This window comes from Cyprinus carpio, chromosome B6 (genome assembly GCF_018340385.1).
Source record: "Cyprinus carpio isolate SPL01 chromosome B6, ASM1834038v1, whole genome shotgun sequence".
Lineage (NCBI taxonomy): Eukaryota > Metazoa > Chordata > Actinopteri > Cypriniformes > Cyprinidae > Cyprinus > Cyprinus carpio.
Window position 1 is genome coordinate 16,208,781 of NC_056602.1, and position 288,358 is coordinate 16,497,138.

The 288,358-nt window shown below is 36.1% G+C and overlaps 15 protein-coding genes across 28 annotated transcripts in view; 7 read left to right on the plus strand and 8 right to left on the minus strand.

Annotated features, from left to right (window-relative positions):
• LOC109060564 (60S ribosomal protein L5-like) overlaps positions 1–4,169 on the plus strand; it is a 5,943-nt gene extending 1,774 nt beyond the window's left edge. Inside the window, exons 5-8 of the mRNA XM_042725881.1 lie at positions 1,311–1,513; positions 1,795–1,972; positions 3,365–3,453; positions 4,008–4,169. Of these exons, the coding sequence (XP_042581815.1) occupies positions 1,311–1,513; positions 1,795–1,972; positions 3,365–3,453; positions 4,008–4,104 (567 nt within the window). The 3' untranslated portion in view covers positions 4,105–4,169. The remainder of the gene's footprint in view (positions 1–1,310; positions 1,514–1,794; positions 1,973–3,364; positions 3,454–4,007) is intronic.
• On the minus strand, positions 4,118–28,287 carry LOC109060563 (divergent protein kinase domain 1A-like). Of its 3 annotated transcripts, none has more exons than XM_042725879.1 (6): positions 28,148–28,287; positions 27,980–28,063; positions 9,919–10,053; positions 9,499–9,606; positions 9,125–9,301; positions 4,118–6,260 (listed from the first exon to the last, which is right to left on the minus strand). In XM_042725879.1, exons 2-6 carry the CDS (start codon positions 28,031–28,033, stop codon positions 5,448–5,450), a joined length of 1,287 nt encoding a protein of 428 aa, XP_042581813.1. In that variant the 5' UTR covers positions 28,034–28,063; positions 28,148–28,287; the 3' UTR covers positions 4,118–5,447. The 3 variants fall into 3 exon arrangements, with proteins under 3 accessions (XP_042581813.1, XP_042581811.1, XP_042581812.1); XM_042725877.1 differs by having other exon boundaries at positions 27,980–28,058; positions 28,148–28,284; XM_042725878.1 differs by lacking the exons at positions 27,980–28,063; positions 28,148–28,287 and adding an exon at positions 11,048–11,762.
• A 3,688-nt stretch (positions 28,288–31,975) lies between these two features.
• Positions 31,976–41,053, minus strand: LOC109090276 (zinc finger and BTB domain-containing protein 11-like). Its single transcript, XM_042725882.1, has 10 exons — positions 40,492–41,053; positions 39,376–39,596; positions 38,951–39,182; positions 37,357–38,366; positions 36,089–36,385; positions 35,600–35,996; positions 34,655–34,772; positions 34,383–34,541; positions 33,934–34,109; positions 31,976–33,148 (listed from the first exon to the last, which is right to left on the minus strand). Exons 1-10 carry the CDS (start codon positions 40,799–40,801, stop codon positions 32,631–32,633), a joined length of 3,438 nt encoding a protein of 1,145 aa, XP_042581816.1. The 5' UTR covers positions 40,802–41,053; the 3' UTR covers positions 31,976–32,630.
• A 9,520-nt stretch (positions 41,054–50,573) lies between these two features.
• LOC109079284 (dermatopontin-like) lies at positions 50,574–56,537 on the minus strand. Its single transcript, XM_042725883.1, has 4 exons — positions 56,118–56,537; positions 51,600–51,725; positions 51,299–51,406; positions 50,574–51,132 (listed from the first exon to the last, which is right to left on the minus strand). Exons 1-4 carry the CDS (start codon positions 56,405–56,407, stop codon positions 51,066–51,068), a joined length of 591 nt encoding a protein of 196 aa, XP_042581817.1. The 5' UTR covers positions 56,408–56,537; the 3' UTR covers positions 50,574–51,065.
• Positions 56,538–71,822: 15,285 nt separating this feature from the next.
• Positions 71,823–79,858, plus strand: LOC109079281 (sodium/potassium-transporting ATPase subunit beta-233-like). Its single transcript, XM_019094454.2, has 6 exons — positions 71,823–72,036; positions 75,199–75,327; positions 77,012–77,164; positions 77,478–77,668; positions 77,824–77,907; positions 78,428–79,858. Exons 1-6 carry the CDS (start codon positions 71,943–71,945, stop codon positions 78,683–78,685), a joined length of 909 nt encoding a protein of 302 aa, XP_018949999.1. The 5' UTR covers positions 71,823–71,942; the 3' UTR covers positions 78,686–79,858.
• A 1-nt stretch (position 79,859) lies between these two features.
• LOC109079280 (nucleoside diphosphate kinase 7) lies at positions 79,860–113,368 on the minus strand. Its single transcript, XM_042725886.1, has 12 exons — positions 113,092–113,368; positions 109,368–109,469; positions 109,116–109,282; positions 107,201–107,311; positions 104,942–104,992; positions 104,544–104,751; positions 104,309–104,414; positions 99,334–99,398; positions 98,131–98,199; positions 96,122–96,223; positions 81,736–81,843; positions 79,860–79,954 (listed from the first exon to the last, which is right to left on the minus strand). The coding sequence occupies exons 1-12, from the start codon at positions 113,092–113,094 to the stop codon at positions 79,922–79,924; spliced, it is 1,125 nt and encodes a 374-aa protein (XP_042581820.1). The 5' UTR covers positions 113,095–113,368; the 3' UTR covers positions 79,860–79,921.
• A 47-nt stretch (positions 113,369–113,415) lies between these two features.
• On the plus strand, positions 113,416–116,812 carry LOC109079292 (homocysteine S-methyltransferase YbgG-like). Its single transcript, XM_042725887.1, has 8 exons — positions 113,416–113,721; positions 113,790–113,857; positions 114,763–114,932; positions 115,038–115,144; positions 115,226–115,387; positions 115,508–115,713; positions 116,449–116,522; positions 116,627–116,812. The coding sequence occupies exons 1-8, from the start codon at positions 113,650–113,652 to the stop codon at positions 116,686–116,688; spliced, it is 921 nt and encodes a 306-aa protein (XP_042581821.1). The 5' UTR covers positions 113,416–113,649; the 3' UTR covers positions 116,689–116,812.
• LOC109079290 (basic immunoglobulin-like variable motif-containing protein) lies at positions 116,759–124,638 on the minus strand. Its single transcript, XM_042725161.1, has 11 exons — positions 124,468–124,638; positions 122,238–122,977; positions 120,239–120,287; positions 120,067–120,162; positions 119,745–119,849; positions 119,635–119,666; positions 119,038–119,103; positions 118,685–118,817; positions 118,428–118,511; positions 118,255–118,351; positions 116,759–118,145 (listed from the first exon to the last, which is right to left on the minus strand). The coding sequence occupies exons 2-11, from the start codon at positions 122,869–122,871 to the stop codon at positions 117,852–117,854; spliced, it is 1,590 nt and encodes a 529-aa protein (XP_042581095.1). The 5' UTR covers positions 122,872–122,977; positions 124,468–124,638; the 3' UTR covers positions 116,759–117,851.
• Positions 124,639–124,785: 147 nt separating this feature from the next.
• On the plus strand, positions 124,786–141,445 carry LOC109079285 (probable uridine nucleosidase 1). Of its 4 annotated transcripts, XM_042725890.1 has the most exons (5): positions 124,786–124,815; positions 125,292–125,482; positions 125,575–125,745; positions 140,752–140,826; positions 141,196–141,445. In XM_042725890.1, exons 2-5 carry the CDS (start codon positions 125,318–125,320, stop codon positions 141,196–141,198), a joined length of 414 nt encoding a protein of 137 aa, XP_042581824.1. In that variant the 5' UTR covers positions 124,786–124,815; positions 125,292–125,317; the 3' UTR covers positions 141,199–141,445. The 4 variants fall into 4 exon arrangements, with proteins under 4 accessions (XP_042581824.1, XP_042581822.1, XP_042581823.1 ...); XM_042725888.1 differs by lacking the exon at positions 141,196–141,445 and having other exon boundaries at positions 140,752–140,871; XM_042725889.1 differs by lacking the exon at positions 141,196–141,445 and having other exon boundaries at positions 125,306–125,482; positions 140,752–140,871.
• On the minus strand, positions 127,985–161,334 carry LOC109079278 (transmembrane protein 131-like). 2 transcript variants are annotated; one of them, XM_042725885.1, is made up of 41 exons: positions 161,146–161,334; positions 154,713–154,774; positions 152,582–152,622; positions 149,639–149,707; positions 147,384–147,504; positions 145,868–145,984; positions 145,649–145,771; positions 145,450–145,530; positions 145,192–145,342; positions 145,057–145,113; positions 144,884–144,945; positions 144,655–144,763; positions 144,170–144,278; positions 142,534–142,687; positions 142,250–142,420; positions 142,007–142,117; positions 141,697–141,831; positions 140,855–140,959; positions 139,536–139,622; positions 139,013–139,165; positions 138,752–138,827; positions 138,521–138,635; positions 138,293–138,431; positions 138,069–138,178; positions 137,720–137,792; positions 137,369–137,520; positions 137,142–137,284; positions 136,846–137,029; positions 136,092–136,277; positions 133,830–133,985; positions 133,220–133,674; positions 132,943–133,127; positions 132,695–132,831; positions 131,810–131,931; positions 131,564–131,713; positions 131,304–131,457; positions 130,309–130,424; positions 130,067–130,154; positions 129,855–129,958; positions 129,630–129,772; positions 127,985–129,021 (listed from the first exon to the last, which is right to left on the minus strand). In XM_042725885.1, the coding sequence occupies exons 1-41, from the start codon at positions 161,264–161,266 to the stop codon at positions 128,761–128,763; spliced, it is 5,388 nt and encodes a 1,795-aa protein (XP_042581819.1). In that variant the 5' UTR covers positions 161,267–161,334; the 3' UTR covers positions 127,985–128,760. The 2 variants fall into 2 exon arrangements, with proteins under 2 accessions (XP_042581819.1, XP_042581818.1); XM_042725884.1 differs by having other exon boundaries at positions 131,304–131,460; positions 161,146–161,333.
• A 9,325-nt stretch (positions 161,335–170,659) lies between these two features.
• Positions 170,660–177,277, plus strand: LOC109057502 (actin-like protein 6A). The gene is made up of 14 exons (XM_042725893.1): positions 170,660–170,849; positions 171,222–171,298; positions 171,386–171,560; positions 171,810–171,910; positions 172,020–172,117; positions 172,764–172,858; positions 173,099–173,205; positions 173,348–173,437; positions 173,548–173,609; positions 175,578–175,692; positions 175,778–175,858; positions 175,948–176,043; positions 176,128–176,214; positions 176,412–177,277. Exons 1-14 carry the CDS (start codon positions 170,825–170,827, stop codon positions 176,490–176,492), a joined length of 1,290 nt encoding a protein of 429 aa, XP_042581827.1. The 5' UTR covers positions 170,660–170,824; the 3' UTR covers positions 176,493–177,277.
• On the minus strand, positions 177,156–179,241 carry LOC109057505 (39S ribosomal protein L47, mitochondrial-like). Its single transcript, XM_042725894.1, has 7 exons — positions 179,081–179,241; positions 178,815–178,945; positions 178,504–178,564; positions 178,327–178,423; positions 177,843–177,973; positions 177,645–177,740; positions 177,156–177,392 (listed from the first exon to the last, which is right to left on the minus strand). The coding sequence occupies exons 1-7, from the start codon at positions 179,203–179,205 to the stop codon at positions 177,284–177,286; spliced, it is 750 nt and encodes a 249-aa protein (XP_042581828.1). The 5' UTR covers positions 179,206–179,241; the 3' UTR covers positions 177,156–177,283.
• Positions 179,242–180,018: 777 nt separating this feature from the next.
• On the plus strand, positions 180,019–184,907 carry LOC109057504 (NADH dehydrogenase [ubiquinone] 1 beta subcomplex subunit 5, mitochondrial-like). Its single transcript, XM_042725904.1, has 6 exons — positions 180,019–180,176; positions 180,747–180,832; positions 180,955–181,021; positions 181,121–181,182; positions 181,332–181,438; positions 184,667–184,907. Exons 1-6 carry the CDS (start codon positions 180,059–180,061, stop codon positions 184,785–184,787), a joined length of 561 nt encoding a protein of 186 aa, XP_042581838.1. The 5' UTR covers positions 180,019–180,058; the 3' UTR covers positions 184,788–184,907.
• Positions 184,908–185,677: 770 nt separating this feature from the next.
• LOC109057499 (ubiquitin carboxyl-terminal hydrolase 13) lies at positions 185,678–215,162 on the plus strand. 5 transcript variants are annotated; one of them, XM_042725895.1, is made up of 21 exons: positions 185,678–185,955; positions 187,458–187,583; positions 191,253–191,313; positions 192,289–192,410; positions 193,829–193,971; positions 195,033–195,217; positions 195,370–195,464; positions 196,128–196,318; positions 197,165–197,237; positions 197,481–197,585; positions 198,267–198,392; positions 200,893–201,046; positions 201,263–201,437; positions 202,753–202,841; positions 203,410–203,532; positions 204,197–204,223; positions 204,413–204,556; positions 209,421–209,587; positions 211,194–211,386; positions 211,519–211,603; positions 212,535–215,162. In XM_042725895.1, the coding sequence occupies exons 1-21, from the start codon at positions 185,845–185,847 to the stop codon at positions 212,629–212,631; spliced, it is 2,592 nt and encodes an 863-aa protein (XP_042581829.1). In that variant the 5' UTR covers positions 185,678–185,844; the 3' UTR covers positions 212,632–215,162. The 5 variants fall into 5 exon arrangements, with proteins under 5 accessions (XP_042581829.1, XP_042581830.1, XP_042581831.1 ...); XM_042725896.1 differs by having other exon boundaries at positions 198,270–198,392; XM_042725897.1 differs by having other exon boundaries at positions 185,679–185,955; positions 197,481–197,573.
• Positions 215,163–216,845: 1,683 nt separating this feature from the next.
• On the minus strand, positions 216,846–285,136 carry pex5la (peroxisomal biogenesis factor 5-like a). Of its 4 annotated transcripts, none has more exons than XM_042725903.1 (14): positions 284,324–285,136; positions 241,160–241,271; positions 235,530–235,724; positions 235,102–235,222; positions 234,916–235,009; positions 234,663–234,692; positions 232,121–232,216; positions 225,286–225,402; positions 224,853–224,996; positions 223,785–223,855; positions 221,146–221,352; positions 219,680–219,845; positions 218,909–219,066; positions 216,846–218,307 (listed from the first exon to the last, which is right to left on the minus strand). In XM_042725903.1, the coding sequence occupies exons 1-14, from the start codon at positions 284,342–284,344 to the stop codon at positions 218,106–218,108; spliced, it is 1,734 nt and encodes a 577-aa protein (XP_042581837.1). In that variant the 5' UTR covers positions 284,345–285,136; the 3' UTR covers positions 216,846–218,105. The 4 variants fall into 4 exon arrangements, with proteins under 4 accessions (XP_042581837.1, XP_042581835.1, XP_042581834.1 ...); XM_042725901.1 differs by lacking the exon at positions 284,324–285,136 and adding an exon at positions 250,216–250,512 and having other exon boundaries at positions 235,102–235,219; XM_042725900.1 differs by lacking the exon at positions 284,324–285,136 and adding an exon at positions 250,216–250,508.
• Between the last annotated feature and the right edge of the window lie 3,222 nt (positions 285,137–288,358).

The following is a 288,358-nucleotide window of genomic DNA, read 5'->3' on the forward strand; positions in this document are numbered from 1 at the left end:
CCAAAAATGAAAATTGTCATAACTCACCATCATGTGATTCCAAATCTGTATGACCTTGGTTCATCTTCAGAACACAAATTAAGATATTTTTGATAATCTGAGATCTTTCTGACCCTGCATAGACAGCAGTTTAACTGAAATGTTCCCAGGCCCAGAAACGTAGTGAGGACATCGGTAAAATAGTCCATGTGACCATGGTTAAGCCATAATTTTACAAAGCTGTGAGTTCTTTTTGTGCGCAAAGAAAACAAAAATAATGACTTTATTCAACAACTCTTCTCCTCCGCATCACTGTCCGCCACCATTCATGAGAGTACCACGCATACATGCATACATGTGCTTTCCTCTGCTTGTAAACAAGGCACAGTGCATGCGTGTTCTATGTCAGCAGCACCACACACGTGTCGTAGCTCTTAGGGTTTGGAACAACATTAGGGTGAGTAATTATTGACAGAATTTTCATTTTGGGGTGAACTGTCCCTTTAAAACCACAATCACGATTGGATTGTCCCAATTTGCATACTATCCATCCTAAATAGTATTAAAAATTAGAATAAGTGTGTCCCAAATCACAGCATGTTAAAATACAGATACCCGAATAGTCTAATATTTCTGGAGGAAATTTAAAGTGCATATCCATGCACACTCTAATAGCTAAGATTGCGCACAACCCAATATGATGTGACTTGATGTGAGCATCTGTTTGTAAATGGGTACATTTAGCCTTTTACAACTGAAATGGTCTTCTGATGACTGCTTGTGATATCTTCAATGGGCTGCTTCCTAACTATGCATCTTATTTGTCACGTCAGTGTATTACAAATATGGAGTTTCAACCGAGATGCTCTTAAGTGCAGTACAACTTGAACTTTAGATGTGTGTGCATCACGTGATCGTTCTCACTGCATGTTGTCATACATGCTGAAGAATGAGTTTTTGCAAGTGTTCGTGTTGGCTTTTTAAAAATTATTTATGTTTTCATTTATATCAGGAAAAGTTTAAAACCTTTGCACTGGCACCATGATTGTGTGTTAGATAAGTAGATTGTCATTTGCTGTTGTGCAGAACTGTTCGGGACACATTAGCATTGATATACTAATAGAATTTGGTTGCGTGGTTTTAACAAAATGTTTTGCAGCTCATTTACACTTGTATTAAGTGCTGTCCTCTTACAATCCAATCATCCGTAACTGTTAATACCAAGAGTGAACGGATCCCTTAGCAAGTCTGTAAGGCTTGAATTAATACAGGATAATTGATACGAAGACAAACGACTGGTTATAACTGGTCCACTATGTGATCTCTTCCAGCTGCTGAACAAATTTGGCCTTGACAAGGTGTACGAGGGCCAGGTGGAGATCACTGGGGATGAGTTTAATGTGGAGAGCATTGATGGGCAGCCAGGAGCTTTCACCTGCTACCTGGATGCAGGCCTGGCCAGAACCACCACTGGCAACAAGGTGTTCGGTGCCCTGAAGGGAGCAGTGGATGGAGGTCTCTCCATTCCTCACAGGTTGATCTTCCCTCTTACTGTTTATTTCTGAATATTCTTGAAAAATTGGGTGTGAGCAGTTTGTTCTGGGTTTTCCCATTTCATATTTGGTCTTCTTGATGATGATACCGTTTGAAACTGAGCAGCTTGTAGTTGCTCAATTGATGTGATTTTCAAGACGGGACTGATTGAGAGATTTGTTTACATTGGAAGCACAAAATGTGCATGAGCTCTGTTCATAAATGCTGAGTGTAATTGGAATCTAGTATGTCCAGCATATAAGTTTTTAATCTTTGTCTTAGCACCAAGCGTTTCCCTGGCTATGACACCGAGAGCAAGGAGTTCAATGCAGAAGTTCACCGCAAGCACATCCTGGGCCTGAATATCTCTGAATACATGAGAAACTTGATGGAGGAGGACGAGGAAACCTACAAGAAACAGTTCTCTCGCTTCATCAAGAACGGCGTTACCCCTGATTCCGTATGTGCTGGGCTTTTATTTTTTTTTCCCACAATTTAAAAAATGTGAATCCAGCTTTAATAGATGTTTGATCCATTGAATCTTAGACCTAAAGAGATACTCAACCTAAAAACGAAAATGATCATTTATTCACACTCTCATGCCATGTGGAACCCTCACTGTGGGATCTTCAAAAACCAAACGAACAAGACCGTAATGATGGTTTTACCATCAGTATAAAGTGAAATGATTGGTGTAAGGAAAATGCTATTACTTTAAGCTTGTTTGAATTATAAACCATTTCTTCCAGCTAGGGCTACACGATTAATCGAATGTGATTGTCATGCGCATCTTGACAGTAAAGCCATTTCTGTAATCCATAGTAAATCTCAATCACGTTTTTCAGATTTAAGATGGAGCAGCATTTACTACAGTTTACAGTTCACTGACAAGCTATGCAAAAAATCGCAGATGATATAGTTGTGTGATTATGTAATCATTTGCAATAATGAAAGCTGTTTGTGTAGATTCTCAGTGAACTATGGCTATGTGTTGTAAATGTTGCTCCATCTGGAAGCACGTGAAAATGCCACATTTAATAACATGTTTTTACTCAACTCACTTCATAATACCAGTGTTTGAAAATAAATCCTGTGAGATGTGGCTTCTTACACAGAATAAGGCACGCCACATATTTCATAGTTTTCTATGAATGTGATAAAGGCTGTCGATTAGTATTGCATTATTATATACTTTATGTACTTTTCTACTTTAAGAACTCCGATAAATCATATATTGTCGTAGTCCAGTGTCTATTAGTCCTGTGCTGAATCAATGAAAGCATTTAAATCTTCTGTTTATTCTGCAACCGCTATAGGGATTTCCTGGATTTCTTCTGCGGGGCATATTTGGAGTTTTCAGCGCGAGAGCGCCCTCTGGCCTTCGATTGGAGTTTTATTACTGATCACAGAACCTCGCTTCACTGACAAGATGCGCATGACAATCGCAGCTTTTGCCTAATCGCGATTGCGATTTAATGTGCATCGCTAGTTCCGGCCAACTTTTGTACATAAGTGGCGAACATACTCTAAAGCTCACGCAAGACGTGAAGCAGCGAGTCACTTCTCTTGCATGTTTCACAACGTTCTTGCATCATTCATCAACAACATTCTGATGTTTACATAAAGCATGAACTCTCATATGACAGTTGACTGAAATCAATGGCTTATAGTTTAAAATACTGGTGTTTTTCCTTTCACTGACCACGCTTTTTGGGTGGAGTATCTCTAAGAATGGCAAATATTCATTAGTTTCCATTTCAAAAGTTAAATATTTCAATTACATTGGCCATTACAATAAAGCTGGCTGCTATATAACTGTTACAACTAGTAATGTTATTAATCTCTTCCTCAGATGGAGGAAATGTACAAAAAGGCACACGCAGCCATCCGGGAGAACCCAGTGCACGAAAAGAAGCCCAAGCGGGAAGTCAAGAAGAAGAGGTATCTGTCTGTCTTTTGGTTTCTCCATGTCTTGTACTCTCTGGTGGTGATTGTATTATGGTCTCAGAGGCATGTTGTTTTTGTGCCTTTAAGTTATTTTGACATCTCAACCATTTAGAACTGACATTTGATGTCCATAATAACTATTCTGCTGCTTGATGATGATACCTTTCAGACTGAGCAAATTTAGTTGGTCCTTCATTTGCACAGTTGATGCAAACTTTTCAAGACGGGTCTGAGAGCAGTTTTGGTTAATTGTTGGGCATTTAGTGTCAGAAGACCCATTAGAGGAGGTCTTGTTTTAAACGTTTTTTTGTTTGTTTGTTTTTTTTAGAACAGGCATATATTTGTCAGCTAGACTGCAGAAAACATTAATAAATTATGCTTGGGACTACATAAATCAATAAACTTGACTTATGCGTGTTTTGTCAGGGAAAACATGGGTTGTCTCACATACTAAATGATTGTTTCATTGAAATGTAGTGCTATAGTTGAAAGTCCTGGGAGAAATTGCTTGTTACTTGTTTGCTGAAATTGAGTGGTTCTTTTTCTAGATGGAACCGTGCCAAGCTCACACTGGCTCAGAGAAAAGACCGTGTTGCCCAGAAGAAGGCCAGCTTCCTTCGGGCTCAAGCTGCAGAGGAGGACTAGAGCTCGATCTTGCTTTTCTCCTCATTTGTGCAGAATTCGTTTGTTCTAATAAATATAAAAAAAGACTCTTGTGTCTGTCTAATTGCTTGTCACATTGAGTTGGGAGGCTGTGCATGATTTGCAAATGTTTAGGATGATTTATGCATATTTCTTTGTCGTAGCATCTATGACTTTAGGGAAACCATTAGAATTTACAGAATTAAACAAACAATGGCATAACCTTTTCTTTCTGTCCACAATACTTCAATCAACACTCTTCTCTGAATTAGTGAATAAACCAAAAACGGTCAGACTTGAAGTTCAAAATATACTTTTAAATGTCGTAAAGGGCCCTGAGTCCTAACTTAAGGGTATAAGTGTGTATACCAATGCATTCAAAAACTAAGATTAAATGTAAAAACTAAGCACTTGCATGACATTAACTGAAAATGTCCTATTAAAAGTAGCGTTTAAACTTTTATGCACAGGTCTTGTCTCTTTAGAACATGAATAATTAAAATTAGTTTTGTTTGTTGTAGTTCGACAAAATTGACAGCATAATTTTTCTAACCTTTTGTATTGGGTAATAGTGTTCAGTCTGAAAATTTATAATTCATGCAAATAATTTTCAGATCATTTGTAGTTCAACAGAAAAGATTGAAGTGTTCTGAAATCTGGATTGTATATCATCTGCAGACTAGAGCAGGGGTTTTCAAAATTTCTGATGCCAAGTGATTCCTAAATTATCCCTGTCAAAATGACGTGTATTTTCATGCATAAAGAAATGTTATCACTGTACTAAAGCCAAAGCAAATTATTAAAAGATTATATTTACAGTATTTACTTTGTATTAGGTTCAGAACCTTTTTTTTTCTCTGCCGAATAGTAATAATATATGTATACGCCTTTAAAATAAAATGTATAGATTTAAATTGTTAAACTTATTTCTAAATTTATTTTATCTTTAATCTCCCCTAAAAATACATTTTGTAAAAATAAAACATTTATTCTGTCAAACAGGTGTCCTCTGTCTCAGTTTGAAAACCTCTGGACTAGACACAGCCTGATTGTCTCAGTTTCCTGAACAAGAATCCGCAGGAAGAATTAAAATTTGGCATTTTCTCTTGGCAGTGGAGGACATGCATTAGCAGAGGCAGTATCTCTCTGCAGCCTAAGCTTTTATATTTTGGGACTGAGTCAAGATTGGGCAATGTAACAAAAAAAGGTGCCACAAAGGCTATATCGACAGTACTCTGCAAATGCAGGCGAAATTATATTAGGCAAATCAGGGATGGTCCAATACCAGTCTCTTCTTCATATCTCTTGTGTTCTGTATAAGAACAATAACGTAGTTCTATATATCATTATGAGTCCTTTGTGTGAGATATCTTCTTCCAAAGCAGAGTTTTGAGGTTGTTGAGAATCAAGGAATGTTCCATTTCCATCTGTTCGCTGGCGCCTTTGAGAGCAATACAGGCATACAACTGTTTGTCCAGTTCGTCTTTAATGTCTGATGGTGCTCCATACAGAAGATAGTCCTTCAGTGTGCTACATACTTTCGCCAGATTAGGCTGTGTGACCTCTGTAGTGCAGCGGTGCTTAGTGAGGTCACAGGAAGTGAGACAGTCCCGTCCGTACATACAGTCACTGTCCTCTTCGCACCTTCTTTCACGCATCACTTCCTGAAAAGCAGCTTCAGGAAGAATACGCCTTGCATCTACCACCTTTATATCGTGGCGCTCTGTATAACCAAACCCCGCGGCACTTATGTCGCACATGAGGAAACTTCCGAATGTGCCGTGAAAGAGGTCCTCAACGAGCTCAAACAGACCGATGGCTATCTTAGCCTTGCGAGGCCAGGATGGGGCGGCCCACTGGTCGATGCTCCGTCGCATGCTGGCTGGAATCCACAGCTCTACCATCCATGGAAGGCTGACGCCATAGAGCGGTACGTAAGGCACCTTCTCCATCACATACAAGTCCCCACAGAAGCCCAGCAGTCTGGGAGTGTGCTCTCGCTCCTGCAGCACGATGGACAGCAGGAATTCATTCAGCTGCAGTAAAGCCCAAGCTGAATGTGCTTCTGACAGGGAGATCTGTCCATCCTTGTTGCTGTCTGCAACTCCAAGTACAAGGGTCACCAAATCTGCTAAGTTGGCTTGGTCTCCTACTTTTGCCTGCAAAGGGAAAAAGTGCCATTTTAATGAGTTAATAATAGTTGAAGAGATGTCTCTGTATATAAAAAGTCTTACAGGCTATGAAAATAACTCTTTTCATGCCTAGTTCATGGAAAATAAGTAATGCATGTTTTACGTAAATTTACTATTTAAAAAGGGTTAAAAGTGTAAACAAATGATTTTTAACAGCTTCAGACCTTAGGTCATCAGCTCACATACATACACTAGTACAGAGGTTTTAACATTTTTTAAATTATTCAAATTTCAAATATTTTATTTAATACTGCTAATGTTATTTTTTATTTTATATTATTATTATTTATAATATTAATGTCACAATAAAATATTTACTAAAAAAAAATTTAATCTCCAATGCTAAGACCCTGTAGTCCACCACAAACAGAAAATATTTCAGCATAGGAAAAGCAGATGATCTAGTAATTATATTTGATCGAATACATTTGCATGATCATCACGGCCCCAAAGATGTGCAATATGCCACAGAATACGTTTAAACATTCCTGCAGCTTACAAAGTTATAACAAAACCTGCCAGGAGCTGGGCTGAGCACACTCAGTTCTTATTCTGTTGGATCTATCTGCTGCTTTTGACACTGTCAATCATCAGATCCTCCTGTCTGCCCTCTCATCACTGGGCATCACAGGGATTCCACAGGGACTGGTTTGAATCCTATCTCACTGGTAGGTCTTTCAGGGTGGCTTGAGGAGGGGAGGTATTCAAAGTACATCAACTTGTCACTGGGGTTCCTCAGGGATCAGTTCTTGGACCCCCCCCCCTTCTCCATGTACACTACATAACTGGGTCCCATCATAGAGGCACATGGCTTCTCCTACCATTGCTATGCTGATGCCACACAGTTCTATCTTTCATTTCAACCAGATGATCCAACAGTAGCTGCATGGATCTCAGGTTGCCTGGCAGACATCTCAGCATGGATAAAAGAACATCACCTACAGCTCAACCTGGCAAAGACTGAGCTTCTTGTCTTCCCTGCCACTCCAACTCTACAGCATGATTTCCATCCAGCTAGGTTCTTCTACAATTACCCCATCAACTTCGGTCAGAAATCTTGGTGTAATCTTTGATGACCAGCTGACCTTCAAAGACCACATTGCAAAGACTGCTCGATCTTGCAGGTTTGCATTGCACAACACCAGAAAGATCTGGCCCTTACTAACGGAGCATGCTGCACAACTTCTTGTACAGGCCCTTTTCATTTCTAGGCTGGACTACTGCAAAGCTCTTCTGGCTGGACTTCCATCAAGCGCAATCAAACCTCTACAAATGATTCAGAATGCAGCGGCACGACTGGTCTTCAACAAGCCCAAAAGAGCCCATGTTACACCTCTCTTTATCTCCTTGCACTGGCTACCGGTTGCGGCTCGCATCAAGTTCAAGATATTGATGCTTGCATATAGACCAGCCACAGCCTCAGCAGCCACCTATTTCCACTCACTACTACGAATCTACATCCCCTCCAGAAGTCTGAGATCTACGAGTGGTACCATCATGGAGAGGCTCAAAATCACTTTCCAGAACATTCTCGTTCACCATTCCTGGCTGGTGGAATGATCTTTCCACCCCTATCCAGAATGCTGAATCCCTGACAATTTTCAAACGACAGCTGAAAACTCATCTCTTTTGATGCTACTTGACTTCATCCAAAATATATATATATATATATATATATACAGTACAGGTCAAAAGTTTTGGAAACATTACTATTTTTAAAAATGTTTTTGAAAGAAGTTTCTTCTGCTCATCAAGCCTGCATTTATTTGATCAAAAATACAGAAAAAAATGTAATATTGCGAAATATTATTACAATTTAAAATAATTGTTTTTAAATTTATTATACTTTAAATTATCATTTATTTCTGTGATGCAAAGCTGAATTCTTAGGATCATTATCACATGATCCTTTAGAAATCATTCTAATATGATGATTCATTATCAAAGTTGGAAACAGTTCTGCTGCTTAATATTTTTTCAGAACATGTGATACTTTTTTAGGATACTTTGATGTAAAAAAAAAAAAAAAAAAGAAACTATGTTTTTAAAATATAAATATTTTGTAATAACAATATACACTACTGGTCAGTAATTTGGGGTCAGTAATTTTTTTTCTTTCTTTTTTTAAATAAAATCAATACTTTTATTCAGCAAGGATGTGTTAAATTGATAAAAAGTGATAGTAAAGAAAATATATTATTAGAATATATATTATTAGAATTTTTTATTTTATTTTGAATAAATGCAGTTCTTTTTAACCTTTTATTCATCAAATATATTACACAGCAGAACTGTTTCCAACACTCATAATAAATCAGAATATTAGAATGATTTCTAAATGATCATGTGATAGACTGGATGTTACATGTGACACTGAAGGCTGGAGTAATGATGCTGAAAATTCAGCTTTGGATCACAGGAATAAATTATTTTTTTAAAGTATATTCAAATAGAAAACTATTATTTTAAGTTGTAATAATATTTCACAATATTACAGTTTGTTCTGTATTTTTGATCAAATAAATGCAGGCTTGATGAGCAGAAGGGACTTCTTTCAAAAACATTAAAAATAGTAATGTTTCCAAACTTTTGACCTGTACTGTATATATAAAAAATCTTTGTCTTTCTCTTTATTTATTTGCTATTTCACCTGTCCTTGTACCCTTTCTAGCTTGTACTTATTTGAAAAGCTTGGTATTACGAGCACTGATTACTGTTTGCCTCTTTAAGAAGAATCGCTTTATGTATTCCCCAGTTGAAAGTTGTTTTGGATAAAAGCATCTGCAAAATGACTAAATGTAAATGTAAATTATGTAAATGGGATTTGAGACCTTTAGATGGCTGAAGACCATCTCTTTGAACTTCTCCATTGATGTCCCTTTGGTTGGCCTGTTAAAGGAGGCGGATTCTTTTCGGGGCTCCAGTTCTGCACCCAAATCGTAATGAGGGTCCTCTTCCATCTGGCACTTAATGATTCCTTCCATATCCCCCCAACTGCCGGAATATACCTAAACAAAGAAAGCAGCCAGAAAGAGAGAGCAGATGGATTTTATTCATCCTTACTCTCATGATACTGTGCATGCAAATAAATGTATGTGCAGACCCAGATAAGCAAAAGCATTGTTCAGTAGACAACTTTTTTTAAAAGATCAAACAAGTATTATAGTGTTATACTAAGCAGCAACTACAATCTGTTGTGACTGACCTGATTGCTGGGTTTGGCAGAGAGACACTTTCCCAAATAAAGAGTGTCCTTCTCACACAAGCTGTTGCAGGCTGAACCATCGATCACCCCCTTCTGGAATTTATCGCACTGGAAGACATGAAGAAACACATACATCAGAGTCTACACTGCATTATTAATTTTATTCCACGACACAGTACTCCCCAAAGATTGCCTGATCCATTTCTTTAGTCTGTGTCTCTCATGTAATCACTCTCCTCTAGATGGCTCCCTTTAGTAATTAATGTTTGCAAAAAGCATCGAACAGCTGTAGAGGTGCACCAAGTAATTTTTTTCCTCTTTAAAAATCAAACATATATCCACAGCATTAAATCAGCATCAAAATGTTGTGCTATTTTGTTCAAAAAATACTTAACATCTAGCTAAGAACTTGAAACTTACAATAGAGTTCTTGCACTCATGTCCACGGCACAGCTCTGTGTATGAAGAGTATTCCACGTACACCACCCAGCTTCCCACAAAAACAGCCAACCAGGAAAAAAACAGGTACTTCATGTGTAGGTAGGAGAACCGGGCCTGTGCACAAACAGAGACAATGAAACTATGCAAAAAAAATGCTTTCCTTTAACAAAATATCTGCAAATATTGACTGAAAAACATAAAAAGGGGGTTTGTTGATATTCATATAGTATCATTTTCATTATTAAACTATTTATAATAGATGCTGAACACTAGGACTGTTACAGACTATGCAGTGAATATTTGATTTTAGTAGGCAGTTTTGAAGACGCTGATGTGTGCTGATTATGAGCCGATACAGTTTGCTGGAGGTTATTCTGCGATGGTGACGATAAGGGGCAGGACTGCTAAAAACCAGATGAAAGCAACAGCTCAGAGAAAAGACGTTTCAAAAATCTAGGTTTAAGTTTCACATGTTCAGTGCAGTTTCTGTAAGAAAAACATTAATTAATCATAGCTTTCTAGTTTTATACACTTTAGCGCAATGCTAAAATTTATGCACTGATTACTTGCATAACTGAACAATATCATTTATTTCATTGATTTAACCTATGAGGTACCAAACCCAGGAAAATCCTATCATCTTTTATTTATGTGTGACCTTTTAAAGCTCAGAACAGTAGGAAACTATCATCTTGACAGCCACACAGGATTATCCACTGTAAATAGCCCCCTCACTTCAACCACCGAGGGCACTTTATGAAATATAATTTTCTTCTGATTTCTAAAAACAGCCGAGGTCAGAATTTATCACAAACTTATGATGCAAAAGGAAATTTTTTTTCCAATCCTGACCATTTTGCTTGAGTGCTTTAGTCTTTTACGGTCAATTTTTATTTTTTTCCTGTGGGCAGAACTTCCTTGGGACATGAGAAGCAAAGCCGTCTAATGCATGTTACAGTTTCATATTCAATATAATTGCAAATTTTGAGAGCGATATACTGTCGGCACTTAGAAATAGATTTTGAATGAGGTGCTGCAGTCAAAGCTTGCCTGAAATTACAAGCAACATTTGAGCAAGGGGTAGCACACAGCCAGCTAATTTCAGCACCTTTGTGGCCCTCCGTAGTCTGACATTTCCTCGTCTGCAAAATCTGAGCTGATAGAACTTCTCCTCCGGCATGAGGAGGAGGAATGGGCCTTGTAGTTGAGCCTGATAGCCTGCAGTAGCTCCATGAGAAACACTGTAGATCTGTTGTTTTGTGTTTTAGGAGGCACTTTGTGTATAGCAGTTGTTTGATGAGCACTTTACCACCTGTATACAGAGTTTAAGTTGATCGTCATGCAAACTCATTCACCCAGGGCAACAGGAGCAAAAACAAACAACTAAGGAAGAAGATGTCAGTGTGAACAGATGAAAAAACCATCTCCACTAACAGAACTGAAAAATAGTACCATAATAATATGATTGGAGTACTATGGATTTTAAATCAGATAAGTATGAAAGTACAATGCTCACAGTGAAGCCAAGTAATGAAGGCCATGAGGTGATGTAAAATATGGTGATAATATATGACTCTTATTTGGTTGGAACTGGAAAACACACATAGTTTCTCAGTGCAAAATAAACCTCAGAGGAACAGTTTGCTGAACTTTGCTCGGCTCAGTGCAAACAGCTATACTGCTTGCAAAATTTATAAGAAATGCTAAATTATTAATCACAACGATTGCAAACCATGCATCTCTGTATTAGTGTTTAACCGTTATGTGTATGATACAACCAGGTAAAAAAAAGTTAAACCAGGTACATAAAAACTAAAACTAGGTAATAACTAGGTACTAACCCTAAACCTACCCCTAAACCTAACCCTACCCTATATATTTACCTTATATTACCAGTACTTTCTTAGGTAAGTATACTATAAGTACATGTAAGTACACATTTTGTAAAATAAAGTGCAACCCAAAATGCTTTTGCTGCTATTGAGGTGGGATACAGGTAAGGTTAGAAACAGGTTTGGTGGTATGGGTAGGTTTAAGTGTGGGTAAAAGGGGTCATATGTTGAGATTTCAATTTTTCCTTTCTCTTTGGAGTGTTACAAGCTCTTGGTGCATAAAGAAGATCTGTAAAGTTGCAAACACTAAACTCTCAAATCCAAAGAGATATTCTTTATAAAAGTTAAGAGTCAACCACTCCTACCTAAAATGGCTCATTCTAACACGGCCCCACATGTCTACATCACGATGTGGGAAGATTTGCATAATGGCGCTCAAATGTTCACGCAAAGAAGGTGTAACTTTTATTCTCACTGTTGCAACCGCCGCCATGTTGTGGAGGCACTGTGTGTTTTGTTGTGAAAGCGAAACTACTTAGTTTGGCCTTCCAAAAGAGGACACAACTAGATCAGTTGTATTTACAACATGAAACATTCCAGTTCAACCCAATTATTCAAATGTGTGCAGCGCATTTTACGGAGGATGAGGACTGTTTCTTGGGAGAGTAGCCTACAATGCCTGTTTCTATAAAGTGGGGCAATTCCAACTTTGCGAGGACAGTCTGGGGCTTCTGACTCACAGTCTGTAAGTACGTTTTCATATTTAAAGAATTTGCTACTGATGATTCAAACGCAAGTTTTGAGCAGTGTAGAGTAGCGCTTGTTTGTCGTTTCTCCGATTACTAATGCAGACATGGTTTTATGTTTATGCAGCGCGATACGCAATGCATAAAAAGACAGTATAAGTCATTATAATCAGTAATTATGTACCCACAGTCACACAACGCTGCCGGAAGGAACACGGAGCCAAGGATAATCGAAATAGTCTAATCGAAATAATCCAAACTGAACTGAAAGGACTAGGGTTATAAAAGGCAGGATAATAGGGGAAACACAGGCGTATGGAATGACTAGATTAACGGGGACATGGAACACATGGGGAAGAAACTAGACACACCTGGAATCAAATTAACAAACCACGGGAGACAGAAACTAGGTCACAGGGGCAAAAACACACACAGACAGGTCCATAATCCTGACACCCACTGGATGCAACAAATGCCTTGTTTATAATGGTTTTTATTGTTTTTGTCTTGTCACACCGGGATACGGCATCAAAGTATGGTAAGGGGCGTAAAATTTCTGTCACACCCTTGAGGCATTCAGCCAATCACAAAGCACTAGATAGCTGGCCGATCAGCGTACACCTCGCTTTTCAGAACGATGAACTTTGTAAAAATTGATGCATTTCAGAAAGCAGGGCATAGAGGAGCAACAATAATGTACATTATGTGGAAAAAAAATTTTTTTTTTAACCTTAAACCGCATAAACACTTTGCATTACACCAAATACACAACATAATGTTCTTTTTAGCAACATGACCCCTTTAATGTGTAAGGGATAGGTCAACAGTGTAATTATATGTATAATTACAGATGTAATTACATACAGGTATTATTTAAAATATAAGTGCATTGTAAAAACATGTATGTAAACAATAAGTGCACTGTATCAACTCATTAATTTAAATGTAAGTCGTACATACATAGTTAAAGCTACCTAATATAAAGTGGGACCGTGTCTGCTTACTTCTGTAAAATCTGTATACATCACCGGTCTGGTGAGGTACTTTGTAATTGAATCCAGTGTAAACACTGAATTGCAAAATTGTAGTGGACCAATAAATCATCATTTCAAAATGGCCCAGAATTGCATTAGCTAATAACTATGCTGACTGACATAAAATGAAAGTTATAAAATAAAGTTTCAGCTTGATCTAAGCATATTTTCTGCTCTAAGTATATTTATTTTATTTTTGTCATAAATTCTGTTAAGATGTTTATATAGTCATTGTTTATACTATAATATAGTATAAAATAAGTATTCATTCTAAATGAATTTGCTAGATTAAACTTTACCCACATGTAAATGACCTATTAAATAATATATACATACCACATTTATTTATTTATATATTTTACAGAGAGAGAGAGAGAGAGAGAGATTGTAGTAATTGTATATAATACAGGCACACAGCTGATGATAGTAATATATTGTTGTTATGCTCCCATTTGCCCTGCAATCTTTAATTGCTCTAGAGTGAATGATCTCATACCATATCAATAATAGTTGCCAACTGTGCATACTGCAAGAGCTTAGCCGACAAATAACAGACCTAATGGAGCCTCTACCCTCTCTTAATGATGATGAGACATGAGTGCAACAGTGATGGACTTTCCTTTTCTGCTTCAGTCTATTTTGCTTATGGCACAGTATGAGCTCTCCAGTTTCTCTCTTTTACTGACATTTTATCTCAGAGAACATCCAAATTTCTAACTGACAGTAAGCCTCTTTTAATCAGCCTCCTATTTCATGGTACAAGCCTGAGTAAGATTTAATCTGTACTCTATTTTGATAAAGAAAATCCAGTTATTTTCTGATCCTGGAGACATACAAACACCAATATCCAATCCTGAGCTGATCTAAACCAATAACCAAAATGCCAATAATGTAAAGTAGATTGATTTCAAGTCCCGACTGGTTGGACTTAACCTCAATCTCTGAACTGCCCCTCCAGCTTCCAATTTAAATTTGGTCAGGTCCAGAGATCCTGGTGTGGCTACAGTCAGCAGAACTGAGATGATATGTGTTTTTTTGCTACACATTTTGAAATGAGGTCCTTAGTCACCCTATCATTGGTCTCATCTGTTAGTTTGTGTCTAATTTAATCTGATATATCTCTCTCTTACACCGTCTCTTTCTTCAGTGGCTCCCCTTAATGGCAGGCCATCACTCCCTCTTTGCTACGGGCACTCAGCGAGATGCAATTCTGCCATTTCCATCTGAGAATCCATCTTACTCTACTCTTTAAATCTCATGCCCTTCAGGGTCTCTCCCCCTCACCACCGTCTCAAACTCACTGCCTCACTAAGCCAGGATGACAGGCGTTAGAGAGTTGTGGCAGGTCAGCGTCCTGAACAGCCTTTCATACCTTGCAAGACCCAGAGGAGCTGTCGCCATGGCAATGGGCTGACAGAATGCTCAGTTTTGTAGGCAGCCAGTCTCCCCGATCCCAAAGTCAAGGTTTGGGAGAAGAGGTTCATTCATCAGACCTAAATCAGTTTCCTGCTTTCACAGTCTCTCTTCATTGAATTCCTCCCACTGCCATCCTTTTCTTCTTATTTGGGTGATGTCTGTTGGCTTAAAAGTTTAAAATGATTTAAATACTTTACAATTCTGATACCTAAACCATATCTGGTGCTATTTGTTTTCTGTGAATGTCCCTATGACTTACTACTGATATTTAAAAGATTTATACAAATATTGAGCAAAATACTGAACATAGTCACAAATTAAAAAATCTGTTTAGGGTGTCATTATCTATTCAGCCCTGTTGAATGGATGAAATATGATTTCCACCTTTTTATTGTATGATGACTTCCACTTTGAATTATTAATGGGTTGAACAAATTTACTACTGAAAGTACTGAAAACAGTTAATCTACTATTTATACATATATCTCTCTATGTACTGTATCTCTATCTCTGTCTATAAAGTACTATTCAAAACTTTGAGGATGGTACAATGTGTTACAATGTGGTACACACTGCCCATCCAAAAAAAGTCACCATCTGGATTTAACTAAGCAAACAGTTAAGATCCTCCCATTGGATAATTACTGCATGGATGATTATATTCTGTGACCAAAGAATGAGGTCAGCTGACTACCTTAATATACTGAATGACCAGGTTATTCCATCAATTAATTTTTTCTTTCCTAATGGCACAGGCATATTCCAAGATTATGACAGGATTCATCGGGCTCAAATTTTGAAAGAGTGGTTCAGTGAGCATGCAACATCATTTTCACACATGGATTGGCCACCACAGAGTCCAGAGTCAGAACTTTTTCCCAATGAGAATCTTTGGGATGTGCTAGAGAAGACTTTGCACAGCGTTCTGACTCTCCCATCAATAATACAAGATCCTGGCGAAAAATTAATGCAACTCTGGATGGGAATAAATGTTGTGACATTGCAGAAGCTTTTCGAAATGATGCCACAGCGAATGCGTGCCATAATCAAAGCTAAAGGCAGTCCAACAAAATATTAGAGTGTATATATATGCGTGTGTGCGTGTGTGTGTGAAACAAATAAGAAAAAAAATCCCAATTAAAATATAATACAATTTCGCCAATTTTCTATATTATCTCATTATTACTGAATGGGTATCTGTATTGATAAGTAATAAAAGAATAAATAATTATTGATATTTCTCAAGGCTGAAGCATCAATTATTTAAAGGGATAGGTCACTCAAAAATAATTAAGCTAAATGCAGAAGAAAGAAATTCGTGCAGGTTTAGAACACCTTGAGGATGAGTAATTGATGACAGTATTTTTAGTAAACCTTTATAAATCTGCCACTGAAAAAAAAAAAACAGTAAGCCACACTTCTTCATGGTAGTCCCCCAATATCAATTTCCATAAAATAAAATTCAGCCTCAAAAGGCACCATTTCCTCAGAATGACCAATTTCTCTCCAGCATGATTCACAAAACTCAGCTGCAGCTGCAGGTAATTAGTTTAATGTCTCCAGTTAGCGCTATGCATATTTCTGATTTTCTCACATGCTCATTATGTTTTCACATATTACTGTAAACTGTGAATACACTCACATCTTGTATAATGAAAAAAGAGCTAAGAAAGCCTGACAAAGACTTTCCAAAGATAACGAGAGCGGAGATGATCAAATCAGTCAGTCCACAAACATAATTAAAACAGTTATTCCGATCAAGTCTCATCTTCCAGGAATACATAACCGTGTTGCTATGAAAAACAAACATTACCCATGATGCCCTAAAAAATTTGGTAAAATGTACCCGAAATCAAGTTAAAAAGTTCATTTTTTTTTCAGTGAGACAACAAAAGTAACGTTCTGCTTCTTGTATATCAAGCAGTAGCTCATATATCAAACAGAGGGAGTTTGACATCAATAGCTTTATAGTTTGCCACTCGGGATGACAGGTCTCCCCCTTGTGACAGGAAGTGTTTCCATGGCAGCACTTTGAATTAACAGAGGATCGCAGTGTCAGAAAGTTCTCATCGTTTAGTACACTGAGATCATGCTGGTCAGTGGACACATGTCTGTATATGTCAGACAGTGTTTGGATGCTCTGCTGCTGTGAACTCACAGGCGATGTGGCAGAGACAGTGTGAAAAATTCAGCAGAGGCCCCCACATCACTCTCAGCTCTCAGGCGAACTGAAGACTGCGTGGAATTTCAATCACAAGACGGAGAGAAAAGTCCACATAAGGCTCCGTACAACATGAGCCTGTGGCTCAGCCTTTTATGGGGGAGTAGATAAGGCATAGAGACACAAACAGATTTTATTATGCATGTTTGGAGGATGAGAGCCACGTTAGGGCCAATGTACTTCATTACAACTTTCATTTAGTACTTTGGAGAGCTCTGTCATTATAATTATGGGCTTTAAGAACATGGTTCTGTCTGTCGGCACTTTGAGGTACACTAAGAGTATTAATTAGGTCATTATTGATGATGTGTTAATAGCACATAAGCACAGAAATGGGTTAATGGTAAATAAGAGTGTCCACATTAAAAAAAAGGAAATATCTTTCCTAGAAATGCACTTTTTGTATTCATGTTTTGCTACAATTTAAAGATTAATATAGTGTAACCATCTTGAACACATCAAAAACTTTTCAGAACATTTTTACATTTAATTTTCACAATAAAAAGCATTTTTACAATATTATGAATCAATGAATAAATATCATTAAATTTTTGTAGATTTGCATCATATGACATTTTAGAAACTGATCTAATTTTGTCATGTCATTAATAGACCGTATTATCAGATTTTTTTAAAAGACTGACTAATCTTGGCACACAGTCATGAGGGTCTGCAGGCGTTCTCCCTATGATATCATTTCCTATTTCTTTTTTCTTTTCTTTTTTTCTGCACCACAAAATGAGAGTCAACACATGACTTTGTTGGTCATACCAAGATTTTGTTAAGCAGTTAAGCAAAAGCAGATTTGTTAAAAGATTTTTTTTTTTTTTGTAAAAATATAAGATTACACCAACTACATAAAGTCAGCATAAAATTAACATTTTCCATATCTATTTTTTAAAATGCATGTTTAATTATTTTCTGAATATCAATTTTTGATAACAGTTGTTTCATTTTTTACTTCATGCCCCCCAAAAATACATGAAAAATTATTTTCATTTAGAATTTGTATTTGTATATAATATGTGTATTTAAAATTAAACTCTACAATGATGGATTTGTTTCTTACAAACATGCATCTTTTCACTTAATTCTCAAGATGTTAACTGATCAACTGGAGTGGTGTGGATTACTTGTGGATTATTGCTAAGTTTTTTATCAGAGGTTTGAAATCATTCTGACGGCACCCATTCACTGCAGAGGATCCATTGGCTAAATCTCGAATGGCCTGAGAGTGAGTTAATTTGTTTAGCTATTTTTGTTATTTTCAGTTATATTTTATGTAATTTTTAGTTAATTAATTTAAACTAGTTTTCGGGATCAAATAATAGATCCAAAAAAAAAAAATAAAAATCTTTAACCCAAGTATAACACATTAAATCCAGGAATACAGACTCAATATTTTGTTACAATACTAGGTCTATTTTATGTATTCATTTCTTTGTTTCTTTACTTACTTACTTCTGGCATCACCAAATGGTATTGCAAAAATAATGGTTTTATGTAATGGTTTTTAAAATAGGTTTCTCTGAATACTCCCTGTCTGATCAACAAAAACTTCTGCCCCAAACTCCCACTATTGTTTAACCCAGTTTGATGTGTCAGGCAGGTTGTAATGCTTAAATAAACAGAGCAATGTTTCAATAGCTCCACAAAGCCACAGTGTTTCTACTTTTAGGGGAAATCAGACAATTACTGGCTAACTTTTAGCTATCTCTGGGATAGTGGATTGTATTTTGAAAAAAAAAAAACACTGAAATTACAAACTTCAACTTCAAATGTACAATTAAAAGCTTACCATCTGCATGTGGTTCATTTTCTTTGCTGCCCTCCCATGAGGGTAAGTCTGTCTTCACCTCGATATGCACTCAAGCATGTATGCACACAAGTTTAAACCAGTAAGTACTCCAATCGTTTGGCTCATTGAGACATGCTGTAATGCTCATTGCCAAAATGCATTGTATTCCAGATCGATCTTTGTGTAACAAATGTATCCCTGCTCCATTACAAGTGCAGCACTTCACAAACAAAGCAACCCCACACCTGGCCTTTTCAGTCAATGCAGAGAGACATTAATTTCAACTCAGCTAATGTGGCATGTTCATCCTAAGGACAACATCAGGCATCACCAAAGGGAGAGCCAAACAGAAGTAGGTAATGAGAGGTTATTGATTGAGGCTTTGTGTCTGCTTTTCATTAGTGGCCGAGTGAGTAAAGACCAGTGGCTGTGGAAAAGGTGGGCAGAAACAGTGGTATCCCAATGACCCTCGAAGGCTTTCATCTAACGTTTTAATCAGAACTGTTCTACAGACATACAGGTTAAGTCTACATCTTCAAAGAAGCACTGCTATTCTCAAAGCTACATTCAACCTACTGCTGACCAGCCTGAGAATAAGTGAATCAAGGTCTTATAATGTTAGTCAAGGTTTTTTTTGATAATTTAGTTTTTTCATTTTCACTCTGCTCTGAGAATAACATTTTGGGAGTTTGTGGTCCGATATTGTTCCAAAATCAAAAAAAAACAATCCATACAAATCAAAACAACAAATATTCACTTGGCTTTGCTATTTTCTCTTAAAACAAAACAACTAAGGATTTTCTCTTAATATTACTTTTTTACATATTATGGTACCATAACAACTTAGTCAGAGAAGACAAAGGAGCAGGTGCTACACACAACCAGTGCAATAAAAATATTTTTTATGTCATTATTTCTATCTATACTTAATAGACAGTACCATTAAAAAGTTTGAGTCTGTTAGTTTTTTTTTTTTTTTTAAGTCTCTAACGCTCATTAAAGCTGCATTTATTTGATCAAAAATGCAATTTTATTGTGAAATACCATTACAATAAAAAAAGGTTTTCTATTTTAATATGTTTTAAATGTAATTTTTTTTCTTGTCATGGCAAAGCTGAATTTTCAGCAGCCATTATTTGAGTCTTCAGTGTAACACAGTCCTTCAGAAATCATTCTAATATGCTTTTGGTCAATTTAATGCATCCTTATTGAGTCAAATAATTTCTTTTGATATTTCCAATAGTAAACAAGTCAACAATATTGAAAAAAGTGTAGTTTGGGGACCAGTTTTCATTAAGCTAATAAGTTACTAGATAATAGTAAGAATTATGAACTAAAGTGTTACAAAAAAATAAATAAATAAAAAATGCAAATGAATAATATGATTTACCCTGCTTCACTGTGACTGGGCAGGCCAGGTTTCTGAATACCAAACAGGCACCACTGACATGCAAATGTTGACAGTCATATGTCATAATATATTCATTTAGCTGATGTCAGAAAGTTATTAAAGTTACATTCTTGCAGTTTAGTTTCAATTGATGGTCTATCTGGAGTGGGACGAGACGTTTTGAGTTCTGCAAGATCAAGGAAAATTGATATCTGAAGGGCCCCTTTAAACATTTTACCATTTACCAAAACGTATCACATAACTGATGTAAATGGATCTGCTATCTTTTATTTTCTTGAATCATCTGAATTAGCAATAAATCATTTGGTTTCTGGAATATGACTGGAGATTAAATCTGCCAAAGGCTGAAATGTAAATGTGAATGTAAAAGATTACGCTGTCTCCCCTAAGGCTTTAACAGCTTGTTTGGTTTGACAGCAGTGTCTCGGTTCCGTATGAGATGAACCACAGAGGGACCAAAAGTTGATAGGTCCTCAGAAGCTTACTATGTAGTCAACCTCCTAGTGCCCACAGCTTCAGGCATTACTCTTTGCTCTCTTAAAGCCTATGATTTCAGGTACTCTGCAAAAATGTTCCATATATAATAGGAACATGTCGGTTTGCTTTTAATCCTCAAGCCCCTCAGTGGCTTGTGAGAGATGATAGGACGGAAGAAGCGGATCAAGTGGGGGAGAATTTTTGCACTGACACTTGTTTTCATAGCTTGCTCTCTACTCATCCATAATTCATGATCATAAAGCGATTTCTTGCTGCCTTCTCCCTAATGCCCCCCTCCCCTTCAGACCAATGAATGACGGATAGATGGAGAAAGCACCAAAAAGAACAGGGAAAAGTGACAAAGACAGACCGAGAATGAGAGAAAGATGGCTGCTGTCACGCATGACCTCAAAAACAAAAAGGAATTTTTAATGATCTGAACTGTAGAGAAAACATTTACAAGAATATTCTCTCTTTAAAGGATATATATGGCAGGAAGAACAAGAAAAGGCTTCTCTGGTGCATTCTTAAGTGTGATGGGAGATAGTGTTAGTTCCCGCTCTCCCTCTCTCTCTTGCTCCCTCTGTTTCTCGGCTCCCAAGAGGCGGCGTTCTGTTTGAAGCAGACATCACACAGGCACTGCAGGTCTAATTTGACTCATCTCTGTGAGAACAACCAGCAATCAGGAACCCCATCCCGTTTCTCTCACTCCAGTTGCCCCATGGGACACATCCATCCACACACTGACTCAACACTGCAACAGACCAAAATGTTTACATCAACCTAACCGCTGGGACTCAGGAAGGGCGGCTAAAGTAATCCAACACGGATTCACATGAAAAAAAAAACACATGATTAATGTGCAATGACGATCAGTTGCTCTTGTTCCACCGCGCAGTGATGTGTGACTCCAACAGCAACAAATAATCTAGACATAGAAACATCTTGTTCACTGTATCACAAGCTGTCGTTTCAAAGCAGCTGCTTTTTTATGAGATGGAAAGACTTACGTCATGAATGTTTCTATTGTTTTTTATTTTCCACATAGTGTTTCCACATAGGGATCAATAAATAAATACATTAAATACATTTTAAATTGTAATAATTATCAAACATGCATGAAATTGTCAGGACTGTTTTGTTGTTTTCTCCCATGTGCTCCCCATGACTAAGTTTTTCCCTCTCGTTGATTTGTCTTTGGATTCACCTATGTCTTGTAATTACTCCTCGTTAAGCCCTGTATTTAAAGTATTGTTTGTCCCGTGTTTCCTTGTCCGGTGTTAAACGTCATTCTATACCTGAATGTCTCTCCATGTGGTATTACGTGTGTCTCCAGCCTGCCCTGTGTTCCCTGCGATTTTGGTTCATTAAAGATTGTGAAGCTGAATCTCCTGTGTCTTCGTTCTCCTCGCTGTGCAACACAGTGTCCCCGAGTGCAACACAGAGAGGGCTTCCGTTCCCAAGTTCAGCCCAGGAAAGGCTTCTGCTCCTATTTACAGCCCTGAGAGCCCGGAGGCTCAGAAATATCCACCCTCCCGCTCCTGCCTCCTCCACCGCTGTCGTCTTGCAGCCCCTCTGCTCACCCTCAGCCCACCATCTGTTTGGTGCAAGCACCGCAGTCTGCCAGTCTCCATCATCGGCGTGGCTGGAGAATCCCTTGCCTCCGCCTCCAGCCTCTCCGCCTTGGCCATTGAAACAACGGCTCCACCATGGCTCCTAGCTTCCTCCTCTCCACCGTGGCCCGGCAGTCCACTGGCTCCACCGGGATCCCTCGTCACTCCGGCTCCGCCTTGGTCTGTCATCAACCATCCGTCACCTCGGGACTCCACTCTTCTGGCTGCACCTTGTCCCTCTGTCCCTCCAGCTCTGTTAGGCTCCTCCTTCCCTTTAGCGACTCCTCTGCCCTCTGTCGCTCCGGCACCACCACAGCCTTCTGGATCTCCACCTCTGCCTCTGTCACCTGAGCCATCTTCTCTGCCTTGGCCCTCCGGATCCTCCCCGTCACCCTGGCTCATCGGTTCTCCGTCTCCAACTCAGGCTCCTCCACCACCAGCTCCGCCGCTGTCGGTCGGCCCCCTGGAGTCATCAGCCCTTCCTCCACCATGGTTCCTCCCTCCGTCGGCTCCACCGTGGGACACCGTTATGGCTGCGGCCTGGGTCCTGCCTGGCTCCTCCTGCTCCAAGCCCCACCTGTATCCTCCCTGGCTCACCACTCTGTCTGCCTGCTCCCTCCCGGGTGCCCGTCCTCCTCCCGAGCCTCCTCCCAAGTTCCCACCTATCCCTCCCTCTGTTGTATCTACGGCGCAAGGATGCACCTTCCATGAGGGGGTGATATTTCAGGAATATGGACCTGTTTTGTAATATTTTCTCCTTTGTGCTCCCCATGACCCAGTTTTTTCCCTCTCGTTGATTTGTCTTTGGATTCACCTGTGTCTTGTAATTACCCCTCATTAAGCCCTGTATTTAAAGTGTTGTATCTCCCTATACATATATAGAATATACATATATACAGTATACTGTGTGTGTGTGTATGCTTTAATTTCTGTATATATTCTTGTTGTATGTGTGTATAATGTTACATTTACAGAATTATTTGCTTTATACAGAATATATATATATATAGAATAGAATAATAATTTTAATATATATGTAATGTGTTTATATATGTTAAAATATATGTAAATAATTTAAAAAAGATTATTTTAAATATAAGAAAAAAATGCTATTGGATAAGTATTAAAAATCAGTTGATCTTACTTTTAATTCACATTTACAGATTTGGTCTTAGGTGAAATACATTGTAGTGTATTTTTTGAATTTCTTGCTCATCTAAATGATCAAGAATTTTAGATTTAAGACCCTAAAATAATTCACCACAATAATATATTACACACTCAAACTGTCTTCCTGCTGTCCTCGTAATATATATTTCATATTTTTAAATATAACCTCATTTAGCATGTGACACAGTTCCTCTAGGCTGCACTGGAAGCAAAGAGGGCCAACCTGACACTCATAGTAAATAGGAGACCTGGTTTTTTATTCCCACAAGAACAAAATGGAGGAGAATAGTCTTCTGACATTGACAGAGCCCTTAACTGTGCTGAAATATGGACGAAATGAGGACCAGGTTTCTTGTTTATGACAAAACAGGGGTATACTAAAATAAACTCTAAAAAACATTGGACAGTAGGTTAGCTACACAAGAAACAACTAGGTAGGACAACAGAGGAATTAAAACAGTGGAATGAAATTTTAAGGTTATTTTCTGACGCACTAAAATCCTTTAAGGCTAGAGGCACTCTTTTTTAAAAAGATCTTGTTTCATCAAATGATTTCTAGATATAGCATTCCTCTGCCCATACCACACCATGATATCATACGGTTTTATCCAAAATAATAGAATGCTGTTGGCTAAAAGAGCACTGTATGAATGTTGAGTCATACTGAGCCAGCCAAATAAGAAACATGGACATATCTTGAAGCATTTCTCTGGTGTGGCTTGATAAAACCCAAATCCCTGCTTATATGGAACTGCAATGCTGTATATTTGGACTCCAATGATTAACACCATAACAGCTGATTCTTTGTCATACACTTGCGTATGAAAAGTGTAATGAAACTAATCCAGGGTGAGAATTGAGTGAAGAAATGTACCACCCTATGGGACCAGAGACCAAGAACACTGCAATACACTGCAGTGGAGAAACTGTGTCATTTTGTATTGGGCTGCTCATATTACTTTCCCTCTTGTCCTTGATAACTGAAAGTTTGTCTGGACTTGCTGTCTGAATGTTCCCAATGGAGTCTTTTCTGAATGTCCTCATTCCCTCATGGCTGGGTGGTCACAGTGTTTTAGTCGCCAACCTTTGCAAAAAGAAGGATTTTAAAACCAGTCTCAAGAAAACCTGCACAAGAGTAGCCTATCACAGAAGACATTTGAGTCTATGAAAAAAAAGGCTTTCCAAGAAAAGGACAAATTTATTAACAATTGTTAGTAATTAAATCTTTACATTTAAGTTGGTTTCATGTAGTTTTGAAAAAATAAAATAAAAAAGTTTAAATCAAATGACGTTTTATAACCACTGAGTAAAAGGCATAATATAAGTCATAAAAGCTAAAAAGCTTTTAAATATATTTTTCATGCTGAAAAGCATTTTTACTAATTCCACAAATATCATATGTTTTTGGGGGCTATACAATATGATATTTTACAACCAGAACTAACTTTTCCATTTCATCATAAGGTCTGCTTTATTACACAGTTATGAAGGTATTGTGCCCTCTGATATCATTTCCTTATTTATGGTTCTTTCAATGCATGATTTTGCGGAAAAGTATTTTTTAATCAGTTTTTTCTTCAATATGATATCAAGACAGTCTGTCACTGAAATGTTTAATGTTATGTTCTCCCCACAATTTAAAAATGTATTTAAAAATTAAAATAATAATAATTAAAAAAAAATGTTCAGATGAGATGTATTTGAGTCATTTTATAATTTTTAATGTATTTCTGAATAAATTAATACATTTGGACAAAAATTATATTTTTTTTGTAAAAGTGTAGATGTCTAGTTTTAATTATGATACTTCTAAATGTTTCTGTAACTTGGGAACACTAATAAAAAGCAAAAGCAAAGCATAAAGCTGTGTACATATATATTATATTTATTTGGATCTTACTGCAGCTTTGTGGGGACTCTGTATCTGAAATATGTGAATCATGCCTCTGACTGAGAGAAATGTAGAACAGAAAAACTTACCTCCTGAACAAGTACTATTGTGTCCCGAAGCATTTAGTCTTAGTAACCTCGTGAATTTTGAGGCAAGCTGTTCTAATTCCTTCCATAATGTTTGAAAGCATAAAGCTGTTATTTCATAATAAATTCTCTGAGCGCATGACTTCTAAATAGAATGCCTTATGTAGATAAAATAAAGCATTCTATTCAGAGTACATCCATTAAGAGAGGACAGTATAGCTCTAGAGGCCAAAGTATCACAACAGATGCTTTGGGCATATAAACATATTTATAATATAATATGGCTCCTACATTTTCTATAGAAAGGAAATCTGCTCAGAGAGCATCAGGATTTGAGAGAGATGCTGTAATTTGAACTATATTTAAAATGAATAAAATAAATGAAAGTGAAGTCTTATTCACAGGGAGCAGCCATCATTGCTTCAATCTAAAATAGTGTGCAAGGACCAATGCAAAGCGGTGATTATCTAGATTTATTTTGCTCACAAAAAAGCTCATATCTCAAATTCATGTTCACTCTCTCCATCAATCTTTCAGTTGAGCAAGCAAACAGCAGAGAGTAAGCCAGACTCCGGGTGTGAGGACAGTCAGAGCTAAAGGAAGTCTCAGTAAGCTGCTGAAAGCCAGCAAGATTACAGTCTTCAGAAAATAAACAAAATGCTTAAAGGAGGGCTGCCATCCTAGTCTGAATTACTCATCCCTCACACCACAATGGCAATGCCATTTCCTTCGTTTTGAGGAATGTGAAAAAATGACCGTTTACCACAGGTTTCACCTTCACAGACTTCTTCAGCTAAAAAATTTTATTTCACACAGACAACACACACTGATATTAATATGAAAGAATTTTCCATATATATATATATATATATATATATATATATATATATATATATATATATATTGAATTTTGCACTTCATTGTGTTGTGTTTTAGAGTTAACAGAAATGTCTGTAAAATTAATACATAATGTCCTTTGTTAAAACATTTGCATTTATTTATTTTCTCCACAGTGTAGAACAGCTGGATGGACTATCAGCTATTTACTGAGTGAGGAAACCAAAGACTGAGAAAGGAAAACAAAAATAAATAAAATAAATATATATTTTTAATAAATCCTTACATACATATTAGTGTGTGTGTGTGTTTGTGTGTGTGTTTAAAAAAATGTACGATAAATGCAATAGCCATATAAGTATTCAATTTCTTCTCACTTTTTTTGTGTAGGTCCTGCTAATCTGTGATATTTCAAGCCTACATATCTATATGGTTTAAAAGCCTTAGTACTTTGCTGCCAATAAATGATACAAATATTCATATAAGCATAAATAGGTTGGTTTTATGATGCAGGGAATGTGGTTTTATAACATTTCATAAGTACAGGTAAAAACAAATAAAAACATTGTCATACAGTGCTCAGCTTATAATAAAAAAAGGAGTTGTAGTTTTGTCAGATCAATTTATGTGCAATTAGTCCATATTTCTCAAACTTTCCACATCAAGGGTGTAAATAGTAAAAGCACTTAATAACTGTCACATCATACAGGCACATTGTGCTCTGAACAGTTCTGCATCAGTTTGCACCTTCAATGCTGTTAGTGCCTATTATGTATTTAAATGTATTATTTTTAATTATTCTTTTAATATTTCAGTGGAATACACATTAAAACTTTGCAGAAGCCTTTTGGAGACTCCCACAAGTAGGCTAATGTCACTGAAAAGTCTTTAGCAGTTCAACTAGGTTTATTATTCTCTTGAGTTAAATACATATGAGCTTGTATCGACGTTGCTCAGTATTAATAGAAGTGTAAAATGAGGTCGTCTGTCTTTGACGCACATGAACACAGCGCCCCGACGAGTTTGGGAATTCATGGTTTATATTGTGCATTTCATTCTTGACAGGTAGGCTAAGAGAAATGTTTTCAGCAGGACTATAAAAATGTTATACAGCAGCGCGGTTGCTACAGCAACGACTGACCCGACGATGGATAAAACGCAGCAACATCATCATCCATCACATCCATGAAATCCGCCGGAGAAAAGCAACGGATACACTTGCTAAAATGGCTTTTCGGTATTTTTAGTAGGCTTATGCATAGGTAAAAAAAAAAATGGTTGAAAAGAGCCGCTCGATGCATTCAGCCGTTGTATTAAAGCTAGATGGAGTAAAAGCTTTAGGAAGAGACGATGCCTTCAAAAACTTCAGAGTCCAAACGGGATAACAGCGTCCCCGCCTCGTTCATTCAAATCTCACACACAAATGATCCCAAGTACACAGATGGCTAAAGCGAAACAGTCGGTACGATGTATGAACAAGTTGCATGCGATGCTTATTCGCGTCTTACCTGGATATAAACGGGTCGCTTCAGCCAGATCCACGGTATCAGACCTCGTGCCATGATTGAAACACCACATTTCACAGCACTAACCTACCGCAAATACAACATCAGTGCACGGCGAAAGCTGTTTAAATAATGACAAAACACAGATTACAGCGAATCAATGTCCTTTACCAAGCCAAGGTCTTTCTCGCCATGGGGAGAGAGGATGATGAAGAGAAGTGAGGCTCCTCAGGCGCCGCACCTCACGCGCGACGAGCAACATCTGCGCTCACATCCACTGGATGAGAAAGACCACGCGCACCAGACTCACGTTTTACGACAATCTGATGAAGTCTGAGGAAGTTTGTGCACGTTTGTAGGGCTTTGGTTATGTACGTGTCGGATAAGAAGGTTCACGCAGGTGGACTAATGTTAGTGGTCAGGATTTTTCTCCAAATAAGGTAAGATCAGTGTGTGAATTTCTGTTTATTGCACAAAAATCTCGCCTTTCTAAACATTTCACAATGAATAAACACGAACACTATACACTAAACGGAACAGGCCTATAACTTACTATAAGGGTTTGAACACAATAATTTATTTTTTAATTTGTATAGCCTACTTTTGTAAAATAGCCTACGTTACTAACCACAATCGCATAAAAAGATTATTTTCTAAAAAGGATATATATATATAATGAATGGGAAACACTATATATATATATATATATATATATATATATATATATATATATATATATATATATAGTGTTTCCCATTCATTAACTTGTCTGTGACGGCCCGCCACAGTCTAATCTGTCCCGCCACAGTTTCATAATAAACCGAGAATATATTGGTGATACTCCTCATTACAACATAAAAGGTCTTTAACGTTGTGTTTCGTGCCATTGCTTTTATTAACCCTCCGTCAAACGAACTAAAGCCAATATGGCTTTATCCCCTCGTCTGTTTGCGCGTTTGTACGCCTGTTTTCACAGAAGTTGGTGTTTTCGGCCAAAATAAAAGCTCATCTGCAGTTTCCGCCAAATAAATCTTGCAAGCAAGGACTAAAATAAACAAACCCGCACAAAGAAAATACTGTAGGCTACAGCCAGAGCAGAAAAAAAAATTAAATATTGGGGTGGGGCTTTACATGAATGTACTTCTGAAGGGAACTGACTTTCTATGGCCCTTCTCCCTCTGTCCCATAAGCGCCACCTGCTGTCAGAGAGTGAAATTCAGCCGGTCTGCTGTTTTTGTTTTATATAGGTCTTAGCAAAATTTCACAAAGCTAAAGTCAGACCATTCTGTTTTTGCTTCAAATGCTGAATTGATACTATGAAATTTAAATAAATAAATACATAAATAAAATACTGCTCATGCTACATGTGTGTTATATCTTTGTTTGTATAGTGCAGTGGTCGGTTCTAATTTTAAACAGCATTTTTAAAATTATTATTAAATAAGTTTACTTGTAGTAGCAGCAGCTGCAAAAACAGTTTCATGGCCAGGAAAAAATATTTGATAAAAAAATAAAATAAAAATAAATAGTTTTAGGCCCTGCTAAAATGTAACGTAATTTCCCTACTGTAGAGTAAGATGAATTTATATACCTGTGAAATACTAATGTTCATTTATTTTACAGTGCAATTATTTTACAGTATATGGCTATTACTGTCATAGGAATAATAATATAAAATTATTTTTATTTTATTGTAATTTGCTTGGCTTCCAAATTCATCAGTGACACTATATTATTGTAACTAAAAAGACGATTGAGTCCCCTTTAAACAAGTATAATTCACCAGCTCTTTTCTTTGTTTAGTTTGCACACTGAACCTGTGTTGGAGCTCTTAATATTGAACTCTCAAATTGACCCAGATAGATGAATTTACTTTAAAATGTACAAAATTTTCTTCCGGGGGGCATGCCCCCTAGAGGAACCGAGGTCCACCCACCACAGTCTCACAACATTTTGTGGGAAACACTATATATATACAGTACAGGTCAAAAGTTTGGAAACATTACTATTTTTAATGTTTTTGAAAGAAGTCTCTTCTGCTCATCAAGCCTGCATTTATTTGATCAAAATACAGAAAAAAACAGTAATATTGTGAAATAGTATTAAAACTTAAAATAATAGTTTTCTATCTAAATATACTTTAAAAAAATAATTTATTCCTGTGATGCAAAAGCTGAATTTTCAGCATCATTACTCCAGCCTTCAGTGTCACATGTAACATCCAGTCTATCACATGATCATTTAGAAATCATTCTAATATTCTGATTTATTATGAGTGTTGGAAACAGTTCTGCTGTCTAATATATTTGATGAATAAAAGGTTAAAAAGAACTGCATTTATTCAAAAGAAAAAAAAAGAATTATAATATATATTCTAATAATATATTTTCTTTACTATCACTTTTTATCAATTTAACACATCTTTGCTGAATAAAAGTATTGATTTTATTTAAAAAAAGAAAGAAAAAAAAATACTGACCCCAAATTACTGACCAGTAGTGTATATCGTTATTACAAAAATTTTATATTTTAAAAAGATAGCTTCTTTTTTTTTTTTACTTTTTATTCATCAAAGTATCCTAAAAAAGTATCACATGTTCTGAAAAAATATTAAGCAGCAGAACTGTTTCCAACTTTGATAATGAATCATCATATTAGAATGATTTCTAAAGGATCATGTGATAATGATCCTAAAAATTCAGCTTTGCATCACAGAAATAAATGATAATTTAAAGTATAATAAATTTAAAAACAATTATTTTAAATTGTAATAATATATCCCAATATTACATATTTTTTTCTGTATTTTTGATCAAATAAATGCAGTCTTGATGAGCAGAAGAAACTTCTTTCAAAAACATTAAAAATAGTAATGTTTCCAAACTCTTGACCTGTACTGTATATATATAGTGTTTCCCACAAAATTTATTGATATTGATTAATTATTAATTATATATATATTTATAAAGTAAATGTTTCATTGTCATATTTTGTCATGATTTGTGTTCTGCATTATGTGTCCACCCTGTCATCTTGATATTTAACATTAATATTTTAAATAATAATTCAGTCATACCTATATAATCCATTGTGTTCAATAGCTAGGTGCGAGGGCAATAACATGCAAACAAAAAACTGCATCCAAATATTACAGTTTTCTCCAAATAAGAAAAAATGCATGTGCAAATTGTATGAGTTTCTTTAAAAACACATGATTTACATAAAATCTTTTATGTATTTATAATTTGAAAGTAAACAAATAACCCTGTTTAGGAAAGGGACATCATACCTTTCAGAAAAAAATAATTTGCATCTTAATTTTGCAATGAAAAAGTATTTAACAATAACATATATCCATGAAAGTGTGGACATATTTCATGGTTTTTGCTTCGAATAATGGCCCATAATTATATAAAAAATAAAAAAAAATAAAAAAAAAATGTGTGGGAGCTCAGCTAATATGTTTCTATAGTATGTGAGTGTCTACTATTTATGACATAACATAAAGTGAATGAGACATTAAAACCAAAACCAAAGTATTGTGAGGGCTGAACGGCACTCTATGGTGATGTTGACTCAGATGATTAAAATACACCGGTAATACTTGTAACATCAAGTGCTGGCCATACCATCTACCATAAATGAAACACAAAACCTTTTTTTTTTTTTTTTTTAACAGTGCACAGCTAAAATCATAGGTGGCTAAAACATTTTTGCAGGATGCTGATTTTTGTGTCTATAATGTTATATACATCTATTGCAAATCTGTATGTTTAGAAAAATGGCAACCAAAATATATTTAGAAAAATTCCTGCCAGACAGAACCCAATAGATTTAATCTTATTCAACAAAATGCCCATCAACAGCTAACACTCTTATAAAACGTTAGTACATTTTTACTATCAGCTCTCACAAATCTTAGGATGCTGGTTGTGGTGCATAGAGACTTTACACATTTTCACACTTCAAGACACATAAAATGGGAAAACAGAAAAGAAATACAGCACAGGGTGCATCCCTGCAGACAGGGAGTTTTTTATTTGGTTGTCATTTCTGCTGCTATACATAGTACTCAGCTGAGACTGAGAGGCACTGCATTATACAACAGACAAAAGCCTATGGCCCTTTTGTTAAGACTGTTAGATCTTATATCTCAGCTAAGCTTTACAAATAATCAAAAGGAAAAAACTGCCTTAATAATGAGAAAATGTAACCTAGTTACAAAAAAGCCAAATGTTTATATTGTAATTCATTTGTCATATGCTTGATTGTGACTGTATTACAATGCTAATTATTACGTTTATGTACACAAAAGTTCACTATAATGCAAATCAAGCATATTCACACATCCACATCATGCACTGATTCACGCACACACACACACACACACACACACACACACACACACACACACACACACACACACACACACACACACACACTCACTCACACACACACTCACTCACTCACTCACTCTGATATCAGCAAACTCAGAGTCCTTTGAGCTTATTTTAATTTACATTTTACAACAAAAATAAATGAGCAATTTTTTACATTATCACACAGGGTGCATATGACAACAACAACAAAAAAGAATAAACCTGCCCATAGTCATATCATTTTTACTGCCAGGTCAGGTTCAGTTGAGGTGGTCTCATTCCACCTCTGCCACATGGGCCACCTCCACTTCCATGGTTTGGATGATTTCTGGTGCCTCTTCCACTTTAACTACAGCCTGCTGTGACAAGACGTAGTTCACCACCTGCATAATACTCTGATCAGACAACGTGGCCAGGGCTCCCTCGCTCACAGCCTGCACGGCCTCCACGGTTTCTTCTGTGATGAGCACGGTCTCTATCTCCTCTGTGGTGGGAGGCTGTGGAGGTTGGAGTTCAGGGGGCAGTTCCGAACTGAGGATGCTGACGGCGTGCTCCACCTGCGTGCCTTGGTTATGGAACTGCAGAGTGTCCTTCTCCAGCATGATCTTGCCGGGCAACTGATCTCCGTGGAACTTTGTTATGTGCTTCCGCAGCGTTCTGGCATCTATGTGGGCCTCCTGGCACAGCGGGCACACATAAGGGCGCTCGCCCGTGTGAGTGCGAACGTGGCGCTTAAGCGAGCGAGCATCAGCCCATGCAACGCCACAGGTCAGACACTCAAAGGGCTTCACTCCTAAAAAAAATATAAAAAAAAATAAAAAAGAGCAGCATGACATCTGTTATACTCTGCTATTTATAAGCATATCAAGTGGTTGACACCCAAACCAAAATGTCAGCCGACTGTAAAATTGCGACAAACAAGCATGAAGGTGTGTAGGATGTCTGACAGGATGATGATTGAATCCCAATAATGACTCATGTTGATTATTTCCTGTTCTCTGGGTCTGTACAGAGACATGCAGTGCCACCTACTGCTGCATTGCAGATGTGCAGATTAGGAATCTTTTTATTTGCTTCAAACAATGTATATTTAAAAAATAGTTTGTTTAGAATTTAGTACTATAAATAGTGGCGAAACTAAAAGGTATTTTTATGGAGAACTAAGAAAATCTATTTATAAAAATTTTTTTTTTTGGACGGGAGAGGGTTATGTTGGATAACAAGCATACTGTGTGTGTTTGCATATATAATTCATTACATACCTTTCTATCAAAGTTATCTGATATTATCAAGATGAATTTGTTCTGACACAGTTTAACTCTGAGTTCTTGTCATATTTTATTACCTTTTCTAAACTAACTAATAGCGAATAAACTGTGATAATGTTAGAAATGGGGGCCCCTCTCTTTTTACAGAGAGGGAGGGTTTATCTCAGAAACGACTGAGTTAGAACAGATTGAGTCAGTGTTGCCAAAAAAATTTTTTTTTTATTGTTTTGGATGAAACCGTCCTTAAATCTGCATATAAACTATTTATTATCATTCTACATAACGCGTTTATGTATGAGTCTCCACTCACCCTGGTGATTATTCATGTGGCGGCGGTACTCTCTGAGCTGTGTGAACTTCCTCCCACAGTGTTCACACTCTCTCTCCAAGTTCTGCTTCACTCGGCCCTTCTTTCCATGAGTGGCTTTCTTGACATGTCGTCTAAACAGGGCCTTCTCGAAGAACTCCTTCCCACACACATTACACCTGCCAAAAGGACAAAACACACAATTCAGTTTGAAGTCTACCTCTAACAAGTGCTCAAGTCTCTCTAGCGTTCAGGTATTATACAATACAGAATATAATTTCCATGACAGGCTCTTTTCAGCTCAAAGGTCATGTTTTTCTTTCGGTCAACAAACTAAATCTTTAGACTAATAATAAAATAAAATGTAATAGTAAGAATAAATTTCATTTTCTTTTTTTTTTTAAATTACCTTTCAAAACACCCCTATAAGAAATGAACAATTTTATTCTCACCTGAAGGGCTCTGCAACAGTGTGTGATTTGACATGTGAGTACCAGTCCTTCTTCCAGCTGTAGCATTTGCCGCAGACCTGGCACTGGAAGGGCTTTAGGCCTAAGTGCTTATTCATGTGCTGCTGCAGGTCTTTTGCTTCAAAGAAACTCTTATCACAGCTATAATGAAGGAACAAAAAGAGCAAATTAAGGAACTAAACCATTCTATTGGAAAAATATGGGTTATTTGAAGAAAACTGCTGTGTGCATGTGTCGAGGGATAAGGCACTCACTGAGAGCAGTGGAATGAGCGGACCTCAGGTCTGGGTTGATGCTTCTTGAGGTGTTTGCTCAGTCCGGACGCACGGTGAAAAGATGCTCCACAGGTTGTGCACAAGTACTTTGATTCACCTGTTAAACAAACTGCTATTATGAACTCCTCATTTAGCATTTATCTTAATGTTACAAATGGTGTAGTAACTATATTAAAACTAAGGGTGTATATTTTTGCTCAGACAATAATGTGACTTAATTGGAACCTTTTACTAAATACTCTTAAATTAGGGTGTAGGTATAAATGAATACATTTGGTTCATACTTCCAAAAACTTGTAACAGCAACTAAAAGTGTCCATGCTGGAATCTGGGACTAGTACATTTTTGCAAATAAAAATATTTAGGATTAATTCCAAATACAGTAAGACAGTATTTATCTACTATGCGTCAGGAACCGGAATTAAAGTCTCTTTACTTGCACATTCTGTATTTTAAAACAGCACACTTTTTCTACACTTCATTTTTTATTTACAGAATTTATCCAGCTTTTTGGCAAGTCTTTTAACCTATTCATATTTTTTTTGTATTGCTTTTAATCTGTATTTTACATTTTCTTTTCATTTTTAAGTTTATTACAATGTAGAGCACTTTGAATTACCATGGTGTAAGAAATGTGTTATATAAATAACCTTGCTTTGCCTAAAGGACAATGCTTTTCAAAAAAATTGGGGTTGGAAAGATTTTCTGAAAAAAAAAAAAAAAGTATCTTATGCTCCCCATCACTGGATTTAACCAATCAATAATACAGTAAAAACAGTAATATTGTGTAACTCCATTAGATACTTGCATATTTACCCATTTATCTGACAAAAGTAAAAGGAGTATGTATGTGTGTGTGTGTGTGTGTGTGTGTGTGTGTGTGTGTGTGTGTGTGTCACTGAAATCTCTTGTGTGTGTGTGTACCTGTGTGAATGCTTGTATGCTCCTCCAGGCTTCTCTTGGTGACGAAAGATTTCTCACAGACAGTGCACTGAAATCTCTTGAGGGAGTCGTGCAGCGACCGGTGCATCTTCAGACTGTGCTTGGTGGCAAAGCTCTTCCCGCACACCTTGCAGGCGTGTGGCCTCACCCCTGTGTGGTTCAGCATATGAATGCGCAGGGAGTACAGCTTGGGCAGAGTCTTGCCACAGATGTCACACACAAACTCCCGTTTGGTGCGGTACTTTGTCTGATCTTCTGACCCCTGAGAATCTTCTGCGGCCATGGCTCGTGTCATGCTGGCTCTCTGGGTCTTCTGATGCTTGTGACGGGCCAAATGCGCACGGAGCGAAGCAGCGTACTGGAACTCCTTATTGCAAATCTGTGAGGACAAAAGAAAGGTCAGAAAAATAACCAAAATGCATAAAGATCCGGCTAGAATTCGTACTTTTTATTCAGCCCAAGGGTACATACACTGCACTTGAAGCTGCGAGTCTTCTCGTGCTTCAGAGTGTGCATGATGAGGGCGTAGCGCCTGTGGAACACCAAGCCGCACTCGTTACACGAGTGCTCTCCCTCCGCAGCTCCTCCTGGGTCTTCCTGTAGTGCGCCTCCCTCCACAGTCTCTGGCTGGTCTGTAACAGGCTCCAGTTCCTCTGCTAAAGCAGCTACGGCATCAGAAGCAGCCTCCTGGTTTGTCTCTGAAAACTCATCAAGATTCTTCTTGGCAGACTGAACCGGTCGGCCTCTTCTGGCAAACCTCTGAGGTGTCTGGGGACACAGTGTGATTGTAATAAGACAATCTGGCTGACTGCCTTAGAGTGCATCTTAATCCTTGGCTCATTGAGCAACATCATAATATTGGGGTTAATGACAAATAATAGTATCAATGATGATGATTTAAAAAAAAAAAAAAAATTAAAATGCATGTGCCAAGTTTTTGTCTGCACTCCTATATTTTAATGTTTTCATTTTGTGGATTTGCAAAATATTTATACCCCTTTCAAGAAGTGAAAATATGTAACAACATTTCAAAATATAGAATAACATCTTACTTCAAATACAAAAGAGTGTAAAAATCTAAAAATATTGTAAAATTAATTTTTCAAGGTAAAAAGTGTCCCCCCCCCACCCCCTTTTTTTTAGAACTTTCGTAAAGTGTCTGATCATAAATATAATTAATGTCAGGGTTTTTTTTTCCTCACAAGTTTCTGTTTCTGCACGACTTGGCATACAATGGTTTTTCAAATATTAATAAGAGGTGAAGCAGTTTTGTTAAAATACATTTTTCTAAGAAATAAGAAATAATTTGATTTTACTTCAGATCTAAATTGAATTATCTGAACATAATACTACATTTTTGGAGAGTTTTTGCCCCCTCACAAGTTCTGCATGTTGGCAGATCAAATGACTTAAAATAATTTAAGTATTAGATTTGATTATGTCATTATTTATTATTATTTATATTAATTATTATGGTTAACTTATTAATTACTTAAGGTCTTTGTCTCAAGAATTTCATTCATCCTCATAATGATATCAGGACACCAGTAGAGGCTCTGCAAAAGGGTGAATAAAGGCTGCACTCCTGAGCACCCTTTTAAGCTATAAAATGACAGATGGGCCACCTTGCGGTCCTGTGGACCTCACAAATATGCCAAGTCCAAAAGGGCACCATTTGGGACAGGGCCATCAACACATTTACAAATGAATCATAAGTCGAGTGAATGAGAGTTGCATACCTTTGTCGGAGGTAAACTGCTTTTCTCTTCCTCCTCAGTCTCAAGTCCCATATGAAGACGAACATACCCTCCTTCTTTCACGGATCGTTTCCTCAGGTATCTCTTGTTGGGATCTACACATTCCTCTTCCTTTTTATCTGCATCTGAAGCTGATGCATCCTCGACACCCTCCATCTCCATGGACTCCTCCTCTAAAAGAAGAGGCGGCGGTGGTTCCTGTTGCTTCACTTTAGGTGGTCTTCCTGGCCTCCTTTTCACTGGTGCAGGGGCTGGCTGTGGCGCTGCAGGCTCGGGTTGGTGCATTGGTTCAGCCGCCTGGGGCTCATCCTGCACAGCAGGTGGCGCTGCAGCAGCTAAATGCACAATCTCAGAAGCATCTGTTTTGCCAGGATCCACACTAATGAGAAAGGCTCCGGTCTGCATGCTCTCTGCGACAGGTGCGTCACCAACCTGTGGCTCCTCTACAGACCAACAGGCCTGAACTACAGCCAGGGACTCACCCGAACCAGCCTGGCCAGAGTGAGTGACCAGAGTCATGGTCTCGCCCTCCTCTGCCTGGCCGCTGTGGGCCACCATGGCAAGGGACTCAGCTGAGCCAGCCTGTCCGCTATGAGTGACTACAGTCATTGTTTCACCATCTACAGTCGCACCGGCAAGCAACGCCAGCGATTCAGCCGTCCCAATTTCACTCGTGATCACAGCCAGGGACTGTCCTTCTTCAGGTGTGCCTTCACTCTGCATAGTCACTACATATGTTTCGGAAGCGGTGGGTGTGATTGGCTGAGGGGGCGCAGGTTGGCTGGATACCACAGTGTGAATGTCTCCTCTCTGGTAGACCATCAGCTTCTGCTCTTCCACTTTCTTATGCACAGACTCACAGATCTGAAGCACTTCTGCCATCAGTAAGTGCCGTGCCAGTGTGGCGACCTCTGCCATCACGCAAAAGTTGAAGGTCAGATTGGAGGTGTAGGCAAAATCCAGTAATGGCAGAAAACTGGCCTTGCTGAAGCCTGGCGGGTAAAACAACACACAAAAAAAATTATGGCAATTCAAATACATATAATATTCTCAAATAACACCTCACTGAATGTTCCCATACTAATTACTTACTAGCTAGGGAGCATATCTATTTAGGAAACATTTTACACATTTGTAGTTGACTAATGTAGTTTTTTATTGATGGCCAGTGCAACTCTGTTAAATAAACAGATTTTTACTTCAGATAGCAACTTCATTTTGTGATCCTATTATTTTCCACTAATAAATAAATTGTTTTAATACATGAATGAAAAGGAAGTAGGAAGTCATCCAAGGATTTATCAGCTGGATTTGCTATTATTTGCAAGGTTGTGGAATTAAATACTTAATACACCTATTTAAATGACATAAATGCATACTTGCTTAAAATAATAAATTATACAAACAAATTAAAAAAAAAACCAATAAAAACATGGGCACTACTGTGTGTCTGCTTTCAGATGCTTTTATAACTATACCTTTAAGTACTTCATATTATTAAACATAAATCCTTAAACCGATCTGTCTTTTAGTTTGTTTTATCATTTCAATCAACAGCATGGTGCATTCTTCTCACCGGAGAGGTCAACGACAGCTTCATGACTGGACATAGCACCCTTTTCCACAAAGAGCTCGTAGAAATAATCACTGCAGGAGGCCAGGACAGCTTTATGCGCACGATGCTCCTCACCCTCAATAAGCAGGGTGATATCACAGAACTCATTATTCATTCGCTGCTGGTTCAACTTGTCCAGCATCGTCTGCCCATGCTTTGGTAAGAACTGCTTGACAATTCCCTTACTGTCCACCTGTAAGAACACATAAAGGAGAGATATAATATCATGATCATATGCATAGATACATTAAAGATACAAAACATAATACTTGTTGTTGAAAGTGATTTCAACATCCTCATCTTTCAATATCGAGACGCTATTGTACCTGGAATAATGTCAACAAACTAATTTTAATTCAGTGACACAAATAGTATACTATACTTACAAACACCAATTCGTGTTTATCGACTGCACTGGATTGCTCCGAATCCAAATCATCATTTGCCTCATCGTCCTCTTCCTCACTGGCACACACTGAGGTCTTGCGTCTCGCTTGTCGGACAGCCGCTTGTTTGGTGGCATCTTCAGCGTAGCCTCTGCCCTTCTCCTGCTTGCTCTGGCAGAAACTGCACTCTCTGATGCAGTCCTTCACCTGCTTCAGCACTCCTGTCATAAGACGATTCGGTTTAGGCTTCTTATAATAACAGAGGTCATCTCCAAAACAAACATAACACTGCCTGTTCGATCTCAGAAACTACCATGTTAAGTTCATTCACATTCACACTATTCAGAGTATGATGATCCGCTTCGTGTACTGCTTGCGTAGTCTGTCACACACACATAAACACATAACACAATTATTGAATCTTTCAGTTATATCAGTGCAGTATAAGTTGTGTTCAGCAGTGTGTATAGTACTAGTAGACTTCCAAAAACGACACAACACAGCACTACTGCAGCTAAAGTGACAGCAAACCTTGAAGACCCTGTTTCTTCAAAAACCGATCACAGAGAACACCCATGAAATAGCTACAACTGCTAAAACCTTAAATCACAGACACCAATGACAAATTGCAAAAAAAAAAAAAAAACAGTGTCACAATCATAAAACCAGGACACTGGAGCAAACTGGCCTGGCCAAACAAATCTCCTGACTTGAATATTATTAGACCACTTTGGACAGTTTTGGAGAGAATTCGATTTCCTCCTCCAACAAGCAATTGGCAGATGATATTATAAACAACATTCATATGGAGACTATACAAAAGTTGTATGAATCTATTCTAAGAAGGTTGGAAGCTGCTTTAAATGCAAATGAAATATTGCCTGTGTTCACGTCTTACTATATATTTATTTATATATACATAGAGAGCGAGTATCGTAGATGCATATACTATAGGAATATACAGACATATAGCATTCAATGGAGAGACTATCCAGTTGTAGCGTCCTTACTTGTCACCTGCTTGACATAAAACGTTACTGACACGAAACGTTCAAGCGCTTCCAGCGGTCGCACAGCTGGAAAGCTCTGCTGTCTTTACATGAGTGATTAGTGTACCTCTCCACCAGTATTTCTGGGAGATGATTTCCCATGTTTGCTGCTGGTTGAGGTGTTCCCCTCCGGACGTGATGTGCGCCTCCGTGATGAGTTCCTTCCGTCTCTCGGCCTGCAGCACCACTTCCAGCTCCGTGAATTCATCCAGGCCTTTCTGCCGCCTCTGATAATAAAGAATCCCGTTGCGCACTATGTAACAAGCAGCTGCTTTCCGGATCTTTCTCTTGGTGTTTCCGTGCGTGCCCGGTGCGTAAGGCTCGCGCTCATCAGTCAAGTAGCGCTGGATGGCTAAGTAACTCTCTTCGTTCGACATGACCCCGATTAATGAAGCTCACTCAACGGAAACGAGACGCATCTGCCAGTCAAAGCTATTATCGAGCGTAGAATTCAACAAGGTATTTTTTCAGCCCGTTCCCACTTCCATATATGACACGGAAAAGTGTCGTGTGTGATTTTTCTGAAATATTTTCCAAGGGGGAACGTCAGTTCTTGACCGTGTGGGGTGGACTTGCCTGAACAGACAAAATGGCTGCTGCACAACCGGATGTTGCGTTTGAAATGGCGGAAGCGCCGACTAGCACTTCACATGTAGGGCAGTCACAGTAACAGCAGGGGGCGCTGTTTACCAGCATTCCGTGCAGCTGTTGACATTTAAATTTAGAACAATTATTTTAAATGCTGGTTTGTTTGAAATTTAGAATATACTTATAAGATATACTTTAATTATGTTTTAATCCTAAAATATTTAATCCTTTTCTGTAAAGGGCTCCCTACTCGGAACATGTTACTAACTGAAATAAATAAAAAAAGAACATGATATAAAGTGTTTTATAATGATGGTTAAGCGCTGGTTTAAAATAAATCACAGCTGTACGCATGTTTAACCATTTTTAATTAATTGTTTTAATTTTCTAATTATATTTTGGCATGGTTGGAAGAAACCCTATATAGGTAATCAAATGATTATTATTATTTATTTATTTTTGCAAGAAAAGCCTTTCTACGGACTACATACTCGCTATGTACGTTTTTCACCTTCTTGTACAGTTCCTATCTAAATAAACCTATTTCTAAATAAATAATGGTGTAATTTATTCCGTAACAAATGGTAAATTAAAGAGTACATTTAAAATACTGTTTGAACTATGTGTAAGCAGCAACATACAGCATCTAGTTTACACTAATGTTATAGATGCTACACAGATAAGTTACAATGTAAATAAAAGTAACATGTTATTTGTACTCCGAGTAAATCTTAGCAGTAGTGGACGGTTAGCAAAAAAACAGCCTGGTTTCCAACACGTTTGGGTATTTGCATTTGATGTAAATAGACACTACCAAAATTTGAATCTTTTTCATTCGTGTAATAACCTTACAGGTGAGAGAAGCTCTAACTTCCCTTGACACTGATCGTGAGATGTGTTTTATTCCTCATGCTGGAGCACCGTCTGACAGAGAACTGAATAGCCAGCTCCTCTGTGGTGGGTTGCCAGGCAACCACAAAGACTCATCACCTACTCCTCTGTGAAGGCTCGTTTGTCCACAGTCCTTATCACTGACACATTCCTTCCATTGAGGAGACACATTTAGTCCCCTGCACACTTCTGAGCTGCTGAACTGATAAAGTCATGACTGAAACGCACACACACACACACACACACACACACACACACACACACACAAGTACATTTCACGTGAATCATGTAACAGTAATTAAAAATAAAATCATGAAAATAACATTATCTATCTATCTACCTATCTATTTCGATTTCTAGAATACCCACGAAACAACATATATTATGCGATCTGCGTATGAAATATTACCTTGGCACTGGAAAATGAGACAAGACTAATCTATCACCACCAGCCTCCTGTGCACCTTTATTAAATATGCATGCTCTGCATTTTTTTATTATGCTTTATTTGAAAAATAGGGTAAAATTCTGATGTTATGAACCTTGAAAGGTCAATCTAGTAATATACAGGGCTGTGAAGTATAAACCATGTTTGCTGTGGATTTATAGTACCGCTGCACTGATATAAACAGTGCAGATACAGAGCAGAGAGAAGTCCGAAGAAAAAGAACAGAAGTGCATTATAAATGACTGACTGCTGAGTATCATCTCAAAGATGGAAGGTAGAAAAAGAAAGACATTACATTAAGATGTATAATATAAACACACAATGTCACACACGCCCCTATTTGAATAGATTCAGGGATTCAGTATATTTATGTATTTACTTATGTATCTGAGATTTATAAATATTTACACCAGCCTTTCCTAATTTACAGACATATATTTACAGCAAATTATGTCTTATACTATGGAATAAAAAATGCCCAAGGCCAGTTAACAGCATGCGGTGTAACGGAAAATACTCCATGTTCTCTTAAAAACAGAGGCTGCTTTGTCACTCTGGCTCCAAATGAACAATAATTGGCAATAATTGCGCTGGGAAAATGTTTGTCTGTCTTCCTCACATCTAATTATGGGTGTCTGTGGAAAGCGATTCTGGATTTTGATGGTTAAAATAAAACATATAAAATATATAAAATAAAAAAACACAAAATAATTAAAAAGAAACACAAGTTTTATTTATTTATTTATTTAATTATATTGATTATGATGATGATAATAATAGCAGTAATAATGTGATAATTATTTTCTTAAACAAGCTATGACCACAACAATTTTTTTTTAATCATGATCTCATGTTATTAATATTTTGTAATACGTGTACGCTTACTGTATGTCGGGGAAACACTTATGTTCTTTTACAGTTGCTGGACAGCTCAAGCAAAGTTCATCATACCCTACTGATGCACTGTGGGTAATAGCAATGTAGCAATCTTAAAGGTCAAGTGTATAACTTTTATTTAATGCTAATACCCCAGCTTTAAGAGAACTGTTTAAAAAGACTCATTGTTTTTGTAATACCTTTTTTTGCAATGTTAGTAGTGTAGAAATTATACACTTTGCCTTTAAAATAGCTGAAGCCATAGCACTTTTTCTTTGTTTGTGAAATCAAGTAGCTTGCAATAAATACCGAGTATGTGACTAACACTTCCTTTCACTGGAATGAACTGGTTCGCTGGGATCAGGCTCGGTCCTTTATATTTCCTCCCCCAGCTTCAACACAGCTTCAGCTATAGCCAAATACAGACGTAAGATTCCAGAGAAGAGCTGCACTGAACACAGCTTAAAGACTGAGTACTGACAGGGATGAATGAATGGATTTAAACATGGGACGAGGTAGAGATAAAGAAACATGCCTGAAAGCCTGGATAAAGGACAATGTAGAAGAAGAAGGGGAGTGAAGGAAAACAGAGAAAGGGAAATCTCAAATCTGTGCCACTATACAGAGGAAAATGTTATTGCTTAGAAGTTGCTCTTTCATAGCTTTCAGGAGACTGAATGGAGTTCAATTTCATTTAAAGGGATAGACAATTCCCATCCTCATGTCATTCCAAACTTATATGATTTTCTTTCTTCTCAAAAGTGTGTTTTTCTATACAGTGAAAGTCAATGGGGTTGAATGCTATTTCGAAACATCTTCTGTTGTTTTCAGCAGAAAAAAAGAAAGAAAGTCTTGGTTTGGAATGTAAATGAAAACAAATATTTTCTTTTTTTTGGTGAACCATCCACTAACTATTAACTTTGTCCTTATAAAAAATACACAAGAAAAACTAGGAGACACATGTGAGATTACCCAGAAGCAAAAGTCTCAGTTATTTCTCATTTCTACAAGAGATCTCATTTTGTCACATTTCTTTCCTGTGGGATCAAGGCTGAGTAAGTCTGGCTGAGCAGACATAGTTTTCCATCAGGGGTCACCTGGGAGAGAGAGAAAGAGAGAGAGCATCTGCTTAGATTTCTCTCTCTGTAATCAGAGAACCTATTTAGAAGACATGCATGTATTCTCTCTGGGCAGAGAAAGTGGAAGAGTATGGCATGGACTATTGTGTCATTCAAGGACAGAGATAAATGTACTGTATGTAGCAGTTTAAGTTTGCTTGAATATATGTGTCTGTGTTTGCTCTTGCGTTCAGAACATCACAGACATTAGGGAGTCTGCAGACAGTGTGTGGGTGCAAAAATGTACTGATAAACCCTGTTCACAAGGGTGTATATTAATACAAAAATGGTACATATTAATACCTTCTGAAAGGGTTACACTTTATCTTTACACTTACCGTGTACTTACAGTGAAAGTACTGTAGTATAAGGCAACTACATGGTTAAACTTAGGTTTACAGGACGGTTCAGCATTAGTACCTAGTTATTACCAAGTTATTGTAATCACTATAATAAATACATAGTATGTCTTCATGGAAGAGGACTGTAAAATAATTAAGGTGCTATACCCTTTTTTGGTAAACAATCTGTAAATTGAGTTTAACTTTTACTAAATCTAGAGTAGTCCTTTAATTCAGGGTACAATAGATGATCATTTGGTTTCTGTTTTCCTGTGGGGAAGTAAAAGGATATGAGGTTTCCGTGAGGTCACACAGGAAGACAAACTGTTTAAACTGTTTCAGAGGGAGTACAATCTGGAATCAACACATCCAACCCTGATGTTCACCAGAAGTTCATGATAATGTGTACCTAAAGTGTAGGCTTTTTTAAGTATGCAGTTGTCCGGATATGTCAGACGATCAAAACTTGGAGTTCTTGAATAGGATAAAAGCTTCCTCAAATGATTTTATGCTGACAAAGCAGAAAGCTGATTGACTACTTCACAACATCATCTGTCTCTCTCTGACTAACCTACATTTAAAGGGTTACATAAGAGGGCAAAAGGTCATGGTTTTGAGTATTAAAAAGAATGGAATGTCCAACTCATGGGTGTAGCACCCTGTTCAAACTGTGTCCAGAAGAGGACGATGTATGCTACAAGGTGACTTTCTGTTCTGCTGGAAAAATCCCAGAGGCACCAGGAGTTTACGAGCCTGTAAGTAACCTTGAAAGACCAGCGAGACCTCCTGAAAGCATGTTTATGATATTCAACCTAATCACAAACTAATGATTAACACAAATAACTAGTTTTTTATCTTTGCATTAAAAATCTACTCATGTGTAACCTAAAACTTCTGCAATAAAACTAAAGATGTATGTAAAAGAACTAACACAGACACATGGACTTTATTAATGGGATCTATTGTTGGTGGTTTGGTCAGGAATAATTTATGTGGCTTTGGAAAACAGGGAGAGTTGGTAAGAGAACACGGATGAGTTTAGTTTAAGACCCTGCTGGGAAAATGGAGATGCTGTCTTTCCATGGGCTCGTAGCCAAAGCATAGGATTAGTAACACCCTGAAATTCCCCCGCACCCCCCTACTCCATTACGCAAGCCAGTCATGGACTCCCATTCCTTGAGAATGGAGATTTAATAAAGTGTTGCAGGATCAAAATACTGCCACTGTTTCCATTGACTTCACTGTCTCTCACACATTATATCCAGGTGTTGTCAAACTGGAGTCCCCAAACAGAACTAAGGTAAAATACAAAAATAAATTGCATGTTATTCTTATTCAAGAGTTTGAGGTCAACTACTTTTTTTTTTTAAGAAACTGATACTTTTATTTAGCAATGATGCACTGGATCAAAAGTGAAACGGAAATTATGTTACAAAAGATTTCTTCAGATAAATTCTGTTCTTTTGAACTTTATATTCCAGTGGAAAATGTATCATTGCTTACATAAAAATACAAGTAATGTTTCTTGAGCCTCAAATCAGCATATTAGAATGATTTCTGTTTTAAATTGTAATAATATTGCACAATATTACTGTTTTACTGATATTATTGATTTTACTGATATTAGATCAAATAAATGCAGCCTTGGTGAAAATCTGACTGACCTAAAAAGTAGTGTATGTTTTTAAAATTTATATTATTGGGTAGAAAAAGACATGCCGTTAACTCAACATATAGTAATATTTCCCAGAAAATATTTGAATAATTTACTTTGGATTTAGTACAATGACAAAATAAAAGACATTTATTTAATTTTATGTTGTCTTTATAATATAATGCTTCCTATTTTTCACAGGTAGTATAAATACAAACATAAAATATCACATCCACTCTAATTCTAAATAAATAAAAAAAATTAAGTGCTATTTTAATTAAACAACATATATAAATCAGGGGGTATCACCGTCTTCTGCACTTATTTTTTTCAGTGGCAACACATACCTAAACTGGGGTACTAAAGATTAATTTGGGGCCCGTCACAGCATCTCAATTGCTTGTGCCATCAAAGGCTGTAAAACTGTGATTCATGCACTTCAATCTAGCAACCATGCAGTCACTACTATACAATGCGGCCCCTAATAATAAGCCCTTTGTCAGCTGACTCTCAAATCACACTGAGAGCAAACAGGCGGTACTGGTTCATCTTATAACTCGGGGCCTCTCTGTTTCCCAGAATGCACCAGCAGGCTGCTTCCCGAAGGACCACAATAGATGTGACCTAATGCTGACTGTGCTTGGAGAAATGTGATGCGAATAAAACATTCACAAACCACTCATTTGGAAACAAGCTATTGATATGCAAAGCTCTATCAGAGGCTGAAATCAGCATATACTTTGTGTGTTCTGTTCCCTTTAAAACATCGTAAATAGGCCGCAATAAAATTCAGATATGCTGTTAATGGAAAATAACCACGAGAACACAATTCCTGGAGAATCCTAGTGGGTTCTACTAGGAATGATGAAAAGTAATGTGGACAGATTTCTTGGAAATGGTTCATTCACCTGTAGCTCTCCCTACTCTCATAAACACGCACCTTGAAGTACAGAACGTTTCTTAAAGTCATTGAAGAACAGTTTCAAGGTCTTAGCTCACTGATGTGATCAAAAATACAACATTTCGAGTTGTTTAAAGAAAAACTGAGCACAGTAAGGAGGAAAATGACAAGAGCAAAGACCAGAAACCCTGATTCTTCTGTACATTTAAAATTTGACCTTGAAATGTAAAGGCCACTGCGTGGTGTGTTCTTGTGTACTCAGCATGTATCTTTGCGTTTTTGTACAGGTATGAGCGTAAAGCAATGAAAACTTGATGACAGCTTGGAAATGAGACATTATCAGGCAGGATTCTGGCTTTCACCTTTCCTGTACTACTGACTTGTCTTGTGACTGGACACAAAGAACAATGGAGTAAGGAGGTGAGTAGAGGAAGGGGGGAGTACAGAAAGGAGGAAAGAGGAGGGAACGAGCAGGTCGTGAAGTATGCAAGGTCAGCAGAGTCAGGTTTCCTGGTTGAGCTGAAATCTGCTTTATAACCATTAACGCTAGTGACTCAGGCGTCCAGTTTTCTTGCACTGTTAACCACAGAGGTTACCAAAGAGGTCGGAAAGGTCAATTCTCAGGGCCCAGCCAATCTCAATAATGCAGTTTTTTTCTTTCTTTCTTCTTTTTCTCGGATTGAAACATTATCATTGTCCAGGCAGAAGTTGTTGTTGAGTCTTTGGAGTGGAAGCCACTTACACTTCAACATTCTGTGTGTTTATGCAAGTGTTCACACACTGAAGTGGTTAGGAGTGTAGTATTTTTAAGGTAACCTAGAGTTGTAAGATGATATATACTCCTGCAGAAAGATTGAAATGGTGGTATTTTCACTGATTTATACCACAGTAGGAGGTTGGAAAGGTCCTGTTATCCTTTCAACCATTTAGATTTACAATTTGTCCTGGTGATCAACAGAGGAAAAGAAGAAGGATCCACCTGTGCTCAGCTAGAGGATGAGGTTAAAGCATGCATGGTTACTTTAAAGGGATAGTTCACGTTCTGTTATTGTTTGCTTACCCTCATGGCATTCCATACTGTAGTTTTTTTTCCCCCTCAAATGAAACACATTAAAAGAAGGTATGCTTTTTATAGCTCTGTAAAAGGTATTCTGTTAAATTCATGGTAAAAAAAAAATCGCAAGTGTGGTTGCCAGAAATTCACCGTAAAAATATTTCACGGAATAGCATGTCGGTGCCTGTCAATCTTACAGGTTATAGCCATATATTTATTAAGTGATAGTAATATCTACTTCAAGTACCAATATCATTAACATTTTATTGATAGCCACCATAATAATGCAAGAGGTAAAACAGAAAGCCACTTTATGAATTATTGTATGTTCATCCATAAAACAGACAATAATCATATATACTGTAGACATGCAAACAAAGCTATGACGATATATGACATATCACATTGGAACTACTGGGAATGTGTTTTTAGCATTTTTTTCACTATAAATTGTATTGTCTTATAGCAAAAAAAAAAAAAACATTTTTACAGTATTTGAAAGTAAAATTACATGTGATTTTAAACAATTTACAATTATTTACTTTGCAGCTCACAGGATTATATACTATAACATTTTTACAGTCTTCAAGAACTTACGTGTTTATTTGCATCCATAATTATCTGAATGATTTTTCAGCATATTGTTTCAATTTTTTTTTTTTTGAGGATATTCTGAAGTTTATGGCATAGTACCTGTAAATAGATGGATAAAAAAAAACATTTTTTTAAATTCCTTTCATAACCTGCCTTTCAATTTACAGTACACAAAAGCAAATACACTAAATGTTAGCCTAACTTCTCCTGAAACATGCTATTAGCTAAATCTGTTTCTCTTAAGTAAACCCTCTCAGTCTTCATTTTTAAAAGAGCTTTCATAAGATTTAGCATCTGTCTGTTTTCTCCTGCTCTTAAATGTGGCGTCTCATCGTGTTTATCCCATAATTACAGCTGAGCACAGGTTCCAAAACTCATCACAATGCTAACAAAGATTTATTCTTGTTCCTGCAAACAACCATAATTACACCATTGCCATTCAAGCAGAGTTTGGATATTGATAATGCATGTATGTAAGCCTGCATAATTAAAACACACAAGAAAACAGCAGAGCAGCTGAATGAACGTGTGGCCTGACCCGCTGAACCCTCTGCAGTGGTCAGCTGCAGTAGAAGTGCGCAGTAAGTCAAGGACAGTGTCGGCTGTCCCCAAGCAGAAGACTTGACTTGGGTACAGCCATGTTATTTTGTTATGCTTGGCTCCATGCCTCAAGCCGGCAGCTGCCATAAATAAACAGTGTTGAGAGCCACTGGCTTTCACCCAACCACGTCTACACTGAAGGGTAACAGAAAGACTACTAGACAGACTCTGGCTCTGCGCTGGGGGCACTGACCCTCTCCTTAACCCCATTCATTTAACCAAAATGGCTGAGAAATGCTCAATAAAAGATTGCAATTTGAAATGTTTGAAAAGACAATTTCTTGTTTTACATTCTCATTCATCATGAAGAGGAAAAATTTTTCTTTGTTTAAACTGTCTTGGGCGCTATCTCAATCCCCAAACACCCTTATCCTACCTATAATTGCCTCACTCATTGAGAAAGACACACCCAGACCAGGCAGAAACACTCATGAGTGCTTTTCTGCAGAGAGGGATCTTCATATAGGAAAACTAAAAAGAAAAGTAATATTTGTGTGTTTGAATTTCGAATGTGCAGTCTGGATTGGATATGATGCAATACAAAGACCACATCCCATGACAAAATGACAGAAAACTTCTTCCGTTTCCTCATGGACTCCATACCAAAAACCAGCACAACCAGTGTTATCCGATTCACGAACAAATCACTCTTATGATTGCATTCTTCTTAGTGATTTAATACACACTTTAAAAGTTTGGTCTAAGTACTAAGTATTTATTTTTTATGTTTTTGGAAGTTGTTATGCTCACCAAGGCAATCTGATCGAAAATACAGTATTTGAAACAGTTTTATCTTTAAATAACTGTTTTCTATTTGAACATACTGTACTTAAAACTGTATATTATATGTATTTATTAAGCATACTCTTAATGCAACATATTCTGTAGAAAATGTACGGTGTTTATCATATCCTCATAGGCCCAAAGCTTATACATCTGTGCACATTTACAAATATACACAGGGATCAAATGTAATATGACTACATCCGCTCAATAGTTCAAGCTAAGCAGAAAACAGATGGAGAAAGGATGAAGTGGTAAACAGCCCTTGTGTGTGTTGCACAATGCAGAAAAAAAAGCAGACTGTGGGAGAAACCTTTGCTTTATTAGTTCTGCCCATTTTTCCAAAAAGTTCAGTATGTTTTGTTACTCCATCTGAGTATTTGAGACTTACATTAAAAATAAAACCAAAAAATACACCAAAAGGAATATTTTGAACTTTTTAAACAACCATTCAAGAAGGCATTGGAGATCATAGTCAAATTTGTAAAAACGAAAAAAAAAAAAAAAAAAAAAAAAAAAAAACTGTTTTGTTCCTTTTTGACATTTATATTTTAAAAATGATTACAAAATATTTGTTAACATGGAAATAACAGAAATTACTGCAAAATATGAGACCATAATAATCCATGCAGGCTTATACAGAGCAAATCAAATGTTTCTAAGCTGTGACACTAATAAAAAATATGGAGAATGTTGTATGTTTTCAGTGAAAGCTTTTATAAGTGCTTCTGTGACGTGCATGTGCTCTTTTAGCATAGATGTGTTGATAAGAACATTAAGTGATGAATGCAGTCTAGAAGTTTTCAAACTGACAATCAAAGTCTGTCATTCGGCACAAGATATACTTCCACTGCCGATCCCTGCAAAGCATGAAAAAAAAAGACAGTTATCTTCCCACAAAAGGAAAACAATTTACAACAATAAACAACAACAAAAATAATCAAACAAAAGTAATTTTTATTTTGACATAAATGCATTAGAGGTAAACCCTTTAAGTGTAAAGGATAAGCAAGTATTCATACAGACCTCAGTACACCACTGAAAGTTGTTTGAGCCCCCCTTATGAAGTAGCCGTAACTGGGGACTACCATCTCCCCCTCTTCTCTATGGTACTCTGGAACATCATTCGTCTTCCTGTGCATAATTCAAGAAAATGCAATCAAATGAAAGGTTATAAATTATGTGACAAAACATCCTATTGTAGAGCTTTAATTTAATTATCAGAGGACACATAATCCTAATATCTGTGAATAACTCGGGATGTATAGAGGTTGTTTAGTAACTGTATGAATATATTAGATCACCATTTCCAATACTAACAATCAACAGCAGCGAATATGGGCACCTGCGGGCATATCGACAGCAGTAGAATTGCCATTCTCGATCCAGAACTGCTTCAAAATACTTACTTTGTACACCAGCAACCAGCCCATTGTTAGTGCAAACTGAGGACCTGTAGACAGTACAAATATTACTTTTATTTTGACAAAGAGGCTAAACAATAGACATTTGTTATTTGATAAATTAATATGAATCTGTTAAAATAAAGCATTGGAATATTGTAGTCTGTGAGGTGTGACTGCCTTTAGCTATTGACCTTTTATTGTGTGCATCTTCCTGTATATACTGAAGGCCTGACTAAAACAGCAAGAGGAACATTTGCCTGACAAACATGCATGAACACAGCATTCATTCTTTCCTTTTTGTCTGGCGCCATTAGTTCCATTTTGCCACTACAGAGCTTTAAATGTAGAGTTTAAAATTAATCTTTTGGATTTTTGACAAGTTTATTGCAGTTTGAGCAGATATTCAGAAACACAGCACAGTTGTGAGTGAGATATGAACAGCATAGTGCTATTGTGAGTGCTACTGAACAGCAGTTAAATAAAAAAGAAATTCATATTGAGTAACTTAGATTTTAGACACAATATTGGCAGTTATTTTATCTGTTTTTGCATTTAATGAATATAGTTTCAAGAAAAGCCGCAGTAACAGATAGTAACAGATAGCAACCTTGTTTTTGAATGATTCAGTGACTCATTTAAAAAAAAACCTTGTTTTTGAATGAATCGGTTGAGTGAATGATTCAGTGACTCATTCATATAGACAACTGATTGGTTTGATTCCAGAAAGCATTAGCATTGTTAAACAAAAAGATTATGAAGCGAATTAAGGATTCAGTGTAAAGTAAATGATTCAATGACTCACTCATAAAGAAATTTCACTTGTTTCATTACTGAATGAATCAGTATTGTTGAATTTATTGGTTGAGTGAATGTTTCAATTACTCATTTATAAAGACAAATCACTTGTTTTGCACCTAAATGAATCAGCAATATTGAATGAATCGGCTGAGTAACATCGTTCAATGACTCACTCATGGCGAAACCATGTAACCCGAAGGAATTCATGGAGTGATACGGTGAACATCCCATTGGGATCCTGTATCAAGACTCTCGTCCAATCAGATGTAAGAACTGTAACAGTCATATGAATCACCCACAATGGTTTTAGAATATTTAACCCATGTAATTAAACTTCCGCAGCTATGATAAACTTTGACCATAAGATATTCATGTTTGTTACAGCAGGAAGTATGCAAAATACATTTTTACGTGTCATTGCAATAATTCTAAATTGCTTTAACCAGTCAGTAATTATAAGCAGAGAAGTTGTTTTGATGTAAGTTTTTTAAGCCAGCAAATGTCACCTCTGAAGTGACTGTGAGACTGGGAGTAGTTTTTATGGTTTTCTGTAAATACAGGTTTATTTATACAGTCTGTTGTCATCACAACAGGCAGACAATCACAAGTTCTACACTGCTCCCCAGCCACCAGCAGTACCAGACTTTTGTCATAGCAACACTTACGCTATGGGCAACTATTCCACCAATAGGAAGTCTAGGCCAGGGCCTTTTCCCAGTGGAATGTCATCTATGCAGAAGTTCAAATCAGAGAGACCATTCTTATAATGTGTATATATATTTATATACACAAAGAAAATACATTTTGGATTTTGGGAAAGTGCTATTTAAAAAAAAAAATCATATATAAATAGATTTACAGTGGAAAATCTATTTAAAAATGGGGTAACACTTTAGTTTAGGGACCAATACTCACTATATACTAGTTGCTTATTAGCATGCGTGTTTCTAGCACATTGGCTGTTATACATGTTATCTATGTTATGAATGCATTTTTGCATATTTTAAATCAGTCCACGAATTGTGAAACTGATCTAAAGAGCATAAGACTGCATAAAATGATTTCTTAATTGTAAGTTCCCAGCATGCAGTAAGTCTGTCAGACAGTATTCCCTCACAAAGCTCTAGCAGTGTGCAGCAGACAGGGCTTGAGGTCACTGGCACTGGCTCTAAGGAAATCTCACAAAGTGGGCAGTAGATCAGGGAAAACTATACCGAGTCCAATTAACCCATTGGAAAAACTCCCCCAATGCTGTTGGAGTGGGTGGAGAAAACTTGATGGAACACTGAATGGCCCTTGACGCTGTTGCTTATGCCCTCAGAGACTGATCGCAGCAACCAGACTTTTCCTGTTCTAACAAGCTGGAGAACTGGTAAAATAAGGTCAATTGTCATGAGAATCACATGAACTGTAAGTCATCTTAAGAGTCTTTGCATTAAGATGTCTTTCTAGCCATGATAGGAAGAGCTTGAGCCAAAATCGCAGAAAGTTACTGTTACTGACATTTATGGTGGTACAACACACATCACATCATTAGAAAAAGAGGAAGGAAACAAGGCAATCGTCTCACATCAAGACATTACGGTTATTGTAGAGGGGAAAATCATGAGAGGGTTATGAATAATTTTTCATGTCGGACCATTCTGGGCAAACATTCACGTTCCTGTGGACAACCAGATTCTAAAAGCAGAAAAGACTATTTCATTGTCAAACACAAAAGTTAGTTTTAAATGAATAGCTCTTTTCATAATACTTACTGTTCCAAAGCAGCGTTACAAAAAAAATAGCGCCTTAGTATCCCCGAGTGATCATGTCAAAGGTGACCGAGATAAAGAAAGCAGCTAGTATAATGTTTAAACCAGTGCATAATATGCTTTTGCTTATTGTAGTACACCTTCAGTTTGAACTTTATGTTTTTATATCAAGGCAGCAGCAATTGATTATCAAAATATCCATTCATAGAGTGTCCTGGCACTGTAGCACTGTGAGTATAGAATGAGCTTGTTATTCCAGGAAAAGTTTAATCCTGAATGTGTTCAAAACAACAAAGCTCATTCTGTTCAGTGCAGTTCAAGCAAGTCTCAAAAGCCTTTAATGGGTCAGATTTCAGTCTGAGAAGTTAGTCCTCTGGACTCTGTGTAAACCTAGCAAAAGTGAGAGAATAGAGCATGCAATCATTTCATTCATTTAGTTGTAATCGACAGTCAGATCGAGTTGAATGAGAGACTGTGATGTAATTGTTATGTTTTCAGTATCCTCAATATTATTTTAGTATAAATATGACTGAATCTTTAATATGCAGTCCTGTTCATACAACAGAATACTGCAATGTCTATTTATCATCACAATCAATTTTAATAATGCCTGCATTCTATGCACTGAATAATTGAGTCCCATTTGAGTGTATTTACCATTATGAATTTAAATGACACATCAACATTCAATTTCACATTCAGGAACAGAATGCTTTTGTGTTTGGTAGTGCATATCCTTCACATACAATAAGAGCATTATGGAGGCTATACACCACACTAAACATACAAAGTTTTAAAATGTACATTCAAAAAAAAAAAATGATAAAATAAAATAAAATAATAATAAATATGGTTTTAACTGTTTATTTATATTTTAATTTATTTAAATGTTTATTTATTTATTTATTTATTTACTTTGTTTGCATTTGGTTGACATTTTAAGGTATGTCGTTGTTGTTGTTTATATGAGTAAACCAAATTTTGGAAGTCCTTCAAAAACTAATTCTTTAAGTTTGTTTCCTCAGTTTTCTTTACTTTTTTATAAAAAATCTTCCCTTCACTGGAGATGCAATTAGAAGATGATGGTAGCATGATTTAGCTTTGGAAATTTGGAATTGTGGAGATCACAGAACTCTTAACAAATCCTTAACCAGCAATTGAGAACCAGTTCAAAATATTGATAAAAATGATAATAAGCTAAGTAGGTCATTCATCCCCACTCCTTCTGAAGTGCAGGAAATGTACATAAGTACAGACATTTTGGACAGAAATTATTTCATAGATAAGTACGATTGATCATCCTATAGCACTCACATTATTATAATGTATACGTGCCTTTAATGCAACTAGAGAGACAATTTTAAAACTTTAAATAGCAGATAAAAAAGGATTAATATCTATTTGGTTAAAAGTAATTTTTTCAGTATCTCCCACTGGAAAGACTGGCTGGTGGCCATCAGAGGGTGGGCCATTCCTGGATTTGAACACCATTCTTAAACTGAGGTGACTCATCATTGTTGGATTGACAAAGTGGACGGATTTTTGCATTTAGAATTTTCATTTATGTGTATTGGCTAGAAACTTGATACTGCAAAGTCCTGAAATAGTAATTAAAAAAACATGCATTCTTGCAATGTTTGGCACACATAAGAAAAATATTCAGTTTATTCCATCTATTGCATATTCTCTATGTATCTCTATGTAACACTTTTTATAAAATTACATTGACTGGAACATCGGGGTGTCATTTCATGGTCCTTTCTACTTCATTGAATGTTATCATGTAAAACACACTCACAAATGTGTTTTGCATTATAGCGAGACATATAAATAAGGCATATACCTCTATGAACCTGCACACTATTACCCGCATACATACAGACATACCATTCCAACCCGGCTCTGTTGATATCGTCCCACCAGCATTCGTTGGGCTCTCCCCAGTCATAGGGAGTTCTCTGGCACTCAAAGTTCCACAGGCGGTCCGAGCCTTCCTTCTCACTGAAGTAACTCCTGATTGCCACTAAGACCTCACCATGGGGACACTGAAAGTTGAAGCCCTGGCGCCAGGTATTCACCCACTCCTCACCGGTATCATGCATGTAGCCGTGCTGAGCGCTGGCTGTGGAGAAAACCATCAGCAGACACAGAGCCTGCAGAACATGTGCTGAGCTCATCCTGAAGTCAAACTCTGCGGAACTTCTCAATGCTTCCTCCGCCTTAAAGGCTCCCTGGGTTGTGCTCTCCAGATGTTCTGTGTCCGGATCCAGGGGTGATAATTTTCACCATAACCAGATGGTTACGGTCAGGGATTGGACTTTTTTGTATTGTTAAGGAGGATGTTTCCAGCCTCCTCCCAGACTGTGCCGTAGACTCTGTGGTCGATTTTTTTTTTTAAAGAGAAATCTCACTTTAAGGCCAAACATTGATGTAAACAGAATATATTTATTTTCAATCTATCATTATTGTGTTAAACAATGTGATTGAATGAGGAGCTTTCACAGGAAATAACATTTGGAGTGAGAAATTGAGCTATTTTTCTAAAAATGGTGCTAAATAGAACTGAATGTGGTTTGAAACAATGGCTCATAATCATAGGGGAACCACTTTAAGTGTTATATAGCACCTATGTTTAAAGGAGCTATAATGGTGCTATGTAGAACCATAATAATAACCCCATTCTCCTTCTTAGATTTTAGATATGTTACTCCACTCTCATATGTTTGCCATAAATGGGAATTTACTACAAAACAAAAAGCTTAATCACTTTTGAATCACTTTTATGCTTTTCTGAAGTCAAAAAGTCTTGTGTGGGGTCACTGGATTATTTCTTTATGGGGGGACTTGGGGGCAAGAAGGTTGAAAACATTATCTTCAGGAAATACACTGTATTTTAATGTTTTAATCCTTTCCCCAACTAAACTAAGAGACTAAGAGAGAGTTAGAGAACCTTTAAAGAATAATACAGGGACTTAAAGGGATAGTTCACCCAAAAATGAAAATTTGATGTATATCTGCTTACCCCCAGGGCATCCAAGGTGTAGGTGACTTTGTTTCTTCAGCAGAACACAAACCAAGATTTTTAGCTGAAATCGTTGCAGTGTATCAGTCTTATAATGTAAGTGGATGGGAATCACAGCTAAAACATACAATACAACTAAAAAACAAAACAAAACCAAATTATACCCTTCAGCTCGTGACGATATATTGATGTGTAAAGGCACAAAACGATTGGTCTGTGCAAGAAACTGAACAGTATTTATATCATTTTTTTAACTCTGATTCACCCAGTGTCTGAACTGTTACTGTGCACGTTAAAATGTAAAATGTAAATATGGTTAGGTGTTAACTCAAATATTTCTAGGTGATCTGACTCTTAAGAATTACTTTCATTGGTGAGTTACAGCTAAATTTATTCAGATTAATATGTGGTCATGTTAAAGGACTTCACCCAAAGTTACCCAAAAATGAAAATGAAAAAATGAAAAAATTTCAGGCCATCCAAGATGTAAATGCATTTAATTCCTCATCGGAACAGATGTTGAGAAATTTAGAAATAAAAATTTAGTAATAAAAGATAGCTTTTGTGAGAGTTTTTTAGTTTACATTTAGCTATAATATAAACATTAGACTTGCTATATAGTATACATCAGTTCAGCGGTTCTTTGAGGTGGTTGAGGTGCTATATAGCACTGCTACCATAAAGAAACTGTTAAGCCCAGTACGGTTCTTCAGTGGTTCTTTGGGGTGGTTAAGATGCTATATAGCACCATTACCATTACAAAGAAACTGTTAAGAACCCTGTATAATTATTTAAATGTTCTCTAGTGCTCTCTCGATCTCTTAGTTCACTTGGGGAAAGAATAAAAAAACAACAACATTAAAAGTGTATTTCCTGAAGATAACATGGTTCTCAACCTCTTTGCCCCTAAGGCCCATTTGACAAAGGGGCCGTGTGGATCCTTTAAAGATAGATGCTATATAGCACTTTTAGTGCTATTCAGCACCATTTTAGAGTGTATTTCTAACTTTAAATGTATGACTGGGTGATAATATAGTTTACATTTTGCGGCAGTATGAGCAATCATGCAATTCGTGGGGAAGTCATGGCCTAATGGTTAGAGAGTTTGACTCCTAAGGTTGTGGGTTCGAGTCTCACTATGTAAAAAAAACAACTAAATTAATCTTTATAAAAAAAAAAAAACCACAACAACCAACCGGGCACCGCAGCATAAATGGCTGCCCACTGCTCCAGGTGTGTGTTCACGGTGTGTGTGTGTGTTCACTGCTGTGTGTGTGCACTTTGGATGGGTTAAATGCAGAGCACGAATTCTGAGTATGGGTCACCATACTTGGCTGTATGTCACATCACTTTTATTCAGTTGTGGGGTAAAACGAAACACCCACAGGAACCCCAGGAAAAACATGCAAACTCCACCCTGAAAGGTCTCATGGCCTCAGTCCTACCCACTAAGCCACTGCACCACCCACAAGGATATATCTGACCTCTTATGGAGCTATTTCTACCTCATTTAACCATTAAAATTACCCAGTTCATTTAGATGTTACAACATTAAACATTTTTACACAGACATAAAAGTTAACCTATACCCCACCCCCCAAACTATGTAATATAACTAACTAAATTAAGTTGTTTATTAAATAAAACATGATTTTAATCAAGTCAAAAATATTATTTAGCATCTCTGAATTAACCTAAATACATTAAGTTACACCAGCCAAACTAAATGCAAGGATTAGATCAGGCCTTAAATGCAACAATTGCACTTTTTGGGTTACCTAGCAAAACCATGTAAATATTAAATAGCAATAACCCTTCAGATAGAGGGAGTACTTGTAGTGATCTCTGGTTCACAAGTTACTCAAGGTCACTAATGTCAGAGAACTTTGTGTTATGCATGTGTCTGATCAGATTGCAGCATTTTCTTCTGCTTAATCAGTTGCTGGGTCAGCACGTGTTTTATAGTAGTTTCAGTCCATTTCATCCTCCCCTTTACTTTAAAATCAAAATGTATTGCTATGTGATATTTAGTAACAATAAAACCAGATCATTTAGTATGTCAGGTCACATCAGAAGCTGTAAGCCTTTGATCCCCCACAACTTTATCTCTGAGATAAGTCTAGAGACAATCTTGTAAAACACAAACATTTATCTCTGGAGCTCAGATAACAATCAGTGTTTAGGGTTTCTGCAGGGCTCTCTAAGTTATAATAGTGTTCTGTTTAAACATTAACTTATCTTATCAATGATTGGATGCAAAGCAAGTTTGTACTAGCATAGCGACTAACAGAGCAACAAAGCCATAATGTGGCAAGTTGTGTCATTAAACATTTGAAGACCTAAGCCAAAGTCAAAGTCGATATATTTACATTGTACAGGAGGAAACTGCATGGAGTTTTTTCATATAAACCACTGTGCAAACATGTAAGACCTCACCTTAAGCAGACATGTAACATAAAACAGTCCAGGAGAATGGCACAAGTTATTACAACAAATATTGACAGTATAAATGTACTGTTGCAATATTGCTTTTTAGAACACAATATATAAATGGTGGAAATGGGACGTGGTGCAGAGAACCAACTTTTATATTATAATAAAATAAAATAAAATAAAATTATATTAAATATATTTTATTATATTATATTATATTATATTATATTATATTATATTATATTATATTATATTATATAGTTTACATTTTGTAATGGTATAAACAATCTACATAGCCAAGATGCACTAAATGGTACAGTTTATTGCTTTATATATAGAGCTGTGCAGTAATGTAGTTTACATTTTGCAACAATATGAAAAATCAGTCTGGTTCAAGTTGTTGCAACATACATACATATATAGATGTATGTATAGTGGAAATGGGACATGGTGCAAAGAACCAAATTAATATAATATAATATAATATAATATAATATAATATAATATAATATAATATAATATAATATAATATAATATAATATAATTATGAAATAATGTTTTTTTTTTTTTTTTTTTTTTTTTGCTAAATAATACAGATTTATGCTAATATTCCCCAAATCCCATTTCTGTTTTTTTTTTTTTTTTTTTTTTTATATATTATTTCTGATTTTTAAATTGGCTTAAATATTCACTTTTTGTCTGTTTTCCTATTTACATGCTCTCTACAGTCCTTATCTTTGCACATCTTTGCATTGCTTTGACTGTTCTCTGTACTGTAGACCCCAACTTCTCCAATATGAATGCCTGCACGCTACTGGTCAAACGACTTTTCAGTCATTACCTTCAACTAGTATGAAAACAATAGTAAAACAAAGCTAAAACCTGGACATTTCATGCAATTTAGAAATCCCAGCCAAGAAAAAGTGGACATGGTAATTCAAGTGTTCAGGAAATCTTGTCATCGGACATCAGTGTACTTTGCGTATACCCTTTCTGAGATGCTGAAGGACTGTGTGATCCACATGACTTTGTGTGCTTTCAGTATGCAGAAACATTTTGGATCTTATAATTTGGACTTCTATATCATGCATGCACTGATGTTTCCACTGACAGCTGATGTAAGCTCCCATCGCATGCAACAGTCACTTTAAAAATAATACAGTTGGTACCATAACTCAAAATGACTTGCAAGGCTGAACATCATAACCACAATGTCATCTGATATGGCCAAACATAGATATTGGCTATAACTTGAGCTAGTATAAGGTATAATTTGAGTAAAATGAATGAAATGGTAAAGGTCTTCTTGTCTGTAGGGGAATGGTAAAGCACATGCTTAATGTAACAGCATGAGTTCAAGCCTGGCAACTTCAAGGGGAAATTTATGAACTTTAAGAGTCCTTTGCTGCTTCAGCAGCTCTGATGTAAAGTATCATTCAAGTAACAAATAATAAGATACACTTTACACGTTCTATGTAGGGCCTCTCAATAAAACAAGATCCTCAGAAATAGCTTATAATCTTCTGTATCAGGTTAAATTTTATATACTCTTACATTTGTAAATTATGATTATCTTTATTTGAAAAGAACATAAATTTGTTTAATTAAAGATTAATTCTGTCTGTCCTCATCTGGCACGGTGACTGTGATCTGTTTGGAGAAGTGCCACTCTCAAAGAGTACAAAAATAAATAACTGCACATGTTCAGAAATAGTGTGTGAGTCACATCTTGTAGAGTTTCTTATCAGTTTAAATGGAGCAGATCACAGTGATGTGTATTTTTAGATTGATCATTCCATAAAAAGCACCTTTATTTGGGACAGTGTGATGCAAACTTGTGAGTCTTCATTCATTGATTCTCTCCTGCTCTTTTGTCCTGCAGTTTTGATGTGCACTCATGTGTAACATTTACATTATGCTTCAATGCACAATAAGCTGAAGGTCAAATAATAATAATAATAAAAAAAATAGACGAAATCCAAACTCAACAATAACAACATCAACCACATCAACAACATTTTCCTGCTACACTAAAATAAAGGAAGCCAGATAGTTCACATCTGCTTTTTATTTGGACATCACTGATGCAACACTAGTTTACACTTGTTTATATAGGCACAAAATGTTTGTGTCAGTAAACAGAAAATTCTGAAAAGTCTATTAATCATAACAGAATTTTAATAAAGTGCTGCTATTGGCCTTTCACAGTTTATCCTTCAACCACCTTATAAACACAAGCTCTTGGAGCGCAGATGGTTTACACAAAATGCAAACTGATCAGGTTTTGTACAAATATGTACAAACATTTAAAAAATGTTGATTTAATTTTGAATAATATAAGAATCCAGTGTTCTGTAATGGAGAAGGACTGAAAACCTCATAAAGCAACAAAGAACTAAATCAACTAATAAACTTCAAAACTGATATTGCAGAGGAGCAAAAAGGCCCTGAATGGGACATTAGTCTAAAAAGCTGCTAATGGCCCAAAGATTTAGTTTCCCTAATTACCCTCACAACTGAGCCATTTCATTTACAAACCAAAGGACCAAGGGCTGCTCCACAACTGAAGAGATTTTAGATTTTAGTGAACAAAAAGAGAAGAATACGGAAATAGGATAAAGAAAGGGTAATGATAATGGTCGTCATGATTTTGTACTGCTCAGTGGGGAATTTTTTTTTATTTTTATTTAATTTTGCATTTGCGATTCTTCTTCTGTTGTGTCTTCTTGCCACTCTGTAAATGAAATAAATAAAACAAAATATATAATAAGCTAAATCCTCTCAGTGTCGTAGTAATGAATTTGTTAAGAGCTTGCAGTGTCAAAATAGCGTGTGTCCTGTACTTGTAAGTATGTAAAACAGAGAAATGAGAAAAATGCATATGTGCAAACAAAAACACATGGGCACAGGCTGTTTCATTCTTTCTTTTTTTCTTTTTCTTTTTTTTAAAATATCATTGTTTACTCACAGCAAAGCTGCATAGTCTTTGAAATGCATAATCTGCACCACAACAGAAATGAATCATCATTTCATTTTGCAATGATTGTTGTGGCTCAAAACTTTGGCAATTGACAGCATTTGAAACCTGGCAAAATCAAATTTTAAGCCACAATATAGTTGCAAGTAGAGTGCAACATGTGACTGCAGAAACCCATTTTGCACGAGTGTTTGTGGTTATCATACGTTACACGGCTGTCTCTTAAGTGGCACACTTTCAGGAAGAGAAAACAGCAGTCTGTTTCCTCTCGTGTGGCTGCACACAATCATCCCCAGCCCTTTGACTGAAATATAAACCAGCACTACCTCTGCTTATGTGCTGCCTCAGTCAGTTCATATATTTTTTGTTTGTTGTGTATGTTTATAAATATAGAATAATAAAAAAAATAATACTTGAAATTGATCAGATATGGCTTTTACCAAAAAAAATATATTTCAAATGTGATCCTGTGGCTCAGTGATAGAGCATTGTGTTAACAGCACAAAGGTTGTGGGTTTGATTCCCAGGGGAACATGTATTAGGTAAAAAAAAAAATGTTAGCCTGAATGCACTGAAAGATGCTTTTAAGCATCTGCTAAATGCATAAATGTAAATAAACACTGAACTTTCTATTCATCAAATAATCCTGAAAACAACTCTGTTAACCCTGTAAAAAAAAAAGATTTAAAAAAACAGCATTTTGGCATGGCAGCTGGTTTGAGCTGGTTTAAGCTGGTCCTTAGTTGGTCATGAGCTGGTCCTGAGCAAAAGCTAGTTGCTTAAGACCAGTTTAGGACCAGTACATGACCAGCTTAAACCAGCTCATAACCAGTTTATAACTAGCTCAAGACCAGCTTAAAGGGGTCATATGACGTTACTAAAAATAACATTATGTTGTGTATTTGGTGTAATGCAATTTGTTTATGTGGTTTAAGGTTAAAAAACACATTATTTTCCACATAATGTACATTATTGTTGCTCCTCTATGCCCTGTCTTTCTGAAACACGTCGATTTTTACAAAGCTCATCGTTCTGAAAAGCTCTGATTGGCCAGCTATCCAGTGCATTATTATTGGCCGAATACCTCAAGTGTGTGATGGAAATGTTACGCCCCTTAACATACTGTGATGCCGTGTCCCCCTGTGAGACGAGACAAAACCAGTAAAACCCATTATAAACAAGGCATTTGTTGCATCAGTGGGGACATAATTACTGATTATAATGACTTATACTGTGTTTTTACGTGTTGCATTGCATATCGCGCCACGTAAACATAAAACCATGTCTGCATTTGTGATCGGAGAAACGATAAACAACAAGCGCTACTCTACACTGCTTAAAACTCACATTTGAAATCTTCCATTTCAAATCTTCCTACATTGTGACGTAGAGATGTGGGGGCATGTTTAAACGAGGTGTTTTAGGAGGACATGGTCAAGTCTTAACTTTTATAAAGAATATCTCTTTGGATTTAAACTTTAGTCTTCGCAACTTTACAGATCTTCATAATGCACCAAGAGCTTGTAACACTCCAAAAAGAAAGGAAAATTTGAAATCACATCATATGACCCCTTTAAACCAGTTTATGAACAACTAAGGACCATCTTAAACCAGCTCATACCAGCGGTCATGCTTCAAAACATATAACCAGCTAAAATATATAGCAGCAGGGCAGTGTTCAACAATAATAATAAAAGAGCACCAAATCAGCATATTAAAATTATTTCTGAAGGATCACATGACACTGAAGACTGGCGTAATGGCTGCCTTGTGGCGAGCATAAGAGACTTCTTCCCATCTAGTTAATTTCACCAGGGCTCATACAGTATCATTCGCTCAACACACACTGAATTCTGACCTTAACTAATGCTCCCACAATCCAGATTCATACACCCAATAAATAATCTGATATCTGCCAGGCACCATCAAGTGTTTTGGCCACTTCTTAGTCTTGTGTTTCGGAAAACTCAACTCCATTACATAATACAGGAAATGACTGTAGTGTCATGTGAGATAGTGTCATGTCTAGATATGTATTGACTAGCATGTCATGAAGGTAAATGTTAGAAATTAATATATCTTTGCGTGAAGATAAATTTGAATGCTTATATAATTTTATAAATCATATATAATATTTAATATTTATTTGTATCAAATCAGAATTTAATTTCAGGAAATTTCCGGTATAAAAATTCCTGTAAAGAATTTAGTATATGTAAAAAAATAAATAAAATAAAAAAATAGTGCAGTACTGTTTTCTAGAACAAGGGCTTGTTTTTCTTCAGGACCTGTTTTGATTAATGGAGCTTCACTGATGAATTTAAAGAGTCAAAAGGCCAACATGCATTAAAGGATTTTTCAAAAAAAAGCACTCGCCTGACTCCAGGGCACCCACCTCATTAGAGCAATGGATCATGGTTTCTTGGAAGAAGTGTCGAGAGCCTTTGTGAAGGCGGTTGGCATTTTACTGTAAGCTGCCTTGACAGGGGAATAATGGGAGAGAAGAGCATGATGGGTGAGAAACCAATCATACCTCAGAAGACTTTTAGAAGGCTCTCACCATATTTGTTTCTCTTCCGCTCATCCTTCTTTCATTAAAATAAAAACTATTTGCACACCAAAGAGTCATCAAAAACCTCAAGAAACAACAGAAGATACACGTCTTCCACAAACAATTTACAACTCAAATACTTTGTAAACCAAGGCACTTACTGGAAAAAAAGAATACTGGCTCTGTGACAAATTACTTTTTGAAGTTCCTCATTTGTAAGTCACTCTGGATAAAAATGTCTGCTAATTAAATAAATGAAAATATACCTCACAGTTAACCGTGATTGTTTTGGTTTTGTAAATAGCAGGCTGAATCTGGAATGGCATACTAAGCTTACTATTTTTGCAATATAGTATGTTCTACTATATTCTACCAGTTAAAGTTTCTGATTACAGGGATCTGATAAAAGTATATGGCTGGTCATGTGACGCCACCATGCAGAAACCCCATGGTTGTGGCTAGAAGAGATACAGCTAAAACTAGAAGCTAAAAATAAATGAAATTTTCTACCTGTTGGATTGTGTTTTATTAATGTCTACACCTACTCCTTACAATAAAACAAAAACAGTAATTATTGCTGTACAGTGTGACAAAAATTGTGCTATATTGATGTACGCATGCCCAGTAGATGAATCTGTATACCATCTAGCCTTAAACCCGACCCCATCATTTTACTACTACAGCAGCTTTTATTATGCTACTGATATATGACTAAATACCATTTCATGTGAGTGTACATTAATACACTGCTGTTCAAAAGTTTGCAGTCAGTAGGTTTTTTGTGGTTTATTTAACAAGGACACTTTAAAGGCATAGCTCACCCAAGAATGAAAACTTTTTCATTATTTTCTCAGCTTCATGTTGTTCCAAACCGGAATGTATTATTAAAAAAATTTCTGTTGAGCACAAAAGAAAATATTTTTAAAGATGTTGGTAACTGAATTTTACTATGGTATTTTACTATGGAAGTCAATGGCTACAAGCAACTGTTTCGTTACCAACATTAATAAGAAACATCATGAAACGATAATAATAAGAAATGTAGCATTTTGATGGCATTATTTAAAAGCACAATGCAAAACTGTGACATTTAATGTACTGACTTGCCAGCAACCAGCCAAATTAAAAGCTTGCTGAAGATAAAAAATGATGAAAATTCATATTTAAAAAAGTAAATAATAGCTTTTTTTAAGTTCTCTATAAAATATTTGTATTTTTTATTTAATGTTCCCTTTTTATTTGAAAATATAATAGTATTATCACTTTTTATTTTTTTCTATTATTTTATTAAAAAAAAAAAACTAAAAGTGCAATAATATTATTATCACTATTATTAATTTATTTTTATAGATATATTTAATGCTCCAAAAAAAACAAATTAAATTAATTAGGTTTTCTAAACCTAATAAATTATAGAATTAGTATGGTATTTACTATCACCAACGTTTAGGTTTAGTGCTGAAAGATTTGACAGTGGTCTTTCAGGTGCACATTCATTCACTCCTCTCCATTGATTACTGTGACCTTGTGATATCCTCTGTCTCACTGACCTTCAGTGAGCATGCCACTGCTAGGGATCTCACATGGCTGGGTGACATTAAAACAGCCACCATTCAAGGGCGGAGTCTATGTGCTCTCCACCTATTGGTGGCTTACACCAGAGGGAGTTATGGGTTACCTCTACGTTACCACGTCAAAAGCACAATATTGACTTTTGTTTCTCTCACATGTCACTGTGGAGCAGCCTGTGAGCCTGTGAAGTAAAGTCAGCCTATCTGCCAAAGGAGAAGATTTTTTTGTTTAACTTTCAGTGATTTAAGGTGACATCAATTGCAAGCTCACACATAAATGCACACATTATTTAAAAATGAATGATGGTAGCACAGCGCATACAGCGAAAAGCGTGCCATTTTTGGAGCAGGAGGGTTATTGATTATGCAGTCAGTCTGGCCCACACTTCCCTCAGGCTGTGTCCCTCACTGGGAGCCTGCGCTGGGTTGACTGTCTCTTCATCACCTCCCAGATCTTTCCTCTAATTGTGTGTTGGGAGATGAGCTCAGGCACCCCGCTGACCTGCTGGCTCCATACGACCTGGCAGAAACATGAGGTGAGAGAGCAGAATAAATGTACGTGACAGAACCTACATCTACATTAGTGGCACCTAAAAGCTTCCTGCTATGCTCAGTTTGCACAACATCTAGGTTAGTTGTTAGATTGGCAGTGAGAATACTGATATACAATGTGCTGCTTCTTCTTCTTTATTTTTATTTTTTAATTAAATATGATTTTTCAAAAAGTAAATATGTTTTATTTATGATTTCTGTATTTGCAATTCTGAGTTTATATATTACCATTTTTTATTTTTTCCTTTTTTTTTGTAAGAATGAGTTTACATCTCGCAATTCTGCTTTTTTTTATCATGGAAAAAAATGTGACTTTGTGTCTTTTTTTTTCTCAGAATTGTGAGTTAAGATCTTTCTTTGTCATAAATCAGACTCTCAAAATTGTGAGATGTAAACATAATTTTGAGAGAGAGGAAAAATCACAGTTGCGGTTATATATATATATATATCTCCTGTGTTGAAAACAAGCTTCCATATTAAATTAACGAATTGACATTATATATATATATATATATATCTCCTGTGTTGAAAACAAGCTTCCATATTAAATTAACGAATTGACATTAATTGTTTAATTTTAACCCATAAGGGTTTGTTGTTCTTTTCCAAATCCAAAAACATATTTATTTCCATTTTGAATCCCAGACTTTCAAATTGAAGCCTCTGGACCCAGTTTGTGCAGTATCAACTTTGGCGCAACTCATGCATAAAGCAATTAGGCGTAATTTTTTTTAGAGGACTTCAGTATACAGAGAGACTGGTACGTGCGCATTATAGGGTACATTACTTCTCCCTATATGACTGATTATAAAGGCCATCCTGACTGCCAGGGCTGCCCTCATACTGTGTCCTAATGTGGCTGCAGATGAAACACGCAGCAGTAAACAAAGTAGCCCAGAATAAATTAGAAATTTCTAAATAAATAAATAAATGACTTCATTAGACAAACCAGTGCTTTAAGACATGGTAAACTACACAAATACATCAAGTCCTATAAGTAAATGTAATTCAAATATCTGAGGTCAATAAGATTTTTTTGAAAATAAATGTATACTTTTTTTCAGCAAGGATTAATTAAATTGATCAAAGGTTACAACAAAGATATAAAGAGGCTGTTCTGTCTATTCATCAAAGAATCCTGAAAAAAAGTATCATGTTTTCCACAAGGGCAATGATAAAAAAGTGTTGCGCTACAGCTATTTTCACTTTGTGAATATGATTATTTTCCAAATAAGTGCATAATTTTTAATGTGCACAATACATTTTTAGATTTTTTTTTTGTAATGAATATAAATAATTGTGAATAAAAAATAAAGGTCAGAGGTTATAACCAGCTTGATTGCTAATCATGTGTACAGAAAATAATAATAAGATACAATATTCCCCTCACTGTTTTACACTAGACAAAGCCAGTCTCAGCTCACTTTCATAGACCTACTCATCATCACACTCTAACACTAACAAACACTCTAGATGTGCTACTCTGAGAGGATAAATGTGGTCATTTTATTATTCTTAGTTATTAGAATATACAAAATGTTTCCTTTTCCAGCCTGGAGTTGCATTCCAGGGCAAAGGCTCTATGTAAATATGACATAGAGGTGGTATGACACATCTACTGCTCCACCAAAACAATACGGAATCTTTCAAAGTATATCTTAAAAATATGCTAAATTTAGAACTCTCATCATATAACTGTTGTGCTCATGACAGCTATTACCTTGGAAAACTATGATGCACTATAAGCACAAATAACAACATCACAAAGCTCTGTCACCCTCCATTTTGTCATTTACTGTAACTCTTACATCTACACGACTGAATTTGGACACTGCTGTCACTGCAGTGCACACCGCTGCCAGCTAAGGTTGAGAGATATCCATCTCAGGCACATTAGAGGCCAGGGGGAAAGCCCTTATCACCATCCATACTCTCTGGCAATGTGAACCAGTGTCATTACTAAGATAAACACAAAAGAGGCCACAAACCTCATGCTTTTCAAAACATCAACAACTCCAGGCAGCCTTTGAGACTATCAGGCTAGATATATTTAATTGGATCACAACTGTGTTCTGCACAAATCAAGAAAACACTCCTGGTCCTCGATGATGCACTGGCTGTGAGAGAAAGGGCACTGAAAAAAGCTATGACTAAGAATAGGCATCAAAGGGCTCAACACACTATCTACACCTCAGCTTGTAAAGAATTGTTTTGAAGTTGAAAGTAATGGCAGAGTTTACTTAGTGTCAAAAGGATAGGGAACAGATGAGCACGTCTGCTTTCTGTTCAAGAAGCATGCCATCTTTCCGTGCCACTGCACAGGTATGACATTGTTGATGAACTGGGGTCTGGCAGTTTATGCGCATGCCACATTCAATCAGCAACCTATACTGGAATGCAGCACCTCCCGGACTTGCCAATAGCCTGATCTATGTAAATACAGAGCCTTTTTCTTCTTACTAGCCAGGAAGCATCAGCACAGATTTGTTGATATTTATGTCAGGTAAACGATCTTCTCAAGTAAATTTTTACATAATAATCATAATCATTCCAAACCGTTTTGCATTTCATTTTTCTGCAGAACACACACACATACACACAAACTGGATCTTTTTGTCCATGCAATGAAAGTCAGTGGGGTTCAATGTTGTTTTGGACCCCACCAGTGTTATTATACTTGTTATTATTATAGTTTTTATTTTAATCAATTGTTTTACATTTTAATTTTAGTAAAGGTTTTTACTAATTTTGTTGTGTGTTTTTCATTATAGTATAGTAATATTATATATTACATATATAATATATATATATTATATTATATTATAGCTGAAGTATATATATGTATATATATTTTCAGTTAATGCATATTTATTAATTGATTGGTTGTGGTTTTAATTTTAGTTTCAGTTTTAGTTAGTTATTTTATATACTGACTATCACTGCATAGACAAAAACAGATGAAACATTCTTTAAATATCTTTCTTTGTGTTCCGCAGAAAAATACATGAAATACAGACCTACAGGATGACATATTGACCTACATTTTTAGTCAACTACTCTTTTAAAATTACAAATGGAAATGCATGGGAATAAGGATGTTATATTAACCTATCAATTATTTTAGCTTATTCACAACTTTTACCATTATAATAGAAGTTCAGAGATGACGCATTTATTCTTTTCTCAATGAAAGTCCTTTGGGCTATGCTTCAAAAGCCATAATGAAATGTACGGCAGTGAAAGGAATTATATGGATTACAGGAGGCCCAGCTGAAGCACCTGTGTGCACATGTTTGAAGCTCCCATAACAATAATACATGCACCTATTTGCTGATGATTTATTAAAAGATGCTGCAATTTAAGCATACACTGTTTAAACATCACATTTTTGTATTACTCACACATTCATATTTACATTTACCTGATTAATTCAGTGTAATTGTAATGTATGGAAGTTTTGGGGTCAAACAGACCCCCAAACCCAGAGAGAGAACCAGTAATCCCAGTGTGCAGGATTTAATACCTGCAAGGACTGACACTTGTTGGAGCTTGTCTATGATTTATGAGAAAGAAAAACGAGTGAAATGACATATATTCTCGAATACCCTATTGAGAGACTGAAACTCTATGGCTCAGTGAATGTATACAGGCTTGGTGTAGGTGGGTTCAACTCTCTGCTCTTGTTGCCTCCCACAAATGACCTTGAATGGAGCACAGATCACATACTTGAACTTGAAACTTCCACGGGTCATCTGGAAAATGTTTCCTCCCCTTAACAACATACACACACACACATTTATGTCCATACACATTTGATCTCTATCACCGAATGAAAACCCACAAAGTGAAGAAAATGTGCTTTGTATCATAGCGCCATCTGTACTTTCATGAATGCTACATGAGTAAATTATAATATTCTATAAAAGTATTTTGACCACTTTAACTGTTTTCTGATTAACTCGTTACAACAACAACTTATCTCCTTACATAAAGTACTTTGGCAGTGCCATGGTGCAGTGATGGTTTCAGATAGTAATACCATAGTATTCTGATATGAAATTCATATATCATGGTGTTTATATGGTAGCTACTCTAAGGTAGGCCTACTTCCAACATGTTACTACCATGGTAAATGTTCAAAAAACCTAAAAGTAAGATAGGCCTACATGTCCAAAAAAATCATGGTAGCACCTTTGTACTATAATGTCGTTCAAGCAGCCAGATATACAGGTGGATTTACATATTACATTATTTTATGGTGTTAACACAAGATAATCTGTCAGTTTGAGGTTAAGAACACAGTTCAGAGTTTGAAAGAAACAGCACTGAACTGCTCGTGCGAGCATTAATTCCTCCCCCGTTTACGAGTTGTTACGCAAAAGCAAGTCGGTCTGTGATTGGTCCGAATCTGCCCTCCTTCTTTTGAAGGTAACTTATTAAAAGAGCCGATGGGCGGAGCCAAGCCCGGACTATATATTGAGTGAGTACAAGCAAAGGTACCGGGTACGACTTTGTCCTTTTTTACAACATTTAAGAAGGGGACAACATCGCTGTTAAGTCCATAAGGCCCGCTCAAACACCACCAAAAGGGAACTAAATACCGAAAATGTCTGCAAATAAAAGTGGTGATGGTGGATGGAAGACCTTTATCTGGAATTCTGAAAAGAATGAATTTCTAGGACGCACAGGCAGCAGTTGGTGTAAGTGTTCTCAAGACTGTTTCAGCAGCGCCTCTTCTCTTGGATTAAACTAACTTAGTTTTTCTCCATTATTCGATGTTAATATTGATACGTCTCAACGTTAAAGACAGGAGAACCGGCTACAGCGTGTTTCCCGACTTTGGAAAAAGCTCAACACCTGTTTGATCTGACCGTGTCGTGCCTTTCGTTTTCGAAGGAGAAAAAACGCCTCGCGGTGGCGGCTTGCTATTATAATCAGACTGTCATATTAAGAGAAAAATATTCCAGTAAAAATTTAAGCAAACGGATAAGCGGTGTTCTAGTGCATAGATAGAAACGAGTTATAGTCATGTATAGATCAGTGAATAATACGCGTAACGAACCACAAGGTGGTGAAAATGGCAACGGAATGGAAAAAGATGAAAACAGTGCTTTACACAAACTGTTTTTTAATATTTGATCGATCGTTCAATTAAATGTTAAAGTGTGGTTTCGTGCTAGAGGTGTTTTAAAACTAAAAGGTCATTCTGAAGGTCGTGATACGGATGCTATTTTTGTTCAGGAAAGAGTCTGTCACTCATCTGAAACGGTCAGCAGCAGTAGTTGAAGGACAATTTGATAATATTTTCCAGCCTCTAAAAGTAAAAAAATAAGTTACGTGGCTGCTTAGTAGGAATCAAAATGGTTTAAGAGTTACAACATCCAGTGATCAGATCATTTTTCGTCTGTCAATCACCAAAGAACATCGAGTTCAAACACCCAACAGATCAAATTATTATAATTAAGTTAATTATTGTGACATGGATGGTAACGATATTTTTATGCAAGTGTCAAATTACATAAACGATGCAAGTGTCAGTCACAAACAAATGACATGAACATGTTTGTGCAGGTGAATTATACCTATTTACTGTCCTCAAGGTGACTCAAAGTAATTTGGTCTGTTTAGTTTATGAGTGATAATGTAATAGTAATAATTGGTTATACAGATATACTGATTCCTCTTCCTGCGTGCTTTGTAAATATATATTACATGAGTGTCTCAGTATGTTTTTAATGCGGGAAACCGTCTGTAGCTGATAGTTTTATCAGTTTTAAACGTGTGTTTATCGCTGCCCTCCTGATGCAAGATTAACTTGTGTTTACATTTACTTCACTTGCAAATGCCGGTTATTAAAAAGTTACATTACCCAGTAACCACAAGTTATAATAAAATGCTTTAATATTTATTAAGACTTAATAAGTTGTTTAAAACACGTAGTTACGCAGTGAAATATCTTGTTTGAGGTTGGGGTTGAGTGACATGTGGAGTATCATGAGGGAGCCAGTCACATGTAGCTTAGCCAGCTAACTTAGGCTCTCTCTGTGAGCTTGAAGTTTCGCTGTAAAATGAGCAGAAATGCCTGCGGCAAGTTTCGTAAAGTGCACCTAAAATCAAAGACTGAAAAGTTTTATAGTCTGTGTGGTTTGAAATTTTTTGCAAACGCTATCCAAACAAACGGTACGACTTGAGAAAGTATGTGGAGGTTAGCAATAGAGAAAGCGTTTTCACTGACGCGTATTCTTTCATTAAAACTCTTATTATTCGTTGAAAGAGGAGCTTTTGACTTTATCTATTTAACATTTTTCTGTTTCTGTTTATGGAACGTTTTATTATGTCAAGGTGCTGCCCGCAAATACTTTGAATGAAAACCGCATGACTCACGAACATGCATTGTTTTACACTATTTACTTATTTTAGTGAAACCAGTGAGGAGAACCGAGGGCATAGTTAATAGCTGTATTGTTAACGTTTACTGTTGACATCCCTACTCTCTGTCCTCCTGAACGTGGGTTTAATAAGCTTTTAAAGCATCATAGGAGTTTAAAACGCATCTTATTATTTATACCCTCAGGGACAAGCTTCTTTCTCTGCTGCAACACTTGAAACCATTGTTTGTGGGACTGTATTCAAGCTTGAATGTGTTTCCTGTAGATTTAAGATTTAAGCAAAGGTTTATTGCCAGGGCAGAAGGAAAGGAAGTATAACCCCGTCATCCACACACACACACACAAACTGACCCTTGTGTTTGGTGGGGACTAGTTTGAAGTGATTGTTGGGGGCCGCTTTCAATGAAGCCCACAGACTGGCACAGTAACTGATAGACAGGGATGTTATTCTGAGGGTCACATTCTGTTGTTGCGTCACACAGGGACATGTGAGTTCTGAGTAATGTGTGAGTTTGACTGAAGCTGTTGTCGCTGTTAATTCAGTCAGGAAAGTTTGGGTTGTTTTACAATTACTAGCAACTTTGCATTAAATGGCTGGCTTTCTCAGCTTGGAAAATTAAGAGAGCCAAAGATGCATGTAGTATATGGTTTGGGAAAAAAAAAAATATGATCAGTAAAACTGAATTAAAGACTCAGTCAAGTGTGTATCAGATAAATGATCTGAAAAAAGATAATTGCGAATTATGAAACCTTGTTTAATGTGAATTCTTTTAGAATTGTGAATTAATTTATGTAATAATGTCATTTTAATTTAGATTTTCATGAGTTAAATGAGTGTCTCATAAGGCAGCTGACTAGCTACTCTTTATTCTTAGTATATTAGACACTGTTTAATCTGTGGTTCTCTGTCACTTTAAAGTCACGGTGAAACTAAAGTAGCGAGAGATCTTTTCTTCTAAATGTACATCTGAGTGAAATGTATTATCGAATAAGAAAAAGTGCTGGGTTGGGAATTGGTTCTATCCATTAATTACTGTTTGGATGGAAGCAGATCTGAAAGCAAACTTGCAGATGATTGTGAAAAAAAAAGAGGTGGAGTTTAATTGCACCAATTAATTAGAGAAGTTCTTCATTTCACTGGAAGATCGAGTTAAGATATTTTGATTAAAATTACTAGGTAAATATATAATAAAACTTGCATGGATTAATCGTTCATAATAAGATCAATAAGTTGCGTTTTGAAAACGGAGGGAAATTTTATTTCATGCATACTTTAAATTCTCAGTTTTTGTCATTGTACATAACTGAAGTACATACTTAAATGCTCTTCAAAACAAGACTGAATGTGGATACATTTAAGCACCTTTACATAAGCTCTGTTTGTGGAAACTCGATGTCATGACTTATTTTCTTCTCATGTATGCACGAGAATGAAAGATCCCGTTGTTTCATGCTATATATTTTTCTTTGCAGTCAAGATCTTCATCTTCTACGTAATCTTCTACGGCTGCTTGGCTGGAATTTTCATTGGCACCATCCAGGCCATGCTCCTGACTCTCAGCAACTATAAGCCCACCTACCAGGACAGGGTTGCACCTCCAGGTAATGAAACACCACATTCATTGATGTCAAAGATAATACATGCCCAAAACTGTTTAGAGGTTGGGTACTATTTGTACATAAATGCTGTGAGAATGAATCACCAAAACAAAGAGACACAGAATGAACTACATGTACTTTATAAGTTGTTTTGACTGGCAGGATTTTTGATAAGTATGATATGCGACAGTGTTGTGAGAATGTTGTTTTGTAGCTGACTTTTTGATTAACATGGAAGCCATCTCATACACAATATGAATGATGTTTTTATGTCTTGTTCTGCATTACAGTTATGTGGTAAACCTCCTTTTAAAGTGCACTTGAAACTGAGATTTGTTTGTTACCTGGTTGACAAGATTGACAAGAGGCCTTGCCTTACTTGCTTTTACAAGTAATTGAAGCAGCTGGAACATGACATGTTATTCTTTGGCAACGATATGAAAAAATGGAAAGAACAACCTGTTTAGGGGACATTCTTGTATACACACATTCAAACTGTTCCATAACGCTGTAAGTCAGTTTTCCTATGACATTTCGGCAGCTCTAAAGGTCTGTCTGACCTCCGAGAGAAAGGGTGGAGGTGGCAGGAGTGTGAGGGAGGAGAGGGAGAGAGACACACACAGAAAGCCATTTTGACCTTCACACTCCCAGCTAGTCTGGCGAGGCTTCCCGTTTGTGTACTTAAAGCATAGTTCCGCATCTACACACTTTGCTTGTCTTTGAACTGGTGTGTCTTGTAGTGTTCCAGTCAGGGTTGGTGGTATCAGCATTCAAACATACATTTGAAGTAGTTTACAACAGGTTTAGGGTTTATGGCTAAACTTGTTTTGCACAAACAAGAATGTTCTGCAATTAAAAAAGGAACAGTGGAGAGCATTGTACACTGCAGTTTCCATGATCCCTGTTAGGTTGCTTGTTGCTCCAATGCCAGCCGTTCGCCACACCAGCCATGCCAGTGAATGTTTGCGTAGTGAACACTCCCGCCTTGGCATTACAGTTATCGGTCTTCGTTAAGGCCCAGAACCAAAAACGCCTCTGCCAAGAAGAACCATTTCCCCTTTAAGAGAGGCAGCTCTTGAAGTCTAAAAAAACAACAACAGGAGTAGGAATGAAGTGGAGATCACCATGGTGTGCAGCTATTTGCTGCATAGAAGGCCGGACATAGAAAAAACACGATGCCTGCGTTCAAGTCCCACCTCCCTCTCAGGGGCTAAAAGTTTCCATTGTGTGACAGAAGCACGTGAGGTTGTGGAGAGGAGGAGGGGGAAGGCTGGGAGACTCTCACAGGCTCAAACCGGAGTCTTAAAAGGGTATTAAACAATGTCCACGTACATTTCCCATGTGCAATAAGCAAGAAGCTCCTCTTTTGGACCAGCTGCAGCACATGCACAGAAGGTCATTACCAGTCTGTTGAAAAAAAAATTGGCATTAAGCACAATATAAGGTTTCCGTTTGCTTGTTCTCCTCTGCTGGCTCTGCTCACGCCACGCCCCACTTTGGCCGTACATTTGAGCTGGTGGAAAATTACTGCCAAGCTGGGAATCTGAATAGCAAACTTCCATGACAAATGAATGGACCAGACATTCACCACTCTTGTAGCTGGAGGGAAAATCACTCTTCTAAATGTTCATTTTTATGGTTAACACCAGTTGTTGGGCCACATTTAACCTTTCTGCTTTACTTACAGGCTTATCACACTCCCCATGTCCGGACAAAGCGGAGATCAGCTACTCCATCGAGGAAAAGACTTACAAACCATATGTGGATCATATTAAGAAGTTTCTGAAAGCATACAACATTGAAAACCAGAGAGAAGAGAGCAAATTTGAAGACTGTGGAGGTACAACAAATTCTAAGATTATCTTTAAGCTATATACATCTAAATAAACCCAAGCTTTTAGCTGTATTATTAAGTAGGTCAGCTAAAAAAGGGTACAGTTCAGGAAGTGATCTCCTACATCACTCCCTAGCTCTGTGTCATAATATCTTCATTCACAAGTCAACAGTTCATGTTTTAGCCACTGCTTAGGTAGACAATTAGGGCTTTATTTGACCCATTTTGCTGTCCTGCATGTCCGTGCACTGTTGTAGTAATGACAGGCAAATACAGTTGTATTAGTCAGTAAATAAGGTTTAATGCATTTCATGTTCAGAAAAACCCGAACCCTATACAAACCGTGGAGCTCTGGAGAGCGATTACGGTTTGAGGAAGGCTTGCCGCTTCAATAGAGCCTGGCTGAAGGATTGTGCAGGATTAGAAAAGAAAGATGAGGACTTTGGCTTCAACGAAGGCAAACCCTGCCTCATCGTTAAACTCAATAGGATTGTGAACTTCAGGCCACGGGTGAGTTATCCAACATTTTGATTCACAATCATGCCATCAATATTAACCTACTTGTTTGTCATATACACCAGGTGCTTGCGAACAATTTTTGTTAGCCCGAGGCAACATTTACCTTAATCTTGGGATTATAATGAACTGCCATTCTTTCTCCGCAGCCTCCAGCTTCAAATGAGAGCATCCCTGAGCCAGCACGCCCTAACGTTCAGCTCAATCTGATTCCAATCCACTGCACAAACAAGGCAAGAAATACTTACAAAGCATCTTGGTAAAATGGCATTCGCGTGTAGAGATATATTGGTTAGCCTCCTGTGTGTTTTTTTGTTTTTTTTTATTATGCCAGTTTTTACATTTAGATTACCCTCATTTAGCATTTAAATAAAAAAAATGCAATTTGGTAACATTGTTTAATGTAATCTTGAGCAAAGATCAAAATGAATATCCATTTTTTCATGCAGTATATTATAACATTGAGACAATATTTAGACAAAACATTATCAAATATCAGCTATAGTATAATTGTAGATTTGGATTTATTCATGGGGAAGATACTTTCAATCAAGCAAACAATCAAACACATGATGCTCTACTGTTTTAGCTACAAGAAGGCATTATTAATTATAACAACAATGGACTAGAATTTGAATATCGGTGCATCCCTAATCTTAACTTTTAAGTCCAAACAAAGAAATGTACACAGTGATGCAGAACTCAACACTCCATGTGCTGTAGTGATCTAATACGAATTCTGGTTGTCAACAGAGAGAAGAGGACGCAGAACATCTTGGACCGATCGAGTACTTCGGTCTGGGGCCTGGCTTCCCCCTCCAGTATTACCCTTACTACGGCAAGCTGCTACATCCCGATTACCTCCAGCCTCTGGTGGCCATCAAGTTCCACAACATCACTAGAGGTTACGAAATGCGCATAGAGTGTAAAGTATACGGAGAGAACATCGATTACAACGAGAAGGACCGTTATCAGGGACGTTTTGACATCAAAATCACCATCAACTCATGACCTTAGCTATGGAAATAGCACTTTTATTCTGCCCATTTCAAACACAGTAATTTCAGATGAATAAACAAAGACAAGTACAAATTCAATTGGAAAAACAACTACGACAACTAGTCTTGAACAAAGTTTCATAACATACGGGACCTACACTTAATCTGAATGCTTTACACTAGCTTTCTCTGCATGTCTAGGGTTAGAATGTAAATTACAGGAAGAGTAGCAATAGCAAAGTATTTATTCTGCTGTAAATGCGAATATTCCGTGAGCCATGGGACATTCATTTATTACTGTAAATTATAATTCCACTACTGATGTAGCGAGCAGTGTTTCTGTCCCCTGAGTATTTCTGCCTAGTGTGGTGTCTTTAGATTTTATGGAGTGTGCAGTGCAGTAGTCGCATACGATGGTCCTTTCCAAGCCATGATGTCATTTCTGTTGTCTTATGTGAGAAAGCCTTAGCGGTCCAAGGTGTGTGTGTGTGTGAGAGAGAGAGTTTGAGTGTGAATGTGCGTATTCGTCTACTTAAAAACTGAAAATACTGGCATGGTACGCTCTGAACTTCCCAGGTCTGTGTGTGTGTAAGTGACTGCACTCCGTTCAAACCTATCTTTCCTTTCTTTCCATCTCTTCCATTGATTGTGGGGAATATGTTTTTACATCACCTTTTGACTTTTTATTTGAAATCTTGCAATTTGGGAAACTGGGGCTAATGAAAATTCTGTGTAAGGCTTTTATTTTCCTTTACTATTAAGTGTAGAACTGTGTGTCTAGTCTGGAGGACTGAAGTGGCCAGTGGTCACCATGGCAACTCAGTGCATTTAATATTTTTTTGTTTTGTTTTATTCTGGAGACATCACATGACGTGGTGTTACTTTCTAATGAATGTTTTAGCCATTTTCATGGTGGGAGAATTTTATATTTATGCAGTTGTACAATTTTTTTTTCAGCAGGAAAAAGTGTAATGTATGAATCCAAAAACCAAAGTCACTGGTCAAAGGTTAGAAACCTATCAGATGCAAAGCAGTACCCCATGTAATAGGATATTTTGTTTTGTTGTTTAAAGTTCTTAAAAGTCACTGTTGGACATCAGAACACTTGTCAAGAGTTGCATTTGCTCTTGTAATGTTATTTAAATCTGGGTAAGACCTAAGAAGAAATAAATGGACAGACAACTGAGTTATTGTCTTTCAAGTGGTCTTTATTTAAATAACTGCTGGACAGATGTTTGCCACGGTTGCTTCACCCATCTAAAATCTTAAAGAAATACTGGACCTGAAAAACACAAATTCCCACAATTCATTCCAAGCTTTCATAATGACACTGACAAAAGATCAAAACCAAGACAAAAATACACACTATAAATGCACTATGTACTGTCTGATGTATGAATTTGTCATCCGATTGTCCAACATGGGAGTCCTTTAAGGAAACCTGTGGCAGTTGAAGAACACTACACAATTTTTTGTGCAGAATTTTGCCCTGATTTGAAATCTGTATAGACACTAGTTTTCAAAAGTCAAAGAAAATCTGCTGACTTTAAGCTGTCGGAATTGATAGATTTCAGACAAAATCCTTATTTTGTATAATGGACAATTATTTTCTAAGCTTCACACTACGATTCCATCCAGTCACAGGATATAGAACATCATCATTTCATATTTTGAACTGATTTTAGAAAACATTGTTTTTATATATCATGTTCATTCTCAGCAACAAGATAAATGTTTCTGTTACCTGAAAGTCTGGTAGACATTTGTTTATGATAACCTAGTTTTAATCTGTAAGCAAATCTGTGCAGATTTTAAAAGTCATGTAGTTTATTCCAGCTTTAAAGGGATAGTTCACCCAAAAATGAAAATTCTGTCATTAAGTACTCTCCTTCAAACCCGTAAGACCTTCATTTCATCTTCGGAACACAAATTAAGATATTTTTGATGAAATCCAAGAGCTTTTTGACCCTCCATAGAGACCAATGCAACTGAAATGTTCCCAGGTCCAGAAACATAGTAAGGACATCATTAAAATAGTCCATGTAACATCAGTAGCTCAACCGTAATTTTACAAAGCTACGAAAATAATTTTTGTGTGCAAAGAAAACAAAAGTAACAACTTTATTCAAAAATTCTTCTGCTCCAAGTGACTGTCTTCTGCCATTATTGAAAGTACCATGACACATGCGCATGCATTCCTCTGCTCGTAAACAAGGCTCAGCGCATGTGTCGTGGTACTCTCCATAATGGCAGAGAATGGGATAAGGAGGAGAAGAATAGTAAATGAAGATAAATGAAGGTCTTACAGGTTTGGAACAGCATGAGGGTAAGTAATTAATGACAGAACTTTCATTTTTGGGTGAACTAACCTTTCAAGTGCATTAATAGTCCAATATTTCACACTTAGTTTTTTTCTACTCACACTTATTTATACAAAAATGGGATAGAATAGTGCATAAGTATGTGAATTAAAACACAACTTATTACATTACAAAAAAAAACAATTTCTAACATTACAAAAAAAAATACCACTTCAACATGAAAATCACCACTATCACTTCAAAACGCCAGACCATCAGCACACAAACTAGTTTTACTTTCAAACAATTGACTTTCCCTGAATTGTGCCTGTTAGGGCAGCCGGCGTCTGTGCTGGGCCTCTGTGAGGCCTGAGCTCTTGGAATGTCATGGCTGAGTCGGTCAGCAGGCAAATGATTAACAAAGGGCCATTTGTACTCGGAGGCTGGACAGATCAGGAGTTGTGCACAACAATGACGTCCACTGGGCCAAACCCACTCCTTGGCATAACAATGGCTTTTTTCCCCCCTTCTACCAAACCGACTCTACCCTCCTGTTTTCCTTCCTGTGAGCCGGGCTGTGGGTCTGCCTCGGCCCACTGCGGACAGTCATGAGACCTGGATGCCATTTTGTTCTGGGCTTCATAAGCATTTGTGAGATCCAGAAATATTTTTGAAGGCGAACAAACTTCCTCAAAATGAGATGATACAAAATGTGACTGTGTGGCTCTTGCATAACATTTGAATGATATTTGCTTGAGCTCACCTCCAGAATCCCATCGTCTGGTAAGTCGGTGCAGTGAACGGCATTCTGCACTTTGTTTTTGCCGTAGAGCGCTCGTAAAGTGGCGGGCCGAAGGTGGCGTGCTATTTCCTGTGTGTAAAAAGAATACATAACTTGATGATAGCACTAAGATGGGTTACAGTAAGAACAATGGAGCAAATGTTTTGAACAGGTTTTCCTTGGTAGAGCAATTGGATAAAGCACAGGTGACGATGCATGTGCTGTGATGGTTACTCATGCTCAACACTGCTGTGAGATCACATAATGTCACATTCTATCCAGGGAATCAGGTTACTCACACATGCCTGTTCACATTACTGCAAACATCAGCTTCCTAAACACTCCTCTTTGAGTCACGTGGGAGTCACACAAAAACTCAACAAAAAACAAAAACTAAAACCTTTCAGCCTTAACTCAAACTTAAAGGGATAGTTCACCCAAAAATGACAAGTTTACCATCATTTACTCACCGTCATGATGAGTTTCTTTCTTATGTTGAACATAAAAGAAGATATTTTGAAGAATGCTGGTAATCAAACAGTTGACGATCCTCATCTACTTCCATAGTGTTTCTTTCCCTACTATTGAAGTCAATAGGGACCAACAAATGTTTGGTTCTTTGAAATTCTTCAAAATATATTCTTTTGTGTTCAATTTGTTCCAAAACTTTATGAGTTTCTTTCTTCGTTGAGTACAACAGATTATGTTTTTAAGAATGTTGGTAATGGAACATTTGATGGTAGCCTTCGACCTCCACAGTATGAAAAAAAAAAAAAAAAAAAAAAACCCTGTGGAAATCATTGGCTACTGTCAACTGTTTGGTTCTTGAAAACATCTTCTGTGTTCAGTGGAAGAAAGAGACTCGTATAGGTTTATAAAGACAAGGAGTGGAGTAAATGATGACAATTGTCATTTTTGGGTGAAAATTCACCACTGACAAAACGGGCTGCTAATAAAAGAAAGAGAAAGAAAGAGGTGCTAAATAGAAGACAGAAAAAAAAGCCCTGTTCTTTTTTTTGCCAAAAACTTCAACACACATAATTCAACTTTGCATTTAGCACCACCCTTCTGTTGATCCTACTGTCAGTGAGCAGGAATAACAAAATGTGGAAGCTTGATGTGTAGTTTTTACAAAAGCCCTGAAGCGGTCAAAAATCTGTCATTTTGTGTCATCCAGTCGACTTTTTTGGACAAATAAAAAAGGATATTTGAGTGCAGGTAACATGGAGAAAGATTCCACATTGTTTATTTACATTTATAGTACTACCACATTGTAACTATTGTTAACCTTTATTTAACCAGGCAAGTCACTCTTGTTTACAACAACAGTCTGGCAATACAAAGCTGGTTGAAAATTTACGAAATTCTAGCGTTAAACGAAAGCAACAATTTTCACTTGAAACATTTAAGGGGCAGTCTCATTTACTGTTACTTAGCAAAATTTCAGAAGGGAAATCCAGTCTTTCCAACAGAAATAAATGACTGTGAGTTTCCCGCGAGTGCTGAAATGTTTCCCATACAGATTTTGCTCATGTTTGAGTTGGTCACACAAATTTGCCACACTGACCAACAGAAATCAACTTCTGTGCGAGATGTGCTTCATACATATTGACAATGGACCTGTTTCTACACACAAAATTTCACTAAAATCGAGTCGCACTTTTAAAATGACACTTAAATTTTTTTATTTAGACAAAATACTGAGTTTTTCATAATTTAATGGTTACTAAGACTATCAGGGAATAAAAACTATGTAATCAGCCCCTAAAAAGTGCATATTAGTTTCTCAGAGTAGTACCTAAATGAACAGTTGATGGTAACCATTGATTTCCGTAGTAGGAAAAAAAAATACTATGGAAGTCAATAGTTACCATCAACTGTTCCGATACCAACATTTTTCAAAATATCTTCTTTTGTGTTCAACAGAGGAAAGAAACTCATACAGGTTTGGAACAAGTGGAGGGTGAGCAAATGATGACAGAATTTTCATTCTGGAAGTGAACTAATCCTTAAAGTTATTATTATTAACCCTTTTTTCAGAAAGTGAGTCATAATATCAAAATAATTATCAGTTTCTTTGATGGACAGCATTTAAATATCAGTAGATCCCAAGTGAAAATAAGTTCATTCAGAACTGTGACATTATTTGTGTGAAACCCAACCTTCTGTGTTATTTTCTCTGGTCAAGCTCATCTCAACCTGACATTAACACCAGGCTGGCAAAGAACAGGCTGCTCTGGGCACACAGTCATCTAGCAAAAAACAGTGAAACAGTAGCAGAGGAATACAAGACATGAAAGTCTCACAGTCAGGACTTCAGACACAAGCAACAAAATGGTACTGATGTAGTTGTGTAACAGTATAAGCGATTTTAAAAATACATGATCATCTTTACAAAGGTGCACAAATGTTAAATAAATACTCCTCCCCTGCCACTATAGCGTGACAGAAGTTGAATTGATCTTATATTACATTATATTTCACTGCCCTTTCAGCAGAATGTTGGACTAATACCAGGTCTCGACTTTAATTCTTGCTCACATGTGCTTCTCATTCAGAGCTCAGCTGGCCAACTGGCTAAGGCTAAAATGGAACGTGATGAAATGAAATGTTCCTGAGGACACAAACCCTGGAGGCTCTACTGTCCTCTGCTAAATTTAACTCCCAATCGCCCATGAAGGACGGGCTATCTACCTGTAAATAAATTGGCTTTCATAGCCACACCCTTGAACCAAACAATAAGGGAGTATTAAGTGACCAGACATTGTCATGAGAGAAAGTCTGAGGGAAAATTAGTGTTTTGGTTTTAATAAAGAGCACTGTGTGTCACATATGATTCCCTTTCTTAAGCTTTGGGCATATTTAGAGAATCTTGCTGGTTAGTTATCATCCTTATATTTTGTTAACTTCAAAAAGGAACACGAAGACAATGAAATCCTTCCCCTCTTTGGTTTTATCTGCATATAATGTCTACTTATGATTACTGATGCCATGGAAACAAGTATAAAACATTAGCAAGCTTCATTTGTTTCTTTGTAATGACGATACAGGCACATCCTCATTTGATCAAACACATATGACTAACACACATCTCTGAGGATTTAAAAAAAATAATAATCATGAACAGTTTGTGCAGGCAATACTGGCAGAGACTAAATGGCAAAAAAAGAAATTCAAATGCAACAAAGGGTGCTAGTATATATCAATAAGAAAAAAAGTGTAACACTTTAAGGTGTCCTTGTTACACGTAACATGCACTTACTATTAAAATAATAAATTATGCATAATTACAAGCAAGTAACCCTAAACCTAACCCTAATCCTAACCATATAGTAATGTTTTTAATTAATATTACTCAGAACGTACTTAAATGTATAATTACACTGTAACAAGGACACCTTAAGATAAAGTGTAACCAAAAAAGTACTATATAACATGGTACTTTAGTAGTTTAACATCTAGTACTATAATAAACATCAAAGTACCATGATATTACCATCTGATTTACGGTATTAAAGCCACCATACTTTTTAAAAGAGTTCGAAAGTTTGGTTTCAGTATGATTTTTGATGATGTTGAAGTCTCTTATGCTCACCAAGACTGCATTTATTATAAACAAGCTAAGGGAGATTATTTCGCCTCTCACTGCCTCTTTGTCTCATGAAACTCTTTTGGGAATAGTGTTTAAATCAACACGTTTGTATGACTGAGATATCCATGCTGGAGATATCCATTTCTGACGGCTGCAGTTTGACGTCAACATTCATAGTGTGTGTGTGTTCGTATTCTAAACAGGGCTGTTGCCAGACACACTGCCTATACACACTAAACCTCTCTCACTCCACCACACAGAACATAAAGTAAATGTCAATAGAGACACACTGGCGTAACACTACTGTCTATTTAGACTGAGATAAAAAATGGTTACCTCACAAACCCTCCTCTCGCTGTTCGCTGATAAAATGGGGCCCGTTTTCAGAGAGATATCTGTTCGCTCGCACTAAAAGGACTCTCAGTGGCATTTAAAAGTATTTGGCAATCATCACAAATTACTGAAAACTAAAATAACTGTAATTTAGAAAGGCTAATTTACACTAGATGGGCAAACTAGCCTTAACTGGACAAATGGGTGAAAGACAATCTGGGTGTCAGATCAAGTTAGCAGAGTGTACTGTTCCAGACTTAAACTCCTCGTATTTAACCCTGTATGTGCCTGATCAGAATGTCAGCTGATCCTACTGCATCCAAAAGTTAGAGAACAATAGCACACAATGCAAAAGCATTTGCATCAATTATTATTATTATTTTTTTGCGTGCATTTTCTAATTGAATATATTTTTTCTTTATATTATTATCAGCATAACAATTGCTAGAAATAGAACAGAATCCTTAATACTTTGTATTCATTTTTTCATAACATTCCATTCTTCCTAAAACCTTTTGAAAGAATTTCATATTATCAAATGATTTTATTTAAAAAAGTATCTGATCAAAGGTAACAGTAAAGACTTTTACATTATTACAGAAAATTTATATATTAAACAAATGCTCCTCTTTTGAACTTCCTATTTATCAAAGAATCTTTCCATAAAAATATTAAACAGCACAACTGTTTATAACAATAAATATAAAAAAATTGTTTCTTGAGCACTAAATCAGCATATCAGAATGATTTCTGAAGGATCATGTGACACTGAAGACTGGAATATTCCAGGCTCATTCGAAATATGTGCTTCTAAATACATTTCTGCAACACTGTTATTAGGACCTTACTGCACGTTTCAAAGTGACCCTGGCACGTTTTTGTTTCGTTGATATAGACAGATATTGCCGTTTTTTTTTTTTTTTATTACGTTGCTTCAGGTATGTATTGTGGTGGTTCATATTTCAAATGTCTGAGGAGTGTCGCTAAAAGTTAATGCTCTATCATGCTGGAAATATCCCCTACACCAAATCCAACCCTAAACCTACCCGATAGTGTTAACAAATGCAAAAGTGATATAAAAACACATTTGTTGATGCAGCCGTGCTATTTTAATGCAGATTTGAGCTGTTTTGTCGAGCCAAAGTTTCACGGGATTCGGAGCTCTTCATCTCTCAAGTGCAACGCCGTATCGCGTAAGCTATCGAGCAACCCTACTGAATTAGAAAACCTTTAAATGTAGCAGTTTTCAAATCTCACAGCATGTTAAAATTATTTTGAATTCATAACATAATATTCCTCAAGTAATTATGCCAAAAGTAGCCTTTATTAATCGAAACTGTGGACCTGCAAATCATACTTTGCATGAAAAGGAATAAAAGAGTTTTATTGCCTCATCTAGTGTTTCATCTCAACTGGAAACCGCAGTGATTCTTATGTGTAGGTATGTTTTTCAGTTTTGCAGATATGTATTTAGAGGCATGTATTTCCAATGAGCCTATGTTGAAATGCAGCTTCGCCACCACAGAAATAAATGACATTTTAAAATACATTAAAATTTAAAATGGCTATTCTAAATATTTTATTGTATTATATACTGTACTTTTGATAAAAAATGCAGCTTTGGTGACCATAATAAAAAAAATATTTCCCTCCACAAACTTAACTGTAGTGTAAATTAGATTGTAAATTTGAGATTTTTAGTGTAGTCGTTCAGCTGAATCTGAAGCTAGTCACAAGGTCAGAATCTTTTAGTTCACTGTGTACGTCATTGCTGCCTCTTACCTGTAAAAATAGCCATGTTTATTAAATGAGGCTGCAGTATCACCTTCACAGAAGGCTCTAACTTCACAGCTGTTAAAATAGTCAATGTGCTAATCTGCTTTGTGTCTATGTTAATTAACAAGCAACAGATTCCTTTCATTTAACGCCGGTTTCACACTGCAAGTGTGAGCGTGTTAGCACGTTTTGTGTGAAATCATATTTATTTTGTCCATCAAAAGTGTGCTGTCACTTTAATTGAGCGTGGGAGGTGCAGCAAACACAGACCTGGCGCCGAAACCATCACTGCAGCGCTGCTCACGCTACGCTCATGCACGACGCTCGCGCGCTGCTCCTGCTGCCAGTGTGAATGCACTCATTAATTAGCATGCACACCGAAAAAAAAAACGCGCCGCTCATGCTTGCAGTGTGAAACGGGTGTAAAAGGTCCTTTTGTAATCCCAACCATGCCAAGATGGGCCTTCCTAGACCAATCACCAACAATTCAAACTTTTCAAACCAAGCCCTATCTCTATACAGTCATTAAACACACAAACCATAACACCACATGGTTAGCATAAAAATAGATTTGGTTTCGGCATATAACAGGTTTCTGAGATATCAATTTCAGTTTAAGTGAAAAACTGATGGTAACCTTTAGTCCCAAATGAGTGATGTAGGACCTTGAGAATTAATGCGGCACAATTGTGCGTTCACCAAAGTGCCCTCGAACAAAACACTTCACCACAGGTGGTGATATGGGAATTGTGCATGCAATTAACATACTTGAAGTCTTTTGAATAAGAAGCTTCAGGTAAATGGCAAGGGACAAAGTCACCATTTGTTTAAAGGTGCAGTCGCATTCTCCATTCATTTGCTATTTTTTTTACCGGGGAAATCCAGGCATTTCAATAGGAAGTCATGTGAGTAGGAATTTCGCGTGGGGGCGAAAGATGTCCCCATGCATATTTTGCAATTGGTCTCTCAAATTTGCTGGACTGAACGATAGAAAGCTGCCTGGTTTGAAAGTGACTTTTGTGTCAATTAATTGTGTCAAAATTTTGCTAAAATGAGCACACTGAAAGGCATGACAACAAAGGCTACAGTGCTAAGCTAGAGTGAATGTCAGACAAAAAGTGGACATATAAACTTTTTTTTTTTTTTTTTTTGCCAATAAGACAAAATTATACAAACAACAAACCAAAACAGGCTTTCCTAATGTTAGGAAGTACAGGGAGTAGCTGTGAGCTAATTTGGTGGCAGATGATGGGCAGACTGTGCGAGGCAGTTCCAGTTCAGTCCCAGTCACATGGCTCACTCACTCCCTGTTCCTGGTGCCGCTCTGATATAAGAGGGCCTTAATTAAGCAGCAATCGATGCTGTGGGACGACACTGATGCCTCCTACGAGAGCACTGCCATTGTAACTACAGGTCTCCACGGCCACATGCTTACAGCACTGACACATGCTAGCCCTCAGCACTAACTGACATCACAATTAAACCCTGACTGATTGAATAACTTCATTTGCGGATCAACAATTTGGTTTACAACAGGAAATGCACATGGGCTGATGCTGTTAGAGAGCTATTTATTATTTATACAAATGAGTCACTTGGTCAATATGGTTTTTACGAAACAAAATATCAAGCATGAAACTGTTAAAATTACAATTTCAATTCCAATTAAAATATACATTAAGACAGGAATACATTTGTGAACATTGGGAAGAACTTATTTTATATACTCTTTGGCCAGGCAGGTATTAATGGATATTTTATGAAAAATCTAATTTCCCTTGATCTTTTGAAATTAAATTCAATGCACCACATACAGAGAAATTGTAAGGTGATTAAAATGGGATAAATCATAATACTCAAAACCTTACAGTTAAAACAGCCAATTTGATTTTTCATAGAGGTATGACCTATTTATTTACTCTTGATTGCACATTAGCTAGACCATGCTGAGAAATAATGCTTTTTTTGGATGGTTTGATCAAAATATAAGATAAAAGCAAGAGACTTTGACTATGTAAAAACACTACCATTCAAAAGTTTGGAACAATATTTTTTTTTATTCAGCTAAGACACATTAAATTGATCAAAATACAAATAAAGATATTTATGATGTCACAAAAGAATAACATGGATCAAGATTTCCACAAAAATATTAAGCAGCACGACTGTTTTAACATTGATAATACAAAATGTTTATTGAGCACCAAATCTGCATCTTAGAATGATTTCTGAAGGATCACGTGACACTGAAGACTAGTAATAACTGGTGAAAATTCAGCTTCGCCTTCACAGGAATAAATTACATTTTCAAATATATGCAAATAGAAAACATTTGTTTTAAATCATAATAATAATTACAATTTATATTTAAATATTTTAAATATTTGAATTGCGATTAAATAAATGTAGCCTGGGTGAGCTTGAGAGACCTCTTTAAAAAAAATTAAAAGAAACAAAAAAAATAAATCGTACAATCCCCAAACTATTGAACGCTTCTGAACAGCATTTTGCTTGAATATTAGTGAAGCATCTTCAGCACATTCGCTCATTTGTACTTGAGTGACTCATACCTTGTCAAATACCCTAATCCAGGAAAAACCTCATTGTTACTAATTGCCTTTGCTCTTTATTTGCAGGTTATAACGTGTTGGCCTGTCAAATTTCTCACAGACAGATCTAGCAAGACTGTACAGGAGACACGTGAGACAACAGTGCCAATTGTGCTTTGTTTCTCTCTGTAGCAGGCAACACAGGCCTTGACTGACACAGAGACATACTAGAACAAGCACACTAGATTACTAACATCCTATAAAACTCAGCTCAGGGCACTCAAAAAAAAAAAAAAAAACTTGATCTTACACTGTAGTGCTGTATTAAAGACATAATTCTGCCTCCATAAACCACTGTGGTCTTCTGATACGATGGGAACACATGGATACACAAAATACTCAGGAGCACATGCTCTCGTCTAAAGTAGGCAAACACTGTGTCCAAACATCTAATCCTTTATCTTATCACCATTGTCTGCGACAAATCGGGCACAGTTACATTCCCACTGTATAGGTTTACCAAGTTACCTTCGTTTCCAAGTGGAGGTTCTGTTACGGTAGTTTGGCACATGGAGCTGAAAGCCAGTCAGTCATTGACAGGCATTCAGTTGAACTTTGTCAGTTGATACGATCTGTCAGCACAATACATTATTCATGAACTCCAACACCATATGAGACTTAAGCACAACTAAGAGAACAGGACCTTGGTGCATTCTCACACAGAAAACAAATGGCTAATTTCTTCTGTACAACCTTAGACAAAAGTCAGCCTTGGAGCTTATTAAGTTCAAACAGACACATACAGAATTTAAATGAATGCAGAAAGGCAGACAATAACAGCAGGTATTTACACAGAAACAAACTTGTAACTTTTTCCAGGAAGTTTTGTCTAGAAAGACACTGTTTCCTTGTGTACACAGACACTTGAGTCAGAGAATCTGGTTACACTGAACAATCATAACAAGCAGGAATAAGAAAGGTAAAAAGTTGCAACACTTGACCTGAGTGGAGATCGTAAAGCCAACAGGTTCCACCATTATGAATTTTTCACTACTGTCACACATATCCCCTTGCTCTTCTTCACTTCTATCAACATAATAAAGTGATCGTTAACATTGGAGAGAAGCACAGTGTTCCAGAACTGATATGATTCCAGTGAAAACCAGCAACACTACATTACAAAAAGAAGAGAAGACAGTGTTCAGAAAATACATGACCTCAAAACCAGATGGTGTCAATGAAAATGACCAAAACTAGGGGGCAAGGTCTGATTTATATGACTAGTGTAACATCCCATAGTGTGCATGGTTGAGGGAAAGGATGATGCCTCACTATAATTGTCCGATTTATCCAAATTATCTGTAGCATACAGACTACTGGCCGATAACTGACAACCATTAACATTAAAATAATTATAGCTTTATGTTGACAGTAAATAAATGGCCAATAATACAATTCTACACTATTTTATCTAAATACATTAAATGTTAAACACAATGTTTTTTTTCAGTCATTTTAAAATGCACATTAAGTTGATTTAGACAGCCCAAAAACAAAATGTACAAATTAATTTTGAGATTTGCCAAACATTACATTTGTTGTCAAATTATTAGTGTTTTTCAAAACCAACTTTAAAGCTATAGGATAAGCAATGTTTTTCATAAACATTTTTGTTATATTGGCTGAAAATCTCTTCACATTCTGAAAGAAAATAGCTAATTAAATGATAGGGTGGCCTACCTGCCTGTCTGCCTTATATACTTGCATACCTCCACACAACCAAAAGGGTGTTTTTTCTGTATTTCACTGCAAATGAAAAAAAAAGATGTCAAAATTTTCTGTGTATTTGGCAAAATTGGGTAAAACAACTTTTACCCTTGTTTTACCCCAATTGTCTTTTTAGATTAGATTAGATTGAATCTAATCTAATCTAATCTAAAAAGACAACTGGGTAAAACAAGGGTAAAAATTGGTAGTGTTTTTACAGGTTGGAGGAATTTTATGGAATGGAGTTTCAATCGAGCCAATGAACTTGCAGAGCTTCTTCTTGACAGGTAAGCTAAACTTCAAGTTAAAAGTATTCCTAATAGGTTGGGTCATTTATTGAAAGTAGCTTACTTTCACCTGTTGAGACATGCCTTTATAGAGTCCTTAAAGCGCAAACGTTATTTTTTTTTTCCCAAAATATTCATTATTTTTTGTAATTCTGCAAGGTGACACTAAGAATTGGGAAATGAACAATTACATATCCAATATTGATGCCAATAATTTTAAATATCTCTAATATCGGTCAATAACTGATATGTTGTACATTCCTACTATTTCCTATATTGTAGTTTTCAATGTGTTTTCATTTTGTTTTTGTTGAACAAAGTAATATACATTTATAATATTGCCCATTAATCAGTTATTGGCCATAACATTAAAATAATTATCGGTTGTGGTCATAATTTCATTATTAGTGCATCCACATTTTTATTTATTTATTTATTTTTTTTAAAAAAGCACAAACAACAATGTCCACCTTGCAGGGACTTGTGCTACACTAGGACACCAAGAGGCTCAAAATGTGATAAACTCTGCCAAATGAAGCATGTATCTTCAGGTATGAAGTTAATCTTCAGTGTGGGTGGCATAATGACAGACACATGTTCCAACGTCTGCTTCTTGTTTTCCACCATATGATGGACCGTGCTGTGCTACTGCTACCCAATACAGTTTTTAATTCAAAAATAGATTTTACAGCTATTCTCATGGACCTTCCCATTTCACTATTTGGTAAGACTGATGATACATGGGGCAATTTTGCTGGGCAGCTTTTTTGAGTAATGTTGCTTGGGCACTTTCCCAACAAATTTCTATCTGGATAATTTAGATCGGTTGTGGGCCCTGTGTCTCGCCTGTTTGCCCGTTGAAGGCAACATTGCCCAAAGTTGCCTAGCAACATTGGTCGAAAAGTTGCCCCGTGTATCATCAGCCTAAGGCTTTACATGACACTAAAGTGTGTCCAGCAGTGGGAAAACCACTGGAGGTCACTAGGCAAAAGAGTGGTTAGTGAAGCATGCTGAATCTAGACTGACTAACCAATCATCAAATATTGACCTCTCCCCCCAAAATCTATCATATACATCTCCCACCTTTGCAGAAGATGTCATAAAAAGCTGACCTGTGCTCAGAAAACTTCATGATGATCTGTCAAGGTCTCACAAAACTTTACACATTCCAACCCAAATTAATGTAATCTTTGTGTTTGTACAGGATTTTGAAACTTTCGGCTGAAATGAAAGAAAAACACGCCTGCCTTCAGACTCAAACAGCGATGAAGAGTATTATCCTCTCTTTATGAACTACAACTAATCCTTCACAAACAATGCTGAAAATATTTCTCCCTCTCTTTTGTTCACACAATCCTGGAGTCTCAAAGTGTTAATGGGTTATCCTAATATCCGGCTTGCAAATCAATTTTGACTTTTTGTATTTTGGTTTGGCCTTTAATGCAATCCTGCAATATTATCTTAAGGACTGTTAAACTAACCTAATACATTTTTTTTTCACTAGGCTTATTACAGGCTGAAAGCATGAATACAAACATGCCACTGTAGTCTAGGTGACAACAACAAACAAAACTACATGCAACTTTAGAAAAAAGTTAGGTGTGTTGACAGAGATGCATGCAATCATAACACGATTTCTTCCATTACAATCAACAGAGCGGTCTACCCTGGGAACTGTGATGACGCACTTCCAATTGACAAACTCTCTATATCTACTCTTATTTAAATTAAACAAGCATTTAAAATAATTTCTGTTAATTGAAATATGGCTGCAATAAATACAAATTCTAGATGATAAACTTTAAAAATGTTAACAAAATTTTAAAAAAGTTGCCTTGACAAATAAAATAAGTTGAAGTACTACAAAAAAACTCAAATAAAAATAGATTAAAGACATACTCTGTTAAGAGCTGTGCTACAATTTAAGATAAATGACTGAATTCAGTGTAAACACTGCTACAAAGTTTTTATAAGTTTATAAATGGATGTAAAAGGCGGCTCAGCACACATGTGTTTAGTTTGATTTGGTGAATGGAAAGGAATGGGTGGAAACCACTCATTTATACACAGTAACAATCAAAAAGTGTTTATGGTACAATATATAGACCAGGTTATCTCACCAAGACACACATAATAACTATGTTTTAAGCATCAGTGTTTATAAACCAGACATGCAGCCACAGATCCAGCACAAAAGGAGGGGGGGAAAGCAGGAGAACTTGTCAAAATAAAGAGCATGGGTTAAAAGAACTAGTGAGATATAAGACAATAAATGTTGCTGTTGTGACCAGACAATGCTGATATACAGCCTGTCAGAGTGTTTAAAAACAAACCACTCTCTCTCTCTTTACCTCTATGCCATGTGAATGAGTGTGTGTGTGTACGTGAGTGTTTGTGAGAGAGAGAGTGTGGGAGAGAGAGTGATGTCCCAGGGTGGGGTTGTCAACTGAGAAGTGTAGATCTCTTTCTGGAACCCATGATTGAGCAATCCAGTTTGACCTTGTAAAGGTCACAACACTGCAGCCATGTTTTGCATATAAAAGCCATTTGTGTCAAAGAACACAAATATCTAGCAGGTGAGAATCAGCTTGTGTAAGGCATAAACTGTGAAAAATTTAGTCAATAGAAACATTTCACGTCATATCACCCCATATGTCCATCTCTTGATTAATAAAGTGCTAACAGCATGACAGTTTGCTACTGAAGGTCCAATCTGATCTCAGAAGAAAACGTAACTATTTTACAAGGTGGCGAATTTGTATGAAAGTGGGAAGTAAGCAGACTGGATTTTCTTCTATAACCATGGTCTGTCTGAATACTCAATTTTTACTGGTTGGAAGGTGTGTGTTAAAACCATTTAATGCACAGTTTCAATCAGTTTAATCATTGTTCCAAATGAATGCAATGCCTTTTGATAAGTGTTAATTTAGCAAAGAATCAGCAATTTTGTAATATTAAAGACATTAACCATGATTTGCTTTCCATTACTAATCAGAAACAGGAGTTCTCATTTTATTGGGCAAAAATTTTGAAATAACAGAAATTTAATAAAATAATATTTATTCTGAAGCAATTTATTCTGGAAGACAAATAGTTATTATTAATTGTATATTTTATTATAAGATGTCATATGTAATATGTACTGTATTATTATTATTATTATTTTTAATTCAAACTGCAAATTGATTAACAAAATAATAATATATTATTATTATGTTAATCAATTTGCAATTTTAATTAAAAAATATTTTAATAATAATAATGCTTTATTAAATTTTATATATACTAAAATCATTGTATTACATTTTAAACTCAATGATTACATATACAGAACCTAAAAGCTAACAAACATAGACAAAAAGTCACAATACTCCAATTTTATTTCATTGGGTCCTTGACCAGATGACTAAACTCTAGAGCACTTAGTCCACGTTTTTACCATCACAGGAAACCAGCTGGATCATGAGCAAGCACCACAATGAAAATGACAAAGTCCACATTATTATCAAACCTTTTAGTACCATGCGTAAGGCCGATAAACCCCAACCCAAGGACTCCAAGAAGCAAGGATTGTAATTCTTATCTACTGGTACATCATGACTGGTACCTGCAATTTACAAGCTATCTCTGGCAGTAGTAGAAATGGGTTGGCAGAATGGTGGCCACCTAGAGCGGAAACATCGTCATGCAACATGAGTGGGCAGACTAATCTTTCGTACAAGACGAAACCTTCATGGTGGTGTACATTTCGACTGGCTGATGCAGACACAAAGCAGGTTTTTTAACCGGGCAGTACAGATGATATGCCTTCAGAGTGCTACAGATTACATGATACATTAGGTAAAAGAGGTCACTGAGTCCAAGAGACTGAAGGACCATTAAGACTCTGTTATAACTTTCATAAAACCTTGACGTGATAATGAGGTTATATACAGTATTTAAAAAGAGAACTGAAACGACGTATGCAATGCTTGTGGGTATAAACTCTTAATATAACTTTTTTGGGGGAAACCCAATGGAAATAAATACACATTACAACAAGACAGAACCATCTTGTTACTCACAGGGTCTGCGGGTCCACAGAACTCCCGAAAGGTTCTGGGTGCATCGGTAGCATGGATCTCCAGGGCCAAGCAAGGTCCGGAACAAAGTTCATCCACCATATTCTGCAACACAAGCAGTCAAGAGTTAACGATTCCCCTCGGTCTACCTGCCTGTACCAATGAAAGAGCTTATTATCTGAACAGACCTTGGGAAGACATTGGAGCAACTGGAGGACTCAAGTTACCAGTGTGCCTCTTAATAAATATATAAATTAAAGGATGTCAAAGCAAACAATTGTTGCTATTGTTCTTGGAACAGGTAATTTGCAACAAGACTAGTTCTCATTCTCTGTTAATCTGGTTTGATGAGATGGCCTTAGATGGCAAACACTTCTGACATATACAAAAAAAATAAAAAAAATTGGCAAATGCTATATACCCACTTAATTACCATCATAAACTATTTGTGGAAAAAAGCAATTCCATGGAAGAACAAATTTGGGTTCCCTAAAGAACCTTTCAGTTCTAAAAAGAACCATTTTTTTCTTAAGAGTGAAGAACATTTTAATAATCTAAAGAAATGTTTTCCAAAATAAAGAACATTTTGTGCAATAGAAAGGTTTTTTATGAAACCATAAACACAAAGAACTTTATTTTTAAGAGTGTAAGTTATGGTTAAACAATAAAGATAAAGAAGAATTAAAAAGCTTCCCCATTCTCCACAAAATCTGCAATTCATTATCAGTGTGCAAGTAACCACAGCCACCTCAACCCAATATGAGCAGTGTTGTTACAATGATATGACAATGACACGATGCAATGATGACAGGGAATATATATATTATTCAGTATTTGAAAGCAATTGCTTTTATGTTCTTTATGCTCATAGTGGAGATTATATTTTAGTTTATTCTAAAATTATTACCAAAGGCTTGGTAATAATTTACATCATACAATAATTTACATATTACATCATACAATATTTGGAAGATCACTGTGTTCACTATATTATAACTCCACAGAAACTTTACAAGTTCTAAAAGCCATCATTGAAGAGAGAAAAAGGACTTGGAGAAAGAAATAAGACCTGTGGAATTGTTCTTTGTACTGATCTGTGTTAAAGTATCACGATAAGATCTGCTTGGCACTGGTGCACTTTGTTCCGGCAGCCAGAGTAAGACAATTAAATGACTTTACTAATGCATTTTTGCAGAACTCTATCATTAATTCCCACTCTCTCAATGTGTAAACGCATACTGTTATAATATCATCAAGCTCAGTCCAAGTGTATCATGGGCAGTTTGCACCTGCAGTGTGCAGATTTGTGTTTTGGTGATTGTGAGGCAATCAATATGTTGATGAGACAGTTTTCATGGCAACAGACTGCAAAATAGCCTCTGGCTTCAATGACCCAGAACCGAAATTGGCTTATATTTAGTCAAAAAGACCAAATATCAGAATAAATGATTGCTATTCGGCTGAAATTCAAAAGACAAGAGCGATTTATTGAAGCTTAATAGCCAACAGGAATGTGAAGGTTGTTCTCGTGAACCAAAATTCCATGTACTGTGACGTAACACTGTGCCCAGAACAGGGAAATTGCCATGAGGTGAGTATTCATATATTTTAGGTTTGCAGGAGACAGGTGCACATGTGGTTACGACATGCTTTGGCAACTACGCCTTCTCTAAATGAATGATTAAACATATAACTGGAATCACATGTGAGCTAGAAAAGGGAAAAACTGAACTTCTTTGTATGGACCTTTGAATTGACTATACTGTATAGTAGCCATAACAAATAATGTGGTTATTAATGCTTTTAGCTCACTTTATTTTATGCACTTATATTAAAAAAAGATGAATTGTTAGGTACAAAGATGAATTGACAAACACACTATTGAGTTGGGATATGGTTAAGGTCAGGGACAGGTTTAGTTATACTATCAACAAGTATATAAGTGCACTGCATCAAATGATTAAATTAAATGTCAGTGCATCATAGAAGAAAGTGCATCAACATATACTTACAGTGTACTCGGCTACAACCCCTTTATAAACCTCCAAAAACTCCTCAGCATTTACTCGATCCATGTTGAACTGTAATAAAACCAAATAAATTTGATTACTGAATAAAAACAAACTTGACACTTATATTGTAAAAAGGAATAAATATATATAACGTTATATAACATTAAATATGACAATATTAATACAGTAAGATAAAATAGTAAGAATATTTATTTTCACAAAATCAATGTTCATTTATTACTGGAAAATAACCCATTTGAGTGGGTTATCCAACACACTAGATATAAAAGCCAACTATTCCAAAACACCATTATCACTGTCTGATATTCTTTTTATAGACCACCAACTCAACCCTGGACATACATGCTTTCTAATAGTAACAAAACCTTCATTGATCCACTCTAGCCCAGGGACATCCTCTGTGCACTATTTTCAGCAGGGTCAGGTGACAAAGCTGCAGCGCTGTAATTGGTCAGCAGAGAACTCATTTGGAGATGTGGGAGGCTACTGGTCTGGTCGCAGACTGCATGGTCGATGATGGGGTCAGGTTACACCAAAGGGAAATTGTGTTTGCCCTTGGTTCATAGAGAGACTCTATTTTCACTTCTTTTAGCTTGCTATTAGTTTAGTCATTTGTTCTGTTAAAGAGAACTGATCTTATATCTATAAAATTTGTATAACTTTCATTAATTAATTTTTTTTTTAATTATGTCAACTTTATTATTTTAAAATACTGTTTGTATGTTAATGAAAGCATGGTTATTATATGTAAGCTTCATCAGTAAGACTTTAGTATACAAACCAATTCTCACTATTAACTAGTTGCTTATTAGCATGCATATTATTAACAGATTGGCTGATTATTAGTACTTATAAAGCACATATTCTGTATGACAATATTCTACATCCATAATATTCATGCTAATAAGAAACTAGTTAATAGTGAGAATTGGTTTGTATACTACATCCCATATCCAATATCTAAACTAAACAACTAACTTACTAACTATAATAAGTTAATAAGCAGCAATATGAGTTTATTGAGTCAAAAGTTGTAGTTAATAGTTTGTTAAAGGTGAGAATTGGACCTTAAAGTAAAGTGCCACCCATCAAATAATAACAACACAAAATGTTTCTTCACTACTCAGCATCATTATCTAAAAAAAAAAAAAATATTAAAATTGAACTAAAAAAAATACGTACCATTTGTAGGGCAGATATCTCAAATCCATTTTCTATAATTGACTTAAGGATCTTTCCCGTCAACGCTGAAAAAAAAGAACAAAAAACTAACTGTCTTGAATACAATTGTACATTTTATAAATATCTCTCTAAATCATATATAGAACTGCAATTGCAAGACTTAAGTATTTTAAATCATTCTCCACATATAAAACTGTATTCTCCACATATGAAACTGTATATTATCTATTATACAGATGATATAATAAATAAACAATACATGTATTAAATGTATTTAATAAATAAATACATTTATTTATTTTATTTATTAATAATACCTAATTTAAAGAATTATAATAAAAATCAATTTTAAAAATGAAGATTAAATCTTACATTAAGGGAAATTTTCAGGCTTAATAAATAACAAATAAAAAAATTAAATGAATATTACAGTTATAAGTAAAGCGTGTAATACTAATAAATATATTTTAACAATATAAAATTGATGTTTTCCCTTTAAGGACAGCAAAGTATAGTACAGGGTATATTCACATGTTTTTGGAAATAACTTGCACTTCTAAGAGCAGAATAATCATTAAATGGAAGTCTAATGATTAAGGATTTGAGATGCTAACAAAGGTTTCAAGTTCAATACCAAGTAGCAGTGACCTAGGAACTCATGTGATCCTGCTCTATCGACTGTGCGCCCTTGCTCTAGGGTGACTGTCCCTGCAGTTAAACAACTATATGTTGCATTGGCTGCATCAGTTAAGTGGCAAGTAAGACTTTTGACCTTCTGTTTAACCGATATGATCATGCAGAGTTAAAGGCCAACAAACAGTTCACGAGATCATGTAGGAATGATTTTAAAAGACAGACTTTGATCTCAATAACACGAGAGTGAATTTCTGGACTGAGTGCTGAGAGATTGTATTAATGAAGCGCACAGTGGAGTATGTATCGATTAGCACTGAATTAGGAGTTTGTGGTCTCAATTTCAGCAAGTAGTACAAAATAAACTATGCATAACGTTTCCAAAGCACATATTTAATCAGAGCATGTAATATATTTCAGACAATTCAATTTGCAGTTTTTTTTTTTATATCCTTAAGAGAAAGGGCAAATACTACACAGCACAAATTAAATGTGATTTCACTCATATTTCAATAGCTGAAAAGCGCAAGGACAGACAACCTGTTTAACATTTCCATATTTAAAACGGCATCTTTAATATTTTATAAGAAATTAGAGGGAAATTATTAAATGTGGTATGGCGTAAATGCCATATGACAAATGATTTCCCCGTGCACCATATCAACTGCCCTAGAGAATTTTCTTTTGTCACATAAATGGCATCTTCACACATCTCTCACCCTCCCTCAGCACCATCGGTGAACCTAAAGGTTCCAATTCTGACAGCAGCTTCAAGACACAATCTGCCCTGTTGCTAGGCAATGGTATCAACACTGCCTGGCTATACATTTGTCTACTCCAGTCATGAGCTAGTTCAAAACAAATCAAACTGCTTTTCTACTAGCTGAGACGATTCAGTTGAAAAAAAATAAGGATTCATTGGAGGACATTTACAAATGCTTAAAACTTCACATTGTTAAAGTGACTTTGGCCAATAGTTTCGAAAGGAAGTCAAATCTGCTTTGAATGTCTAATAATCAATAGCCTGGACTTTTACTGATGCATGCAGCTACAGCTAACTTTAGTGTTACAGACTTTGAACCATAAGGCGTGAATCTCAGAATACATTAATGAACGGTGCCCAAAATTTAAGCCATTTCACCTGACCTTGATGACAACATTAACCATCTAGAGAAACTCACTTCACACCGCACACTAGGTTAATCATTGTATTCTATTAAAAGAACAGAGAAAGTTGCTATTCAGCAAGGATGCATTAAATTGATCAAAAGTGACAGTAAAGACACAAAATTTTACAAAAAAATTATATTTTAGATAAATGCTATTATTTTAAACTTTTTCTTTATCAAAGTATCCCGAGAAAAAGAAATTTAGCACAGTTTCCACAAATATTAAGCAGCTTAACCGATGTCAACATTGATAATAATACGAAATAGTTCTTGAGCATCAAATCAGCATATTAGAATTATTTCTGAAGAATCATGTGACACTGAAGCTGTTAAAATGTATATAAAATAGAAAGCAAATATTTTAAATTGTAATAATACTTCATAATATTATCATTTTTACTATACGTTTGATCAAATAAATGCATTGTTGTTGAGCATCAAGGACTTCAAGAACATTTAAAAATCTTACTGACCCCAAACTTCTGAAATTTAGAGTATACAATAAAATGCACAATATATTGTGCATGTTTTTAATTTGTAGCAGTGCTGCTGCTAAAAATCTTAAGGGTTCAGGGCAAAATTTACATGGGTGATGACGGCCTTGTGACGAGAAATGGAAAACATACAATCACACAATCCAACATTTCACAGAGACTGGTTTTGATGGAAAATACAGTTGAGGGAGGCGAACAACATGCTATTGTAGTCTTTAATCCAAAAGTAATGTTACAACACAAGGTGAACCAAGACACATGACTACCTTGAACAAATGAACAGAGCCGCGCTTCCCAAAAGCTTCGTAAGCCTAAGAAGTTCATAAAAACGATCGCACGACTGATCTTAATATTACGGTCAGTTTCCCAAAAGCATCGTGACTTAAGTAGCACTTGAAAATCATCAGAGATCTACGAGTGCTCTGAAGTAGCCTAATCGTAAAACCCTAAGTGCATCGTAAGAAGACGGTCACCTGCAGGAAGATCGTCAGATTACACCTTTAACTTTATTGAAGTGCAATGTGATTATAATATAAGGATTTAATTTTACTTTATTGTACACTATTACTCATTTTTTGTCGTTGTTGTTTTTAAATGAATATATAAATGAACTAATTAAAAGGGGCAAAAATATAATACAAATACAAATCTAAATTAAATGACTGAAAAAAAAAAAAGAATAAAAGAAATAAGACTGGGGGAAAAAAATCTGTCAATGACTTGCGGTCTTTCATGAAAACCAGCAATGTATTGGACCCGGAAATAACGTCTCTATATATTATATACTGTAGTACTATAATATACATATATATTATAGTACTACAGTATATAATATAATATATATAAAGTATATTATTATGTAAAGTATAATATGCAAAGTATAATACAATATAATAATAGGTTAACATTTTAATAAACGAGCGTGTACTACATTTACGAATCATTCTATTAGGTGACACTTCAGCACTTGACAAACAGAAAGCGACTCCTAAGTAGCCGTCTCTGAAGTAGCTCTTAAAGCACGGCTACGTGAGATTGTGTTAAGTGCATTTTTGGGAAACGCACGTGAAACAATAAAGAACAATCCCAAAATTACTCTTAGAAAATCTTCTTAAGCGCTAAGATCAATTGTTATCTGGAAACACGGCCCAGAGCGGTTGCCAAATAATCTGTCTAATTACAATCATGTAGCCGCTCTCTCAGCAGGGACTTTCATTACTGGCTATTTTTATTTATTCCTTTCGCAAGGCTGGTGGGCTCTAGGTAATCAGGACAGAAATCCTCTTTAAATCACTGGTTGCCAGCCCTTTTGATGGAGATCCAGAGAGCAGATGCACTGCAGGAGGTTGATAGCTGGAATATGAATATGGGTGTGTGATTGGATGAAAAATTTGGTGACTAATAAAGAGACACAATGCTAACAGGTGAAATGATGTTGGGTAAAAGCAAAAAGAGAGACCATAAGACTTCAGTGTCCTTCTTTCAATACAATCTGACATTTCTGAATGTTCCTAAACAATTTTGATGAGAGATATGCAACATGAAATGGACATTCAAAGTGAAGGATTGAAACCCTTGGAATCCACATGTAATGTGTGTCAAAAATGTGAAAGGTCTTGAAGCATGTATTTTTTGTGTTCGTTTGTTTTTCCAACTTGGGGCCTGCTTAGTCCATGACCACTATGTGAAATATCTACCTCAGCCCTACCGAGAGGATTTGAGATTTCACAGGTCAGTGCCCTGGCGGCATGCTCCACGAACAGGGATCAGGAGATGGATTTGGACAAATCCGGAGCGAAGGCTGGGTTAAGAGTACACACTGGCTTTGGGGGTTTTATACTCATCAATATATAACAAGCAAAACAGCACTTGGCCAGGAGGGAATGAAGACAGTTACATAAGGAGAAGACAATCACCAAATGACTCTGAAGTAGTATCTTCGCTAACTAAACTGCTCCTTTCATTCATGAGATCTGGGTTTGGGTTCACTTTGAAAAGGAGACTTTTTTGCAGAAGAAATTGTTTTTTGGAAGAGTAGTTTTTAAAATTCTTTATTGGCCTGGTCTGTTTTACTTGAGGTCTTTACTTGAGACCCCTGTATATGACAGAATATAGTACAAACATATTTTAGAGCCATAATCTGGAAATGTCATAATTATTTTAGAAATTTTCATGACTTTCCAGGTTTGGTTTTAAATTTTTCTGATATTTGCAGAATGTTGGAACCCTGGCAGCTGCACCTACACTTTTGCCATGCATCACCAAGCTGCTTACTCGCCCAATGTGAAAGCAGTAACCTGTTAATGTGGAGGCTAAATCAAATATGTACTGCTTTCATGTACAAAGTGAAACAGCTTGATAAGATCTAATGGCACTCACACATGTTGCATGGCAAGGTTTTGAGTAACTATTAGATAAACTCCTGAACTAGCATTTAAGAGAATATAGCCTAAGTAACTAGGACAGGAATGATGGGCTATGGCATACCAGGAGTGTCATAGTCCTTCTGATGATAATGTGCATTTATAAGCAGAGATGGGTTAATAATACACTACTAACAGCACATTACAAATAGCAAATAATTAACTATGCTATATCTCATCTAAAATAGGTTATTTCAAAGACACCTGATTAGACATGATGATTATATCATCAGTGTGTGTGTGTGGGTGGGTTTACCTTCTGAGATGGCATGAGGTTTAATGATACAGCAGGTGCAATCTGAGTACTTGGCTGTGTTGGAGGGACCGTGACCAGTAGTGGAAGGGAAGAAGAACTCCAGCTCCTATATAGCATAATTAAAAACACATTACCCAATCATTTCTTTTGCCTTTATTAGCATATCACTGGAAAAAATGATCAATGCAAGATTGTGGGCTTGATTAATTGCTATTGACAGTTGCTTTTTTGTTACCCGTGCAGCAGATGCCAATGAGTCTGACCCATGTCCTGCATTCTTAGTGCCATCGGTACCAAACTGGCCTCTGAGACTATTCGCTGCATCTTTTTGTGCCACGCCAGAATCAGTCGGGCCCAGAACTTTCCTCCAGGTTGTCACTGCCTCATCTCCCATCAGCTCCATAGCAATCACGGGACCGGAGCTCACAAACTGCACCAAATTACTGTTGTTGAAGAACACAACTGGCTTTAGTAACTGTTGCTTTGGTGTTTATGATTGAATTTGCGGTTAAAAACACGCTGTGTAATGCAAAGTCATGCCAAAGTCACTGTGACAATCTGGTTCAGGTGTCAGAGTCTCCTTCAAAAGCAGCCCTTACATATAAGTCAATCATTGACTCAGGAAAGACTCACTTGAAAAAAGACTTTGACTGATGTTCCATGTAAAAGTCTGCTGCCTGCTTCCTGTAAGAAACCCATAAAAGAACACAGGGTTAATAAGTGATCTCCAAACCCCACCATCTCTTGACTGACTCCTATAGTGAAATACAATATGAAATGAAGGAACTAAAAGCTTCATCTTCATAACATTTGGTTGTAATTCTATCATTTATTCATTTGATTACGCGTCAACTAGTCCAAGAAATGAGATAATATGCTTAACACAACTTCCACATCTTCATTCTCTGACAAGGACTGTCTCTGTCAATGAACAGCTGCTTGCTACTTTGAGGAAAGGTTAAAGCAGCAAAACCTGACCAGGCTAAAACAACACAGTCTTGCAGAGAAACTCTCCAAATCAGCATATTTCAAGAGGAAAAGGAAAGATTAACCCTCAGAATTTTCCATTCTCTAAAAAAATGTGGCCCTAAACGACATTTATAGTGACATACAGAGAAAAACGTATACTTCAAATTCACAATAGCCATTTTGGATCATATTTTCTGCCAAATACATAAACGTTAATTTACTATGAAATGGTTTAGCACCAATGGGGTGATCCAAAAGATCTCCAAATGTTATTCCTCCTCATACAATCATAAACTATCATGACTTACACAAAATTATCTGACTTATTTTGTTTAATTGTTGCATGTTGCTGGGCAAGTGTTGTTATTGCTAACTAAAACCATTAAACTATTAACAGCGATTAAAAATGTTTTCAGGGATTGTAATGGAACTGAAAATAAAATACATAGTATAAATACTGAAACTGAAATAAAAATAAATTAAATCCATATAAATTACAAAAACTAATAAAAATGACAAAATCACATAAAATTACAAAATTAAAATATATATCAAATTTAAGTAACAATTTAGTATTATATAAATAATACTAAAATAACACTGTCTTGGGCTTTCATTTTCCATATGATTTTTATGATGTTTACATAGCAAATGCACTAAAATAACTACTGATGTACAGACTGTATTATTTTATAATTTTACCTTAGTTTTTGATGTGGGAGAAACAAAAATACATTCAGCTCATTTTAGCCTTGGTTGAAGTTAACTTAATATTGTATATATAAAGCTCCCTGCTCTACTTGGCTCATCCTGAATGGCGCTTTTTATCACCCACATTTGTAGTTATGAGCACACAAGGTTTCTAAGCCCTTTAAAGCCATTTTACTCTGAAACCACCTGAAAATGTCCTCAGATTTACTACTAACAAACTCCTCTAATCTGAAGGTCAAATCCAGAAGGTCAAATCCACTGGTCTGATTTGATCAAGGGCACTTTGTGAAAATTGTGACTTCAGTAACTCCCCAGATCTTGGTCACTTCTTGGTCACACAGTCTTTGTGATAGATGATAGATCTAGATCTCTAACTTTTAGTCTACCAGCGCCCATATTACCACAATTTTTGCAAACCATACATTGACCTTTACGAAACAGGCCAAAGAAATAATATCTGCAACTGCAACTTTAAACACAGCCTCTTTTCTCTAACGCTCTCCCTTCTCACTACTTCAGTTAATAATTGCTGCATTGTGCTGTGAATGTAATCCATTCCTGGTACTGTGCAAAGGCAGCTATAATGAGATGCTCTGTAGCTTTACATTGTAAATTGTTTCAGAATACAGAACACAGAGTGTGCAATTCTTTTCTGACTTAATCTGAGTGTGCTAAAAATGCTCGGGGGCTCCGGGAAGAACAAATGCATGCCAGTTATATACAGGTTAACATACAGAGCAAGCAGTGCATGATTTTTGCTGTGATATATTTTTTTTTCCCTGAAGAAGTGACTTTGTTAATGTTAAGTTCTGAGAAATCACTCTAGGGTTACTGAAATACCTCATTTGCATAATAAGTTGTAAACTGACTTTAAGGGATACTCCACCCCAAAATGAAATTTTTGTCATTAATCACTTAGCCCCATGTTGTTCCAAACCAGTAAATGCTTCATGTATTTTACTTGGCAGTCTATGTGACAGTCACAAACCTCTTGGATTTCATCCAAAATATCTTAAATTGTGATCCAAAGACGAACAAAGCTTTTACGGGTTTGGAACGATTAATGACAAAATTTTCATTTTGGGGTGTAGTAACCCTTTAAGCAAGAATCCCATAGGCCTCCTTTTCTTTGTAACTACTGAAATTATGCTAAAGTACTCTGACCAATATAATTACTTCTTAAGTCTGTTTATTAAAACACAAATGACTTACCATGTAAGTTTGGTCATTTTGGCTTTTGTGACTATAAGATTGGCATCATAAATCATCTGAATAATGTTGCCAACTTTTGTGACGGCATCTGGCTTAATCATAGCCAAAGTCCTAAAGAAGACACAAGACAAGAGTATAAAAAGCAAATTAGAAAGAAAGAAGGGATGCAAGGGATGAACCAAAGTATCAACAAATTAGATAGAAATTGTAACTTATTTAATATATAATGGTATTTGTTTTGAGTAATTTGTTTTAATGAGTGAGTGATAGAGTATGTGTACTGTATGTGTGCATGTATTGGATTTTGGAACCCTAGATTTAATACTTAATAGCATTTCATTACATGTATAGAGATTTATTGGGAAGAAGTTTTTGAAAGATATATAACATGCAAGACAAAGATGCCACTTTTTGCATGTACTGTATGTAATAATTATTAGGCGCCTCTTTCATAATGTAGCTATTCAGCACCATGAATATTTAGCTTTTGTTATTATTTTCATTTTAGAGCTCAAAGGAAAATACACAGCAAATGCCAATTACTTGAAGCACAAATTGACAACTGCTGGTGTCAGACTTAACAAAGGCTGGCTGATAAACATGTTAATAAGTCACTGAAAATGGAACAAGGTTTTCATTGAGTTATCATCATTTTAATATGAAAGCCTAGTTAATATGGGTTCTTAATAATTTCTTTACAAAGGAATACTAATTATATTTCAAATTTACCCTAAGCATTAGATCCCAATTGTAAGTCGCTTAGGATAAAAGCGTCTGCAAAATGACTAAATGTAAATGTAGATAACACTGCTGTCACAGCAATAGATATGATGCTCTGACTAAACAACAGCAGTCATTTGAGTAGCCAGCGCAAATTTACTTTGAAGAGTGCATATCGCCTTGAGTCTGTCCCTCTGTAATCTTTCCCAAATTTATATTCAAGGCACGCCACCATGAATCTCAAAGGAGAGAAAGAGCAGTGGGAAACTGTGTGAATGTGATTGATATAAGAGATAAAAAAGGAAGTGCTTACTCATTAAATCAGTAATCATTGTTCAGTGATTTTCACTAGGAGACGCAGCAGCTCATCTTCACTTTATAAAAATTATATTAGCAGGTGTTTAAGGAGGAGAGACAACAGGGGAAAAACTGAATAAGGTTGCTAATGACTTTTTCTTGTGATTTACAATAAGTTATTCATCACACTAAATGAAGAGGATTAAAAATTTCTTCTGATGGTCTGGAAATAGTTCATCCAAAATATATGCCATTCCAAATCTAAATTACTTTCATTATTCATAATGAATCAGACTAATCTGGTTCATTTCAATTCATTGAGTGAGATACCAATATATATCTAATGATATTTTAAAGAATGTTACTAAACAGTTGCTGGTAGCCAGTGACTGCCATGGTATGGGGAAAAAAACATTATGGAAGAAGTAAATGACCAAATGTCCCCACAAGAATAGTAAAACCTGAATTTTTTGACACTGTGGGGACCGGCCTGCAGCCCCCGCATGGGAAAAAAATAGTAAATGATGTTTATCTGAAAGTGTAACAATGCATACTGGTTTTCTGTAAGGGGTAGGTTTAGGGGATAGAAAATATTGTTTGGTCAGTATAAAAGTAATAGAGTCTATGGAAAGTCCCCACAATTCACAGAAACAAACGTGTGTGTGTGTGTGTGTGTGTGAACTTTTCTTTTAAGGGATAAAAGGATTCGGATATCATTCACTCCACCTCATGGCGATACAAACCTGTATGGCTTTCTTTCTTTTGTGGAACACAAAAGAGGATATTTGGAATCAATGTGACTTCCTTCAAAGTATCTTTTTCGTGTTCCCCAGAAGAAAGTCATACAGGATCCGAAAGACAAGTTCTGTCTCAGCAGTGGTGTTCAGGAATCAAGTACCTCTCCTTCTTACTGCCCAGTTTGTTGGCTGTGTATTGATCCCCATAACCTGTGAGGTTCAACTGACGAGAAAAGATGTTTACTCGGTTGCCAACAAACAGATCCTCTGGATGAAGCTCATCAAACTTGGTCCTCCGTAAGAAGGTGCGCTGGTTCTTCATATCAAACTATATAAGAGAAGCATACATGTGAATGGACAAATCTCAAACATAGCTAGAAGTCAGGGTCTGAAATCTGAGTATAGGAACGCACCATCTCCACGGAGCCATCTTTAGGGTAGTAGAGCAGCTGGTATCGTCGCAGGAGAGCAGCGCTTGGGTCGTACCACTCAGCCAGAAAGGCAAAGCGCTCATCCTGTGCATAACACAACACACACAACAAAACACACAGTCAAGCCAGGCACGGCAGGGGAATATCATTGATCTGACCCTCATTCTTGGACAGGGAGTCACAACAGCCGTGCTCTGACCCTCAACACAGACAGGCAGCTGGGTCTGCTAACATGCGGAGTCAGAGGTTTAGACCCCTTTGATCCCCTGGGGAGCTTCGCTGCAAATGTGGAGCCATTGTCCAGCTGCTGGAGCTACTGCTCCCGGCTGAAACTGTGCGCTACACACTTGTGCAAACATTAGGGCTGCACAAAAATAGAAACTATCAATAGATGAATAGACTACACAAAATATATTTTAAATACATAGAGTCATCATTAGAGTGGCAACCAAGAAATGTTGTGTGGGGCCATGTGATGAGGAGGGGCCTTTATACTATTGCCTACTCATGGGGCCTGGGGGAGATGGAGATGGAATAAAATAAATTCCGAAATAAGTTCTGAAAATTTTTACAGTGGTCTTTTATATTTATACTACTAAAAAAAGAATGAAAACAAAACACAAAACAACCTAAAATGCTAATACAATGTCCTAACCCCACACAAAGTTAAAAAGTGACAAGCAATAAAAAGCTCCATATTAATGAATTAATGTATTTTTTTCATGTCCAGCCATGCTTGCCAACAAAACAAAACCATAAAACAAAACAACAAAACTAATTATAATAAAAGTAAATAAAGTGCACTTCATATTGTTTGAATCTGCACACTACTTGCACCATTTATACTACAAAACGGCATAGAATAGTGCATGCAAATTAGGAAGATACCTATGGTGACTAAACAATTATATAATGCAGTGTATATATATATACACTGCATGAGTATGTTATTTAATACATGACTTGTTGAAAACAAAGTATGTAATAAGTTATTAAAATAGACAGCATATAAATCTGTGAGTGTGACTGTTGTTTGTTTCACCATTGAGTGGCTGGTTTCACCTTGACACTAACTTAGAGGTGCCCTTGAACAAAACATGGAGAGCAAGCATGTTGGTGTGATCTTTGTTCCCCACAGAGCGCCACCTTGTGGGTGAAATTCATAGCACAGGCTGTAATTCAGGGTGATATAGCTGATGCCATGAGAAATTATCTATTAATCTACATTTGATCAGTGATCATCAAAACTCAAGCAAATAACAGCAGGCTTATAACAGTGACTCATAAGATTCATTTATATTCATAATAACTGACATAATAACTGGCAGATAATCATCATCAGTATATATCAGAATGGCAGTGCTTTAATGTTGCATAGGCACTATGCCATCCATCCTCCAGGCCACATGCCGCTAATTCAAAGCGGCAACATGTCAACACTGAGCCCAAACATGGCATCACATTATCCTAACTAATTTAACAACAGCTCATTAGTGCATCTGCAACACAACGAATGCTTTCTCATTCATCAAACCGTAGAGACTCAGTGAGAATCCCTGTAACGTAATTGAGCTATCTTGAATCTAACAGGGCCTCTTCCCCCAAACAAGAGCTATTTTTACCCCTCAGTCAGCTGGGACAGAGATAATATTGACAATGAACAGCCTTCTTTGTACAAATACGCTGAGGCACAGGTCTGAAAACCATAAATCACATCTGGAGGCTGTATTAGTGTCACATTAGGATTTCTACAGTGAAGTTTTGTGCCAAAGCTAAAAGTTTTAGGTGCTGTACTGAAATTGATAGTCATCATCACCTCTCATATGAGGCCTTATACCAGTCAGCAAGAGGTAAAAATAAATGTTAAGAGTGAATAAAAATAATTACACAAATAAAATACACACACAAAATAATATTTACTTATATTATTCTATCTATTTTTTTTTTTAAACTTTGATATTTTTTTGTAATCAAAGATACATTTACTTTAAGGAAAATTACTTGTGGCTTCTTTCTTTTCTTTTTCTTCATTTTCTTTGTTTTGTTAAACGTTGTTTGGAAAAGAAATGATGAACTTAAATTTGTCTTATGCATTATACGTTATGTGACTTGACTATTTAAAAAAAAAGCAATAATAAAATATATATTAAGACTTGTTTTCTGAAAAAATGCATCCAAGTTTATGCTTAAAAAAAGAAAATATATCAATCCCTCTAAATTAAGTTCATTTTTCTTACCCCACTGACAGATTTTTTTTTTTGTTTTAAACAAGACTTAAATATCTCAAGTCAGTTTGCTTCTCAAGTAAATGTCTCTTGATTAAATAGTGTTTAGATATTTGTAATGGAAAACAAGACAAAAATAATAAGACAGAAACAACTGATATATTAAAACGCTAGCCTACATTTTCAAGACCATGACAACTGCAGTGTTTGGTGGCATTTTTCCAGTCTGAAAGAGTACATTTCAGCGGGTAGTCACCCCCTACAGCACATTGGGGCTATATTTCCACATTCTGCCTGGGGCTAAAGTTACCTGAGGACATCTGTAAGTCTAAGAAGAAATATGGAAAGCTTTTCCTCCGTCGTTGTTGTTCTTAAATAAAAGCATCATGAAAACCCTATTTTTTATCTGAATGGAATGAAAGCAAGAATCAAGGCATTTTGAGGGGGTGCGGGGCTCTAAATGAACATTCCAGCACAACAAAATCACAGACCCCTGGTTAATGATCCTGGCCAGATCGAACTGGAAATAGCTGGGCTTATCTGCCACCTCTAACACTGAAAAATAGGGCTTTCCTCTCAGAGCCCTTCTTGGAAGCTGAGACTTTCTCAGACACCTGCTGTTGCCCTCTGCTATCACTGCAAACAATTCATGCTGTCTGCATGGAGATGGATCGATGCACACTACTTAAGGAGAAAGAATGTGAATTGGAAAATAAACAGTGTAGGAGCACAACAGAGCAAGTAGATGACGGTGAAAGTATCCTGTTACCCAAAGAATAACAAGGTTTAGATTGTTGAGCAAATGACACTAAAAAAGCATATCATTCCACTTAATGACATTAAAGCTTCTGACTGAACTGGATCTGTAATTTCAGTGGAAAATGACATCCTCCAGCTTCAATATGATGTTGTAGAGCCTCGAGCCAGACAGATAGTTTTCAAATAGAGTTGGAAAACAGTTAAGCAGCTTACTGAAACCTGCCAAAACTACATTCAGTCAGAGCATGCTTTTGATTTCTTTCTTTTGTTTCTCGAAGAACCTCAAGGAGGCCAATGCTGACATCTAGTGGCAGACAAATGAGAGCATTCAGTATGGCGAGAGCTTTTAGTTATTAGTTTACAAATAATGCCGTTGCAAAACTGATTTGCTTTGTAAATGATTATGCATTATTTTCATTTAGCTAGGATTTAAATAGCCTAGATGCGTTTAGATTACTTGCTTCTTCACTTGCTATGACTTAATGCATCGCATGTATATGTTTACATGAGAATGCACTTATGGTATTTTATATTTAGTGCAGACAACACAATTAATCTCAATGGTTTATGTGACCTGAGTTTCTTTTATTGGAAAAATGTATAACGTTAGTGTTAAAAAGCAAACGACTTCCGCCAAAACCACAACAAACATTTATGATCATATGAGTTGAGTCCTTTATTACTCATATCTAAACAACTGAAAAATATACTCTCCCACTTACCATGTCTGAATTCTTTAAAGGGATGATAATATTTGTTGATTGTTGTTTAACAGACGGTTGATTGTCTTCCTTTAGCCTCGCTGAATCCCATCACCATAGCAACAATATCAAACGGGCTACCGTAGAATAAAATAATAAACCATAACGTTACCTCCCGTGAACTCGTAACTATACTGCGTGGCGTTTTAACATTCAGCTTATTTCGATTTTAAAGTCTGGTGAGTAAACAGACGTTTAGGGCGCCAATAGTTTGCTTATACGAGTCTTACTGTAACCCGGAAGTAGTTTCTGACCTTTACCGCCAACTGCCACCCGCACATGGGTTTGTTGTGGTGTAGACTTTGACACCAGTTTCGCTTCGGTGTTGTTATGCAGAGCTTCTTACCAGGGCTATTAAGCTATTGGCTACAATTTAACATCCTTCTAAATTTAGGTTTAGCTTAAAAAGTAGCAAATCTGTGACAGTGTAAGACAAAGGTCTTTTGCTGTATTTAAGTGATTTAATGTTTAGTTGGGGTTTAAAATTGAAAGGTTTTTCCACGAACCACAGCAGTCAAAATGGATCCCAGTCCATTCATTTTAGATGGAGGTCTAGCAACAGAGCTTGAAGCAAGTGGATTTCAGTTACAGGTAGGTACTATCACACAGACTTATTGTCAACAATCACAAGTTTAATCACGCTTGTATTGTATTTGCAGGGAGATCCACTGTGGAGTGCAAGAATTTTGCATGCAAACCCACAAGCCATTAAGGACGTACATTACAGGTAATCATAATCATAATTATAGGCTTTATTATTTTCTGTACCTGAGTTCTGAGTTTTCAAGCAATGTCTGAAGTGTGACATGGCATACTTGATGTAAAATAAGTTTGCTGTATTAATTATACATACAGTGGTTTATTTAATTATTTTTGTTTTATTTTTGGAAAATATATATATTTGGAAAATATATATAGATTTGTAGGCCACAGGAATATTTAAGTGAAAAACTACAAAGGGCTTAAAACTGTTAAATGTAATGCAGAAAAGACACTTGAATTACAAAATTATTCAAGACAAAAAAATCTATTTTATGGACGCACTGCTGCCACAAATATTTTTTTCCAGTCAATTATGTCGTAATAATGACATAAACATTATGAGAAAAGATGACGTTAAAATCACATAACATCTCATTATTACAACATAGTTGAGTGGAAAAAACAACATGTGTTTGGCAGCAATGCATCACCATACTATTTCAAATAAATGCTTTCTTTTCATTAAAGAATTCTGGACAAAAATATGTATCTGATCAAAGACTGGAGTAATGGCTGCTGAAAATTCAGCTTTATCGTCACAGTGGATAAAAAAAAAAAAAGTTAAAATAGTAAACCGTTATTGTAGATTTTAACAGAATTTCACTATTTTAGTTTTTTACTGTATTTTTATATAATAAAATACATCAAATAAATGCAGCCATGGTAGGCATAAACGACTTCATTCAAAAACATCTTCATGACCCCAAACTTTGTTTTGAATGCACATTTATATTTTCCTTCATACCTGTATTTACATTTTATAATTTCTAACCAAAAATCTCTCCATCCTATCAATCATTTGTATGCTTCTATTCTGTGAAAAGAACTATTTAATATTTGATGAATGATTGATTCAACTTGTTTTAATAGATATCTTCAAAGCGGTTCTGATGTTATAACAACAGCCACATATCAGGCCAGCATTGAGGGGTTTGTGAAATATCTTGATCTCCGGCCTGAGGAGGCTCAGCAGATGATAATGTCAGGGGTTCAGCTGGCAAAAGAGACCGTCCGAGAGTTCATGTCTTCAACTGTGTCAGGTGTGTGCAAGCCAGCTCTACTAAATCATGAATTCTATCTAGTTTCTGAAAAAAATGTAGAGACACCAGCTAAAGTTTAATCTAAAAAATGAATAATTTCTCCAGAAAACAGAAGAGAGCCTGTGGTTGCTGGTTCAGTGGGTCCATATGGGGCGTTTTTACATGATGGGTCAGAGTACACAGGAGCCTATGAGGAGAAGATGACAGTGGAGGTAATGCAGGATGAAGCTCTCTGTCCACCCAAGCCGCCACCACATAAGAATTTCAACCGCATGTTTTCTCTTTTGTCCTAGGAGTTGAAAGACTGGCATCGTCCACAGATCCAGTGCTTAGTAAAAGCCGGAGCTGATCTTGTTGCCATGGAGACCATTCCAGGTCTCAAAGAGGCGGAGGCTTTGGTGGAAGTTCTCAGAGAATTTCCAGAAGCTAAAGCCTGGCTTTCCTTTTCTTGTAAGGTGACTGATACACTGCATTATATGTTATGTTATCTAATGGCAAATTTCATTCATAAAACACTTGCAACTGTTTATGCTCATGAGTTAGACATTGCTATTAATGCAGTTCGTGTGTTTCAGGACATTCATAATATTTCAAGCGGGAGGAGATTTTCTGAGGCGGTGCAGGTGGCATGTAGGTCCTCACAGCTGGTGGCTGTAGGGGTGAACTGCTGTCCTGCTCCGTTAGTCAAACCGCTTCTAGAGTCAGCCAAGTCACACAAGAAAGCAGATTTGGGCTGGGTGGTCTATCCTAACAGTGGAGAAGAATGGGACCCAAAGACAGGGTAAGGTTAATCAGTAAGTTACAATAGAAAGTTAGAATTGCCATTGATTTTTGTTTCCATTGAAAAATGTTATGTTTTAAAATGATAATTTCCAGACCTGGGAAAAAAACCTGGACATTTATATTTGATTGTTTCATCATCATAAATTTCCCGTATCTTAAATAACTGCTCTTTTCTACATTTTATTTATATTTTTGAGATCAGATTGATGTTTTTAAATACTCTCATTTAGCAAAGTAATACAGTTTCTAATCAAGGCTGTTCTTTTGAACTATTTAATTTAAGAAAAAATAAAACATTTCATAGGGGCTTAAAACTGAAATTTTTGTTATTTTAAAAAACAAAACAGATTTCATACAACTGTTTTCAACATTGATAAATGTTTCTTGAGCACCAGATCTGCATATTAGAATGATTTCTGAAAGACAATGAACACTGGAGGTTTGGCTGTTAAAAAATCAGTTTTAACATCACATGAATTAAATGAATACATTTGAAAATATATTAAAACAGACTAACAGTTGTTTTAAATTGTAATAATATTTTACAACATTATAGTTTTTATTTTTTCAATTAATTTTTCAAATAAATGAAGCCTTGGCGAGCAAAAGATCCTTAAAAAAATGTTACATAATCCAGTAATCACAAAAGGAAAATATGTGGGAACCCTGAACTCATTTACCGATTTGTCTCAATAGTTTGATTGTGCAAGTGGCTGTTCTGTGCCTATTTCAGATGGAAAACTAAAAAACAGACGTCATTTGCCAAACTAAGTCTCGACTGGAAAGACCAAGGGGCTTTGTGGATTGGTTGGTATTGTTTTGTACCAGTAAATAAGCTGTACTGTAAACTTATACTATGACTTGTTCTTTCCATTTGCGCTGACTCACAGAGAGCTGATTTGTGTCAACAGGTGGCTGCTGCCGTGTTGGTCCTGCTGATATAACTGAGCTGAAAGAACAACTACATGTATAGCCATGACTCATCAAACACCACGACATCATTTAGTTTATTCTGGAATAATGCAGTGATGTGTAAGAAGGTGTATAAATATTTTGTTTTATTTATAAATAAAAATAAAACCAACACGCTAGATTCACATGAGTGTGAGATTGGTGATGACTTGAACATTATACATTAGATGTTGCTGTGTTAAAGCAAGAACAAATCACAATTCACATGACATGGAAGCAATCATGCAATCTTAGCTCACAGCGTTTCACAAAGAACGTGATTGTAATCTTTCAAGTTGCTAGTTACAATAAGATGGCACCATCTCATTGGACTGTCACAATCAGATCCATTGAAATATCAAATGGTCACATTATTAAACAGTCTGACATCTTTATGATGACCTTGACTTACTTTGTATTTTTTTTTGACTTGCAATAATAAAGCCGTTTTTGTTTATACAATAGTAGAACCAGTCTTCATAAAGAACGGTGTTATTTTTCAGTCCATACTGTCCTCCAATGATCTACCATCAGTAGCATATAAATGCACCAAATAGCATATAACTGAAATGGAATGATGCTAAATATTCACTTCACATTCTTAGTACTTTTTGCAGGCAAAAAATTGTCCACTGTGTATAGTGTAGCAATCTATGAAGCGTAGTCACTTTCAAACCAAGCAGCTTTCTGTTGGTCAAAAGCTGGGGAAATCTTTCTCCCTTGCTTGAAATTCCTGATTGTGAGGATTCCTATTGAAGTTGCTGGATTTCACCTGCGAAAATTTGCAGAACAATGGTAAATGTTACCACACCTTTAATGCAGTTAATTGCACATTTATTTAATGATTAGTTTATCCACAATATGTTTCAAGAAAGCAGCATTTTGACCTACAGGATGTGACTCAACGTCTTGGAGAGAGGGCCATTGTTAAGTATTTCTAATCTTAATTTAATGCCACATTACTGAGGGCTCTGGAATTTGCTGTAAAATTGTGGCGTCCTCCACAGATGGCTTCTTCCTTATGGGTTACCAGAGCATTAACCCCACCATTTGGCTTGCAACCTCATCTATGATATGCAATTCTAACTTTCCACTGTTGCTAACAACATGGGAAGGTAAATATTCTTGTTTAAAACCGGTGAAAACTCAATTGGCTCTTCAGGAGGAGGGTTGGACACTTTTGATTTAGTCAGTTATGTCTTCATCTAGGTCACTGTCTGGAGAGCTTCTGTGCCTGTACTCTGCTGTGTTGGACAAACGCTTCCAGGCATTCTCAGACTTGTTCCCCGTACTGAGGGATCTGCCCAGACGTTTCACCGCTCGCTCCTCAGAACCGTCCTCTGGCGCAGCTTGACCTCTGTGTTCTGGAGCCTGATGGTGAAGATCATGCCTCAGATTTTCCAAATTCAGTGCCCATGGTCCCAACTTTTGCCAGTTGACTCTCTGGAAGGCCATGATGCAATGCAGATTGCCTCCAACCTATAAAGAAATCAGGATGCAACATTTAGACACTTTCCTAAACGCATAATTCTTTATAATATTTAGGTTATTGTAGAAATCCTATTACCATAGTCCTGAAGTTCCTTACCTTTTTGGTTTTGCGATACTGAATGCCTCTCTCTATGTGGCGAATGTCAAAGTATTCTGGGTTTTGTGTGTTCAGATCCGTCACAATATCTGCCCATCTGATTGTAAACAAGGTCAGAAATTCAGAATCATATTTTATTCATATTTTGACCAATGCCATAAAATGAAGCATACTTTTTACAGTGGATTGCAGGGTGTTTCCTGCTTGGTTCACCAATGAGAATCCAGTGCTCCGTCTCATTAAGCGGCAGTGGCCCCCTGTAAAGACAAAAAACTCATTCTCGATTAGAGTAGGGTCTTATAAAAGTGGTAGAGGTTAATGGTTTACATTTTCAGGATTTTTGAGAATATGATGCTGGTGCGCCACAATAAGTGTGGCCCAGGGTCAGTATTCAGCAGTAAATGAAAGCCAAAGTTGCTGTATGTTATACCTGTAAGCTTTGGCTGCTTTTAGTGGTGTAGCTTCATAGCCCACAGGACAGAAGTAGTGATTCTGACAGTGGTAAATGTAGGCCATGGATTCATCTTTAAGTCCCTGCGTCAGCTTCAGCAGTGCCCCCTCAGCTAGAATGAAGAAACATGCTCTACCACAATATAATGCGCTCTTACAATATATAAACTATATCTGAAAGAAAGCTAAACATAAAGAATAAGGAAATATTTATAGACTGGATATTACATTTAAAATACTGTATGCTTAACAAACTACATAAAAAGTGTATTTGAAGAACAATATGCTGCTGTAGCCTCTGTTCTTATGAAAAATGATTGGAAATTCACACACCTGTCTCTCCCGCTGTCTTGTGCTTCCCATGAGGTTTGTACAGAATGTAAGTGCATCCCCAAACATCTGCAGCAGTATAAAAATAGAAAATGTACAGGACAAAGCAAACCTTTGGGGTCAGTAAGTTTTTTCTTTATTTATATATATAACAAAATAATTCTTTTATTCAGCAAGCATAACATGTATTTTTTAATTACATGTATACAATATATTATATAATATATATAAAAAAAACAATTTTATTCAGCAAGCATGCATTCAATTAATCAAATGTGACAAAATTCTATTTCAAAATGCAGTTCTTTTGAACTTTCTATTACATAATTTTGAAAAAATGTATCACAGTTTCCACAAAAAATATTAAGCAACACATCTCTTCTTATTATTGATAATAATAGGAAATGTTTCTTAAGAACCAAATCAGCATATTACAATGATTTCTGAAGAATCATGCAAGACTGGAGCAATGGCTGATTAAAATGCAGCTTTGCCATCACAGGAATAAAATGCATTTTATTTTAGAGAACACTGTACTAATATTTCAAAATATTACTGTTTTGTCTGTATTTTGATCAAATAAATATAATAAATGGTGACCATAAGAGACATCTTTCAAGACTACAAACCTTCTAACAGTAAAGTAATGAAAATAAGATCCAAAATGAATTCATGAAACTGTTGAAAAGCAATAAATACAGTAATCTTACCGCATCAAAGTGGCATTGCCAGTGAATGGTCCAAACTTGATATCTTCAAACGGAGGCTGGAAACCAAGTATGTGCAGGGCATCTTCTTGAGAAATAGGTGGGAGACTGAAAAAAAAAAAACAATCCTAAAATTACTCTTTGCAATTTCTACCAGACCAGATTACAAATCTTAAAATATATCAAATGAATGTGCTGTTTTTGCTCCTAAAAATACCCATTCCTTTGTATATTTTTGAACAGCCCTATTCACAATTTCTATAATCTGAAATATTGTCATCAAATGAGAAATGTGGTCATACATTTCAGCAAGGAACACACAGACCTGCCTGCTCCTAAAGTACTGTAGAGAAAGTTCCAACAGGAGACAAGTGAGGAGATTCCACATGAGGTCTTATACTGGGGGCGGCTGATGCAGTACCTAGAACATTAGAGGGAACACTTAATAAACCTGCACTCCTTCTAAGTCTCATTTCTCCTTCCAATGAGTGAATTACCATCTACGGAGGTCCAAGACTTTTCTCTGTTTGATCTCCTCCAAATAACCTTTCACATGAATACATTTCATTATACTGCAATTCCTTTAAAATAACTTAAAAACAACACAGAGGAATTTATTAAAAAATTAACTCAAAAAAAAAAAACAACTAATCCTTTAATAACTTTCTAAGTAATATATTAGACTCATGCACTCACATGCACTACTAGGATCAAGTAGATTCTTAAAATGCAATGAGGAATGGCTTAGCTGGAGTTGGGATAAAGGCAGGCTCAACCATTATCTTCACAAAAAGTATAAAAACATCATAAACATTAACAATCCAAATTAACCCCATCCTCTTTGTCTTGGCAACGATTCCTCAGATCAGCAATCTTGTAGACATCCCTAGACTTCTTTTGTTCAAGTAATGAGTGATGGCACACTTCCAACACATTCTACATGGTCTATAAACCCTAAATCTGGGATTAATTACAAATTAAAACATAGTCTGTTCACAATGAGGTGAAAACCATGTGACACAGTTACTAGTGTCAGTAAGGCCATCGCTGGAGTTACATAAACCACAGCAGATGGTCAGTATGAGCTCGTTTTCCTGGCATATTATTGCTCAACAGCTTGTAGATTTAAAATGACTTTGATATTTGCAAACTATATATATATATATATATATATATATATATATATATATATATATATATATATAAATTGGTTTAAAGAAAACAAAACTTTTTTTTTCATATTTTATAATTGGTTTACTGAAAATAACATTATTGTCATGTTCCTAAGCCTTAAAATATATTTATAAAGTTATTATGTGGTCTACAGCATGGGTTTTCAAAAATTTTGATGGCAAGGACCCCCAAACAAGATGATCCCTGTCCTGAAATATACACACTACCAGTCAAAAGATTTTGAGCAGTAAGGAACAGTAAGAGAATTCTCTTCTGCTCACCAAGCCTGCATTTATTTGATCCAAAACACAGCAAAAGCAGTAATATTGTGAAATATTTTTACTATTTAAAATAACTGCTTGCTATTGGAATACATTTTAAAATGTAATTTATTCCTTTGATTTTAAAGCTGAATTTTTAGCATCATTACTCCAGTAACATGATCCTTTTCTGATTTGCTGCTCAAAAAACACTTATTATATTAATTATTATTAGAATTATGTGGAAAAACAGCTGAGTATAATTTTTTCAGGTTTTTTTTAATGAATAGAAAGTTCAGAAGAACAGCATTTATCTGAAATAGAAATCTTTTGTAGCATTATAAATGTCTTTATCATCATTCACTGTGGGCTATGAAGCTTTTGATCAATTTGCTAACCAAAAAAATTATAATTAAAAATATAAAATAAATTATACTGATGTCAAGGTTTTGAATGGTATAGTGTATAATGTTACAGAAGTTTTTATTTCAGATAAATGGTGATCTTTGGATATTTCTATTCATCAAAGAATCCTGAAAAAAAATATTTACTCAACTGTTTTAAATATTGATAATAATAATAATAATAATAATAATAATAATAAAAACTAAATGTTTCTTGAACAGCAAATCAGCATATTAGAATGATTTCTGAAGGATTACGTGACACTGAAGACTGGAGTAATGATGCTGAAAATTTAGCTTTGATCACAAGAATACATTTCATTTTAAAATATATTCATATAGAAAGCAGTCATTTTACATAGTAGAAATATTACTGCTTTTGCTATGTTTAAAAGCAGGGATTGTGAGCAGAAGAATTTTTTTTAAAAAAACATTAAAAAGTTTACGGTTCAAAAACTTTTGTTCATGTTCATGTTTTAAAATCCATTTATAAAACTTAAGAAAAAATAAAAAAAAAAAAAAAAAAACTAAATTAAAAAATTCCAAAATATAACTTCAAATTCTCAAAAAAATAAAAAAAAAAAAAAAAAAAAAAAATTAAAAAAAAAAATAAAATAAACAAAAATTATAATAATTAGTGCTGTCAACAGATTCTCAATTAATGATTTTACTGACTTTAGCAGAATGAAATAAATAATTATCAAATCTGCTACATGTTAATAAAACTATATATATACACACACACACACACACACACACACACACACACACACACACACACACACACACACACACAGTAGTCAACATTTGAAGACACGTACTTGTTCTGGCTTTCCGTGTTAAAACTGCATCAAAATCAGAGGTGTCAATCTCCCAGGCGAGCACAGGCTTGTTGCTGGATGACACGATCTCCATATCACAGTTTCCATCTACAGACACACTTTTCCCCCCTGAGTGACTCTGGGAAGGGGTTGTAGCGCTGGTCTTGACTAATGACGTGGTGTCTGCATTGGTCGGTGGCGCATCTTCAGTTGTGTTAATGGGTCGGGCTCGGTTGAGCAGCGCATAGTCTGAGCAGACGGTGTAGAACTTCTCTCGGGAGTGTGTTACAGGGCAGGTCCATGGAAGCTGGAGCTCTGCGCTGGAGGCCCGTCGTACCCGCAGCGCATCACGCGTCATCGGACTCAGGAAGCTGCGCTCACGCTCATCCTCTCTGGCCGGGGCCCGTGATGGGGCCTCCTGATCAGTACTAGCAGATACCTTGGCGCCTTCACTTTCCACAGTGTTAGGCATTGAACGGAGAACTGGGATGATGGTTAAGAGAATAACCTACAGATGTGCTCCAGCTGTGACGCACTTGATCCAAGAAGAGAGCTCAAAGAAGAATCTCATCCACTGACTACAATTAAGAACAAGACAAACAGACAGATACTAAGAAACCGATAATAAGAAGAAATGTATAATATATAAAATTAATAAATAATAAATAAAAGCAATAATAATAAGGTTTTTCTGTCATACACTTTTCAGGAGTTTTTGATCAATAAAAAGGGCATTTATTTGAAATAGAAATCATTTATCTGTACTGTCATTTTCAATTTTGTTTTAATGCATCCTTGCTCAGTAATAGTAATTTATTTGAATTTTTCTATTTATTTATTTGAAATCAAACACATTTGAATGAATTTCTGAGACATGTGCATCAGTAATTTTCTTAGGGTTATGCCAAGTGCAGAAATACACCTGTCACAGTCATGAGGTTCTCTGATTCATGGTTATTTGTCACAAGATTACAAAACTAATTCCTGCATGTTGGCTATGCCACATAAATCCCTAAATATGAATAATATTTTAAGATTGCTTTGAATTTAAGCCATTTTCATGGATCTAACATCTAACATAACCAGTTCTGGGTAGTAACTGATTACATGTAATCTGGATTATGTAGTCAGATTCCAAAAATTAAGTACTTTTAAATTTTAAAATGCTCAAACTGTTACTTTTTTTATGGATTACATGATTACATATTATTTTTCCTCATTAAAATTTTCCTTTCTAAAAATGCTACCGTGTGTCATTCCATTTAGCTTTGATTATATTGTCAAAGATAGACAGAAAGAAATATTTATATTTTCTCTGTTTGCTTTTTATATGTCAATATGGTACATTTGATGGTAAGCTTAAAACAAGTTTGATAAAAAGTAATCTAAAAAGTAGTCAAAATACATTACTAACTGTTACTAACTACAGTTTTCACCATGTAATCTGTAAACAGTAACAGACTACAATCTGTAAGTAGTCTACCCAGCTCTGAGCATAACTACAACCATTCATGTGAACGAAAACAAATACCTGCAATAATAAAGTATGGTGGATTTTTGTGAACTAAGGTGTGGTATGAGACTGTTGACTCCATCACTATGATTATACAGTCCTAAACTAGGCCAGAGACTGCTATAGATGAAATGTTGGATGAAAATAATGGGCCAGTCACAGCTGACACTGACAGCAGCTTTCAGCTATGTTTCGTCGTTTAAATAGATGAAAGCATCGTACCACATGGTTGAATTCCTCCTACATCATCATCATCATCGTCAACACTACCATTGTTCAGGTCATTCTTCATCGATGACGGTCGGCAGGCAAGGCAACAATACATTTCAGGACTAGATTACAAGATAAACCGCCGCAATATAAGTTTACACCACCGAAGACACCGTATAAATATAATAACACAGACACATGAATACAGTAATAGCTAAGCAGCATCAGTGTAGCCATCAAAAGGCTCTACGAAAGAACATGAAACGTCAATTCAGGACGCAAACATTTATCCATATTTACTTAATCATCATTAAAATAATGCAAAAAGAGCAAATGTGCTCCTACCTGGCCAATTCTGCAGGAATAAATTCATTAGACTGCGCTGCGCGACAGCTCTGTTGGATCGCCTAGCTGTGTTTCAACGGGCTCTACCAATCTCAAACACAGGGGTGTTGCACGACATAATAAATGGAAATGTTTCTTACATCGGATTTAAACGGTCTAAATAACAGTCTAACATAATAATACACACATTTTAAGAATGTCTGTATAAAACATTTCATGTTATGGCAGATAGTTTTGTAAATGTAGATAGTGTGTATGATAGTTCCACCTCCGCTGGTAAAATCTTTCAGAGGAAGTAGAGCGTGGTTGTCTTAAAAGTGGACTGAAGCTAATGCAAGACTGGAGTAGGTGAGCAACAGTAAAGCGAGTTTATGAAAACTGAAAACTAAAGTGATTCCATGATGAAACGATTTATTGAAAATGTTTACCCCGTTAAACGTACAAAGGCATACGCATTAGCATTTCTGCAGTTAAAGATTTAACCTGCAGAAAGTGACCTGATTAAAAGTTTGTATAGATAGATAGATAGATAGATAGATAACAACTGTAATAATAAAGAAAATATATTACAAAATATATTTCATTGTCATTTATACTGTTGTCTGTTATTTTTTTTTTATACAAATCATGTAAATCTTTTATATCACGTCAAATTTCATGTTAACTTGATTACACATTGCTTTACAGAAAGCTTATGAACTACTTGCTAGAACAAATGGTGCAAACAAGTACTGAGTTGGTTAAAAATGAACTAGTTACTTATCTCCATAGTTAACATCCCAGCCCTGTATTCCTTGTTGTAAATGATTAAGTGCCCTTACCAGACAGATGTTTCCAGAATCTAACCAGCATGGCTCAGAAGTTGCTGATAATCGACACAGACTGTGGCATAGATAATGCTCTGGCAGCTCCTGGTGTGAAGGTGTTGGGCATCACCTGCTGCTTTGGGAACACTGACGTGGATAATGTGTGTCAGAATGTGATTTGGGTTCTGACAGTCTGTCAACAAACCCAGGTCAGTGCAATTATAACAGTACCAATACAACTGTCAAGACCTAATGTGATTTGAATGTTAAGATTTCATTGTAATGCAATGTTTGATCTCAGATTCCAGGGTCTGCTGGTCCTCTAATCGGACCTGTGACAGGATTTAAAGACCACTTTGGCACCTATGGACTTGGAGATGTTCTGGAGAACTCTGAGATTTGGAAAGTGCAGATTCAGAAAGTGCATGCTGTTCATGCTTTAATAAGACTGGTAAATGAAAACCAGGGAGAGGTAAGCAAAAACTATTTAATAACTCTTTATTTCTAGAATAGTGGTTTAAAAAGTTTAATAAATAGAAATATTAAAGAACCCTTTAAGCAAAAGTAGCATTTTGTGTCAACATATGAATTATTTTGCTTGCTTTAAGTTAATAAACTGTCTTAGTTCATATGTTCTCAATTAAAGCTCAATTTTGAGGCACTATGGACTTTTTCCAAAGGTTTTGTTTATTTTATGTTGACGCGTAGTGTTTAGGAACATTAAATAAAGACATCCTGTTACCCTCATAACAACAAGATGAGCTGAAAATGAAAAAATAGCTAAAAAAAAAAATTATCAGCTCAAATCATATTAATTTATTATTTTCATTAATTCCCTTAATAATTGACATTTTTATTTAAGAATTAGAGTTCTAAAAGCTGGTAGAAATTAATAAAATAAATGGAAAAACCCTGTAATCACAAACAACATTGGTAATATATTGTAAACCATGAAGAATGTTTAGTTATTGAAACTTCTGGAATCATGAAACATTTTTTAATGAAAATGATTTGTAAATTAATTCTATTGCCACTCCTAGTTTGTTAATTAAAAAATAAAAGAGTTTGAAATTGAGCAGCATTGACATTCCTGCAAAAGTGTCAGAAATATCTTAAAGGGGATTCAAATATTTGACAATGGGAGTCAAAAAGGGTGAGAACCTCTGAGTTAGAGTGTTTGTTTCCTGCTGAATTTTGTGCTGCCATCCTGTGGTTGATAATAGAATGCACTTGCACAGCCCTGTTTGTTTACTCGTACGGTGAGCGTGATTTCACCAAGTACAACATGTTCCTGGATCAACATCCTTGTTGATCCTGGAACAACATTCCAATCAACCAGTCAGACTTGAGATATAACTTTTCAGGAAATATCTGTTTCAGGCTTACAATCAGAGTTAGGTGCTTCTATACCCTTGTTAAGCAGGTATCATTTCCCACTGATTTTAGGAATAAATTATGGGTAAGGTTAGGTTTAGGGGTAGGGATTGGGTTAAGTCTATGTATTTTATGTAAAAGTCTATGTAAAAGTGTATTTTTGGACATTAATGTTGATCCAGGAACATGTCTTACTTGGCAAAATCACGGTGACCTTACTCGTACACAGGTATCGCTCATAGCTCTTGGTCCATTGATTCACTTGGCTTTGACTGTTAGATTAGATCCCACCCTCCCTCAGAAACTCAAGGATCTGTACATTATAGGCGGTAACATGGAAGTTAAGAAAATGAGCTGCAGTACAAAAACTGGCCACCTTAAATGGATGGCAGCAAATTGTACTTTTCATATCAGTGATTATGTATTACATAGAAACCAAGGCAGTGCCAAGAACAGCACACTTTAGGACACATACCCCAGTCGGGACGCTTTCTACAGAGCTTCATCTGACTTCTGTTCATTTTCCAGGCAAGGGAAATCTGACACCAGATTTGTTGACCCAGCAAATACGCTGAAAAAAGATCATCTTGTCTTTGTGATGAGGACATGTTATCTTAAAAAGTTCAGCTGTATGCTGAAAGAAGCTTTACAAATAGCATAGAAATGCTTCTTTGCAATAGTTTTGTATTACAAGATTTCCATTTTCAAATGTAGCATCCTTTGCACTTTTTATTGGAGCAACTAACCCTGTTCTTTTATCGTTCCAAACCCCTTAATTTACAAAACACAAAAGAAAAATATTTGTAATAAAATAAGAAAAAGAGATTTCTATGGTGGGCTAGTAATGCATAACACAACGAAATCTCCACAACACAATGGAAGCAAGCCACAACAACCAAATTAGTCTTTTGTGTTGTGTTGTGGCAATTTCGTTATGTTGTACACTACTGGGCCACCGTAGATTCCTATCTACACAACCAAAACTTTGATGCTTCAAAAAGTTTATAAAGACATTGTAAAAGTAATCCATATTAACCATTCATTGATCCATTTAAATATGTGGGAAAAAGCCTAAATTAATTCTATTCATCATATAAAGTGATATGGTATCTGTTCAGAAGAATTGGATTAAACTTCTTGATTTATATGGATTGCTTACAATATTTTGTAATCTATTTGAATTATCAAACTTTTCATTGCATGGACAGAAATATCCTTATTGATGTTTTGAAAATGTAAATCTAGGTTTAAAACATGATGAGGTGAGTAAATTACAGTTTTCATTTTTGGGTGAACTATCCCTTGAACTTAGGCAGAAATAAAATGAGAAGTCAATATTCCAGCCTGATATGTTTATTTCAACCAATGTGACCAAAACATTCACTCTTGAAGTGACTAATGAATGACGCACAGAACACATTTCAAGGTCTTTAAGCTCCCTCAAATTAAAAGCCAATTTCAGCAAATGAAACTTTTCACTTTAAGCAGAGGGCAATTAAAATAAAAATAAAATCTGAATCCTGAATACATTTACGATTTGGCTTTGACTCAGAGGGGTTCAAATCAATGTGGTAATTGTAGTCTTAGCAACCACTTGTATCTTTCCGAACGTTAAATCAACCAACAAATATGGCCAGAAAATGCTCTAAAATGAATGAAAACATCTTAAACCAAAATGACAGCATTGTAGGAGTGGGGTTTTACACAAAGTGCTTATTTTAAGGTTGAGTAACACTGCATCTTGCATTTTAATATGGTAATACTGGACCATATACTTTAATTCCAATGTAGTATAACTCAAAACAGGGAATCTCTAAAATCATAAAGAAAAACACCCCTACCAGGGCAATAGCATTAAGCCAATGTCTTCAATCTTTTATTTGCTTTGTCAGCTAAAATTGAACTTAAGGCATTTTTATGATACCCCACTAAAATAAATAGGATTGTATTTTGAGGGGGACTTGTAAATGCAACACTGGGTTTCCAGTGGACATTTGTCAAGATTTCTTCCAATCATTAAAATGATCTTGGTGTACAACATACTGTTCAACCAGGAAAAATAAAATAAGATTAGAAACCACTGCATTTTCTCTGTTGCCCAGTGGGCTGTGTCTCAGATGCCATTGTTGTTGTCGGGGCTGTTAGGCCAGGGCTCTGAGTTCCAGCGACTGAGTGAGGGAGACCACCCCATGCTCCAGGGGTTGTAGGTGCGGCCTATGTCATTGGGAGCAGGTGTGGGCGGCGCAGTGTGGCTGACCAATTCAGGGAGAGCAGAGGAGGTAGGAGGACTGAAGGAGTGCAGGGTGGAGTCATTGCCAGTGGACCAGATGGACCTGCTGAAGGACCAGGGACTGTGCGCACTCCCCAAAATGGACTGAATACAGGCAGAAAGAGAAGATGATCATCTCATAACCTGCAGAACTACCTTTACATACAGTCAGGGGTAATCTGAAAAATGTTAAGCATCTGGCTTATTGCTATATATACACACACACACTACTGTTTTCTTATGTTTTCTTATGTATGTCTTATTCTCACCAAGGCTGCATTTCTTTGATCAAAACTACAAACAATAATACAGTTAAGCAAAACTGTTTGCAAACAAAACAGATACAGCAATACTGATGTGATGAGGTCACAGATGTATTGTAGAGTATTTTACAATGGATTAAAAAGTAAAAAAAAAGCAGCATTTATTTATAAATAAATATGTTTGGATCAGCAGCATTATTAATAAAAAGCTTTTGTAACATTATAAATGTCTTTACTGTCACTTTTGATTAATTTGATGCATCCTTGCTGAATAAATGTATTTGAAAAAACTGCTGATCCAAACATTTACAGTAGTGTGTAATGGTTCAAGATTAATCTGAAAATAACCTTGATATCAAAAAAGTCACTGTAATTTCTGTGATACTCTTTGGGATCACAGGTGTCCATTTGAATGAGACATGACAATGTGACAAGAAAGCGATATCTTACAGTTGTAGGAGTTGCTGGAGATCCAGTGCTGGCAGCCCAGGAATTATTTGGCTCAGTATCCCAGATGGACGGGGACATTGGAGTGTAGTCAGGCCAACTCTGCTGGGGCTCTGAACTCTTGGGAACAGTCATGCCTCTGAAAACTAATACAGAGAAAAACCACAATATTGGATATATTGCAATTTTATTTTAAAATTTTGCATTTTATTTAAACATTTTGCATACCTCCAGAAAGATTAAGTGGGTTGTTGGGTCCAAAAGCAGAGAAAGAATTAACCGGTCCAAAACTGGGGCTGCTGGTGGTGTCTGTTGGGCTCCACAGTCCAGAGCTAAAAAGTTATTTTTTTTTTTTTATAAATCTTTTTCACAATTATAAATATACTTGTAAAACAGATGAGAAAGAAGGTTAAGTGATGTTTCATTATAAGCCACTGCACCTGTCAGATCCATCACTCTCCACTGATGTCATGTGAGATAGTGTCACCTTCCCCAGGCTGTCAGCTTTACTAGCTGAGCCACTGCCACCTGTAAAAACAACAGCACACCACTTGTATAACATTTACATGTAAATCTGTGGCAAGGGGTACTTTAAAATAAATATCAGTGTTAAAATAATAATCAGTAATGACCTCAAATTTTCTGTTCATGCACCACTACAAGTTGATCCATGCAAACTCACCAGGGCTTTTGTCATAGCCAGCAGCTACAGCTGCAAAAGTTGGATTTCCATTCTGACCAGGCAGAGAAGCCGACTTGGTGAGCTTATTCCCTGGAGCCTTCTTCAAATTAACCTCGCTATAAAAATATACAAGAAAAACAATGTCACTCATGGATTTCCTGCACAAACTTGATAAAGCCAGGAAATGCCTTGATGCCAATTACCCAAATGCAGGTTCTAAAACTAACATTTAGCCACACTGTCCATTCACCAATTTAATATTCACTGGCCAAAAATACTTTTTAACAGTATGAACCTGTATGTGCATTATTTCATGAAGAAAAAACACATACACACTTGCAAATATTATCAATAAAAATTATATTATTAGTAGCAATACTAATAAATTATTATTATTAATAAAAAATACTATTTTATTTAATAAATTAATTAATAAAGACACAAATATTATTATTATTTTACATAACAGTAAAATTACAATTCTAACATTTATTGTTGTTTTTCCTTTCATTTCAGATGTTAAACCTTTGCTTTTACTTTGGCAGGGAAACATCTTTTGAAATGCCTCTCTTTTGACAGATTTATAAACATTACAATTTTGGGAAGATGCTTGGCGCATGTTGTATTTTCAAACATGTTATAAGTGACTCAAACGCACACTCAGCACTTGCAGACAGTTTGTGTGGAGCAGCATTTACTTCAAAGCAGCATTACTCACATGAAAAGATCACACTTTGAAACACGCAGTGCATCAGATTACATATTTATATAATTACAACGGTCTCTGGGATTTGATCTATGTGCTAAACAATGGCGTGTTCTCAGGCATTTTAAGAATTAATGAAAAAATAATAATAATTACCAGCCAAGCGGGGAGTATAATTTTTTCATTTACTATACTTTCATATTTGGCACTTGCAAAGTGTTATTTTAGGCCCTACCCAAATGTGTTCTATTATTACGTGCACTTCAAAGCACACGCCCATTAAAGTTACCTGCTGGTGTGAGGCACACTGCCATAGCTTCCACGAGGCACCAGGATAGGGGAGGTTGGGGGTGGTGAACAGGTTCTGGACATGACTGAACTGGGGCCTTTCAGGAAGGGGTCTGCATACATGGTCTGCATAGATATCTGCTGAAGACTGTCCGCTGCTAATAAAACATATGACACAAATATTTAGATACTTAGGAGTACATAAAGCAACAAACTGACTCATAATGGAGTACAGGTTACGCTTCCAGATTCATTGCTTACAGTTGCCAGTTTTGAGAGGAACATCCCATTCTGGTGGGGGGGAATCTTTCTCTCCTTCTGATCCGCTGCTATGACCCAATTCCTGCATGGAGCCATTGACTATAAACTTTCCATGCGGAGATGGCCGATCATCACCTATCTTCCCACTGACTACTCAGGCAGACAGAATAAAAGGGGTTTCAAAATGGTTTTTAGAGTTAACAGGGATTCAAATGTTGGGTGGAAAAGCTGAAATCTGACACTTACTTTTGCTCAGAGCTCGTGGTTTGGTGACACTGTGAATTCCTGTATTGGCAAGGGTTTTGGTGAAGGTCTTGCGCTGCTTATCCTGTTTTTCCAGGGGAGTGACGTAAGGGAGTTCTAGGGAGCTGTATAGAAAAAAAATTAAGACACTGATATTAAAAAAAAGATTCAGAGTGAGAGTAATGATGGAGATGGTGAAGATCACCTACGTACGTCTGATGCAAAGTTTAAAATGTTAGACCCCTTTTGAAGAACGAACAGGTGTGCTGCATTTTTAAACAAAACCTGTCCAAAGTTTATTTGGAGTCCAATTTGGCATTTCAAAATAGCTCAAGAGCATGAATTTCCTGTATCTTATTAGTTGTTGAACTTTGTCAAACTGCCATTGGTCCATGATGTTTACATAATAGGCTGATGTGCTCTAGGGCTCCACTTTATTTGACATAAAATGTATTCTTTACAGCGAAGTTGTGAATGCACTGGAAAGATACTGTATAGTTGAAATTGAAGTTGAACTTTGTGATACTGACTCTTTTTATTTTTTGTTTAACACTGTAAAGCAGTTTAAGCCATTTTTATTAAAGCACTATATAAGTGAACAAGACTTGACTGGAGTGCTGAATTGCAGAGCTGGTGAAAACATATCCACATCCTTACGATCAGATGCTTTCCTAAATGCTCTTTTCTCACTGCTGTCAATATTGTGGTGTGTTTGTTGTATTATTGAGAGGATTGCGTACAGCACATTTTAAAATATTCATCTAAGCACAGCTCCCAGCAGAGCGGCACATGGCAATGCAGACATATCTACCTACCTCTTCACCATCAGTATCGGGGCCTAGTGATAAAGAAATCATACGTCACCTTCAGTGACAGCTCTGAACAAACCTGGATTTTTCCACTTGATTCTCCTTCTTTGTGGTTGGTTGTTTCTTAGTTTTTGGTTTAGTGGGGGAGGGAGTAATTTCTTCTCTTTCTTTTCCATTGTCCACTGACACAGATTTTCCTCTCACCTTCACTGGTTCCTGATTAATAATACAAATTATAGTCAGAGAGTGCATTTCGAATGTACATTTTAGAGCAAGTTTGTTTTGGGGTTTTCTCTGGTGGGTCTAGCATGTTTCACATGTATGTACCTCTTTAATATTGGTCTCCATGTCTGGGTTAGAGGTCTCTGTGGTAGTAGAAGAGCTGTCATCGTTGTCTGCCAGTGGCTCTTTTAAATCTTCTCCTTGAGTCTTTCCCTTTGTTTTCCTATCTTTCTCCTCTTTCTTTTTAAGAGCTTTTGTTTTATTCTTCACTTTCCCTTTTGATTCATGCACTGAAAAATAAGTAAATTAACAGAAATTATACTGTGCATAAATTAAGATAAATTAATCTATATTTTTATGCTGATGTATTGTTATATATTACCTTTGTTTTGTGAAGACTGTTGTGAATTGTGTTCTGAAGACACGTTAATGGCAGGAGACTCAGGCCTGTCAAGGTCTTTGTCCATGGCTGCCAGAAGTCGGTTGTAATCCTGTTCTTCTGTACTGTTGGCCCTTGTGCTGCTGGACTGTGAGGGTCCTGAGCTTGGGAGGTCCTCCAGGAGGCCCGAGCCCTGCTGCTGCTGTTTGGAACTCCGGGCCTTTCGATTAGTCAGCTGGCTGAGTCCTTGGCCGCTATCTTTATTGAGCGGAAAGCTGGAGGAGGGTTGCATAGATCCAGAGCGGCCTGAACCAGATCTGGGCTTGCTGTCTGGCAGAACACCATTGCTGTTGGAACTGGAGTGCGGACCACTCTGCCGACCCCCAGCCCGCCCACCAACGCTTGACCCATACATTCCTCTTGTCGAGTTCTGGTTTGAGTCGGCAAAATCATTCAAGCTGCAACAGATCAAATGCATTTTGTAAAGCATCTTACATAAAATGTGAATCAAATAAGAATGCTCATTTCTTATTTGAACATATCTTATAAAGAAATATAAATTCTTTATAAATTAAGGACATAACATTTAAAAAAAAAAAATATTTTCACTCACTTAGCATCACTTTGAATTCGTACAATTTCCCTGAGATCAAATGGTTTTCCAGTCTCCATGGGAGAGTTGGATTCCACAGACATCCGTCGTTTGAAAGGCTCCCATATTCCCTGGGCCTCCAGATAGGCAGTAGCGATGACCAGCAGGAACATGGAGCTAGAGAAATATCAGACTGTTAATCATCCACAGAAAGAGAGACAAGTACGTTATTAAAGGTATAGTTCACCCAAAAATGAAAATTTGATGTTCATCTGCTTACCCCCCAGGGCATCCAAGATGTAGGTGACTTTGTTTCTTCAGTAGAACACAAATTATGATTTTTTTTTACTTCAGCCATTGCAGTCTCTCAGTCGTACAAGGCATGGCAATGGTAACAGAATCTATGAGTAAAAAAAAAATGCACAGACAAATCTAGATTAAACCCTGCAGCTCGTGATGTGTAAAGACACAAAACGATCGGTCTGTGCAAGAAACTGAACAGTATTTATAAAACTTTTTTTTTTTAAACCTCTGATTCACGCAATGTCGGAACTGTTAGAACTCCTGTGAAGTGCATTCACAGCAGCAGCCGCCTGAGGCATCATCTTCTTCTTTTTGCTTTATGGCGGATCGCAGACTTATAAGTGCATTACCGCCACCTATCTCTTAAGTGGACCATTGACACTCTATCTACAATCTCAATTAGGAGTGGCACTGATAAGTCTGCGATCCGCCATAAAGCAAGAAGATGATGAGGCCTCAGGCGCCTGCTGCTGTGAATGCACGTTCACAGGAGTTCTAACAGTTCAGACTATGTGTGAATCAGAGGTAAAAAAATCAATATAAATACTGTTCAGTTTCTTGCACAGACAGATCTTTTTGTGTCTTTACACATGTATCGTCATGAGGTGCAGGGTTTAATTTGGATTTGTCTGTGCATGATTTTTACTCCCATAGATTGTTACCATTGCCATGCATTATATGACTGAGAGACTGCAACGCCTGAAGTTAAAAATCATAATTTGTGTTCTACTGAAGAAACAAAGTAACCAACATATAGAACACACCCTAAACAATCAGATTAACACAAAACTATCAATTTTTCCAAAAAAATCCATACAATCTCGCGTGTTTAAAACATAGGAATATTTTTCTAATTCTTTTTAATGTATAATATTGCTAATACAATATAAAAACAATGCACAATTTACATAATATCTATAAGCAAACATTTGTCTTAAGGGGTCATGAACTGCCTTTGTTGTTTATTTTGTACTGTTCTCTGAGGTCCACTTATAATGTTATCAAGATTTTCATATAAAAAACATCGTAATTTAGAAGTAATAGGCTATTTCCTGTCCTGTTTTGACCCCCTTCATTAGAACGCTCTGTTTGAATAGGTGTGGCAGACTGTAGACTCAAAGGAAACGCCCACTGCTATGACTTGCTAACAGTTGTGTATGTTTGACAGCTGACATTCATAGATGGATGCTGCTGTGATTTAGGTTAAAAACACATAAAAACTAATCAAACGATCTGTTTAATAGACAAAGCAATAGTGACCACATAATGAAGAAAGTTACTCACACTTGTGTGGTGCGACATCGGATCCAATATAGTCAGCATAGCTTTGTCTTTTAGTTTCAATCTTTCTGAAAATCCTGTGTCGAATTGTGCCATGTTTGAAAACGAATCCGTGGTAAAATTAAGTGAACGGCAAGTATTTACTGACACGGTCTGGCACTTCATTAAAAATAACGTTCATCATATAAAGTTTATTGTTTGGTTACTGCATAGACTTGCCTTTGCCGCTCTTTTCATTACCTACTACATGCGCGAATCAGTGGGCGGGGCTTAACAGGCAGTGATGTAAAGTCAGACGTTGATGATCTTCTGCGGAGGCGGTGTTTAGCCACACTATTACATCATAAAATGGCACATTCCACAACTTGTCATTTTGGCAGACTGGCTTCAATATAAGCTGTTTTTGACGAGAAAGTTTTGAGTTCTGAAACTTTTTATAGCGCAATGACATCTTATTTATCAAAAGGGAATTTGGATTTCGCAGTTCATGACCCCTTTCACATGACTTTCTTTAGTCTAGTTATTTTAATCATGAATCTTCAAAAAACAGAAAGTAACCCCATTAATCTGCAAAAAGCAGTGTGGACAGTAAATTCTAAACATCAGATTAAAAAAACAAATCAGAATTGTGTGCCATGTAAACAAAGGCATCGTTTAGACTTTCTTAACCATCAGGTTATCAGATATGAGAAATCAGACCTCATAATGAGGGAGACGATGATGTAGAGCTCGAGCTCCCAGTTGGGTCGGGGAAGGGTCTCAGCACACACTGCTAGCATGTGATATGGCAATGATGCATTCAGCACAAATGCGAACACTGAACCCCCCGCAGTCACCAACTTCAGCTCCCGGATCACTCTGGATGATGTGAAATCTGGTGTAAACCTGTATGAATTCACAAGACAGAAGAGAGTTAATCATCTTACTCCAACCATTCTAATATGCTGATTTGGTGCTCAATTATTGCTACTCTATTAAAAAAGGTCTTATTATTGTCAATGTTGAATACAGCTTAATATTTTTGTGGAAATAATGATACATTTTTATGATACATGATACATAAATTCTTTGATGAATAAAAAAAAAAAAAACTTCAAAAGAACAGCACTTATTTCTAAACATCTTTACTGCTACCTTCAATCAGCTTGAGGCATCATTGCTGAATTAAAGTATTAATATTACTTACCCCAAATATTTGAATAGCAGTGCATAAATGAACATTGCTAATACCAAGATAATCAATTACATTTTAAAATGTATTCAAATAGAACTTAAAATAAATTGTAATATTACTGGTTTAACTAACTTTTTGACCAAATAAATCAAGACTTGATGAGCATAACAGAATTATTATAATAATAATTATGGCTTTTCCAAACATTTGACCAATAGAAATCAGAAAACCTCACAGTGCTGTACTGGTCCTTAAAAAAGTAACCATGAAATCACTTACAGTATCACGAGGTCTTTTGAAGTGTTTGGCTTGAGTGCAAATTCTTCACAGTTGAGAACTTTGAAGCCATAACCCTCACATACATTGCCACTGATCTCCATAGATCGGATGTGAATTGGAAGAAGCCCTGTGTTCTCCAACCTGAAAGTCCTTCGAAGAGTGAAGTTTGGTTCCTTGGCTTTAGCTTGAAGAAATAAGTAACATTTACTAGACATTTACTAAACATAAGCAGTATGTAAACAGAAAGGTACAGAATCTCAAACTAGTTTATACCAATGAAAACATCTGACACTTACCGTCTGAACAGTCTTTGAGAAATGCCTCAGTGAGCTTAAACCTCAGAGAGCTGCCGAGACCTGGGGTTTTACCAGCCAGTCTCAGACTCTCTGTGGTGCCTTGACCATGAACCATGATCAAGTCTACTACTGTCAAGTTGTTCCTGTGCAAACATGACAAGGGTAATGTACAACAGTACTCTCACACCATTCTATTTTCAGCATTCATTTTGGCAAACTAAGCTCACCTGATGACTAGCAGAGAAGAGACACTGTGATTGGTGATGGGTCTAAACCTCACGTTGAAAGACTTCACCTCCCCAGGCATAAGGAGCATGTTGTATACATAGGGCCGAGTTAAACCTTCCACAAATCCTGTGGAACTCTTCATCACTGAAGACTGACACACATACAGAAATCATTAGCAACAAAAAGATACACCATAACCACTGTACAGCAATTCTTAATTTTGGTGGATATCATACAATGAATTTTGGAAAGCAGAAGAATGAAGTAAAATTTATTCAATTAAACAACAAAATGTCACTACAATGTTACAATACTTGCTTTTTATGTATTTTTCTGTCCTTGTTACTTACATGATTTTTATAAACCTGGAATTCCAGTGTATTCATGTCAATGTTGATGTTAGACAACTTTCCTAAAGGAAACCTTTAAGAACAGTAAAAAGACATCAGATGAAATCAGTATTAGTGCAAAAATACTGACATTTTCTGTGATACATAGTTATATGAAAAAATACAGGATTTTCACAAGATATCTTAAATAGCTCTATTTTCTCAATTGAATTAGCTAGCTATATTTTGTTTTTATAATATCAAACTTGCTATTTCTCACAGACAATATAAATAAGTCTTCATACATGAAAACACATCACATCATATATAAGGGTCTATAACTGGTTTAGTGCATAGGAAGTGCCTTTACCTGTCAGCAAGTCTGCCTGTGAACACTGAGGGATTCGGGTAAAGAGCCAAAGGAACAACCTGAACGTAGACTGGGACATCGGCTGAGTTTTCTAGAATCACTTCCTCTTCCTACAAAGACACAAGTTCACATCAATGTATTTCACTTGAGGGAAAACACTATAGTTGATTTAAACATGCTAAAATGTGTTAAAATGAGCTGAGTTGACTTGTGTATACACTCACTGATGAGCTGTTGGTGTTTGTGAGAGGAAAATGAATCTGTTGTGATGAGTTGACCAGTGAGGGCCATGTGAGCTGCGCTAAGATCTTGGCCTGCACATTCTTCTGCAGATCTGTGTTCACTTCAAAGAAAGCTTCAACCCTAAACAAAAAAGAGAATCATATCAAAGATACTATACATCTACTGTATGGTAATCTAAACTGGTTTAAAGCCAGATGTATTGGACTCACTCAAGGCCTGATTGCTCTTTGAGCTCTCGCCATCTTTTCAGGAGCCGCTGATGCAGATCTACATCAGCGTCCCATATGTCCTCCTGCATAACTAATCCATGGGGCCTGGATTCAGCTGCAGAAAAAAAAAAACACACACACAAACACAAGAGAAGTATTCAATGAAACCCATGCATAAAAAAAAAAAACAAGTAAATTAGGAAAAAAGACTTTGATATACAGAAAGCATACATTTTAATACAAACGGTAATCCCACATAACAGTGATCACCACACTGCAAGCTGGCATCAAAATAAATGTTTGCTATCTGGAAAAGGAGGGAAAAAAACTCTAATTAATTTTTAGGACATAAAACATTTGATTCATCCAAAATTATTCTACATTGTACTATTGTAGTTATAGCATAAAATAAACTGAGCAAACTGTGTGCAGGTGCATTTAAGTGAGGGTAGATTTAGTGTAGCATTATAGTGTTGTAACTGGGCCTGGCACCTTGGACTTTCGTCTGGGTTCCAACTCCACTTTGTTATTGCGAAGTCGTTTGAAGTAAAACCGGACGTCCTCTGTGAGAGAGCGAATTTGATGAAGCCTAACTTTCTGTGAGAATGAACTCTGTATGCTGAATCCTTGGTGAACAACTTTTCCCTACATAAAAAAAAACACAAACACACACACACTCAGTAAAAAAAAAAAAAAAAAATCTAAAATGGTCCTAAACCTAATGAATGGTCTGCTGTTGTTTAAAAATAACAGTGGTTTGCAAAACAGGTCATGTTAGCACATGGCACTGGACACAGGGAGTGGTGTTCAAACAGTGCCTGGGGGTAAAAGCAAGGATGAATCACACATGCTCACATTACATGTGTCTTCATTACTTTGAAATCTCAATGAACAGGTCATTTTGAATGATTATTTAAAAAAACAGAGACAAAAGAATACTTACGACTTATGATTTTGAAAAGGACACTGAGGATTAAAAAAAAAATAATAATAATAGAGAATTGATTTTACTTACCGGGAATGAAGGAGGAAGAATGATTTGTTTAGGTGAACAGCTTAATGTTCCTACTGCTATGAGAGCCTTTACAGGGATGGTCAGTATCTGAAACAGACACGGATAAACTGAAGGCTTGGAAAGCACTGCTCATTTGTTTCCATTGTGGTGTAAATGTGTAGATGTGTAAATGGGTCTGTGTGACAACACCGTCACTGATTTATAAATGAAAACTTTCTATTTGTTTTTTTACATAATTCTTATATACTCTCATATATCCACATGCACATATATATACACATTTATTAGGGCTGGGATGATACGCTAATCTGCCCATTCAATACTATCCCGATACTTATGTGCCGATTCAATATATTTTGCAATAATTGAGTATTGAGATTGTATAACTATTGCGATTCTATATTACAATTTATTTTGATTTTGTTTGCTTATTAAAGACTAGACAATGGAAAATACTTGAACACACCCTTAAAGAGACTGTAAATGAGTCATATTAACAAAAACAATGCATCACATCTTTCTGAACTTTTATTACAGGGGCATACACATACACAGTGTATATTTTAAAATACCTTGAACCATGAAACTTTCAAGTAACAAAATCCTGAACATGCACATGAATATAATAGTCAAAAGTTTAAAAAAATGAGTACAAAAAAATACTTTCTGAAATAAAATAAAGTTCTGTTACTTTGCATACGGTTTTAATCATGTTTAGTCATCTTTTCCTGGCAGTGTGTAAAATCCAAAGTGTTTCCACACTTGGGATTCAAAACGTGAATGTGCAGGAAGAATTCTCAAAGAGGTTAGATCCTCTGCCTCTGTCATGGCTTTGCTTTCTTGCGCCGGCTTAAAACTTATTCGACGTCATCTAATTCAGCGGCACTGTGCATGCAGACCGCTTGTTGTATTACAAAGCACCGCAATGTATTTATTATGTATATTTGTATAGTACAATGTACTTTGATGTCATACGCTGATTGGTCTGCGTGCTGCTGCTTCACGTCGAACACACCTATATATTTCGCCCTCTGTTGTAATAAAAGCGCTAACTTCTCCCGACCACCTCTTAGGAAAAGTAAAATAATACAAGATAAATCAATTCTGAGATAAACCAATCGATTTTTAAATTGTTTCAAAAAGAATCACAATAGTTAGGCGAATCGATTTTTTCTCCCACCCTTAACATTTATCAATGGTATTAGTTATTTTAAAGATCACAGATCCCCCTTGTCAAGCACCAGCTCTAGCACAACGACCAGCACCATTTTTGTGGAAAAGAAGAACAGAGGTAAGAATTTTCTGGATGAAACACATACCTCATAGTCTGTTGTAATATGTACAGCTCCATCATATATTCCCTCTAGAGCTTTTGCCACCAAAGTGACTTTAAACGCTGCGTAGTAGCCTGAGGCTAAAATGACCTGTGAGGAAACAGACATGCAATACGGAGTTATTAACACCTACATGTTCTGTAGCAATCCTGTTTTCCTAAACAAATGAACATACATACTCCAATGTAAGTTTATTATGAAGTATAGAAAAGACACATTTCTATGCAAAGAAACATTTCTATGCAAATTGGCCAACTTGGTTTACATTGCCTCACTTTGGGTCTTTGAAAAATTAAAAATTTCTAAAATAATGTCTTTGCTTGCAGTAAACCAAAACCACAAATCTTGCAACACTTCTGCAATTTTACCACAAGTACGGACATGCAAAGATTCCACCGGAAGTCCTATGTCTGCCTGCAGATATAATATAATCTGTACAATCTGAGATAGCCAAGTATGGAGTTATTTTTCCAATCTTTAAAATCTGCAACATTTTCACTGACATAAATAAAGACCATAAAAAGTTTAGAATACATAACAGTTTCATAAAATAAAATGTTATACATGTTTATTGTAGGAGATTATGTCATTTCAGTTCTTTTTTTACATGCATTATTTTGCATTGAAATTTCAACATAACTTAGCATCCCCTATTTTGTATGTGGATTATAAATCCTTATCATATTTATTATGGGATACAGAGTCATTATTCTTAGTTTATGAATAATCCAGCATAAAGACAAGTTGTGCCCAGTGTAAAATGACTCTGATATGCTATATGTAAGTTTTGGTAATAGACAGTAAAGGAGTGTTAAGGATGCTCTTACGGTTTTGTATTGGGCAGCTGATGTGTTCTGGAGCTCTTGTGTTCTGCGCAGTGCTATACTTCTGTTCCCTCTTTCTGTGTTAAGCAACTCCATTGACAGACTGTCTCCTGTCACCAACCATGACTTTATCTCCAACTGTAAGGACAGAGAAATCTCTATAATGTATATAATCTATATCATTTATTTATAGAGAAAAAGCCATATCTACATCATTGCTCACTCTAGTAATGTCTCAAAAGCTTAAACAGAACTGCTATTTTTTATCCATATGACAAAATGTCACACTGTACTAAACATGATGACCTTGTACCTCAATTGGATTGCTGTTGACCACCACAAACACTAAACTGCTGGTGTCAGTAGCACTAAGGACACCAAAGTCTAGGATTTGCTCTCGAAGACAGGGAGGAAGAACAACGGGCTAAATAAGAAAGCAAAGACAAATCATGGCCAATTCATATCTAAAATTATACAAATAAATTTCACAATGTCCAAATTCATAACTAGTTTACATTAGTGACATTTTGTTACATGTAGGCTGTTTCTAACATACCTCCAAGAAGCCTGTGTAGGCCCTGACTGGCAGGTGGAATTTAGAAGCATTAGTGATGAGGAGAATGTTGCTGTCGATGTGGATGGAGGGTCGCACTGGTCGAAACAGAAGGGAGAAGATATAGCGGGACTCATGGGGAGGAATAAGAACTGGTGTGCTGAAATTACGCACCTGTTGAAAAACAAACAAATATTTTAATTCAACACTATAAAGAGGTTTTCTGCTGACAAAAATGTGATTACCCGCATCCAGAGGCTAGGAAAAAAAAATAAAAAATAGCTTACATTGAACATAGTCTTGGCTTCTTCTGGAAGTGACACGTTGTGGATGTGTACGGCAAAGTTAAAAGTATTGGTGAGGTAGATGGGCCTATCCACTGGATCTACAGGACTGTCTCTGATGTGGAACAGGGTTGCTGTGTGGTCGAAGCCCAGGTACCTGGAAACGGTAAGCATAAATACATTGTGAACTAGTTACAAAACTGTATATACAGGTGCTGGTCATATAATTAGAATATCATCAAACGTTGATTTATTTCACTAATTCCATTCAAAAAGTGAAACTTGTATATTATATTCATTCATTACACACAGACTGATATACTTCAAATGTTTATTTCTTTTAATTTTGATGATTATAATTGACAACTAAGGAAAATCCCAAATTCAGTATCTCAGAAAATTAGAATACTGTGAAAAGGTTCAATATTGAAGACACCTGGTGACACTCTAATCAGCTAATTAACTCAAAACACCTGCAAAGGCCTTTAAATGGTCTCTCAGTCTAGTTCTGTAGGCTACACAATCATGGGGAAGACTGCTGACTTGGCAGTTGCCCACAAGACGACCATTGACACCTTGCACAAGGAGGGCAAGACACAAAAGGTCATTGCAAAAGAGGCTGGCTGTTTACAGAGCTCTGTGTCCAAGCACATTAATAGAGAGGCGAAGGGAAGGAAAGGTGTGATAGAAAAAAAGTGTACAAGCAATAGGGATAACTGCACCCTGGAGAGGATTGTGAAACGAAACCCATTCAAAAATGTGGGGGAGATTTACAAATAGTGGACTGCAGCTGGAGTCAGTGCTTCAAGAACCACTCAGGGTCCCAGAGTCTGGAGGAAGAGAGGAGAGGCACACAATCCACGTTGCTTGAGGTCCGGTGTAAAGTTTCCACAGTCAGTGATGGTTTGGGGTGCCGTGTCATCTGCTGGTGTTGGTCCACTGTGTTTTCTGAGGTCCAAGGTCAACGCAGCCGTATATCAGGAAGTTTTAGAGCACTTCATGCTTCCTGCTGCTGACCAACTTTATGGAGATGCAGATTTCATTTTTCAACGGGACTTGGTACCTGCACACAGTGCCAAAGCTACCAGTACCTGGTTTAAGGACCATGGTATCCCTGTTCTTAATTGGCCAGCAAACTCGCCTGACCTCAACCCCATAGAAAATCTATGGGGTATTGTGAAGAGGAAGATGCGATATGCCAGACCCAACAAAGCAAAAGAGCTGAAGCCCACTACCAGAACAACCTGGGCTCTCATAACACCTGAGCAGTGCCACAGACTGATCGACTCCATGCCACGCAGTAATTCAGGTAAAAGGAGCCCCAACTAAGTATTGAGTGCTGTACATGTTAATACTTTTCAGTTGGACAAGATTTCTAAAAATCCTTTCTTTGTATTGGTCTTAAGTAATATTCTAATTTTCTGAGATACTGAATTTGGGATTTTCCTTAGTTGTCAGTTATAATCATCAAAATTAAAAGAAATAAACATTTGAAATATCAGTCTGTGTGTAATGAATAAATATAATATACAAGTTTCACTTTTTGAATGGAATTAGTGAAATAAATCAACTTTTTGATGATATTCTAATTATATGACCAGCACCTGTATATGCTGGTGAACTGGTGAAGAAATCTTACCCTTCTAAAACCTCAGCTTGGTAAGGGATTTCAAGTTTTGAGTAGCTTTTCTCTTTTGCCTTCACTGTTATTTTTCCAGAAAACTGGTCTGATCTTCTTGCTTTTGAAGCTGGAATGTAAAAACACCATGAAAATTTCTGTAGTTATATCTGTAAACAAACATTTTGTTCCATGTAAAACAATAACAAATGATGTCTTAAAATAAATCAAGAATGAAAGAGCTTTGGCAACATTGTAAATAGACTTCAACTGCTTTGATATCACCAGGCCAAGTTATTACTAGGTCTACATACAGGTCCAAAGTATGGACTTTTTTGCACTAATCAACATTGATTATTGATTATTACAGAAATTTATGAACTTTTGACTTATTGATAAAAACCTGATTTACTAACTATCAAATCACTAAAGAGAGGTGTGTGATGGGATAATCTATATAAGAGGTCAAAGATGACACAAAAAAAAAAAAAAAAAAGAGGACTTACCATCAAAACTAATACTTGCAACTTTGGTATATCGGCTCTCTCCAGCTTTTAGTGTAATTTGTTTGAACTCAACTGTGACCGCTTCATTCGACGGAGTTGGCCTAACACTCTATACAAAACAAAACACATTGTGAGCATAAGAGACATTTCAAAAACATAAAAAAAACCACTTACCAAGCCCAAAATTTTGAATGATATAAACAAGCCATGTAAATAAGCCACAAATTACCATGATCGATACATCTTTTGCTCCTGAATTTAACAGATGCAAATTCAGTTGTTTTGGTCGATCTGCAAAGTTGAAAGGACATAGAGATTTGTTACTTTTTTCACAGTATCCTGCAAATCATTTTGTTGTTTCTACCAAACTACCATCAAATGAAGTGGTGGGGGAAAGCACACCTTGCGATCGAAGCGTACCAAAGTCCAGCATCTCTGTGGAGGAGTATATACCAGGTGCTGGGAAAATGCACAAACCATTAATCAGTGCTAAAGAATATTGATCAAATGTTATCAAGAAAGTTTATTTCAACTGACCTGTGGTGACTTCAACCTCTACAGGGAGGATGATAAACTCGTCCTCATTGGACGCGTTTGTTTTAATTCTGATGAAGGCTGTGTGGTTTTCAGCGTCTCGAGAAGAAAAGCTGGCTCTCATCACACCCTTCGTCTCGAATGGAGCAATCTCCTATGGAACACACGCAAAAAAAATTTAGCATATAAGAATAATAAATTCTACCACAACAGTGATTTATATTAACAACCACACTGAAGTGAGAATAAATTTATGCCAACCCATAATTTTTTGGTGCCACCCTGCTGTCCAGTAGGCAGCTCTAAATGTAGATCTCCTCCACTGGTGTACATTTCTACAACCTAAAACCATAAAAACATGTGAAGATAATGCAGCCATGTTTAGAATTTAGTTGCACAGCCAACATGGCCCAATACGATATAATAAGAGCACTATTCTGAGCTGAGGAGTTTTGCGTACCTGCAGTGGTTCACTGTGAGGGTTGAAGATGCTTATGAGTGGAGAGAAGCTGCTATTTACTGGAACTCTGGCCCCTACAAATGGCCTGAGTCTGTAGGGATTGGGGATGCCCACACCAAAGACCTACAATCAAACAAGCGTTCAAAAGCCTTTTAGGATCATTGCATTAATAGTTGTACACCAAACACAGAACAACATTTAGAAGTGCATGAAATGTACCTGGTATGTAAACACTCCATGATGCGATGTGTTAATAAATAAGGTATTTTCTACATTCCCTACTACTCGAGCTAGAAACACCACATCAAATGAGGTGTTGCCTCCAGGTGGAATTATCTGTAAATAAATGATGGAATATGTTACATTTATGCAATGATACATACATCCCTCCATACATATCACTCACTTTGTCAGTCTGTTACAAGTGCATAAACAATAATGTAAATATAATATAAAAATTTGTAATACAAAATGTGTAAAAAAAAATTATAAATAAAAATTCAATAAAAATCTATAAGCAATTATTTAAAATAAATAATTTAAAATAAAAATAGGCACATTATTGTTGTTTATATTACATGAATCTAACATAAACATTATGTTTTTAGCTTGCTGCAAATACATTTTTAAACCACCTCTGAATGTGGCTGAAGTGGATGATGCTGAAAATGTTTTGAACCCAGTTTAAACTTGTTTTTAGCATCATCCCATTTCTAATGTATCACCCAAAATGGATGTTAAAATGGGTTGTAACCTTGGGTACCCAAGAGTACACGGAGTTTACGATGGCTGATGTCGAGTCTGGTTAGCCACACGCTATTAGCCTGGGCAGAGAGGAGCTGATTTATGCAGGTGTCAGGAACAGGTGGGATGTGTTTAATTTATAACCGCCTAGAGTGTGAGCACACACACACACTCACTAAAAGCTTTAATTAGAAGTTTCAGTGAGGCCAACATCCTGACGTGAATGTGTGTAAGGGTGATGGTCAGGGACTCCCTCCACACATCACAAATATACAAAGCAAGGAGGTGCCTTCACTGAGGTCTTCGTCAGATGAGCTTTGGTGTGAGCTCTGACATTTGTTTATGTCTTCTCCCATGCCAAACAAGAAGATGAGGTTTTACCACACACATCCACCAGCTGGCACACAAGCTAAAAGAACATTCCTTTTGTTCTTTTGTGCTTGGTTTGAACAGGAAGTCACAACTGTCTCAGTACTTTGTAGATCAAAAGTTGAGTCTGTCTGTGATAAATAAACTACCAATCTAAAGTTTGGGGTCAGGATTTTTATTTTATGTTTAGAAAACTCTCTTACGCTCACCAGGGCTGCATTATTTGATCAAAAACACTAAAAATAGTAATATTGTGAAATATGAAATTAATGCTGAAAAAATTTAGTAACCATCATTCCAGTATTCAGTGTCTTATGATGCTTCATAAATCATTCTGATATGCTAATTTCATGCTAAAAAGATTTCTTATCAATGTGGAAAACAGTTGTGCTGCTTAATATGTTTTTGGAAAATGTTATACATTTTCAGAATTCTTCAATAGACAGTTCATTTCAATTCATTTGAAATAGTTTTTCTCTGTATCAGTGTACTATCATTTTGAACAATTTAATGTAATGTAAATTTAATGTAATCTTCCTAACTACAAACTTACGAATGTCAATATACGTAATAAATAAAAGTCAATTATTAAAAAAAAAAAAAACACACCAATCAAACTTACCCTATTCTGAAAAAAGGATGCATGAAAATGTGATGTTGTTGCTGATATTGATATTAAACTTATTTCTTCTGAACTTGGATTGTGTAAGTAAACTTTTTCCATTTTTGGCATTCCAACTGGCCTATGAAAAGAGACAAAAGAATATTTAGCATCCAGGAAAAGGACAGAATGGTATGTGACATTAAGCTTTTGGAGTCAAACAAAGCTTTACCCTTGAAATTGTCTGTATGTGTTAAATTGAAACAGAATCAGATTAACTAAAAATAACAATCTATTCAGCATCTGAGGTGGCTCATTCCCATTTATTCACTCTATATGCAAGTATAAATAAGAAAGTACATAAGTAATAAAAACAAAGTCCAAATTTGTTAACCTAATTATTTCTAATTATTTATAAAAAAAAAAAAAAGACTTTAAGACTTTTGTTAAACAGTCAGATTAGTTTACTGTTTACTGAAAATGCTATCTGTATGACAATAAAAGTACAAGATATGAATGAGCTCATTTATCTGAGGTTCTACTGCTTGCTGCTAGTGAGAGAGAGATTGGACTGTGAAAAGACTCCATAGGAAGTTAAAGAGGAGTGATGCAAGACTTATCTGGTAGAACACCGGCAGAAAATCTCATACGCCCATATTTGTGAGGGCAATATAAAAAGCTTGTTTTACAACTCCACACACTGACAGTGCATTCCAAAATGCATAAATGACAACTATGTAGGGCTCACAGAAAGGAAAACAAAGCTCTCAAGAAGAACTTGTTCAAAACTTTAAAAAAACATTTCACTTTTTTCACATTTTGTTTATGGGTGCTTTTCTTCATTTATATGTTAGACCAAAACTGTAAAGTTTCTTCAAGTAATATAAACCACAGACTTCATTTTACTTATAAATCAAACACCGCTATTATACAAACCCATTAGAAATTCCCAAGTGAACCCTTGTGTAAAAAAGCTAATTCTCTTCCAGTCTACAAATTTAAAGGATTTATAGAACATAGGAATGATCACTTGTGAAAGCAATGCTTATTGAGATCACCTGATCTGCTGGCTGCACAGGGAGTGAGCTAATAAAACTAATGCAAGTAATGAGGCAGGGATGGGTGTTGGCACTCAGCTTCTTTAAATGACACAAACTAAAGTACATACAAGATAGGGTTGGGCGATATCTAGCAAATTGGCATCGGACGATGTCTACAGTGAAATATCGTGATGGATGATGTCATTGATGGGCGGGGTTAGGAGGTGTGCCCGAAACGTGAATCCGTATGCAGAAAGGCACGGAAAACACCAACTGACTGATAGGACAATGGTGAATGATTTGCAGATACTGAGCTCCACTGACAAATATCTAATCTTGTCAAATGTTTGGTAGATACTGCCGCTCTGTAGTATAGAGTCTGTGTGATCACGAATCTCGAAAGTGAAAGTAAAATGAGAGCATGCATTCGAAAGAGCCCTGCATACAAGTAGCGGCTCCCTGATGATCGCAATTTATATACAGTATAATTACCCAAAGATATAATAGGGAGAGAAGGTATTGAAATATTTTTTAAATCCTCCCATCTCGTAGGCTATTTATTCCCTTTTGGGGTTCCGTAGTACATTTAATTTCCTTTCCGAACACGAAGTTGGAATGCGGAAGATTGCGGGGGGTATTGGGGGTGGATCACGATGCCGGCTCAACATCGTTATGTCTGTCAGCCATCGGTGATGGACGGTGGCATTGTCTATCGGCCCAACCCTAATACAAGACTACATAAAATAACAGTGCAATAACACAACTACATTTAAGTGCACAAAAAATATTTTACAAATTCTGTAGGGAACCATCCAGCATTTCTTAGAATAGGTCATCTTATGGAAATGTTGTAATCAGTGTACAGTATTATATATAGCTTTGATACCAAGCTATTGAGGAACTTACTAAAACATTTTTTTTCTTTATTCAGTTTATTTATTAGTTTTTATCCAGAAACTCAAAAAGTGATCCTAAGCCAGAAAACTGCAGATTAATTATATTATATTATAATAACACTGTATTGTTTTATATTATTTTTTATTTACATTTGTATGCTGCCAATGTTGTGGCTAGTCTTTTTAATTTCCAAATCAGATTTTATATACATAATAATTAGAAAAATTACATAATAATTAGGGGAAAAATGTGTTTTAGATGTTTTCATTTCATGCGATACTGTAGGACAGAGCTGTCACTGTTTTAAATGCCAAACCTACCCGGTGAGAGTTGACTTACTGTTCATGAAAGTCCAGCATTGGAGGCTCAAAGCGTATGGGTCTGCTGTTCCCCCGCTGAGAGGACGCACTGCAAGAGAAAGAGGATACACTGTAAATGAGGGGGGGACAGTGAGAGACACTATTTCTTGGAAGCCAATGTGCTTTTTTTTTCTCTTCGCCCAAAAACACACCATAACATGGCCTGTCGAGGATCAAATGGTGCCTCTCTATTTTTCTTCAGGCAAAAAGAAAGATACACCTACACTTACACATACACAGTAACAAATGGGCTTTGTCTGGCATGGAAGCATCAGGTTTACACCAAACATTAAAAGTTCAGGTGAAACATGCTTCCACTGGGCAAGTCTTTGACTCAAAGAGTTGGCTCAAACACCAAACCACATTCACACATACATTTTCTGAGAGCTTAAAGCCTATAATACCACTCCCCTCCCCACTGTACCATATTTCATTTGTTGCTACCCTTCTTGTATATTGGCAAGATTTTGCAGTTGGCAGACTAAATAATGAAATGAACCTATGATAAATTATATGGTCCCTCAGATCAGATATCAGTGATTTTAGGGTGTAACCAACTAATGTCGCCTAAGGTATTGTCATTGTTTTGAACAGATAACAGGCATAAATTGGTGTTCTAGGAAAGGTTTTTTAGCATGCAGTTGGAAACTCACTTCAAAAATAGCTTAAGCATGAATTGTTGTTTATTTTGTCATTTCAAAGATCATAGAAAAAGTGACACAGGAAGGCTGAAGTGATTTAGGGTATATTCACACCTGTCTTGTTTGGTTCGATTGAATCAAAAATGAGGTGTTTAGGGTCCTTTGATTTCTGTGATGTGGAAAATGCAGACGGAATTGTGGAATCCAGTCATAAAAATGGAATTTTGTGTATAATAACATTATAATATATAAAATGATGTCACAATTTGCCAAATTTTGGATGGATACATCAAAATCATTCACATACAAACAGAAACTTTAAGTTCTTCACAGCAACTCGTCAAATTAAAAGTTTGGTTTAACCAAAGTAACTTCATTGTTTGGTGGAAGAATACTGGTTTTATTTATATCATTGAATAATTAAATATTATAACAAATTACCGTTACTATATTATCTTTTTTTTTTTTTTTATGTCTAGACCGACAACAGACTCAACACTTTGATCTGAGTACAACTCTACAATAGAACCATTCATCACACTCTTTCCACTGGCGATATAATTAATGTTTTTCATAGAGGGGTAACATTCTAAAACAGTTTGACTCGTATACAAGGACCCAAACATATGCACGAAGCAAGGCTTATGTTAAACCACTAAAATAAACTCATAACGACTCTCAAACCCTGAGAGTGACAGACAAATTAGTCACGCCACTTGACTAAAGACATTGTCTCACAGGAGCAAGACTTGCTGCATATTTGTGGACTAACAACAGAAAGTGGCACATCAAGTTGCACAGCAATGTGTTCGAGAGAAATAAAGCCTCTATCTTGTGAATTTCTCTACTGCAGCTTAAGGATAACACAAACACTGTTATGAACTAATGTGGGTGATTTTAAAGTCTGACTCAAACAGTGTCAGCATGACCTCTGGCTACACAGTTCAGCCAAAAAGAAACTAAAAAAGAGCTTAAGGGTAAGTTGACCACACCACCAGCAGATTAATTTACCATTTTAATGTGCCATAAAACATGTCAGTGTGTCATGCAATGTTTTAGTGGGTTGTGATCAGATATCGTTAATGCCTTGTGATCAAATATACCAAACTGTCAAGGCATTTACTAGGCTAACTTGTCTGGTGGCACAAACCACAGGAAAAAAAGCTGCAACAAAGTCCCTAACACAGCTAAAACAGTGTCAACCACTTCCCAGCTGCAGTACATGTGTGTGTGGTGGTGTGCTTTAAAAAAAAACTGAAGAGTTGCACTAAAACACCACTATCAGTAGACACAAAGTTCAACACTAGATCTGAAAGCACAACAGAAATTCTGTCTATCCATCAGAAAAAGAGGAAACACAAAGTTTATTAGAACTAGATCACAAAGCTATACATTTTTGTAATAAAAATACACTAAACAGCATTTGCTTGCTTCCTCATTTTCTCACTTGCGCTACACTTGGGCATGCACGCTAAACTGTATGCAACATTCTGATAGTGTTGACTAAGGGCGTGTCCTCCTGCAGCTGAGATGATGAGTCAATGCAGACAATTGGCCAATTAAATTCAGCCACCGCTAGCTTACAGATAAGTATGCTGGCCAATCCCTCAAGCTGGAAAGGTTTGATTGGTTGAGCAAATGAATAGGCCACCTAGTACACAAAAAGTTTATCTACTGGAATTAGTTCAAAACAAGTCTGAAATAACTTATAAAAAGAAATGTGCTCATCAAAATTCCTCTGGTCTTTTAAGAGAATAATAACTTTTCCTGTATCTGACTCATTGCTCTTTCATACCAGTTCCTCTGCTTACAAACTTAAAAGACAGTGTTGTGTAACGTCATAAACTCGCTATGGGCAGTGTTTATTAGGATGGAAGATAATTACCTAATTTACCTCTGGTCCAAAGAGTAAAATCACTGCTGAAGTACTTAAAATGCCACAGCAAAGACACACTGCTCATGCATTCATGCATTGATTCATTCATTCCCTTCGCTCCACTTTGCGACAATTTAGTGAATGCCAATGACTGCCAAGAGTATCTGATTAAATCATTTGAAATGTGAAATGACAACTTGTGACGCTTGTATTTTTTGCTCATTTGTTGTTTCTTGAGCACAGGAACGTCTCATAGTTTAGAGGGAATATTTAGTTCAATGTCTCGTTAAGTACTGAACAAATGTTTCTTGGACAATCTAATATAAACCACATGCTGACTCTGGGCAAGCACGTACAAAACGATGCATGCAGAAAACCTCTGGGAGTATGAAAGTTTAAACCTTACCTTTTTTGATGATATGAACTAAGATCAATATCAGACTCTGTCTGTAAGAAGAAAAGAAATTCAATTAGCCTTTAGAAGTTAGACGGTTTAGGTCAAACACATCTAACCAAACTGTATAAGTCTATCTTTTGGACAAGGATCTTGCTATATCTATGGGCTTCTGTTTGAATACACTGAGTTTGTGTTAGACTCTCAAAAGACAGTCTTAGAGAGGTTCACTTCTGTAGGGCTAAAATAAGATGGAAACTGCCGGATGGGGAGTACGGTCTAGTCTATTTATAAACCTCAACATTTCCACAAAAGTCCAAACTGACATGTACACAAAACCACTAAGATCATAGAGTTCACAGTCCCATTCGAGAGACTATTACAGCTATGCTTTAAAAACGGTTTAGATATTTTCTATTATTTGAGAATTCACAACATCGCAAATAAATACACACCACAACAAAGCCTAATAAAACATGAATACAGACACATACACATACAGTACTAGGTACTGCACAGAATGACACATACAGTACTAGAAAAGATAAAGAAGCCTTTACAGAGACTTATTGAAATACATAAATTGATAAAGCCTTTAAAGCGGTTACAAAACCTCTCAATAACCTTGAGTAACAACTAAATTATAGACTACTGGAGTATCATAATTAATTGGTCATTAAATAAATAAATAAATAATTGTTTCCTGCAGAATTCTGTTTTTGCAGTAAGCGAAGAACAAAGTTCCACCCTCAACATACCTGCCTATACACAAAATGATACTATAATAATAGATGAATCACCTTCGATAATGAACGCAATATTGCGTAGCTTGTCAGTGAACTACGGCTCTGTCTATTAAATGCCGCTCCATTTGAAAGCAGGTGATGGCGATTTAGCAGTAATCACGGAACCGGCTTTACTGACGAAATGCGCGTGACAATCACATGCGATATATCGCCCAGCCCTACTCATAACCCTTACAGACACAGAGAGTGAGAAAAAAAGTTTTGTAGTACGTTTTGAATATTCAGTTCAGTAACTGAACAGATGCTAAATGCTAAACCAGATGCTAAATGAATAACTGCTATCACAGATTTAACAAGATCATTTAAGATCTCATAAGATCATCAGACTGAAACAAATTACACAAGTTGCTTTGTATGTTTTGCTTTGTATGTTTACTTTCATCTACGTAAAAGATGATGTGATACTTTGTTTGTTTTTTTCATCTCAACACAATTTCGGTAGCAGTGCATATACTATATAACTTACATAAAATTAATAATTAAGTAGGCAATTATTAGTAATATTACTATTAAAATAGGGCTGCACAATTAATCGAATTTCTAATCGCGATTACAATTATGGATGCCACAATTACGTAATCGTTCAAAGCTGCAATTAATTGTTCACTTATGTTATTCTGTGTGCTTAAGATGAGTTTTTTTTCTTACTTATTATCTTAAGGGTTTTTCCCATTATTTTAATTTTAGTTTTAGTATAACATTATAATACCATTAATATTTAAAAAATTTTATAATTTAAAGAAGAAACCAATCCCATGTATAGTCAACTTTTGAGGCTTAATGCTATAGAAAAGAACTAAGGGTTTTTCAGTTAGAGTGTTTTCAGCTTGTTTATTTTCATATAAAAATACGGCATGCAGTTGCATCAAACCATGGTAGAAACATCATTCAATCTAAATTGTGATAATCGTAATTAATAATCGCAATTACAATTTCAAGGGAATAATCGACAATTACGTTTTTTGTCATAATCGTGCAGCCCTATATTAAAATATGAAACTGAAAAACTCTTAATTTTATTCTCTAACTCTGTTTGCAACAGCACTTCAGTTGACAGACAGTTACTATTTTTGTTGCTGTGCAAAGCACTGTGACTAACTACTTTTTTAATTTAACTCTTTTCCGTGGATTGTCTCGCTACATTTTAAATAAAGGAATCCAGTATCATCCACTTATAGTGACAACCATAATTTTTCATAATTTACTGACATCATCAAGTGTTGTGGTATTCAGTGTAGTCACAGCTCATCCAAAAATGGTGTTTGAGGAATTTCCTATGGCCTTGAGACTGCAATGCAAGCTTCATGCTATCAGCCATCAGAGTCCCAAAAACGTACCTGCAAGAGGCCTCCTTCCCCAAAGTGTAGTACCTCCAGGATGTTGTCTGACTGTATGAAAGCTGTAGACAGAAACAGAAAATTCCCATGAGGTTTGGATATCAGCAAACAATACCATGCAGGTTGATGATTTGAGTTCCCAGTGTGTGCAAGTGGCTCTCTGGGAGTGTATCAGATTTTAACACAATTACTCATCAGAAAACACAAAGGACTGGAGAGACAGGGAATCATTACAGTCATTCTGCGATCATTCGCTGTCTGGATTTGTCTCGAGTGAGCTCTTAATTGAGGACTTTGAAGAACCGTATAGTTTCACCGTCTCTTGCATTACTGTGTAAGAGAAGCTATAGTTGCCACGGCTTCCTGGAAGCAGATTTTGAGGCCAGGAAACAGCAAAAAAGCAAGCAAAACAGAAATGTATATGTCAGAAATGGCTGCGGTCAACATGTAATAAAAACACCTCAATCTGATTTCAGATGTTTTTATGTTAGTAGCTTCATCACTTTATCAATGTAATATCAATATGCTTCAAACAGGAAACCACTGATGACAGTCAATGCACAAGTATGGGCACAAAATATAGATAAGTCAACCATAAAAGCGTGAAGGGACATCCATACTGTCAGATAATGAAATTTTTCTTGCACCTATACTGTAACATAACATCAAAAGCCCTTTGAGTAGAAGCAGATTTTTTACAGATTAACAGATGGCTAATGGCAAGTTCTCATATTCAGCTTCATGTCAGTATACTTTCAGTGCTATTATTAGTCTGCAGTTCTGTAACTCTAGTGAAGTTTAAAGTGAAAGAGGCCAGTCACTCTCCCTCATATACACTTTCAGAGGTACACAAAACACGCACCACTTTCCACACCACATCATGTTACATCATATAATTAACTTAAAGAGGTGGAGAGTCCATTTCATCAACAAACATTAATTAAATCTTGAGTTGAGTGTCAACTGGATCAATTCCAATCATTTTTATATTTGGGCAAGACGGAATCAACCAATAACTGTGGGCTGCATAATTGCAACACCCCTGTTTCTGAGACTGAAAAAGTAGGGATGCACCGAAATGAATTCTCGGCCGAAGCCGAACAAAAAGAAACACTGGGCATTTTCCTCATGCTTTAGACTTTGAACCCTAGCGCCGCGAGCTCATACAGTGCTGTAAAAATACATGCAATTCGTGAGTACATTAGAAAATATAACATTCTGCAGTTTATCTACTAATCTTTTGAGGCCATTTCATGATTTCAATCATCCTACAGTAACCTAACCACCAGTATCAGCCACCTCTTTTTCTCATCGGAGACATGTGATGCAGCACTAAACAGTCTCTCGCTGTCAGTGCTTTGTGCTTGTAATGATTTCTGCGTCTTTCTCTGATATTTTTAAATACTTTCACACTCCCGACTGCATTAGTGCGTGCCTCTATTTGACCATGTTAGTCATTGTTCGGTACATATTATTCTGCCTTTTCACTTATTCGGCCGAACACCGAAATAGATTTTTTTTTTGCTATTTTCAGCCTAATAATTTCAGTTGCCGAACATTTGGTGCATCCTTATGAAAAAGTCTCAAAAACAGCAGTGTTACAATTAGGGGTGGGAATCGCAGGGTACCTCATGATACAATATGAATCAATATACATGACTCACAATAACATCACAATACAGTGATTCTGCGATTATTGATATATTGCTCGACAATTCTATAATATCTTTCTAACTATGAAAACAAAATGCCTGTGAAAAGGTTAATTGCAAGTTTTCTCTCTTTATTCAAGTCCAAACTGTTAAAAAAAAAAAAAACAGCACAAAAGTTCTGTAAATCAAATTTAACATGCTAAGTAAACTAATAATTTTATTCTTGGGTTTATTAAAAGCTTACACTTTTCTTTGTGTGTAAACCAACACATTTAACTGCTTATCAACTTCATATACAGTATAGCCTACATATATAAACCTGGTACGTTTCAAAATTTACCTGGAGTGCTTTCTCAACCTTTCCTCTCCTCTCATCATAAAAACAGAGCCCTGCACACATGACATGGAGGGAAAAAAAAAATAGCCGTTCATATCGCCTCTTTTGCATGCACAGGTTCTTTATTTCAAATGTATACGCACGGTAACCACACACACTGCACACTTCTGCGCAGCATTATGGCTCTAACGAGGTTTTGTTTCGTCAACCATGCCATAGGAGCAAATTATTGTTTCTGCCGGTCGATGCCCACTGCATAACGTGCACTTGCAATATCTGAGAAAGAGGGAGAACATTCAGTTTTGTTCACATAAAACTGGACACGCCGGCAGCACTCTCTCATTCATATAGTGAGGGAAATCCAACTGCGATCCGAGAGGAGAGGTTAGGCTACTCATGGACTGAATAAGCACTCTGCAATAATAATGTGATCGGTGCCTATGGTATGCATTGAATAAACTTGTCTTATTTATGAATACTGAAATACTGACTATATATTGCAGCTGTCAGTCAAATTTGTGGCACGATATTGCGATAGCAAGGGGATTTTAAATAGATATCAGATTCACAACAAGATTCCACAGTGTGTAATTGATGCTTACAGAAAGTGTCTGGCACTTCAGTGTTTAAAAGCATCTTTACACATCAGAGATCCCTTACCACATTTATACGTAACTGCTCTTAAAAAAGCCACAGATACAAGATGATACATTTAAAGTAACGCACAAAACCACCTGCAAAGAGGTTTAAAACATTTAAGATATGACCAACAGGGCATCTATTTTACAAATCCCTACACTTGAAGAGCTTGTATAGTGGAATTTCATGGAAATTTGAGTTTTTGGACTTACATTTGGTCAAACAATAACACATGATTTAATAGGATACTAAAATGCAGTGAAAGCTTGTGTTCCTTTCAACAAAGGTGGCTTCTACACACACGTTTTAAATGCCAAAAGACAACCATGGATGTTGTATTGTGAGGAATGCGTTTCAGACCCTTCACTGGCTTTGAAGAGAACCAGTGGGAGGGAGCCATATGCTGCTGAATGAGTAAAAACAACATGTTACTGCGGAAACTAACTCTTGCTCATGTACACACACCTTGATGGATTCCTTTAAGCCAAACACAGACATACCTAAAGTCAACTGTAGTTGAGGGCATCGCATGAGACACTGACTACTCAACCACAGCAGCACTGGAACGAAACCATTTGTATGTTTAAATGTTTCATGCTCAACTATAGACCAGAATGCCGAGTGAGATCTAGGCCTTGAAAAACTAGAACACTATGTGCTCTTGCACACATGAACAGAATTATGCAACAGCAATTGAGCATCTCTCGATCAAGCATCAACCATTTCCCTTCTCATCTCTCAGGCATCTGTTTAGCAGACAGATCTTGGAAAGGAGAAATACATTTCTCACATTTTGATTTTCAACTTTCAACACGTGCTGACCTCTGAACACAAAATCTGCTACTACAACTGCTGTAACTGCGGAATCATATGTCACAATAAAATATGAAGTCAACCAGAAAGCAAAAATGAGCAACTGTTACATAGTTACATAGTCATCTGAAATTTAAAATAAAGATTTGTTAAAGAAACTGATACTTTTAATTAGCACAGATGCATTTAATTGATCAAACTGGTGTGAAATAAAAAAACCTCTTCTACTTTCCAAACACAAAGCAACGCAACCATTTTCAACTAAAAATAATAATAAAGGTTTCTTGAGCACCAAATGAGCATATTAGAAACATTTCTTATATAACACTTAAAACTAAAGTATTGGACTTTGAAAATTAAGCTTTCCCATTAGAGAGAAAAAAAACAATAAATGAAAATAGAAAACTTATTTCAAATTGTAATACAATATTACTGTTGACCATTAACTTCTGTAGCAGTAGCGTAAAAGTATAAATATATATTTTAATATGTATAATGTAATGTGTATTAGTGTGTCATATATAAATGATATTACTACATATTACGCTATTTTGGGGTATTCATTGTTGTTGCAATAACAGCAACTTAAACTTCCTAAACACACACATTCTTGTCATTGTAAACTTTCCAGTCAGTGCTTTACTGCCAAGTGTGATGTCACTGATAACTGGATTCTTGTCTTATTGGAAAAAGGAACCAAGGGGTTAAAAACATTCCTGCTTGACTTAAAAGAAGAAAAAACACTCCATGTGCTCAGTGAGTCCCTTCAATCAATAACTGGTTTGACACAGTAAATGAAATAGTGGTGCATTCACACATGCGTCCCAAAGAGCACTAACCCATCTGCTCAAGCCTCTGTGTGGTCTCTTTGTAGCTATTATGTCCATTTAGTACTTTTTTAAGAGAAAAAAGTGAGAAATAGGTTTATTACTCTGTCATTTGGCAAAGAACATTATAAGTATTTCTCATTTACAACAACACACTGAACTTACAACTGATCTGATAACTGACTTGGTAAGACATGGATCTTATTCAACCCAAAAGCTTTAGATTTTTGACTTAACCAAAATGCATAATTTCTGACAACAAACAACATAAGAAACTCTCACTACGTGGCAAACACACATCTAAGCCCGAAAATCACCATTGGATTGCCCCACTGTCCAGGCAAAGGAGGCAGAGTAATCCAGGGATTATGGGAAAGAGAAACATGCTGTCTTTGAAGGTCAACGATCACACCTTAACTGATCTACAACCCTCAAGCATTTAGAGCTTGTGTGTCCTAACTAATGTGACTACCTACACAACACAAGTAGTGATAAGTCATCGGCCAGGCTTGATTAATTGGTACCTCTTTGTGTTTCCTCCCAGTGTTACAAAATCCCCCAACAATCTTGTCAATGGATTTATCTTCCTTATAAAACCAAAATGTAGTATCTATGCCAACCCTAGAACTGAGAAAAAGGGCTTAAATGTTGTTTTGTTTATTAACTGTTTTGATACAAAGTTTCCCACTGTGCATAGTTGAGGAAAAGCCTCTCACAGAACAAATGACAGCCCAAGAGACCGATTTCAACAAAATGTGTAACAGTGTATTGACTCTATTACATACTGTGCTTGAGTCAAAATGTTCTACAGACATTGATGTTGGTCACAGACAAGCCCACATTGCTCAACCAATGACAACTGACAAGTAAAGGGTTACTTCACCCAAAAATAGAAATTGTGTCATCATTTACTCACCCTCATGTTACCCTGTATAACTTATATTTTTTTTCCAGAAATGTCTCAGTGTTTTTGTCACCAAAACTGCTTGGTTACCAAGATTCTTCAAAATATCTTCTGTGTTCCACAGAAGACAGACTTAAAGAGGTTCACACATAACATGAGGGTGAGTAAATGATGACAGATTTTCATTTGTGGGTGAAGTAACCCTTTAATTGTCTGTTGACATTCAGAGACATTTCAATACAGGTAATAAACTATTCAAGAAATAGTCAAAGATGATAAACAAGCACTGGATTTATTAGGTCATCTGCCCTGTCAAGCGGTTGATATCTGGATTAAGCCAGAGTGCCCTGACTATTTCATTTGCAAACACAACCAAGTGTTCTGCACTTTGATAAGACTTTTTACAGTGTCATGTCTGAGAACCTCTAAATTTTATTCAATAAGCTGAACCCCTCAAATGCAAGACAACTCAATTTCTATACATCACACTGCTTTAGTGCTTAACAACTAATTACTCCCAGTGACATACAACACCACTGTATTTAACTGTGCTTGAGCAACATGAAGAAATATAGTAAAAACTTGCATGAACTTGTAGTATGCAGTCACCACCTTCTCCTCCCTCTCCAACTTGACATGTCACTGACAGACTGGGCCTCAGAAACAAAACTCTCACGTTAACACTTTACTTTCAACCTTCCGCTCTTTTACCCACTTGACATCGCTTTAATATGATGTTTAAACGTCTGAAACATTATGAGCGTTATTTTCATCGGGTAAAACTTCGTTCCAAACCGGCATTTATTAGCCAAAACAATCCCAAGCCACGAACTGGTCACAAGTGGAGAGTGAACATAACCATTAAACGTACTAGGTGAAAACCTATCCTTTTGTAACAAATTATCCATTGTTTTGTTTTTGAGAGTAAAAGTAACTTCAGCCAGGTAAGGTGTTCGCTAATGTAATATGACTAAGCCTGTTAGCTTCAAGACTCAAGCTAAACTAATATCTCTGAGCAATATTATCCAGCAGCTTTCCGTCAAGAAAATAAAAACAGCAAGAGCAGTCACATGTCATCTAACCTAGCTAGACATGTGAGTTCAATATTATGGATAAGGCTTGACTAAATATTTATTTTGTTCGCTGACGCGCTAAGGCTCGAAGCTAACAGTTATTAGCTTGCAGTGAAGCCGCGGTAGGTATACAGCCATACAGACTCACGAAAACCAGCTACAACACACAACACGCTTCAGGACGTTACCTTGTTTGTTCGCCTGTGCCACGTGAATAAATGCAATAAATAAAAGACGCAGAAGTCCAACACATGATGATTTTGTTCGTGTTGGATGTGGGGAACTCTGTGTTGTGTCCTTGCTCGCCATCCTTCTGCTGCTGTTTCTCTAACGTTAGCCGTGAGCGCTCATATAAACAGCGCTCACGAGTCACTCAGGAGAGACACGCAGAGGATTTGACAGACACTACAATTCTGGACACTCGGTGCAATTGCAGTTATGCTAAAGAAAATTAAATAAGCCTTAAAATGATGTACACTCACATCAAATATAAGACGTACAATATATTGTTTTACATGTAGAATGAATAATAACAATAAAGATTTATTTGTAATTTAATTTAACCTAAATTATTCTTATTATTACATTACATTTTATTTTACAACTTTTTATTATTGTTGTTGTTATACTCCCATGAAAACAATATTTTACCAACAATAATAATATCCTTACAGTTGAATAAATAAAATGAATGCTGTCAAACGATTAATTGTGATTATCGCATCCAATATCAGAATCAGAATCAGAAAGAGCTTTATTGCCAAGTATGCTTACGCATACAAGGAATTTGTTTTAGTGACATAAGCTTCCAGTACACAGAGACAAAAAAAAAAAAAAAAATTAGCAAATAAATAATATGTATGAACAGTTGTGCTATAGATGATAATGGAATAGAATAGAGTAAGATGCAGAGATGTACTTGGATAGAGGGGTAACAAATAAATATAAGAATATTGCGCATTTTTATAAAAGTTTGTTTACGTAATATATGTACGTGTACTGTGTGTATTTATGTATATATAAATGCACACGATTAATCGTTTGACAGCACTAAAATAAATGTATACGTAACACATGCGTTGCAAATATGTTAGTATACAACATTTCATTTTAATATTGTTGAGGTAATTTTGTTGTGGTTTGTGCTACTTGCGTGTTTCTGTAGGGCTATTTGCTTGGGTTTTTTGCAGCACGTTTATTTATTTGTTTGTGTTGTAAAGATTTGCAGCTTGTTTTGTATTTGGTTGTGTTGCGAGTATTTGCAGCACATGTGCTGTCAAACCATAGACTGTAAAAAAGATGGACGACGCACCTTCATTCACTTCCACTGAAGAAAAGTGATGCCGCCATTGTCCCAATAGGGTGCGGCCATATTGCGCTGATTTAGGACCAGAGTCTGTGCAGTAGCGAATTCGGGACCAGAGTCTGCGCAGTAAAGAGCAAAGTGGAGCCGCCTCCCGCCCACACTCTCGCGGAGTCGACAGCAAACACACGACCCTTTTTTAAATCAGCCTGACTCGTCCAATTTTTGTCTGCTGATTTTTCAAATTAGAGGCTTGGGTTAAAATAAGGTAAATACAACTCCAATCTCTTCCTGAAGATCCCGAAAAGGTCCTTTGGCGCCCCAGTTTGCTCAAAGAAGCTGTCAGTCTCAGCTGTCAGTCATGACGTCACACTCCCGTTTTTATAGCATCACATAACTAACTAAAACCAAACTTATTTTAAAAATGAACACCCTAACTTACATCAGCTCTCTCGGCCACCTTATTTACTATTTGTGACAACGTTCGTAGTAAGGATGGAAGTGGGCAGGGTTTGGCTTATGGAGACTCGTGCATTTTTATTCATTGAAAACAATCATACAACACAAAAGTTTGCGCTCTCTGCGCTTTCAGACAGTCTCAAGTCTCATAATTACTAAGTTCCTTGGATTTCTCTGGCTTTTAGCCTAGGTGGCCATGCACAAGTTCTCTGTCCAGTCTCTCTCCTTTTCCACATTTTCCATTTGCTCTTTTATCCGGTCGCCCCACACCAATCACTGCAATCAGACTCAGGTGTTATCACTTTGCACTTGACCTACTTACTCACCGCTCGTCTCCTGACCTTCTCTCCTGATGCAGACCTCGCTGAACCACACCCCCCTCACCACATACCCCCACTTGCCCCCTGGCCTGCAAAAAAAAAAAAGCACCAGGACGCGTTGGTATCTTACATGCATTGGAGCCACTGCAGGGGCGCGTGGTCCAAACAGAGAGTGAATTCCCATCCCAGGAGGTAATAGCGGAGGGTGAGAACCACCCACCGGATTGCCAAGCATTCCTTTTCAATGGTGCTGTACATTGTTTCTTTCTCAGAGAGCTTTCGACTGATGTACAGCACCGGCCGCTCCTCTCCCTCTATCTCCTGGGACAGGACGGATCCATGCGCACTGTCCGATGCATCAGTCTGCAGCAAGAAGGGAAGAGAAAAGTCAGGAGAGTGTAATAGTGGCCCACCACACAGAGCAAACTTTATCTGGGTGAAGGCCTGCTGACACAGCTATGCCCACTGGACCGGATCTGGGACTTCCTTTTTAGTGAAGTCAGTCAGCGGGCTGGTGAAGTCCAAATAATTAGGTACAAACCTTCTATAATATCCCGCCAGCCCCAGGAACTGCCTCATATCCTTTTTGGTCTTGGGTCTCAGACAGTTCGCAACTGCTGCCGTCTTACTAATTTGAGGATACACCTGTCCGTGACCCAAGTGGAAGCTCAGATACCTGACCTCCACACGACCAATCACACAGTTCTTCAGGTTTGCCGTTAGCCCGGCCCCTCTCAGCCCTCCCAGGACAGCCTGCAGATGCGCCATATGATGCTGCCAATTCTGACTGTAGATTATGATGTCATCCAGATAGGAGGCGGCATAGGCAGTATGCGGTCAGAGGATTCTGTCCATGAGACGCTGAAAAGTGGTAGGTGCCCCAAACAACTCAAAAGGAAGCATAACAAATTGGTGTAATCCAAACGGTGTTGTGAAAGCTGTCTTTTCTTTGGATAAGGGTGATAAGGGGATCTGCCAATATCCTTTGGTTAAGTCCAGTGTTGGGTAAAAATGAGTTGTACCCAGCCAATCGAGCAATTCGCCAACCCGCAACATTGGATAGGCATCGAATTTTGACACCGCATTCACCTTGTGATAATCCACATAGAATTGAAAGGAGTCGTCCATTTTATGTACCAAAACTATCAGGCACACTCAAGCACTGTGGGATTCTTCTACTACTCCCATCTCTAAAATCGCTTCTAATTCAGACTGAACCACTTTCTTTTTGTGTTCAGTCTCAGTCTCAATATGGTGCTGGATGAGACTGGTTTGAGGCGAGGGGTGAGAACACATCTGCAATTTAAGCTTGCAATCTTGCTACATTAGTGAGCTTGGAGGGCGAGAGGTGATCTCCAGAGTGAGAGTTTGGACTTTAAAGTTCACTTTTGGCCCGAGATCTTCCTCTCCACTCACTGCCATCGCCAGCATCACCAGTTCCACCTCGCTTCTTTTTTTAGGAGGTTGAGATGGTAGATTTGACGTGCCCCACTCCTGTTTGTTTGAATTACCTCATTACTGAGATCTCCCACTCGCCGTGTGGCCTTGAAGGGTCCTTGCCACTTGGTGAGTAATTTAGAGTTAGACGTTTGGAGCAACACAAGCAATTTATCTCCCGGTGCAAAATCATGTAATCTGGTTACCCGATTGTACAGCCGGCTCTGTCTGTCCTGGGCCTGTAAAAATTTTCCATAGAGAGCCGCCTCAAGGTGTGGAATTTTTTGATCAGATCCAGTACTTACTGAATTTCGTCTTTGCTATCCCAAGCCTCCTTCAGGATGTCCAAAACTCCACGGTGCTGGTGACCGTAAAGAAGCTCAAAGGGGGAAAACCCTTACGGAACCTCGCGTACAGTGAACAAAAGGGGTTCCTGCCATTTGTCCCAATTTTTGGTAACTTTGTGTATGAACTTTCAAATCATGGTTTTTAAAATGCAATTAAATCGTTCCACCAGGCTGTCCATTTGTTGGTGATAGACGCTGGTGTGAAGTGATTTAATGCCCAACATTTGTAAAGCTCACGTAACGTATGTGACATAAATGCCGTGCCTTGATCAGTGAGAATCTCTTACGGGATTCAAATTCAGGAGATTACACGAAACAGGGCATCCGCCACACTTTTCGTGGAAATGTTGTGGAGCGCCACTGCGTCCAGGTATCGCATTGCATAATCCACTAGAACTAATGCAAAGCAATGCCCCTGTGCTGAACGTTCTAATGGCCCGATGAGGTCCATACCAATTCTCTCGAAGGGGACCTCCATGAAAGGAAGACAGCGCAACGGCACTTTTGGGGAGGCGGGTTGGACCGATCAATAAAGTGCCCTTGGTCCCCGCAACGCAGACAGGCTGGACCAGACTTCCCCGGCGCCCTAGTGGCAGGAAGCGGGTCAAGAGATTGACGTGGAGAGAGCAGAGGAACAAATGGGGTGCTCGAGCTCACTGGCCCCACCCCCCCTTGAAAAGGGTCTCAGCCCAGCTGACTCCGGCGCAAGACGACCCCTCCATCCGAGACCTAGGGAGAGGGACAGGTTTGGAGGTAGAGGGAGGAAGAAGAGAGAGAGAGAGAGACAGAAAGCAGGATTTCGTCGACCCCGTGGCACGCCACCATCTGGTCCTCTGCCAGTTGAAAGGCCAGGTCCAGCGACGTCGGGCGATGCTACTGGACCCACTGCACGGTTTTCTTCAGAAGTCGCACATTGAACTGCTCCAGCACCACGCGATCAATGATCTGGTCGACGTCGCTTCCTCCGGCCAACAGCCATCTGCGGCACGTGACCTGGACCTGCTGAGCCATCACAAAGGGCTGGCTGTTTTCCCCGAGCTCCAGTGACCTGAGCCACTGATGGTGCTGCTCAGGATTCAGGCTGACTCACTGGAGGACAACCTAGCGGGAAGAGGCGCACTGGCCAGTTTGTCTGGGGCCACCCACATGCCTCCGCAGTCCTCTCGAAGAGATCCATGAAGGCCTCCGGATCATCCTGTGGACCCATTTTGTTTAAAGGCATGTGGGCTGCCAGGGCCAGGGCAGGTGGAGTTCCCCCAGCCCAAACCATCATCCACTTGCGAGAGGTCCCGGGTTCAAATCCCGGACGAGCCCCCAATTGTTATGTTCCCACTCTTTAATTAGTCTAGGGGAATGGAGGAATATGTAACAAAGAAAAGGAAAATCCACATGGAGCCTCTCGTCCCAGTCCCAACTCTGAAGAACACTGCCAACCACTAAAGGATCCACTATAATTTGATTTATTATATCTTTTATACATGCAGGAGTATTAAGAACAAAGCAAACAGGCTTTGCAAGTGGATGACCTCCGCAAACGGCGAACTTGACGGAGACAACATAATGGCTGCGGCATTCCTACTTCCTTCCTGGGTTTCAGCACCAGTTTGAAAAACATTGGTAGTAAGGAAAGAAGAGGGCAGGGTCGGCTTACAGAAACTCATGCATTTTAATACAATGAAAACAATCATACAAAAAATCATAAAAACATTCACAAAAGTCACGCTCTCTGCGCTTTCAGACAGTCTCAAGTCTCATAATTACTAAATTCCTCGGATTTCTCTGGGCACGAGTTCTCCATCCCGTCTCTCTCCCTTTCCACATTCTCCAGTCGCTCCTTTATCCAGTCTCCCCACGCCAATCACTGCAATCAGACACAGGTGTTATCACTTTGCACTTGACCTACTTACTCACTCCTCATCTCCCGAACATCTCTCCCACTCCAGACCTCGCTGAACCACGCCCCCCTCACCACATTTTTATTATTAAGAATAAACATGAAAGTACCAAAGCAACAATATAAATATACACACTAATATTACAGATACGGTGCAAAAACAGAGCCCAGGTTAACAGCATAGTGTAATAATAAATACAGTATGACATTTACTATAAATATTTAATGGTGAGACTAAAGATTGATAAGCACCATTTGTTCATGCATTGTTTATGTACATTTCAGCGTCCTCCATTTAGGTATTATTTTAAGCTTTCACTTTTTGAAATTTTTTAATTGGACTTAAGTACACCAATAGATCTGAAATGATCACAGTCATGAATTGTCTTTCTACTTTTATACCATGACTGTATACACAGCCTCCCAGATCGTCATGCAAATAAGGCCCCAATGAGAGTACAACATATGCAAACAAGCATACACAAACCAGGTGCACCTATTCAGCTTCTTTTCCAAACATAATTAAAAGTCAAACATTCATCTGTTGGTGTTGTGATAAACTGCATTCAAATGTCAAAACCACTCTTAAAAATGTCAGCTTTTATGTAAGGACAGAAGACTGCAAGTTAGCTTGTGTGTACTTGTGAAATAGTCCTATATGTGCTGCCTACTTGTGGCTAGTCATTTAGCCTGTGTGAAATCAGGACATCAGCTTAAAAACGTGATAGCAATTGGTTTATTCAAACACCTTGCACAACTGATTATGTTCAATACAGCGTTTGTTTGCAATGGACCTATAACCGCCATATCTGTAACATTGTATCATCAGGTACTTTTCTCCACATGTTTTGGGAATGTCCAATTGTTGTCAACCTATGGACTCTATGTGAATTCTGTTTTACCCTCTTTACTACAAAATGATTACACATCTAATCCATGTTCATGTCTTCTCAATGACAATTCCAGATGCTGTATAAGTTAAATAAGAAGAGAATGTTGCTGGTTTTACAGCTGCAAAGAAGACAGAGTGAAAAAAAACGTTTTAGATTCACAGCCTCCTTAAAATAGTGACTTGTGAATATACAACAGCACAAATGAACAGAGCTAAACCTAGTACCATTGATGCATGGCAATGTTTTTCTATCAAAATTTTGGATTATATAAAGGAATTACTATAAAAGTAATTTTTTTTTCTCTTCTCCTTTCAGATTGTACAAATATTGATGCGTCTGTTGCTTCCCCTTCCTTGTTTTGTTTGTTTGAATGGATGTTTTGTTGAATTAAAAAAAAAAAAAAAAAAAAAGTTGATCAAAAAAATAAAAAATTCAGCATTTGTTTCCTGTCTAAAATGTAAAAATACTACATGAAAATGTTCTCATCGTTGCTGACCACTACTTCCTCCTGCACAACGCCTCCTCTTAACACGCATATACTGAAGGTGAGAAAGTTTTCATGTAGCCACTGTGTTTGCACTGACAGAAGAACTATGTGAGCCACTAGACTTATCTATGCAGATAATTATATTTTTCCCTGTTTAAATATTTATTGTTGGCTTAAGACATTTTCTCCACAGACTGATAACAGCTGCCCATGTGATTGAGCACACAGACATCTCAGTTCATAATGGGCCCTTAAGTATGCAGAGCTGTATAAAAAAAAAAAAAAAACTAGACACTGACTTCATTCAGAGAACTGCTTTTGTGTTCTGCTCTGTTTATCAACTTGATAAATATAAATACCATTTACATTTGAGTCATTCAGCCTTTAGAGTGGTTTATGACATGTATAACATACTGTAACATGTGGAGCAATGAAAGTTCATGTGAACAATGACGTTTATATGTGTTTGTGCAAATATGATTCCTAAATGTTTTCAACAGTCAACAGTTAAACTTCACTAAATCTCTCCATGAATTGAAGACACACAAAAACTCAAATTTCCTTGCAGAATTGAGATCTTGCAAATGATGAAGACTTTATTTTACTCATAAATCAAAAATGGCTGTTCTAAAAATCCATTTTAAAATTTTCCACTTTCACAATGTGGAAATTAGTAACTTTGTGTTAATTTTTTTTTTTTAAATTCTATGAATCATTGTCTGGAGTACAAATATATGAAATAGTGGATTGTTACAACAGGCCAATAGCACGAAGGTTGAGAAATGTTTATTATTTATTCATTATCTGTCAATCACGAGGATTGTAGGCACACTAGTCAGTCAACATATATTTCTACATTTTTTGGACAGAAATAGTGATGAACAATAATGGCATGATGAATGGGTGTGGTTCTAAGAATTTCAACAATGAAGAAACATTAAAGTTTTTCCCCCCATATGTTTATACAACCTTGTTTTATCTATCAAAAAGTCAGCAATCTAACAAATTTTGAATTGTGTTGAGTTAACCTGTTACTATACAGTAAATGAAATAAAAGGTGTAAGGTACTGGTTATAACATTTGCTTTTCATAATGTTTAGTAGAAATATACCTTTAAAAAGTAAACGAAGTATATATATATATATATATACATATATATATATATATAAGGTTGTTTGTTTTTATATATATATATATATATACCGTATATGAAAGCAAGGTTGTTTGTTTTTATATTTTGATTTATTTTGAACTACAGAATGTTTATATTCCAAGGAACTATAGATTATATAAACAACTACCAAAAACTAAACAATTACAAAAATTTAATACAAGCAAGCAAGCAGACAAACAAAAAACAAACAAACAAACAAAAAAAAAATTTATAAATATTATTTGGATTGTTTTGTACTTTACATTACTAAAATAGAATAATTTCCCCCGGTAAATAAATGTTATTTATTACTCCATATAGTTTCATTTTGACTTCCAGGTTGAATTTTTCCTGCCAATGATATCAGTTTCAGTTTAATCTGTATTTGGTCAGTCTTTCTTTCTTCTAAAGAGAATTTTCATTGGTTACCACAACTTAGAAATACATATAATTTAATTAACATTTTTTCTTTGCTGAAGTTGGATGAACTTGACTCATGACAAAACAGTGTATAATAGATTATAATCAAAATATTTAACAGGTTATATTTTTTAGTACAAAGGTTACAGTTCCTAAGATGTCCTAATGTGAACAAACATCATGTTATTGTTACTGTAGCCGCTCACTGTCCAGTTGGCAGTACTGCAGTTTGACAGAAATAATAAGACGGTAAAAATTGTCTTGTTGTTCAAATTTGAGCCGCTCTAATAATGACTTAACAATCACTTAATCACAATGTCTTGCAACTTCATGAATATATCTATTCAGCAATACTAATTATTTAAGTATTTTACATGAAATCCAGCAAAAATCAATAAACAGTGTTTTCTGCATAACCAAACCCTTGTCTTGGCTCTTTCTTTATGCTTTCACTTTTTATACAGTACATTCTTAAGACATATTACTGGAATCAGTTTAATACTTAGTCCACATAAACTGACATATCCACATCAGACTGTTTCTATATGCTTCATATATCAAGAATAAAGCATTTGACCAAGCGTCCATATAAGCATAAAACATATTAACCAAAATACCATTAATCTGATCTGAATACTTGAGCCTGCTTTCTGTAATACAAAATAAACACTTAAATTTGAAAAGTATAACAAACATTTTAACCAATAGGGCCTACTGTAATCATACAAAACTAAATCATGGTAACCCTTTAATCATATACATACAGTATAAATACATGTGATCAAACATTCAGGGTGTCACATTACTTTAATGTTCTTTATTGGCTACCGCATTGGTTACCTGATTACTTTTTTGGCTTTACACAATTTGGATTTTTTTCCCCTTTACTTTCAAATAAAGCTCTTCACTCAGTACGGTTTACGCAGTCTATGGTTTTACGCCTACAGTTTCATTTCATCCTCCATGCCGACTGGTGGCGCTGCTAAAAGCACCTCAACCACAGGCCACCATAATCCTCTCAAGACAAAGATGTCCCATTCGTTTCCTTTGTTGTGATAGTGAAAATACAAATCGTACGGTTCTTATTTTATATCCCCACTTTTAAAATAAGAAACCAAACAGTTGTCTTCTGTCAGTATTGACCAGCCGCAAAAATGAGTGGCGGAGTGTATGGCGGAGGTAAGAGCGATTTTGGAGGGAGAATCAAATGAATGAGTGCGCCACGTTTATGAGCTCGCTAGCCATCAAACTAGCATGACATATTTAGTTCTACTTTTATTCAATGAAAATGAGCTCAAAGTACACGTTTATGATGCTTTGTAGAATGCAGCATACAGCAGAATATAGAGCGCGCGGTTAATGAAAATAAAATATTAAGTGCGTAACGTTAGTTGTTAAATATAAAAACGAAGATTGCTGGACGATTTACGTATTGTAATGGACTCGCATATTTATTCATTACAAGAGTTCATAGATACTGTGTGTGTGTGTGTGTGTGTGTTAGTTGTATCCTCATCTGTTTCTTTTTGGACGTTTATTTCTTCTTCACAGATGAAGTTGGAGCTCTCGTCTTTGACATGGGCTCATATTCAGTGAGAGCTGGATATGCAGGAGAGGATTGTCCCAAGGTGTGAGCTGTTATATGAATCCATATCTTGGTGATAAAGCTGAAAAAAAAAAAGGTTTTAAGCATAAAGTTGTTCTGTGGATTCTAGGCCGACTTTCCTACTGTAATCGGTGTAACTCTGGACCGGGAGGATGGCAGTACACCGATGGAGACAGACGGAGAGAAGGGAAAGCAGAGCGGCACCACCTACTACATCGACACTAACCAGCTCAGGGTCCCTAGAGAAAGCATGGAGGTCATGTCACCTCTCAAAAATGGAATGAGTAAGTTATTTTATATACGGGTCGAAAGCTGTTTTCAAGCATCAAAACAACATAACAAGACATACAACATAACATCAAAACAAGTTTAATACAGCCTTAAATGTTATTTTTTCTCATGCATGAGAACTAAACTGTCATTCAGTCTGACAGGAGTTCATATCATAAAACCAGAATTATTAAACGTCTAATTTGTGCAGCCCATATGAAAACCAAGTTTTAGACACATTTTCCTTTTTTTTCCCCCTAAAGTTGAGGACTGGGACAGTTTCCAAGCCATTTTAGATCACACCTACAAAATGCACTTCAAATCAGAGCCCAGTCTGCATCCAGTCCTGATGTCAGAGGCCTCGGTATGTTGATTTTTGGACATAAATCCAATCTGCAGATTTGATCATACATTTGCCATCTGCTGGGATGCTTCAGCCGACTCCATGTGAACTTGTTTTCTTCATCTTGCAGTGGAACACACGAGCAAAGAGAGAGAAGCTGACTGAACTCATGTTTGAGCATTACAACATTCCTGCTTTCTTCTTGTGTAAATCAGCCGTCCTGTCTGCGTATCCTTTATTTTTATTTGCTGGTTAAATGATTTGACAATCCAAATCTCTGAAAGGCACTGTCTTGCAGAGCAGTGGTTTTGTAACCATGGGGCCTTAAGATGACTTAAAATGATTTAAAATAAGCCAAAACAACTTAAAATCAAGATATTTCTTATATTACATTACCCCCACAACACCCCTTTTTTCTTTTAAGGACTGTCTGGATATGAGGTTTCCTAATTTTAAAAGTGTTTAAAGGCATCGTAAGCCTAAGTTGTTCGTAGCTCTATTGGTTTCAATGGGTCTATGATGTACTTAAGCTTATGATGCTTTTGGGAAACGCAGCCCTTGAAAAGAAATGGAAATTAAAAAAATCCATATAACATTTTTCTAGTTTGCTAAGCTCTAAAATATTTACCAGGAAGAAATTAAAAAGACAGAAAAATATTATACATTTTATAAATATAAAAAAATGATAAATATTGTAAATGTAAAAACATTTTAAAAAAAATGTAAGATGTTAAATAAACATCTGGAAAGGTCATGGGGCCTAAATATCATTATTGGCAAGGGAAAAGGTTCAGATAGAATTTTTCTTATTTAGAATTACTTTATAGAGTGTAGAAAATAAATGAAATGTTAAATCCTTAACTCAGCGTTTCAGGTTTGCCAATGGACGGTCCACAGGTTTAGTGTTAGATAGTGGATCAACACACACAACTGCTATTCCTGTGCACGATGGTTATGTCCTACAACAAGGTAATTCAAAACAGAGTTGTTGTTTTCTTTTAATATTCATCAAATAAAAACAAACAATGATTTTATATAATATAGTAGATATGGTAATGCTGAATTGTTGTTGAAAAAGTTGAATTGTGCACAATTAATACAACATGTCATTTATATTAATGTACATATTTGTTTTTTATTTTATCTATGATTTCAAATATATGATGTAGTTGTTGATATTTCTATAATGTATGTTTTATGATCTTCCAGGCATCGTAAAGTCTCCTCTTGCTGGTGACTTCATGAGTATGCAATGTAGAGAGCTGTTTCAGGAGTTGGGTGTTGAAATAGTGCCTCCGTATGTGATTGCATCAAAGGTGAGGACTACTCAAGTTCATTCTTTTCAGTCGTCATATCAGCTGTGTTTGGAGGTTGGGATGCTCACTGTGTTCTTGAGGTGGTGGGGAGTAGATAAAATGTTCAATGAAAAATGAATGTCAGAGTGTTTTGTCATGAAAGGATTCAGTTCGTGAAGGAGCTCCAGCCAGTTGGAAGAAGAAAGAGAAACTACCTCAAGTTACCCGTTCATGGCATAACTATATGTGTAATGTAAGTGATCAAAACTTACACTTAAGAAATCATAGAGGAGTGTTACTGAACATAATGTAGTGCATTTATATCATGTGTTATGTAATGACTGTTGCTCTCTGTCTTTTCAGACTGTCATACAGGATTTCCAGGCCTCTGTGCTGCAGGTGTCAGATTCGCCCTATGATGAACAGTAAGCTCAATTACTTTTCATACAACACCGTTCAAAAGTTTTGGGTCAGTGATTTTTTTTTTAAATAAAAGAAGCCAATACTTTTATTCAGCAGGTGCACGGTAGATTAATCAAAAGTGACAGTAAAGACATTTTTTGTAAGTTTGTTTTATTTTTTATTGAGATTCAACATTGGGTAAACATTTAGATTTCAAATGTTGTGTGTGTCATACATTTATGTTTACCCTAAACCTGAGAGTAGTATTCATCAGATTATCTACATAGAGAAGAACAAAGAAAAAAAAAAACAATGTACATAGAAAGTGATCTTTCTATACATTATAAACATTAGCTTGTGAGAGTAAAATCAGTCCTGTGGGGTATTTCATGGTTAACCCATTTTTTTACCATTTTAATGTGAATTGTTCCAGTTCCGGTTAACAAATGCTGTTACCTGTTGTAATTTCCATCCATGTATTTATAGTTGGACTTTCCTGTGACAAACCATTTCCTGGTGAGAGTCTTTTTAGTAGCCACCAACAGTATATTCATCAAGTATGTATTTTTCTTCAATCTTGTGGTAGGTAGATATCCATGTGCATCTCAATAAATTAGAATGTCGTGGAAAAGTTTATTTCAGTAATTCAACTCAAATTGTGAAACTCGTGTATTAAATAAATTCAGTGCGCACAGACTGAAGTAGTTTAAGTCTTGGGCTCTTTAATTGTGATGATTTTGGCTCACATTTAACAAAAACCCACCAATTTACTATCTCAACAAATTAGAATATGGTGACATGCCAATCAGCTAATCAACTCAAAACACCTGTAAAGGTTTCCTGAGGCTTCAAAGTGGTCTCTCAGTTTGGTTCACTAGGCTACACAATCATGGGGAAGACTGCTGATCCTGACAGTTGTCCAGAAGACAATCATTGACACTCTTCACAAGGAGGGTAAGCCACAAACATTCATTGCCAAAGAAGCTGGCTGATCACAGAGTGCTGTATCCAAGCATGTTAACAGAAAGTTGAGTAGAAGGAAAAAGTGTGGAAGAAAAAGATGCACAACCAACCGAGAGAACCCCAGCCTTATGAGGATTGTCAAGCAAAATCGATTCAAGAATTTGAGTGAACTTCACAAATTAATGGACAAAGGCTGGTGTCAAGGCACAAAGAGCCACCACACACAGATGTGTCAAGGAATTTGGCTACAGTTGTCGTATTCCTCTTGTTAAGCCACTCCTGAGGCGTCTTACCTGGGCTAAGGAGAAGAAGAACTGGACTGTTGCCCAGTGGTCCAAAGTCCTCTTTTCAGATAAGAGCAAGTTTTGTATTTCATTTAGAAACCAAGGTCCTAGAGTCTGGAGGAAGGGTGGAGAAGCTCATAGCCCAAGTTGCTTGAAGTCCAGTGTTAAGTTTCCACAGTCTGTGATGATTTGGGGTGCAATGTCATCTGCTGGTGTTGGTCCATTGTGTTTTTTGAAAACCAAAGTCACTGCACCCATTTACCAATACATTTTTGAGCACTTCATGCTTCCTTCTGCTGACCAGCTTTTTGAAGATGCTGATTTCATTTTCCAGCAGGATTTGGCACCTGCCCACACTGCCAAAAGCACCAAAAGTTGGTTAAATGACCATGGTGTTGGTGTGCTTGACTGGCCAGCAAACTCACCAGACCTGAACCCCACAGAGAATCTCAGTGCCACAAACTGATCACCTCCATGCCACGCCGAATTGAGGCAGTAATTAAAGCAGTAATTTCACAATTTTACTGTATTTTCGATCAAATAATAAAGGCTTAGTGAGGAGAAGAGACTTTTCTCAAAACCATTTAAGTTGTACTGACCCTAAACTTTTGAATGGTAGTTCTAAAACATTTTAAGTTTACATATCATAATTAACTTTATCAGTTGAGCTTTTAGGTACGTGCAATGCTTATGATCTTAATGGAAAAAGAAAAACGCCACATTGTCACAATTTGTCTTATACAGAGTAGCTGCCCAGATGCCCACTGTTCATTATGAGCTGCCTAATGGGTACAACTGTGATTTCGGAGCTGAAAGACTCAAGATCCCAGAGGGTCTTTTTGACCCTTCAAATGCTAAGGCAAGAAATGTCCTTCTAACATTGTCCAAGTTTCATTCTGAAATGTTAGTATTTTTTTTCTCACAGCATCTTAACATTTTCACAGGGTCTGTCGGGGAACACCATGCTGGGAGTCAGCCATGTTGTGACCACCAGCGTTGGCATGTGTGACATAGACATTCGACCAGTAAGATTTTAAAACTCTACATGTCCTACGTCTTTGCTGTCAATACAGGGTCACATTATGCTTCCCATAATTTTTTTTGTTTTAAACAGGGTCTGTATGGCAGTGTGGTAGTTACAGGAGGAAACACTCTCATCCAAGGCTTTACAGACAGACTTAACAGAGAACTTTCGCAGAAGACGCCACCGGCAAGTGGCATATTTTGGTTTGCTTTGTTGATTTGTTGCTTTTTTTCTTATGATAACATTGATTGTTTTGTGTCTTTTGTGCAGAGTATGCGTTTGAAATTGATAGCCAACAACACAACTGTGGAGCGCAGATTTAGCGCCTGGATTGGGGGCTCTATCCTCGCATCTCTGGTGAGCAGTGTTCTCTAGGGCTCTCACGGGATCTGGTTTTAACTGCACAGTTGTTTATGATATTAAATGTAGCCTATAGCATTAGCACAGTATCAATATTTAGCTTTTTAATACCACTGTCAATATGTTCACCTCTTGATTTAAGTCTAACAAAATATATAAATATATTAATTATGACTCTGTTGTGTTACTTTTAGGGAACTTTCCAGCAAATGTGGATTTCAAAGCAGGAGTATGAGGAAGGTGGGAAACAGTGTGTTGACAGGAAGTGCCCTTAACCAGTTCCATCAACACCTGGTTGCCTTCAGAGGGAGAGGAAAGAAAAAGAATAAATAAACAACACACCACCACCTTGTAGAAAAAGCCTTCTTAGTGGACTCAGGAACTAAAAAGGACACTGTTATTTTTTAGTGCAAACAAACCATATTTTAAACAGTTTGATATGGTTGCGCTCTTTTCTACTCTTCAACAATATTTTCATATATCCAGTTTGACAACATAAATGTTTCTGACCACCTGAATTATTTTAAATAACAATGACAAGGTTATGTCTTTTGGAACCTTGGAATTATATCCCTCAATTGAATCAGTGCTTTAAACAGTTAAGTGTTTTTTAATTTACACAACTTTGCCGCTTCCTAGAAAACGCACCACAGGAAACCAAATGTTTATGCTTTTAATAATTGATCAGCTGTTTTGGGAATACATTTTTTCTTTTTTTTTGGTTAAACTGGTATAAATTTCTCTCATATTACATAAAGAGATAAAATTGTCAGTGAAGTGATTGTGCACATTTGTATTTAAAGTTTTGTTCTAATAATTAACACATTTCAACTCGTCTATTCAGACAGTTATTAAAGTTATTCAAAAGAGAAAATGATTTGCAATCCTAATAATTTACGTAAAAATGAAACTAGGAAAATATATACAAAACAACAGTCTCCATTACAGGTTTGAATTTATTATTTGACTGTACAACATATTTCCAATCTCCAAAACTTGCAGAGAAATGAAAAAAATATTACATGATGAAAAGACAACATTAAATGTGAAAAAATTGTAAGTGGTTTCATGCAAGTGCAGTCTTTTTTGGAAACATTGCGGCAAGCCTCTTTTGGTTTCTCTTCTGTCTTTTATCTTTCCGCATCTTACTCCTCAGGTATTTTTCAAGGCTCAGCCTAAATTACAGAACAGCAAAGTTAAACATTACTGTGTATCAAGAAAATGTAATTTACATAATGTAACAACATTTGTTAGTGCTAATAAGGAGACCAGAATTTCAAAGCTTAAATGTTCACATGAGCATTCGCTTGCAAAGAATACAAAACTCTTGTGAGACAACGTTGAATCTTTAAAATATAATTCCATAAAATACATTTTTCAGTTACATTTGTTGTTACTCTGATTGACTTGTAAAATCTGAGACTTGCCTTGTGTAAGGGGCCACATGTGATGGTTCAAAGAATCGCCGCCTTTTGTATCTGGAATTCAGGTACCAGGGGATTGGATGTTCCTTGAAGCGGTACCTGATGAACAAACATGCTTGCAATAAGTTACATTACACAAACACAAAATAGATGTGCACAGGAAAACAATCTGCTAAATATTTACTCGTCTGATTTGCTTACCAGAAGGTTTTGCCAAAAACATTTCTGCGCCATTCACCCGGTCTACCTCTCTCTTGTCCCGTCTGCAGCAAGCGCAGAGCATCCTCACGTTCTGTCACAATTGTGTCAAGACGCTTCATTGACCTTTCAACCTATCAGAAGAATTATGCAGAATGGAATATTGGTTCATCCATGTACTCTTGACAAATTTTTTTTTCAGGATTCTTTTATAAACAGAAAACTCAAAACAGCAGCATCTTGTTATTGGTAGATTATTTTTAAAATGTTTTTTATGTAGTAAAATGTAGTAAAAATGTTCACTGCCACTTATAATCAATTCAATGCATCTTTTGCTGAAGCATAAATCTTACTGACCCAAGCAGTATACCAAAGTACTGCATCGTCTTTGTACCATAGTAACACCATAATATATATTTTTTTCAAGGTTATAGCATTTTCTCAAAGGAAACTAAATAATTCAATTAAATTTCAACAAATCTGATACCTTCTTGAGGCGCTCTGGACTGGGCATCGGAAGGCGCTGTCGTTTTGCCTCCTGTTCTACAGTGAGTAACATGTTCTTTTCCTTCAAAAGAACATACCTGCAAAATACAAATAGTATTTTAATATTTATTGAATTTTAACTTTGCAAGTCTTCAAACTGTAAAAACTACTCAATTACCAAAGTTTGTGTAAGTCTTCATTACTTTTCACTCTAAGCTGTTTGGCAGTCCATGGAGCACCTTTAAGGGTAAAAAAAAAAAAAAAAAAAAACCATTACTAACACAATATATTATCAAGTAATGCGAAGGTAGATTGTATCTGACTGTATCTCAAAACCTAGTAGGCTTCTTTTCTTGCCAGGATATTTGGGCACTGAATATAATGCTGTCTAGATAGAGAGCTCACTTGTTTTGAGACAAAGACTACAGCTTTTAGTAACTGAAAGAAAAAAATAATTTCAGATGAAATGGTATGTAATATTGCTGGCACCTGATTTAACTGTTTGTTCACCCCAGTTCTCTGGCAGGTCAAAAAACTCTTCCAGTCCTTTCCTGACACAGGATGTGTGGAGTGCTCGGTTATTCATGGAGCTTCTGAACCACCACGAGTCATATGTTTGTCTAAATTCCGACAGATATGAAAAAAGTTCATATTAATTGGTGATATATTAAATCATGCCTCGTTCATTCTGGTTAAGACACTATCGTGATGCACTGTCATTTAAGCCCGACATATAATCAGCAAGAACAAAATACCTTCGTTGACACAAATGAAATCTGGAGAACGCTTGAGTCGCACACTGAGGCTGTGTGTGTGAAGAGACTGTAACAACACGCTGGAATTGTCTGCAGACAGCAGCAGTCAGGCGGCTCACGGCCATCTTGACAATGAACCGATGAACGGAAGCGTGCAGCGCCACCTGTCGGACAGTAGTGTGTATTAACAACAACACATTTCTCCACGGTAAAAGTTCCAACATTTTTATTTCCTCGTTCAGCACCACAACACACACGAATAAAAACATACAATAAAACATTATCCTATAAAAACAGCTATTTAAAAAAGAATAAAATTGAGTCGCATTACATAATATTTGCATGTATCTTTGAGCACTTTTGTCGAGTGTTGATTGTTATTAAAAGTATTTCCCCCCTTTGGTTCTAAGGAGGTCACATTAAAATTATATTGAAACAATTTTACAAATCTTTATTTATTTTCCAAATGCCTTCATAGAGCCTGAATTTCAGCCAGTTAATACTGTAAGCAATACTATTTTTCTTTTAAGTATAATGAATAATTATAAGGGTAATTCAGAAAACTTAAGCGCAAATTACTCAATGTGAATAAAATACTACCAGACATTTAAAAATGTATCTGTTCACTTTTCAACATATTCTCTCAATTCACATGGCCTACTTTCCAATTCTGTTCTGTTCTATTCTATTCTATTCTATTCTATTCTATTCTATTCTATTCTTTCTTAGCTTCTTTTCAAGCTGTCGAAAAAAAGATTACGATATTTCTTAATTAATTTCCAAAATCAAAAGCTGTTTATGCAAATATTTGATATATGCAAATAAATAAATATATTTTATTTAATTATTTTGAGGGCCATCTTTGAACGCCATCTGCGAACCTTTCTTTTGCCCTCAGTATGAATGGAGGACACGGCTTCACGCTGCGTCAGATCAGCCAATCAGTGAAGGCCTTGTTCACGCACTCCCTCAACAGTCATGGTGGGCATGAGCCTTCTGCGGACGGCGGCTGCTTTCACAGCCCGATTAAACCCGCTGAAACGAGCATGTCAGTCTTCAAATCTGCTCTCCAGGACTGTTGCACGTTCAGAACAAGGTAAAGAATTTTGTTTGTTAGTAAATACATCGACATGACTGTTGAGAAGGATTATTTTTTAGCAGTGACCTTGCTTGGCTTGCTTAGCATGTCAAGTGTAAACTGGCCTCTACATTAATCCCCTCTGTAACTGTAACCTTCCTATAGCTATCACATACAGCTGTTAAGCTATGTATATACGTAAATATACTGTTTTTACATAACGTTAGTCATATAGTTAACAGTTTCTGATTCAAAATATTTCTTGAGTTTCTTGCCCGTTGCTTGTAAGTGTTGATGTGCAAACCAAGTTTGTCAAATATATTTTAACCAAGTTTTCCAAGTTAGTCAAGCACAGTATTTTGGCCCCTCATTGTGTTTGTAACAGTTTTACTTCCTCTTAAGACTTATCAGTTGGATTTGCATCTGTAGCTGTGTATTACTCTTGTTTCAGGTTAGTTTTGTGTTATATTTGACTTCCTGTTGAATAAAAAGGGTGTTTTGCAGTAATGCTGTGGCAATGTATGTTGACTTGCTGACCTTCTTTTTGCTCTTTTTTTATAAACCTATTTTAACCATGTTCTTTTACAGTTGTTGTCCGTTATGGGAGCCACGGGAAAAGGATGTTTATCATCAAGCCCACTGACTTCTATGACAGAAGATTTCTTCACCTGCTGGTAAAACTTGTTATAAATACTTTGCTTCCGTTGCACATTATTTATAATGCTCATTCTTATTCCAGTAATAATTTGAAATTATTTACCAAATCTTTCTCTCCTCTCTTGTTTTGTTACACCAGAAATATTACATTCTTCTCGCTGGCATCCCCGTGGCAGCTCTTGTGACATTTGTTAATATTTTCATAGGTAAATTTCTCATGTAACTGGCAGTTTTTCTTCTTTTAGCTTCTGTACCTTCCATAATGACTTGAATAATGTCAGTTACATCTGCGATTCATTAAACAGGAGAATCTGAGTTAGCGGAGATACCTGAAGGTTACGAACCAGAGCACTGGGAGTACTACAAGGTATTCTAAAATTTAACTGCATACAAACATCAAATACACCTTATATGCCAGTAAAAAGTGCCCAATGTAATTGTATTTTTTTATTGTGTCGCTGCTGTCATAAATGCTTCTGGTCTTTTCCTTCATTGGTTGTCTTCATTATATCTTAGCATCCCATCACCCGCTGGATTGCTCGGACCTTTTATGACAGCCCAGTAAAGGACTATGAGAAAATGATGGCACTTATTCAAATGGAGGCCGAGAAGGCTGAAATGAGGTAAGCTGTCTTTATATGATTCAGCTAATTAGGATCAATGAGAATATGACATATTTTACATATATGTATTTACATTTAAGAATTAGATTTGTATTTTCCTAAATATTTGGCAACCCTTTACATTAAAGGGATACTCCACCCCAAAATGAAAATTTTGTCATTAATCACTTACCCCCATGTAGTTCCATACCCATAAAAGCTTTGTTTGTCTTCGGAACACAATTTAAGATATTTTGGATGAAAACCGGGAGGCTTGTGACTGTCCCATAGACTGCCAAGTAAGTTACACTGTCAAGGTCCAGAAAAGTATGAAAGACATCGTCAGAATACTCCATATGCCATCAGTGATTCAGCCGTAACGTTATGAAGTGACAAGAATACTTTTTGTAAGCAAAGAAAACAAAAATAACAACTTTATTCAACAATTCCTTTGTCAACAGTCTCCTCTGTGTCTTTCCTTATCACCGTATGCTGTGTATGCTCTTCTGTATCAGCCGCACCACAAGGCTGCGCTGTTTTCTTTCAAATCAAAGTTAAATACAAGTAGAAACTTACTGGACCTTGACAGTGTAACTTACTTGGCAGTCTATGGGACAGTCACAAGCCTCCCGGTTTTCATCCAAAATATCTTAAATTGTGTTCCGAAGACGAACGAAGCTTTTACAGGTTTGGAACGACGTGGGCATAAGTGATTAATGACAAAATTTTCATTTTGGGGTGGAGTATCCCTTTAAGGTATCATTATGTTAACATAAGTTAAAAGAACAGTTCATCCAAAAATTAGCCGGAAATGTACTCACCCTCAGGCAGTCCAAGATGTAGATGAGTTTGTTTCTTCAACAAAACAGATTTGGAAACATTTAGCATTACATGTCAGAACCGTCAGAATGAGTCCAATTGGTTTACTTTTTTTCAAGTTGGCCACCACCCCTCATATTAAATTTATCCATCAAGGCATTTGACATATTTACATTTAGTCATTTAGCAGACGCTTTTGTCCAAAGTGACTTACAAATGAGGACACTGGAAGCAAACAAATCAACAAAAGAGCAATGATATGCAAGTGCTATAACAAGTCTCAGTTAGCTCAATACAGTACACGTAGTAATTATTTTTTAATTATATAATAAATAGAAAACAGATAGAGTAGTAAAACAATAGAGCAAGCTAGTATTAGATGCCTTTTTTGCTTTTGTTAATTGTATAATAAATAAAAAGAATACAAAACGATTAGAAAAACTGGTGTTATTTTGTATTTTTAAAGAAAACAAGCAGTAAATTAAAAGAGTGCAAGTCTAAAAGGGACATGTTTTTTAAGAATAGAATTAGAATATTATAGAATTTTTACATTAATTCATTGAACAGCACTCAAATCCAATCTAGTGACATCATGAACATTTACAAACAGTTGCTAAAAACATCACAATAATCTACAAGTAATTAACATGACTTGATTTAATCAATATTGTGAAGTGAAATGTTTAAATGAAGATGTTTTTACTCCAAACTACTGCTTCCTCTTTCCATAATATTTCTTTCTCTAGTGAAAATTTAGTTGGATCTGAATCAGGAGAGACACAAGCACAGATCAAGTCCAAAACAGTTCTAAAATATGCTGGTGGATCTTGATGTGAGAGGAAAACAGTTTAAAGTTAAAACACCTTAATGATAGATTTGTTTATTACAAACATGCAGCTTTACTCTTCACAAGATGCTAATTGATGGACTGGAGTTATGTGGATTACTTGTGGATTATTGTGACGTTTTTATCAGCTGGTAAAACTCTCATTCTGAAGGCACCAATTCACTGCAGTGAATCAGCATTTTCAGCATATTTTTGATTTGTAGCTGAACTATTCTTTTAACTACATTAGCTAACATGTAATAATAATAATAAAAAAAACTTTTAAAGCCTTAATTAATCTTAGTTAATTTCATTATTAAAATCAAAAGTTGTATCTGTTAATATTATCTAATGGACCTGAGATAACATGAACTAACTATAAACTGTTTTTACAACACCAAACAAAAAAATAATAAAAAATAAAACAAAAAAATTATTCATCATTATTAAACATAAATAAATAAATCAATAAAAAATAAAAAAATAATACACCAAAAAATGAAAATTCTGTCATCTTTTGCTCACCCTAAAATTGTTCTAAACCTTTATGAATTTCTTTCTGCTGAATATTGGTAACAAAAGTCTTGATGGTGCCCATTGACTTCCATATTATAAAAAAATATGGAAACGGATTGGTTACCCAAATTCTTCATTTGTTTTCAGAAGAAGAAAGAAATTTATACAGGTTTGGAACAACTTAAGGGTGAGTGAAAGAGAGAAATTTAATTTTGGGACTGTCCCTTTGACTAATGGGACCTTACTTATTACCAAATATTTTAAATTGTAATATAAGGATCGGTGGAACTCTTATGTGTCCTTAATTTATAAGCTTTTATTGCTGACAGGAATCAGTTTTGGCAGATCTCTCAAGTGCAAATCAATACCTGGCACTTATGAGCGAGTGTCGTCATGATTATGCCCAGCATTCACCACCTCTCCATAAGCACATTACAGTTTCTGTTAATAAAAAGTTTGAAAAGTAAAAGTATTGTCTTAACTTAAATTTTTTTTAGCCTTTGAGTCAAAAAGGATGAGAACCACAGTGTTTTTGTTTTGTTTTGTTTTTTTAACTGCAGTACATCATTTTTTGCTCCAAGGTATGAAATACATATGACTGAGTAGAACAAAACAGTTGCAATTTTATTACAAGAATTACTAATTAATGAAAGGAGAAAGACTTAACTGGTTTTCATGGGTTATTATCAGTTTAATGCTACAATAACAGTTAAGCCATTCTGATTAAAGTAGAATCAAAGTTTGAAGGTCTAGAGGTTTAGATTATCCAGTTTAACAGTCTATATTATGACCTTTCACAATTCTGCTCACTAAAGCATTCATATGTAGGTTAATTTCAAGTTTAAGGAGCCTTCAAGTAAAGAAATATCTCTATCATTAATAAATCATGTACTAAAAGATTAGAAGAAAAGAGCAAAACTTCTGTAGGGTAAAAGTAATGAAGGAAATGTCAAACTTTGCGATGCAATTTAATGTCAATACCAAAACAACAAAGGCACTTTGTTGTGTAGACTGCTCACAGATATGTATCTTCTTTTTATGTTGCCTAATTGATTATCTCTAATTTATGATCCTCTATTTTCTTGCAGACAACTACAGCTTGAAGTCCGCCGACACATGAGAGAAAAAGGAGATGGACCCTGGTTTCAGATTCAGACACTTGATAAGAATCTCATCGATCACAGCCCCAAGTCATCCCCTGATAACTAGGAGTGGTTATGCATACCTGTCCAAAATATTCAGCCATTATACAATGTATAATGTATTGGTATAAATAAAAATATCATGTTTTTTGCCTCTGGCACCAATAAACTAATGATTATAAATAGATCACTGCTCTTTTGAGTATTGCTTCAAGAATTTACCCAGAAATTTAAATTTCATCATTTACTGATTTCAGACTGTTCATTGCAAAAATATATTGTATGACATATTTTGTGTTCCACAGAAATAGGAAAGCCATCCAGGCTTTCAAGTTAACAAATACCAAAGAAACAGTTGGAATGAAAACCTAAATATCAGTCACACTAGAATCAGAAAAGTAAAGTGCTGAAGTACTACATCAGAAGAAATGGCCAATTAAAAGATCATTTCAAAATTATGTGAATAAAATAACATTTCAGTTCATAAATTCTTTCTCCAAGCAAACAACTCTTGAAATTGATTACTGTATGTCAGTCTATTGTCTTCGGCCTAATAAATCACTGTAAAACATCAATTTCAATATATTTAGTTTGGACTAATATTATAATTAAAAAATAAAAATTAAGACCATAATTATTACTGAAAGAGTAAAGTTGTTTAGTGTAGGTTATATGATACACTGCATAAAGAGTTTAATTAGCAGTTAACTTTGACACACAATGTAAAATTTATAACAACAGCGAAAATAAATAAGCTTTTTAGTCTATAGCACCTTTCATAAAAAAAAAAAAAAAACATTAGTGCACTACATGCAGACTGTACTGCCACTGCCATTATAAACACATCAAGCTCACTGAGCGTAGATCTGAAAACACCACCGCTTGGCGTCAGGGTGAATAATGTGAAAATTGCCTGTTTCTCCGAAGGGACTACCATTGTTTCCCAACCCCTAAACCCCACCTCCACCCCCCCATCCCTCTATGTCCTAATGTTTTCGTCGTCACATCCCTCGTTCCACGAGGAATGTCGGGTCTGTATGATTTAAAAATAGCCCCATCTCATCTTCTGCCTGACACGCTGCTCCAGCGAGGCTCATAGTGGTGCGAGCAGCAGGAATGTGAAGATGGCTACAGATCTGGGAGAGCTACTGGTCCCGTACATGCCCACCATTAGAGTACCGAGGACAGGAGACAGGGTTTTCAAGAGCGAATGCGCTTTTTCCTACGACTCTCCTGTGAGTATTATGTCAAATACTTCATGCATGAACGTTAAACAACAACTGGCGTCCCCCGGACACGTGAAAAGCTGCGTGTATAAGAGAGATGGGGGATCCTCGGCCACCATTCTCCAACTTAAGCGACAGCCTTCATAAATAAATAAATAAATAAACCACGGGTGTTTACATCTTACAGTGGGACCAGGTTTCCCTACTTCAAATGGCGCTATACGAGCTACAGATGTATAACGGTAGCAAAAATAACACTGCAAGTCTGAACGCTGATCTGTATTACAGAGAATTTCTGTCCTCTGTTTAAAGGCGTGTCAAAGCAATAATAATATTTTCCCCCGTTCTTATGCATTCGACATCGTGCCATCAACATTGGCAATCTAGTAGCATGCTACTTGTTGAGATCAGACTGTATTGCTTGACACCAACAGACAGACTATTGTTGTGTAGCTTGATAAATGTGAAAACTGTGATTTCCTAAATGTACACTAATAAGCAGTAAGCAGCCATGACCTATAAAAAGAATCCAGGTCAACGTGGGTTGTTATACATATTCAACTGTACAAGCTCTGACCACAAATAATATATAATACCATAATATATTTTGGAGAGCGTTGATGGGAACTTTTATAGAAATGTGGGTAAAGTGCACAACTAGCTCCCAGCTGTAAAAGTTTTAAAGGTGACTCAGCTGTTTGGAGTTCGTCATGTCAGACTAAAAGACAGGTTATTTTTACACACTATCTGTTCAAGCTCGTGTGTCACCAGGAGCTAGTGACAGGTTTGGGCCCTCAACACCCTAACCAACACACACCAGCCCTGTAACTCGTGTTTTGATTCAGATTAAACTTCTTATTTGTTTAATCTTTACTGCTTACAGAGTTTAAAATAATTAATCTTATTGTTTTGTATGAATTTTTCCAATTGAAAGGATCAAACGCCATTGAAAACAACTTTGATAATTTACAAGCATTATGCCATTGTAAATTATGTGAATAATCTTAATGACCAAAAGTATCTTGATGTCATGTTATTGCAATATATGCCTGAAAACATTTCATTAACGTCCAGCAACAAAAAAGGGCACCATAACTGTAGTCATTTAAATTATAAAAGTAAAAGGCACAATTCTGAGCATTATGCAATTTAATGTTATTAATGTCTAATAATTTTAGGCCTATTTCTAATAGTAGAGAGCAGATACTCTGCATTGAAATTCAGTACAGCCCTAGATTGCAAAAATGATTCAGTTGTTTTTGATTGTGTTCAGCTGTGTTAAAGTGTTTTCTCTCTTCATGTATACAGTTTGTATGTTGATGATGTTTATGACTTTAAATGTTTATGACATCTAGTCTATTATAGTAGTTTCGTTCACATTTGTTTTCTAAATGTAACTTATTAGAAATTGTACATTGTGTACAACTGGTTTCAATTATTGATATTTAACATGAAGTAAAATTACATGGCTACATTTGACTTGGCTTAAATCAGGTTTCATAATTTTTTAGGAATCGGAAGGAGGTCTGTATGTGTGTTTGAACTCATTCCTTGGTTTCGGAAGAGAACATGTGGAGAGACATTACCGTAAAACTGGACAGAGTGTGTACATGCACTTAAAACGACATGTGAAAGAGGTAAGAAGTGTGGCAAAACTATTTTCAAGCTTTTTTTTATTGTTGGATTCTTTGTAAACTTCTCAGAAAAAGTAAATATATGTTTCATTCTACACTCTAAATGAACCTGCACATATTAAATGCATTATGGAAACTTACTGAGCTGTATCCAACAACAAAAAAAAAAGCAAAAGAGACAAAGTAATATTTAATGATCATTGGTGTAATTCCTCTCAGTGAATGTCTTGATGGAGAACTTTTATTGTGTTGTCTGCTCACTCCAGATTTAGTGATTCCAGTAACATAAAAGCATTACCTCAAACAGAATTTGCAGATTGCACTGCGCTGATACCTCAAACATAAGGTGCTGGTGAATAATATAATTAATGAGTAGTAAAACTTTTCCAGAACAGATGAGGCCAGTATTTTATTAGGTCAAGTTAGAATTTGCAGATTGCACTGCGCTGATAGTAAGAGGAGATCCGTGGAATAGATTTAAAAATGATAAGTTGTGCTAAATAAGGCCAACAATACTAAACATGTGTTTCAAAGCATTTTCAAATTAGCAATAATACTTTTTAAACATGCAAGGGGTGGAGGATGTGTGGATCGTGAAGGACAGATGTTCCGATTCTGCAGAAATCTGTGGAGCTTTCTTTGGACTTTTGTCAGCAGATTCAATATTAATTTGATTGTTAATCAACCTAAAACATATATGTAGCAGCTAAATATTAATTTGAATAAAAAAATAATAATACACTAAAAATATATATAATAATTATGAAAAAAACATTAATTTTAATCCATTATTTACAAAAGTGTTCTTTCACATCAACATTATCCTCCACTGAAAACAAATATAGTGAGTGTATCTGCAACTTTGTATGCAAAAAATTCTACCGATCACTTACTATTTGAAATTAGAAGTTAAAATCAGTACATTAAAAATGATAAAGAACAACAAAATCAAAGACTAAACCTGGTATGAGATGGGAGGAACACATTCACATTCATCTGAAAATATTACATTTATATTCCATTACAATAGTCCCTTTACTGTTACTGCTCATAAAAAATACAATTACTTGTGTTACATGTAGAATTTATTTTTAAAATTTGTTTTCTTATCATAGTGCACAGACACAATTAATCACTAATCAAATTAGTTGTCAATTTTTATCATTATTGATTTTATAAATGAGTTGTTGCAGTCAGAGTATATGTAGCTTGTTGAGGTCACATCCTTTTGATTTTTGATATTATAACTTCCAAAAATGTGGAAAAATTAAATTTAGCAGACATTGATGACTGTTGGATTTAGAAAGCGGCTAAGAGAGTTGAGATGATTATTTAAGAGGTCCTGAGAGAGATATTTTTCACTCTTCATTGTGAGTTCAGGTTGTTGCAGATGGTTTTTGCCTGCCTCTTCTTCAAGTTTTAGAGGTCTGCTATACTCATATAGCTAAATGTATACAATTCATGAAGACTGCATAGCAGGAGGTCTGCTGGATTTAGAAAATGTACGTCCATGTTCAGAACTATGATTTTTTTTGGAAAGCATCTTTGAATGTTACGGTTTTAATCATGTGATGTGGCAGTTCTTCAGCACAAATTTAGAAAGAAACAGGCAGTTCAGAGGGTGGTTTTGACATTTTGGCTTATAAATGATGAGCCCAGCATAACCCTCTTGGGAAATGTCAGCAAGAAAAAGCACAATAAAAGAACATCTGGATATTTACAATAATTACAGTAAATGTGTTTTCTGAGCTTTTTCACAAACTGAGCGACCTGTCAGAGTTATTTTCTTTGATAACTAGAGACAGCATATAACTAGACAGGGCCGGGTTTCCCGATAATGATTGATCTTAGAGCTTAAGAGCGTTTTCTTAAGAACGAAAATGACTTAAGAACGAGTCATTTTACGATTTTATTGTTTTATTGTTTCACGTGCATTTCCCAAAAATGCGATTAGGCTACTTCAGAGCACTTATAGATCTACGATGATTTTCAAGTGCTACTTAAGTTACGATGCTTTTGGGAAACATACCGTAATATTAAGATCAGTCGTGCGGTCGTTTTAACAAACTTCTTAGGCTTACGTAGCTTTTGGGAAACACAGCCCAGCATGGTAGATTAACAAAAGGTACACAGAGAAGAAAACTATATGTTCTTAATTCAATATAAGCGATTTTAAATCTTCAGATTTTAAAGTAATGTCTCGTTTTTGAATGTTACCATGGCAGTCTTTCCTTATAGCAGTTCTATTGAATCCCAGTCTGCTCGCTGGCCTAATGATGACTGATTTGTTGGTCATTTAGAACAGGAACTTAATTATGTCATGGTTTCTTGTTCTTTCCAAGTGAATGTGGATATGCCGGTTAAAAGCTGCTATTTTCATGTCTGGATCTGTCCCTGTTCCTGTAGCTTTTGTGTTTGCTGTTTAGATTACATGAGAAGCCTGTCAGCATTACCCATTCAGTCATTACTCTCCAATCTCTTTACTCTACAATCAGTTGATTTTATCATTATGTGCTTTGTACTAGGGCTGCACAATTTATCGAATTTCTAATCGCAGTTACAATTTTGGATGCCACAATTACGTAATCGTTCGAATCGGCAATTAATCGTTCAAAGTCCACTTATGTTATTCTTCACGCTTAAGATGCGTTTTTTTCTTTCTACATGTTATCTTAAGGGATTTTCCATTGTTTTAATTTTAGTTTTAGTATAACATTATACCACTCATATTTTTACATTTTTATATATTTTTAAGAAGAAACCAATCCGATGTACTGTATAGTTGACTTTTGAGGCTTAATACTATAGAAAAGCACTAAAAGTGTTTTCCGCTTGTTTATTTTCATATAAAATATGGCATGCATTTGCATCAAACAAGGGTATAAACATCATTCAGTGTAAATTGTGATAGTCGTAATTAATAATCGCAATTACAATTTCAAGGGAATTATCGACAATTATGATTTTTGTCATAATCGTGCAGCCCTACTTCAAGTAGTCAAGTTTTCATATACACATCAATTGGATTTGATCCAGATTTGCAACATTCAGTAATAGTTGTTGTTCAATAGACACCCATGGCATTATTGCCCATGTTGTTTCCTTTTATGATTTTCTTTTATTAAATTTTCAAAACACCGGAACTAAAACCACAACAAATATACAAACAAGGAACAGATACTGCGAGCACTGCTTATAAATGTGGAAAATATCCACATCACATAGTAATCCCCTATATATGTGACCCTGGAACACAAAACCAGTCATGAGTAGCACAGGTATATTTGTAGCAATAACCAACAATAAATTGTATGGGTCAAATTATCGATTTTTCTTTTATGCCAAAAATCATTAAGATATTAAGTAAAGATCATGTTCCATGAAGATATTTTGTACATTTCCTACCATAAATATAGCAAAACTTATTTTTTGATTAGTACTATGCATTGATAAGATTTTCATTTGGGCAACTTTAAAGGAGATTTTCTCAATATTTAGATTTTTTTGCACCCGATTCCAGATTTTCAAACCATACATCAATGAAAAGCTTATTTATTCTAAATAAAATTAGCCTTTTGTATGGTTTTGTGGTCCAAGATCCCATATAAAAATATTTGAGTGCATAGCACTTAACAGTTTTATGACCCATGTTGTTTCTGATGTTTATTACAGAAAGCCACAGGTGCTGCAGGGGGTGCCATACCAAGAAGAAGGAACGGAAAAGTATTTTTAGGTAAGTCTATTTTAAAGTAAAAAAAAAATCTAAGACTAAAACTTCTCAAACCTTTTTATTTTTATGTTTAGCAGTCTCAGTCATTACTGGCTGGGGCTAAATTTAGCTAATTTATTTGTATATGCAGTTAGTAACCCTTCTAAATCTAAAGTGCCACATGCTTGCCCTGGCCTAATCTTCTGCTATGGAGGGTTGGTTTACAGTGGCCGACTCTGCCTGTCAGCTGCTGTGCCCTATCAACCCCCAAAGCTGACACACTTCTGCCATTGGAGGTGTGACGTAGCAGGTGGGGGACCGGTGGGCGCTTATTCTCAGGCATCCAATTAAAATAAACGCCTCCTTCTCTGGTTGAGGGCGATACGTCAGAAAGGATGCCAGTCATTTTGTAAACCCACAATGCTTTCCCAAATATGTCATTTACACAACTCAGACTGTTTTATTAAGGATAATATGTCTGCTTGGAGCACAAACATATGCGATCATGTTTTCTTTAGTCTGTCAGTTTTAGCACCCATGTTGTTGAGCTGAAAAAAACTTTAAATGTGGCAATCTCAAACTAATTAAATTGATGTATTATTCTTCTATACTGATCAAACTTGCAGTTTTTATGACCTCATTTTGATCGAGAGACTAAAATTTGCATCGCAGGACTATTTAAGTGTAAAAAAGCCATTTTAAAAGGTTGTTAAAAACCTGAAAAAGGCTAAATGAGACTCGCTGCCCCTAAAATATACACTTTTTATTAGACATTGATTGTGGTTCAATCAAGGGAGCTCAAGAAAATGTTTCATCAAAACATACTAAAAGATAAATAATAAAATAAATCTACAGTAACATTTAAATCACTACATTTTATTCAATTCAACCATGTGTTTATTAATTAATTTTTGGGGGACATTTTAAGCACTTGTTTTGAGTGCAGTCCATCCCATCAGCTCTCGATTAAAAATATCTCTCTCTGCTTCCTTTCCTGAGATTTAGAGCTTAACCGTGATTTTAACGGAGGTGATTATGAGTATGAAGATGAAGCCAAGCTTGTCATATTTCCAGACCACTTTGAGATCCCTTTACCAAATATTGAGGAGTTGCCCGCACTGGTTAGTGAGAGTGTGTGCTCATGCGCCCTGTGTGCCCTGCATGCCAAAGGCCTGATCTGCCTTTCAGTTTCAGTGCTTGCTTGTCACGTCATTACATTTTATTCTGTCTGCAGATGACCTTATTCTTTATAAACTCGCTGTTCATGCTTCTCATTGTGTGCAGTGATGGCATGTGCTGTAGCAGTAACATGAGTTTTAGTTTTTAACCTATTTTAACCTATTTTTTTAAAAGAAGTATATTTTTTTTTTTATCAGAATTTTTATAATTATTTTTGCTTTTAAGCACAATTATTAGTCATTGCTGCCTGCCATGTCTTATGTTTTTACTGATATATTTTTTTTAAATATTAAGAGCAATAAAGGGTTTTTTAAGGGGTAAACACAGATACAGAGAGAGCAAGTTGGCTGATAGCTGTTATAATACAGATACATTTTACCATACAATTTCTTAATTAATGATGACAAAAAAGATCAAATCATAATGGAAAATCGAACACTTGTTAAATTTAACACTTAGCGCTGTTTGTGAATTTCTCAAAATATACACTACTGTTCAAAAGTTTGGAGTCAGTAGCAGGTTTGTTTTTATTAATTATGTATTTAATTATAACTTTTATCAGCAAGAATGCATTCAGCTGATCAAAAGTAACAGTAAAGACTTTTACACTGTTTATAAATTAAAATTCTATTGCAAATAAATGCTGTTCTTTTTTTCAACAATTTTCCTTGATCAAGAATCACAATTTCCCAAAAATTTAAAGCAGAACAACATTGATAATAATAAAAAAAAGTTTCTTGAGCAGCAAATCAGCTATTAGTATAATCATGTGACAATAAAGACTATTAGAATGACTGCTGAAAATTCAGCTTTTCATCCAGAAAGAAATTATATTTGAAATATTTTTTAAGAAAAATGTTATTTAAAATTGTAACAATATTTCACAATATTACTGTTTTTACTCTTTTTCTTTTCCTTGTTTTTTTTTTTGACAGTAGTGTGCAAACATCTTAAATATATCTGGGGAAATATGCAAACATCTCAAATATTTTGAGTAACTACCTGTCGATATATTGTTCTTTCAGTACACATGATGCAAAAAGATTAATTTGTTACAGTTTATGTTGTACTTCAGTTATTCATACAACACAAATAATAGCACACAACCAAACACACATTTTTGTATTTGTCAACAACTGCATGGTGTGCTTACTGCTGCTACGCTCATAAAATAGAAATAGAAAATAGCTGTGATATCTAACCTATTTGCCCAGGAGTTTCATGGCTTTTAAAACGAATTAGTCATAATCTGAACCACTTTCCAGCTTGCTGTGGTTTTTTAAGCACTCATTAGGAGCAATATCACACTAAGCAATGGAACAGCTGTAATATAATGTTCACATGTCCCTTTAACTTTCAGGTGACAATAGCCTGTGACGCCATCCTCAATGCTCCATCTCCGTACAAAAAGCAGGAATCTGATTCATGGGAAGAGGAGATCCAAGTATCTAAACATGCCAGAAGTCTCACACAGCAGGAGAATGGGGTTCGAATTCCTCCCAGGTTGGTCACATGGCAGCCCAGAGTCATATGGACTAGCATTCTAAAGACTGCTGATGCTTGCTTCAGGTCACCCTTGAATCTGATGTGTCTGCTTTCTCTGACAAGTGCAATAATATCAAAACAAGCTATTGATGTTTGATCAAATGCTTGAATATGTTTAGGATAACTTATTAAAACACCCAGTAGAATGTCTTCACATGTATGAGGCAATGCAACCGTTATCCTTACTCAAATATTCCTAAAAACTTCTTTGAGGAGCATGGAATTTTTTTTCAGAATTTGGAACCAATCCTAAAGGATTCTAATTGAAATTAAATGGCAATCAAATTAGGTCCGAGCAGATAAACTGGAATCCTTTTGGGATTGCTATTGTGTAATCTTTATGTCTTGCTATTGAATTTATAAAGGGAGCTTTAACAGTTTAGACAGCAAAAATAGATGCAGCACTTTTTTTATCATATTTACTCTAAAATGATCTTTATCTTACAAACTTTAGAAGAGAAGAGCTAGATTTAAGAACAGACACAATAGGAATCAGTGTTGTTTTTGTATTATTGATATACTATTATTGTATTTTGAATAAACTTTTATATTTTCTGTTTTCCTTTTAATTAAATTTTTTTTGTTTTTTCTTATTTTAGCTTTTAATTATTTTTTATTATAGTTTTTGTAATTTAATCTTATTTATTTTTATTTACATTTTTTTATGTTTTTTTATCCAACATTTATATTTTATTATATTTCTGCTTCATTTTTAATTACCGAGAACAATTAGTTTTAATTAGCAATAACAACACTGAAGGTGTAGAACACTTTTCTTTAGCCATGTGGCAGATAATCTCAAAGTGGCCAAATATGGGCCAACTGATTGGTCTAGCTGATATACTGATATGCTGGAAATGGTCTCAGTCTTGGTCTACATGATAAGATTACAGTATAGTCAGTGGATTATAGAGTAACATAGCCTCATCTCTTTGAAGACACCTGCATTACCTGAACTGAAATATGAGGAGTTCCTCTCCTGCCTGTTTGTGTCTTCAATATGGTTTATGTACTATTAGCGGCTGGAAGTGCGCCAAGTGTGAAATGAGAGAGAACCTGTGGCTAAACCTGACAGATGGCTCTGTCCTCTGTGGGAAGTGGTTCTTTGATGGGAGCGGAGGGAACGGACATGCCCTTGAGCACTACAAAAAAACCAACTTCCCCCTGGCAGTTAAACTCGACACAGTCACCCCAGATGGAGCAGGTAAGGGTCTCTCAATGACAGGTTTTCATGCGTCACAGACTTTCAGTCAATATGCTTGTACACATACAGAAAATTTCAAGCTCAAGCATAATTTAGACAAAAAACAGATTCTAGAAGTTTTACAGATGTTTCAGTTCCTGTGTCTTTTGCAGATGTTTATTCTTTTGATGAAGAAGAAGCAGTGCTTGATCCTCACATATCAGAACATTTGTTACACTTTGGAATAGATATGCTGCAAATGCAAAGGGTGTGTATGTTTTCCCCACATTTTATTATTATTTTTTTCCATCTATTAAAAAGTTTTCCAAAATTTTTAAATAAAAGTATATCTTCTTAATACTTGCCAATGCAGATTATACAATATAACAACAACAACAACAATAATATTAATAATAATAATAAAACATTTCTTACTAAATATCTGTGTTACAGATGATATTTTTATCATTTTTTGGGGGGTAGCACTTTAGTATAGGCACCAATTCTCACTATTAACTAGTTGCTTATTAGCATGCCTATTATTAACATATTGGCTGTTTATTAGTACTTATAAAACACATATTGTGCATGATCATATTCTACATCCCTAATCCTACCCAATACCAAAACTTAACAATTACCTAAATACTAAAATATTAATGAGCTGCAAATTAGGAGTTTATTGAGGCAAAAGTCATAGTTAATGGTTTGTTAATGGCGAGAATTGGACCTTAAAATAAAGTGACTTTTTTTCTGATTTTTTTTTTTTTAATGGGTTTAAATGGGTCTAGCTTCCTACAGTATTTGGGGGTCTGGCCATCAAAAAGTTTGAAAATCCATGTAAATTTACCAACTAGTTAAATACTTAAACAAAAACAAGCAACACTGCCTCCTTCCAATCTCCTCAAATGTCTATGTCCATCCTTCACAGACAGAGAATGGCCATCATACAGACAACCACGTCCAGCCTCGTGTGAGTGACTGGGAAGTTATTCAGGAGGCGGGTCTAAAGCTAAAGCCTGTCTATGGCTCAGGATATACAGGCATCAAAAACCTGGCCAACAGCTGCTACCTGAGCACCACTATGCAAGTGCTTTTCAGTATTCCAGAGTTCCAGAGAGCGTAAGTACCTTAAAGCCCTTAATGGTCCAATACATTTGGCATACTTGTCCACATTCTCCTACCATTGTCTTTGAGTCTGTACCCAAAGTAAAAAGCTGGGTTTGAATGCTATCACACTGTAGAGGTGACATTTCTGGCCATCCAAGATGAGTTTCTTTCTTTATCGTGACAGATTTGGAGAAATTTAGCATTACATTATTTGCTCACCAATGGATCCTCTGCAGTGAATGGGTGCCATCAGAATGAGTCCAAATGGCTGATAGAAACATTCCAATAATCCACACGACTATAGTCCATAAATTAACATCTTGTGAAGTGAAAGGCTGCATGTTTGTAATAAACACTTTGTTTTTCAAGGAAGAGCTATTATGGACTATGGACTCATATTTTGGCCAAAAGTGATAGTTTAAAGATAAAACGTCTTAATGTTAAATTCATTTTTTACAAACATGCATCTTTTTACTTTACAAGATGTAAGTTGAATGACTGGAGTCATGTTTTTATCAGCTGGTTTGACTCTCACTCTGATGGCACCCATTCACTGCAGAGGATAAATTGGTGAGCAAATGATGTAATGCTAAATTTCTTCAAACCTGTTCAAATACAGAAACAAACTATTCAACATCTTAGATGGCCTCAAATTTACTTTTTCAATTTTGGGAGAACCTTTCCTTTAATCTGTGCCTTCTAGCAGTTTGATTGCTTTTTGTGTGTGTGTGTGTGTGTGTATGTTAATGCTTTTATTTCAGTGCCAGATTTAAAGCATCTAGGCAGGGTTTTTACTTACTGAAGTCAATTTGCAGGTGCAACAGTAAAGAAAAAATATTTCCAATATTTATGCTGCAGGTATGTTGGGAACCTACAGAGAATATTTGACTACTCACCCCTTGATCCTACTCAAGATTTCAACACACAAATGTAGGTGTTTTTGCCATGGAATGTTTATATCATGTTACATTTATCTTCTTTTTTATTTCTGAAATTCAAGTTACATCTAATTCTTGTATAATATATTTGCAATGCAGTATTATACTGGTTGCATGAGTTTGACAGGTACATTGATCGATAATTAATTGAAAGTTTAATATGGCAGCACTCTTTCCTAAATTGTGTCATTTCGACATGGTATCTAAATTGGATTGTTTGTTTTCCTACATTTTAAGCGAAACTCGGTCATGGACTTCTGTCAGGCCAGTACTCAAAACCTCCAATGAAATCAGAACTTATTGAACAGGTGATGAAAGAAGACTACAAGGTATTTGACTTGGTCAGTCTTGTTGATATTTGCCTCAATTAGATCCACATAACGCTGTTTACACTTAAAAGATGCTTGTCAGACCAATACCCATGGTGCCTAGTTACTTTTTTGAGATTTATTTGAGACAACCTTAAGGTACATTCATATTGACATTTTTTTGCAATAACTGGAGGTCATTCATTGGCAAATTGAGGTGACAACAACAAAAAGTTGAGAAGATTTGAATTTTATGCAAATGAGCAGGGACACAATGTGGTAACTACCAATGGGATCGCAGACATGAATGTATCTTTGGTGTGCTTGTTTGGCTTGTCTGATTGTTTGTTTGAGAAAAGCCACAATATCAGATATTAACTGATCTATTAAATTCTAAAAGTTAGCATTGTTTTTAACAACAGTGTGTGAATTATTATAAATGACTAAAATATAGTCATTTGGAGGTCCACTGAATTTCTACTGAATTATAATATGCTTCCAAAATAATATAAATCATTTCTTGTTCAAAGAATGCATGGGCTTAATTTTATGCATTTTTATGGAACAAAAAATGCTGCTTGCCATTTTCCTTAAGTTCAGGTTTGTTTAAGTATGTCAACTGCAATCCAACTTTCTTAATAGGTTTTCTGATGGCATTTTAAAGTGCATTTGGTGACCCTGAGCCTAGATGTGTCATGTCGTTTTCTTCTGTAGCAGCAGCAAAGAGGGATTTCACCTAAGATGTTCAAAGCGCTGGTCAGTAAAGGACACCCAGAGTTCTCCTCGAACCGGCAACAAGATGCTCATGAATTCTTGCTGCACTTAATTAACCTGGTAGAGGTATGAATGTGTTTCTCTATCATTTGCTTCTTTTTTGGAAAACGCATTATTTTCTTTCATGTCTGAAAGAAAATGTTCACACAAAAATGAAAATCCTAAATCATCACTCTCATGTCACTTCAAACCTATATGACTTTTTTTTCTGTAGCTGAAAGCTGGTTATAAATTACTTTAATTTAACAGAAAAAAGATCAGCTTGGCATTAGACAAATTCTTATATGACTCCTTTTGTACATTGAGGTTTGGATTGATACAGGGTGAGTAAATTCTGACAGAGTTTTTATTTTTAGGTAAACTATCCCATTTGCGATCTTCTTTTATTAAAAAATGATTTCAGAGAATCAAGGGTTTCTAGGGTTTGGCTGGAATTTCCCCAGACGTGTTTGTAGACTTTGAGTCTTGTCAGCAGGCTCTGGTTTCAGGAGACACATTCGACTGCACTCTCTACCCCTCTGCTGGCAGACACACACTTCAAGTGACTTTCTCAACTGGGTTAAAATTAGATACCCCTATCGGTTACACAGGGCAGATAATGCTTCCTGTTACCCTCCCCACTTGGTCCATGTCCAGAATCAAAGCCGTTACCTTCCCTGAAACTTTTCCGTGACTTAAAACCGAATAGGAGCCACACTGTTAGACATTTACATTGAGATACACTATGTCAACAAGAAAGAGAATTCACAGCCCATTTTATTACTACTTTTCTTCTACAACGTGGCATACTTTTGAATTGACTGCATCGTGAAAAATGGCTTCTACAGGACAGGTGGCTGGAGGGAGGGTTTGGAAAATATAAGTGCTTGGTGACATCAGCTGAAAAGGAAAATCAGTGCAGAGGGTTAGCAGGTTATTAAGGAGCATTCACACTGATAGTAATTTGCTTTTTGTATTAGAATTGGCAGTTCCCTGTGACATAAGCAACATTGACAAAATTCAACTTTATGTAAATAATATTCAAAAGTTTATAAAAGAATTCTCTTTTTATATTGTTAAATGTATCTATAATTGAAAATAACTGTTTTCTTATATTTTAAGATAGTCTTCAGTGTCATATGATCCTTCAGAAATCTGATTTGGTTCTCAAGAAACATTTCTTATTATTATCAATGTTGAAAACAGTTGAGCTGCTTGATATTTTTTGTGGAAACTGTGATTTTGTTTTTTCAAGATTATGGGATAAATAGAAAGTAAAAAAAAACACATTTATTTCCATTATAATTGTCTTTACTGTAACTTTTGATCAATTTAATGATTTAATGCATCCCTGCTGAATAGTATTAGTTTCTTAAAGAAATCTTACTGACACCAAATGTTTGAATGAGTAAGTAGTGATGTGATGTAGGAGCTACCAATGGGAGTGCAAGCAATGATAGCCCACCTAATATAGTTAGATACAGAGGTCAAGTAGGAACGCCTACTAGAGACTCAGTGGACATTTTTATATTTAAACTAACATTCACAGATTAATCGGTCACAATACAACAAATCATTCTCAGCAGACATAACAATAGAGATCTGTTCACAATATAGATAGAAGCATTCACAATAGAGAAATAAAAAGGGTCTGTTTAGATTTCATGTAAAGCTTTTCGACTCTAGATATATTTATACAGTTGATTTTGAAGTGATGAACTGATCAAGACCTAATCTTTGCTGATATTTGCTTGTTCCTGACAGTGCACATAAACCAAGCGTGTTCAGCCTCATAAAACCAAGACAGAGCTATAGTCTCTTGAAATGTTTAGTACTCAGAAATGTTGACTGGTTTATTTGTAGCTGCCCTCAGCTGTGCCTTGTGTGAAATAGCATAAGGCCTGTGAACAGTGAGGGGACCTTGTGGTGCGTTTCTACATCCTCAGCAGGTTTGTTCTCTGCTCAGTGGTCTCTGGTATCTCAGACTTGATAGAGGAGGGCTGGTATATTTCTGTATGGCCTCAGAATAGCGGAACTGCCGTAGGATGACCCCGTTGATCTTAATTATGGAATAATTCTGAGCTCTCCCTAAAGATGCCTAAATTTAAATAGAAAGTTGATTAGTTTTCCATTTGTTTTGTAGAACTATGAATTATGTGACCACTTTTGTGTTTTATGTCATGATTTTGGATGTAAGAGGGATCGTACACCCAAAAATTAAAATTTCAAATATTTCATACAAATATTTTATACAGTATTTTTTTTAAAAAGTCATTTTGTTTTCTCACCCGTGTGGCCTTCAAAACTTGTATGACCTTTATTGTTCTATGGAACATTAAATATATATTGAAGGATGCTGGTAAACAAACAGTTTCCAGTGACTTCTATTATATAAACAAAAAAATACAATGGGAAGTCACTGGGCACCAAAGCTGTTTAGTTACCAGCATTTTTCAAAATATCTTTTTTCTACTGAAGATAAAATAAGCAAATAAAATGACCATAGCAAAACAACTCTTATAATGTACAGTGCTATCCACTGTGCCATGAACTTTCTGTAGGTGATATTGTGTTTTGCCATTTCCAGAGGAACAGTTCAGGCTCAGAGAACCCCAGCGATGTGTTCCGCTTCTTAGTTGAGGAGCGAGTGCAGTGCTGTCAGACACAGAAGGTGCGCTACACACAGCGAGTGGACTACCTTATGCAGCTTCCTGTACCCTTGGAGGCTGCCAGCAACAGAGGTAATGCCTTCTACAACTGAGTTAAACATTGCTCCTGCACTACAAAAATGTCATGTGCATTTAAAAAGCTATTTCCACCTGATCTGACTCTTAAACATTGATTAAAGTTAAATTAGTCAGGTGATATTTTATTTTATTTTTGGTCTTTTCAATGGATCTAATGTGCAGGTTGACCTAATGGTGTTTTAATTGCTTATGGTTTTGTCATTGGTTCAGAGGAGTTAATAGCATATGAGAGTAAGCGGAAGGAAGCTGAGGAGAACATGCGTCCCCCTCCAGAGCCGGTGAGAGCCCGAATCCCCTTCACTGCCTGTCTGCAAGCCTTCACTGAGCCTGAGAATGTTCCAGACTTCTGGAGCTCTGCACTGCAAGCCAAGTCGGCCGGAGTGAAGTAAGCAAGGTTCTGGTTTGAGACCTTCGAAGGACTTGAAACACATTCTCCAAATATTTTAAAGAATATAATGGAGTTTACATCTACAATAAAATTGTTATTATATTTAATATATACATAAAAATAAAAAAAACAACACTTTATATTTAATTTTTTAAATTTTAAAAAAATTTTTTGTTAATATATATATATTAACACACTGCTTTTCAAAAGTTTTGGATCTGTAAGATTTTTGATGGGTTTTTTTTAAAAAAGAATCTTATTATCATCAACAATACAATAATTAATAAAAAAAAAATCACAACACTTTATTTTGTGTAATTCTTTTGCCTCAATAAACTCCAAATTTGCTGCAAATTAATAGTTAGTAAGGTAGTTTAGGTATATAGAATATGGTCATGCATATATGCAATATGTGTTTTATAAATGCTAATAATAATTGGTCCCTATACTAAAATGTTACCAAAAAAAAAAAAATATATATATATATTGTGTAATATTAATGCCATAAAAAATATTGAAAAAAAGAGTTTTGTAATATACTTTAAAATTTATTTTAAAGTAAATTACTAGTAAATACTAGTAAAAAGCTGAATGTTTTATCAGCCATTATGCTAGTCTTCAGAGTCACATGATCCTTCAGATGTAATTTTAATATGTTGATTTATTAACAATTTTGTAACTTTTAAACAACAGTATATATATATATATAAAACATTAGTGCTGTCAAATAATTAATCATGATCAATCGCATCCAAAATTTAATCATTTAATCGTCTGCTAAATGATTAAATGATTAAATGTTTACATAATATATGTGTGTATGCTGTATATATATATTATGTGTATATATCGTAAATACAAGCACATGCATGTGTGTGTATATATATATATATATATATATATATATATATATATATATATATATATATATATATATATATATATATATATATATATATATATATATATATGTATATGTATATTTAAGAAAAATATGTTATGTTTATATATTAACTATATTCATATATAATCTAAAATATAAGAATATAAATATATAAATGTATATTTAAATATTTTCAAAATATATACTGTATATGTGTGGATTTATATACATACATAATAAATATACACAGTATACATACATTTATTATGTAAACAAAAACTTTTATTTTGGATATGATTAATCGCGATTAATCGTTTGACAGCACTAATACACACACACACACACACCCACACAATTTATAAACCCCTGTAAAACCCATTATATGTATAAATGCAGGCTCTAAAAGATTATATCTTTCTCTCTCCTCAGGACTTCTCGTTTCGCATCCTTCCCAGAGTACATGATCGTGCAAATAAAGAAGTTCACATTTGGGGTGGATTGGGTGCCCAAAAAGTTAGGTGTGTAATTTTAAGTGCTTTTAGTTTAACGTTAAGTAGGATTTCAAATGGTTGTAAATAAATAAACACATTGCTGACAAAAGCATGTAATGCATGTACAAAATGTTGGATTATCAAATTTTTACCCCGTCCTATTGAAAGGATTTTTGATTCTTTGTATCTCCAGCTCGTCAAAGCAGATTTATTAATATGTCATGTTCTTGTTTGTCATCTGTGTCTGCCTATCACATGCTCTATTGTGCAATTCAGAGCATCACATGTCATGCACGTTGAGCAATGCATCATGATTGCTTGCCTCAAAAGACTTATCAGTTAGCAAGGTGTTGTTTGCTCAGCAGAGCTTTTCTGTTGTCCAGCAGAGGGCACTCTAGCACTGTGTTTTTACATGAGACATTTTTGGAATCAGAGACTGGTTCTGTGGTCAGCAAAATGTTGGCAAGGTTTTTGGAAAGAAATAATGCCCAGAATCTGTTCCAAGAGTCTCTTCTGAATGTATCAATGTACAGTACATTTCTTTTTGTAATATATAAAATTGCCTTCAAAAATCTTTTTTTTTTATGTGCTACAGATGTTTCTGTAGATGTACCTGATTTCCTGGACTTGAATCGCCTCCGGGCCACAGGGCTACAGGCTGGAGAAGAGGAGCTGCCTGACCTTACACCTCCCATTGTCATTCCTGAAGACACCAGAGGTGAGAACCTTTTGACTAGTATATTTCTAATAGTATAACTAATAGTATATTAGTTTTGGAGTATATACTATAGTATATTATTTTTGGAGTCAGTAAGATTTTTATTTTATTTATAAATTTTTCTGATAGAAATTAATTCATTCAGGAAGGATTAATTAAATGGATCAATGGATTCAAATAAATTCTTTCTATTCATCAGTCTTCAGAATCCTGAAAAAGTGTATCATGGTTTCCATAAATATAAGCAGCACAACTATTTTCAACGTTGATAATACCAAAAAAATGTTTCTTGAGCACCAAGCGGCATATTAGAATGCTTTCTGCAAGATCATGTGACACTGAAGACTGACACGCTTTGCATCTTAAATATATTAAAACTGAAAACAATTATTTGAAATTTCTATAATATTTCACATTATCACTGTTTTTACTCTTTTACTATTTTTAATTTTGATCAAATAAATGCAGCCTTGGTGAACATAAGAAACGTCTTTAAAAAATAACAAAAATCTTATAGTCAGTGTTATATGTTTTTTGCCATTGTTTAAAATTAATAAAATATTATGTAGTGAAATATAATGAAAACAGCCAGCTTGAAATTGTAAATTGCATATTTAGAATTACGCCTTGATTTGTACTGACTAGGTCTTATTTTTGTATTCAGACAGTACAACAAACAACTCTTTGGAATGTAAGTACCGCTTTGATTGTAAATGTGCAAAATTACAAAATACATTTACAACTGTATGCATGCACTACAAAATCACTTATTTGATGAACAGTATTAAAAGTCTTGAAAAATGGTCAGTTCTTTTTTCTTGAAGATCTTAAATGGTGTGATGTTGATTTGAAGCCATTATTCTCTTCACCTGTTCCTCAGCTCCAGAAATAGATGAATCATCCGTGATGCAGCTGGCAGAGATGGGTTTCCCTCTGGAAGCCTGTCGGAAGGCAGTGTACTACACTGGGAATATGGGGGCAGAGATGGCCTTTAACTGGATAATAGCACACATGGAAGAGCCAGGTAGAGCCTCGTATCTTGACTGAACTGACACGTTTTGAACAAAGGCATATCCCCTGTGTCCTTTCCTTATTTTATATAAAAGCATTACTTAAAATAGTAATAGTAGCAATGGTTATATGTAATATTTAAAATATATTATGTGAAACTATAAAATGTTCCATATACAAGTAGGGCTAAAATGTGCAGCTAAGATGGCATTAAACATCTTATTTGTTCTAATGGCTCTGGTCACGTAGTCTAGTAATCAATGGGAAGACACACAAGTGTCTGCCATTTTAGCTCCATTGGCTAAAAGGTTGTGGCCATTTAGTTTGAAGTGAAGTGTGAGGGAAAGTCTAATTGAGCAGAAGACACCGTCACCTAATTACATGCTTCCTTGAAAGGAACACTTTCATTGTAGACATTTTAGACATTTAACTCAGATGAATTTACTGTCATTTGCATATTAGGCATCCAGTTGACATTCTTTCAAAAACTCAAGCATGGTTTCACAACCATATTTATTAAGGTGTTTATCAGTTGGTATGCTTTAGGCCTCATGTGAAATCAAATGGCAAATCAACGCAGTATAACAACTGTTTATAATACAAAAGTCTTTCAATTAAAATATTGAATATTAAAAAAAATATTAAAGATAATTTTTTACATATCTTACATTATTACAACACCTCTCTCCCCAGTCTGACATGAATGGCTTAAATAGTTCCTGTATCAAATGAAGGCCCGCCTTCTTATATACGAAATGTGCTGTGATTGGTTAGCTGGTCCAATGTTTGTTGTGATTGGTTAGCTGGGCCAGTGTGTGTTGTGATTGGTTAGCTGGGCCAGTGTGTGTTGTGATTGGTTAGCTGGGCCAGTGTGTGTTGTGTGATTGGTTAGCTGGTCCAATGTTTGTTGTGATTGGTTAGCTGGGCCAGTGTGTGTTGTGATTGGTTCGCTGGGCCAGTGTGTGTTGTGATTGGTTCGCTGGACCAGTGTGTGTTGTGATTGGTTAGCTGGTCCAATGTTTGTTGTGATTGGTTAGCTGGTCCAATGTTTGTTGTGATTGGTTAGCTGGGCCAGTGTGTGTTGTGATTGGTTAGCTGGTCCAATGTTTGTTGTGATTGGTTAGCTGGACCAGTGTGTGTTGTGATTGGATCGCTGGGCCAGTGTGTGTTGTGATTGGTTCGCTGGGCCAGTGTGTGTTGTGATTGGTTCGCTGGACCAGTGTGTGTTGTGATTGGATAGCTGGGCCAGTGTGTGTTGTGATTGGTTAGCTGGGCCAGTGTGTGTTGTGATTGGATAGCTGGGCCAGTGTGTGTTGTGATTGGATAGCTGGACCAGTGTGTGATAGCTGGGCCAGTGTGCGCCAGTGTGTGTTGTGATTGGTTAGCTGGACCAGTGTGTGTTGTGATTGGATAGCTGGGCCAGTGTGTGTTGTGATTGGTTCGCTGGGCCAGTGTGTGTTGTGATTGGTTCGCTGGACCAGTGTGTGTTGTGATTGGTTAGCTGGGCCAGTGTGTGTTGTGATTGGTTAGCTGGACCAGTGTGTGTTGTGATTGGATAGCTGGGCCAGTGTGTGTTGTGATTGGATAGCTGCGCCAGTGTGTGTTGTGATTGGATAGCTGCGCCAGTGTGTGTTGTGATTGGATAGCTGGGCCAGTGTGTGTTGTGATTGGATAGCTGGGCCAGTGTGTGTTGTGATTGGATAGCTGTGCCAGTGTGTGTTGTGATTGGATAGCTGTGCCAGTGTGTGTTGTGATTGGATAGCTGCGCCAGTGTGTGTTGTGATTTGCACCACTCGGCGCCTGGTCGGGAAATGTCATGCTCCTTACCATAGCAAACAGCTGTGAGTTTCAGTGTAAATATTGCGTCAAAATCAAATTAATTTGAGCGCGATTTAAACCCGGATGATTGTAACCACTCTAAGCTCGTCTGCATTGGCAAAGCTAGCGTGTCTCTGACATAGTAATAACACTCGCTGCCTTCTCTAGTGCAGCTCAACCAGGTCTTGTCCCATCCGTCGATCTTTGTGATATCACAAATCCCGGAAAATATGCGTTTTAGTCCAAACGAGTCATTCGTTGTAGTTTTTGAAAATTGATTTCTGTTAAGTAAAATATCTGCTTTTGAAGTGGACTTTGAGCTTTGTAACTTTACAGATCTTTTTAATGCTCAAACAGCAACATTACAGACTAACTAAAGTTGAAAAAGTGAAAAAGCATAATAGGACCCCTGTACTATTACTATATGAAGTGTATAGTCCCAACGGTATTCATATCAAGTTATATCAAAATTGGCATTGTTTGGTGAGATTCACATGCTGCGATTCTCTGATTGGTGGAATTTTATTAACAGCATCGGGGTAATGTAATTTTTCACCACGATTTCTGATGTCTGACACAATTATTTTAAGCTTTATTTGAAAGAATGCAAACTGATGGCTTCAACAAAAGCGTATACTATCTAACAACCTCGGAGCTCACGGAGCAGGTTTGTCTTTAAAAGTTAATATCATTAAAAATTTATTTCCCTGTAGAGAAATCACTATGCAGGAGAATTTTGTAAATATGTAACCTGCAGCAGTGTGTGATGAAACAAATACTGGACCAAATGTTGTATCTTGAATTTCAATGTTTCATGCTCTGGGAAATATTTAGCAAAACACACTGTGGACAGAAAATCATGTATATTCTCACTGTTTTTACTCTCACCTGTATTTAATGTAATCTGGGTCATATCCATATCCATGTGAAGCATCTGCCTAATTAGTATAGTTTCTACCAAGATTAGTTTTTTTTTCCCAGAACAAACCTTTGACCTTTGTTGAATATACATACTGTTGGCTTAAAGCAAACATATATTTTAACTGTCGCTTATGCTGCATTCAAGATAAATAATCCACAGAAATCTGGTGTGTTTCGTTAGGCTCATTATCTGGGTTCAAGCCACAGGGGAATATTTTATGTTTGGAGCATGTCACTTAGCTAGGCTATAAGATAAATACATATGACGTGAAGAGTTGCGTATTATTGCATTATTCAGTGATGGGGAAAGATTCATGCCAAAGTAATTCATCCAAATGCAATTTAGATCTAAGGTGCTCTATGTTATTGGACTCAGAATGTTCTTGTTGAGTAGATTGAGTAGTTTACACAAGGTTGTATTTCAAGTCTCTTGCTAGTCACCCTTGTTTATCGTTGTGCTTCTGGCCAGTAAACACCATCCTCATACTTGAGCGTCACCTGTGAGCTGGGAATTCTGTTCTCCTCACTTTCCTGCCCCAGTTAAGCAGCCACCTGAGATCACGAACAGAATCAGACATACACACACGCAGAGTCTCAAGCACTCCAAACCCCATTAGCTTCGCATCTCCTAGACTCGTGTGGCTTACGTCTGCTCCACAGCTACAGCTGGGCCTCTTCTTATATAGATGCTACTGACAGTGGTTATTAATAAAGTGTGCAATATACAGAGATTTTTTTAGTCTTACCTTAATTCTTCAGCACTGTGTATGTATGAGATGATATATGGCTAGTCTAAGGAAAGCATTAATCCTAATCTGCTCTGCCTTGTATATAATTTAAATTTTTCTGTAATTAACTTTCCCCGCCAGTGTTTTTGAAAAAAGTTGCCAGCTACCACCAGCGATTTTGATGATTTTCACTAAAATGTGATGGCCTCCAGTATATTTTGCTGTATGAATATTTAAAATAAACACACACACAAAAAAAAAACAGTTTTATTCTAGCTTAAAGCATTCTTTTTTGTCAACATACAAAAATATAGGTATAGGTAGGTTTCATAAAAAATGATAGTTTTGTCCAAAAAGGTGAGAAAATCAAATTTTTATCAAAAACTACATCTTGATAATATTCAGTACGATTATCAAAGCATAAATCCAGCAAATTGCTTCCATCAACACCTCCAAAGCTTGCACAGACATATACCACTTCCTGGATCATCATTTTACTCCGTAACATTATGCAGTTTTCATTTATATGCTGTCTATTGCTGATGATCGCATTATTAATATTATTACAAATTATATTTTCATATGCATCTGTTTACATAAGAGATCCCTCGTTTCTCCATCCTGTTCACGTGTGTTTTTGTTCGGGAGGTTTTGTACTCGTTTAGAAGATGTGTAATAGCGCCCCCGAGTGTATAACAATGAAAACACGAAAAGCCATAAAAACTTTCCCTGGTCTTTGCCAGGGAAAGAGTTAATAAACAGACAGTTCATATTTATTATTTATGTTTGTTTTGGAACAATGTAAAAATTGTTGCTGTCACTTTTAATCAATTTAATGCATGGTTGCAGAATAAAATTTAAAAAATTGCAATTTGAAAAAGGAATTAGTCAAGATAAAAATGAGTAATAGATATTAAAAAAGAAACTTGAGAGATACATTTCTCTTTGATTAGATATTTACACGACAATAACTTTTAATTTAAAAATGATATTATAATTTATATATATATATATATATATATATATATATATATATGTGTGTGTGTGTGTGTGTGTGTGTGTGTGTGTGTATCTTATTGATAAAAAGGGTTTGATCTTGAACATTAAAGGATTAGTTGCAGACTACAGGGAATGGATTACATGGCTCGTGTTCATTTGAATTTCTGGTTTATCTGTGTAATCTCAATAGAGCAGCGAGTATGATATTTTTATCCTCTGCACATTTAGTGAATAATCTACACACTAGGCAGAATATGATGTTTTTCGTGAGATAGTTTGAACATATAGTACTACATAATGTCATTCCATGTACTATTGCAGTTGTCTTTGTTGTGATATTTTAAATGTAATTATGCTATATATGTGTGACAGAACACTTAACTCTTACGTCTCTTCTGAAACCAACTGTAGATTTTGCAGAGCCTCTGGCAGTTCCCACTTACATGGAACCAGACCTGCCCAGCCCCAGCCTCCCTACTACCAGTGCACTAGACAACCAGCCTCCAGAAGAGAGCATCTCCATCCTCACCTCCATGGGCTTCCCCAGACATCACACAATCCAGGCTCTCAAAGCCACAGTGAGTGTCCTGCCTCATCTGCTTCATGAACAGTGGCCCGAAAAAGAATTTGGACACCTAAATATATATGAATGCTATACACCTGTGATTACTCTTCTAGGACACCTGCATGAACTTCAGTGGATCTGGCTCCATGCATCCACTAAAAAATTCCTTTGAGACTTGTTGCACTAAAAGTTAAAGTGTCCAAAAGTGTCTGGATACTTTTCAGGGCCAGTGTATGTAGGATGTTCATGTTTTGAACTGTTACTTGCTAGAGTTTTTTGGATTTCATTCTTAGGCATGAGTATAATTATCATACTATCGTGTTACACAGATGCAAAAACATGTTCTGGCATGTCAGGATTAATTTTGTCACTTGTTGCTCATCAACAAAGCATGTGAGATTGGAGAAGCCATCTCTTCTGTTGAACTACTTGGCTGACCTTCACATTCTCTTAATGGATATATGAAAGTTCAGAAGGAAATGTGATTTGCATTGGTTTTAAGTGCTTCGGAAATCATGCTGTTATTTAGTCAAAATTCACTTGGTTATGAAATGTTTGCTGGAAGTACATTTTGGGTTTTATTGTTTTGTTGTGTGTGAGTGTGTGTGTGTGTGTGTGTGTGTGTGTTTGTGTGTCCATTTATTTAAAAGAAATGAATAGTTTTATTCAGCAAGTGCACTTTAAATTGATTAAAGTTAAAAACATTTATAATGTTACAAAAGATTTATATTTCAAATAAATACCATCAAAACTAACTTCAAAATCAACAAAAAAAACAAAAAAAAATGTGCCTGACTAGAGTAATAGCTGCTGAAAATTTAGCATTGCCATCACAAGAATAAATTACATTTTAAAATACAGCCTATTAAAAGTTCTTTTTAAATATTACTCAAATAAATGCAATAAGTGAACACACGACTTCTTTCATACAAAACATCTTTAAAAAAGTATATTTTACACAGTTGTACATGAGTTGCTCCATAATTTCCTCTTTAATATTTAGAATTTTTAGTTTTCAGTTCAGTTTTAATGAACTGTATAACTCCTATGTTTAGTCTAACCTCTCAGATCTTCTTGTCAAGTGTTTAAAAATTATTCCTTCATAGTAAGACCTGCTTCTTCTTGAATATTTATTTTTGTGTTTTAGACATTGTGATGGTGTTTTTCAAGTCTGTGATATGTGTGTACAGTATGTGTGTGTAAAAATAGCCTCTTAAAGCGCAGTCACAAGTGGACATCTTCCACCTACGTCTTTCACATTTGTCCAGGAAAGGATGAGGGCGTCAGGCCACATTTGCTTTCAGTGCTGGAATTTGCAGTGAATCACGGCGCTATTTCAGATTAGTGCCTATGCCTAAACGAGTCTTTTTACCACGCTGGAATAACCTCAGTTAAAAATGGCTCTTTGCCTGAGGATATAATTTTGGTGTTCAGTGTTTTCTTGTGAAATTAAAGCTTGCCATGTTTTTTGTCCAGTTAGGTTGTTAGTTACCTACACATATTGGTGTGTGTATTTAGAGCTCCTGTTCTCAAGTGATGAGAGTTACAATGAATAAACAATGAGTTACAGTATCATGAGGTCACATTTTGTCTGTATTCTATTTCTTGTCTGACTACAGAACAACAACTTGGAGCGTGCACTTGACTGGATATTCACACACCCAGACTGTGAGGAAGAGAGTGAGGCTATGTCAGACACCGCAGACACAGAGCCGAACGATAACAGCTTCTCAAACGCCAATGCCCACAGTGACTCCTCACTGTCTCCAGATCAGGACCTGTCCAGCCCCCGTGTCAGAGACGGACCCGGGCGTAAGTGCCTGCAGAATACTGAGTTCAACAAACAGTGCTCAACACATACTGAGGATTACACTGTCTGCATACATTGCTGGTTTGATATTTCATTGCTGATGTTGCTTTTGTTTTTTGTTTTGTTTTTCAAAGGTTACGAACTGTTTGCCTTCATCAGTCACATGGGAGCATCCACAATGTCTGGTCATTATGTGTGTCATATCAAAAAAGAGGGCAGGTATGCTGATTATAATGTGTGTTATTTATTTACACATTTTCATTTTGGGCATGTGGTACAATCAGATTGATTGTGGACGGACTGATTGCAGGGAGTATCGTTTGTTGTTGACAAGCACAAAATAGTTCTTTGGATAATGTATAACAGAAAAAAATATAAAAAAGATTGAATTCCTAGAAAGTGCATGAGTATAAATGTTTTTTAAAATGTATAAATGTTAAAATGATAAAAAAAAATATATATATATTTTAAATGTAAAAAATATATATTAAAACATTTTAAATGAAAAAGTACAACTGTTTTACATATAACTTTATATATATATATACATACCTACATAGATATATAGATATACTGTACAGTATATAGATTTTAATGTTCATTAAAAAAAGTGGAAATGTTTAATTTTTTTATTTCACAATTATATATTGTATTTGCTGCATATTTATATATGATATATTTTTTATATTTTATAATTATACTCATAAATAAAAAAGTATAAATGTTTAAAATTAAATTTGAATAAAATGTGAAAAATAAATTAATTACATTTAACAAATTAAAATTAATTACATTAAAAAATTAAAAGCATAAAATAAAAAATATTACAATTACTAGACAGATTCTAAATATTCTTAATGTATACTTTCATAATTTGTAACCATTTATAAATGTCAACACTTTTAAAACACTTTATTAAAAAATAAAGAATGATTTCGACATTTTATCATTTAATTTTTTTTATTTGAAAATGTAATTATTATGGAAAAATTAAATGGAAAAAAAAGAATGAAGATTTATAAGTGTAAATGTGCATATATATATATATATATATATATATATATATATATATGTGTGTGTGTGTGTGTGTGTGTGTGTATATGTACAATAAATATATTCTCAAACTCAGATATCTTTTTTACTATTCTAGATGGCTGATTTACAACGACCACAAAGTATGTTTGTCAGAGAGGCCCCCTAAAGACTTGGGCTACATGTACTTTTACCGGCGCCTGTCAAGCTGCTAGATCTGGACCTTCATAACAATATGCACAGCCGTTTGGCCAGAGAGGTGTGTGGGGCACCACTGACACTGCTGGAAACTAGGGAAGCATTTACATCTGTAAGATAAAGAGAGGACCTCTCAGTCCCTGCCAAGACCCGCACAGACACTCATACCACGAGAACGGTCCAGCAGGGAAAACAACGTGTGTCATCCATCTGAGTTTTGTTTATTTGTTTGTCTCATGTCTGCTTTAAAGGTACAGTGGGGTGCGTGCAATTTTAGGTATGGAGATTATTTTCCTAATATATTCTCAAATTATTTGTTATATTCCTCTTTGAATACTTTAAGCTCCTGTGCCAGTATTTTCCAGACGTACTTCTTTTAAAAATATAATGTGTGCCTGCATTTACAAATGTTTTACTGCCATCTCAATTCATTTCATATCCTTTGGGTTTTACAGTTATTCAACAACAACAACAAAAAATCCGTCAGAAAGGATTTTAAACAGAGATCACGTTTTTGTGGGAGCTGCAATCGATCCAAAACATAATGTGATTATTTTACAAAAAATATTTGAATCATGCCCATACAGGAAAAAAAGTGTAAGCAGGCATGTTTATTGAAATATTGGACTATGGTCCTTGTTTGGTACAGTAGGTCTTAGTTTGCTGTTAGATATTTATTCTAGCATTCAGATTGATCCATGTATGTGGCACCATCGATTTATTCTTTAAAGGAATAGTTCACCCAAGAATGAAAATTTCCTGAAAATTGACGTCCAAGATGTAGATGTTATGCATTTATAGATTTTTGCAGAAATTTAGCATTCACTTTCTCACCAGTGAATCCTTTGCAGTGAATGGGTGCCGTCAGAATGAGAGTCCAAACAGCTGAAAAAACATTGCAATAATCCGCAAGTAATCCACACGACTCCAGTACATCAGTTAAAATTTTGTGAAATGAAAAGCTGCGTGTTTGTAAGAAACATACACTTCGTAAGATGTTAACGGATGGGCTCCAGATATGTGTAATGCTTTTATCAGCAGTTTGGACTTTCATTCGGACGGCACCCATTCACTGCAGAGGATCCATTTGGGGAGAAAGTGATGTAATGCCAAATTTCTCCATATCTGTTTCAATGAAAAAACAAACTCATCTACTTCTTAGATGGGCTGAGGTTGAGTACATTTTCATTTTTTAGTGTACTATCTCTTTAATAGAGGTTTATTATACCCAGCAGCACAGGTTTGTTCAGTTTCTATACCTTTAGGCAAAAGCAAACTTGTACTTTTATGATGTTTTTCATATTCAAGAACATTGAGCCTCATTTATTGGCATGGCTTGAAGAATATTTGATTTGTACAATATCATCACATTCAACTTTATGATAGCTTTTAGTCAGTCTGTGATAGCTGACCAGAAAATGCAGCGATATCACATATTCATGCAATGTTCAAGTGCTTTAATTTGATCATATCTGAAGCCGTTTAAAAGGCTGGGATGCATTAGAAATTGTTCTGACTTCCAGTCTCAAAGAATGTTAAACTGTTTTTATCCCATACCTAAGCAATGTGTGATGACATACTGCATATAAAGCTGAATTATATGCAGTGTCATACATAGAACTATCTCAGATACATGTATGTATTGGTGCTCAGTGCTACCAAATCTCAAGCTTTATGACATATTTGAAAAACATGGCTCCGCCTCCATCACCCTTTACCGATTTCAAACCTTAGACATTTCATTTATCAGCTGAAAAAGTGTATTGTTAACAAACAAAAGCCAAATACGTTCTTGGCAAGTATCCTTTAAAGTGTTTTATTACGCTGTGAGCCTCAGTCTGAACGTTAGTGCTGATTTATAATTGAATATTCATTGTTTTATGACATAATCTCACTCAGGCTGAGGTGAGGCCTGTTCATCTCCATTTATTTCCACTGGATGTTGCACATTCTGTTGTAGATTATATCCTGTCATGTTTATTTCTGTTGTGCACTACCTTTTATGTTGGGAGTTCAGTGTCTTTGTTTCTTTACCTCGTGTTGTGCGTGTGTCTTATCCATCCGAGGTTCTCTCGCTCTTTCTGTCCTTCTCTTTCTTACTTTGAATGAATATTCATGCCCATTTCCTCCTGCTTCTCTTTCTGCTCTCTTTTGGGCTGTGAAAGTGGATGCTTTTACTCCACCTTTCTCAAACATGCCTTGATTTATTTTTTTCAGTATGTGCACTAAAAATCAAAGGTTAGTCAGTTGACATTTTGCAATATATTACTGATCTTTAGCGGGTTGTGTTTTTCATGGAACTGAAGGTCAAGTGGTACGTTTTTATTGTTTTATCTCTCTTTTTTTTTTGCAAAACGTGTGCCAATTCTGAAGTTACTTTACAAACTATAAGGTTTTTTTTTTTTTAATGGATTTTCTGATCCATATATTGTTTAGAAACACAAACATGGCAAATGTGGGAATCCTCTTTCGAAAATCTGTTCAAACATACTTGTGACTCATAATGTTTGTATTGTTCAATAAAATCCACAGTTGTTTCTCTTTGCCATTTTCATGTTTGGTGATACCAGATTGGAAACGGGAGATTTCAACCGTGCAACCATTTGTTTCTGAGCCCCTAAAAAAAAACAGCTAAATGCGCTCACGGCAACAGTTTGTGATCAACAGCAACAACCAGGCATACAAACTCTATTCCAATATTTTATTTTAAAAGATAACTTTTGTATATGCATCTATCTTTTAAATGTTGGGCCAGAGTTAATAAAGCCTATGGCAAACATTCAGAAAGTTTGCATGTACAAATTCAGAAACACAGCTCTGAATGATGCATAACATATATTTGAGTCTCTAACTCTAAAGGCTTTAGTAAATCTGGCTATTGCAATAGTATTATAAGTGACTATAAAGAAGGTCTTGTTGAGATTAATCACTGCATTGCAAAAACTGCCCATTTGTAGATATTTTACAGTTAATATTCCATATTTTTTCAGATCAATATATATTTTGAAATGCAAAATATAGTGATTACAGTTATATATAAGTCATAGAAATGAAGGGTATAGATTAAAATAGGCATGTCAAGGTCATGCATATAAATAAATCTACAGCATTCAAAAATAAGTGTATTCGGCATGCGTTCATACATCAGGAGTACTTCAGGAGCATGAATTCATCTAGACAGTCACACCTGAGATTGTACAAAGTTCTAAAAAAGGGGAGGTTAGGTCTCAGGCGTGAGAGAATCTATAGTATCTACTGTAACATTCAGCTACAAAGCACAAGCCTGTTCTAACTGTATCGATGAGCATATACAAGACTTTCCAAATAGGTTCAGATACAGAATAATAAAATAAATACATAGAGCAGTAATTAAATAAATATAGTAACAATTAATAAATTAATAACACTTTATAATGGGTGCTTGAATGGCTTTGCATGCTTTTTCATTGATAAAGTTTTTTTTTTTTATAAATAAATTCTTGCACTAGGTGGGAATAATAAAAATATGATGCTACAAATAAAAGCTCAGCTGAATTAGGGAGCCTTTTTAAATAAGAAGCATTGCTTAGGCTACATCTAAATTAATCCAGATGCATTTGAAAATGGCTTTTTTGTTACACTGGCATTTTCCAATAGTTTCACTTCCTCAGTAAAACGTTGAAGAAAAGAAAAAAAAAGTGATAGTTCACCCTAAAAATAAAAATTCTGACTCATAGTATGGGAAAAAAAATACTGTGGAAGTCAATGGCTACCAGCTGTTTGGTTACAAACATTCTTTAAAATATCTTCTTTTGTGTTCATCAGAAGAAATAAGCTCAAATAGATTTGGAACAACATGAGGGTGAGTAAATGTTTACAGGATTTTTCATTTTGGGGAAAACTATCCCTTTAAATCATCTTAATATGCATGCATAACTGAGCTGATGTTTTTCTGAGAGATCACATATAAAGTCATATTTCTTAGCAAAATATTTCACCACTTAATGGTGTGTCCAGGTCGCACTCAATTGCTATTCCATATATGGCGTCACAACTGTCCTCATGATTTGCTGCAGGACAGCAATTGTGAGTAAATTTGTATTTTTGCAGTAATGTAATATAAAGATTGTAAAGAATGTAATATCTTTAATGTGCAGGTGAATAGCACATAGCTGGCACATGTTGGTATCTATCTATCTATAGCTACGTGTCACATGACTAAACATGTCAAATATCATATTCTATGTGCCATGTGAAAACAATTTATTCCACAAATTTACGTGGCATTTTCAACTGTATCGACTATCGTCAGAATCTTCTAAAAGATTCTGTTTTCACAGAACAAAAACAGCACCTCAGTGGGGACGAAATGCCAAAATGTTGAGAAAAAGACATTTTCAGATGTATCTGGATTAATGTACATGTAGCCTTAAAATACAATAAACCATCTACACGGGATTACCAGATCTTCTACCGTCTACCTACCAGTTTACACCTTAAAACACAAAAAAGTGACAAAGCAAGTACTGCTTTCTGGTGCTTTAGGCTTTTCTTCTGCTTCCAGCTGCATAAAAAAATAAAAATCCATAGGTTTTGCATAGCATTTTAAAACGTAGGACTTTTCTTCAAGCGCATATGCAACATTAAGAACTTGCACGTTCACACTGATGAGCAAAATAAAACATCATGCAAGCTGGAGATGAACCATAACAAGTAATATAAGAAAAACAACAATATTAGGGTATAAAACTGTGAAGCTCACAAATAGTTTGGCTTATATATTGGGCAGTTTCTAGTTTTCCTGTCAATCCCAGGCTGATAACTGTGGCAAAAGGGGCAGTGCATCGAATTTTGTGAAATAATCAGCGTAACATTTCAAAGATGTGGTATGTTTCACAAAAAGACCTTGATGGAAAACAGACTTCTACATCAAGAGGTCAAAGTATAGCAAGGAATGGCTTTTATCTGGTATCATACCGATAACATCTCAATTATTTATTTTACATGCAAGATAAGTAAGGCTTTTTAATCTGGTCTGCAAGCTTCAGGAAATAAAGGGGATGATGCAGCAGAGATCAGGTGAGGAGTGTCCAGGGTTGAACTAAGTGCCACCAAAATCTATAATAACCCCACCATCTCAAATAAAGAGTGCAATCGAAACCAATACATGAAGTCTACGCAGTACAGTACATCTAATCAAGTCATCAAGCTAATGTTGTTCTTGCACATTTATAGTCTGCGTTCCTCTCATCAGTTGTGGTTTCCCCCGATTCTCACTGTTACATTGCAGGTCTAGCTGATATTTTCTCTAAGGCATACTTGTACAATCTTCACCCGGCGTTGTGCTCTTTAGGGTAATCGTAAACTGATGTGCAAATCTAGTAAAATAGTATCATTCAGCACTCAGTTCTCAGGAATGTAAAGGTGCTCTGCGAAGCAAAGGTTGCTTTTCTGACAAAGTTCTTCTCATAAAGGACTTTGGATATTTGCCGTGGTTAAAGGGTATCCTCGCTCACATATCCAGGTTAAAAGCTTTCATTAGTAAGTCCAGGTCTCCTATGTTAGCAGCTTGAAAGAGTTCCGGCTGGTCCAGCATGGACAGCGCTATCCGCAGGGCCGCCCAGATATTTCCAGACATGACCTGGTGCGAAAGCTGCCGACTCCTGCTCTTCCTCTGCAGGCTAAGAGCCGTCAGGAAATTACTGGCTGCCTCCCTGCAATAAATAAACAAATAAATCAATAAAAAGAGTGTCTTTACAAATATGGGCACTGTGGACATTCAGAAAATATTTTTATTGTTGTTTAATGTTTAGTCTAATCTATCTATCTATCTATCTATCTATCTATCTATCTATCTATCTATCTATCTATCTATCTATCTATGTACTGTACTGTATATCTGATTATATGGCTTGTACAAAACTATCAAAAAAACTTTCAAACTTCAGGCTCGTCGAGTATTTTCATAACTAAATCATAATTAATAATACTTTGAAATAAGAAACTCCATTATAAAAGATTAAAAAGCTAAGTGTGGGCCAAGAGTAAAATAATAAAATATGCATAAATGCATTTGAAAAGCAGCTCAAATAAATTCTGAAGGCCCTCATAACAAACAAAAACCTCTTTAAAAAACCAACCCCTGGGACACAAAAGTACCAGCAGTTGAAGAAACACCCATAAATCAAGGAATAAATGTTTGCTTATTATGCTACATTTATTCCAACAGAACCTCAGGATCAAAGTATTTAAACAAAAAGTTGGGGGATATATTTTCCATAATTTTCAGGTCAAGCCCAACTCACTGTCACAAACCTGTGAGCGCCCATGTTAATGCAGCTGATGCCGAGGTTGTAACGTGAGCGGATGAAGCCGGGCTGCAGCTCAAGGGCTCTGGTATAGGCCTCCACAGCCTCCTCGCTGCGATCTCCATTAGCCAGCGTCGCCCCCAGCCGATTCCACAGCAGGTAGTCCTGTACACACCAACGGCAAGAAGAATCCCCTCCGGCTCAGAATCACGGATCAAAATAATTATCGCTCTGTGCTTCAAAGATTACGCAGTTACATGTGACTGATTTTTAATACCATTAAGATATGATCAGCTCTCTTTGTTTTAAGGATAAAATATGACCTTAAAGTACAGTGACACTGCATAAAACAGAGGTACAAAGAAGTTGCCTAGTTCCTAATGTCACAAGGAGCCTGGTATCAGAGTTTCACTTCCACACTGCCATTATCTTTCATCGCATTCACGCTCTGAGCCCCCCAGCAGGCAAGCAGACATTACCAAGTCAAGCAGATGGGGAGGATTTTTCGATCGAGTGTAAATGCAGTCTACTCATGGGGACAGAATTTGGCTTAGCAAGCATCAATCGTCGACAAGGTGACCCACAGGGTTCTGGAGTCAGCGCTCATGAATGGTAAAGCTCCCCTCAAGTTTCAAATGAACTGTTTCAAAGATTTCAGAGCCACTTTTTAAGCCCTGGTGACTTTTTCTCCCTGTCTCCTTTGCCCTCTGCCTTTAGGGAGCGTTTCTGTGTGATTTAGCCTCAGTTTGTCAGTCGAGTACACTGAGAAGGGATTTACCTCCGGCCGCACTGACAGCGCTGCGTTGAAGGCTTCCACTGCTTTGTTGAACTCGGAGCTGAGGTTATACAGCACTCCCAACCCTGTCTGCAGGTCTGGGTCGATCGTGTCCGAGTTGTGCTGGGCAGCTTCCAGGTACAGCTCCTTCACCTCGGGCAGCAGGGGGCTGGAGATAAAAAGGGAGAGAGTGCTGAGACTCAGAGGCACTGTCCTTCAGGGACGTCCCTACCAGAAACATCATCAAAATGTGTCATTTAATAGCTAAGAAAAAGGGAAAGCGGCTCTCTAGAGAGAAATTGAAGTTGTTGGTACCAAAAATATTCCATTTAGGAGGGATTGAAGTGCTACATGCAGGAGAAAGTAGGGGTTTTTGCAACATGGAGTGCAGTTGTAAACCCATCACTTTAGCAAGGTGACCAGACGTGCCACTTCCTGGGGACACGTTCTGCACAGGATTTCTAAACTGCCTAAAATATCCAGGTTTTGAAACAGCGAGAGCGATCCAAAAGCATGGAGACGCTCTGGTGGTACTTTGATGTCATACAACGATTGATTGTCGCAGGGCAAACAACCAACACCTGATTATTTTAGGCAATTTAGAAATAATTTGCAGAACATTCCTTGGGAAGTGGCATGTCACAAAAAAATTAAGTTGAGAAAAACGTTAAAATAAATGACCATCATCATCTTGACGCGACAGTAAAAGTTGTACAATTTATTTACAAAAAAATAAAGGTTTGCAGGACTTTTTTTTTTTAAAGTTTGATGTAGTATTTTTTACATTTATTGTTTGATGTTTTAGAATAAAATGTTTACTTTTTAACTTTTTTTTATTTAAATGGAGTGGAGTTTGGGGAAGGGATTAATGGGGGCTGGTATAAAAAAAGCACCAATAGTAATTAAGCAAAAGAAATTACCATTCTAGAATGTTTTCTGAAGTATTGTGTAACACAAAAGAATGAAGTAATGGCTGTTGAAAATTCAACTTTGCAGTTGAAATAATATTTTACAATATTACTGTATGTTTAGTCAAATAAAGGCAAATTTCTATCTATCTATCTATCTATCTATCTATCTATCTATCTATCTATCTATCTATCTATCTATCTATCTATCTATATACTGCAAATATATACACAATTGTTTATTATTTAATTGATTACCAAATGATACAACAAATGATATATTCTGCTATGACATGTGTTTGAACATGAGGGAGACTGACATCATACATCCACTAAAAATAACTTTACAAAAAAAATACTTTGTTTTAGTCCAAAGTAACTGCAAAAATGGCCAAAACTTGAAGCTAGTTCTAAATTGGTTAGCATAATTTGTTTTTAAACTACTTGTTTGCTAATATTTTGTTTGTACAGTAATGACATTTGTAATTTTTTACTTAAAGATTATATTTTTGGGGCTGCTGTATATTTCTTACATGGCACTGGATTTATTTGTAACCATACCAGCCCATTGCGGAAGGGTAGGAGGGTCTCCGTGAACCAGGTGAGGCCTGCAGGTGTGTGCGGCTCTTCAGAAGTTGCTTGTATTTGGGGTTGTGCCTTATCCAGCTCAGCAGTGCCTCACACGCTTCCTGCCTCATGCCCGTGTTGGTCAGGCTCACTGCCAGGGCCATGAGGGCCTGGAGGTTGTTGGGGTGGAGCTCCAGACACCTGCACACACATACAACAGGGAAGCATCTAAAGAACCGCTGCTTTTGATGGACACTAATTAGCTGTCTGCCATCATAATGAGAGGCAGATGCTTCCTGATTAGTGCTGGTTTTAATTCATGGGTGAATACTTGTGTCATCTTGTGCGTCTGCACGGAGACCATCTAAACATTTCATAAAACCAAAATAAATAATTTGCTCAGTTTATGATGGAAGTCACATTCCCTGTTTTATAAGCGTAAGACAAAACACGGCGTGGCTGACATCTGGATATTGTTTATTACCTCACACTGGCTACACGGGTGCATCAAAGAATAAAAATGCAACAATGCCAAATAAAAGCTTTGACTAGGTTGTCTTTATGACAGTCAGTAAAAACATTTCTCTTGTTGTCCATTAAAACAAAAGCAGTGCACAATGCTAATGATTTATCCGCTACATCCATCAGAAATTTCAGTTCTAATCTGATCTGATCTGATCTAATCAGATTTAGGTAAAAGTATACTCACCCCCTCCCAACCCTCCTGCCAAAATAAGATGCCGGCTTTGTCCCAGTTCACATGCTGACACTATGTACTAAAAAGAGTACTTCAGTATTACTTATGGGTAAGTTTTGTGGAACACACCACTATAGGCAAATTCCAGTCTGCATTTCTGGACCTCTGAAGGTCAAAAGAAAGTAATTTGACCATTTATGATCACATGAATCTGAGGTTAATTTATTTAAATGCATTGCAGTTTGGGATTTAAACACATTTAAATCTAAGGATGCTGCATTAAATTGTTCTAAAGTAACAGTCAAGACATTTACATTATTAAAAAAAAAAAAAAAAAAAAAAAAAAAATTAAACTTTCTATTCATCAAAGAATCCTGAAAAAAAAAATTGATCATGGTATAAAAATATTAAGCAGTGTAAACATTTCCAACTGCGAGGATATTATTAGAACATTATATATAATTATTAAGAGTAATACTGGATAATATTAGAAATACTTCTTGGGCATTACAGGGATAAATTACATTTTACTTTTATTGCTTTGTTTGCGTGCAAACTGTATCAGCATTTGGCTAAATTCATTCACCTCTGGGTAATACAGTATATTTAAGAAACCTGTGTGGCAGCTTTGACATAATGTTCCTTGTCACAGCTAAAGCTGACAGAGTACAGTCAAAAAAGACATTTAAAGTTTTGCTTCCTAACTTAACTATGATGTGGAAGAGTTTTATTGTAGTTCTACTCTATTTCTGCTCTACTAGTTCCAATCTTGCATTCTATTTAGGACGAACAGGATGTGAACTGCAGCAGCTGTGTGGTCCAACCACAGATAATACACCATTTTAAAATGACATCTCAAATTACGTTAGATAATATCAGAGAGGCAGACATTATAAAAGCACTCTGCTCAAAAGTGATACGGATACATGGTACCAAAACACGGCTTTGAGTGTCATTGCTGATTAACACACATAGATTGGAGTTTTCACCCCGGTCGCTCAGAGGAACATTGTATGAAATTATGGCTGGCTGTTCTATCCAAAATGAATGTAATCTCCCAAAGGCCTCTGTGCTTATGAAATGCAATTTTAATTGGACCACCGGGTTATTACAGTAGCTCTTTATCTCAAGCAGGAGAGGGCACAGCAGAGAGCTTTGTCTCATTTGGTGTCACAGACTACCACACGGAGGTGTCCGGCTCAAGGCCTTCTTCAATTTGAAGGGTCTTGTTTATATAGCTTATACCATTTCTGTTCTGAATGGAGATGAAAGGAATATTTGGATCTGCAATAAACAAATCCATCAAGATGTTTTTAACTTCAAACCGTTGCTTACTCTATCCATAATATTGTTTTCTCCAGTAAAAAAAGTCATCTCGTCTGCAGGGGATGGACTTTTTCACTGGAGGAAGCCCTGTTATGTTACAATTAGAAGTGACAATTTAAAGTCGATACACCTTAATGTGTAGTTTATTACAAAGACACAGCTTTTCACTTCACAAGACATTAACTGATAGACTGGAGTTGTGCAGATTACTTGTGGATTATTATGATAGTTTAATCAGATTGTTTGGACTCTCATTCTGACGGCACCCATTCACTGAAGAGGATCTTTTGGTGAGCAAGTGAAGTAATGTTACATTTCTCCAAATCAGTTCTGATCAAGAAACAAACTCATCTACCTCTTGGATGGCCTGAGGGTGAGTACGTTTTCTTCAAATTTAAATTTTTGGGTGAATTATTCCTTTAACCTTAATCTTGATTTGACATTGATGGTACAATCATCAACGATACATCCAGCACAAAGCAATCCTGTCTTACTCTGCTTTGGCCTTTTTTTGCCATAAACACTCAGGCACATTTTAGGTGACTTCATGAGCCAATGGTTCTGTGTAAACCATCATTTGCATATGATTCATGCAGGGATACTTCCTTACCTCTGGAGGGAGACAATTGCTGCCTGCTCATTCTCATTCTCTGCTTGCGTGGTTCCCAGCACCAGCCAAGCCTGAAAAGAAAATAGGTATTGAACAATGAGCATTGGGGTTATCACCTTGACTCCGGCGAGGAGATGCTTTTGTGCGCGAGCTACAGTGCTAACCTAGGGGAAATGATTCATTCTCAATGGCCTGTGGCTCAGACATAGGACACAATGTTAGTGAGGAACTGAATGGATTTGTGTTGCCATTTCTACTTGATGATGAATCATTGGATGTACTATATCACTAGACAAATATTTAAAGCTTAGGATGTTGATTAAAGTATCCTTAATTATGTGACTGAATATTAATGCAACGATTCCACAATGAATCATTTGTGGGGTTATGAACACTGAGTAAGACTAATTATTAGAAGATAAGCTTGTTAACTTTGTGTAGGAGGAAACTGCATTTCAAAACCCTCGTGGCAAGGCCACAGTTTGTGAATACAACGGAAAGTGTATTAATGAGCCTTATTAATAGAATATTTTAACACGGTTGGCTGAGTCTGCACTCTTAACTTACAATGTACAATGAATATAGCGTACTTATGATAGAAGCAAAATCTCCCCGAAATGGCACTTGCTTTGTAATATTATCTGTTAACATTCAGCTTTTTTGGAGACACAATCATTTAGAGGTGGGGTAATTCCAGGAGAAGAGGGATAATCCTCTCTGGGATGTAACTGAAATATTACATCATTAAATCGTCTGGAAAAAAGGGAACTCTTCTCAGTTACAGGAGTGTTAATGGTTTGCCATCAGTCACTGTCAAGTACAATGTCTAATACAGAGCTCTCACTGAATTAGTGAGAACATGGACCCCCCCCCACCCCGCCTTTGGCTAATCATGCCATGATCTGTAAAATGTTCAATGTGGGGAAGAACGTATCTACTGCTTATCACTGTATGTAGGAAAGGTATGGCGGTAGTCTGATTGGCAGAACATGTTTTCAAGCTGTGCAGACGTTGATTTGATGAAAGTACCTGGCTGACTGTTGTTGTTTTCTAAGCCAACTCGCTCACCTCCGAATCCTGAGGGTCCTGCAGTACAGCTGCTTCCAGAAGAAGTACAGCGTTGGGCAGGTCTCCCTCTCTGGACTTGCGTAATCCCTCCTCAAATGCATTTGGCCAGTCTTTGAAAGGGTTATCTGTGTGGAAGTAGTACCCCTGAGGAAGAAATAATGGACATAATTAAGTACTGGTTAAATAAAAACATAAAAATATAATAATAAAATAAATAAATAAATCTTAAATACTAAACATATTTAACAAAATAAAAAACAATATTTATTAAGCAGTTGTTTCTAAAAATAATAATAATAAATTAGTAATTATAAAATAATAATAATAATTAGTAGTAGTAGTAGTAGTATTAATATTGTTGTTGTTATCATTATTATCACAATTCTAAATTAATATTTGTTTAAATGATTTGCTTGAACTGTTTCTCCTTTACCTTTTCATAAGGAGACACATTAGAGGGAATCTGTGGTCGATCGTTCTCTGTTAGCCAGTTCCTGCGAGCGAGCTCTTCCCACTCTGCCTGCATCTTATCCCAGAACTCTGTGTCTGACTGAAAGGGATTTGATAAATGAGACAGAAAAAATAGCTATGCTGTAAAAAATAGCTTATAAAAATAAGAAAAAAATGCTGGCACTATGTTATGTATGAAAACAGTTCTCCTAAAATATAAAAATGTTTTACATGTTTTTTATACATAAGATTTTATATATATATTTAATTTATTTAACTAATCATATAATATTCATCTCAGTAGAGTTGACCTCTTAAATAACTGAGTAAACCTTTTAAATTTATCACAAAAATCAATATTAGCTGAGTAACAGTGGATGTAATCAATCTAATGAGCAGGAACGTCACAAAACTATGGTTATTTGTATCAATATAGATAAAAGTGTCTGTCAAATGAACAAATGTAAACATTACACTGGTGTTCCAACTCTAAACACATTAAAGATACTAAAATACCAATTTATACTCCAAATTTATTCATTTACAGAACTTTTATTTAGTCAACTAGAAAGCTTATATGCAACCAGCCACCAAAACTGTGGCTTTGTTTGTTGTTTATATTCTTTTTTTCACAGTGTCCAGAAGTGCACTTCATGGCGAAATGTGTTTTCTGCCTCCGCAACATCAAGCCCTGGGTAAATCTTAGTCTTTAATCGAGTCTCTGCAGGTGTGCCACTCTCATGAATGCCTCAAATCTGTATCAACATGTCTCTGAACTCTCTGTGCTCTGCAATCTGAATAATGAATCACTGTGTATGAATATTGATGGCAAGAGGAGACTTACACAGCCACGCAAGCAATCATTCAACTCTCAGCCATCTAGGACATTTGGAAATCTCATTTAAGGATTTGATTAATCAAAAAAATTACTTGCTCATAGCATTAGTCAGTGAACTGAGTGCACCGAAACACTTTGATTTGATGCAGAAGGACAAAATGCTTAAACATTTTTTTTTGAAAGGTTAAAAAACACTAATTTGTATTTAACTTGAAAGCCTGTTACTCAAAACCTCACACATCACTGCCATGTGTTATAAAATCAGAAGTCATCTACCAATCGATACAGGTCACGAGTCCCAGTATCCCTTCATTACGGCTCATATTCACTTGAAAAGCACTGCTGTAAGAGAGTTATCTGCTTTTCAAAAGCCTTTGTGGCAAGATTCCCTCAGAGATTGTATTTATGATGAGGGTTTTCAAAGAATGTTGTGCGACTGAAAGACGATGAGATGTTATTTTGTTCAATGACACATCTTTTGTTGAGGAGATAAATGGCCCTCCGTGTTTTATGATGGGCAACAGCTTCACTAAGTGGCCAATTACAGTAATTGGATGACCCACCCCCTCTTTCCCCCCAACAGCTCAGCACAGAGAGAGTCCAACTAGTCAAAGGTTAAAGTTGAAGACTCATTATCTCTCATCCAGAAAGACTGCTTGACCGAACTTTTTAATAGCCAGATTTGCGTTAAGGACATACTTCACAGCACACATCTTCACTGAACACATCAAAGATATTTTTTTGAATCCAGATTGTTTTTTGCAGTTGTTCTGTGTTTTTAAATCACAGAGCCCTCTTAACTTTAACAACATAACATTTGTAAAAAAAAAAAAAAAAAAAAAAAAAAAAAAAACCCTTACCCTCAAGTAATTTCAACTTACTTTGAGCACAAAAGTTGAATTTTTGAAGAATATCCAAAATGACAACAAAGCACCATAAAAACAAAAAGTTATTACTATTAAAAATCTTTTTTTTTTGTTACTGAAATAAAGCTGATATATAAATTGTAAGTAGTATTACATGAAGAACTTAGAAAATTGAAACTAAAACAAATAAATTTAAAGGGGTCATATGACTATGCTTAAAAAACATTATTTTGTGTATTTGGTGTAATGCAATGTGTTTACGTAGTTTAAGGTTCAAAAAACACATTATTTTCCACATACTGTACATTATTGTGCTCTTCTCTGCGTGCCTTTCTGAAACATGTCGATTTTTACAAAGCTGATCGTTCTGAAAAGCAAGGTGTGCTCTGATTGGCCAGCTATCCAGTGCATTGTGAATGGTTGAATACCTCAAGCGTCTGACGGAAATGTTACGCCCCTTACCATATTTGGAAACACACAGTGTCTCCACGACTTGGCAACAATACTACAGCGAGTAAATAAAAGCTTTTTTAAAATATTAAGAAATACTATATTGAGCACAATATTTTTCAAGTCTTCTGAGCTTGATAACTTTGTCTAAGGAACATTCTCAAAATTTAAGTTCTTTTTCATCTAAAATCAGTTATTCATATAAGTAATAGTGAGGTCTGACTCATGAACTTTTCTTTTGAATCAGATTCTTTCAATTAAATGGTTCTTATCTGGTTCACAAGACCAGGGGCTGATTGCATAAACTACTTAGACTAGTCTTAAAAAGTTAGTCATCTAATTTGTTTTCTTCATGGTCATAACTTTTTAAACCCAGTTACAGAATAGTAGATTGGTCCAATTTGAATAAGAAAAGTAAGACTGATTAACTAACTCTAGGCTAACTGCTAATTAGTCAAACTGGTTCTTGTCACAATCTTAAAGGGGTGATGAACTAAGAAATCAAAATTCCCTTGATCTTTTGACATATAAGAGGTCAATGTGCTATGAAAACATTTTGTAAGTTTCAGAACTCAAAACTTTCTGGTTAGTCTAAAAACAGCTTATATTGAATCCAATCTGCCAAAACGACAGGTTGTTGAATGTGCCATTTTATGACGTAATACTGTGGCTAAACACCACCTTTTGAAAGCTCCGGTCACATTTCAGTGTAACTGCATGGAAAAGAGTGAATTCTCTTTTTGTGTTCCACAGAGAAAAAAATGGAGTTTTGGCGTAAACAATCCTTTTAGCAACTTTGGTCTCCTATTCTGTGCAAAGAACCTTATCTATTTCAAAAAAAAAAAAAAAAAAAAAAACCTGCTTCATTGAAATATATGTCACAAACACTGAAAAAGATGCATGAAAAAGAACAAGTGTTGTGTTATGACAACCCCTGAAGCTGTTACTGTCTAAGGGGCTCAGAAAGCATTCCTGAACACCCCTGACATTATGTGTCATTCAAGACTGGCATCTTTCCTTTAGAGTTTCCTTTTACCTCAACTGCATTGTTCGTCCCTTGAGAGATTGTGAGATATAGCTTTATAAGCGTAATAAAGGATGAATGTTGTCAGGAGCTCAGTAGGCCATGTCAGAGGCCTTAATGGCTACACTGAGGGCTCCAAAGGGGGTCAGTGCTCAGTCTTCCTCTTTTTTAAAAAGAGACACATGATCAAAGCTGTGCTGTTCCACTGGGGTGAGAAAGTCTTTTTTAATTGGTCTTTGTTTTTGAAATAGAATGCCCTTTGGTTCACAAGTCTGAGACCTTTATTTCTATTTGGATGGTACACAAACGCCTACTAACTAAACTCTATTGGGACATGCTTTATCCTGGAAAAATATTTCTGAATTAATATTTTTGTGTTATTTTCCAGTAAAACATTTACATTTAGAAGCAAAACTGCATAAGATATATATTTTTTAGAACATAATATATCTTGAATTAAGTTTATTCTTTTAAAAACATTGGCACAGATTTCTTTTTCTCATTTTAAGCATACATCTAACAGGTAAAGAGTGGATATTTATCAAATACAATTGTTAGATTGGAAAATAATAACTTTACACATTCATACAGAAAAGTATATAAGAGATATAGTGAATATATTCATCTCATGTCTGAAAAAAGAAGAAAGTTGGGTTGCAAATAATTATTTGAACTCTCTTAAAGACTAACTCCTTAATAGAGGAGCAAATGAATATATTCATCTCATAATTACTAACTAAAGGAGACCAAGGGTCAGCTCATAATTAGAATAATAAAAACCCCTAAGACATACGTGACAAACAATTAATAAGCTTGAGCATGACAGTCATACATAAAAGTCTACAAATTCCAGTGAGGCTTCTATTAATCTTTTGAACAAAAACTTCTGACAGTTTAGAATATATGAGTCAATAAGTCACATGTAGATCAATGCAATTCATATTTACGAATTAATATGCATCATATTTACTTAACTAAATAATGCTTAAAGACGGAAATGATCAAGTAACTGCATTACTGTACTACCCCTTCAGTAGCTGTAACATTTTTCTCCCAAAAGCATGAACTTTCTGTCTGGGAGTTTGGTTTGCTGAGCATGTATAAAAAAGAATTGACAAGCTGTCAAGTCCTGCTGTTAAAACCGATCCCTGTCATTTTGCATCATCTGAAATGTATCCCAACCTACATGTTAGGAGATGGAAAGGAACAGAAGATGGATTTTGAATAACCATACATGTGCTCCTGTAAATCTAAAGCCTATGGTTAATCATACTGTTCTTATATTGTAAAACAAATGCTATTATTGGTTTGAAGTGAGAAGTCTTAAATGCCCAAAAAGGTTCTTGGTATTATACATCATCTCATTACGAAAGAGATTTACAGCATAAATCCCTACATTTAACACACCTTTGTGTTATATTTGGCCCTGACCAGCACAGAGTCACCCGAAAGCCTGCGTTTACCTCTCGCTGTCCGCCTGTTTCTAAATAGAGCAGCATAATTTCAGATGTATTCTGTTTCCTGCATCCCAACATCCTCCCCTAAGACTGCGGGGCGTAAAATGTATTTTCCATCTATCTTGCATCTTTATTCACTGCTCAGTAAGCTACCCCTGCCTGACGATTCCCCATTTCAATTCATTTCAGGCTCCAAGATATTTCTTCATTCAGGACATCAACAAATGAAAATGATTGGAAACTAGCCTCACTGTCCCAGAAAGTAGCTTTCTGGATAATTCAAGACTCTGTTCAGCTTATAATCATATTAAATATATGCAGTTACTTATAGTGGGCTGGAGGCAGAAGAGCAGCTCTCAGAGTGCAGGCCAATGTTCCCGTAATGATCGAAACTCAAGGATGGTGCAATCGATCAACCCTCCATTTGTTCCCATTGCAGCCTTGAGAATTACTACTGTACACAAAGTCCCGCCCTCTCAGCCCTCTTTCAAACCGAATACTGTCTCAGTCTTATAGGCAGTATAACCAGTGATTCTGTGCACAGTACAAATTCTGCATTGAGTGGTTCTTCGTACTGTAAGTACTGCTCTCACTTTTAGATGTGCCCTTCCTCTTTCTCCTCCATTATTCATCTGTTCTTACAGATCCCCCATGTTTTTGCCCTTAGCACTCTACCTCTGTAACACATGTAATACAATAGCTAGCTTCTTACACTCATCAGAACAACATAAACTATTAAGCAGTGAGAACTCTTAACACAGTACATTGTAATGTACATTTTAATGTAAGATTACATTTTTATTTGTAGGTTTTGGTTACTATGTTGTGCATTTAAGACTGAAAATGAAAAATAAAAAAAATAAAAAAATAAAATAAAGGCATTTTCAAATGCTATTGCTATAAAATATGCTATAAAAAATATTATATAAATTTAGGTTTTATATCAAAAATGTGTTTTTTTTTTGAATGAGAGATATTGTGTCTAGTTGTTTTTTTTCTCTTCCTGGGTGACAGGCCTTAGAGTAATTTCTTCCAATGCATCAGCGGTTGTGATCACTGAAGCACAGGAACTGATGTCAGATAGCAGGGTCTCCAGCTGAATTAGCCCATATCTAGTTTCTGTAAGTACAATACCGTCTCCTCTGCCACCTGATGCTGCACGACTGGCCTATTTTCTTCTCTCATTGAGCAATGGAAAGTTATTAATTGGTTGAACTTATTCCATGAGCCATGGTGATGACATTATAATCAATCAATTATTGAGGGAGGCTAATTAGCATCACATTGTACTCGTGACAGCAAGCGGTTTCCAAATCGTTCCAACTCCACAAAAGTAAGGCCTTATTAAAATATGAACTTTAACAAAGGGCGCACCTAAATAAGTTTCAAGTTATTTTTTTTTTAAATGATAAAATATTTTTTCCATCTCAGTTTGTGAGGATAGTTCATACAAATTGAAAATTCTGTCATCATTTACTCAACCTCATGTTGTTCCAAAAAATAAAAAAAACTATGTGAGTTTCTTTCTTCTGTGGAACATAAAAGAAGATATTTTGAATAATGTCGGTAACCAAACTGTTTTGGTAACCATTGACTTTCTTTGTATGGATTTATGATGCACAGAAGAAAGAAAGTCATACAAGTGAATGTGAGTAAATGATTACAAAATGTATATTTTTGTTCAGAGAAATATACAAGAAAGCCATTTTTATTAACTGGATAATGGTTCTGGCTAATGTGAGTACAGTGCTTTATCAGCTCCAGTTCACACAGTTTTAATATATTTAAATACATTTCTCAGAATTCCACAGATTTTTTTTCCAAACTGAAAACAGAAAAAGTGTAAAATATCTGTAGATTCCATTTTGGTCTGTCAATAAGTTGATAAGAAAAGGCAAATGCTATTTGCATCAAATTAAAATAGTGGTATATACAGTTTGAATCAAGTATAATTATCAACAAAAAGTGGCAGCTGCTATTTAAGTGTAAATTAAACTAATATGCTATTTATTCTAAAGTAAAAATGTCTGAGTAATGATGGGTGGAGTTAATGAGAAGAAAAAGCCTGTCAACAAAGTTGGCTTTATGTACTCTGTGTAAACACACTGCCTATTAATGCCCATTAACTACAGCCATTAAGTTTTGATGCCTAGAGATATTTTTAAAGGAGATTTTTGGCTTACCTCCACTGCTGCCTTAGCTCTTTCAAACTCTTCCTCCAGAGACTGGTTTCTGGACAGGAGTGTGCTACCCCACCTTTGGTCTTTGCTCAAACGGCCCTGTCAGACACACGCACACAGAGCAGGAGTCAGAGAAAACGTGCTCAGCCATCTCTCAGTCACTCTGACAGGAGAAAAGGCCCTGCCCTTGCCAACCCCTGATTGCAGAGGCAAAGAGAAATGCCAGCATTAGCAGCACATCTTCTTGTTTTCTTTCCTTCCCTCTCTTTCTTTCTCACTTTCACTCCCTTTTGAGGTCCTGCTGTCCACACCTAATGTTCTCACACTCAAAATGGCTCAGGCCTGTCTTTTCATGCACAGCGCGCTGCCCTCACACATTTTTCTCAGTATGCAGATCTGAAAATAGCATGGCAGGAGACCTTTGCTCAGCATGAATCGTCAAATATGCACCAGTTTCAACACTGTACACCTGAAGACATGCTTCACATGCGGCAAAGCCATTCATTTTGACTACACTGCTGTGTGTGTAAACCACACAGCAATAGAAAACAAGCTTACTGCAAAATAAAACACAATAGTACGATCTCAAGGGTTTTATTTTCTCAGAGTCATAAAGGCTTCATCTGGATGGGTTTCAAATTTAGAGGGTGATATATGGGCATAACAAACAATAGGAGCTTAAGGCTTAAGACACTATAAACAACCACACTATTTTTGTTAAAGGAATAGATCATCAAAAAATGAAAATTGGCTGAAAATGTACTCAAAGCCTAAGAGTGAGTAAATTCTGAGCAAGTTTTCATTTGGATGAACTATTCATTCAACTAGGTTATTGCTAGGGCTGTCAATCAATTAAAATGGTTAATCAAACTAATTACATGATATGCCAATTCATTCATTGCATTTAATATTTCACTATATCTTCCATCTAGCTGTCTTTAAAGTGGTTCAATAGTAGAAAAATTCCTTATTACAAAATTAATGTACTGGCCAGGGGGCATGATTAATTGTGCTACTTTTGAATTCACACTAAATGCACATATAAAATTGACAGCCATAGTTGTTGCTTTTTTAGTGATAATAATGTTATGGTTTTGGTGCTTCTTAAACTTTAAAGTTGCTTGTCATTTTAATGAATAATGTAATCATAGAGTTACCCTTTAAAATTCACCCTCTGTATGTAACTTTGTATCTTGTTCTTAGGTCATTCTAAATGTCAAGTGCTGAGCTATCAATGGAAAACTTCCATTTCCCCAATTCAATTCTCAGCATAACAAAGCCTTCCAGGCAGACTGAATCAAAGGAATAGGATGAAGTATTTGCCACCTGCCTCATTGGATATTAATCAATTACCAAGGTTACCAAGTTAAACGGATTTCATACAGGAGGCTATAATGGAGGCCTCAAAAAGGACAATTGGTCTTGCTTCATTGTGCTGGTGCAGCTCTGTATAATTACATTTAATGTGCCCTGTCAGACCCAGTGTCAGTGCAACAATTACCTTTAACATTACACATTTCATTTCTACTGCCACTCATGGCTGGAAGACAATTTGAGCTCGATGTTTTTAGAACCATGCAGTTCACATATACTGATTGCTCCATCATGAGTAGTCTTAACAAATGTAAGACAAATGAATCTGTACACCAAGTGAAAGGTTTAGGTATATAAGGGTCAATGACATATAAGAGTGTAAAGAAACATTAATCATATATATATTTTTTTTAAATATGAGTTTTGAAGTTTTAAAATAAAATTTCAATGTGAAAGGTATTTTTTTTAACAGATATTATGAATTATTAATTAACAACTCTGCAATTCAAAAGTTTTTTTTTATTATTTTTTTTAAATGCTTTAATTCAGCAAGGACAGAGACTGAAGTAATGGCTACTTTGCCATTACAGTAATAAGTTCCATTTTTAAATATATTAATATAGAAAGCAGTTATTTTAAATTGTAATAATACTTAGCAAAATTACCGTTTTACTGTATTTTTGATCAAATAAATGTTGCCTGGGTGAGCATATGAGACAAAACATTTAAAAAAAATCTTACTGACACTAAACGTTTGAACAGTAGTGTATTGATACATTTTTGGGGAGTCACACCACATGACATTTTACAACCTGACTATAAACGTGATGAGCAAATCAAAGGCACTAGAGGAGGCACCCACTGCTGGACACCATATATCTGGTGTAATTCATTTATGCTTTTCCAATAGCAAACTTCAGATTGACCAGTGGCTGGTCAAAAATTGATTTGATAATTATCTAATCATGATAGATAGCAATACAACAGACCTGCATGCTTCACTGAGGGGAGAAGCGTGTAACATTTGTACCCTGTAGCACCACAAGAAATTTGAAAATCCTTGCAAAATTTAACCTGCCATGAGGGCATCACTTCAGATCATGATTTGCCATGAAGTATTGCCAAAAATGTTTGGTCTTTTTTGTATTGAATTTGGTGGTGATGCTGTTGCCATGGTGCAAATGCATAGACCATTCAGCGATTCATACAAAGAGTGCACAGAGAGGCTTACATGTCTTCCACTAACATATTGCCTGTTGAGCTGAAAATAAAGAATTCTAGATGTTAGCACAGAATGTTCCACAATGTACTGAGTGTCTAAAAAACAAACCATTCACAGGTCAAGTGTATGGACTTACAATAATATGATAAAACTACAATGAGTGGGACATGTGGGAAATGACATGTGAAAGTCACTGACACATGTGCACAGATGATCAGGACTCATAAACAGAGTGATAAGTGTTGCTCGGTGTTGCACTTACTTGAGTTACTGGCACGGCTTCTGCGTCTACTTTATTACTGACCTCCAGGGAGTTCCTGGGGGCAGTGTCTTGCTGAGGCTTGCAATCCATAGACCTGGGGTTATATCATGTGAAAAAAGGGATTCATATATTTTAGATATCCAGAAAGTGTGTGTTTTCATACTAATTTTTAGAGCAGCAACTTACCACACAAATTCACCAGAATTTTTAGATGAACGTCTTCTCTCAAGCTTCCACTTTCTGCTACCATTTCGCTCCAGGTGTGGGTTGAGTTCTTCCCATTTGTCCAAAGAAGATGGAACTGCTACTGTAAACAAAATGAGGCCATGCTGTTGGACAGAGATATATTATAATACTGCAACCCAAGTAAAACATGAGCAACACCACAGTTTGAAGAATTTGCAGTATGCACATATTAAAGAGGGCAACTACATAACGATATGTAAACCTGTAATGTTCTTTTTACTGAAAAAGTACTTTCCGTTACAGAACTTGTTCAGTTCATGTAATGAAAAACAGTTTCATTTGTGTAACCATCTGATTTCCCTTGGTTGATTTGCAGGGGTGCTTCTCAGCATAACAGCCTTTCACTTTAACTGTCTGACACTTAATACCTGAGTCCAATGAAATCTTTTCAGGTGTGCGGGAACAGTGTATACTCTGTTCAACATCCACTTGGATCAGCTCTGTTTCATCTGGCTTCTTCCTGTATGGTGTGCCCTTAGTAGAATGAGGGCTCTTCCTGTCTTTGCTGTGTCTTCTCTCACCAGGCTCACTCAGATCCAGCAGGTCCAGAGAGGAGGAGAGTACTGGACATAGGAAGCAAAAAGAAAATAAATATCATCTACTTTTATTTGTCTTTATTCTCCAGAAGTGTGGGGTGCATCCCCTGGCCAATGCCAAGTTTTCAGTATAAGTTACTTTAGTAAACTACTAGAGCAAAAGTTTAAAATAAAAAATAAATGAATAAAAAATAAAATGAAAAATATCAAAAGTAATGATGGTCTCAAACTGAGTGAAGGTTGGCAGCTTATTTCACCATAGAGGAACTGAGAGGGTTAAGGTTCTGGAAATCAACATTATGCCTCATTGTCAAGGAACTTCCATATGCCATTTGCTCACTGACTGTAAATAGCGGGATAGAATTAACGGATTAATTACCCACCCTCGTGTCATTCCAAACTAGGGATGTTCATTTCGGTTATTTTTCCTAACCGACAACCGGCGCTCGTTAACCGATTATTAACCGTTCATCGACAAGATTATTTTAAATTAGAATTGAATTGAATTAGAAAGGATAAGTGTCTGTCGGCCATTAAAAATACTAACATTTGTTTTGCAGGGATTAATTTTACATGCGCAAAAAGTAGCAGACAACAGAACATGAGGATTCATATGGTCATATCATATCACATCATAAAAAAATGTATAGACCTACGAATGAATAGGCCTATACGGGAAATATATTTTTACTTAATTAATAAATTAAGAAAACAAAAGAAAAACTGTGTAACAAGTAGCCTAGTATGCAGAGTTTTGGTTAATTTTAGTGCTGCGCGAAAGGAAACAGACGGCAGAAAGTGGCATCCTAATTTTCTTTAGGCCTATTTTACAAAAGCACAAAAATTTGTTTTTATTGTGAATGTACACAAATAAAAACAAACCTTTTACAAACCTTTTCCAATTATCTTTATGACTAAAAGGAATAGTTGCTTCCACTGTTAGAAGGAAAAAAAGTCATTTACATTTACATTTATGCATTTAGCAGACGCTTTTATCCAAAGCGACTTACAATGCATTCAGGCTAACATTTTTACCTAACATGTGTTCCCTGGGACACAACTACAATGTTCAAGGCCCAGAAATGTAGTAAGGACATCGTTAAAATAGTCCATGTGACATCAGTGGTTCAACTTTCAGGGTTAGTTCACCTAAAAATGAAAATTAGCCCATGATTTACTCACCCTCAAGTTATCCTATGTGTATATGACTTTCTTCTTTCAGACAAATCTAATCAGAGCAATATTAAAAAATGTCCTGGCTATTTCAAGCTCTATAATGGCAGTGGGTGGGTGTTTTTTTGTTCAAATGTCCAAAAGAAGTTCAATAAAGCGCATCCATCCATAATAAAACATGCCTCACATTACTCCGGGGGGAGAATCAAGGTCTCCTGTAGCGAACCAATGCATTTTTTTGTAAGAAAAGTATCCATATTTCACTTAGGATGCCTTGAGGGTGAGTAAATCACAAGCTAATTTTCATTTTTGGGTGAACTACAGAAGAACGCACACACATGCGTCGTGGTACTCTTGTGAATGCACGTTGAAGACTGACACGGAAGAGAAGAAATTATTGCATAAAGTCATTATTTTTGTTTTCTATGCACACAAAAAAATATTATCATAGCTTCATAACATTAAGGTTAAACCACTGATGTCACATGGATTATTTTAACGAAGTCCTTACTATTTTTCTGGGCCTTGAACGTGGCAGCTATGTTGCTGTCTATGCTTTCAACACATCAGTCATAGTTGTCAGGAAAGTGAAAAAACAAATACACAGTTTGACCAATTCATACAGTACATCATCAATAGCTGTTAACTTTCATGTTTTAGTAAGACTGCATTTCTACCAGAAATTAACTGTACCAAAGTTTACATGAATCATATTCGACTCTTTTTAGACTGGTTAGGGTTAGGGTTAGGATAACAGGTGCGCACCCGGGTTCAGAAAACAATGTTCACATTATCCAAATGAACTGAACTCTGACATCAAACAAACCCGGGTGTGCACCAACAGTGCAAGTGTAAAAGCATCAACATCCTCTCATCCTCCTTATCCATCTCTTGTGTCTCCAACGGATTAAAAAAACATTAACATTTGGGAGCTACTGTCATGAACTGAGGTGAGCTAGCAAGTTTTTGCTCAGTTTCGAATTAGCACATAAGCCAAAAGACCAGAGTTTAAAGGGAAGGAAAAACACAGAATAACACATAGCTTAGTTATTGCTCTAGGCACTTATCTACCTGCGTGGTCACAGCAATAAAAGACAGCAGGCAGTTCCGACAGCTCAGGGGCCGGTGTCAAATAATCTTTGATGTTGCATGTTCCTCTCCAAGAGAACAAAGAGCGTTTGATATAGTGTGTGTGTATATATATATATATATATATATATATATACACTTCATCAAGAACACTGTCTACAGAACACTTTGTTCTGCTGCAGAGGATGAAGGTTTGAGAAGAATGTGTTCATTGAATATTCAGACGGAATGTAGTCAGCTTTCTGATTAGGTGAGATTAAAGCATAAAACTTTTAGATGGTTGAACCCCCCCTTACATGTGATCTTTAAGAACAGACGCTCCGGATATATTCTAAAGCTTCTACCCCCTTCCTGTTACCCTTCTGGCTTGCAGAACAGAGGTCTTCATAACCAGGTGGTAGGCAAAATATCCATGCAGGTCAGTACTGCAGATGCCAACATTGAGGATGCTTGATCCAAGCCTTGAGGGCCTGACAGCACACTTCTGAAATCTGGCACAAACATCAGAGCTGAAACCAGGTTACCACCACCACATGCTTTTGTCGACCACACAAGGACCAGCCTGGACACCAAAACCTCTCAAGACTTTGAAATCTTCTAAAACCCTTTACTTTAAACCAAGCTTAGAGTGTAATAACCTCAGACATTAATATAATCAAGAAGATTCACAATCATTGCATTCACATGTACAATAAAAACATTGATAACTGGGTCAGTGTCAAGTATGTCTACGATAAAGAAAAGGAAGAAAAAAATGTTCTAGGAAGTTCTCAGAAATGCACTCTTTGCATTCATGTTGGTTTTGAAAAAAAAAAAAAACATTTATATATTTAATAATAAATAATACAATATTTTTTTTTCACCTTGAAGTTGTTTATTTTTGAATAAAATTGAATGTAATGTTGTTGACTCAACTATCAAAAATCTCATTATAAAAATAAAAAAAAATCAAAAGCTCATTATAAAAAACCCGACGAACAAACGAAAACTATGTTAACATGACATTTTGAAATCATCCACTTTTTCTCTGGTTTTGATGATAAAATGATACAGCACATAATCATTTGTGCATATAATAAGCTGTCAAACCACTGGTAAATGTGATACTGAAATTGTTATAATGAGTAAAAATATATAGATTTAGGTGTTTAGGTGTCAATCTTACGCATTGTTGGCTTATTATTATTATTATTAATATTTAATTAATTAAATGACTTCACAGTTTGTACTTTGTAGATGTAACATAGAAATTAAAGTTTTGTGGTTTAACATATGTCTTGCTTGGAATCTCATAAGCTTATAGAAAGTCTTAAAGAAAGAAGTATAGGAGTCCTTACACCTTGACAATATGATAGTCTGAAGATTCTGAAACCAATGCAAGTTGTGATTTTTTTATTACTAAAATGAAAAATGAATCAAAAGCTCACTCGGGAGAATCTGCCAGAGAATAATAATTGAATTCAGAGGCATTCCTTCTAAAGATTACAGCAGTTCCCATTAAAGACCAGAATATACATTTCTATAATCAGCTCCATTCCTTTCACAGAGAGACACTGCTTTAAAAAACTGGTTTTCCTCTAATCATTCAAATTCTTCTTACATTTTTAGTTTAAGACTTTAGTTTAATTAAGCATAAAAAGTATACAATCATATTAATAAACATTATGCAAAAAATATTTAGAGTGATACCAATAAGAAACTATGACTTCAATACAGTGTTTACTTGGCAGTTGACTCTGGCTTCATATTTCATGTCAGGCATACTCCACTACACATAGATCAATAACTGACACTTTCACTGTTTGTTTGACAGACTGAAAAACTTTCATAATGTGAGGTAAGTATTTAGTGACATTTTGATTGCAGAAAGTTCTGCCTGGTAATTTCTGAACCTCAATTCACATAATGTTCAAAGGCACAGTAATTAACAGACTGCCGCAATTACAAGCAATCGAAAGATCCTCCAAACATAATCTGATGGTAAATAGAATATGCTGTTTTCCACAATCAGAAAGTAAACAAGAAACTCTATAGGGAGTAGGAATGGTTGTCTTAATTGCTTTGTGGTGTAGGCAAGTGAGGGTGCGAGTGAAATAAATACAGTTTTAGTTGCTCATCCTCTCAATGTGAATTTCATGTAACACAACTGTCATGCAGTAAGAGGCTACTTACTTCCTCATTTGGTAATGTGTCTCTGCTCTGCTAATCAGTGTTGAAGATGTATATAATGCAGATAAATGAATGAACTTTAGAATGAGCAATATTTGGCATTAGCAGCCAGCATTGATATTTGCCATTTTAATGTAATATAGACTCAAAAATGCTACAGATTTCTCTTTGCTGTTGAATTTTGATTGGTTTGTTACGGCAACAGTTTGCATGCCTTTTGCTTCATTAATTTACTTAATTATGTTAAGTAAATGTCAAGCATGCATGTTGAGAAATGACTAGACAACAAAATATATATTTCTTTTTCATTGTAGGCCTACACTTTCATTCAAAGGTTTGAGTTGGTAAGATTTCTAAAATGTTTTTGAAAGTGTCTAATGCTAACCCAAACATTTATTTGATCAAAAATACAGTAAATGCAATATCGTAAAATATTATTACAAATGAAAACAACTGTTTTTATTTGAAGATATTTTATAAAATGTATATTATTTGTGTGGTCAAAGTTGAATTTTAGCAGCTGTCATGCCAGTCTTCAGTGTCACATGATCCTTCACAAATCATTGTAAAATTGTAGTTCAGTGCTCAAGAAAAATATATTATTACACAGTTAAAAATGGTGGGGCAGTCTAATATTTTTCTGTGGAAACCATGGCACATTTATTTCAGCATACTTTAATTAACCGAAAGAACAGAACAGCATTTATTCAAAAAGCATTTATTGAGTTTTTTTGTTTTGTTTTTTTTGCCATGTAAAAGTCTTTAATAACTTTTGATCATTTCAATTAATACTTGCTGAATAAAAGCAATTATTAAAATAAACAAAATCTTACTCACCCCAAACTTTTGAATGGTAGTATAAAAGCACAAATTCAATTCATCTACTATACTTGTTTTTGGTTCTTAAAATCCAATTATATTGTAAATGAAAAGATGTTGAAATGTCAGAATTATAGTATAATAGTACTGTGCAGTGGAGCATAGTACAGTGCAGAAGCAGAATTGTTGAGGAAGTATGGGAAGGTCAGTACCTGCTGTGTTGGAGGTTACTGGGCGGGCAGCTCCATCACACTTGGTCTCGCAAAGGAAATCATCGATGGAAGGGCTCAGCAAGGGACGGCTCTCTTGTTGCTCACTCACCAGCTGAAAAAAATCAAGCGTAAGAGTGTGATGAGATCTACATTAATGCACTTGGCCTCCTGTTCTCCTATTGTTTTAGTTGCAGTCATCCTCCATTGCACCATGACATCTCTGCATGTGACTGGTAACACTGGTAGTCACCACCCTTTCAGCTGCTGCCTGTACAGGAGTGAGACAACAATTCTCACCTTGCCCCCCTCTGGCAAACGTCCCTAGCCTGAGGATGTTTCTCCCTCCCTTTCTCACTTAAACAGTGGGAAAGCAGCCCAGTAAAATCACAAATACTATGTGTCATGCTTGTTTTTCCATTTCAGAGAACATAATTGTGTATGAAAGTAATTATGACAAGGTGTGAGGCTGTCTTTATAAAGCCTCTCATCAGTGTACTATGTGTACTATGTGACAGAATGTGTGTATGTTCTCTTGAGAGACTGGCATAGAGGTGGCCCTGTGTCTAACAGAATGGAAAAAACACATCAATCATCATCTGGTTGTTCTCATAGTGTTCATTCAGCCATGCCACAGTCTCATCGGAGGAGAGCACTTTTGTGGGCAGTGCATGGCTACAGCAAATCTGCATTTTCAGCCATAACTACGTCTCTTTTGAAAATGTAATCCTTTAGTGAAAAAATTAAAGGGATGCTTGATGCTTAATCTGTCTTCTCAATGTGGATAAATTCATTTATTTCTTACTACATATCACACATACTAAAATAGTCCATTCAAGTGTGGCATTAGAATAATTTGGATTGAAGTTCTAGTCAATAAGTTTTCCTTTGCTGTTATAAAATGTTATTGTCTAAAGAGGCACCATGTAGTGACCTGAGAAGCAGGCTAATCAGTTAACTGGATTTGATAATCTCCATTGTTTACATTATTTAAGACATGAAAACTGATCACACCAGCTTAGGCAAACATTTTTACCTGTATGTATCTTCAACCCCTTGAACTCCTTCTCCCTTCTCTCTCTTTTTTCAGATTTGCTTATGCGTCTGGAAGCAGCTAGCTATCAAGCTAATGCTTGGTAATGTGTCAATAAGTAGCTACTTAGAATTGATGTATGTGAATATATGTTAATATATTATTTTGCTTAGAACTAATTTGATACCTGAGTTTCTGTCTGTAAGGCTGTTTTTAAAAGTTGTATGGTTATGGTCATATCCACCAGTAACAACATGCTGGGGGTAAATGTGATGTTTGTATTGAGTGCTTTGAAGGTTAAAAGTCACTAAACATGCTGTGAATGAATGTAGCGGGATAGATGACACTATTCATTTAGTGTCCATACGTTTGCTAATAAGTTTGCTAAGGTACACTACCATTCGAAAGTTTGGGGCCAGTAAAATTTTAAAAAATACAGTAAGAACAGTATTACTGTAAAGTATCATTAGATTTTTAAATAACTGTTTTTTTATTTTAATATATTTTAAAATGTAATTTATTTCTTTGATGTCAAAGCTGAATTCTCAGTTATTACACTAGTTGTCAGTTTTACATGATCCTTTAGAAATCAGAAATGCTCATTTGGAATAGCATTTTAGCTATTTTTTAATGACTTATTATTGTTGAAAACGGTTCTTCTGCTTATAATTTTTGTGGAAACAGTGATGCATTTTTCAGGATTTTTTGATGAATAGAAATGTCAGAATAACACCATTCATTTTACCATTCTAAATGTTTATACCATCACTATTCTTTAAATCTACTTTTATCACATCATCCTTGACCCGAACTTTTAACAGTATTGTACAGTATATGTAGCTTGCAGTTAAGAATTAGGTTGTAGATATGAAATTGAACTGATGAAAGTGTCTGTAACCCAAAGTTGTATTGACTCTACACAAAAGTCACCTGAATTTAATTACTTTGAAGCTGTTTTTGCAAACAAATTCCCAGTAAGGATGAAAGGCTAGAACACCCCTGGTTTGCATGTTGCTAACATTTGTTTCCTCCAAATAGTGCAAAGATACTTATTACAGGGCTGTGTCATCAGAACGCTGCTGGTTGTAAAACAGCACACATGTAATTTCATGTCACATTCACAAATCCTCTATACGGGCTTAACAACAACAGACACTTCAAGCAACGCTGCTTAAATTAATGGACTGTTGCATGTTTATAATTTAAAGCAAATTGATTAAAAAACTCTGACCTTATCAAGACTAGCTTAATTGAGGGCTGCTGCATTTCCCCTCGAATGTCTTTTTAATTTGTCCGGGGCTTAAATAAGACCACAGAGACAAACGTCCAGCAGGAATTAATTTAGAGATGGACATAGAAAAAAAATTAATTATAATGAAAAATTGGATTATACTTCTCTAAGCAAAAACTAGCTGTGCTTGACTATTTTCTGGTGTATATATTCTACCTTCAAACTGTACCAGAGTTTGTGATCTCCTCGTACAGTAGCTTGACAGAAGCTTTGAAATAAATACTGAATATTCATGAAAAGCACGAGCAGTGTATGTTGGCCAGAGCGCTTGGGAGAACATTCCTGTTGTGAGAGTCTGTGCCAGAACGCTGACCCAGCAGTCTTAATTGGGTTGCACAGACATCTCTCTGGCTCTGCTGGTGTCAGGGAGGAGATTTATTCCTTTGCTGGCTGGAATGTCTGATCTTACCCATGCTGAACTCCTGCTGTTACAACACCTTGTACATTTTTGATGGAAGTCAGGAAATTATGGTACTTTGTCTTCAAACTGTTCAAACTGTCTTTGCCTAGCATCTTTCTTTTGCATTTGAAAAAAAAAAAAAAAAAAAAAACATATGCAGAAATATAGTCTTATTTAACAGCAGATTTGCTGATCAGCAATCATTTGAAGTGTCAGGCTGGATGATGTAACAGCATCTTCTGTCCGGATGTTTTATTATATGGGTGAGCTAGATTTGGGGTTCACTTTTAATTTGCCCCTCTAAGTCTTGTTATAAAAGCATAACTTCCTCCCTTGTGAATGCCAGCAGAACAAGGGCCATAATGAGAGGGGGAGACTTATTTTGGAAATATTTAGGCTCTACTGTTTAATTAGATTCCCCTGTATCCAGTTTAAAACTGTTTTTCCTTTAGGCACAAATGGGTTGCTGACATTAATAGGAATTATTAAGGGGACAAAACTCATTCTAGTAATTAGAGCAGATAGCTGCAGTCACGTTGCAGAACAGTTAGACTTTTTTATTAACTCTGATTATTTCAGTGGAAGGCAGGTTAACAGAGGATTTACCTGGCGGTTCTGTCTGAGGGAAAATTTGGTTTGTCTTTAGTTAATGGTGCATTTAGTAGTTTGGTGCTAACTGAAAAAGTTTTACACATTAGGAAAGAAATTGTTTCTTTGCATAGTTATCTCAGTAGTGTATACACACATGAGATGAAGAATGTACTCATTAAAGTTTTATATACAAATTTATAAATTCTAAATATAAATTATATTTGTTTAATTATTATGTATTAATTATGTACGAATGCCGGCTCGCCATGACATGGCAACTAAGTATCGGAGAGAATTCCTGCACTCATTGGCTGCCGCCTCTGAAGATATGCTAGTAACATAGTGTAGTTTGTTAAAAAAAAAAAAAAGTGAAAATTCGACAAGTTATCATTTAATTTTTTTGGGGGGTGGTGTTGATGTCCCCCTCGTTTAAAATTGAGTTCCTCCTCAAACGTCGGGCCCTTGGAATCGTCCTAATCTCCCCTTGTCACCTTACAGCGCCCCTGGTCATTGCATTCAGAATAAAGCAGAGAAAGCCACTAAAGGCAGTAATTAACATTTTACCTTGTTGAAATATCTAAAAATGTTTTTTTTTTTCTGAATTATTATAGTAGGTTGAATGTAAACATAGGTGCAGGTAGATTTGCCAAATGACCGTTCGCAAAGAGCTTGACTGACAGGCGATCTGACCAATCAGAACCTGTCTCCAAAGAAATCCATGTTAAAATGGGGTAAAAAAGATTGACTGGATTGAAACTTTTTCAATATAACTAAATATAAAAATGTGCGGAGGGTTAATTCTCTGCTGTTGTACCCTTCAACACCAACGATATAAACATAACTAATTCCTTTAAAGTACTTGTTTTGCGTATCAGAAAACCTGTCATGCCCGGCGCTGTATGCATGGCTTGCAGCACTTAAGTTAAAATACTAAGTGTGAAATAATAACATAATATGCTTAAAAGTGTGCTCTTATCATTCTGTGGACAAAATCCCGTGAACTTTGCCCAAATCGGGAGCTGTTCATGTCATCTTCCCACTCATCAAATTATGACAGGTCGTTTACTGCAAAAAGACCATCACTGCGACACTCTAAAGTCATGAAACTATGGCGGCATGTGCTTTTTAAAAGCATTTTCAGGATTTCACGTTATATTGTTGACTTGGAAAATATGTAAATGCGTATGCCCAGTAATCGCAGCTGTATCCCCTCTAGCTTTAACCACATTTCAGACAGGAGAATTGATTAAATTCAGTGGGCTTACACTTTAAAAATGGTGTGTTCCGCGGTTGAAATACTTTCTGATGTTTATTCATGCTTTAAGTTTTGTGCTTTAAGTAAATATGAAAAGATGATCGGTTCACATATTTGAACCATAGACTGTATAAAAACATGGACGTAGTGTTCGTGACATCACCCGTAGGTTTCTGAAGAGCGTTTTTGAAGCCTAAAGTGGGCGGAGCCAGCCGTCGCCATCTTGGCAGCGCATCACTCCCGGATAATTGAAAATGGACAATGAGGCAGGAGCTGGTTGCTGAAGCCATGCCCACCTAGTTTGACGGTGGTGACAGCAGCGGCAATCCATCTGTCACTCACGAGGCCGCGCCCTTAATTATGCAGAACTTTAAGGCTTAATATAATTTAAACGGATGAGTTATTAAAAAAATTCATCCCCCTCACAGTTGCAAAAAAAGCCAAAAATACCAAAACAAACCAAAAAAACATTCTGTAAAAATCTTTTAAATTAGTCAATTTATTTATTTATATTTTTTGCTGTAAAGTTGGGCATTTTAGCAATCTGGAGTTTATGGGACTGACTCCCTTTTTGAGCTAGCCTCTAGCGGCCAGTTGATGAATTGCAGTTTTATATTTTTTTATATTTTTTATATTTTATATGAATTGCAGTCTTATCCGTGTTCGTTTCACGAGAGAGACCAGAAGGTTGCTGCTTGGGATGAACAGAAGGGCAATACAGTGATCTGTAACAACACATTAAAGAGCTACAAAACTGTATTTATTGTTTGAATTTCTTTAAAATGACACAATTTAAAAGCTGAGAGTGCTGAGACCTTGTTTCATACCAGAAGTAACCTGCTCTGTCTTGTCGGTCGGTGTGTTGTCAGTTTCCTCTTTGCTCTGTGATGTATTTTTTACCGCGTGAGAACATGATGGGTAGTGTGAGAGCGGCATTGTTTGTCGGTCATGGCAACAGTAACTAAGGAGGGCAGGTTTTTTGAGAATGGTCAATTAAGCAATGATATGGATTGCTAGTTCTTAAGTTAATACTTACATTTTACACACAGTAATCTTAGCCTATTGGAGGTTGCTTGGTCTGTTTTTGCTCCGCCACTAAAAGTAATTCCAAACACAGTCCAATTAAAAGATAATTGCAGAATCAACAGCTACTTCTCTGAGCAACATCAATACTAGTGTTTTGTTCCTGAATGAATCAGTGTTTTGAACAAATCATTTGAATGGATGATTCAGTGGCTTTTAAAGATTGTCGCCACCTACAGGCATAACGATAATCCACAGAATAGTCACTGAATAATAATAGCCAATAGAAATATGATGCCTTTATCTCCTTGGGTTGAATTTTATTTCATTTAAACTTTCCCACAGTATTGAAAACATTTTAATGTCTGCTTACATTTTGAACTCATATTCCCATTAAAAATGAGTGTGCATAGTTTCTCTGCAATCTGTTCCTCATAATTTGAAGGAATTTATGCATTTACAATTGTCCCTCAGAAGATATAACATAAAAGCATTGTTAAGTAAAAGAATACATTGACAGTGTGAAATACAGTCATGAGGCTCACTAAAAATTATATTACATTATATTCAGTCAAGACTTGAACATCAAGGTCACATAGTTTGGTTTTAATTAGGATTTGATTATTCATGTAGTGCATAATGTACTATTCTGAGATTCATTGTGCTTCTGATGTCCCATCTTCCCATGATACTCAGAGGCATTTATAGTAACTACATTTAGCTCTGTGAATGCTGATTACCCTTTCAAGACATGGCAAATTGTACAGTAATTGTATAGCAGAATAAACTTACTGATTGAAAATGTACGAAAAAAGAATGGGGGTTCCTTTATCTATAAGAAAAGGAATTTTCTTCAGTTGTTCTCAGCTATGCTTTATCACAGCACAAGCATTTTGTACCTCCTCACTTTTGTCTTTGTGTTTGAGCCCGAGGGCAAATCCTGAATTATGTCATGAAAAACTTCAACTAATTGTGTCATGTGGGTTTAGCTCCTGGTGACAACTCCAAGATATTGTTGTCAAGGGAACCTGGAACCAGTTTAGCTAGCGGGAGTCTTAAGGGGGAGAGTTAGGGAGGGAGGTTGAGGGAGGTATAAGCTCATGTGAGGCACTTATTAGTGTTATAAATAACAGCACGAACATACACAACTGCATTATGTATGAAGAAATGAGTTTCAGAGGTAGTTTGCTGTAAAAGCCATCTACCATGTTGAAGACCACTATTTTATCTTGAGTGCTAAATTGTGTGTGAGGTCAGTACAATTAACTGGATAATTGATATGATATTTGAACCAGTGTTTACACAACACAAGCAAGTTAAATATTGAAAAACAATCAGAAGTGCAAATAAGAACGCCTGGTTCTCACAATGACTAAGTGTTTTCAATCAAGTTAAAAAGCTGCTTCTTATATGTCATCCACACAGTGTTGCTGGCTAATTGTAAAATCTTTTTCTTCACATAAAGAGTTTATCCGTTAAGTCCTGCAATTCACTTGAGGTGACAGCAGGTGTTTAAATATCCAGTTTTAAATTGTTCAGGAACTCAGAGACTAAGAAGCAGTAATTTCTCAACAGAACTTTATTCAGGCTTTCTATAAATATCCTTTTATATATATATATATATATATATATATATATATATATATATATATATATATACATATATGTACATATATACACACCCTAACTGTCAACTAAACTTTATCAGTGAAATCAACTTGTCATTTAGACCGTTAGTTGTTTTACAAGACTGAAGTTACTACAGCTCCCACATTGTGGTGAATTGGACAGTATTGATCTGATAACACTTTAGCATCAGTATTGACAAGACTTTACACAGAGGAATGATGCTGTGCTTCACATACCGTGTTCGATCTCACCTGATTTGAAAATGAACTAACCTTCACGCTATTACGGACAAATCAAAGGAGTGCAGTTGGCTTCAGGTCACTGGTCTACTAATTGTCGACTGATTACAAAACTAACCACAAAACGCTTTGCAAAGGCATTTTTGAATCATCTGTCATTTAGTGACTGGTGGAGGAAAAGTGGAAACCAGTTGAGCGCTACAAAAGCTTAGCGTAATGCAATTATTATTGAATAGTTCAGAATCTTTCTGGCATCAGTGCAACACACAGACTACGCAGACAATAGTATTAAACACAGAATGAGCCACAGACCACACAGGCAACAACAAGATGAGCTATAAAGCTGTGACAGCAGCTTGATAAAAGCAAGGAAATGTGTTTTTGCAAGAAAAGTTCCAGCATCAAATTAATTTGTTATGCTATCATATCATGTAGTTTGATGCATGTAAAATTAGAGATTGAACACCATTAAAATATTGTTTTAAATTACTTTAATAGGCAATTCTATAATAATTTGTCTAGTAAATTACAAATGAAAGTACACATACAAATTTTAATTATTGTGATGATTGTGATGTGAGGTGAATTTATAAATGATGATATATAAAGTACAATATGAAAAATGAATATTCATTTTTGAGATTTGCTAAAGATTACGTTAATGTTAATAATTTACTAAGTGTTGATGAAACCAGTAATAATCTAAATATCAAATATCGACTGATACCCAGGGTTATTATAGTTAACTAAAACTAAAACCGTTAAACAATTTTGTTACTTGTTACATTATCTGATTTTTTTTTTTATATAAATACAACTTTTATTATTCAGCTAGTTTCCAAGGAAACATTTCTAATTTTCATGTATCTTGCATTATTTGAATTAATAAAATATCTAAAACTAAAACTAAAATATAACGATTGAAAACTATAAGCATATTAAAACTAAGAAAAATTACAAAAACACAACAAATTACTAAATCTTAAAATAAAATAAAAACAGAAAAAAATAATAATTCAAAATATTAATAAAAATGTATATCTTTATTGTATTAAAATAACCTTAATATACACACTTATAAATCTTAACTGATATATTGTGCATTGCTATATAAAATATATGTAAACCACTGTTAAATATATCAAATTTACAAAGTATATTACAATTTAGAAGCATGTGGTGAAGTGCTTCAACGGCTTGAATATGTAATCTATATTGTGGCTGTGGCCAAAAATCCTGCACCCTCACTAAACATTAAAGCTAAGATTTAAATCCATGTGTGTCCCATGTGTCCATCTGAAATGTTAATTTCTATTGTCCCCATTCTATTTCCAGTAACAAGCCTTGCCTGATGTGAAAAGCTCAATTTTATACCCCACAGAGCTACTCTGAATGAAATAAAAACGCCTGTGTTAGCTGTTTTGCTGTCAGTTAGAAATCTGTGATGGCAGAGACACACTGTGATTTTTATTTTTGTTAGGCTAAAAGGTGGAGGTTAGACATGTGATGGTCAAAGCCTTGCCATTGGTTATCATTCCCATGCAGCGAGAACGGATGTGCTGTTTGACTCTGGCAGTAGCTGCAGTAGTTCTGCCCACCTTGTTTGTCACCGTGAGGAGGGGCTTGCCTTCTGAGGACGCCTTATTGGGTATCTCCTTCAGGACCATGGCAACGGTCTTATCTGCAGCCCTAGAGTCTTTCCCCTACAACAGTGAAATCAACAATGACTTGTGTCAGGACAGAATGTTTAGATATTCCAAGTATTATTCGTCCTACGGTGCTTAAAGGCTCAATGATTTATATGCTTTAAGATTAATATGATCACACTGAGCATCAACAACACACAGCAAAATGAAACACTGCCTGAAGCCACGCATGAAAACAGCTGTTTGTAGCATCAATATATTCTTTCTCACATCACCCTCAGTTTTGCTTGCATGATGAAGTGCGATATCACAAAGAGGCCACCTCAGTCATGCGAGTGATAGGGCGGCTGTCGTTAACTGCTTTTATCTGAGCTACAGAGACAGAGACGTATGGCTAGTCTGAACAGTCAGTCATTTGAGGATTCAACCCCTGAGGAAGACAGAATCCTATTGCTCCAAGGCCAAGTTATATAATGGGTTAAATTCTATTGGCAAGCTCTAGTCAGCTTGGCTAAACTCACAGAGAATGCAGTGTTCAGAGAAATTACCCTTACATTAAACTATCAAATATACTAAAAAGAAAACTAAAAGTATGCATAAAGTATCTATCCATCTATTATTCTGTCTATCAGTCTATATACTGTTCTTTCTGTCCCTAATGCCTATAAACTTTCAAACCTTAATACTTTTTAAACTTGTTTTGTCAAGCCAACATTCAAAGTTTTTCTTGACAAATGTAGATTTTTACTTAAAAATCACAAATACTGATTCAGTTTTAATAAAAATACATGGGGAAAAATATATATATATTTTTAACTTATTTACATTGTGTGCCCTCATAAAAAACCTAATCAATGGCAAAACATCCATTAAAAAATGACAGAATCTCTTTTTTCTACTTATTTACAGTACATTCAAATTTAAATTTCAGATATTAGCTGCCTCCATAAAAACAAAAACTAATGCCAAAACATCTGTCTGTCATTTATTTCTATTGTTTTATCTATCTATTTTTATTCATTCTGTCATTCTTTCTGTCTGTAAGGCATTGAAGGTTTATGAACGACAGCAACCCCCCCCCAACAAAAAAAAACAACATTCAGATAAGGATTTGTAAAGCCAACATTTAAAGTTGTTTTTGACAAATTAATTAAAAGTCTAATAATACATTTAAAATTACTAATAAATTCTAATTAAAAATTTCAAATTTAAATTTAAATTTCAAATTTAAATTTAACATTCAAATTTAAACTGCAGATATAGACTGTCTTCATAAAAACTTGATCAGTGGCGAAACATCTATTGCTAATGTCTCATGCATGGCTGTGCAATCAAAATCTGATCTGGCCACATATATCTAGCAGTTTGAACGGTCAGTCTTGAATAAAACACCATCCACTTCAACATTTCAAATTCTAGTCTGGTGTGGTGACTCTGGCATTAGATTTCATAAAGATGAAATACTGCATCTTTGCAAAATCTTGTTCTATTAAAAAACCTCACACAATTTACACCTTAAAACTTTCCAGCCATCTCTTTTCGATAAAATGTATTCCTGACGGTCTAATCTAGCATGGCTCTGCCATTAGAGATAAGAAAAGTAATCTCTCTCTCTGAATCACACTGTCGTCATCCTTAAAACGAGAAGTGCTCAATTCATTCACTCTACCCTGTGATTGTGTTTTAGTGGTCTAGTGCCATTGTGTGTACGTGACCTGAGAGACATCTCTCCAGAGGACTTAATGCTATTAATGGAGACCAAAAACACTTGTGTCTGCAGACCAACTTCTACATCTTAGTAGACTGATATAAAGTGTAAGTATTTTTAATTAAAAATGTAAGCAGTCCTTACAAGGGCAAGAGTCTTCTCTGCATCATGATTTCTTTGTCATCTGGCTTTGTCTGTCTTGTTGCCCATGAGTAATGTTTTGTTTGTGGTCTAAGAGACTCCAAAGCTCAAAAATGTTTAATAGCTCAAAATGTTTAACATTGCATCAGACCAATACTAAAATACCTTTCTTATTCTGAGAAGTGATTATATACAAAAAATAATTATTTAATAACACACCTGAGCTGTCCTCCATAAAATATTCTGGGATTTTAGGGCTCATTATTCGTGAAACAACCACACAAATAAGTAACACATAATAAACTGGTAGGGAGTGAAATGCTTCTATTACCTCATTTTAGGATGGAAATAATCTCACAAGTGCCTGGTATCAGCTGGTATCAGTGGTGCTGAACTAATAGATTCTGTGATGAGTAAAAATACATTGTATACTGCTATATATATTATATTGTAACACTTTCTCAAAAAAGGGGATATCTCAAGTAATTAATTACACTCCTGCACAATGTGCCACATTTCCAAATTGTTTCACAAATTTCTCACTCATTTGTAAACCATTGTATATGCAATTACACAACGCTTGGGTTTAATTAATATATTTCACTTAATTAGTTTAAAAGGAGTATTTAGGAAGATAGCAGTAATCTGTTTGGGGCGTGACAAGATTTTCAGTGGTTTAAATTCATAAATTGGAATTTAAAAGTTGAAACCAAATGAGAAGAACAGGTTTCTGTGGAACTGCAATTCAAAGAAATGCAATACAGAAATTTCATTAGTCCAAAACAAGTTTTGCTGAAAAAAAAGAAAAAAAAATGTTTAATAAGGTTTCCATGCTGTAAGCTGCTTAATGTTGTTTGGCTCCATTTTGAAGATTTAGGGATATTAGAGCATTCAGAGAAATTAAGTGTTCTTCCATGATGGTCAATAAAATAAGTATAAAAATAAGTATAAATAATATAAATATAAATTCTGCAAAATCTAAAAGGCATTCTCATGTAAAATCTAAATCATAGACAACCCGGTGAACTGCTGGAGAACTGGTGCTTGCACCCTGCATAGTCTTTTGATTATGTAACAGTAGCGTGGATAATGCATGGCTGTTTGATGCATCTTTAGTTGGGCTCCTGGCAGGGCTCTGTCCATTTGCTGGATCTGCCCCCAGATTCAAAGAGAACAGTCATATCGAATAGCTTTGACTGCCCACAAATTGAGAATCATCTGGACTCAGGTCCAATAGCCATTATGTGTGAACAAAACACAGCGCTACCTCTAATATGACATGTCTGTATGAGCAGGGACAGTTAAGAAAGGCCTGTAACAAAAATAAACTGCGGCCATGAAATGTAGAGACACTGGGGGGAGACGTCCTCATGAAGTCCTATATTAAAAAACCCACTAAAGTCAAGTGGAAGATTAAACTTAAATAAAACCAATGAACTACAAAAAATGGTTTCATTACAAATAAATATATATATATATATATACAAAAAATGGCAAAATGACAACTTACAAAAAATGGTTTGATGACAACTGGTATATATATACGTAAATCAAATTGATGAGTTTCAAAAAATGGTTTGATGACAACTGACTTTCATTGAATTTAAGTAAGTATATTTAGTAATCGACAAAGTAAAAATAAAGTTAAAATAAGGATTAACAATGAGGAAACAGAAAGAATGAATGAAAATAAATGTTTGGGTTTTTATAACTGATCATAAATTATCTTGGAAACCACATATAAATCATGTAAAAACAAAAATGTCCAAATCCATTACAATACTAAATAAAACATACTTTGAATGAAAACACATTATATATATTGTACTGCGCACTCATAGTTCCATACATTACTTATTATACAGTATATGTTACAAAAAAAAAGCTATAAGAATTGTTAAACAGGTTATAGGAATAATCGTGATAAGAATTTAAAATGATGTAATTCACTTTGCAAATTTAAGAAAATGTATAAAAACATGGTGTTAAATAATTATTTGACTCATTATCAATAAATCGTGCAAGTATTATGTAACATATTGAAGTAATAGTTGGAAGGTATATTTCTGTAATTATGTATGTTTGTAATTAAGTGTCTATATTTTGGGAAATGTATTATGTAACTTTTGTTTATCTTGTATTATCAAATCTAGTGAAAAAGTGACATACATCTGTTAAATATGTATAAAGGGTAGGGTTAATAAAGCAAGGCTACATCTACACCTACACCTTTTTCTGAAATTATGTTTTTGTGAAAACTTGTCTGTAAGGACCTTAATAAACAGAATTGACTGATTGATTGATTGATTGATTGATATTGTGATAAAAGAAAACAAATATGATTTTCTTAATTAAACATTCTGAGTTATGTCTATGGTAGGGACATCAAAAAGTATTGCTTAATATGAAAAATTTCAAGATCCCTATTAGATAAGAAATACAGAGGTGGAAAGTGCTCAATCACTGTGGAAAACAATTCTAAAGGCACTTCTCCTCAGGGCAGCTCAAAGTTCCTGGATCTGATTCATAGCCAGACGTCACACCTGCCTGCCACCTTTAAATGTTTATGACTGATATATCAGCAGAGGTTCCAATCTCACAGAGCTAGAACTGCCTTGACAGTATCAGAGGTGCTTCTCATGTATTTATATTACCCACTACGTCCTAATACAAACCACTGTCCTCAACATTCCAATCCACAGTGCTCTACAGTCGCAGCTGGCTCTAACAAAGGGTATTAAAGTGAAGTGCTGTGAGAGATTGCATGTCATGTTGTATAAATATAAACAGTTCTTCAGTGTGGTCATTTATGCCAATTTGCAGCTGCAGCAGTACGTCATGCTGCACATAGAATTATGCCCTAAATATGCGGCGGACTCCCGCTCATTTAATGATTTTAATTTTCTCCCTGTGCTGGGAGCACTTTGGGCTGCTGATCTGATTAGAGCGTTTCAGGGACTAAACAGAGATGGAATACATTCTTCTGCTAATCTGGGATAATTTCTGACCAATTTACGCAGATATATAGATTAGTACACCTGTTAGTTTCAGATTAGTTTCAGATTTGGCCATTCAAAAGTATCACTTATTACATTTATTTTAATACTAATCAATCAAAGCAAAGGCTTATTTCATTATTAGTTGAAATCATTATTCAGCCATTCTGTTCTTTGTTTCATCATATATAACAGTGATTCCCGACAACAAACTGTGGTTGAAAATCATTTTTCTGTGGCCTATGATGGTCACAAAAAAAGAATGGGTTGACAATGATTTTAATATAATGTTCTATTTTAATCAACCATTCAGTAAACAAGAAGATAATATTGAGTAGCTTACATGTTCCACACAAAATCACCAACTGCTGCAGTAAAATTTACCATGTGTGTTTCAAAGAAACACACAGTAGTGGTGTTGCATTCCTGAATGAATCATTGTTTTTGAACAAATTGGTTAAGTGAATGATTCAGTGACTTACTTATACAACAATGAATCTGGGTAGTATAATGAAATCCAGGCACACTACATCCAACCATGTTGTCATTGAATCACAACGTCAACTGCGTCACTTTACTGCCATTCACGACTCCTTTCCTGTGGCCTCATGGGATATTAAAGTGTCCATCTGATGCGCACTTCAGTGTCTTGCAGAAGTCATTTGTGTGCTTTTTGTGTACTATATACATTAGTAGGGAAGATGGCATATTTGGACAAAGGGAGTCACTTGTATCATTCCTAAATCAAACAAGCATTTTTGAACAAATCGTTTGAATGAATGAATCAATTATTCACTCACCCTCTCATAATGGAAAATCTTATATAGAATTTTTCAGATTTGAACAGATCTATTTAATTTAGGGCAAACATGCAGAACAAATTTTGTTGTCATCTGACCATCAGACATTCCAGTTCACATTGAGTTTCCTTGCTGGAGGAAGAGACAGAGTTCCCTGCAATCAGCGGGCATCTAGATGTCCTTGCACTGACGCTGGTTGTCGTCGGTAAAGTGTTCTTTCAACTGGCTTTGTTGCCTAAAGCCATCCTCATGTATCTGACTCACTGAACCCTTGTTATGTGGCATCATTGTCCATTCCATGAGTCTCTTTGGACTATATTTTATTGTACAGCATAAATAGCCTTGATAATGAGCTACTTGCTACTGCAGCTCAGACACCATTGCCACTCACAAAACCAAGGAAGAACAATTTAAAGGTCAGGTTTTATGTAAAAGCTTTCTTCCTCATTTTCTTTTGTTCTTCTGCGACATGTTAAATGCTAAACTCTGAAAGCCCCTGCAGAGCACTTTAAGGTGCATAAAAGCACCTTCAACATCTGAAGGTGGAGTTAAGAAGAATACAGCCAGCCAATTAAAGTCTTGTTAACTGGGATTAGAATTTCCTTTTTCTGCCTTACCCTTCTGCACATTATATGAAATCAGCAACTTAGACTTTAAACGGCATACATTAGAATTGTAAGCTACTATTAATGAATAGACGTAAATTTCCCTTTATGTTTCATACAGTAGTAAAATATTAAATGATGCATTATCATTCTAAACAAATTGGGTGGCATCTTACCCCATTCTCACCTATGTGGGTCAGTTTTTGACGTCATTGTAGAGGAGGCTCTATATTACTTTTAGCGACGTCACTGATGCCCTTGAGACTTATTATGGCTGTAGGACTTGCGGGTGAGTATGAAGTAATTTAGGAGTTTCATCTCTGTGCTTTGATTTGTGTATGGAGATATATAAGACTCCTTTTTTTAATTACCCATGTTGATAGCTGTAGAGCGAATTCATGTGCCATCTTATCAAAAAATGAAATGAGAGCACTGAAAATATTACATGGAGGAATAATTATGGTGACACAAACAAATTTACCAACACAGAATGATAAACAACGTGCAGGAGGGAACCAATCTATTTATGTGAAATAATTGGTTCATGCCTCAGCATGCAAAAACAGCGGCAAGGCGAGAAAGAGAGAAAGGTAAAGAGAGATTGCACTGCATTGCATTGCATTGCCGCTTTCCTGAGGTGGGGATGCATGTTTTTATATGTTACACAAAACCACAAGGACATTCAATTCAGTAAGAGTGCAAATATTCAGATAAAATGCATTACAGCTGATGGTAACTGAGAATATACATTACAAATCTGCAACTGACCCCTTAAACAAATTCTATATATAGCTATGAAAGCCGCACACTTCCTGTCTAAATGTATCAGTATAAATCAAAGGGACCACTTATTTCAGGGTGACCTGATTATCTTCTTATGATTTGTTGTTGGCTGTTTAATGAGAATATAACGACTGGGCGGAAAGCTGGTAATGAGCCGACACCCTATATATGCATGACCAGTTTTTGGTGATCAGAACCCTTCAGAATGAATTTTGGGACTTTGTTAATGCCCTGCATAGTCTGTTGTTTCCAAATCTCTTGTTCTGTAGCAGCAAAGCCTATTATCACCATTATTTAGCCAGCCCAAGTCTTAAGGTCTCAAATTAATGGGTGTCCTAACTTTCTCCTCTGGCTTTTGGGAGACTGCTCCCTTGTGATGCGTCACTGGGATTGACTTAGGACGAATTTGCTTTGGTCTCCAAGGAAAGGAGCACTTCTGGATAGGACAGCTTTCCGTGTATGTGCGACCCAAGGTCAGAATGTTTCACGTAAACTATGTCCCACGAGACCAATTTTTTGCTGGATCGCAAAGGTGTGAAGCTATAGGATTAGGAAGTGTCCAGAATGATCGCGCTGTTCATGCGGATGAGACTTTTATGATATTGAGCTCTCATAGGCTTTTGGAGGCTCTTTCTTGCTCTTGACGGTGTAAAACAAATACATCATAACAAAAAAAATATAAAAAAGGGCAGATGAGGTGCTAACGATTTTTGCAATAATTTAGAATTTATATTACATTTTTGTCTACACTTAATGGTGAAATGTTAAAATCTGCATGTAGGTCAAAAGTAGGATACAATTATACTACTTGTTTTGTCAAGTAACATAAATTTTAAGTGGATATTTGTGTGTATGTGTGTGTTTAGGTCAGTTTTGTTTATGGAGACCAAGTGTCCCCACAAGGACAGTAAAGCATTAAATCACCTTTGATAATTCCAGCCAATGGTCCCCATGAGGAAAACGACTTAATTAAACCTAATAAACATCTTAATGAAGTCTAAAAGTGCAGAAAGGTTAGGATTAGGGGCATGTCCTATAAGTTTAAGTTAGGATACAAATCATTAGTCAATGGAAAGTCCCCAACATGACAGAAAATCAATATGTGTGTGTGCACCTTAGGTTGGCCAGGAGGACTGCCACTACCATGAATTGCTAAGAATAGAACCTGCTAAATGAAAACTTACTATTTATGTTCTTTCTAAATACAATCTGACTATCATATTTAAAAAGCCTTTGTTTTTACATACTGTATAGAGATGGAAACTAGCAAAACTGCAATTACCCTTCTCTGTAAAGTGTTAAACTGCAACTGTTGCCATAAAGGAACACCAGAACCACACACCAAATCTACAAATCTACCATATAAACAACACACAAAAATCTAACAGGAATTAATATTATGGCTAAGGTGTTTGCAAATGTTTGCTTTTGAGATGTGTTTGTGATATTTGTATGCAGTGCTTAATTTTGCATGAGGCATTTTGTGTGTGCAATTCTTGGATTAGTGTCATAATCATAAAAAGCAACGTTTTGAAAATGTGTGTAAGCAGTTGAAAAAAAAAACTAATAAAATATTGCAGATTAACACATTTTAGGGTAATGTTTTTAGTGTCTGTAAACTAGGATTAAACTACCTTGTATAATATAAAAATGCAATCTAAATGTGAAAACTGAAACTAAATGAATTATAATCCACATTTATATAAATATGCTTACTGTCCATTTGAACAAACATATTTAATCAACATTTTAAAATTCACTTTACAAAGATGATCTAATAATATGAAATAATAATAATAATCTGTCATTAAGTATTTATGAAAAACCTGTGTACAAAAGTAGTGCAGTTTCATTGATCAGATCAGAGTGACTTGAGAGTCAAAGGTTAATTTCTGTGTCTTGGCTCTACATATTGAAAGCTTTCTCTCTCTCTCTGTCTCTCTCTCTGTGGGTGTGTGTGTTTGTGTGTACTGTTTGGAGGAACAGAGAGCCAAAAGCTTCTGAGCTACTAGTAATCTAGTCTCTGGATTTGACAACTGATGTTGGCTGGCACTGCCAAATGTCTGTTTTGAGCAGGAACAGCTTACATGGATGCTTTCTTGCTGCTGACAACACTTAAATAACTGGGATGGGATTTTGTTTTTAGAAATGGGATTTTGCGGTGTAATCATTTCTAGCAGTTAGGGAAACCTCTATCAATTACATTCAGCATTAGATTTTTAAATTTCATGTGGAAAATATGAGTGGTGCATTACTGTGCAAAATCACCACCATCATAACCTACAGCACAGGGCAAATGGTTGCTAGGGTACTGTGGATGGTTGCTTCCTGGTCCAATTCAAAAAGTCTCTATTATATTTTGCAGAGGGTTATTGCTTTCTCCAGTGATTTTTGTAAGCTGTTAATACCAGAGTTTTTCTCTCTTTTTTTGTGACAATAAATCCCAAGCAACCGATTTCAAAAAGCATTAAATGTGCTTTTTATTCACAGAACCACCATATTTTCAATGCAATTACAACAAAAGGAACTAGTCAAAGGGTCGTAAGTGACGCTTAAATTGCAAATCAAGCTTTAGTGAAAAGAAAATTGTATATATATATATGAACCACAGGTCTAACAATGTAAGAATATGTATAAAGAATGTGTCCCTGAGCGACAAGATACATGCTTCCTCATCCCCCATTTCCATTCACGGATCTTCATGTATAGCTTGCCATTCAGTGTCAGTCTATATCCTTTCCCATCTGTTCAGGCCTCCATCCTGTCTAGTCTTATTTTTTTATTTTTTTAATCTCTGTGCTCTTCAGAAAAAGCAAGTTAGGCCATTCTAGGGTGTGATGGCACCAAATTACCTTACGAGTGTTATATTTCCTTTCTGGCAATGTAGAGATCAATGAATCATTCCAATTTTGATCTTGCTTCTCATGTATCACTGCAAGACAACAAAACAGGTCTTCCAAGTCCTTCTAATGATGTTCACGAATCATCTTTTTCATGAGAAAACTACAGCTGCTTGAAAGATGAAGTGTTTCATTTTTTGATGTTAAAATACTCATCATATTCCTACATAATTTTCTAGAGAACTAATAATCCCTTTGTAGGATGATTTTCCTCAAAAATATCTCTGTGCTGTGTTGCTGTCAAAATGCATTGATTTTCATGTGATCTCAACTGAATTTTCTCACAAGAAAAATGTATGCCGTAAACCATTTAATCAGTAACCATTTAACCATCCCTTGAGTTAGCTGGCAATTAAATTAATTGACCACATGCTCAGAATCTCAGTAGACAAAAAGTCACAGCCTCCTTCTCAAATGTCGCAAACTGATTTGGAAGTGGTCTATTGATAGGCACTATGTACGCTGGGTAAAACACATCAAAGTAAAAAATACAAAAATACAGTATAAAATATTATTACAATTTAAAGACTGTTTTCTGTTTTCTGTTGCTGCAGCCTGGGATTGAACTGCTGGTTTTGTCTGTCCGGAGGAGAACTAGCCCCCCGACTGAGCCTAGTTTCTCCCAAGGTTTACTTTCTTCATCAACAAACATTTCTTTATAAAACTGAACTGAGCTGGATGATGACATCACTGAATTCAATGATGAACTGCCTTTAATTGAAAATAAAGTGTTTTCTTTCAAAAATAATTCTAATATGCCAATTTGGTGCACAACAAACATTTCTTTATCAATGATGAAATCAGTCTTTACTGTCATCTTTGATCCATTTAATGCAAAACTGCTGAGTTAATAGTAAAAGTATTCATTTCTTTTCAATTTTTTTTTTTTTCTGTTTTTAACTGGTTCTTTTGATCGCATGCTTAAAAAAACAAACAAACGCCAAGTACTGTCATGAAACTCTAGGTGGTGCAGACTGGGTCCAAACTGACGATATTCACAGCATAAAACGAATTGGCACAAGCTGATTGGTTCATGTTGTATACGCAGCCAATAAACTTGCTGCTTTATATTCAAATGGCTGGTCAGCATTCACTAGAAAGTGAAAGTGAAAGTCGTGACATTTGTCAAGTATGGTAACCCATACTCGAAATTGGTGCTCTGCATTTAACCCATACAAGTGCACACACACGGCAGTGAGAAGTGAACACTCCGTGAACACACACCCGGAGCAGTGGGCAGCTATATCAAGCGCCCGGGGAGCAACTTGGGGTTCAGTGCCTTGCTCAAGGGCACTTCAGCCATGGGTATTGAGGGTGGAAGAGAGCGCTGTTCATTCACTCCCTCCCACCTACAACTCCTGCCAGCACCGAGACTCGAACCTGTGACCTTCTGGTTACAAATCCAAATTTCTAACCATTAGGCCACAGCTGCCCCTGTGGCCTAATAGAGCAGGGGTGTCAAACTCAATTCCTGGAGGGAATTGATTCAACCCTAATTAAACACACCTGATCCAACTAATCAAGTCTTTCAGGCTTATTTGAAAGCTACATGGTATGTGTGTTGAAGCAGGGTTGGAACAATTATATATGTGTTATTATATATGCTATTTGTGCAGCAGTATGCCTTAAATACTCACAGCACCGTATCGGTGTATGTATTGGTAGTAGCAAGTTCCTGTGCATGCTTTGCAGCAGCACCAATAATCTATAACAACAGCAATAAAAAAAATAGCAGCAGCAATTCAGCAGCGCAGCAGAACTCCTCTGCCAAGACCAAATACATTGACATTGTCATATCCATTACCATGCTAAATTCTTCCAAGAGTTGTCATGATAGAACTTTTGTTATGTCAAAATCCTAAAACAAGACAAAGAAGTAAGGCTCCTTATGGGTTTGTACATCCCATCAAGATTAACACAACCAAAGGCAACCCTTTGGGGTGTCTGTATCTGTTTGTCCAACCAATAGAAGATGGGGGAGTATTCAGGAAACCTGTTTGAAAACAATACTTCCTATTTTGTTTGGTGATGCTAGTTGTAAAGAAATTACACAATTCAGCTCATATTCATAGTCTAACCTACATTTCTGTGCTTTGCTCAGCTCATTAGAGAATGCTGGACTCCCAATGTCATTACAGAAGCGTCCTCCAGTTTACAACAAAGAGAAACTGGGCCTCACCGTCCCATGGTTAGCAGTGTTAACGTCAGCACTGTGCCAGCCACTGCTTTGCTCTCATTGGGTGCAGGACAGAAGAAACATTGTGCCATTAAACCACAATCTCATCTCTGGGGGCCGTCAGCCAGGCAGGTGTGCTGTTGAAAATAAAATTCACCAAAGGGGCATGGCATTATTCTTTCTAACTCTGGTGCAGGAGGGGTTGAGTTCGTTTCATCCACTTGCACATTAGCAAGACAGATGAGCAAAGCCTTTCTGCAAGCTTACAGTCTTTGACTTTCACAGATGGCCAGTGTATTTATGGGGTCTTCCTGAGTTTAACAAAGGCAGAGTAGTGAAGGAGTGCACAGTCACCAAAAAAGTTGCAGAGCTGCACATAGTCAAACTTTTCTGGGCTCGACAGCCCTCATTGAGAGTCTTATTATCACAATGATTTCATGCTGAGAAACTCTGACATTCTTCTGAACAGAAACCAAGCTTTGTAGAATTACATCATGCATATCTCTCTACCTGAATTTGGCTACAAAGCTAACAGTGAAAATTATGGCCACATATTTAGATGAAACCAAGGGGTCAAGGTTTGGTCCTCATTAGCCCCTACTGGTAGATGTTCTACACCGTCTGGTTCTAAACATTATATGCACTAAATTTCAAACAAATTCAGATAAATTTGGCATTATTCTTTCTAACTCTGGTGTGGTAGGGGTTGAAGTCATTTTATGGTACTTCATACAATTAGTACCATACCAAAAATATGTTACTTTTTGTAAGGTGTGAATAAATATAGGCTATTAATTGATTTTACCTGTTAACATGCATGTGTTAGAAAGCGGATGATTTAATAAGACAGAATGTTTTGAATCTAATGTATCCAAAGGGTAAGTCTAAACAGGTAACATTCCTTTATGTCTATTTTAAATGCCAACTGTCCTATTCTATTAAAAACTGTAAAAGCATTCAGTGGAACAGGGGACAGCTCATTTATATAATTACCGCAGAGTAAAAGACATTTTATAAGATCTCCACGGTGTCTTTTTTCAGGGCATTTAGCACACTTTCAGGTAGACAGATTAGTCATAGCCTAAGAAAATGTACTGTGCAGCACACACACTTTTAGACACACAATTAGTTCTGTTTCAAAATATATTGAGGCACCTATGGAGACAGGATTTCAAGGATATTCCAAAAGTTTGACAGCTTAATTATTCTGCCTAATAAGATTTTAGACAAATTTTAAGGCAGTAAGACGTTTATCCTTCACAGAGAAGGCGTGAAATTCTTATGATTGAATTATAGATTTAAATAGGAATGGTTGGTACAGAAATTCAGAAATCCATGTGCAATTTTGTCTTTTCAGACCAATGCATAAAAACAGCTGACAGGTTGAATGGAAGTGCAAATACACTCTCTGGCAGTTCGGTGGCACTAACACAGTCCAAATCAGTCATTTATGAGCTGCCTTAAAAGACAGCAGCCAAGGCAGTAGTCAGTGAGGCAGCGAAATAGTTTTGGAACAGAGCTAATGTCTAAATTTAGCACATCCCTACCTCAGAGTCAGATCTGATTAAGATGATTCTGTTATAAACAGTTGTCCTGTTATTGGGCTTGAGTGGACAATAATTTAACCTACTGTAGTTCTACTGTAGTGTGTGTCTCTTTCTGAATCTCTCAGGCTCTTGACTGCACTAGATCTAGCCTGATTATCTTGACTTAGAAAGGCAGGAAAGCCAAATCATCCTCACAAGAAACCTCCTCCGGCTGATGTCCTAGATCTATAATGCTATACCAAGCATCTCTAATGTCATGACCATACCTGATCTGATGTTTTGTCACACAGAAAAGCTTCTTCATACATGCATCTCATTTATTTTCCAACCTAAGCGCATTGAAAAATGTGCATCTACTTTAATTTATGTGGATACATAAAATTCACAGCAGTTTCCATTTTAAATGAACACTAGTGGCACTAAAATACTTGCACAATACCTTGTTATGACCTGAAAACACTTTTACCATAGTGCATGTTTTGTACACTTATATATTTTGACATTTGCTCTACATAACCAGCTCCATATGATTGGCTTTTCTAACATAGTAAACTTGCTCAGTACCTCACCTGGTACACTTGCAATGTGGATTGCGTCAAAGCATTAACCTTTTAGCGCCACTCAATGGACATCTCATTTCCTACGACAAACTACCATGATACATTCATTGACCAACATAATAAAACGTTGCCAGATACATGCTTATCTGTTTCAGAACATTTTCTTATGTTCTCTTATGTTCTTCTTATGACTCCTTGGTGGTGTAGATGCTTTTATTTGCTGTACAACATCCTTTGATTGGTGGATGAGGTGGAAGGTGTTTCATATTTCAAGGTAGCAGGTGTTAAGCTCATGACCCCTCCTGTACATTTCTATGTGTGTAAGAGAAGACATGTTTGGGCATGTTCACGTGTGTCTGTGTATGAGTGATTGTGGAGGTGCACAAGTAAGTATCATGAGAGCTATCGTGTCCTTGGATATCATGTGATTAATTTCAAAGTTAAAACAGTAAAAACATCAGCGGGGAATTGCGGGAGAAAATGTAAATGTGTAGGACAAATCATTGAGAGACAGGCAGTATGAGGCAGCATAAATAGACTATGGATGCATAACAGAGGAACTTTCATGAAGAAAAATACAGTGTGGCACAGTTGGCAGAAATGCAAGAGAATGTAGCACAGGACTGCACGGTGGTGCTGAGGTCATCACTGCAACCCAACACATAATAATAGATGACTGCTAAAGATCTCTTGTGTAAACAAAACAGTTCAGCACTGTTCTGTATTGTCTGGGTTACCTATGTGATTGGGAAAAAGATCTTCATTTGTAGAGCAATACATCTATGTTCATAGCTACAGAGGTTAGCTGAGGAGGGTATGTTGACAGAAAATCTCTGCAGTGCAGGATGAGTCACCAATATTTTAGTCTGTTTTCTTGGATCATAATTCCTTAATACTTTAAAATAATATATATATATATATATATATATATATATATATATATATATATATATATATATATATATATATATATATATATATGCTAAAGGTTTCTCAAATCTACACACATGGATGTGTTTTTTCTGCTGTTTATCCTTACGTTTGTATTATTTGATTGCAATAAATTATTTGACTTGTTACCAGATAAAAGTATACCACTCCAGTTTATCTAAACAAACCCTGTTATCTCACTTTCAAATACACATGATTCAGTGAACACTTTAAAATTCCATCAAGATCACCCTAAGCAGAGAACGACATATGTTTCATTAAGTGTTTTTAACGAAAAAACATTTGACTTTCCTGCAATTGCCAACTGTTACTGTATACAAATATATCTCAAAACATTTCCTTTGACTTGAAAATGCTGAATTACATGACAAAACCGTATGACACCATGTAGCATATATCATGTTTGAATAGAGCTGTTATTGTCTGCAAAATGCTGTGTGAATAATGGCATATCTGCTGTAGACATTAATGGATGTGACAATACAGGCCATATACTGGCATTAAATAATACCGATTACCCTTTTAGCTACAGCTTATCTTAATTAGCCAATATGCTTGCAGATTGATTTTTTTAGAAGTTCAGTGCTATACTATAGTTAGTAGCACATATTATAGCATAAAGCAAATAATACAATGGCACAGGAAGCAGTGGTTTAAATGTTATTTAACAAAATAATTGGCAAAATTATGTGTGTGTGTGTGTGTGTGTGTGTGTGTGTGTGTGTGTGGTATTTTGCACAAAAATAGAGAGTAATTTATGTCTCATGTCTCTTTTGCCTCTCTTCAGCTTGGTGCAGCTTTCTCATTGCAGTCCTAAAGCATGGAGTTCATCTAAGAGGATGTAATACAGTCAAAACCATGTGAAAGGAGTCACTGCCTTCAGGACACTATGATTGGTTGATTACCCTTTTATCATCACATATCATGTGCAACTTGATGGCATATCAGCTTAAATGGGTTAAACCTGGAGGTTTTGGTTGGTTAGCTCTCTGTATTTTGCCCCTAGATTACACTGCTATGCATGCAAAATGTTTCTCCATTGAGAGCCATCTAAAAGTAGCTGTGAAATTTTATTGGATGAAAATTCTCCATAAGTAACATATAAATCACAAAAATGTCATTATAGCATGATTGTTATTTCAAAAGTGTCCAATATGATGGTTCTTAACAGCGTGAAATGGATTATTCACTGCAGCATATTTTTCCTGCTGCAGTGAAGTCTAATATAGAGTAATCACTCACATGGTAGTTACAGTGATTGGCTTAAAGAAATCACCCTTTCAAACATTGGCACTTAAAAAAACAACAGAAAATAGAAAAAAAAAAGGATAGACATTTTATTTATATAATATACAATATGGAATAATACATTGTTGTGGTTTTTTAAAGAAAATGTAAAAATAAAGAAATAAATAAACAAATTAAACATTCCACCTCCCCCAGCTCCACTTGTCTATATCTGTTATCTATTGCCAGTAGTAAGTCCATACTTGCTCTGCAGAACAAAATATTGAGAGAGTTCTGGTAGAAAAATAAACCTTTAAGAGAAAAACTACACATTTCAACTTTACAATGTGTGAATAATAAAAGTCCTGCAAAATTTAAAATCAACATGGAGCATGGCAGCAGTGCATAGTTAACCACCTACAAGACAATGTTTTGGGATCTAGAAATTAATTCCTTGCAGCTGGCATTATGAGGAAAAGCTGAGAACATTGATCTGTTCACATTTGACAAAGGATGTTTTGTGTGTTTGTCTCTCTCTCTATGTGTGTGTGGATCAGGTTTTACTTTACTGTATTTACTGGTTTTACATAAGGACATTAGAACCTGAAATCACCATTGTGGGAGACTATTGTGCAATGGTAAATACATACATAGCTAAATAAACTAAATGCTAAAATCTTAACCTAAATACAGAAAGCCTTCTATGAAGTTATAGAAAAATATAATTAGCTCAATATAAAAACAACAGGTTCAAGTTAATGGAAGGTCCCCATCATGAAAAATATATATATATATATATATATATATATATATATATATATATATATATATTCCAGCTCCCACAGTAGCTTCCAAGGTTCATGAGCACATATTGCCTGTTAAATTATATATATGTTGATTTTTATATATCCATGTTCACCCTTCTTCCAGGTCCCACAGTAGCTTCCAAGGTTCATGAGCACATATTGCCTGTTAAATGTAAAATATGGTCAGGATTAGAATCCATATACCAAAGTTACTACATGCTATCACAAACATGTTGACCTCAATCCCATCATAATCCACCCTGACATCTGTAACAAAGTGGCCAGAGCCCTTCCACATTTCTAATGGGAGGACAGCTTTGATTGGGTGTTATGCCTTGCCTGAGACACAGGCATTAACCAGCTGGGTGCTTGTCACAAGCCCTGCTGAATCGCTTGGCCTCGGCTGGCATCAGGGCAGCTTTGTCAGGAAGCTTGATGTCCTGATATGGCAGCCCTAAGCCACACATCTGGAAAGCAGATTAGGAGAACACAAACCATTCACACGTAATGCTGAGAGGGGCCAGATACCGGTGCTGGCTTTATCGCCTCTGTTTTCATGGGCACCACGTCAGATTGCTTTGAAATCACTTGGTTGTATTCACAGCTGCACATGACGCCGTCAGAGCTGCTCTCCGCCAGCAGAGTACCACCAGACAGACTCATTAAACCCATTTCACATACTCGACAATGCATCAGGAACATGGTGCAATCAGAAATCTTGACCTGAATGGACACTGAATGGCCATTTATTGCCATGATTTCCTAATTGTAATTCCCTTTTATCAGCAGACCAGAGGAACGCAAATTTGGAGGCATGTACCGATTATGTTAAAGGGATATTTAAACCCAAAATAGAAAATAAAATAAAAAATCTGTCATATTTTACTCACCTTCATGTTGTTCAAAACCTGTATAATTGTTTGTGATACAGGAATAAAATATATGAAAATATATTGCTGAACATTGGGTGCAAACAAATTACATTATTACATTTTGTCTTTATAGATTAGAATAGAATAAATTCTAATTCCAATGATTTTATTAGGCTATTAGAATGCTTTATTAAAATGTCTATTGGCGGCTATGCTTCCTATAACAATAGTGTTGTTTTTGGTCAATTGCCATGAATTTCATCAGACAAAAGTGTAGCAGGCTATTCAGCATCTGTGAGAAAAGATTGTTGGTTGTGACAGTCCATCAACATTTACTCAAAGAAGTGCTTGCAAAATATGGCAAATGTTGTCCTACTTGGGTTCACAATATAAAGCATGAATATCTATCTATCTATCTATCTATCTATCTATCTATCTATCTATCTATCTATCTATCTATCTATCTATCTTTTGTTCGTTCTATTGTACTGGCTATTGTAATATACTATAATGTAAGCCAATATAAATCCTTTCTATAATACTTCCTTGTATTCAAATTTAAACTGCAGTTTTGCAATAACCTAAATTCAAATTGTGAAACTGAATGGAACTGGTGTTCTTAATTCCTTTCTGTATTGAATGGTGGATTGTGTAGAAGTTGGAACAGTTCAATCCCATTGTACCTCTCCTTTGCATCACAAACCCATTTATGAAATGGCAAAAGGGCAAAGAAAAAACCGGCCACTTTAAAAACCACCATGATCATGGTTTTAGTTTATCTGTGGGGGTCATCCTCTCGAGGGAGTGCATCTTATTAATGAAATGCACTGACATAGAGCATGTGTAAATCTACTGATATCCCAGCCCTTGCACATTTTACTGAAAATAATTTAACAATGTTAAATTACATCCATTACAAACCCATGCAGGACTATCGTTGATGAAGGCACGTATGGGCCAAATGAGGCCTGCTATAGGGACCACGCCATTACTAAATATAGCACAGTGATTGGAAACAAGAGATCTTGTGTGCCAGAACTCCGTGAAAGTGTTTAGTTTAGTGCGTAAGCCCAACAGCTCGGATCAATATGTGGTACTCAGGAATTGTGTTGCAGGGGCATCTCGGTAATGTGATATTTGTCCTTACTGAAGGCACTGGAAACCCACGGCGTCCCCCCTTAACAACTGGGACAGTTTTAGACCGGATGTTGGCCCCCTTCCACCTATTGATCTCACGGTATGGAGTTACAAACCTGCTTTCAGGTGTGCATAACACACTCAAAGATGAAAAAGAACTTCATCATCAGCTTCTTTTCGTTCTTGTTCCTTCTCCATCACTCCAAATGAAAGATGTGCACTGCATGATTTGAGCTGTTCATCAGCAATATTCTTCCAAGTGAGAGAAAAAACAAGAAGTGCTGGTGGCAATCAGTCTCAGGAGGTTGGGAAGAGGGGCATACATTTTGGGGGTGACAAATGATAGAGGCTAGAGCTACGAGGCTGTGTTTTCAGTCGAATGCTTTTTTGATAGAGAGCGTAAGAAGCGAGCTCTCCCACGGCCAAGTAAATGTCAATCTGCATAAGCTAATCACTGGAACTCTGCTGAGGACTTCATTGCGGAGGGCCATTTTGTTAGACTTGTCTTCGTGGCTGCAATGGAGTGCAAAGGCTCCATTTGAGATTAGACAAGTACCATGGTCTTGATTGCACCAGTCACGGAGAGATCCGGGTAATCATGCTATCCATCCTCATTTCCTAAAACAACGCGGCATGTCACAAATGTGATGCAAGGCAATTCAGAACTACATTGAATGAAGTTGGGAAATGATTGAGCATAAACTTATTTCCCCTCAAGTAGCAATTACCAAGTGAGTTCATCACCAGCTGTTTTATTTATTATCAATACAATACGTGGCGGAGAACATCAGATTGCAATTTAAAGGTGCAATATGTTTTTATGCAACTAGAATGTTATCTAAGCCACTGCGAACAATGTTCTACTCCTTTTTTTCAGTCAAACAGCTTTGTTGTTAAGCTCCTGTAATGTCTCTGGGTTGGCAGTTGTCACTATTTCACCAGCCTCAAATTAGTTGACTATTACAATGTACTGGGGAAAATAGCACACATGTTAAAGACAATAAAAAACAGTTTAGATAATTAAGATTAATTAAAGTGTTAGTTCACCCAAAACTAAAAATTCTGTCATTAATTACTCATCCTCATGTCCAAACCCGAAAGACCTTTGTTCATCTTCAGAACACAAATTTCAAAAATATTTAGATAAAAATAAATATACAAAAAATAAACAAAAATATTTTGATTTCATCAAAACTATCTTAATTTGAAAACTCCGTATGAACTTAGTTTTTCTCAGTCGCTTTGGTACATTTCTCGAATCATTGTTGACATTTGCAAAACAGTAAGTGCATTTCTCAAAACAACTCGTACAAATAGCAAAACACCATGGATTACATTACCAAAAGCCAGTCTCTTACTCAAAATCCTTAGTTCATCTCTCAAAAATAAATATCTGTGACAATGAACATGTCAGTGCCATCAGAATGCCAAGTCCTTGTGTCATTGTGTATGGATAAGACAGTCAAATTGCTTAGTCATGTTGTCAATATAACAGTGTACTCTGGAGGGATGTTCTGATGTAAACTATGGCAACATTTTGGATGACAGTTACTGTACTGAACAGTATGCCATATGCTTATGTATGCCATATAGCCATTTCAAAAGTACAAATTTACACATTACTGTATGTGGGATATTGATTGAAAGAGACTGGATAGAATTCCAAGATACACTTTTACTAGTGGTCTGACCAAAAAAACAAAACAAAAAAAACCTTTACAATGTCATTGTGATATAGAAAAGGAAAAAGAAATATGGGCACAAAGATGAAAAAAAAAAAATAAGTCCACTGTCAGATGTCTTGTGTTGTCCTCTGTCTATACAGTATATGCTTTCCAGCTGAAGATTTATGAGATGAACCTTTGAGCTGTTTTGTAAAAAAACAAAAACAACAAAGAAAAACATTTGCTTGGCAGTTTATGACAACTAGATGAACCATTTTGAATTTAATGACTTATACAATGAACTAAAGACTAGATGTTTTGAGGGGTAAGAATATTGCACAGAAAACTATATAATACATTTTGAGCAGCATGACATTAGCAACTGATAATGTAGGAAACCACAGATAAATGTGCATAATCAATCGCATGAATGTACAAAAGCAATCGCAACTTGTTCAAAAGAATGAGAAACTGGTTTTATGACTGGTTTTATAAATGACTAGATGATGTGGAGGTTGTACAAGCAGTTTTGAGTATTTCATTTCTGATTTGAGAAATGCACCAAAGTGACTGAGAAAAACTGTAATATGAACCCTCTATAGACAGCAATGCAACTATCACGTTCAAGGCCCAGAAAGTAGTAAGGACATCGATAAAATAGTCCATGTGACATCAGTGGTTCAACCTTAATTTTATGAAGCTACGAGAATACTTTTTGTGCACTAAAAAAAATAATAAAAAAAACAATGACTTTATTCAACAGTTTCTTTTCTTCCGCGTCAGTCTTCTACATGTGTTCACGAGAGTACCATGGTAGTTTCGTTGCTGTCTATGCAGGGTCAGAAAGCTCTTGGATTTCACCAAAAATATCATGAGGGTGAGTAATCAATGACAGAATTTTCATTTTTGGGTGAACTAACACTTTAAGAATACAAGAAGATCCAAAGTATTATCAATGTGAAGACTAAATCGAATAAATGACTTAGGGCACAGCTGTTTTTCTATGCTTTCAGCATTTTCGTGCCAGGGCCCGGGTCACGACTGACCTTTGCCTTGGCAGACCACACTGGATAGAATCTGTGCCTGAGGATGGGATATAATTGACATGGTCCACTGCTTGAGGGTTTGCTAGTTGGACTGGTATACCATGACAGGCAGAGATCATTTGGGTCTGTTCAGCCTGCAAGGGACGTGTCTGACATTAAAATGTATGCAACATCAGAATTCATGAGGTCGGTTTATGAATGTAGATCATTGTCGTCATACAAAATCTTTAATGGAATTCACATTTTGTCATTGATGGTGAGTGATTTTGTGTTCGTTGTAGCACTGGCCACACAGCGTGACGGTGAACTATGATTGAATGTAGTCTGGATGCTGGAGATTCTGGAGGGTACAGGAAATGTACTGCTTTTTTACACCGTTCATAAATTACACAAATAATATATCTGGAACCTATGTAAATACTGAAATTATACATATGCAATAATTGTGAAATATTATTACAAATCTTGTAACTGTTTTTTGTTTTAATGTATTTCAAAATGTAATTTGTACATGTGATGCAAAGCTGAATATTCAGCAGCCATTACTTCAGTTTTCAATTTCACATGATATTTCAGAAATCATTCTAATATGCTGACTTGGTGTTGTGAAAGCTGTGATACATTTTTTTCAGGATTCTTTGATGAATACAAAGTTCAAAATAGCAGCATTCATTTGAAATTGTAACATTATAATGTCTTTACTGTCACGTTTGATCAAATGCATCCTTGCTGAATAAAAGTATTAATTTATTTCCAAAAAAAAAAAAAACGAACAAACTTATAGATCCTAAATTTTTGAACAGTGGTATATTGCAGATTAACAGATATAAATATAAGAGATATTGTTGTAAAATATTGTAAATAGTAAATGGTAGCCTAAGTTATAAAAGGTGTTACTAAAAGCATAATGTATTAACACCGTGTGCAAATACCATCTGTCTCACTTTATGACTTTGAGTAAATACAGTAGCCTCTGCCTTAATTATTTTAGATAAAATTTATTCAAACATTTCCCCATTGGATTGTAAGTGATTTTCTTTTTATCTGTTACCACTCAATTTGTTCCACTAAGCAAACAATAATGTACTGGTTCCTCACTGGCGTCAAGAATCCACTTTACTCTATTTGCTGACAAACAGCCCCCTGCCACCAAAGGAATTATCTGCCATGCTCAACTGCTCTCTGTATAAGGAGCTATTTCTATAGATGCACTCACATCATCCAATTTAGTAGGATATCTCTAGAGTAATGCAAACTGGTTGTGACACTAAAACATGACCTTTTAAACTGATTGTAAGATTATAATTGTTTTCGGCTTCTTTTTTGTAGCTCTCTAGCATTGCCTAGAAATGCTTATGACATAAGTGCTTGTCATAAATGCTGACATAGCAAAGTATTGGGTAATTATAATAGTAGATATGTTCAAGTCTAGACAACTGGGTCATGTAATTTTAAATGAAGGTGTTAGTTTTAATTAATATTAGTATTAGATAATTTAGGAGGAATGAATTTAATTTATTTAATAATGCAAATATAGTTTACAAAAAAAAAAAACAGTCCTATATATATTATATTATAATATTACAAATATGTGTGATTGATAGGGGCCATAAGAGGCTATATATATCAACCCCCCAGCTAAATATAAATGGAGGGAAATGAGTGCTGTGGCATCAGTGGTTAGATTTATTGTGGTGTGTACTTGTCTTAATGTGCTGGAAGTACAAGCTTCAGGAAGAAGTGAGTTTGACTGGAAAAACAAGCTGTTTCAGCAGAAGGAATTCCATAGAGAAAGTCCTCACACACTACACAGCCATTACCTGAGAGAGCCATCTGTGTCTCGACTAGTCAAGCCCCATGACAGTAGAGCCAGACTGTGTGCTTAGGGGTCAGTCCAGCCCTCTCAGACAAACACAATCACACTCACACATTGTATCCGTGAACACCTGGTGGAAATGTGCATGTAGGCCAATGTCTTGTGTCTGTGTTTGTAATACAACCAACCGCTCTTGTTCTCTCTCATATAGGTGTGCAGTCAGTCAGTGATCTGTTTTTCAAAGATTACAAGTGACTGGTGCAAACACTGCTAGCTGCCTGTGCTTGGATTTTAAGTATTTGAGGACCGTGAGTGATTTAAGAGGATCAGCTCATCAGAGGTGACCAAAAGATGAGCTGTTTTATCAGACCGAAATAGAAACACGTGCTGCTGTTTGCAGAGCTCTAAATCATGTCGGCCATGCTGTCAACAGTCCTCTTTTTTTTCTTTTTTTTTCGTTTACCCTCCCTAAGAAGAGTTTTTCAGAGGGATTTATGTGGAGTGTTTTATTTTTATTGTTAACCCAACTTGTGATTAATTCTCTTTAAGGCATTTTCAAGGCAGATTAAGGCATTACAAATGACCTTTTTTTCCTTGAAAAACAAGCAGAATGAATTTAAAAACAACATTTGGACAAATTATTTTATGAACAGTTTACACAAAAATTCTTTATGGTTGTATTTTAGTCTACACAACACACAAATAATAGCATGGAAGACTCAACTTCTAATTGATTTCTCTAGAGTCTGGTGTTAGCATTTTGCTAAGGTAATGGCATAATACTCCCAGAATATTGGATAAAAGCATAAAGAAATATTGGATAAAGTTCTCTTTTGATTACACTTGAATAATGTATTGATACTTTTCAGTATCTAATTAAATATGAATATACTTACACTACCAAAAATTTTGAAGTCAGTATGTTTTTCATAGAAATTAATAGTTTTATTGAGCAAGACTAAATTGATTAAAAGTGGCATTACAGACATTTATAATAATGTTAATATTTATTAAATATTTATATTTCAAATGAATGCTGGTCTTTTGAACAAAAATATTAAGTAGCACTGTTTTCAACATTGATAGTATACAGTACATACATAGAAGAAATTGTTCTTGATAATCAAATCAGCATATTAAAATGATTTCTGAAAGCACATGTGACACTAAACCTAGAGCAATGGCTGCTAAAATTTTAGCTTTTTCTCAGTTACATATTAAAACGTATTAGAAAACAGCTTTAAATTCTAATAATATTTTATACATCACTATTTTACTGTATTTTTTACCAAATAAATGTGAATTTAAGAGACTTCTTTTAAAAACAATAAAATCTTAATAATTTCAGACTTATGAATGATCAAATCATTTCTGAGCATGTCATAATGCATCATGGGATTGGCTTCTCCATAAAGGATACATGCAATGTGTCAGAATTTGGCCAAAGCAAAGTATCTTAGGAAGCAGAGTAATTAAGATGCCCACCTTTTGGAACAGATTTTGCCTCAGGAGGGCCCATATGATGCCTAAAATGCTGCATCCGTAGGCAGTTCACTGGGTTTTGGAAGAGCGCTTCGGTTTCAACACTTCAGCCCAATGTGGTGTGCCATGTAGCAAATGTTATTTTTCTGTTTTGCAATCTCATCAATCTACTACATCATACACCTATGCCATAAAGTCTGTCCTATCCCTATCTATGTCCTTCCTGTTTGCATTACACTCCTGTCAAACATGGACACATCTTCCATTTTTCATGAAGAAGTCTGTAAAGGATGGATAGGATGTTGCCCTTTGACCTTTTCTACTGCATGCAGCATGATCTCCTCTGTTTCTGAGTGGGGAATTCATCATGCCAGCACCACTTGACCTCAGCACATGTGAGCTTGTGTGGAACAGATGGGACCAGGCAAGGGTTTGGGTCACAGCTGTGCTGGAGGCACTGCACCCTGCTGATGTATCCTTGAGTCTCTTTAAAAAGCCCTCTACTGAGGTAAACCCCAAACTGCCTGCCAGTGTTGTTGTTGCTTTCTGTACTGTGCCCCCTGTAATGGCAGTGCAACAATGTTTTGGTTGGCATATTAGGGTTAATATGCATATTTATCAAGGTCTGATTCCTTGTTCCCTGCTCTATTTAACAGGAAGTGCCAGTTTACAGCGCATATACTAAAACACTGTGTCCAATAAACTGTTTCATGCTCTTCAGGATGCCAAAAGTCTGAATTAGCCTTTCTTACATTATTTTTTTGCACCTCAATTTGAATAATTTAACTTTGACTTGGTGGAACAATGGTTTTGCATTCAGACACACAAAAATGTGTTAAATGGAGCTGAAGATATTATATATATATATATATATATATATATATATATATATATATATATATATATATTTATATTTATATATATATATATTACTGTATAACAGAAAGCAGCTTTTCCATACAATGAAATTGAATGGTGACCATGGCAGATTATTTTCAGTCAATAACTAGTGTATGTGTGTGTGTGTGTGTGTGTGTGTGTGTGTGTGTGTGTGTGTGTGTGTGTGTGTTTCTGTTAATTGTGGGGACTTTCCATAGACTTCTATTACTTTTATACTGACCAAATGATATTTTCTATCCACTAACCCTACAACTACCCCTTACAGAAAAACTGTTTGCATTGTTACACTTTCAGGTATACATCATTTACTATTTTTAATAATTTTTTTTCCCTCGTGGGGACTGAAGGCTGGTCCCCACAATGTCAAAACTTTCAGGTTTTACTATAACTACCAAATGTCCCCACAATGTAGCATAAACAAGTACTGTACACGTGTGTGTGTGTGTGTGTGTGTGTGTGTGTGTGTGTGTGTGTGTGTGTGTGTGTGTTTCCTTTTTGAAGCTTGAGTTCCACTGTTCTATGGAAGAGAGCAGTTTAAAATCAGCTGAAAACTCCGAGAAAAAATTCAAACAGGTTTAGAAAGACATGTGGGTGAGTGAATGTGATGATGTTTCATATTTTTTTCCCTTTAATGTCTCCTGTGTTATAAAATGTGCCTTTTAAGCTGCTATGTACTAGCCTCAGCAACAAAGGTTTAAGTATCTGGAATCTAGTCAGGGTTTTGATTCAATTACAACTGAAGACCGCTTGCTGTGTGATGAATAAAATTCACATCTCTACCATAAATCTTCAAACATCAAAAAGAAGAAATCTGACTACATCCACACCCTCAGTTAAGCTAGTCTCACTTTATGCAATTAGGCTCACCTTCTTCTACAGCAATTATCTTGATTTATCAAGATTCTCTCAGATGCTGTTGCTTCCACCAAATGTTATGTAATAGAGTTTTGAGACAATTTTGTGTCACATAAAGCCTTAAACATTAATTTGAAAAATCAGAGAAGTCTCTGTTTGTTTTTCCCTCTGATCTCTGTGGACTAGTTTCCAGAATGGTTTGGTTCAGCTAATTAGCAATGGTAGAGAGAGAGAAAGGGAGGGAGAAAGAGAGGGAGAGAGAGCATGCGAAAAGAGTGGATAGATGAAGATAAGATGTCCATAATTGATAGATATAAGATGTCCATAATTGTTCATTGGAAAGTGCAGTAATTGCATGATGAAATTGCGTTCTCTTTGTTTTTAGGAAGGGTTGCTATAGAGATATTAGAAACTAAAGAAAGAAGAATTCTAGGGTTTATTATTTTTCTGCACCTCTACTTTTGTCTCTCAGTTGTAAACTGACTGGGCAAATTTTCAAGCTAACACACAGAACTAAAGATAAATGTGTATATTGGTGGCCATTTTATGGAGAGCTCTAACTAAATGCACATTCCAAAATAAAATAAAACATACAATAAACAAAATCAAACAAAACATGAAACACAGAACAAACAAACAAAATAAAAAACATGAAACAAGCAAACAAAATAAAAAACATGAAACAAAAACCAAAACCAAAACACAAAAGACACAAGACAAAACAAAGCAAAACAAAGTGGGGGGTTGGGGGTCAAGTTTGCCCAGTTACTATGGCTGCTACACCTCTGCTAGAATTGGTGCCACTTCAAAGAGATTAGATGTGGGTCCATATTTGTCTGTCCAAATTTTCCAGTGCCAAAGCACATCCTGCCTTCTCTGATGACTAGCCTCATATAACGCCTATAGCTGATGAGTCCACCATGGACCCTGATGAAGGCAGAGCGATTGTATCTATAGGCTGCACTTAGAGATGGATGAGGCACCACGCAGGGACGGTGGAAACTGCCCTACTTCTCGCAATAAGTTTGGATTTGAAGCTCAAAGGAATTGTTCCTAACTGACCTGCTCATTTCACTATAGCTCCTCATCCCAAGCTTCTACTGAGATTCTTTTGAATTATGGGATAGGATGTGTAAATTTCCTATTCCCTCAATGGTGACCTCATTTGGCTCCAGTTCATACTGCATACCATCATATTTAAATTCATGATCATTAAAAAAACACTGTAATATGTTCCTGTCTTTGAATCCTCAAGAAAAAAAAAACAGGCATGCAACATTGCACTCCGGTTTCATGTTTTTCCAATATACTTTTCCCTAAGCTTTCGCCACACACTGAGTAAATCAGAAGCAGCTTCTTGATGAAAGTCTTTCACTGGCCTTGCGACTTTCCCTCCACCCATAAAATTTTAACATTTCTAATTTATTATATATTAATTACCCTCTATTTATGCATTACGTAACAGCGCGAACATCTCTCATGTAAGACCCTCATCATTTATTTACTGCCTTTACAGAAGTGACAGAGTCAGACGGACCATCACACACTAAAATGAGATAAAGATTCGACAAAGGCTGCTCACATATTCTCTGGGGAAAAGTGAACACTATCACTTATTCCGCCTGCTCCGGTCTGATTCTCCTGACTCTCTTTTCCCTCTAAGTATCTCCCACTGATTGTTTTCCCCGCTGGCCTTGAGTTTTGTCCTCTCAGATAAGTGTCCATGAGAGACATGACACATTCAGCCTAATCAACTCTAACAGGAAAAGGACAAAATAGTCCCTTGTCTGTTTGTTTCTTCAGGAATTTAGGTTTAAGAGTTGAGCCGGACATGCAAAACTCAAATCAAACGGTAGCAGCGATATCCTCCTCATCGGTGATGTAAAAATACCCCCTGTCAAGAAGCACACCTTGAGTGAGACAGATGGTCTATTGATTTTATTTGAAAGGCTGCCACATGTCCCTCTCTATTACGCTGTCCTTCTTCTGGACTTTATCAACAGGATTTTGGTATTATTGTGACTGATACTGAGAGACATATGTACTCTCAACAGCTAGACAAACTGATTGTGTAAGCTAAAATACAGTCATAACACGCAAGGTGTCACAACCAAAGTGAATTACACCGCACTCGAGCAATACATTTTTTTTTTAGCAGTATGCATGTTCAGTGGGAACTGAACCCATGACCTTGGCATTGTATGAATCATGCTGAACCAGCTGAGCTACGTAAACATGTCTGAGTCTTTGTGTAATAAAGGTACCCACCAGCTTGCCTGACACTCTACTTTAGTAAAATGCAGTGTACAAAGCAATGAATGAATGATGCTTTTCATTGCAAATTAATCAAAAGTTGATTCTAACAGATCAGCCATAACCTTTCTTTTAAAGGAACAGTTTACCCAAAAATGAAGATTTGCTCATACTCATGTCATTTCAAACTCATATACATTCATTTCTTCTGTGCAATACAAGAGAATATATTTTGAAAACTGTTTTAGCTGTTTGTCTTTTTGGAAATTCAGCAATTTGGAGTCCACTGACTTCCATAGTAGACAAAAAGGGAGCGTGAAAATACTTCATACAGCTTAACTGCTATATTGCAAGTCTTCTAAAGCCACATAGTCTTTTTTTATAATAAAAAGAGATATTTCAAAATCAAACCACACATATATACATCAAAGCACACATATACAAATTAAATAAAATATGGTGACACAAACATGATTGGCTGTAAACAGCTGAAAAGACCTCAAAATATATTCTTGCTATGCAGAAGAAAGTAAGCCTTACAACATTGGCCTGGTGAGCAAGCAAGAGAATTTTTCATTTTGGGGTGAACTGAGAGATAAAAGAAGCTTTACATGTTTTGAACGACATCAGGGTGAGTAAATGATTACAGACAGGTTTGGTTCCCATTGACTTCTATTGGATTTTTTGTCCATGCAACGAAAGTTAAAAGGAACCACAACTGTTTGGTTACCAACATTCTTCGTAACACAGTATCTTTGTTTACGCTTCACAAAAGAAAGGAATGCATACAAGATTGAAATGACATGGGGGTGAGTAAATGATAACAGTTTTCATTTTTGAAGATGACAGAAATTTCATCTATTTCGAAAGTAAATGCTTTCGAGATCCATTAGCAAATGAACCAGCCATCTTTTAATTTTGTAAAAGCCTAAACCTCAGAGAAATGTTTGAGTAGAGCTGAAATTTGCATGAATTGATGTTTGGCTACAATACACAAAAAAAATCTCTTGATTTTTTTTTTTTTATAGTTAACTAAGAGCTGTTCTATTTCTTTAAAGTGTGCTGTTTCCAGCAGGGCACTATTATAATTTGCTTGTAATTTCATCACGTGTTTAGCAGCACTGCTTGTAACACCATTTATCTAACCTTCATTAGCCCACGAAGGATTAATCTATGCTTATTACATTAATATTCAGAGGATAGAGACTCTCTAAAAGTATCTGTCTTTTTCTTTCTCAGGCGTTTCTATTGGGAAAGGCCCTGAAAGGTCATATTGATACCCTCTCACATAAATCAATAGCTGTCACAATTGTAGGGTCTCTGTGAGCCCCCCTCATCTCAGCGTGCTGCAGTCTGGGCTGCATATTTCACACTCGCAGAGGTGTCACACAAGCATGTCTCAATCACTTTTTCTGAGCCCGAGATGAACTGCTCTTCACCTCCTTGGCAAAAGCACTACCACTGTCAAAGCCAGGGATGCAACATGAAAAAGCCAACAGACTACATGCCTGTCAGCCTATCAGAGCCACATGGTAGGAAAACATCTGACAGAACTGTATCTGCACACCTGTGGGAAATCAGAGAGACTCTATTCACAAGGCAAAGCTACACCAAGGGATTATACACAACACAGCAGCTCTATGAGATACCCATTAGGCAGGCAATTTAGAAAATGGGAGGATAACGTTGCATTTATATATAATTTTATATTTGAAAAAAGGCTGACAGAGCACAGTAAATGCTTTACAGAGGCTCTGTTGAGGGTAATGGCCAATTGTTAGCTAGCAGTACAAATTACTTTAAGTGAAGTATTGTATCTCACCTTGCCTTTCTATTATAGTTATAAATGGAAATATAATTAAAAAAAAAATACAGCATCACACCTTTTTCATAAAACCAGTATGGCCTTGCACTGAGCCATGAATGGAAGTATGGTATTGCTTGTTATACAGTTTATACAATCCATTCCTTTTTAAAAGTTCTATATACAATCCAAGAATGAGTAACTTACATTTTACACACAGTTTGGCCAGTTAAAGTCTAATTCTGCTCCACTAGCAAAATATTTACAAATAAAGCCAAAGCAGGACGTGTAATGACAGTCTGGTACATTGCAAACACTGATAAGCAGAGTAATACAAACACTGAAGTGTCTCAGTGCCTCCTATAAATAATAATACATAATTAAACCACTTTATGATTAATTTCAGGGTTGTATGGTTGTATTCTGCCATTTATGAAAGCATTAAATGGATTTACAGAAATAAGAACTGAGATACGCTAATAGAATATTGAACTGTGACACCAATGATTCTTAATTGGATTCTGTAACAGGGGTTTCATCCTGAAGGGAATCGGACACTAACTAAGCTTTTCTGAAAATGAGATGAAAAAAAGACATGTCAGGTTCTGGATCAAAAATGCCAAGTAAAGCTTGAACTGAGCAAAGAGGTATAGAGACAATCCATTAAATCCTGAAGATGCAGAAGATGCTTCTGCTAATTAAAGTAATATAAAAGTAAAAAGGCAAGGGAGATTTTTGCCAGCGTTCCAAAAGGTGCTTTGTCTTGGCCAGACAGCGTGGTGCATTTCAGTGATAGTCGGAGTGAGATAGACACATTACGCACGCAGATAGCTGCACTTGGACTGTTTGTGATGCCCATGTTTGATAGAGAACGCAACACACTGTGTTGCAAATTAATCTCAAACAGCCGTATGGCTGTAAAGGCCAGGAATCACCCAAGCAACTGGAGTTATTCATAGTAATTATAACAAGTGTTGTTACATCTGAGGTGTGAGCTGATATATTTGGTTTAAATGGGTCAAATGACCCTTAAAATAGCTACTTTGATATTTATCTGCAGGTACTATCAATGCACAGATTGTCACAGAGGAAATATAAGATAGAGCAAACACTCTGCATTTTTGCGAAGGAAGAATACTGAGTATTAGACTCCTTTTGAATTCTTAATTTATTGTTTTTTACATATATTATTATCAAATCGTATTGTGTTGTTGAAGATGAAACGGCAGAACTTACACTCTACCCCTAAAAGAAATATGGTCTATGAAAATGATCAGAGTGAAATATTGATTTCCAATGCCCCCTAGTGTGGTAAGATGCTGATGTTTAATACAGCAAAGGTACTCACAAACTTTGAAATCCAAGTTTTCTTTTTTTAACAGCGAAAACCAGCAAAGCATATTCATCTGTTAATGGAGGTGTGATCATTTTGAACAACTCTGACTTTCTTGTATACTTAAGTATCAATGAATTATTGCTTAGAATTTTGATTTGAACTCTTCATGGCAATGCAGTTTTGTATATTTATACATAATGTGCAAATGCAAACTGTTTGCCTGTAATATAAAATGCAGCAGAAAGCAAAAACTAAGTGCTGAAAAGCAATTCTCATTTTTTCACCAACAATGGAGCGAAACAGTAAACAGCATATACTCTGAGATGGCTTCAAGGGAGAATGAGCCGTCACTGTCAAGATAAGTGTGTCTGTTTAGGGGGGAGGAGCTGCAAAGAGCCCAGTGAAGGACAGATAAAACATCTGCTTTGCACAGACAGAACATTTCCTCTTAAATTACCTCCCTATCTGACGGAGAAAATGTGATATCTTACTCTCCCTAACTCCCCAAAGCCTGAAATAAAAGCCTCTAACATGAAGAGAACAGTTATGAATAGGACCATATGAGACTCTTATCAAGTGTCCGATTACCTTTGTGCTGAAAAGACATCCATTTTCTGTCTCCTGGAACATTAATAACACAATGGAACAATTATACTCGTACAATGTTGCGTATGGTACATCATGTTACATAGATGTGTATGCACATAGGTGCAAGGATAAGTAGGTGTCTGTGGTCAGTCAAAAGAATTATGGAAAATATAACGAATATAGTGAAGCCAATCACTATCTAAGTGACATGAAGGTAACTGAAGCCACATCTGTCGTAGACAAAGGGTATTAAAAACCTACTCTGGTTTCCTAAGAAGCTGTAAAAGAAGTCATAAAATATTCAGCTGGTAAATTATTTGGAAGTTTTAAGACTTGGTAAACAAAGTGCTGCCTGCTTTAATTTAGCAGTTACGTAATTAAGAGATCTTCATAAAATAGTAACAATCAAATTGCTGTAGTAAGAATAGAGGTTCAAAAGAGCCCCATGTGTCTCATTTTGCACAAAACATGATTTATGGATTGCTTCTACAAGTTCAACTCTGTAGGCCTGTTTTTTATTCCCCAGGTGATACAAAAAATGTTGGGTAAATTACTATTGGTGATCCTACAACAAAGTGCGCAACTGAGTGATTTTTTAGCAGTAAGTCCACAGCACAACAAGCAATGTTTATATCCCAGTGTTTTTGTAACTGGAAACTTGCTTTTCTTCCTTTTTTGCAGACAGCTTATTTTACCTTTTAATTTGTCCAACTGGCATCTGCATCATTTAAACTAGATGAACAGCACTGGTCTAACATTTCTTTGGTTTGCTTAATGACTCATGCATAAACTGGCATTTTCTTTATATATAAATATAGCATATCTCACCATTTCAGGGCCTATCTGCCATTTATATATCTTATATCATGGATACAATTAATGAACACACCAAACATCAACAGCAAACAATAATCTTGAGGAGGACAAAACCTAACTTAACTCATAAAGCTCTGGCATATTGTTTTAATGCATTGATCACTTAAGAATTGCACCTAACATGCTTCCAGTGCAATCCAGTGATTTAAGTGGAACTATAAATCAATTCAAATAACAGCCATCATAAACGTAAAGAAAAGTATTGTAGGTCTTATGTGAGCAGAGTCTTACCTGCAAATGCCCCTGGTACATATTTAGTGGAGAAGGTCCCAGACTATGGATCGCAGTTAGATGAAAGCAAGAAATATAATCTAATGTTCATACGTGCGAGAGTGTTCTAAAAAGTACTGAAAGAATTGCTCTTGAAACTGAGTCCAGTTAGGGAAGCCGACACACTGGAGCTGTCTATTGAACCAAGTGCTGAATTTACGCTCACGCGATAGCTTTCGTCATCGATGTACTTTATAAGGCGAGGAGGCTGGAGCGCAGCTGCTTCCGAGCTTCACGCGCGCCGGCGAGTCTCTTCACCAAGTTGCTGAGGAGCGCGATGGATGCGCTGAACGCTCGAGGATCGTGCTTACGTCATAATCTCAGCCCCGGTGTGGCTCTGTGGGTTTTTATCGTAGTTGGTCTGATTCTTCAGCAAGTCCTCCCTCCTTTATCAGACACACAGTTTCTCTCCTCGTCGACTGTTCGTCCCCCTCCTCTCCCCAGCCCAACGGATTTAGGCGGAGCCGGTTCCGTCATTCACAGATGCTCAGTCCAGGTGTTCTCATCGTTTTAATGTTGTTCAGCTAGCAACTAACTTACTAAATCAAGTGAATATGTCTCGGTCCTCCTCTTCGTGTGTTGTTCTTCTTAGCTTCGGAGCAAGGAGGCGCCACTTAAATTTGTTTTGTTACATAATACAGTATTCAGTTGCCAGAGGTGTGAGAAGGTGTGAACACAGCAGAATGAACAACATGCAGAATAAAAATAAACTGCAACATTTTTTTTTCTAAAGGTAAAAGGTATTTTTGACTTCACTAAGAAAAAAGCATGTAAATTATAGGCTATGAAATTATATAAAATTATATCACAAAATAAATTGCACATAATTGCACATAATAAAATGCACATAATATGGAAAAATGAATAATTTTAAATGTTTTAATAATCGAATATTTAAACATAATCAACATGTGTATATACATACACCGTTGTGTTGCCTAGTATTTTTCGAGTATTTATTTTTAAATAAATAGATTTTTTTTTGTGAGTATAAAAGTCTTTGCTGTCATTTTTATCAATTAAATGTATTTTATATAATATTAATCTTGTATAATTATAGAATATTAATCTTCTTTGTAGTTGTATTTTCCCAAAGATTTTAAATGATTTTAATTAAATTAAACGTGAAAATTTTACATGAAAACATGTTATAAAACTTTTCTGTCCATCATTTAATTTGTCACAGTAATGGGTTTTTACTTTTTCAAATCAATTTTCCTCACCAGTTTATATATATATATATATATATATATATATATATATATATATATATATATATATATATATATATATAAACTGGCACTGTGCTGACTTTAATTTAAAAATGATGTTTCTTAATTAATTTTTTTTAAGTAATTAAAAGTGTACACTAAAAATTCATGTTGTAAGCAAACTAAAGATAATAACACAAAGATTCATCCTGACTTCTAAAAACACTGACATTATAGGAACTACATGGTTTGGAGGGTACTTATCCTATTAACAGAAGTCAATTCTGTTAAAAAGAGAATCTCTTCAAGAGAATGGAACAGTTCTTAAAATGTAATATTTTATTTTTAAAAAATGGTGATTACATTAATGAAATATTTATAAGAGAGGGCAAGAATAGATATCTTCATTTATTCAAATAATGTGTCTGCAGTAAGATTTTTACAATACTCTGAATATGATAAATATGTTAAAAATGTAGGACTCAGCTCTATTTTTGTCCATTCCAATGGACAATATACTGTTGACATGTAACTGAATCTATAGGGAATTGCTTCATGGGATGGGTTAGTATTCTGCCCTTGAATACAGTCTGACAGCTGTCTAAAAGGTGTTCATTGTTTTCTGTCAACATAACAGCATCATCATTTATCCCATATGAGAGTCAGAGACCTACCTGTGTTTGCTGTCTGTGTTTGTGTGGCCTGCTGCTTGGTAATAAGGACATGTGATGTCAGTGACAGATCTATGGTGCATGGCTGAGAGGAGTTACCTCCAAGTAAGGGTTCCCAGGCCTGGATGGGAATGCTGATGTCACTCAATGACACTCCAGGCTTGCAAGCAGACCAGAACCAATGGAAAAAGTGACTGTATCCAGTGACATCACTAGGTCTGGGTGAGCTGTGGAAAAAACAAAAACAGAATGCATGGAAGTGATCACTCTCAGGAAAAAAGGTACAAAGCTATTACTCGGGTGGTAGGCTACCCTAGAGTTAAAAAACTAAAAGGTACATCTTTGTTTCTTATCTACCTTAAATGGTACGTATTGGTACCTTTTATTAATTTATGCTTTGGTAACAACTTAAAAATATAATAATAGATCTGCATGCATCTAAATACAATATGCTGCTTTCAGCTTTCTATTTTGACAGCATAAATATAAAAATTAAAATTACAAATGAAAAGTTAGTTTTGTTCAAAATCAGTGATCTAAGGAAAGCACTTTTGCTAAATTCAGCTGACACTTCTCATCCCACTCCTTGGTTTCTGACAAATACTTTAACTTTGTTTTCATCTTTTTTCTCAAATTTTTCATTCATTTTGCTAAAAGGATACAAAGGAGAATTGTTTTAATAATTATTGCTGCAATAATCTTAGTAGGTACTTTGACTGACTAACATGACTCAGTATTCAGAGGTGACTGTAATCTTTTTCTAAAACATGGTTTGTTGGATATTTTTGTCATAAATGTGAGGTAAAAAAAAAAATATTTTGAACAGTTGCTCCATTTATCAAAGTATTAAAATTAATATTTATATAAAATTAAACTAATAAACAATAAAAATAAAATGTAAAATTTATAAATGCAATCATTTATTCAGAATTAATCACATAAACAAACCATATCATTCGATTTAAAAAAATTTTCAAACTTTCTCTTTGGAGTGTTACAAGCTCTTGGTGCATGAAGAAGATCTGTAAAGTTACAAGGAATAAAGTCTCAAATCCAAAGAGATATTCTTTATCAAAGTTAAGACTCTGCCACGCCCCCCTAAAATGGCTTGTTCTAACACGCCCCCCACATGTCTACATCACTATGTTGAAATATTTGCGTAATGCTACCCAAATGTTCATGCAAAGAAAGAAGGCGTGGTTTCAGTAACCGCAGTTAGTGTTGAAGCAGCCATGTCAGGGAGATGCTGTGTGTATCTAGGCGAAAGCAAAACCACTTTATTTGGCTTTATGAAAGTAGATGCATTTAGGAATCTTTAAGATTACTTACAACAGAACAGCAACACACCATGGACGACCGTTCCATGAACCTAGGAGAGGAGGTAATTCTGATTTTGCTACGACAATCTGGCGCTTCTGAATCAGCTACTATAAGTATGTTTTGTTATTAGTTTAAGTTTTTGCTGATGACTGTACAAATGTGGAGTTTTGCGTTGTGTGTGTGTGTGCGCGTGTGTGTGTGAGAGAGAGAGAGAGGGTCACACAGTGGAGTCAGCTGTCTTAACCGTCCATGGCTTGTGTACTGCAAACACAAAAGAGCTTCATCACTGTGTCTGTCACACGACTTTGTTCCCCTTTCGGGTTTGAACTGATGGTAAAACTAAGGACGTTATTGTCTTTACATTTATTTTGAAAGTTGAAGCTCACGATTATGGAAAGGGGCGTTACATTTCCGACGAGTGCTTGCAATGTTCAGCCAGTCACAATGCACTGGGTCAGTTGGCCAATCAGAGTAGACTGCACTTGTCAGAAGGAGGGACTTTGTAGAAAACAACGCGTTTGAGAGAGGCGGGGCATAGAGGACCTACAATAATGTACAGTATTTGAAAAAATAATGTGTTTTTTGAACATTAAAGCATGTCAACATATTCTGTTACACCAAATACACAAAATAATGATCTTTAAAAAAGCATCATATGACCCCTTTAAATGGTTTACAGTAAATTCCTGTACTATATATGGTGAAAAACTGTAATGGACATTAAATGTAATTTAACGGAAGTATACCATTTTTGGAAGTAAAAGAGACTGTATAATTTACAGTGAATAACCGTA

Coding starts and splice junctions, on each gene's coding strand:
- LOC109060563 (XM_042725877.1), bottom strand. CDS start 28,170: ATGGCGAGAAAGACCTTGGCTTG. Junction 9,607..9,918: donor ATGAGTGCAAGAACTCTATT/GTAAGTTTCAAG, acceptor CATGTCTTCCAG/TGCGATAAATTCCAGAAGGG. Junction 6,261..9,124: donor TGGTCTTCAGCCATCTAAAG/GTCTCAAATCCC, acceptor TTCCCTTTGCAG/GCAAAAGTAGGAGACCAAGC.
- LOC109090276 (XM_042725882.1), bottom strand. CDS start 40,801: ATGTCGAACGAAGAGAGTTACTTAGCCATCCAGCGCTACTTGACTGAT. Junction 38,367..38,950: donor AGCTGTCGTTGACCTCTCCG/GTGAGAAGAATG, acceptor TTTACCCGCCAG/GCTTCAGCAAGGCCAGTTTT. Junction 36,386..37,356: donor GCAGTTTACCTCCGACAAAG/GTATGCAACTCT, acceptor CTGTGTCCCCAG/ACACCTCAGAGGTTTGCCAG.
- LOC109079284 (XM_042725883.1), bottom strand. CDS start 56,407: ATGAGCTCAGCACATGTTCTGCAGGCTCTGTGTCTGCTGATGGTTTTC. Junction 51,407..51,599: donor AGGTGCCCATATTCGCTGCT/GTTGATTGTTAG, acceptor AATTATGCACAG/GAAGACGAATGATGTTCCAG. Junction 51,133..51,298: donor ACTTTCAGTGGTGTACTGAG/GTCTGTATGAAT, acceptor CATGCTTTGCAG/GGATCGGCAGTGGAAGTATA.
- LOC109079281 (XM_019094454.2), top strand. CDS start 71,943: ATGTCTGCAAATAAAAGTGGTGATGGTGGATGGAAGACCTTTATCTGG. Junction 77,165..77,477: donor CAAATTTGAAGACTGTGGAG/GTACAACAAATT, acceptor TTTCATGTTCAG/AAAAACCCGAACCCTATACA. Junction 77,669..77,823: donor TTGTGAACTTCAGGCCACGG/GTGAGTTATCCA, acceptor CTTTCTCCGCAG/CCTCCAGCTTCAAATGAGAG.
- LOC109079280 (XM_042725886.1), bottom strand. Junction 104,752..104,941: donor CAGTCAAAGTCTTTTTTCAA/GTGAGTCTTTCC, acceptor CTTCAACAACAG/TAATTTGGTGCAGTTTGTGA. Junction 96,224..98,130: donor GGGTTGTAGCCGAGTACACT/GTAAGTATATGT, acceptor CTTGTGTTGCAG/AATATGGTGGATGAACTTTG.
- LOC109079292 (XM_042725887.1), top strand. CDS start 113,650: ATGGATCCCAGTCCATTCATTTTAGATGGAGGTCTAGCAACAGAGCTT. Junction 113,722..113,789: donor CAAGTGGATTTCAGTTACAG/GTAGGTACTATC, acceptor TTGTATTTGCAG/GGAGATCCACTGTGGAGTGC. Junction 116,523..116,626: donor CCAAGGGGCTTTGTGGATTG/GTTGGTATTGTT, acceptor TTGTGTCAACAG/GTGGCTGCTGCCGTGTTGGT.
- LOC109079290 (XM_042725161.1), bottom strand. CDS start 122,871: ATGCCTAACACTGTGGAAAGTGAAGGCGCCAAGGTATCTGCTAGTACT. Junction 119,104..119,634: donor CTTGAAAGATGTCTCTTATG/GTCACCATTTAT, acceptor ATACTGCTGCAG/ATGTTTGGGGATGCACTTAC. Junction 118,512..118,684: donor AAAGCAGCCAAAGCTTACAG/GTATAACATACA, acceptor TTGTCTTTACAG/GGGGCCACTGCCGCTTAATG.
- LOC109079285 (XM_042725888.1), top strand. CDS start 125,318: ATGGCTCAGAAGTTGCTGATAATCGACACAGACTGTGGCATAGATAAT. Junction 125,483..125,574: donor CAGTCTGTCAACAAACCCAG/GTCAGTGCAATT, acceptor GTTTGATCTCAG/ATTCCAGGGTCTGCTGGTCC. Junction 125,746..140,751: donor TAAATGAAAACCAGGGAGAG/GTAAGCAAAAAC, acceptor GTTATTTTAAAG/ATCACAGATCCCCCTTGTCA.
- LOC109079278 (XM_042725884.1), bottom strand. CDS start 161,266: ATGGCGAGCAAGGACACAACACAGAGTTCCCCACATCCAACACGAACA. Junction 137,285..137,368: donor TCTTCTCTGCTAGTCATCAG/GTGAGCTTAGTT, acceptor ATGTTTGCACAG/GAACAACTTGACAGTAGTAG. Junction 129,022..129,629: donor CTCCAGCAACTCCTACAACT/GTAAGATATCGC, acceptor GCCTGTATTCAG/TCCATTTTGGGGAGTGCGCA.
- LOC109057502 (XM_042725893.1), top strand. CDS start 170,825: ATGAGTGGCGGAGTGTATGGCGGAG. Junction 171,299..171,385: donor CAGGAGAGGATTGTCCCAAG/GTGTGAGCTGTT, acceptor TGTGGATTCTAG/GCCGACTTTCCTACTGTAAT. Junction 173,610..175,577: donor GATTCGCCCTATGATGAACA/GTAAGCTCAATT, acceptor TGTCTTATACAG/AGTAGCTGCCCAGATGCCCA.
- LOC109057505 (XM_042725894.1), bottom strand. CDS start 179,205: ATGGCCGTGAGCCGCCTGACTGCTGCTGTCTGCAGACAATTCCAGCGT. Junction 178,565..178,814: donor TGAACAAACAGTTAAATCAG/GTGCCAGCAATA, acceptor TTACCCTTAAAG/GTGCTCCATGGACTGCCAAA. Junction 177,741..177,842: donor GTTTTTGGCAAAACCTTCTG/GTAAGCAAATCA, acceptor TTTGTTCATCAG/GTACCGCTTCAAGGAACATC.
- LOC109057504 (XM_042725904.1), top strand. CDS start 180,059: ATGGTGGGCATGAGCCTTCTGCGGACGGCGGCTGCTTTCACAGCCCGA. Junction 181,022..181,120: donor ATTTGTTAATATTTTCATAG/GTAAATTTCTCA, acceptor TTCATTAAACAG/GAGAATCTGAGTTAGCGGAG. Junction 181,183..181,331: donor AGCACTGGGAGTACTACAAG/GTATTCTAAAAT, acceptor ATTATATCTTAG/CATCCCATCACCCGCTGGAT.
- LOC109057499 (XM_042725895.1), top strand. CDS start 185,845: ATGGCTACAGATCTGGGAGAGCTACTGGTCCCGTACATGCCCACCATT. Junction 193,972..195,032: donor GGGGTTCGAATTCCTCCCAG/GTTGGTCACATG, acceptor ATGTACTATTAG/CGGCTGGAAGTGCGCCAAGT. Junction 195,218..195,369: donor AGTCACCCCAGATGGAGCAG/GTAAGGGTCTCT, acceptor TGTCTTTTGCAG/ATGTTTATTCTTTTGATGAA.
- pex5la (XM_042725900.1), bottom strand. CDS start 250,284: ATGGTCCTGAAGGAGATACCCAATAAGGCGTCCTCAGAAGGCAAGCCC. Junction 241,272..250,215: donor TCCTCACGGTGACAAACAAG/GTGGGCAGAACT, acceptor GATTTTTTTCAG/CTGGTGAGTGAGCAACAAGA. Junction 235,010..235,101: donor AATTCTGGTGAATTTGTGTG/GTAAGTTGCTGC, acceptor ATATAACCCCAG/GTCTATGGATTGCAAGCCTC.